General features: G+C 37.4%; 3 protein-coding genes and 2 long non-coding RNA genes across 6 annotated transcripts; 3 read left to right on the top strand and 2 right to left on the bottom strand.

The window, feature by feature from the left end:
- Positions 1 to 48,024: 48,024 nt before the first annotated feature.
- LOC140160338 (uncharacterized) lies at positions 48,025 to 57,188 on the top strand. Its single transcript, XR_011859960.1, has 3 exons — positions 48,025 to 48,135; positions 53,902 to 53,989; positions 56,559 to 57,188. It is a non-coding gene; the product is annotated as an uncharacterized lncRNA (long non-coding RNA).
- Positions 57,189 to 62,621: 5,433 nt separating this feature from the next.
- Positions 62,622 to 64,029, bottom strand: LOC140160099 (uncharacterized). Its single transcript, XM_072183376.1, has 2 exons — positions 63,807 to 64,029; positions 62,622 to 63,610 (listed from the first exon to the last, which is right to left on the bottom strand). Exons 1-2 carry the CDS (start codon positions 64,027 to 64,029, stop codon positions 62,622 to 62,624), a joined length of 1,212 nt encoding a protein of 403 aa, XP_072039477.1.
- Positions 64,030 to 75,686: 11,657 nt separating this feature from the next.
- Positions 75,687 to 195,323, top strand: LOC140161032 (protein furry homolog-like). Its single transcript, XM_072184411.1, is given in 58 exon segments — positions 75,687 to 75,785; positions 86,984 to 87,143; positions 94,024 to 94,238; positions 95,232 to 95,285; positions 96,376 to 96,506; positions 98,897 to 98,927; positions 99,787 to 99,917; positions 101,103 to 101,153; positions 106,542 to 106,887; positions 108,190 to 108,390; positions 108,948 to 109,241; positions 110,594 to 110,716; positions 110,718 to 110,899; positions 128,194 to 128,334; positions 128,506 to 128,698; positions 129,412 to 129,579; positions 130,274 to 130,363; positions 130,609 to 130,886; positions 131,671 to 131,835; positions 132,476 to 132,655; positions 134,912 to 134,972; positions 135,726 to 135,817; positions 136,821 to 136,993; positions 138,260 to 138,420; positions 138,990 to 139,100; positions 139,842 to 139,996; positions 140,570 to 140,802; positions 141,292 to 141,554; positions 142,468 to 143,090; positions 144,412 to 144,661; positions 145,375 to 145,487; positions 147,069 to 147,355; positions 148,413 to 148,546; positions 148,548 to 148,645; positions 149,190 to 149,400; positions 149,908 to 150,006; positions 150,938 to 150,962; positions 150,965 to 151,183; positions 154,327 to 154,550; positions 155,179 to 155,289; positions 156,236 to 156,433; positions 157,412 to 157,582; positions 158,460 to 158,600; positions 158,934 to 159,113; positions 163,776 to 163,802; positions 166,369 to 166,653; positions 167,657 to 167,812; positions 172,166 to 172,276; positions 173,232 to 173,359; positions 175,020 to 175,270; positions 176,236 to 176,399; positions 177,423 to 177,473; positions 178,190 to 178,219; positions 181,302 to 181,322; positions 187,061 to 187,171; positions 187,743 to 187,936; positions 188,618 to 188,715; positions 189,002 to 195,323. Coding segments are annotated over 56 exon segments (9,984 nt in total). The 5' UTR covers positions 75,687 to 75,785; positions 86,984 to 87,143; positions 94,024 to 94,223; the 3' UTR covers positions 190,252 to 195,323.
- Positions 195,324 to 203,321: 7,998 nt separating this feature from the next.
- LOC140161034 (E3 ubiquitin-protein ligase RNF14-like) lies at positions 203,322 to 227,010 on the top strand. 2 transcript variants are annotated; one of them, XM_072184412.1, is made up of 7 exons: positions 203,322 to 203,602; positions 216,797 to 216,990; positions 218,837 to 218,985; positions 221,460 to 222,062; positions 222,782 to 223,010; positions 223,756 to 224,063; positions 226,492 to 227,010. In XM_072184412.1, the coding sequence occupies exons 2-7, from the start codon at positions 216,804 to 216,806 to the stop codon at positions 226,681 to 226,683; spliced, it is 1,668 nt and encodes a 555-aa protein (XP_072040513.1). In that variant the 5' UTR covers positions 203,322 to 203,602; positions 216,797 to 216,803; the 3' UTR covers positions 226,684 to 227,010. The 2 variants fall into 2 exon arrangements, with proteins under 2 accessions (XP_072040513.1, XP_072040514.1); XM_072184413.1 differs by having other exon boundaries at positions 223,891 to 224,063.
- On the bottom strand, positions 212,360 to 215,448 carry LOC140161033 (uncharacterized). The gene is made up of 3 exons (XR_011860065.1): positions 215,340 to 215,448; positions 213,936 to 214,072; positions 212,360 to 213,413 (listed from the first exon to the last, which is right to left on the bottom strand). It is a non-coding gene; the product is annotated as an uncharacterized lncRNA (long non-coding RNA).
- Positions 227,011 to 231,000: the final 3,990 nt, after the last annotated feature.

Consider the following 231,000-nt stretch of genomic DNA (forward strand, 5'->3'; position numbering starts at 1 on the left):
AACTGCTTCCAGACGATATACATGTTATTTATTTTACTTGGCCTTATTATGTGATCTTCCAGGACTTATCAGGCAAATGTAATAACCCTGGAATTACGGAAACTATTGGGCTTTATGATTGCAAATTGTGTTTAAAAATTAATGCCTTTTTTAATAAAAATTTGGGCCAAAAAAACCTGTTTATATGGGGAGGGGATTTTCTCCAAAAATTAGTATTTTTGCCCAAATTTGACCTCACAGATGAATCCATCAAGTTATGAGGATGAGGCCCAAAAATGTTCATAATTCCTGGGTTAAAACCACCCATTAACTCTTTCAATGACATTGTAAAAAACAAAAAGGGGGTTCGAGGCTTATTTGGGGATTTTTGTACGGGGATGTACCACACTTTCAGGTTCTACCTACTTCTTGCTGTTTTTACCACCCCATCAGTATATTAGTAACACTTTTTCATAAGAAAAAAACACCAAGTACCCACATTGCCCTAATTGCCTTGGGCGCTTTTAGGGGCACTTGTGGTGGGGTCTCCCCCGTCAGTCCAAAACACCGCCCGTCAATCCGAACCCCTGTCAGTCCAAAAGTCATTTCAGAAAGAAGCAAATTTTACATAATTTCAGAAAAGGAACTTTTTTACAAAGACATCATTTCAGAAAAAGACTACTTTTTATAAAGACATCATTTCAGAAAAAGGCGACTTTTTTAAAAGGATGTCATTTCAGTAAAGGTGATTTTTTTAAAAGATGTCATTTGAGAAAAGGAAACTTTTTATTCAATAGGTGACTTTTTATATAAAAAGAAGTCATTTCAGAAAAAAGCGACTCTTTTAAAAGACATTATTTTAGAAAAGGAAACTTTAAAAAAAGACATCATTTCAGAAAAAGGCGACCTTTTTAAAAAGAGACGTCATTTCAGAAAAAAGGTTGACTTTTTAAAAAGATTTCATTTGAGAAAAAAGGCTATGTTTTATAAAAAAGACGTCATTTCATAAAAAGGCGAATTTTTTTTAAATACGCCATTTTAGAAAAGGCAACTTTTTTGGAAAGATGTCATTTTTAAAAAGACATCATTTCAGAAAAAGGTGACCTGTTTAAAAAGATGTGACTTTAGAAAAAGCGACCTTTTTTTAAAAAGACATTTCAGAAAAAAGGTGACTTTTTTAAAAAGATGTCATTTGAGAAAAAGGCTACTTTTTATTTTTAAAGATGTCATTTCAGAAAAAGGCGACTTTTTAAAAGACATTTTAGAAAAAGGCGCTATTTCAAAAAGACATTTCAGAAAAAGGACCTTTTTAAAAAGACATTTCAGAAAAAGGTAACTTTTTAAAAGATGTCATTTGAGAAAAAAGGCTAGTTTTTATTTTAAAAGATGTCATTTCAGAAAAAGGCGGCTTTATAAAACACATTTCAGAAAAAGGCAGCTGTTTTAAACAGACATTTAAGTAAAAACGCTTTTTTTAAAATGACATTTCAGAAAAAAGGGACTTTTTATAAAGACGCCATTTCAGAAAAATGTGACTTTTTAAATACGTCATTTTAGGGAAATGGCAAAAAAGATGTCATTTCAGAAAAAAGGCGACGTTTTTAAAAAGATGTCATTTCAGAAAAAGCGACCTTTTTAAAGACATTTCAGAAAAAAGGTGACTTTTCTAAAAAGATGTCATTTGAAAAAAAGGCTACTTTTTATTTTAAAAGATGTCATTTGAAAAAAAGGCTACTTTTTATTTTAAAAGATGTCATTTCAGAAAAAGGCGACATTTTTAAAGACATTTTAGAAAAAGGCAGCTATTTTATAAAGACATTTCAGACCTTTTTAAAAAAGACATTTAAGAAAAAGGTAACTTTTAAAAGACATTTCAGAAAAAGGCGGCTGTTTAAAAAAGACATTTCGAAAACGCGACTTTTTAAAAGGCGTCATTTCAGGAAAAAACAACTTTTTAAAGAAGTCATTTCAGAAAAAGGTGACTTTTTAAAAGACCTCATTTCAGAAAAGAGGCTTTTTAAAGGCGTCATTTCAGAAAAAATGTGACTTTTAAAGACGTCATTTTAGGGAAAAGCGACTTTTAAAAAGATGTCATTTCAGAAAAGAAGAAACTTTTTAAAAAGGCGTCATTTCAGAAAAAGGCGACTTTTTTTTAAAAGACGTCATTTCAGAAAAAAGGCGACTTTGGTAAAAAGACGTCATTTCAGAAAAATTTGACTTTTTATAAAGACGCCATTTCAGAAAAATGTGACTTTTCAAAGACGTCATTTTAGGGAAAAGGCGACTTTTTAAAAAAGATGTCATTTCAGAAAAAGACGACTTTTTTAAAGATGTCATTTCAGAAAACAAAAAGCAAGACTTGCTTTTCGGCAGAACCCCAAAACTCCGAAACCATGTCAGTCCAAAACCCCGCTAAACACAGGGACTAAACAAAAACGACTTAGATAAAAAAAAAAAGATGGCATTTTAGAAAAAAAGGTTAGGCCTACTTTTTTTTTTTTTAAAGACGTATTTTTAGAAAAAGGCTACTTTTCATAAAAAAAGCAACCTTTCAATTAAAAAACGACTTTTAGTAAATATTGTTTTGTCGGAACCCCATCAGTCTAAAACCCCACATCGTTTTTGTAAAAAAAAAATTATAAAGACTTTAGTTTTAGAAAAAGGCTTAACATTGACAAAAAAGAGATAGTGATCCGATTCACACCATTAAAATATGGCCTAGCCTAAAATGGATTTTTTATTTACAAATAGGCCTATGGCCTAGCTCTAAAATTGCCTTGCACTTGCTTTTTCACTGAGAATGAACACTGATCGAAACCGTTAAACTAATAGGCCATGCGCGTATTTGGGGGGGCTTTAGGTGCGCCAGCCCCGGGGTCAAAGTAGAGGCGGCAAAAAAGAAGGGCGGCGGAAGACGAAGGGGCGGCAAAAACAGGGGCGACAAAAAGCGAAGGGGCAGCGAAACGCAATTAGCAAAGAAAAAAGAGCGTAAAAATTGAAAAAAGCATAAACAATTTTGAAAAAAGATTGCTTTTTGGACGCTAGCGCCTAAAATCCTTCTTTTTTTTGCTCTTCACTTTTTCAAGCGACCGTGAAAAAATTGGGTCAACCTTTTCAGGCTGTTAAGGAAGGGCGGCAAAATTGTTTCTTCTTCAGCCCCCCGGGGTTGGGGCGGCCACGGTACGCCACTGTAGGCCTAGGCCTAAGCTGATCCAAATAAATTGCATTTCGGCTACACACAAGGCATGTAGGCCTATCGTATCATTTTTTTGAAGGCCGTTACAATTTACAACTCTCATTGTACTGATTCCTTATTTAGGCCTACTCAAACTTTCAAAAATAGGGTGTTACATAATTTATACAGTACAAGTTGGAATAGACATGTAGACGTAGCCTCACGTAGGCATTTGATATGCCTATGCGTATGCATGAGGCTTGGCAAGGCCAGGCTTGTTTTTAATATAAATTGCTTTAAAAAAAGTTGCCATTTATATTATACGAAGGCTCAGCATCGGGGCCTATAATTCATATCCACAACGAGGAAGTTCTAATATTATTTAAAAGCCTAAAACTGGCTTTCAAACCAGACGCGTGAACATGGTGAACTACGGGTGAAAAAACTCAAAACATAATTGATTGGGAACTGTTTCGCTAGTATGAGCGCGTCACCCACAAGTACTTGGCCAGATCTGGTGAAATAAGTACTGGGCCAGTTAAAGTCGGCTAGCACTTGGCACTGATCCGGCGCAATTGCGAGCCTCATACGTAGCGCGCTAGTAGTTGCCCAGTACTAGCCGACTTTGTCTTGCCCAGTGCTAGCGCTGACTTTTTCTAGCCCAGTACTGGTGCTAGTACTGGGCGAGCGAAAAAGCGGCTTATTACTGGCCCAGTACTGGTAGAAGTTAGCTGTGTAATGCACATAATCATGCATCAGCATAACTCGCAAACGCAAAATCGGAATCAACTGCAATTTTGGGAATAAACTTTTTTCGTGGATATCAACTGAAAGAGGATGCTAGGATCACGAAATCCTCCTTTAAGTAATCCCCAGCGAAAGTGTGATTAAAAAATCCGTATAAATTTCCTAAAAAGTGAAGGATAGGCCTAGGCCCAAGTCATTAAAATTGTCATTAGGTGTTTTTACTGGAAGAGTTTTGCAAAAAACATGGGAAAACGGAAGTTTTGACACCGCCACCGTTAGCCCCATTCAAATCTCTTAAAAAAACTTGACTAGTTAGAGACGGTGATAGCAGTGGCGTAACTAGGGGGCGGGGGAGGTCAACCCCGGGAGGGCAACGTGCCCGGGCGCCACCCTTAGGGGCGCCAAATTGAACAATTCAGCATCGATTCTGCGCCCCTCCAAGCGATGAAAGTCAAAATGTTCGCGCGCTTCGCGAGCCGATTTCAGCCCAAAAATTTTAAGAACATGTTAAGTTCTATAGGCCTATTCAACTATAGTAGGCCTAACCAAAATTAATTAGTGGTAGGCCTTATTTGTCCAAAATTTCAAGAATTGCCGGCGTCTAAGATATTCTCGGCCGGGGGGCAGATATGCGGAAAGTGATGAGTCTGTAGGCCTACATAACGTAATATCGCTTTAAACTTTCTGATCGGGACTGATGTAGGCCTATTAGAAAGAAAAAACTCGCCGCTACTTGATGAAGTAAACATTTAGAGAAAATAATGTAAAACATTACTTCTAGAGTAGAAAGATCAGTGCAATGAATCGGAATGAGCTTCTAAATGCTATCTTCAGTAGATAGGCCTATAGCGAAAAAAATCCTAAAACTCGCACGCGCACGGTTACCGGTAGGCCTACTCTGCCTGAATTTAAAAATCGGCATTCGGCAGTATAGGCCTATGCCGCGCTATTAAAAAAAAAAGGGGGGGAGGTAAAAATAGAGAAACAGGCAGATGATAATCTCTGCTTTAGTGCCGTTTTAAATTTTGGTCAGCTTCGTCATTTTTACATTTCTTTATAGCTCTGCACTCGGCCTAATGCCGATTTTTCTCTGAGCGCGCAACCCCGTTCAATGCAGTTTCGCCGTTTCGCGCCGTACTGAATCATCATCTACAACGCGTGTTTTTGTTTTTTAATATTATTATTATTTTTTTTTTTTTGCTTGCTATCTTCTGAAGATAGCAATTTTGGCCAACTTCGTCATTTTAACATTTCTTTATAGCTTTGCATTCGGCCTAGTGCCGATTTTTATACTAAATGAAAATGTGGCGAGACATGCCGTAATTTGCTCGATTCTGGTGCTCCTGCATTGATTTACATGGGTAATATTAAAATTGAATTATCTCAAGAACCGAATACCGTATGACGCTGAAACAAACTTTGAAATAAAGCTTTTACATTTCCCTATCTGTTTTATGTCATTTTGGTGTTTGTCGGATTCGTGTGATTTTGCTATCAACTGCAGATAGCTCAAATTTAAATGCCCGTTGGTTGTCGTTTTAGTCTGCTGAACGAGATAAAGGGTAGGCCTACATACGCTCGTCCCACAAAAAAGCTTTCAATAGACTTTACGTGCTAAATAGGCCCCTATGGGTCGCGTTTTGGCCATAAGTCGAGTTACGTCCAACTTTGAAATATATATTTGATATCATCTTAACTAGAACAAAATTCTGCATAACATTTCTGAAAATGACTACACATTTTAGGTCCGACTAATTTTTGAGAAAATTACTGCTAGGCCTATATAAAAAGGCCACATTTTCCCGTGTTTAGGCCTACATCCGACTGCTAACCGCGTTCTGACCTCGTTTGTTCATGCGCACATAATCGTAAATATCACTCAAATTTTCGCTTTTTCTTTTCAAATTTGTAGAGATCACATTCACAAGTTCTAGTAAAACACGATTTTCAACACTGAAATTGTTAATATTGTACCAATTTTCTAGAATGCAAAGTTTGGGACTATAGGCGTGATAAACTTTTACCGGAAACCGCTTCACAGGTGGATTTAGTGGTATATGAACCTTAAAGCGATATTTTATAGAATCATGTTACTGGTGTGCTATCTTCTGAAGATCATATTAAAATTTCAAATGTTGCTACATTTTTTGTTGGTTTATAATTTTAATTGCATGTGGTTTTTTGTTCTACCTACTGAATACTAGTATATAGCTGAAATAAAATGCAGGCCTATGTTTTCATTGTCCCCTGCGCGAGATAGGCCTATATATTTTCGAATCGAATTAGGCCTACTGGTGCTATATCTACCCCGGGATATCTACTGAGAATCAAATTAAAATTTCAAATGTTGCGACATTTTGTTTTGGTTTAATTTAGGAAGTAGTATATCAGGTCACCATAGAGTAGTATTCAGGAGTAATTCGTCAGGAGTAAAGCTCATGAGGTCATAGTAAAGATTAGGTATATGTATGAGTCATCTTGGATGACCTATTTTTAGCTCAGTGACGTCAGATGGGATTTCCCGGTATATTACGTAATATTTGTGTATTTTGTATCGTAAACGGTACATTACGGGTAGGTCTTAAATGTAAGTTATAGTATTAAATCCCCAACACACGTGACAAAAGAAAGAAGAAAAGGAAACAACGATATCAGCATTACGCATGGTGTTTTATAATATACAACTTAAAATCCCGCTGAAGCACTTTATTTGTATAGTACAAGAGCATCATTTTATTATAGTGTAAAACATACATCACATACATTACTAGTATAAGGTACGACATAATTATATAAACTGTGAAACAAGTATGAGATTGTGTTAAGCATGTGATACTATCACAGCAAGACTATCGGGGTTTCTAGATTGATTTATCCAAAATTCAGTATTATTTAACAGTTCATTAATACTGCAAAGAACATTCCGTTTATTTACTAATACTAGTCATTTTCTTCGGATGATTCTACATCATCTTCCTCCTCATCTGCTTGAAACAGCGCGTTAAATTTAGCTTCATGTTTAACCATAATTCGATTGATTGCTTTATTTATGTCCATGCCTTTCTCCGTTTTCTCCTCTATGTCCCACATAATGTCTTGGTACGCCTCGTCGTCTTTCAAATGCAAATAAATTGACAGAAAGTCTTTGAACCTGGCAAAGAAGTTCCGTTTGACAGCCCACTGTGTTTTCATGTTGGCCTTTTCGGTAGCTTGATGAGGCTTGATCTTCACTCATCCCTTCACTTGTGTATTTGTCATACTTCATATTCCACAAATCTCCAGTCGTTTCTTTAGCTTCTGCTAGCCAGTCTTGATAGGCTGTATTATCTTCCAAGTCAGAGCTTGATTCCACTTCCTCATCGTCGTCGTCTGCTGACTCATTATCTTCAGATTCTGATTGTGAATCCTCTTCTGAACTTTCATCCGAGTCATCAGGGGAAATACATCTGCTCTTTTTATGAAGTGGTTCATCATATTCAGAGCTTGTACTGTGCTCCGTTTCAGTGCTTTCTTCATTATCCGTATTTTTGGAAGGTTATTTGGGGGTCACCAGGGGTCGTCTGAGGTCAAATTGGTAAAAACTGTCAGATGGGCATGAAACTTTGAGGGTACAGTCACATTTAGAGCCAAATTTTGGGAAGGTCAATTGGGGTCACCACGGGTCATCTAAGGTCATATTAGCAAAAACTGACAGATGCGTACAGTCAAGGGGGCGCAACACTAAATAAGCGTCCCATAGGATCTGGGATAACGTGTGATTTTGGCCTACTTCGAGCGCCATTCCTGGCGTCCCTGCAATACTTGGCAAAATAAATTTGGTATCAAATTAAAGCTCTGTTTCTGTAGATTCCAAAACTTTTGTCGGCATATATCGATGACCGTTGACTTTTTTCGCTATTTCGCGGTGCAAAAAATATGGCCTAAAAATATACTAAATTCACCACTCACATTTCAAAATCGGAAGTTGTCTTCATCCGCCACAGAGAATTGCTTTTGAGATAAAATGTCCGGTTTTTTCTGCATGTTATCATTGACGACACTTGTCGAATTCATATGAGCTGATATTGAGTGATTTAAAGTGAACATGTCGGTAGATATGGTCGCTACAATCTCATACTCACTATGGACTATATTAGCCGAATTTCGTTCTTACATAAAATGCGTAGTGATTTAGTGTTGCGCCCCCTCAACATTTAGAGGCAAATTTTGGGAAGGTCATTGGGGGTCACCGGGGTCATCTGCGGTCAAATTGGTAAACAAATGTCGTATGGGCATGAAACTTGGTGGATACAGTCAACAGTTGGAGCCAAAATTTTGGAAGGTCATTTCGGGGTCACCTGGGGTCATTTGAGGTCAAATTAGTAAAAACTGTCAGATGGGCATGAAACTTTGATGGTACAGTCAACATTAAGAGCCAAATTTTGGGAAGGTCAGGGGTCATCTGAGGTCAAATTAGTAAAAACTGTCGTATGGGTATGAAACTTGGTGGGTACAGTCAACATTTAGAGCCAAATTTTTGGAAGGTCATTTAAGGGTCACCAGGAGTCATCTTAGGTCAAATTAGTAAAAACTGTGATATGGGCATGAAACTGAGGGTACAGTCAACATTTAGAGCCAAATTTTGGGAAGGTCATTTCGGGGTCACCACGGGTCGTCAAAGGTCATATTAGCAAAAACTGACAGATGGGTACAGTCAACATTTAGAGGCAAATTTTGGGAAGGTCATTGGGGGGTCACCAGGGGTCATCTGAGGTCAAATTAGTAAAAACTGTGATATGGGCATGAAACGTTGAGGGTACAGTCAACATTTAGAGCAAAATTTGTGGAAGGTCATTTAGGGGTCACCAGGGATCAAATTAGTAAATACTGTGATATGGGCATGAAACTTTGAGGGTACAGTCAACATTTAGAGCAACATTTTTGGAAGGTTATTTGGGGTCACCAGGGGTCATCTGAGGTCAAATTGGTAAAAACTGTCAGATGGGCAAGAAACTTTGAGGGTACAGTCAACATTTATAGCCAAATTTTGGGAAGGTCAATTGGGGTCACCACGGGTCATCTACGGTCATATTAGCAAAAACTGACAGATAGATGGGTACAGTCAACATTTAGAGGCAAATTTTGGGAAGGTCATTTGGGGGGGGTCACCAGGGGTCATCTGAGGTCAAATTAGTAAAAACTGTGATATGGGCATGAAACTTTGAGGGTACAGTCAACATTTAGAGCAAAATTTTTGGAAGGTCATTTAGGGGTCACCAGGGATCAAATTAGTAAAAACTGTGATATGGGCAAGAAACTTTGAGGGTACAGTCAACATTTATAGCCAAATTTTGGGAAGGTCAATTGGGGTCACCACGGGTCATCTACGGTCATATTAGCAAAAACTGACAGATGGGTACAGTCAACATTTAGAGGCAAAGTTTGGGAAGGTCATTGGGGGGGTCACCAAGGGTCATCTGAGGTCAAATTAGTAAAAACTGTGATATGGGCATGAAACGTTGAGGGTACAGTCAACATTTAGAGCAAAATTTTGGAAGGTTATTTGGGGGTCACAAAGGGGTCATCTGAGGTCAAATTGGTAAAACTGTCAGATGGGCATGAAACTTTGAGGGTACAGTCAACATTTAGATCCAAATTTTGGGAAGGTCAATTGGGGTCACCACAGGTCATCTAAGGTCATATTAGCAAAATGACAGATGGGTACAGTCAACATTTAGAGGCAAATTTTGGGAAGGTCATTTTGGGGTCACCAGGGGTCATCTGAGGTCAAATTGGTAAAAAATGTCGTATGGGCATGAAACTTGGTGGATACAGTCAACATTTGGAGTCAAAATTTTGGAAGGTCATTTCGGGGTCACCTGGGGTCATTTGAGGTCAAATTAGTAAAAACTGTCCGATGGGCATGAAACTTTGAGGGTACAGTCAACATTAAGAGCCAAATTTTGGGAAGGTCATTTCGGGGTCACCAGGGCTAGGGGTCATCTTAGGTCAAATTAGTAAAAACTGTGATATGGGTATGAAGCTTTGAGGGTACAGTCAACATTTAGAGCCAAATTTTGGGAATGTCATTTCGGGGTCACCACGGGTCATCTAAGGTCATATTAGCAAAAACTGACAGATGGGTACAGTCAACATTTAGAGGCAAATTTTGGGAAGATCATTGGGCACGTCTATTTTGTCCCGTAATAAACTTTTTAGGCTGCGTCTTAAATGCAGCGCCTCAAGCGGTGACCTGTTTTTAATTTAAAATCGTAGCGGCTCTGTCATTGGTTATTAATATCAAACAAAGCTATCACCTCAATTCTATACAAACCACGATTAGGGGCACACTTAGAAACTTGCTTGACAAAACTTCGAAATTCTTTTGATATGGTAATCTACAGAAGATCTTATCTGATAACACATAGGCCTACATGATTCTACTATACTATGTTAAATTTTATAAGACGGATTCAATTATTATTTCTTCTTCACGAAAGAAAAAGAAAATTATCTGAATTAAAATTCTGACGGGGTTCGAACCCACAACCTCCGGTTTCACAGTCGAGCGCTTACACAACTGCGCTAGCAGTTCTGTCACAAATTATTTTGTTCATTAGCTCTTATTGATTACGAAATTAAGCGCGTATACACTTGAAATGCTATTACCGCACTTGTCTCTTTATAGCCTACTGAATCTCCAATCAATAATGAACCTTGCCTCTGACTATGCGGTTCCTATGCTTATCAGTAAAAAAATTTCGGAAGTGGCAAATGCATTATACTCACGGGGGGAAGGGCACTTAACACAAATATGCTCCCCCGGAAAGACCCCCCTTTTTGGATTTCGCAGCTCCGAAATACCCCCTATATTTGACCAAAATAGAACTCCGAAATAGAACTCCGAAAGACCCTTGATTTTGATAAATAAATATTTAGCTCTAAAAGACCCCCAAATTGTTCATTCCTCATATTTCTGGGATTTTCAAGCAACAAGCCAAGAAAGACCCTTGATTTTGACGTCCCCATATTTTACTTGTTCGCAGCTCCAAAAGACCCCCTTTTACTGGTACGCCCGCATCTCCCAAAGAACCACCACCTAAACATTCCGGGGGAACATACCCACCAAATATTGTTGATGTGCCTAGGCTACTGCTGACATTTTAATTAACATTGAATTATAACAATATAGGCCTACTATTGACTTGGTGATAGTAATACTAGTAAATTCAGTACTTATAATATATCAACAAAAATAATAGTCAATCTTTCTAATATTAATAATACAGATGATATTAATATATAAAGAGTTTTGTTGCAAAAGCCCTTTATACATCTACTTTTTGACTTTTTGAGAAAAACAGCTTTTTCAAAAATTGTTCAATTATTACTAGTTCGATTTGATTCATTTTGGTTCTGAATAAAGTGTTGATAAATAGAAACTAAAAGAATAGGTTTGGTACAATTTTCAAGCCTTCCTATTTATTTTATTATTTCGTTTATATCGTGCCTTTTGTGGATGTAAGGGCTTTTGCAACAACATTAATTTACCCCTTTTCTAGCAACCATCTTTGCAATCAAATTCGAACCCATATTTTGCACTACTTTATGTAACTTGACTAATGTTTTCAAGAGAAAAATTGACATATCTCATTTACTTTTATTAAATTCGGCAAAATGGCATTTTTTTAGTATTTCCGAAGCTACAACTTTTGTTAATCAAAACGATTTTTTTCAAACATAGTGACCCAAAGACAGTTTCTTTTTGGTTTTAATACTGGGTAAAGATTATCATGGCTAGGCCTATACATCAAAATATTTTGACATGCCAAAAATATTCCCCTTTATAGGCCTACCATTTGAATTTAGGCCTATCCTGACATGTTTCTACATCACATTCGCAATATCGAAACGGTGCAAATACCTATACCTGTGCCAATATTGGCTCCCCTCTTGTCCCGCCAAAAAGCTTCCCCCTATAATTCAACACCCTGGGATAAGTATTGAATCACATCACCCCCTCCCCTGCACCTCATCTTGGTGCGGCACTCTTTTGGCCCGGGTCTTTTGGTGACAGATCGAATGGAACAATAGGGTGTCTTCGGGTGACAGAGCATGTGCTCGTAAAAATATAGGGTCTGTGGGTGACAGCGACGCTGAAAAGGGGGGTCTTAACAGCCCTACATACTAGTACGCGTCACCTCCAAAGTGGGAGTGTCCCCCCCCCCCAATCAGTCTGACTAAACTTCTTTGATTGATGCAACGACCGGCCGTGACCCAAGTTATGTAATCACTTCGATGTCGAATAAACAAAATACAACACTGTATTGTATATGTATAAACCTATATAAGGGACGCACCATTAGATATCAAGGTGGGGGGGGTTTGGTAATATTTTGGAAAAGAAGTTGTCACGCCATCTGATAAAAAAAAATTGCTTCACCTCAGAGCCCCACCCCCCCCCCACCCCCCCCCCAAAAAAAAACCAAAACAACATTGCACCACCTCGGACCTGAAAAAAAAAATTGGTGGCAAGGGTGCTCCAGTTTTCATCAAGTATATTAATTTTATTTTAGCTTCAAACTGGCAAGTATTTTGTTCGCATTTGTTTGTGAAAGGTTATTCTGTGAGTGAATACACTTGATTCACACCACTTCAAAGATTTTCCCCAGAGTACATGCCACGTGATGATGGGAGCCATATGTGGGGTCAGTGGATGGATCAGAGTATGGTTTTGGTGAGATATCCTCACATGAACCTATATTTTGAAGAAAATAATCACAAGACATGGATCTCCTTTGAAAACATTCATGAAAAAAACATGCTAAAACTCGCCATTTGAACCAGAAGCGTGTACCGGTACTAACCAGCGGGGGCAGAGTGCTCCCTGAAAAGAGTGTCCGCATAACAAAAAATGAAAGAAATCGGGAAGGCATAGGCATAGGGCCTGCACTTTGGCTCGACATTTGAAAGGGGTGTGAATTCATTTTTGGATACGCTCCTATTATAATTAGGTAATACTCGAACACATTCCCTATATGTATATACATGTACCACATGTAGTAAATCTGTCTGCTTTATCTGTATTGTGCCTTTCTTAAGCAAATAGTTAAACACGATTTCATCAAACATTATAACAATAGCTTACAGTGTGCAATCATCCCGGGCAATAATAGAGGATGTGCGTGAAATTATTGATTAGCTCCATACAAAGGATTTGAACCGGTGTCCTTCAACCGTAATCATGGCGCAATGCAGTGCATTCAATCAAACGTTGTCGTCAACCTATTTGATCCTATAGTGCATTTGTTATGAGTGTGAGACGAGCTGTCGCGGTAGATTGCAATAGCTTGTAATCATGCTTTTGTTGAATGAATTTGAGTAGCCTACTCCGCCATATTTACGGTATGAACGTCATAATCTAGGTGATTATTTGCATTGGATGTCTTGAATACGCTGGCGAAGTTGCGTAATAATCGGATTAATGCTATAACAGTAGGTGATTACAAGTTTTGAATATATCGCGTTGCAAAGCCCCATTCAGTGATCCCAGCGAAAAGTAAAAAAAAAATCAAATTGTTACTTTTATAAATTTTTTTAATGAAAAAAATGGCAAAAAATCCAGGAAAACGGCAGTATCGACGAAGTTGAAGCCCCATTCAAATAGGCCTACATGTAGCTAATTTATATATACTGTCAGTATATAAATTAAATCAGTTCAATTCACGCCGAGTGTCCTTGACAGGTTTGACTCTGCTTCAGCGGTCATGAAAGAATTCAAAAGATAACCTCTGCCCCAACAATCCCAAGCAATTGTCTGAAACTGCTCTTCGGATGATGATAGTCATATAATGATCAAAAGATTATTACTGACTATATCATTGTACAAAATCTGAATTTTGATGATTTTTACGATCGTCCAGATGAAAAAATCACTGAATGGGCCGTTAGTTCCCTCCACTCCTTACCCTGGCAATATGAATCAAAGAAAAATAAAGAAAAAATTAAATAAAACAAGAAAAAAAAGACAAAGAAAAGAAACAATAAAAGAAAAACAAATATGAAAAGTTCGAACAATATTTGGTTTATAAAATTAATGTGACCGTGATGAGGCTCGAACTCACCACCTTCCGATTTAAAGTTCGAAGCGCTCGTGTACCAAATTCTGAAGCCTTACCAAGTGAGCTGTGCTCCTGAGATACGAAATAAAAATAAAATAATACACTGTATACCTGCTTGGGTCGGTAATTGATTTGCTCAAATTCCATAATGGTACAGTGCAACAGAGCAAAAATGCCCAAAATTTAAAAGCTATATAATTTATGAACAATATACACTACACATAAAAATACTAATACAAGGGAATTTCAACATAAGAATCCAAACAATTAAGTACCAACATGCACAGCTTTGTCCTTATATCACATTTGGGTTTTAACAAAATGTTATCAAACCTCTACTGTGATTGGCAGCTGCACAAGGCATCTCTTTGATAGCTGATAATGGCCATCCATTCAGCAAGTGGCTACTAACTGACCTTGACAGGCTTGAATGAGTCGCCTATATTAATCTACTAGTCAACATTTGCATAGGAACCGCATAGTCGGAGGCAAGGTTCATTATTGATTGGAGATTATATACGTATTTATTACTAATAGACAAGTAATATATATATCGTGTGTTTGCGATTTATTCCGTAATCAATAAGTATGATGAACAAACGCATTTCTGGCAGAAGCACTCACAGCGTAGTGGTATTCGATCTCGACTGTTAAATAAAAGGTTGTGCGTTCGAACCCTGGTAGAATTTTAATTGGAATAAATTTGTTTTTCTTTTGTTAAGTAAGAGGTAATAATTATGGCAATAAATCCGCCGTATAAAACTGAACACAGCTCAATCCAGCCTCATATAGGCTTATATCATGTAAATGTATTATGTGATGCAAATGTTGACTAGGAAAAAAATATCGCGACCTGGTCACTATAATGCTACAGGGAGCACAGTACTTTGACAATGGATTGAAAGACAATTATTATTGATTAGGCGCGGATTCTGAAAGTACAGCTCCTATGCGTGTGTAGCAAAAAATTGGAATAGAATGTTTGGAATCATGTAACTAAAATACTAAATGCATTCTGCAAAATGTGCTCTTACCAATTTATAAAGCATTTCATTAGCTTTAATTTGACATATTGTTTGACATGTTTGTAATTATGGTAAATCATTAAATAAAATATTTATTAATTAATCAATTATGTCAATTAATAAAAATTTTTAATGCAAATATGCATATTTTCTCTGACAGAATTGTAGGATTTGACAAGAGCCATCTTTCTTGTAAGTTTGATTCTTATAACATACCGGTATCGTATTGCGTCCCGTTATAGTTGCAGAAAAATACGCGTGCAGGACACACATACGCACCCCACCCCCCCACACACACACACACCAGAGGATCGTACCGCTTTACAATCGTATAACATTCATTGGCGCTAGTAGTAGTAAATTTCAATTTTCTTTGCTTTACCTCACTTGTTCTGCTCAAAATTAAAAGGGGACATATCTGACAGTAAAAGCTTACATTTTATGGAAATTATGTTTAAATTTGCTTAAACAGCACAAAACAGATAAAGCAGACTAATGTACTATACATAGGCCTATACATGTATGGTATGCCAGGGACTGTTTAAGAATATATCATTAGATTTATGATATTTACTTCGAGGACTGTTATATATCAAAAATGTGAAAAATATCAAATTTTAATAATTTGTCATAAAATTTGTATTATATCGTGAATTCCAAACAATGAAATTTATTTGATATCAGAAAGACATTCTTCGTATTCAGAATGCGTTTTCTTTTTTTTTTTTTTTTTTCTTTTCTTGTTTTCTTTATTTTTTCTTTATTTTTCTTTGATTTATATTGCCAGGGTAAGGAGAGTAGGGAACTAAAGGCCCATTCAGTGATTTTTGATTTTTTTCATCCCGACGATCGTAAAAATCATCAAAATTCAGATTTTGGATACTAGATGCGGAACTCAGTCTTCAATGATAGTCAGTAATTTTTATATTTTGGACATTATTATGACTATCATTTGAGGACTGAGTTCTTATGATCCGAGGAGCAGTTTCAGATAATTGCCTGGGATTATTGGGGCAGAGGTTATCTTTTGAATTCTTTCATGACCACTGAAGCATAGTCGAACCTGTCAAGGACACTCGGCGTGAATTGAAAGACCATGTCACTCGCCACAAAAGAATGTCAAAGGTCATAAAAGGCCTATGGCTGATTTTGTACGTTTCGTCATTGTCATAGATGTGCTAACATAGCTTGCTAGTGTAGTGGTTCAGCCGAAAGCCGTGTGTCTAAGACAACAAAAATAATGCATTTACGTGAGTCTGTAATTTATATACCGGTACTGACAGTATATAAATTAGCTACATGTATTTGAATGGGGCTTCAACTTCGTCAATACTGTCGTTTTCCTGTTTTGTTTTTTTGCCATTTGTTTTTCATTAAAAAATTTATACACGTAACAATTTGATTTTTTTCCCCACTTTCGCTGGGATCACTGAATGGGACTTTGTAGCGCGGATTATTCAAAACTTGTTTTTACCTGCTGCTATATAGTATTAATCCGATTATTACATAACGTTGCCAGCGTATTCAAGACATAGGTTATGTAAGGGATAAACTGTACATGGGTATTCGCTACTTGCACGGTTCCGCCATTATGCACTATGTGCGGGAGAGCCTCGAACTGGCAGCATACATGAAAGGAAGAATTATGTAACCTTACACAGAACGTTATGACTAGTTCAATTCCCATTCATGTATGCTGCCAGTTCGAGGCTCTCCCGCACATAGTGCATAATGGCGGAACCGTGCAAGTAGCGAATAGGGTATAGAGGCCCTGCATGCTTTTATCGATTGGCTCCAAACAAAGGATTTGAACCGGTGTCCTTCACCGTAATCACGGCGCAGTCCATTCAATCAAATGTCGTCAGTGTGAGAGACGAACGATGTATAAATCTGGAGGTCACATCATCACTTATCATGCTTATTGTAAAAAGTTTGTCCAATGCATACACTGTGTGTATTGTTCCCGTGTATTGTCAATGCAGTCAAGCAAACAGGTATTATATTTTGAAAAGGCCGCTATAGTATATTCACAGGGGTGTCTTGAATGGCCAATCATATGGGACATAATCAAATTGCAGTGACTGCTTCCTTTGTTACCACATGTCAGTCATCTTGTGATTATTGGACCATGTAAACCTGCAAAAACGAGCCAAAGTGCAGGCCCTATGAAAAGAAAGGGGCAAGGAGCCCGTTTCCCACCAAAATTACCCCGATCATGCACCAAAATGAATGTAAAATACCAAATTTGTCTCAATAAAGACATTTTGGCCCGGTTTTTGGAGGCTCGAAAACTTAACAGTTTATATGTAGGCCCTACAGTCTCGCTAAAAAAAACCCAGTGTATGTACATATCGCATTAATAATACCGGTTCAAATTGATGATTATTTTGTATTTTCCCCAAAACCTTTATTTTTCCCCTCTGATCACGAAAGCTGACTACGCTCCTGATATGAACTCATTTTAACATAAGAAGAACGTTTTTCGTGCTACGCGAAATTTAGGTGCTACAAAATGTAAACTATTTGCTTCATCGAGACGCTAAAAATTGCTTCACCGAGGTAGGCCTACTAAAAATTGTCACGACTCAGCCCCCCCACCTTGATATCAAATGGTGCGTCCCTATATTGTACCATACCTGCCATGTATGCATGCATGCAGGGACCGTCTTTAAAATAAATTATATCAAGTTGGCAAGTTACTATTTTTGGTGAATATTTTGTATTGAACCATGATCTTCTGACATAAACATTCAGAGAACACCTCAAGGAAATATGAAATGTCCCATATATATCTTTACTTTAAAGTCGAAGCTGCAAGATAGCCTGAATAAAATTTAAATTTGCCGGCCAAAATGTGATATTTTGAACTTTTTCTTGACCACTTTCATGGAAACAAAAACTTACAAGAAACCTCGGTAAAACTGACGATTTACAAGGAATTTCAAGTCTCAAAAGAAAATCTATCCGTGTTATTTTGCACACAAAATAGTTCTTGTCTCAAAAATCCAAAAGAAGAATGTGTTTTATCTGTACTTTTTATAATAAAGCTTCGGGACTTTAGGTCTCGAATTTCGTACCACGACAAAAGAAGTACAGTACATACATCTGACACAAAGCATACATCCTTCTGGCCTGATATGGAAACGTAATTAGAAGGTAGCTATTGTATTCTAACAATAAGATCGGGGTCAAATAGCTTACAAAAGGCTCCTCCGATTTATAGTGATCTACAATCAATCGGCAAGCTGCGAGTTATTGATTTTTAATCAATCACGTATTGCACTCCCCAACGGTAACAGAAGGGTTTAGCCAAGGTTGAAATCTCATCTCCTCCCAGTCGTCATAAGCGAATTATAAGTATGAATTGAAACCCTCTAGAAGTGACCAAAGTATACCGCACATGGCGCTATTTATAAACCTGAAAGATTTCTAGCACAGGTCGAATGCGAAAAAGACGGATGTGTGGGGGGTCACCAGGGGTCATCTGAGGTCCAATTAGTAAAAACTGTGATATGGGCATGAAACTTTGAGGGTACAGTCAACATTTAGAGCCACATTTTTGGAAGGTTATTTGGGGGTCACCAGGGGTCATCTGAGGTCAAATTGGTAAAAACTGTCAGATGGGCATGAAACTTTGAGGGTACAGTCAACATTTAGAGCCACATTTTGGGAAGGTAATTTCGGGGTCACCACGGGTCATCTAAGGTCATATTAGCAAAAACTGACAGATTGCCAAGGTTGAAATCTCATCTCCTCCCAGTCGTCATAAGCGAATTATAAGTATGAATTGAAACCCTCTAGAAGTGACCAAAGTATACCGCACATGGCGCTATTTATAAACCTGAAAGATTTCTAGCACAGGTCGAATGCGAAAAAGACGGATGTGTGGGGGGTCACCAGGGGTCATCTGAGGTCCAATTAGTAAAAACTGTGATATGGGCATGAAACTTTGAGGGTACAGTCAACATTTAGAGCCACATTTTGGAAGGTTATTTGGGGGTCACCAGGGTCATCTGAGGTCAAATTGGTAAAAACTGTCAGATGGGCATGAAACTTTGAGGGTACAGTCAACATTTAGAGCCACATTTTGGGAAGGTCATTTCGGGGTCACCACGGGTCATCTAAGGTCATATTAGCAAAAACTGACAGATTGGCATAAGACTTGGTGGGTAGTCAACATTTAGAAGCAAATTTTGGGAAGGTCATTTGGGGGTCACCAGGGGTCATCTGCGGTCAAATTAGAAAAAACTGTCGTATGGGTATGAAACTTGGTGGGTACAGTCAACATTTAGAGCCAAATTTTTGGAAGGTCATTCAGGGGTCACCAGTGGTCATCTGAGGTCAAATTAGTAAAAACTGTGATATGGGCATGAAACTTTGAGGGTACAGTCAACATTTAGAGCAAAACTTTTGGAAGGTTATTTGGGGGGTCACCAGGGGTCATCTGAGGTCAAATTGGTAAAAACTGTCAGATGGGCATGAAACTTGGTGGGTACAGTCAACATTTAGAGCCAAATTTTGGAAGGTCATTTAGGGGTCACCAGGGGTCATCTAAGGTCCAATTAGTAAAAACTGTGATATGGGCATGAAACTTTGAGGTTACAGTCAACATTTAGAGCCACATTTTTGGAAGGTTATTTGGGGGTCACCAGGGGTCATCTGAGGTCAAATTGGTAAAACTATCAGATGGGCATGAAACTTTGAGGGTACAGTCAACATTAAGAGCCAAATTTTGGGAAGGTCAGGGGTCATCCGAGGTCAAATTAGTAAAAACTTTCGTATGGGTATGAAACTTGATGGGTATAGTCAACATTTAGAGCCAAATTTTTGGAAGATCATTCAGGGGTCACCAGGGGTCATCTGAGGTCAAATTAGTAAAAACTGTGATATGGGCATGAAATTTAGAGGGCACAGTCAACATTTAAGGTCATATTAAGGTCATATTAGCAAAAACTGACAGATGGGCATAAGACTTGGTGGGTAGTCAACATTTAGAAGCAAATTTTGGGAAGGTCATTTGGGGGTCACCAGGGGCATCTGCGGTCAAATTAGAAAAAACTGTCGTATGGGTATGAGACTTGGTGGGTATAGTCAACATTTAGAGCCAAATTTTTGGAAGGTCATTCAGGGGTCACCAGGGGTCATCTGAGGTCAAATTAGTAAAAACTGTGATATGGGCATAAAATTTTGAGGGTACAGTCAACATTTAGAGCAAAACTTTTGGAAGGTTATTTGGGGGTCACCAGAGGTCATCTGAGGTCAAATTGGTACAAACTGTCAGATGGGCATAAAACTTTGAGGGTACAGTCAACATTTAGAGCCAAATTTTGGAAGGTCATTTCGGGGTCACCAGGGGTCATCTGCGGTCAAATTAGAAAAAACTGTCGTATGGGTATGAAACTTGATGGGTATAGTCAACATTTAGAGCCAAATTTTTGGAAGGTCATTCAGGGGTCACCAGGGGTCATCTGAGGTCAAATTAGTAAAAACTGTGATATGGGCATGAAATTTAGAGGGCACAGTCAACATTTAAGGTCATATTAAGGTCATATTAGCAAAAACTGACAGATGGGCATAAGACTTGGTGGGTAGTCAACATTTAGAAGCAAATTTTGGGAAGGTCATTTGGGGGTCACCAGGGGGCATCTGCGGTCAAATTAGAAAAAACTGTCGTATGGGTATGAGACTTGGTGGGTATAGTCAACATTTAGAGCCAAATTTTTGGAAGGTCATTCAGGGGTCACCAGGGGTCATCTGAGGTCAAATTAGTAAAACCTGTGATATGGGCATAAAATTTTGAGGGTACAGTCAACATTTAGAGCAAAACTTTTGGAAGGTTATTTGGGGGTCACCAGAGGTCATCTGAGGTCAAATTGGTACAAACTGTCAGATGGGCATAAAACTTTGAGGGTACAGTCAACATTTAGAGCCAAATTTTGGAAGGTCATTTCAGGGGTCACCAGGGTCATCTGCGGTCAAATTAGAAAAAACTGTCGTATGGGTATGAAACTTGATGGGTATAGTCAACATTTAGAGCCAAATTTTTGGAAGGTCATTCAGGGGTCACCAGGGGTCATCTGAGGTCAAATTAGTAAAAACTGTGATATGGGCATGAAATTTTGAGGGTACAGTCAACATTTAAGGTCATATTAAGGTCATATTAGCAAAAACTGACAGATGGGCATAAGACTTGGTGGGTAGTCAACATTTAGAAGCAAATTTTGGGAAGGTCATTTGGGGGTCACCAGGGGTCATCTGCGGTCAAATTAGAAAAAACTGTCGTATGGGTATGAGACTTGGTGGGTATAGTCAACATTTAGAGCCAAATTTTTGGAAGGTCATTCAGGGGTCACCAGGGGTCATCTGAGGTCAAATTGGTACAAACTGTCAGATGGGAATGAAACTTTGAGGGTACAGTCAACATTTAGAGCCAAATTTTGGGAAGGTCAATTGGGGTCACCACGGTCATCTAAGGTCATATTAGCAAAAACTGACAGATGGGTACAGTAAACATTTAGAGGCAAATTTTGGGAAGGTCATTTAGGGGTCACCGGGGGTCATCTGAGGTCAAATTAGTAAAAACTGTCATATGGGCATGAAACTTTAAGGGTACAGTCAACATTTAGATCCAAATTTTTGGAAGGTCATCTCGGGGTCATTACAGGTCATCTAAGGTCAAATTAGCAAAAACTGTTCAAATTGTTTGTTGTTGGTGGGATGTTTTAGGGATCTGTGTTTGTTTGTTATAGATATGCCAGTTGGTAGCCGTCTAGTTTAAAGCATAACCACCACGTCAAGGTAGGCCCCTTTTGGTTATGTTTCTTTTGGGTAGAGAAGCCACACCATGAGACAGAGCTGGCTGTGCCTCATAAGGGAAACAACTACAACCGGACACGCAAATCCAGTTCAACCCCACCTTAATGCCGACTAAACCTGCAGCGCTGAGCATTTTCACTGAGAATAGTAGCAGATTACACCAAAAATGTGGTTCAAGGAAACTATGACATCTGAGCCCACACAATATAGCCCACTAAAATTCTCGTTACAGGACGGCACAGGACACAGGGTTCCCATTTCTATCCAACCACACGCATGCTATCCAACCATGATTCCGAAGAATCGGGGCGATTCCGAAGAATCGGGGTGATTCCGAAGAATCTTGCATAACAATAAACAAAGACACAAACAAACAAACAATCATCAAGCATCATCCGTCTTCTGCTCGCTATACCAATGGTCTGGTCTGGTCTGGTCTGGTCTGGTCTGGTCTGGTTTGGTTTGGTCTGGTTTGGTCTGGTCTGGTCTGGTCTGGTCTGGTCTGGTAGTAGCCCCAATCCTCATCTGCACCATCCATCTGAGATACAAAAAAAGAAAGAAAAAAAAACACAAAAGAGAATGTTAGTACAATGGGGGGGATTCCGAAGAATCGGGGTGATTCCGAAGAATCGGGGTGATTCCGAAGAATCTTGCATAACAATAAACAAAGACACAAACAAACAAACAATCATCAAGCATCATCCCGTCTTCTGCTCACTATACCAATGGTCTGGTCTGGTCTGGTCTGGTTTGGACTGGTTTGGTCTGGTCTGGTCTGGTCTGGTCTGGTAGTAACTCCAATCCTCATCTGCACCATCCATCTGAGATACAAAAAAGAAAAAGAAAAAAACACACAAAAGAGAATGTTAGCACAATGGGTGGGAGGGCAAAGAGGGGCTGGGGAGGGGTGGAATCTCACTAACTGGGGGCTAGACTAGTAGGAGTGGATAAGGGAGGGTGGAATCTCACTAACTGGGGGCTAGACCAGTAGGAGTGGATAGGGGAGGGGGGGAATCTCACTAACTGGGGCTAGACCAGTAGGAGTATTCCAGAAGCCGAAGCCGATAGCACTGTCACGGCATCCAGTGGCAATTGTACACGTGTACAATTGATCGGATAAGCCTCTCACTAACTGGGGGCTAGGCCATGAGGAGTGGATAGGGGAGGGTGGAATCTCACTAACTGGAGGCTAGGCCAGTAGGGGTATTCCAGAAGCCGAAGCCGATAGCACTGTCACGGCATCCAGTGGCAATTGTACACTTGTCCAATTGATCGGACAAGCGTCTCACTAACTGGTGATTGATCAGACAAAGAATCTCAATGTACTGCATGGTGGCAATAATTGATTGGACAAAATAATCTGGAAGCAATAATTGATTGGACAAAATAATCTGGAGTCATCTGCTGGTTTGGTAGAAACTCTCATCTCCGCCAGGAATCTGAGATTTAAAAAAAAAAGAAAATAATGTTAGTACATTTAAAAGAAACCATGCACAAACCATCCCTCTTGCCCTCTCCAAGGGAGGGAGAGATGGGCAATGGTACCTTGTCATAATTATACAAATTGAGTATGATACTGAGTGCAATGCAAATAGGTGTAATTGTGTTACTGCAGCTGTCTGAAAAGAGCAAAAACATGTGCTAGCTAGATAGCTGTTACTAGGTTGGCCAACATTGCTATCTATCTATTTATTTTTTACATTTTTAGGTCGCCAACATGGCTATCGAACAATTATCTTCAAGGAGACTTTTGGTCATTGTTTTGAGGGTAAATAGGAACAGTGATGGGGTATGGAGGAAGCAAACAATAACAGGGAGCACATATTAATGCAAACCTCAATTATTTGTTAGAATTATTAGTTGTACAATTTGTACCCGGTCACTTTGCAAACTTTTCCAATATTGGACATTATTTTTTAGAACAATGTGATTAGTTTCAGCTACCTAGATCTAGATCTGTGTTTGAGGGCTAGATTATAGAGTCCGAAGTTTACCGTTTTCTAAAATCCATTTTCCGTGTTGTAATCCGTGTTGTAAATCCGTGTCATGAATAAAGCTTAAAATGTATAAACAATGATATTAATGTCACAATAAAGTGTTCAATATCGCGATCAATACTATTACGATGTTTGGAGGGATATAGGGGGTTCATGTCTTGGTAATATACCTTTATTTCGGTATTATCAAACAGTATTTTTATCATAAAAATTTACATACACAACTCATGCTTGTTTACAACATTTATTTCTCTTATCTTTTAACAATTTTTGTCACATTATACAAAAATGTCATTTTCCGTGTTACCTCCGATTCCGTGATTTTCTTCCGTTTTCCGTAAAACAGAAAACTTCGGACTCTAGGCTAGATACACCTTGTTTTGCTATGTTTACCATGTTTACTGTACATTTCAGAGCTGTTAGGGGGCTGGCATTTTCTTCGGAAAGGGGGGGGGGGTCCCAAAAATACAGGGGGGTCATAGAATTTTCAGACCAGAAATAGGGGGGAGGGGTTATAATTTTTAACACCCAAAATAGGGGGGTTATAGAATTATTGAGGGCTGGTGACTTGTGTGTAAGTGGAAGGGGGGGGGTCATAAAAATGTTCGATACAAGATAGGGGGTCGTAACAAATTTTTGCCCGCAGTAGTGGGGGGGGTCATACAAAATTGACTCCGGTCACCGACATATTTGGGACCCCCCTTCCGAAGTAAAGCCCGTCCCCCTTAAAGGGGCTAACCAAAAGTGATCAGCGGGCCTCCTATTTAGAACCCCCGATGTAGTTTTTCATATTGGGCCTATTAATAGTATTTATAATTTAGAATTTGATAACTTACCTATGCATCCATAATCCACTTTATGAATCTGAGTCCCATCACTAGAGTATATGTGTAAGGCCATCCTGACTGTCCACATCCCAGGTCCACATCATTTACTGTAAAAAATAAGACAATGGTTTTAACATTTCAGTCTCTATTATACTGCATAATGCATACTCCTGAGTACTGACTACTCAAGTCTGCTGCTTTATTTTTAAGCAGTGGTTCTTCAGTATTTAAACCTTGATTACTCATACATTATGATTACATTCATGTACCAACCCTACAAATCACTGACCACAATTTTGGCCCGGAGATGAAGATGTTCGATCTAAATTTGGAGTAAAATCAGGGTTGGCACGATTTAACTCAATTCATTTAAATCACGATTTAAATTGTTTAAATCACTGATTTAAATCAACTTTTTTGGATAAATGTAAGTTAATTTCTTTCATAAATTGACTGTTTTACTTCATTCCTAATGCTTCTATAACTATAACTATTGGACACAATTAAAATACTCAATGATGTTATTTTATCTATTGCTAAAAATTCATTTTCAAGGTGCTGAATTCAACAGGTTTTGTCCAATGATTTTACCAAAATTATGCTTTGATTTTTTGTAAATACCTGATAGGATTGCGATTATGTCTAGTATTCCACTGGTCTCTTTTGACTAATATGGGGTTAAAACCTGATTAAAAAGCATTAAATTGATTTTTTTTAAATAAAAAAAATTCCCAACCCCGAGTAAAATTCCCAGCAATTTAAAGGAATATTTTCCAATTCTAGCATCGTCCTTTTAATTTTATGGTATGTGCATGAGTAGATATCCACGACAAAAGTTTATTCCCAAAATTTCAGTTAATTCCGATTTTGTAGTTGCTAGTGATTCAAATCTTTTAAGATTAATTTTAAATCTATAATTGATTGGTCCCTAATTACAATCCTAAAGGATTCATTTTTAAATCCTTGTAATTTAGAATGTAACATTTCCCGGTAGATTAGCATTGTCATTTTTCCCTGTTAAATATTTTTGTTGATATGTTTAAATTTGGATGACAGTTATTTTGTTGCCTATTTTGAACAGTCAAAAAGTGAGCTGAAGTGCAATTTTAACACCATTTTTGATGCGATCGCCGAACTTCCATTGCTTTTTATAAGGTGTCATGTTATGCTTCATCAATTTCTATACTATACCGTGTGTCGAAAGTCCGTTCCGCCTATATTCCTACTTCCCCTGGAGCATGATAGCCTTAATATGGAAGTACCCCCTCTGTTTATTTGCCTTTAGGCTACTAGCTGCAATGAACCTTAAGGCTCATTGCAGTGAAAAAATATGTCGGCCGTTGTTCTAGAATTGTAGAGCTAATTTAGTATGTTATGGCAGATTTAAAGGTCTGCAAACCTTGATTTTCAATGGAAAAACAACAATAATCGAGGTTTGCACACTTTCGGAGGTTATCGACCATAAAAAGACAACAACTTCAAATAAATTGCTAAGTGGCATTTATATTAATCCAAAACAATTACCAGTAACAAATTAATATCAAGTTAATTGTGTAAGTTTAATTTAAAGCATGTTAAAATGGATTTCCTATGGGGGGAGGAACATACTTATAACACACGGTATAGATTTCAATAGCAAACAGCCGGAACCAAGATGTCAACCTTACCGGATAGATGCACACATCGAATGTGTGTGATCCACAAAATTGCATAACAATTCAATTAATTTCTATAATAATACAATACGTCAGGCTATAAGCTTACCATTTAGATTGATCCGGCCAATCTTCATCTTCTTCAATTCAGCTATGATACACCGTATAAGCACACACATACGTGTAAATTGACGACAATTGCTATAATGGAGGAGTCAAATTTTAAGGCAGGGACAATCGACAACTAGAAAACACGCCTCAGCATGGTCTCAGTGTCTACATGTATTTAAATTTTCGCGGTAAAAATATGCATCGCTGGTCAAGATCAATTAGGCCAAAAAAAAAAAAAAAAAATTGTTTGTTTGTCCATAAAGGCTTATGAAATAGTTGGGTCGGTAGGTCGGATTTTTTTTTTTTTTTTTTTACAGATATTGCACTTGAAACTGACAACTGACAAGATAAGTCCAAACACACAGCACTTCACTGGTTTAACTCTTGAGATGGTTCTGCATAGGCCTGAAATTTTCGGGTAATTTTGTACCCGGGTACCCGGCGCATTTTTCGGGCGGGTAACCGGGTACCCGAAATTGCAAAAAAAAAGAAAAAAGTTTTTATTTTTTCGGTTTTGTAGTGTCCCTGGACTTAGACCTAAACGCTAGAATCATTCATGGTTGATCTAAAAAAAAAAAAAAAATTCAAGGTGTTTTGTATTTTTAATATGAGAATTGATACTTTGTATTCATGTCATACTCTATAGAGGCCGTCAGCGTGACGTCATATGCCGCCATCTTGTGGGTACACGCTGCGATGGTCATTCGATCTGCATGCGTGAACAACAAAATCGCCGCATCAACGCGTGATAATAGCTGCGTGGCAAGCTGCGCCCTGCGCGTAGCGTCCAATGCATGAACACGCAGATCATTTGTACCCACAAGATGGCGAAAGGCTGACGGCCTCTATTAATGATTTCAAAATGCATTAAAATTCAATGCATTTTGAAATCATTAATAGACTATGACATAAATAAAAATTATCAATTTTTATATTAAAAATACAAAACATCTTGAATTTTTTTTTTTTTTTTAGGTCAACCATGAATGATCCTAGCATTTAGGTCTAGGTCCAGGGACACTACAAAACCGAAGAAATAGAAAACTTTAAATTTTTTTTTTTTTTTTTTTTTTGAAAAATTCAAACAAAAAAAAAAAAACGGTCGGGACCAGGGTACACGGTCGGTCGGACGTGGACAAACAAACAATTTTTTTTTTGGCCTTACCGTAAGTACGCACACGTCACAACACGCCTGCGCACTCAAAACGACCTTGAGCTCAGTGAGAGGAGACTAAGGCCAATAAAAAAAAATTGTTTGCTTGCCCTCAAATGAATTTTCAAAATTGGGTCGGTCGGTCGGGATTTCTTTTCTTTTTCTTTTTTTTATTACTAGCAAACTCTACTGTTTGTATTAATTAAGGGCCAAAAATAGGGTCGGTATTCTTTTGTACAGTAAATAGAAGAAAAAAACTTTTTTCTGATTTCCAAAATTTACAGGGCCGGTCGGTTGAGGGCAAGCAAACATCTTTTTTTTTTTTTTGCCTAATTATTCAACAACAAAAACATTGTCAAACTTTAAAAATCATTAAAGATGAAGAAAAAATAGAGGTATTGATCCAAAATGCTATCTTCAGAAGATAGGAAGCAAAGCAAAAACATGTAAAATAATAATGTTCCAAAATACATTGCCTAACACGCGTTCTAGATGATGATTCAGTAGTACCGGTACGCAAAATCCCTGGGCAAAACGGCTGTAATTGGCCGCGCGCTCAGAAAAAATAGCTATAAAAAATGTTAAAATGGCGAAGATGACCAAAATTTAAAACGGCACCTATATAGCAGAGATTATCAGGAACATGAAGGAAAAAATAAGAAACAAAAATGCAAAACATGGCTGGTATTAAAAAAGCAAAACATTGATGATTCAGTAGGCACAATCCCTGGGCAAAACGGCTGTAATTGGCCGCGCGCTCAGAGAAAACGCCAGTAGGTCGAATGCAAAGCTATAAAAAATGTTAAAATGGCGAAGCTGACCAACATTTAAAACGGCACTTATATAGCGGAGATTATTAGGCACATGAAGGAAAAAATAAGAAACAAAATTGCAAAACATGGCTGGTATTAAAAAAGCAAAACAAAACAAGACAAAAACAATGATGATTCAGTACGCAAGAAATTGCCTTTTGTCTTATATAAACCCGCCGTAATTGCTATCTTCAGTAGATAGTCAAAATAATAATCACAACAACAAAAAAGATCTCATTAAAGATAAAAAAAAAAGAGGTATTAATCATTTTCTTTGTATGCCCAAAATGCTATCTTCAGAAGATAGCAAGCAAAGCAAAAAACATGCAAAATAATAATGTTTCAAAATACATTGCCTAACACGCGCGTTCTAGATGATGATTCAGTACGCAAAATCCAAGGGCAAAACGGCTATAATTGGCCGCGCGCTTAAAAAAAGCCAGTAGGCCGAATGCAAAGATATAAAGAAATGTTAAAATGGCGAAGCTGACCAAAATTTAAATAGAGGTATTGATCCAAAATGCTATCTTCAGAAGATAGCAAGCAAAGCAAAAAAGATTCAAAATAATAATGTTATTGTCTAACACGCGTTCAAGATGATGATTCAGTACGCAAAATCCCTGGGCAAAACGGCTGTAATTGGCCGCGCGCTCAGAAAATAAAGCCAATAGGTCGAATGCAAAGCTATAAAAAAATAGTAAAATGGCGAAGCTGACCAAAAATTAAGATTTTCAGGAACATGAAGGAAAAAATAAGAAACAAAAATGCAAAACATGGCTGGTATTAAAAAAGCAAAACATTAATGATTCAGTATGCACAATCCCTGGGCAAAACGGCTGTAATTGTCCGCGCGCTTAGATAAATGAGCCAATAGGTGGAATGCAAAGCTATAAAAAATGTTAAAATGGCGAAGCTGACCAAAATTTCAAACGGCACTTATATAGCAGAGATTATCAGGAACATGAAGGAAAAAATAAGAAACAAAAATGCAAAACATGGCTGGTATTAAAAAAGCAAAACAAAACAAGACAAAAAAAATGATGATTCAGTACGCAAGAAATTACCTTTTGTCTTATATAAACCCGCCGTAATTGCTATCTTCAGTAGATAGTCAAAATAATAACCACAACAAAAACATCATTAAAGATTTTAAAAAAAGAGGTATTAATTATTTTCTTTGTATGCCCAAAATGCTATCTTCAGAAGATAGCAAGCAAACCAAAAAACATTTTCAAAATTGGGTCGGTCGGTCAGGATTTCTTTTCTTTTTCTTTTTTTTTATTACTAGCAAACTCTACTGTTTGTATTAATTAAGGCTAAAATATGAAAAATCAGACAATTTTGGTGTCAAAATGAATCACCTAACATTACAAAACAACTAAAATGTTGAACACAAGTTATAAAATACGGTTTTTTTTACATCTTCAGAATGCAAAAAAAAAAAAAAAAAAAAAAACTTTGCAGGAATTTCCAAAAATAGGGTCGGTATTCTTTTGTACAGTAAATAGAAAAAAAAACTTTTTTCTGATTTCCAAAATTTACAGGGCCGGTCGGTTAAGGGCAAGCAAACATCTTTACTTTCTTTTTTTTGCCCAATTATTCAAAAAAAAAACATTGTCAAACTTTAAAAATCATTAAAGATGAAGAAAAAAATAGAGGTATTGATCCAAAATGCTATCTTCAGAAGATAGGAAGCAAAGCAAAAAACATGTAAAATAATAATGTTCCAAAATACATTGCCTAACACGCGTTCTAGATGATGATTCAGTAGTACCGGTACGCAAAATCCCTGGGCAAAACGGCTGTAATTGGCCGCGCGCTCAGAAAAAATAGCTATAAAAAATGTTAAAATGGCGAAGATGACCAAAATTTAAAACGGCACGTATATAGCAGAGATTATCAGGAACATGAAGGAAAAAATAAGAAACAAAAATGCAAAACATGGCTGGTATTAAAAAAGCAAAACATTGATGATTCAGTATGCATAATCCCTGGGCAAAACGGCTATAATTGTCCGCGCGCTTAGAAAAATGAGCCAATAGCTGGAATGCAAAGCTATAAAAAATGTTAAAATGGCGAAGCTGACCAAAATTTCAAACGGCACTTATATAGCAGAGAATATCAGGAACATGAAGGAAAAAATAAGAAACAAAAATGCAAAACTTGGCTGGTATTAAAAAAGCAAAACAAAACAAGACAAAAAAATGATGATTCAGTACGCAAGAAATTACCTTTTGTCTTATATAAACCCGCCGTAATTGCTATCTTCAGTAGATAGTCAAAATAATAACCACAACAAAAAAATCATTAAAGATAAAAAAGAGGTATTAATTATTTTCTTTGTATGCCCAAAATGCTATCTTCAGAAGATAGCAAGCAAACCAAAAAACATTCAAAATAATAATGTTATTGTCTAACACGCGTTCAAGATGATGATTCAGTACGCAAGAAATTACCTTTTGTCTTATATAAACCCGCCGTAATTGCTATCTTCAGCAGATAGTCAAAATAATAAAAACAAAATTATTTAAGATAAAAAATAGAGTTATTAATTATTTTCTTTGTATGCCCAAAATGCTATCTTCAGAAGAAAGCAAGCTAATCACAAAATATGCAAAATAATAATGTTTCAAAAAACATTGCCTAACACGCGTTCTAGATGACGATTCAGCACGCAAAATCCCGGGGCAAAACGGCTATAATTGGCCGCGCGCTTAAAAAAGATCCAATAGGCCGAATGCAAAGCTATAAAAAAAATGTTAAAATGGCGAAGCTGAACAAAATTTAAAACGGCACTTATATAGCAAAGATTTTCAGGAACATGAAGAAAAAAATAAGAAACAAAAATGCAAGACATGGCTGGTATTAAAAAAGCAAAACAAAACAAGACAAAAAAAACTATGATTCATTTCAGTACGCAAGGAATTGCCTTTTGTGTTATATAAACCCGCCGTAATTGCTATCTTCAGTAGATAGTCAAGATAATAAACACAAACAAACAACATCATTAAAGATAAAAATAGAGGTATTAATTATTTTGTTTGAAGCCCCAAAATGCTTCAGAAGAAAGCAAGGTAATAAATAAATATGCAAAATAATAATGTTTCAAAAAACATTGCCTAACACGCGTTCTAGATGATGATTCAGTACGCAAAACCCCTGGGCAAAACGGCTGTAATTGGCCGCGCGCTCAGAAAAATTAGCCAATAGGTGGAATGCAAAGCTATAAAAAAATGTTAAAATGGCGAAGCTGACCAAAATTTAAAACGGCACTTATATAGCAGAGATTATCAGGAACATGAAGGAAAAAATAAGAAACAAAAATTTAAAACATGGCTGGTATTAAAACAGCAAAACAAAAGAAGACAAAAAAAAATGATGATTCAGTACACAAGAAATGACCTTTTATCTTATATAAACCCGCCGTAATTGCTATCTTCAGTAGATAGTCAACATAATAATCACAGAAACAATATTATTAAACATAAAAAAAATAGAGTTATTAATTATTTTCTTTGTATGCCTAAAATGCTATCTTCAGAAGATAGTAAGCAAAGCAATAAACATGCAAAATGATAATGTTTCAAAAAACATTTTCAAACTGTAAAAATCATTAAAGATAAGGAAAAAAATAGAGGTATTGATCCAAAATGCTATCTTCAGAAGATAGCAAGCAAAGCAAAAAACATTAAAAATAATAATGATATTGTCTAACACGCGTTCAAGATGATGATTCAGTACGCAAAATCAATGGCCAAAACGGCTATAATTGGCCACGCGCTCAGAAAAAAAGCCAATCGGTCGAATGCAAAGCTATAAAAAAAACAGTAAAATGGCGAAGCTGACCAAAATTTAAAACGGCACTTATATAGCAAAGATTTTCAGGAACATGAAGGAAAAAATATGGAATAAAAATACCAAACATGGCTGGTATTAAAAAATAACAAAAGAAAACAAAAACAATGATGACTACTTTTGTCTTATATAAACCCGCCGTAATTGCTATCTTCAGTAGATAGTCAAAATGATAATCATAAACTAAATCATTATAGATAAAGATAAAATAGAGGTATTAATTATATTCTTTGTAGGCCCAAAATGCTATCTTCAGAAGATAGCAGGCAAAGCAAAAAACATGCAAAATAAAAATGTTCCAAAAAACATTGCCTAACGCGCGTTCTAGATGATGATTCAGTACGCAAAATCCCTGGGCAAAACGGATGTAATTGGCCACGTGCTCTGAAAAATTAGCCAATAGGTAGAATGCAAAGCTATAAAAAAATGTTAAAATGGCAAAGCTGACCAAAATTTAAAACGGCACTTATATAGCAGAGATTATCAGGAACATGAAGGAAAAAATAAGAAACAAAAATGCAAAACATGGCTGGTATTAAAACAGCAAAACAAAACAAGACAAAAAAATGATGATTCAGTACACAAGAAATTACCTTTTATTTTATATACACCCGCCGTAATTGCTATCTTCAGTAGATAGTCAAAATAATAATCACAAAAACAATATTATTAAAGATAAATAATGGAGTTATTAATTATTTTCTTTGTATGCCCAAAATGCTATCTTCAGAAGATAGTAAGCAAAGCAAAAAACATACAAAATGATAATGTTTCAAAAAACATTGTCAAACTGTAAAAATCTTTAAAGATAAAGAAAAAAATAGAGGTATTGATCCAAAATGCTATCTTCAGAAGATAGCAGGCAAAGCAAAAAAACATTCAAAATAATAATGTTATTGTCTAACACGCGTTCAAGATGATGATTCAGTACGCAAAATCACTGGCCAAAACGGCTGTAATTGGCCGCGCGCTCAGAAAAAAAAGCCAATAGGTCGAATGCAAAGCTATAAAGAAATGTTAAAATGGCGAAGCTGGCCAAAATTTAAAACGGCACTTATATAGCAAAGATTTTCAGGAACATGAAGGAAAAAATAAGAAAAAACATGCAAGACATGACTGGTATTAAAAAAGCAAAAGAAGACAAAAGATAAGTATCTTTGAAAAGAGCGGTATTGTATTCAATCTATATTTGCTGACATACACAGGTGATTAGTGCAATCTGCTTGTAGTGCAGGGCGGTCTATTCAAAAATTGTATTCATCTATTGATATGGTAGTTAATCCGATTATGATGTCACTTATACGGCGTATAGAGGCCCTGCATGCTTTTATTGATTGGCTCCAAACAAAGGATTTGAACCGGTGAAGGACACCGTTATCATGAATGGCGCTGTGCAGTCCATTCAATCAAATGTTGTCATCAACCTATTTGATCGTAGTGCATATTTTGTTATGTGTGCGAGACGAACTGTCGCAGTACACTAGTGGAAATTTAGGATGAGAATTCTTTCAAAATGATGAGAATTTGACAAAAGTATGAGAAACTTTCTCAAAAAAATGAATGAGAAATACTAATAACCTGTCAACAACCTGTCACAAATGGTTGTTTGACACTGACATTAATATGAGTTTCATTTTCTATAAATATTATGATTACTTTGTTTTCATGCAAAATACATACGAGCGTACATTATACGTTATTTGTGTCCAAATAGGTGTATATAAAATGTAAGTAAACGATAACCAGTATCTAGATATATTTTTAATTTATCTCACAGATTCCATAATGGATTATAATGGATTATAATTTAAAAAAATATAATCGATAAACCTGCCGTCGTAGGTGTGATCTGAAATTTCAAAAAGGGGTAATACGCAAAATCCCTGGGCAAAACGCCTGTAATTGGCCGCGCGCTCAGAGAAAACGCCAGTAGGTCGAATGCAAAGCTATAAAAAATGTTAAAATGGCGAAGCTGACCAACATTTAAAACGGCACTTATATAGCGGAGATTATTAGGCACATGAAGGAAAAAATAAGAAACAAAATTGCAAAACATGGCTGGTATTAAAAAAGCAAAACAAAACAAGACAAAAACAATGATGATTCAGTACGCAAGAAATTGCCTTTTGTCTTATATAAACCCGCCGTAATTGCTATCTTCAGTAGATAGTCAAAATAATAATCACAAAAAAAAAAGATCTCATTAAAGATAAAAAAAAAAAGGTATTAATCATTTTCTTTGTATGCCCAAAATGCTATCTTCAGAAGATAGCAAGCAAAGCAAAAACATGCAAAATAATAATGTTTCAAAATACATTGCCTAACACGCGCGTTCTAGATGATGATTCAGTACGCAAAATCCAAGGGCAAAACGGCTATAATTGGCCGCGCGCTTAAAAAAAGCCAGTAGGCCGAATGCAAAGATATAAAGAAATGTTAAAATGGAGAAGCTGACCAAAATTTAAATAGAGGTATTGATCCAAAATGCTATCTTCAGAAGATAGCAAGCAAAGCAAAAAAGATTCAAAATAATAATGTTATTGTCTAACACGCGTTCAAGATGATGATTCAGTACGCAAAATCCCTGGGCAAAACGGCTGTAATTGGCCGCGCGCTCAGAAAATAAAGCCAATAGGTCGAATGCAAAGCTATAAAAAATAGTTAAATGGCGAAGCTGACCAAAAATTAAGATTTTCAGGAACATGAAGGAAAAAATAAGAAACAAAAATGCAAAACATGGCTGGTATTAAAAAAGCAAAACAAAACAAGACAAAAAAAAATGATGATTCAGTACGCAAGAAATTACCTTTTGTCTTATATAAACCCGCCGTAATTGCTATCTTCAGTAGATAGTCAAAATGATAATCATAAACTAAATCATTATAGATAAAGAAAAAATAGAGGTATTAATAATATTCTTTGTAGGCCCAAAATTCTATCTTCAGAAGATAGCAAGCAAATCAAAAAACATGCAAAATAATAATGAGAAAAACCCAATAGGTCGAATGCAAAGCTATAAAAAATGTTAAAATGGCGAAGCTGACCAAAATTTAAAACGGCACTTATATAGCAGAGATTATCAGGAACATGAAGGAAAAAATAAGAAACAAGAATGCAAAACAAAACTGGTATTAAAAAAGCAAAACAAAACAAGCCAAAAAAATGATGATTCAGTACGCAAGAAATTACCTTTTGTCTTATATAAACCCGCCGTAATTGCTATCTTCAGTAGATAAATAATAATCACAAAAACAAAATCATTAAAGATAAAAAATAGAGTTATTAATTATTTTCTTTGTATACCCAAAATGCTATCTTCAGAAGATAGTAAGCAAAGCAAAAAATATACAAAATGATAATGTTTCAAAAAACATTGTCAAACTGTAAAAATTATTAAAGATAAAGAAATAAAATATAGGTATTGATCAAAAATGCTATCTTCAGAAGATAGCAAGCAAAGCAAAAAAATCATTAAAGATAAAAATAGAGGTATTAATTATTTTCTTTGAAGCCCCAAAATGCTACCTTCAGAAGAAAGCAAGCTAATAAAAAAATATGCAAAAAAATAATGTTTCAAAAAACATTGCCTAACAGTAAAACACGCGTTCTAGATGATGATTCAGTACGCAAACTCCCGGGGCAAAACGGCTGTAATTGGCCGCGCACTCAGAGAAAACGCCAGTAGGTCGAATGCAAAGCTATAAAAAATGTTAAAAAGGCGAAGCTGACCAACATTTAAAACGGCACTTATATAGCGGAGATTATTAGGCACATGAAGGAAAAAATAAGAAAACAAAATTGCAAAACATGGCTGGTATTAAAAAAGCAAAACAAAACAAGACAAAAAACAATGATGATTCAGTACGCAAGAAATTGCCTTTTGTCTTATATAAACCCGCCGATAATTGCTATCTTCAGTAGATAGTCAAAATAATAATCACAAAAAAAGATCTCATTAAAGATAAAAAAAGAGGTATTAATCATTTTCTTTGTATGCCCAAAATGCTATCTTCAGAAGATAGCAAGCAAAGCAATAAACATGCAAAATAATAATGTTCCAAAAAACATTGCCTAACACGCGCGTTCTAGATGATGATTCAGTACGCAAAATCCCTGGGCAAAACGGCTGTAATTGGCCGCGCGCTTAAAAAAAAGCCAGTAGGCCGAATGCAAAGCTATAAAGAAATGTTAAAATGACGAAGCTAAACAAAATTTAAAACGGCACTTATATTAGAGATTATCAGGAACATGAAGGAAAAATGTGGAATAAATATGCCAAAAATGGCTGGTATTAAAAAAAAAAAAAAAAAAAACAATGATATGACTACTTTTGTCTTATATAAACCCGCCGTAATTGCTATCTTCAGTAGAGAGTCAAAATGATAATTATAAACGAAATCATCATTATAAAATGCTTTCTTCAAAAGATAGCAAGCAAAGCAAAAAACATGCAAAATAATAATGTTCCAAAAAACATTGCCTAACAGATGATGATTCAGTACGCAACATCCCTGGGCAAAACGGCTGTAATTGGCCGCGCGCTCAGAAAAAAGCCAATAGGTCGAATGCAAAGCTATAAAAAATGTTAAAATGGCGAAGTGACCAAAATGTAAAACGGCACTTATATAGCAAAGATTTTTCAGGCAGGAACATGAAGGAAAAATAAGAAACAAAAATACAAAACATGGCTGGTATTAGAAAAGCAAAACAAAACAAGACAAAAAACAATGATGATTCAGTACGCAAGCAATTGCCCTTTGTCTTATATAAGCCCGCCGTAATTGCTATCTTCAGTAGATAGTCAAAATAATAATCACAAAAAAACCATTAAAGATAAAAAAAAAAAGAGGTATTAATCATTTTCTTTGTAGGCCCAAAATACTATCTTCAGAAGATAGCAAGCAAAGCAAAAAATATGCAAAATAATAATGTTCCAAAAAACATTGCCTAACACGCGCGTTCTAGATGATGATTCAGTACGCAAAATCCAAGAGCAAAACGGCTATAATTGACCGCGCGCTGAAAAAAAGCCAATAGGCTGAATGCAAAGCTATAAAGAAATGTTAAAATGGCAAAGCTGGCCAAAATTTAAAACGGCACTTATATAGCAGAGATTTAGCAGAAAAAAAGGCAAAAAAACAAACAAAAAAAACACACCAAAAAACCAATGATGATTCAGTACGCAAGAAATTACATTTTGTCTTATATAAACCAGCCGTAATTGCTATCTTCAGAAGATAGTCAAAATAATAATCACAAAAAAAATCATTAAAGATAAAGAAAAAATAGAGGTATTAATTATTTGCTTTGTAGGCCCAAAATACTATCTTCAGAAGATAGCAAGCAAAGCAAAAAACATGCAAAATAATAATGTTTCAAAAACATTGCCTAACACGCGTTCTAGATGATGATTCAGTACGCAAAACACCTGGGCAAAACGGCTGTAATTGGCCACGCGCTCAGAAAAAAAAGCCAATAGATCCAATGCAAAGCTATAAAACATGTTAAAATGCCGAAGCTTACCCAAATTTACGACACTTATATAGTAGAGATTATCAGGAACATGAAGGAAAAAATGTGGAATAAATATGCCAAAAACATGGCTGGTATTAAAAAATCAAAAAAAAACAAGACAAAAAAAAACCAATGATGATTCAGTACGCAAGAAATTTTTTTACCTTTTGTCTTATATAAATTAGGGGTTCATTCATAGGATTGAGGGCATGATCGCTGTTTATGCCCGAGGCGTGAGCCGAGGGCATAAACAGCGATCATGCCCGGAATCCTATGAATGAACCCCGTTCATACATACCCAACATTCTTAGCAATTCAATACAGATGAAAATAATAAGGGTTTACAAGTTTAAATAACATTTCCGTACCGTTTTCCTTAATAAATTGGAAGAAAATGAGTAGGCCTACTTGCAGGAGCAGCTCGGCTCATGAGGTCAACGGCCGAGAGTCAACGCGTGATACGCGTCATCTTTTGCGCCCGCGTGAGATGGGCGCGGTGACATGCGCGTATACGCAACACTAGCAAATCGTGGATCGTGTTAATTGGGTTCCAACGCTGCGTGACGCAGCTTGTTTATGTTTCTGCGTACTGGTCATAAACGGTATTTATGACCAGCAAAAAAGAGCGCAAATCCAATCAGAAACGTCGTTATATCGTGAGTATGTATGAACCCGCCGTAATTGCTTTCTTCAGTAGTAGATAGTCAAAATAATTACCACAACAAAAAAATCATTAAAGATAAACAAAAAAAGAGGTATTAATTATTTTCCTTGTATGCCCAAAATGCTATCTTCAGAAGATAGCAAGCAAATAAAAAAACATGCAAAATAATAATGTTCCAAAAAACATTTATTATATTCTTTGTATGCCCAAAATCTATCTTCAGAAGATATTAAGCAAAGCAAAAAGCATGCAAAATGATAATGTTTCAAAAAACATTGTCAAACTGTAAAACATAGCATTATAGCCAACTCTCGGTTTCTTCACAAAATCGAAAGAAAAACGGGCTACTAACTCCACATTTTCACTAGACGTCACTGATTGGCCAGTAGTTTTAACGCGCAATACACCAGCTCACACCTGATTGGTGGTTTGCAAAACTCGTTACGATCCTTCGTACCTCCGTAGGAATCGGTATAAAAGCCGACGTTTTCCCGCTCAGGGCTCACTCTACACTACAGATTTGGCTTGTCTGTCTTCTCCACGCATTGTCGTAGGTTATTAAATTGTCCCTTCATAAATTTCGCCATACCGATTTATGATAAATCCGAAGATGGCAACTTCTGAACCCAGCTTGTCTGATGATGCCTTGTTAAATGACAACGGTGATCTGAAATGCGGGCGACCGCCAACTTCTGCACCTGGTAAACCACCAAGACCTGCAACTCAACCCGCAGAAAAGTTATCACGAGAAAACTTTCGTCTGGTGAGATACCACTCTGACCGTGTTCGCCAAATAATGATCAACCGGGATAAGCTAAGGCTTTTCTTGATTATAATATTCGCCTTCATCAGCAAGAAATCCGTCCGAAATGGATGCCAGCGGCACCAAGCCTTCCTCTTCTTCCAGGGTCTACACCTTTCCCTCATGCCTTGCATGAGGACTGGAAAACTACCACTAGAAAGTATGAGAAGAAACTGCACAAGAAGGTAATCAAGAATCTTCCACTGAAATGTGATTGACTGTATGGAAGAAAAAATCCACATCGAGCGTGAATCGAGACTTCAAAATCTGAAAGAAGCGATCACCGATCTTTCCCAGAGGCGCAGAGCTGAACTGCTTTTCCTTCGTTTCGTCAACAAGACGGAGCAGCCAACATTCCCTGCAAGACGTCCCCGCAATTCATGGGGAGAAAGACAACCACCAAGCCTGACTCTTTTATGTATCAGTTTCATAATGGCCTTCTCCCTCCAGATCTTCTACATGACAATTTCTTTAACGTAGATGTATCTGCTCATTCTTATAACACGAGGCATGCCAATGAGCCATTCATCATCCATACCAACACTATTCTAGCTGGCAATACTTCTACAACCAGAGGACCCCTTCTCTGGAGTACTATTCCTCTTAACATCAGACACTCTGTGTCCCATGTTGCTTTTAAAAGCAAGTTGAAAAATCCATGATTCTTGAGTATGATTCGGCGTAGCCACTGCCTATCCTCAAAGCATTACGTTACTTGTGCTGGATTGTTAATTTTGCTACATTGTTAATCTTGCTTTAGTGTTATCATTTTTCTTTATAATTATTGGTTCCGTTGTGTGCTTTATTTGTCATCCATTATCTGCCTTCTTACAATAGTACCCTCCGAGTTTCTACACATTATTGCTGTTTCATCAGAATCATCATAAGCCTTCGACACTTGTTTCCATCTTGCTCTTGATTTGAGTAGTAGCTATGACCCTCACTATTCTCCTCTATCTCTTTCATACCTCCCCTCCTTTCCTATTCTCTTCTCTTTTATCCTCTCTCTTCTTTTTATCGGATATATGTAGCCTATGTGTGCTTGTCTGTCAACGAGGTGTGGACGAGATAGCATGGGCCGAGTTTTAACTTGAATATAGGGAGGTAGGACATTAAACATAAAATCTTTCAAGTATTTGTCATTTCTGATCGTTTTAATTTTTTTGTTACGTTATACGACGAACAGCCAAAAAGTTGTCCCTTTTCCTTAGTGCCAAACGGTTTTGAACGCATAACGTAACAATTTGTTATGTTATGCGATTTTGTTACGTTATGCGTCGTTACACTCGTCAATCATCTTTTCCCCTCCCATTTTCATTTAGCTCAACAACCTACATTGTAGTCCTGAAATATAATCTCTGTCATCATGTAAGAACAGAAAAATGTAATTATGTAAAATATGCAGAGATTGACTCATTAACATTATTATCCATTGTATCAATGGTCATATAATTTAATGTATCATATTTATGGTTTTTACCATGGATTACCATGTTGTATTATTATATTATGTGGTATCAATTGTATGAAGAAACATTTAAAGTGTACTTCCGCCTTCACTTTATAATAAGAAAATTACAAAATATTATCATTATACTATTACATGTATATTATTATGTTGTTATATAGCATTATTATTATATTATCATATTCTTATAAAATTATATTAAAAACATTATAAATGTTAAATATTATTAATATTATCATGTATTACGTTTAATATGTTTTTATTATGTATTTACTGAGCGTGTTTGTAGTGAGCAAGCTTATCCGTTAATTGCGTTTATCAGCGTAATACACATAAGTACTGCCAAATCAATTACCATCACGGTTGTATTTCCGTGTTAACTACTACAAGCACGCTCATAGTATCATTATACATTTCAATCATACATATTAATATTGTTGTTCTCGGTTTATATTGATTTAATTATTACTGCTTAAAATGTATTACTATTTATTTATACCATTGACTTTTGTTTACATTTAATATTATTACTCTGTTGAGTTACTAGTGTCACTTGTAATGTTGATGATTGATGAAATAAAATATGAATGAATGAATAGACATCAATCTCACTTTGAGATTAATTTTTAAACGGCTCTTTTCAGAGCCACCATATGTTAAAAAAGAGATAATGATGCTTTGTTTCATTATGCTGTATGCACTTTAGTAGTACTAGTCTCCTCTATTATGATTATTTTAACCCAATTTCCGTAATTTGGTTAGATAATTTAATAAATTTTCCATTAATAAGTACTACTCTTACCCTGAAATAACACAGTACAAACAAATACACTTTGCACCATGTCTTTGCATTCCTGTCATCAGGTCTGTCTTTTATTTACATTAACTGACAATTGTTTACTCAATACCTATCTTATTTATACATACACAATCCATATTGAATGCTGCCATACGTCTTACAGCTCTTTTACATATATTTAATTAGATTTTTGATCATTCTTTCTCCGATTTTTTATCACGAGCAATTCCATACAGCAATGTAGTGCAATTTTACCACGCTAATAGCGTGCGCTTACCACTTCCTGCACTACCATCCTTTGTACTCTACGCGATTCATTTGCGCTTACTTTATAAAATATTTTAATGATAAAATTCACTCACCACCGCATCTATCTTATTTCTCACATTATATCTGAATATTTATTTCTTCGAATATTTAGCTAGCTATACTGGCTTTGACTTTTTACATGATTACTTTTGACTGTTTCGACTACGTTTTACTACATTCTCTCTCAAAATGGAATCATGTTTTTGCATTTCTTATAATTCTCCAATTTACATCATCTTTATTTGGATCAAACCTCTATTTGCATTCTTTTTACCATCAATTTTATATTGGAAAGTGATGCATTTCTGTCTCTAGGTACTCGTTGTAAGCAACTCGCACCCCTATACATAAGGACCAGTGATTGCACTGACAACATTTCATTGATATAGCTCTTTCACTTCTGGGCGATTTCTAAAACTTTTTGATACCCCCTCGTAAGTAGGTTTATTGCTCTACTTTTACTGTCACTAATTATATAAACTCTTTATGACCATTTTACTATTGAACACTTTAAATTTAATAAACATCGGTATAATTTCCAACAGGATGCGTTCATCATGATTAATAATAGCCTAACATACCGTAAAACCCCGTCTACAAGGATATACCTAAGAAACGCCCTCAATAAAATTGGTTGCTTGTTGTATTTGGAGTTTGAGCAAATATATACTGGCACTGGGTGGCTATGCATTCCATCTAAGTATGTTGTAACACCAATCAATTGTATTGACATAATAACGACTGTTTCGTATATCAGGATCGTATAGGTCAATTGATAGAGCGTCAGACTTTGGAACTGAAGACATGCTGAAGAGAGCATGGTCCGGGCACCGGTTCCGTTTTTTCATTCTCGTTTAATTTTAACTTTTGACATGTTCTTTTTATCTTTCTTCAAATCTACCTTTCTACTTTTAATTTTAGGTGTGTTTTTTCTGTGTGTTTTTTTGTGTTTTTTAGTTTTTTTATAGTTTTTTTTAGTAATTTTGTGGTTTTATAGAAACTAGTAAAAGCATTTATTCTAAATAATAGCGAAACCCACGGTTAGACAGATGTGTTGTAACTACTTGTCTGTCCTCGTCTTTGCAATAAAAACCTATGTTGCACCTTTGTGCCATCCCAATTCTTGAGGAATGGTAGGTAGGGTGCGTTTTTGGCTTAAGCACGATTTTGTTTCTACTTGAAATGAAATCAAAATAAATATTGTTCTGTTGCCACAATTGCAGTTTTTTTTATTTTTATAAATAGATGAGGAATAATAATTATTCCATATTTGAATCTATTGTCCCATCAAGAATAGAGTGTCTTCAAAACTTCAATCAATTCATCTGACAAAGGAAACTATTCTGGTCATTCAATTTTGTTTCGCTTGCACCTGTTATATCACAGGCGTTGGTAGAGAAGGCACACTTCTCTTGTCTTCACCGAAGTAGTGATGTAAACACTAACATGATTAATTACCATAGCTAGCAATGGACATACACTATTTTTTGTTCCACTTGAACCCATACTATAGGCTATTCGCTGTCGATGTGACGTAATTAATCGGATTAACTACCATAGCAATTGATGAATACAATTTCGAATATATAGCCCTGCACTTCATCGTTCACGTGGCACCTATGCATTAAACCATGGAGGTATATAAATAAATGGAGAATGATCGCCAGAATTCTAATCTCTTAAGTGGAGATTATCCGATTACCTCTATTCATTGAGTCACCAAACTTGAATGACTAGCCACTTCAGCCAAGCTATTGATCTCCACGATGGTTATGAGACTCTACCATGGTTCATTGATCGTCACTCCCAAAATTTCCTCATAGGAATTGACCCTACATTGACCCGTACCGGAAGGCTTGTAAAAGAGACTGTATAATGTCAGCTAGTCAATTAGCTGTTCAAAGTCGCCAGTTTTGATAGCTTATAGTTTCAATGTATGATTGTGCGAAAACCCGATGAAATTTGGATGTTCTGTTCTCAAGTTATGAAACTGTTTTCAACACTAGTTGTGCCGTAACTTGACAAATATACTTAGTTTTCATGTTCATATATTAAGCTTTTAAGGGGTCTGAGGGAGTTCAAATATAGTGCAAATGAAAGCAAAACGTTTTTACCTTCCGATTGTGAAAAAATTATGTTGGGCCAATTTGGGCCAATTGAGTTAAGAGCGAGTAAAATTTACCGGAAGTACTTCGAATTCAGCTAAAATCTTTTCATCATCATTAAACTTCTCATTTTATAATAAATAATTATCAGTATTTAGGCCTAAATGATTATTAATATTATTAGGGGCCATCATTTTCTTTGGAGGGGGGTTCCAAATAGGCCTATACCGGGGGGGGGGGGGGGCATAACTTTTTGGAAAGAAAAATAGGGGGGCATAGCCTAATTTAATTTTTCAAGAATCATGACCAAAATGTAGGGGGTCACAATATGACCACAGATATAGGCCTACAGATAGGGTGTTTATTTTATTCAAAAAGACTGATTTCAATGCATTTTTTTGGCGAAAATGACATTTTGATATTAAATTCTCTGAAACATGAGCACTTTCCAATAAACATTAAGTAACTGCATTTTGCACCCCATTGAAATAAATGACCAGTGAAACAGACTTAACAATGTAATCAGCTTAGCATAATCAATATCCCTGAAATTGCCTATTCAACAATAATTGGTCATAACCAACGTAGTACAAAAGATGCTTGGCTAGATCATTCTCCATTTATTTATATACCTCCATGATTAAACCATAGTTGTCAAAGAAATGCTAATCACTCGCCATGTAAGATTAGTACTTATGAAAAGAGTGGTATTCAATCTATGTTTGGTGACATACGCGGGTGATTAGTGCAATCTGCTTGATGGTAGTTATTGCGATTATTACGTCACTTCGACAGCGAGTTGTAGTATAGACGAATCCAACAAGCCAAGTGATGGTCAGAATTTATTCGGCCATTATACGCTGGTGAAGTTGCGTAATTAATCGGATTAATTACCATAGCAATAGGTGAAAACAATTTTGAACATATCGCGCTGCGCTACAAGCAGGTTACACTCATCATCTGTACTGTGTATGTCTGCAATCATAGATTGAATACAATACTGGTCTTTTCAAAGATCTTACAGGTGCAGCATGATATGGTTCAATGAAGAGGTACCGCCTGAACGTATCAGTGTATAACGCGGTATATTCAAAATTGTTTTCACCTATTGCTATGGTAGTTAATCCGATTATTACGTAACTTCGCCAGCGTATTGGAATCCCGGGGGGGGGGGGGGCCCTTCAAAATGAAATGGATATAGGTATGTAGGGCTGGCACTTTCGCACTAAGGGGCATTCGGTGAGAGCAAAATGTACAAAATATGGGGTCATTGGGTGAGAGCATGATTTTTGGCATTCAGTGAGAGCAAAATGTAAAAAATATGGGGTCATTGGGTGAGAACATGACCTTTTTTTAAATGGAATCTTTGGGTGAGAGCCGAAACAGCGCCGCAAAAACCTCGAAAAACGAATTTCTAGGTCTAAATGGCTTCAAATTTTATCGTTTTTTCAAAATAAGTAACAAAATCAGTGATAAATGAAAGTTGCTGTTCAAATTGAACTTGTAAGGGTCTTTGGGTGACAGATCAAATGGAAAAATAGGGGGTCTTTAGGTGACAGAGCATGTGTTCGTAAAAAATATGGGGTCTTTGGGTGAGAGCGATGCTGAAAAAGGGGTCTTAACAGCCCTACATACGCGTCACCTCCAAAGTTGAGTGCCCCCCCGGGATTGGAATAAAACAGGAGGATGTGAGTTCATAAGGGCAATGTCGGGGATTATAGGTCACAATCGATGTGGAGAGATGAGAGGTCCGACCAACAGCCATAGCGAATGGTTCATGTTCAACTAATTCCAGCGGACGGTCTGTGGCTAGTAAGGAATCGTTTTTGACCACATGCGCAGATCTGTCTCGTCAGGAAGATATTTAATATCCCGAATTTATAATAGGCCTATGCCTACCAGTTCCATCGTATAACCGATCTGCTAGAGAATATTTGTTACCATGTTTAATAAATTCGTATTTATCGTATAATAAATGTAGCCAAATATTATGTGTCACACGGTTTTCTGCTGAACCACTAGCAGGCTATGTTACCACATCTATGACAATGACAAAGGTGAATTTTGATGATTTTTACGATCGTCCGGATGAGCAAATCACTGAATGGGTCTTTAGTTCCTCCTCTCCTTATCCTGCCAATATTATATGAATCAAAGAAAAATAAAGAAAAAATAAAATTAAACAAGAAAAAAAGACAAAGAAAAGAAACAATAAAAGAAAAACAATAGAATAAATTAAACTAAATATGAAAAAAAATGATCACGAAAGGAGTCTTTAGAAAATGCAAGAAAATATAAATGAAAAGTTTGAACAATATTTTGTTTATAAAAGTTTGTGTGACCGTGATGAGGCTCGAACTCACCATCTTCCGATCTAAAGAACCAAAGTCTTATGCCTTGCCAAGTGAGCTATGCTCGTGAGATGCGAAATAAAGATAAAATAATACATTGTATACCTGCTTGTGTCGGTAAATGATTTGCTCAAATTCCATAATGATATAATATTGTGGAGGGCGCTAGCGTGAAATATGCTATCATCACAGTCGCTTCTATTCCTTATAGACGGGTTTCTACGGTATTTGTATTTGTCAAAATTCGACAAAATTAGTGAAATCCCGGATGAATCCTAAAGGATTTTGAAAAAGGGGTATTTTGGAGAGCAATTGGAAGAAACTAAAGATGTAGCTACTTCTTTACACGAAGACAGTAGTGTACAATAAATTTAAGGAACAGATGGGAATCATGTGAAAAAAACCGTGGGAGCAATTTTTTTGCTGGCCAGCACCCCCCCGCTATTGGATATCTGGATAATTGGGTTTGATTGGCGTAACATAAAAAAGATTAGGGTAAGTCGGTCGGTAACCTTTTTTAAAATTATTTTTGTAACACGCACGGTAAATTGCGTATGATAAAGGCCTTGTAACTTTTTTTTTTTAATTTAGTTTTTTTTTAATTAAAAAAAAATAGGCAAAAAAATAAGAAAAAAGTCTAGGGTCGGGTCTCAGTCGATCGGGTTACGCCAATCAAACAACAATTTTTTGGCCTTAAAGGCCTTGGACATTGGACAAGGCTAAACTTGTTGAGGTAAATTTAAACTGGTCACACAACTTAAGGGATCTGGAATGAGCGTTTTGAGCGTTTCGACAGTATTTTTTGTGGGACATGAGAGCACATCAGACATATCGAATTGCATTCTGAATTCGAAGAATGTCTCTCTGATATCATTTTTGACATTCGCGCTATAATACAAATTTTTTGACAAATTAGTAAAATTTGATATTTTTGCACATTTTTGATAGGCCTATATAACAGTCCTCGAAGTAAATTTTATAAATCTAATGATATATTCCTAAAGTATATATAGCTGGGAGGAAAAGCCGACGATCAATTGAAAATTTTGACCTTTCATATTGACGATATGGATTTTTTCCAAAAAAGACCTATTTTTTTGGTGTTTTGGGAAAAAAAATCCATATCTTCAATACGAAAGGTCAAAATTTTCAATTGATCGTCGGCTTTTCATCCCACCTACATGCACTTTAAGTATAAATCATCAGATTTATAAAGTTTACTTCAAGTACTGTTAAATATCAAAAATATCAATTTTTAATCATTTGCCATAAAATGTGTATTACACTGCGAATTTCAAAAAATCTAAATTATTTGATATCAGAAGGACATTCTTCGTATTCAGAATGCAATTCGATATGTCTGATGTGCTCTAATGTCCCACAATAAATACTGTCCAAACGTTAATCATACCCCACCCCTTAAGGCTAAACTTATACAAGAAAAAAAATTGTTAGTTTCTTTTGCGGATTGATACATAAGCATAACACATAACATAAGTGACTTTTATCACGTGAGGGAACAGTCTTGGCGTAATAATATTTTTCTCATCTCAACCGGTTGGAGTAATTTTTAAAGAGGTAGGCCTACATGAAAAATAATCAGAGACATCAATAATTCAGTGGTGGCGTTGCATGTGTTTATACGCCAAATGTGATGCGCAGTACATCATTGGATCTAGCAGTGAACTTGAACCCCCTCTGTGACTGAATGGAATATCCAGCATAACGTCAGAACCAGCTGAACTCACTGAATTCGCGCGAATTTTTAAAGGACATCTGATTGCAACAGAACAGGACGTGTGTGACAGATAGGAGCTGATAGGTGATGATACAAGATTACCGGCCAGGATAAAAACTACTTTTATAAAACGGTAAGCTTATGATCAGCTTAATAATAGGACCGGGAACAGGGCCCTATAACATAAAAAAATGTTACTGTATAATTGTTGATAATATTATATAAACAATGAAAAACTCACAACTTCGCTGCAATTTTGTCAATCAATATTCGGATCAAGGGTTAAAATTGTCAACTTCATTACATTCCATGACTGCGGAACTCGATCAGTCTTCAATGATAGTCACTAGCCAGTCATTTATCTATTGGTCGTTATATGACTAGCATAGCATCGGCCCACTGTGAATTAGAAGTATTACTTTTGTTCTGAAATCGACGTCCAAGTATTAAAACAGACACTGTGAGATACAATTTTAAAACAACAACTTTTGTACAGAATTCAATGGGATTGGAAAAGTAAAGTGGCAGTTGAAACTCTGGTGATAACACTTTTCATCATAATTATACAAGACCGTGGGGCTGGGGGGGTCAGCCCCTCAATAATTTTGAAGCAGGGGTGGAATACCTTACACCCCCAAGCCCCAATAATCCTAGGTGACGTTAATACAATTATGATAAAATGGGTGTTTGTGACCTAGGCCTATATTTTGCACATTTTCTGACACCAAAAATGTTTCAATTTCAGCCCCCCCCCCAATGTTGAAAATCTTTTTAATGCCAAAAAAAAAAAAATTTAATTTTAATTTTTTAATTACTCACTATTGTATGGTCATGTTTTTTGAGGTGGGACCCAATTGCGTCACATCTTGCAATTTGCCAAAAATCAACTCCTTTTTTGTATTTCTGATTATATTTCAAAAAGTTTTCACCCAAACTATGTAAAATTATACATTTTTAGAAAGCATATATTGTCAGGATTGCAAATATGTACAGTTTGAGTGGATATACAGGGTGTGCCAAAAATATACAGGGTGATTCCACTGAAAAATACATAAAAAATTACATTTCTTTACCACTCAAATATTTCTACATGGTACATCAAATTTGAAAATAAACTTGATATTTGGAATGTACACAATTAGTGTTTTCATTAAACATAAAGTTTGCACTATATTTGCTAAGCCCATTGTGTAATACAGGGTGTGAAAAAAGTTTACATTTTAAATTGTTTAATTTAATGAAAAATTTCACTAAGTGGCATTAATTTGAAAAATATATTCAATATAGTTTAAAGAATTGCTATAATATCACATAAATATCCAATTCTCATTAGGGTGTTCCAAAAATCAATATACAGTGAATAATTTGTAACAATGGTACATGTACATGTAGGCATATACATGCACAATTAGCCTACTTCAATAAACGATCAATATGTCATCAGATTAAATCCTTGACTGTAATAATGAAGATTTATTTTATAGATATTTCAAAGATAAAACAATTTAAAAGATTTATGACAGATGAAATGCATGCAAAATGTAAAGCCCATTATATTGCATGACACCCATTCCACTGCATTAATTAAAAGCAGTGTTGGAGGACTCGGACTCGAGTCCGGACTCGAGTCCTTTTTTCAAGGACTCGGACTCGGACTTGGGACTCGGAAGCTAAGGACTCGGACTCGGACCCCAAGGACTCGGGGACTCGGCTTCGAGTCCTCCTCGAGTCCAGCAAAATAGGGTCTTTTTAGGTCTTTTATTTTCGTTCATCACTGTGCGTATACTTATATAATGCTTGATCAATGATCACATCACGTGATTAATTTAAGTAATTTTGTATGCAAATAAATTCAGTTGGTAAATAAAAGTAGGCCTACAACCAAAAAGCAAGATTGCTTTCACGAAATTCAGTTATATCTTTAATTGATTAAATGGATTTTAAGGGTGGACGAGGTATTGTTGGTCGAAGCAACCAAAAAATCGATTGTCATTATCTAAATCAATATATTATTGAAAAATGACACTTTGATGTTTTACAAGAGTGCATTCTACAAATCATATGCTTTGAAAACTTGCTTAATTTATTGTTGCTAATGAGTTATGTACATTTTACAAAAGTGTTGTTGTTTCAGCCCTTTTTACAACATAACTCAAGAACCACGGGTCCTACAAAAGTATACCTGTGATATTTGGATTCTTCTACAAGCTCGCTATAAATTGAGCAATGCAATTTATGCCAAAGCTAACTACATTCGCAAGATGCTGTGAACTACCAAATCGCAACAATTTAAAATAGTTGCTAACCTTAATCATGATCGTTTGTTGTTAACATGACTGCTTCGTTAGACGCAAGTCTAGAATGTACATGAATAATATTAATACAATGGGGCATTCAAGTTAAATTTTGGTAGGGGTGTGCGGCGCCAAACTTTGGGATCCGGGAACTAAGAACTGAATTTCAACATTTTTGTGGAGGTCTATGAACTAAAATTGGGACAAATTATAGGTTTTGGAGCTAAAAAATTCAAAATGTTTCCAAATTTGAGCTAAAGAGCGACACTTTTTAGAGTGTTAGGCTCAATGAACTGGAGCATGATGCAAATGTGGGTCTTCGAAACTGCCGGAGAGTCTGAAAAAGGGACCCTTGACCGCCGCACGTACCCGTACCACCTTTACATATGAGTGACCCCCTACCCCGGGAATAATACTGCATAGGCCTACAGCCAGATCCAACACCCCTTCGTTTGGCACCTGAAGTTTGGTAGTGACGTCATATTTTGATTGTCATATTGCATATTTTGCCTCTTTAAACACACTTATGTGATTATACTATGTTTCCAAGGTATGCTACCTAAGGGCTGAGCAAAATTATGAGCATTGGGGGAGGTAAAACTGGGGGTAAGAATGTTTTGGCCGATCGAAAGAGAGGGTGGAAGCAATTTTTGGCAAGCCGAGAGGCTCGGGCCGAGAGGGGGAACAAACGTTTTTTAGGCACATATGGGGCACCTTTCAAATAAAACGCTCTAAAAAGGCTTAGAAAACAGTACGGAAGGGCTTACATATGCAAATTTCCCTGCTCGCTGCACTCGCAACATATATCTAAACCATTTGTAAATTGGGATCCCAAAAAATGGCATGTGCAAGGGGGGGGGGGGGGGGCAAAGATTTTTGGCAAGCCGGGAAGGAGAGGGGGAGGGTGTGCAAGCGATTTTTGGCAGGCTGAGAGGGGATACAGTGGCGTAACTAGGAGGGGGGGGCAACATGCCCCGGGCGCTACCGTTAGGGGGCGCCAAATTGACCAATTCAGCCAGGGCCAGCATCGATTCTGCGCCCTCCAAGTGATGAAAGTCAAAATTTTCGCGCGCTTCTCGCGCATTTCAACACATAATCAATTCAAAGAACATTTTAAGACCGATATTCAACTTCTAGTAACCAAACTTAATTAGTGGTAGGCCTTATTTGTCCAAACTTTCGCGCGCTCCTCGCGCAATTCTTTCAAGAATTAACTGAAATTCTGGGGGGTAGGGGTGGCAATTTTGTTTCTTGCCCAGGGCGCTACCGACCCTAGTTACGCCACTGAGAGGATAAGCATTTTCTGCAATTTCACCCCTCCCCGGACTCCGCATAATTATTGCACAACCCCAAAACGATACTAGCAAGCTAGGTGGGACTAGCAAATTATGTATTTAAAAGAAAATAACATATAGAACTAAAATAGATAGGCCTTCGTTGATAAAGTATTGGGTGAAAACCCCGGGGCTTGAATTTGATACATAAGGACTCGGACTCGGACATTGAGGGCTCGGACTCGGACTCGGACATCAGAAATTGGCAGTGACTCGGACTCGGACTTGGACTCGGACACCAAGGACTCGGACTCGGATGACGAGGACTCGACTACAACACTGATTAAAAGCTTGTTAAATCCTTAATTACTCAATTTATTAAGATCAAGGGCTTAGGCAGCCAGCCGTGTAGGGAGTGTTTTACACACCCAAATTTGTAAATACACACCCAGTTTTTGCCCACATGGCCTATAATTTGTACACAAATCTTAAATTTACACACCCAGTTTTTTGAATTTACACACCCAAACCTTCAAATCCTGCCTAAGACCCTGATTAAGATTAACTAGCTAATTATAGTTATAGGCTTATAGAAAGTTAAAAAAATAAAATTAACATTAAATGCAAATGCATTTTTACTTCTACTGAGGCAAAGTGCATACATTTTAAAATGAACACCATTACACCAACTTTCCATTGGAATTACACAGAGCTCCTCCGCTTCCGGCTCCACCCCTGACTAATTAACTTAATTAAGCTGTTGAAATTAATTAATTTGTTCAACTGTATTTGTTATTATTTCATTTAATTAATAATTCATCTTCAAAATAAGACCCAAACCATTTCTTCATGATGGATTTTAGCAAAAATATAGGAATAAGAAGAGAAACATTTTTGGAATATGTGACAGCTCCATCTTTTTTGGGTGCCCACCTCAAAAACATGACCGTATAGGCCTGTAGGCAATGAACATTGGTCATGTGGAAAGATGCATACTTCACTTCAGACCTTCAATACGTAAGATATACCATAGAAATTGGAACAATTAGAACGACTGCATAAGACGCCAAGTTTATTGGAAACATTGATGCATGAATGGATAGCTGTTGCCAAATTTAGCTTTGAAATGAAATTTAGACACAGAAAAAGTAATAAAAAAACATTTTATTTATTTATTTATTTATTTATTGGAACATACACTTTTGTATCAGTGGCACACGCCTAACCAGCGGTGCGTTCAAAAACAACAACAAACATAATTATATACAAGATATGATTTAAAACAAAGTTGAATATACATGCACAATTATGGCACAAAATAAAAGCAAAATAAATTGCCTGTGTCAACCCACGTTGACTTGAAATGGGTCGTTAGCAGGCAAATAAAACGAAATATAGAAAAATATAAAAATAATTATATACATTAACATGGCAAAAGACTGGCACTGAATTGTGCATAGATTCATTTAACAAGAGAAGCTCTAAGAGCCCAAGCACGTTTAAGGAATGATTTACAAAAAAAAATCAAAACAAACAAAAAACATTAAAATTTTAAATTTTATACAAGAAACTAAAAATAACATTTTTTAAAAGGCCCGACCCTGATTTTGGACAAATTTGGGTCGGTCGGTGGAGGGCAAGCAAACAATTTTTTTTGCGTATCGTCCAACAAGCGACTTTACTACATTCCCCATTATTATGTGCAGGAACCAACTAAACATCAAACACTATGGAACCATCATCTTTGAATAAGTTCTTCAGGATTGTTAGATATCAATTATTGGTAAATTGTGCTTTACAAATCCACTTGATTACTCACGCTTTTAGACGTTTCATCTTCCTTCGGAAGACTTCATCAGTAATGTGATGAATCAGCAACACTCCTACTCTCATCTCCAGAGGGTGTAGTTCTTTGTAGTAGCTGGTCATATACATGATTGTGTGAGTATGTCCCTTCATCGCGGTTGATAACGTTGCCCCCCCCCGTTTTCTGATCCACATTGCTTCTCTAATCCATCTGGTTTGCTTGCATGCGTCTTTGTCGATGAAATGTCTACAAATGTGAGTAATCAAGTGGATTTGTAAAGCACAATTTACCAATAATGGAACCATCATGGTAAAATCAATATTTTGGGACATTGTTTACATAATCGTAAACAAAAATAAGCGCCCACCCAAAATGATGTTGTAAAGCAACCTGGGCGGTTTATGGAATGAATACGGAATGTTTAAAAAATTATATTTGTAGTTTTGATGTACCGGGTAGTTGTTTGACCTCGATCAGTACAATCTATCACTAACCTATAACAATACATATTTTTCATCTTGCAGGTTATTGGTGAAGCAAGCCTGGGATGACAATGATACCATGGTTACTATGATAGGCATCTTCCACCAAATTTTAAAGAATGGTTACCAGGTAAGCATTGTAACGACAAGATAGTGCAATTGATTTCAGTTTACATGCACTACAATCATGCAGATCATGTTAAAGTTGTCATATTTGGCAGATGAATAGTATTTATACTGCTAATCTAGGCTATGGAGCACACCGACATCGCCTGGCTAATAATTATTTGGTGCAGCAGAGACATTAAAATGAATACACGGGATCCATACACGTGAATTGCTATGCACGATTTTGATATCAGACGAAAATCTTCGGATACTGGGTTACAAAATGATGAATATCTCCCGTAAATGAATTTTTCTCAAGAAACCAGATGTGGTCTCATACACTTGAAAATACGTGTTGAACAGATATTATAGTCGTTAGCGTGCGCTTTGAAAATTGGCCGTGCGCTTTGAAGTCAAAATTTGACCAAAACTCTCAATTTTATATTGCGTTGGTCCTATATGGACTACAGCGCGCAGCAGGCTATAGTGGCACTCACTCAAGTGGAGAGAGTATAACCATTGACCGCAATGTCGTATACAAGCTTGCTCACAGAGCGAGAAATCAATTACCCCGTCTATACAGTAGCTTTAGTCAAGTCACTTCGCTAATAATATGCATCTCATAAGGTCCGAATAAAATGGTCATAGGTGGCTGTGGATTCAACCTACCATGGCGATTTCTACTATGAAGATATCGGGGCGATGTCACTGTGTGGAGGCATTTTAACAGTACCCTCATTTTAGTAGAGAAAAGGTCATGGAACTTTGCACAGAGGCAGTGGCAGCCCCATGAATTTTTTCGGGGGGTGGAGGGGGGCATTGGGGGGAAAAGTGAATTTCTGGGGGGGGGAATCAACACATTTTGTGCAAAATTACCGCAAAAAATATGCCTAGGGGAGAAAAAAAATATTTGGGGGAAAATGCCCCCTTGTCCCCCGTAGTGCCGCCAATGCACAGAGGGTCAAGTTCAAAATTACTCAGACCTGTTCAAAACTCACACCATCGTGATCCTCTGGTAATAAGGATTCAAAAAGTATACTTTGACATAGCCGTATGGTTATGGAGTTATGGGCAAAAGAGTAACATATTTATGACATCATAGGTCCAATTTTGCCCCCACTGGGGAGAAAATGAAATTTGCTCTGATTTTGATGAAACTGGTCTCAAATTATTTGTCTTGTTGCAAGAAACCAGAAGAAACTATCGTGGGTGCTCTCTTAACCAGGTAACATAACAATTTGTCAAGGTCAAATCCCTCAAATTGATTCAATAGCAATGCCACTCAATGGGTATTGTCGATTTTGATGTGTTACTGACGTAATGAAACATCCTACATAGCGCAAAGTATTATTTTTCTGATTTATCATGAAAAGGACCATTTTCCACAAAATTTTTCAATTTTGTTTCCTGTTGTGCCAAAATTAAACAGGACTATGATATCACAATGTTACATTTTTGCTTGTAACTCCAGTGCATCATAGATAGGTCAAACTATACTTTTTCTGAATCCTTATGACTAGAGGAACGCATTACTTGCATTTTCGACCAGGTCCAGGCAATTTTGAACTTGACCTCTGTGTGACCTTTTCCCACCAAATAAGCTAGGGTACTGTTGAAAAACGCTAATAAGACTAAACACGGTATCTCTGCCAAATGCAGCAAATTTAACATGATTTGCACAATTGTTATGGGGATTCCTTTATTGGACTAAGAGGTTTATAAATGATTCTATTTTGTGATCAATTTTATATTAAGTTTCTTAGAAAGTTGGTAAATGTGTGTCAGACAGTGGTGTAACCGGACCTGACCTTCGGGGGGGGGGGGCAGCCCTCGAATTAACCCACGGCACCCATGGCATTTTGCTGTGGGTACCCAACAGCCCATCCCCACTGCCGTAATGCCCTCAAAATATGTCCTTTACCCAAGGCAGTCACTTGCTGTGCCCTCTAATGAAGTTGCCGTCGGTGCCCCAGCCCTGCCCCTTCATTATAAAATCATCTAGTATGTTTGTGTGTGTTTTCTTCACTTTTGAGAAATTGCCTTGGTGATGCCCTTCTCAAATTTTCAACAGTTGCCATGATGCCCTCTTGAAATATTACAAACTGCCGTGCTGCCTTGCCTTTTCAGTGAAAATCCAAGGCAATTATCAACTTGCCCTAAAAAAGTTGCCTTGCCCCTTCAGATCCTTAATTCGAGGGCTGGGGGGGGGTGGTAAGATTTAAAAACTTCTGATCAAAAGTTGTAGTATTTTGAGTATCTTTTCCCAATTTTTTGCTTTTCTTCCCAGTTTTTTTTTTTGTATCGGGGCCTGCACTGGTTACACCACTGGTGTCAGAGATATGTCAAAGCAAAGTGTTATTGTCACTGCATTAATAAAGGGAAGGAAACAGGACAGGTGTTTGAGAAAATTAATCACTGACAATGATATATTATATTTTTATAATGACTCTATGAGGATGTGGTATTTTAGAATTGCAAAATTGTAAGGTGCTCGGTTTGGACAAAGTTTATTCGACTTGGATTGATCTTATAATATTTGTTGTTCAAAATGAATCATTTCAATACGAATGATTTGACACTTAACATTTCAGAAGATCAATGCATGCAGATGAATATATCAGTTATGGAATGGATGACAATGGTGAATGGTACTATATGACAGGTGGTGACCATTTGGGGACAATGGTGAAGGGTTCCAAGTATGTAAAAACATGAATGGCACAGAAAGTGGCTTTTAAATTTAAGCAAATTTTACTAGAGTTTGGTAAGTAATTGATTTGCTGTTTTGCAGTCAAAATCTAGAAATTGAAATTCTTGAGTAAGCTTTTAATTATGTACTCATGTTTGTTCTGTTTCATTGTCATGTCTTTCCTCCTTCCTAACTCCTTCCTTCCTGATTATATGTGTCTTGTATGTCTCTGACCGCTCTTGCAGAAATAAATTCCTGTCCGACCGATTGTACTGTAAAATTGCAACTAATTGTACAGTACAAATGCTATTGTATATCACCAAGACAGTACTGTCGGCGACCGGTGCCCCTAACCCATCTTGGGGAGTCCATCCAGGGTGGCTCCTCAAGATCTTTCTCCTGACTTCCACGTCTTGGGGGACTCCCGAGATCGTGCCAGTCTTTGTCTGTCTTTTGTCTTTGTCTGTCCAGGTCTTCTTTTTCTTTTGTGTTTTTCTGTACTGTCTAGCTGTATGTTTGTCTTTCTTGTCTTGTTTGTGCACTTTGTAGTTTTATGTTTTTTGTTTATGTCATGTTTTTATGTATGTATTCCTGTCCGACCAATTGTACAGTACAATTGCTATTGTATATCACAAAGACAGTACTGTCGGCGACTGGTGCCCCTTCCCCATCTTGGGGCGTCTCCCCATCCCAGGGTGGCTCCTCAAGATCTAGCCGGCTTACTCGTCTCGGGGTGGCTCCCCGAGTTTGAGCCGGCTTCCCCCCTCCCAGCTAACTCGTCTCGTGGTGACTCCCCGAGATCGAGCTGGCTTCCTTCCTCCTGACTTCCACGTCTCGGGGTTGCTCCCGAGATCGTGCCAGTCTGTGTCTGTCTTTGTCTGTTTATGTCACTGTTTTTTTGTTTCATGTTTTATGTCATGTTTTTATGTATGTTTTGTGTTTGTGTCTATCTTGTTTTGTTCATGTTGTGTTCAAGTGTAAGGTATGGGGAAGGGGCAGGGGGGAGAGGGTGCGCATAGCTGTATTATTTTATGTACTAACATTTCTATTCTATTTTGTTTTTGTGTTTCAGATGACTTTGTGGAGACGGGAATTGGAGTTAGGAAAGAAGAGGAGGCAATAAATGGTCAGTATTTTGCTTTCTGTACGTTTTTGTATGTGATTGTGTTGTCCCTGAGGAGAAGGATGATGAGAAGGATGATGAGTGGTGGAGGAGTGGAGGGGAATGAGGCAGTGAAGGATAGCCGGAGCATTTTACTTGAATTGCTGAGTATGAAGCCCACTCCATGTCGACTTCCTGAGCCTTTCAGCCTGCATAATGTGTAGATAACATCCTTGCTGTTCATCATGCTTGTAAGAAATACTGAAGTGAGTAGATCTATATATTGATCGGCAGTTCAGTGTCTGGTATCTGGTTAGGCTAGGGTTAGAGATAGGGTTAGGGCCAGGGGATAGGGTTAGAAGTGGGGTTAGGGCTAGGGTTAGAGGTAGGGGAGGGTTAGAACTAGGATTAGGGCCAGGGTTTGGGGTTAGGTTAGAGATACCAGCCTGCATTTTTGCATCAGTACATAGAAACCTACTCATGAGAAGCATTTAGTTCAAACAAGGTGGGCAGTATGAGTGTTGTTTTCATTTTGTGCTTGCCTGGACTGTCTTCTGTTGTCTTCAGAAAGTGGGCCCAATGCTTGGTGATTGGAGCATTCTGTTCCTGTTTTCATTGCATTTTTTTACTGACACCCTTTTTTTTTTTGTAAGTGATTTTATTCTGTCAGGTCATGGATTTGCTAAATTGGTGAAGCTTATTTTACCAACTGCCTATGTATCATCAATGTCATTAAATGAGTGATGAGCTGTACAGCAAAGACCACTAACCAGGACCATTCAAGAAAAGTAGTTGGATTGGCCACATACTTCAGGATGAGCCCTCGGGATGTTACCATGTTTACCTTGATAGACATCTTCGGAATTTACAGAATGATTACCAGGTAAGCATCACCTATGATATGGAGTTCAGTGTCTGTTTCACAGCACTGAAACCTCAAATTTCATGCTGAGAATGTACCCCGACGTCTTAACAAGGATTCCTTATTATCACACTCTTGGATAATTTTACCCATAAAACTATTTTCCTATGATTCTGCTACCTATTGTGATGTGCATTGTTTGTACGTACATGCATGTTATGTATGTCTTTGTTCTTGCAGAGGGTTATGTGATCAAGGTAAAATGTTCTGTGTGTTGTCACATTCTTTGGATTTTGTGTGCTTGGTGAGATGACTTGATTTAGAAAATCAATGTATTAATATTTTTAAATTTGATTGTTGCATTTTGCAGATATTGATGCCTGCATTTGATGAGATGGTTTAGATGTTAACGATTTTTAGATGTCTTCCTATTTCAATGAATGAAGTTTGGGTCCCTGAACCATGTAAGTACAGTTAACAGAAAATGGGATGTTTATTTTACAGTGATCCACTTTGGGACAATTCTGCCTGTAGCTAAGATTAATTATTGCTCAACTTCAATTTGGACCTTGTTTTAAAAAAACAAATCTGCTCATTCAACTGGGAATGTTAACTATGGAAATATTTTCATTAAAAAATCAAATCCTATGTGATGTTTCAGACTTCCAAATTAGATCCTTTTTGGGCACATTTTAAGAAGTTAACCAATATGTGGACCTTAAAACAACCAAAATTGTAGCTCTATGTCACAAGGGGAAATGGTAAATCACTCATCATAATCAAACAAATTTAAAACAAGTTACTGTGAGTTGCAGTTTAGTGAAAAATAGCTTTAACTTGCCTAAAATTACGCTGAATGGTGGTTAAATCACTGAATTGCGGTAAATATTTTGAAATTGCATCAAATTGTGATTGATAAAATGGTGCTTATGGTGTTAAATTCAATAACTGCAAATCTTGCTAAATTTTTACTGATCACTACATCCTCTACATCACTACACACTTTTGAAAAATATGAGGAAATTGCTGTGAATTTGACCAAATTGTTTCAAATACTGATAAATCTGCTAATGTCCCCTTAAATCACACTAAAGTCTGATAAGAAACAGCAACAGCTGATTTGATGTAAGGCGGCCAAAAAATATGTTCAAATATGCCTACCCAGAATTTGCATTTTGGGAGCTTTTGAGGATATATTTTAAGTATATGAAATTAAAAGCAGCCGTTTGGCCGATGTGGATTAATTTTGAATGAATTTTTTGAAAAGTTTCAAAATATGTTTGAAAAACATTTTTAGGACCATCTAGCCTCTAACAGAAAAAAAATCCTGGCCAAGCCGCTCAACTTATTTGTTTCCTTAACCTGTTTTAATTGATATTGTATATTTATATTTTTAAGATGCACCTTCAAATGTAGTTTTAAGCGCTAATATTAAGGTTTTTATTTTGTAAGAGCCCTGAGCCTTTTGGAAATGGCGCAAATGCTCTTTGCATTGTATTGTATTGTATTGTATAATTGGCAAGTGTGTCAGCCTGTAGAACAGGCTAATATTAAGTGTTTAAAATTAAATTGTTAGATGTGGATTAATTTTGAATGAATTTTTTGAAAAGTTTCAAAATATGTTTGAAAAACATTTTTAGGACCATCTAGCCTCTAACAGAAAAAAAATCCTGGCCAAGCCGCTCAACTTATTTGTTTCCTTAACCTGTTTTAATTGATATTGTATATTTATATTTTTAAGATGCACCTTCAAATGTAGTTTTAAGCGCTAATATTAAGGTTTTTATTTTGTAAGAGCCCTGAGCCTTTTGGAAATGGCGCAAATGCTCTTTGCATTGTATTGTATTGTATTGTATAATTGGCAAGTGTGTCAGCCTGTAGAACAGGCTAATATTAAGTGTTTAAAATTAAATTGTTAGAAAAGTAATGTATGTGCAATAAAGAATAATCTACCTCCATTGACAATTAGCGACACAAGTCCAGATTTTTAAATAGATTTGTTTTTTATGAATTTTTATTTTCATAATGAAATTGTTACCATTTTATGTGACCTTGAGCTATATCGCTTTCGGGGGTCAGATAGGAATGTTTTTCTCATTGAAATTGATCTGTTCTTTCGCCTATCTCAAGGCCAGTCCATTATCATAGTTATCATAGTTATCATAGTTGTATGAACACTACATGAAAATTACTTTCTTTTTTGTTAAGTTCATTTGCAATAAAATAAATAAGTTTAAATTTTGTATGTGTTTGCTTTCCTTTGTTTTTGAAATTAGAAAATGAAACCCACACTTGGGTAAACCCTCATTTAAAGCCATATTGTAACACTTGCTGAGGAGGATTTCTCAAAAATATTACACAATTGTGATGCTATCAAGCAAAATGTCGGGAATTCATTTCATTCGGCTGCGAAGCAGGCGACTACAAAGTTTCTCCATGTACTACGATCTGAAGCCAAAGTGGCAATGGCATCTGGCAGTAGAAAGTTGTCAAAATCCCCCAACAGTTTTTGCACATAAGACAAGTAGGATGTTCTTTGCCTTCCAGGTCTTCTTTTACCATGTAATGGGGTGTAGAGAGCATATCTTCTGCATGGTTCATCTTCCTGCATCCTCAGGATATGTCCCAGGAATCGTAGTTGTTGTGATCTGACAGAGTTGATAAGAGGCACAGTGTTGGTGATGGCATAGACCCTTTCATTACTAACATGGTCGGTGCGCTTGATGTTCAGCATTATCCTGTAACATGATGTACCAAAAGCGTTGATCTTATTTTCCATATCAGTAGATATCACCCAGGACTCACAGCCATAGAGCAATACTGTAACACAAGTGGTGTTAAACAGCTTGACTTTTGTTGCAACAGTGATTGTTGGACTTCTCCACAGATGCTCCAGTTTCCAAAATGCATACCAAGCAAGCGCCTTCCGTCGGGAGAGGTCACTGGTGCTAGAGCCCATCATGGAACCAAGATATTTAAAATCAGTGACATACTTGATGGGTTCTCCGTATACTTGGAGTGGTGGCTGAGGATTGCAGTTGATGGTCATGTACTCAGTTTTGGGAACACTGATGATGAGACCCAGGCTTTCTGCTGCAGCCGCTGTTCTGGTCAGCTGTGCCTGTGCCCGCGGGATGGAAGATTCAAGCAAGGCAATATCATCAGCGAAATCCAAGTCGTTCAAAACCTTGGCAGGATAACGCCTGGAGCGACGCGGGTGTGTTTCAACACCGCTGTTATTACCCTCGGTAGCCATCGTCATCAAATAATCGATGAGAACAATGAATAGGAATGGGGCCAGAACATCCCCCTGCAAAACTCCAGTAGTCACTAGGAAGGGATCCGAGATGTTGCCATCTACCAATACGGCACTTTGCGAATTAGTATACAGTACACGTATTGCCTTTACAATGCTCTCAGGGATACCATAGTGCCGCAAAACAGAAAACATCATCTTCCTGTTGATTGAATCAAAGGCTTTCTTGAAGTCAATGAATGTTATAGTTAGTGGAAGTTGGTAACTATGGAAAGCCTCCATGATTCTACGGAGGATATGCGTTTGCTGTGCACAGCTTCTGCCTGGTCTAAATCCGGCCTGGTTACTTCTTATTACAGGATCAACATGGTCCCTGATTCTATTCAGTAGGATCCTATTGTACACCTTAGCTGCAACTGACATCAGTGTGATTCCTCTATAGTTGTTCATGAGGCTGAGGTCTCCTTTCTTTGGAAGGGGAACAATAACATTGGTAATCCACTGTTCTGGTGGCGTAAGCTTTGTAAAAACTTCTACGCAGAATTTATGGATGATGTCTACCATAGCTTCACCACCACCCTGGAGTGCCTCAGCGGTAATCGCACAGTCCAGTCCAGCAGCTTTGTTTGTTTTCATTGCTTGAATGGCCTTTCTTGTCTCTTCCAGGGTAGGGGATCAGCACAAATAGGCAAGTCCTGGTCGGCGGGTGGTGGGAGATCAGATGTTGGTGGTCCATTGTCATTGTTCAGCAGGGCACAGAAGTAGTCCTTCCACTCAGCAAGTAGTTCTTTGTCGCTTGAGGGATTGACCCATCTCTCTTCTTCACTTTGGGATTTGATCTCTTCTTCTTCCCCGAGATGTCATGGATTATTTTCCATGTGGTGTTGTAATTGCCATTTTCATTTGCTACTTGCAGGTCTTCCATCTGCCTGTGTATAGAGGCAAGTTCATCGGCCCTATATGACTCGTTGAGCTGGGTGTTGAGCTTTCTCCACACTTCTCTGGCATGGTGAGTTCTAACAAGTAGATATGTCTTCTTGGCTGCATCTCTTTCTGATCTTAACTTGAGGGTCTTGTCTGTCACCCAGCTTGGCATTCCACAAGGGCTACATTTTCCAACAACCTCTTCCGCGACTTCTTCGACTACTTTCTCAAACATTTCATACCTCTCAGAAATTGGTGACTGGTCGTTGTCGTCACACTGGAGGACCTGGAATCTGTTTGAAAGTTCAATCTGGAAACGGTTCTTAGTAGGAGCATGAAGCAGCTTCTTCCAGTTGTACTTAGGCCTCTTACAAGGTTTACCTTTGGTGGTTCGGAGACTGGTGTGCAGTCGTATGCTGAGTATTCGATGGTCTGAATCCAGCTCTACAGAGTTATAAGCTCTGCAATTGCGCAGGGAATTAACCCACTTGCTGTTGACAAGGATGTGGTCCAGTTGGTGTTTTGAGCCCGTTGGGTGCATCCATGTCCAGAGACGACTTTTGGGTTGAGGAAATCTTGATTGTGAAGGACGGAGCTTGAATTCCTGGCATAAATTCACTAGTCTCTCTCCATTGTCATTTGTTGTGTTGTAAAAACAATGAGGACCAACCACAGCTGGATGAGATACATGGCTATCTTGGCCAATTCTGGCATTGAAATCACCAATGACGAGGTGGATGTTGTGCCTCTTCACCTTTTCAAGATGGTCTTCTAGTGGATTATAGAAACTGTCCTTTTCTCCTGAGGTTGCTGATTCAGTTGGAGCATAAATAATTGTAACTGTAAGCTGGGGGTTCCCATTAAATGAAGCTGTTAGTATTCTTTGATTAATGGTCTGCACGCTCTGAAGACACCTATGGATGTGCCTTGACATTAGAAGTCCAACACCTCCTGCCTCTGACCTGTGGCAGAACTGTAAATAAGTACCCAGTTCTTGTCGTCTGACCATAACTCGTCAGTGGGGATGATGTAATAAGACGGTGTTCTTGCACACCGACAATATCGACGCCTGCATCGCTACAACCCGTAAATAGTTGATGGGTTTTTCCTTGTTGGTGTAGTGTACGCACATTGTAGGTGGATACTACAAGTGGTTTGAAGGTAGGTAGACGAGACATATCAGGACCAACAGTCTGTGATGGTGTGCCAGGTTCCCGCTGGCCCGTCATAGAGTCAGAAGAAGACGTCTGCCCAGCTACCTTCGATCTAGTATTTGGATATTTGTTTGTAGTTTTCGTAATCATTAGTTTGCCAGACTTATTTTAGTCCGTGTCTGGCAACTGAACGGGTGATCAGCCCTGAACAGCATATTTCCGGAGGCAACAGCAGCCGAAATCCACATATTTATAGTGGCACGCCCCTGGCCCGGAACACGTTGGCCAGTGATGTTATTTGACCTATGGTGACATGTTCAACACCATCCTGTTGACCGTTGGAATGACATAATCATTCTCGTCCGCTCTTTAGCCGTTGAGAGTTGTACTCTTCGTCCGCCATTGGAATAGGTGGTTCCAAACTATTTGAACCATAGCTGGATTAGATGAAGGATACTGAATGGACACTGAATGGATAAAGGCTATAGTAAAGTGAGACATGGCAGAACACCATGGAACTAAGACTAAACCTACCAGAATACAACACATGGTCTAACCGCACTGTTCTCCAGCAGTTTAAGGAACAAGTCCAGCCGGCACATAACTCACAAGGTGCTCTTGAGAGACCAGTATTAACCCTAACCTATCAAAGCCATGAAACACTTCCTATACTCTTTATACAATATTCAGCACTAAACATGTATCCTCCTGGGAGCACCCAAAGGGAAATCCAACACCAGAAACATCACTGATTCTTTGCAACCGGGGTTGCAGGTGTTGGCAAAGGTAATTTTCAGCGGGAATATTGAGTTTGAGATAAAATCAATAATATTATTCAACTTTGTATTTTATTGTTCTGAGTAACACTAAAATGGCCATATCTCTGGAACCATAAGTCTAATTATGATGGGGTTTTCAGCAAAATAATTAATACCCGACAGTGAAAAAAAATATATAATTCTATTTCTTGAAGAAATGTTACAATAATGGCTTTAACGAAGGGGAGGTGCTACCCCTCCAGATTTTTTTCCTGTTGCTGTGAAACAGCTCCCATGTAATCGTCCCATCATCCTTTATGCTCATTTTCTCTTTACCCTACCCGATAATACTGCCCTTCCATGACCCCGACCGACATAGATTGTTTTTTTTTAATTTCCTGTATGCATGTAAAATTGGTTGTTTTTTGGCTGGAACTTAAAATTGTGATTAAAAATGTGTGCAAAACGAAAAAGATTTACAGATTTTGGCGATTTTTTCAAGTGGCATAGCTAGGGGAGATCAAGGAGGAACTTCGGGGGTGGGGGGAATTGGTTGAGCATTGATTGTGCACCACCTCCAAGCGGTGCAAATCAAAATGTTTCGCGCATAATAATGCTATCTACTGAAGATATCGTTTCATTAGAGGGCAATATGAGAGTAAAATGCTATCTAATATAGCATACTGCCTTCCAATGAAACAATGTTATCTACTAAATAGCATATTGCCCTCTACTTAAATAATGCTATGTACTGAAAATAGCATATTGCCTCCCAATGAAACAATGCTATCTACTAAAGATAGCATATTTCCCGCTAATAACAATACTGAAAATACAATTTACTCATGAAATAATGGTAGCCTATCTACTGAAGAGAGTATGTTGCCCTCGAACTAAATAATGCTATCTACTGAAGATTTTATTCTCATATTGCCCAACAATGACACAATGCTATCTACTGAATATAGCATATTTCCCTCAATTACAAATGCTATCTACTGAATATAGCAATTTACTCTCATGAAATAATGATATCTACTGAAAATAGCATATTTCCTCCCAATGAAACAATGCTATCTACTGAAGATAGCATATTTCCCTCTAATAACAATACTGAAAATAGCAATTTACTCATGAAATAATGGTATCTACTGAAGAGAGTATGTTGCCCTCTAACTAAATAATGCTATCTACTGAAGATTTTATTCTCATATTGCCCAACAATGACACAATGCTATCTACTGAATATAGCAATTTACTCTCATGAAATAACGGTATCTACTGTATACTGAATAGCATATTGCCTTCAAATGAAACAATGCTATCTACTGAATATAGCAATTTACTCGCATGAAACAATGCTATTTACTGAAGATAGCACAATTCCCTCTAATTACAAATGCTATCTACTGAATATAGCAATTTACTCTTATTAAATAATGGTATCTACTGTATACTGAAGAGAGTATATTACCCTCTAACTAAATAATGCTAGCTACTGTAGATAGCTGAAGATACTGAAGATAGCATTTTATTCTCATATTGCCCTCCAATGAAACAATGCTAATCTACTGAAACAATGATATCTACTGAATATAGCAATTTACTCGCATGAAACAATGCTATCTACTGAAGATAGCACAATTCGCTCTAATTACAAATGCTATCTACTGAATATAGCAATTTACTCTTATGAAATAATGCTATCTATACTGAAAATAGCATTGTTTCATGAGAGTAAAATTGCTATCTACTGAAGAGAGTATATTGCCCTGTAACTAAATAATGCTATCTACTGAAGATTTTATTCATATTACCTTACAATGAAACAATGCTATATCTACTACTGAATACTGAGCAATTTACTTGCATGAAACAATGCTATCTACTGAAGATAGCACATTTCCCTCTACAATTACAAATTACAAATGCTATCTACTGAAAATAGTAATTTACTCTCATGAAATAATGCTATCTACTGAAGAGAGTATATTCCCCTGTAACTAAATAATGCTATCTATACTGAATATTTTATGTATATTGCCATCCAATGAAACAATCATAGTTGTATGAACACTACATGAAAATTACTTGCTTTTTTGTTAAATTCATTTGCAATAAAATAATTAATTAAGTATAAACTAAATTACAAATGCTATCTACTGAAAATAGTCATTTACTCTCATGAAATAACGCTATCTATACTGAAGAGAGTATATTGCCCTGTAGCTAAATAATGCTATCTACTGAATATTTTATGTATATTGCCATCCAATGAAACAATGCTATCTTCTGAATATAGCATATTGCCTCTCAATGAAACAATGCATCTACTGAAGATAGTATTTAGAGCGAATTGCTATTTGTAATTAGAGGGAAACATGCTAAGTTATTATACTGAGATAGTTAATACTCGGCCCGGGATTCATACCCGATACCGTGCGTAAGCAGTTGAAGGACTGGTGGATCAAGCTAGGTCTTCATGCCTTCATCACTGGCCTTAGTAACATCATTTAAAAAAATCTAAAACCGCCATATATGTTGAATGATTAGTTCTGAAACCATATTGTTTTTTATACAGAATAATTATTATAGGCCTATTTTTGTAAGAAGTCATATTATGCGCTCAAGAATTTTTGACAGGCATGGCAGAACCGATACGTGTCTATAGTTACCAAAAACTTCGGGATTATCTTTTTTATATATTGGCACAACTTTTGCGATCTTTAATTCGTCGGGTACAACTCCTGAATAAATTGATTGGTTGAAAATAAGCATGAGCGGATAGGCTATTTCATTTGCAACTTGCTTTACTAAATCAGATTTCATACCATCATAACCAGGACTTTTACCACTTCCAAGTTTGGTGATAATTTTTACAATTTCATCTTCATTAGTCATGTTAGTAGGTTTAAAAAAACAGGTCTTATCATTTGCCTCCTTAAAGGAAGTGTCCGGTAATCACAACATTAAGCCTTATATGTTAGAAAAATAATTATCAAGCACGAATCACATGGTTTCATTTCAAACAAACTCATATTAATCATAAAAACGAATAAAAACAGCCATCTCTCAACACGCGATATTCAAAATTCCCGCGCCGAAATTGTCTAGAGCAGTGACGTCCACATAGTTCAATGAAGCCTGTCGACAAATGAGCACAAATAACCATGACGTCACTGCTCTAGAACATTTCGGCGCGGGAATTTTGAATATCGCGTGTTGAGAGACGGCTGTTTTATTAGTTTTATGGTTAATAAGAGTTTGATTGAAATAAAACCATGTGATTCGTGCTTGATAATTATTTTTCTAACATATAAGACCTAATGTTGTGATTGCCGGACACTTCCTTTAAGATATGATGAATAGTCATTTCCTGATTGCTTAATAGTATAGATGCTCGGATAGGCCTAATGGGGGACGTTGTCCACACTCTTTGGCGCCTGATGACATTTCTTCTTCTTTTTTGCAGAAATTTTTTGACAATCGGGCCAATGACACGGCTGCAGATTTTTCTTCACTTGAAAAAAATCCAAGGTAAAAAATACGTATAGCGGGCATTGGCGTAGCTGCCGGGGGGCAGGGGGGGGGGGGGCAATTGCCCCCCTGGCAAAAATTGCCTATTTGGGCCCCCGCCCCCTAGCGCTATTTGGGCCCCGCCCCCTAACGCAAATAGAAATCTTTTGAAATGCTAATTGCACAAAAGCACCTATAGGACAGTATATTGACTAAAACAATAAAAGGGCCAACCCAAAAAGAAAAGTCGATCTTGGTGGTCAAGAAGGCTGTGTCCGACATGTTTCTTGTATGCCCCAACCGTCACAAAATTGGCCGATTTAGTCATTTACCATTGAGCTATTTCAAACTTAGGGCCGGATTTACCATTACATTAGACCAGATGGGTACGGGTCCAGGCCCCTAAAATAGCCTAAGGTATGTTCGGCGAAACACCATGTTTTGGACCGAAATATGGTAACATCACGCGCACTGGGCCTCACATTACGTAAAATTTACCTTCATTTTGTGGAGTTATGTACGTCATCCACCAGTGGAGCTCCTGCGCCCCTCCGCAGAACTTCCGGTAGTGGATGTTCTGCGCTCGGGGGCGCAGAGAATCCACTGTCGGAGTTGCTGCGCTCGGAAGTAAAATAATAGATTTTCGTATTATAATAACGGTGGATCATTGCTGCGCCTCGGGCGCAGAACATCCACTGTTGGAGTTGCTGCGCCCGGGCGCAGTCCCTTATATGTAACGGTGGATCATTGCTGCGCTCGGGCGCAGAACATCCACTGTCGGAGTTGCTGCGCTCGGAAGTAAAATAATAGATTTTCGTATTATAATAACGGTGGATCATTTCTGCGCTCGGGCGCAGAACATCCACTGTCGGAGTTGCTGCGCCCGGGCGCAGTCCCTTATATGTAACGGTGGATCATTGCTGCGCTCGGGCGCAGAGAATCCACTGTCGGAGTTGCTGCGCTCGGAAGTAAAATAATAGATTTTCGTATTATAATAACGGTGGATCATTGCTGCGCTCGGGCGCAGAACATCCACTGTCGGAGTTGATGCGCCCGGGCGCAGTCCCTTATATGTAACGGTGGATCATTGCTGCGCTCGGGCGCAGAACATCCACTGTTGGAGTAACTGCGCTCGGAAGCAATATAATACATTTTCTTATTATAATAACGGTGGATCATTTCTGCGCTCGGGGGGCGCAGAACATCCACTGTCGGAGTTGATGCGCTCGGAAGCAAAATAATACATTTTCTTATTAGGCCTATATTAATAAATATACATGCGTATAATAACTAGTATTGGGCCTATTATAACTCCAAATTGAAAGCAAAATAATACATTTTCTTATTGAAATTACGGCGGATCATTGCTGCGCTCGGGCGCAGAAAATCCACTGTCGGAGCTTCTGCGCTCGGAAGTCAAATAAATTATTTTCTTATTTTATTAATAAAATATAATTATGCATGCGTATAATAACTAAACTCCGAGAAGTTTATTGCTATAGTATAACCGAATTGACAGCAAAATAATAGATTTTCTTAGTATAATAACGGTGGATCATTGCTGCGCTCGGGCGCAGAACATCCACTGTTGGAGTAACTGCGCTCGGAAGCAAAATAATGGATTTTCTTATTAAAATAACGGTGGATCATTTCTGCGCTCGGGGGGCGCAGAACATCCACTGTCGGAGTTGATGCGCTCGGAAGCAAAATAATACATTTTCTTATTAGGCCTATATTAATCAATATACATGCGTATAATAACTAGTATTAGGCCTATTATAACTCCAAATTGAAAGCAAAATAATACATTTTCTTATTGAAATTACGGCGGATCATTGCTGCGCTCGGGCGCAGAAAATCCACTGTCGGAGCTTCTGCGCTCGAAATTCAAATAAATTATTTTCTTATTTTATTAATAAAATATAATTATGCATGCGTATAATAACTAAACTCCGAGAAGTTTATTGCTATAGTATAACCGAATTGACAGCAAAATAATAGATTTTCTTAGTATAATAACGGTGGATCATTGCTGCGCTCGGGCGCAGAACATCCACTGTTGGAGTAACTGCGCTCGGAAGCAAAATAATGGATTTTCTTATTAAAATAACGGTGGATCATTTCTGCGCTCGGGGGGCGCAGAACATCCACTGTCGGAGTTGATGCGCTCGGAAGCAAAATAATACATTTTCTTATTAGGCCTATATTAATCAATATACATGCGTATAATAACTAGTATTAGGCCTATTATAACTCCAAATTGAAAGCAAAATAATACATTTTCTTATTGAAATTACGGCGGATCATTGCTGCGCTCGGGCGCAGAAAATCCACTGTCGGAGCTTCTGCGCTCGAAATTCAAATAAATTATTTTCTTATTTTATTAATAAAATATAATTATGCATGCGTATAATAACTAAACTCCGAGAAGTTTATTGCTATAGTATAACCGAATTGACAGCAAAATAATAGATTTTCTTATTATAATAACGGTGGATCATTGCTGCGCTCGGGCGCAGAACATCCACTGTCGGAGTTGATGCGCCCGGGCGCAGTCCCTTATATGTAACGGTGGATCATTGCTGCGCTCGGGCGCAGAACATCCACTGTTGGAGTAACTGCGCTCGGAAGCAAAATAATGGATTTTCTTATTATTTCTATTAGGCCTATGCATGCGTATAATAATAACTATAACTCCGAGAAGTTTATTGATATTTACTATTAGGTCTGCGCTCGAAAGCAAAATAATGGATTTTCTTATTAAAATAACGGTGGATCATTGATGCGTTCGAGCGCAAAGAATCCACTGTCGGAGTTGATGCGCTCGGAAGCTAAATAAATTATTTTCTTATTATATTAATAATATATTTTTTTATTGTAATAGCTCTACGGAGAAGTTTATTACTATTAGGCCTATGCATGCGTATAATAATAACTATAACTCCGAGAAGTTTATTGATATTTACTATTAGGTCTATATAATGCGCTCGCAAGCTCAGATTATAATAAAACTTATTATATTAGCGCTACGGAGAAGTTTATCACTATTAGGTCTATTGGTCTTACAAGTTTCATTTCTTTACTGTTTTCTTTCTTCTTCATTCTTTTTTCTTCATCTTTTTTTTCGTTCACGTTTCCTTGTCGGTACTTCTCATGTAACCGCAAATAATTCCTATTCAAATATAATTCTGATTGACACATGTCCACTTGCAATTCGGCCTTTGTTAGTCACCAGATAAGTAGGTGTCATTTTGTGGTTAATAGATAAAAGGAACCGATAAGGCCGAAAAAAGAAACCCTGTTCTACGGGCGGACGGACCTTTCAAGTAGGGTCGGCCATTTTGTTGTTGTTGTTTTTGGAAATAACTGCGCTCGGAAATAAAATTACATATTTTCTTAATATTATAATATCAGTGGATCATTTTTGCGCTCGAGCGCAGAGAATCCACTGCCGGAGTTGCTGCGCCTGATGTGCGCAGTTGTAACGGTGGATCATTGCTGCGCTCGGGCGCAGAACATCCACTGTCGGAGTTGCTGCGTTTGGAAGCTCAGATTATAACAAAACAAAATAATATATAGTATGTATTGACATTATCATTACAATAATTATATATTAAATCTATTATTTTGCTGTCAGTTGTTATACACATGCATAATTATATTTTATTAATAAAATAAGAAAACAATTTATTTGACTTCAGAGCGCAGAAGCTCCGACAGTGGATTTTCTGCGCCCGAGCGCAGTAATGATCCACCGTTACATATAGACCTTTTTCTCATACGTCACCAATCAATCGATATTGGGGTCCAGCATTCGAGTCATCAGCACCCAAACGCAAATACCGCGCCGGCGCGCGCGATCAACTTTGCGCCACTCTAGGCGTCCTGCGCGGAATTGCCAGCTCGCAGTGCGCGTTTAGTTCTTCACGGTGTAAAAAGTAAACAAAATTGTGAAACAAAACAAAGATTGAATTTTAAATAGCATCGCGGTTTTTCCGTATCTTTTGTATTTTATGGCATCAAAACTAACTGGAACAAAGGTAACTAGTATACAGTTCCCATAAACAATTATTTTATGGAAGCTAACGTGAAATATGACAAAACAGAAGAGAAAATACGCAATATTTGGTGTTTTTACATCGTGGACACGTGAGAAACGCACGTGTTGTTTGTTTACATCTCAGACCCCAATATCGATTAGGTGACGTCATCAGAAAAAGGTCTATAAGGGACTGCGCCCGGGCGCATCAACTCCGACAGTGGATGTTCTGCGCCCGAGCGCAGAAATGATCCAGCAGTTTCTTCCTGATAAGGACCCATTTCAAGTCAACTTGGGTTCAGAGACAGGCAATTTCTTTTCCTTTAAGGGGGTACTACACCCCTGTGGTAAATTTTTGACTATTTTTGCATTTTTCAAGCGGCGTAGTAATTGGATCCCTTGCCCCTATAATATACATTAATTTTGTTACCAGTGTGTTATTAGTTTGTGAGAAAAATGCAAAAATAGACACAAATTTATCGAGGGGTGTAGTACCCCCCTTAATTTTTGTACTAAGGCCATAATTTTGTATGTAGGACTATATTCAATTGTGTTATAATTTTGTTTCTTGTTTATATATAATGTATATTTGTTGTTTTTGAACGCACCGCTGGTTAGGCGTGTGCCACTGATACAAAAGTGTATGTTCCAATGAATAAATAAAATAAATATACTAATAGCAATAAACTTCTCGGAATTAAGTTATTATACGCATGCATATTATATTTTATTAACATAATAAGAAAATAGCGTTTGTGATTTCCTTATTCGTCTATATATCCTGATATATCGTAGGCCTTGGTGTAGCCTAGCTGCCGGCGACATGAAACCACGTTTATCGGTTCCTTTAATCTCTAACCACAAAATGACGGCCCATAATTATCCTCTGCCGTGGATTTAAAATTGACATTGATCTTCGCTTATGCTAATTTTTGGACCCCTCCGCTTGTTTGGGAATCCACCTACTTATCTGTTGACTAACAAAGGCCGAATTGCAAGTGGTCATGTGTCAATCAGAATTATATTTGAATAGGAATTATCTGAGAGAGCAATTGCGGTTAGGGCCTACATGAAAATACCGACAAGGAAACGTGAACGGAAAAAAAAGGAAAGAAAAAAAAAGACAAAAGAAGAAAAGAATGTAGATGAAAGAAAACAAAAAATAAACGTAAAATGAGAAAAAACATATTATATTATATTAGACTCTAGACTCTTTTTTTACTTTTTTACTTCCGAGCGCAGTTACTCCAACAGTGGATTTTCTGCGCCCGAGCGCAGCAATGATCCGCCGTAATTTCAATAAGAAAATGCATTATTTTGCTGTCAATTTGGAGTTATAGTTATTATAATAGGCCTAATAGGCCTACTAGTTATTATACGCATGTATATTTATTAATAAGAAATAATAGGCCTAATAAGAAAATCTATTATTTTACTTCCGAGCGCAGTTACTCCAACAGTGGATGTTCTGCGCCCCCCCGAGCGCAGAAATGATCCACCAGTATTATAATAAGAAAATGTATTATATTGCTTCCGAGCGCAGTTACTCCAACAGTGGATGTTCTGCGCCAGAGCGCAGAAATTATCCACCAGTATTATAATAAGAAAATGTATTATATTGCTTCCGAGCGCAGTTACTCCAACAGTGGATGTTCTGCGCCCGAGCGCAGCAATGATCCACCGTTATTATAATACGAAAATCTATTATTTTGATTATTTTTATTAATATAATAAGAAAATATTACTTATTATACGCATGCATATTGTATTTTATTAATAAAATAATAAATAAATTTCTGCGCCCGAGCGCAGCAATGATCCGCCGTAATTTCATTAAGAAAATGCATTATTTTGCTGTCAATTTGGAGTTATAGTTATTATAATAGGCCTAATACTTATAGTTATTATACGCATGTAGCCTATATTTATTAATAAGAAATAATAGGCCTAATAAGAAAATGTATTATTTTACTTCCGAGCGCAGTTACTCCAACAGTGGATGTTCTGCGCCCGAGCGCAGAAATGATCCACCGTTATTATAATAAGAAAATATATTATTTGCTGTCAATTCGGTTATACTAATAGCAATTAACTTCTCGGAGTTTAGTTATTATAAGCATGCATATTATTTTTATATAATAAGAAAATATTAGTTATTATACGCAACTACAGTGGATGAGCGCAGAAATGATCCACCGTTATTATAATAAGAAAATGTATTATATTGCTTCCGAGCGCAGCAACTCCAACAGTGGATGTTCTGCGCCCGAGCGCAGCAATGATCCACCGTTACATATAAGGGACTGCGCCCGGGCGCATCAATTCCGACAGTGGATGTTCTGCGCCCGAGCGCAGCAATGATCCACCGTTATTATAATACGAAAATCTATTATTTTATTTCCGAGCGCAGTTACTCCGACAGTGGATGTTCTGCGCCCGAGCGCAGCAATGATCCACCGTTACATATAAGGGACTGCGCCCGGGCGCATCAACTCCGACAGTGGATGTTCTGCGCCCGAGCGCAGCAATGATCCACCGTTATTATAATACGAAAATCTATTATTTTACTTCCGAGCGCAGCAACTCCGACAGTGGATTCTCTGCGCCCCCGAGCGCAGAACATCCACTACCGGATGTTCTGCGGAGGGGCGCAGGAGCTCCACTGGTGGATGACGTACATACATGTTTTGTGCTAAAATTGTCTGAAATTGGAAATTTTTAGTGCACTTTGCGCGCACTTAACCAGGAAATTATAAAGAATTATGGCCAAAATTCATTTCTATTAAGACCATATTAGTAATAAAAAAAGCAATTTATTTTAGTCTCGTGGAGCGCGCAATTTCTTTGAAAAAGTAATAACCCAGTTTACCATTTTCCCGAGTCTTGGGCCACTGTAGCCAAATTTTAACTTATTTCCTTTGTTTTTTTATTTTTCTTTGATATATTTGAAGGTGTAGGCCTACTTTTCTTTGAAAGTACACTTTCTTTTCGATGGGGGTGCGTCGCACCACCCGCACCTACCCCCATTTTTGTTTGGTGGATTTGGGTCCCCACGTCCCCGCCCCCGGAAAGTGACCCCCCCCTGGAAAAATCCCAGCTACGCCACTGATAGCGGGAGCCAGCTTTGTTTGTTATTTACTATATAGTATTTAGGCATTTATTAACCAGAATAGGCTGTTGTTGTAAATAATAAAAATTAATAATTTATATTGTTGAAAAGAAAAACACATACCTCTGATGTAGGCCTATCAATTACCAAATCGCTGCTTGTACCCCTAGCACGACGACTACATTAATTATAGAGTAGCCTAAGTTATTCTGACCTTGTTTAGCTGTCGAATGTAATGTGTGCTGAGTAAACGGCATTAGCGGTAGTGCGTACTTGTTACAGCAACGGAATTTAGTTTTCAACAAATATAATGGAGAAAGTGACAGACAGTTGGTTGTGAATTTTCCGTGTTCAGATTTCATGATTTGTGTTTTACTTTTATGTGGGTTTCTCTTTGGGATCAAAAATGGTAAGAGCAATTCTTGTTTATTAACTTATTTTCACTCAAGTTCGTTAGCCTGTGCTCTACAGTTTGCTGGATGTACGGCACTATAATTATAAGCTTACTCACTCACTGTCATGACTGTCTGTGTCACTGTGAGTGTGACTGTCCATGTCTGACTGACATGATGACTGACAGTACACTGATTACACTCACTGCACTACAAGATTCTTCCTTATAGTGCCTCCCTCATGTAAAGCTGAATTTATACTCAATCGCCGAGCGATTGCGATAAAACGCTTTTGAAAAGCGATGGGAAATCGCCGAATTTTTCGATGCATCGCCCGTCGCTTAGGCCAAGAAAAAAAAATTGTTTGCTTGCCCTCAATTGAATTTTAAAAATTGGGTCGGTCGGTCGGGATTTCTTTTTTTTTTTTTTTTTTTTTTTTTTATTACTAGGAAACTCTAATGTTTGTATTAATTAAGGCTCCAAATATGAAAAATCAGACAATTTTGGTGTCAAAATGAATCAACTATAATTTTATTACATATTTCTTGGCCATGGTGGAACACTGTCACTGAGCAACGCTTGTAGCTTCATGAAAACACGCGAGCGTACATCGCTATCGACAAGCGAATTTGACCTCGATCGTGTGCATGTACATTAAATCTGTGCATGCACGGTTAGATTAAGTTCACTACTCATCTCACAGATACGCATGGATATTTTGATCGGCCATGTTTTCTAGTTTCGAGAGCGGGACCGAGACCCAGGCTAGCAAATGCCATGTGCCTCGCGTTGCGCAGCTTCGATAAGCAATGCATTTCATTCACCAGAAAAAGTTGCAGCATGCCGTCAAAAATATAAACAAATAAACAGACGCGTCGTCTGCTGCCCAAACGATGACGTAACGACCATTTTAAACATACAAAGACATGGTTTAGTAAATAACTAGTGTATTAAAATGTAATAAAACATACTTTGCGTTTGTATCATATTTTTCTGTGTGTTTTCCTTTTTTGACCAGTATAGTTGAACAAATTGAAAAAAATGTGGTAACAAGGTCAAGGTCAAACCACTTTGGTTTAATGGGGGGTGGGAGGGTTCAATTCCCCCATATTCAAGCAATCAAATGACTCTGACCCCCTCAAATGAAACCCCAGACCCCAAACACAAGGAATTTCCCTTAATATTTTGTTGTTGTCACATTTTCAATCATCACAATGAGTCAAGTTCACCTTGCCCCATGAAATTTATTAAATTTAAAGACCCCACTGGAACAGACCCCTACTGCCCCATGCCTTATGAAAAACCCTATTTAATTCACATTGACTGCCCCTGGTTACGGATGGTGTCATCTTTTATTTACAGTCATTCAGTCATTTAATAAAGGATTTATCTTGGATTAATCAACCCAAAAATGTCAGTCGGCACAAGTGCATCACTGTGCAAGCAAGCACAGAAAAACATATCCACTGTATGGGATTATTTCTTAACAAAGGAAACGGAGCAGCGAAGCTTTGGACTCCGAAAGATAAGAGTGCTATCCAGAACACTATGGAAGCAACCGGGATTAAATCTAGGTCAACCCTCTACAAGATTAGAAAACATGGACCTAAATCTCCAGTGAAAAGAGGACCCAAAAGGAAGCGGATAGTCGACAGTGTAGATGATTTTGATCGAGGTGTTATCAGGCGGCTAATTAGCAATGTACATAGAGAAGAAGTGGCCAACAATTAACTCAATATATGATGAGGTCAAGATTGCAATCAACTTCCAAGGTAGCAAGTCATCACTAAGAACAATTTTAAAAGACATGGGCTACAAATATAGCAAGAGGCCAGAAAGACTTGTTAAAGAAAGGCCAAAAGACACGACTACCTGAGTAAAATGAAACAAATTAGACAGCTTACCAACTGCCCTGTCGTGTATTTAGACGAAACTTTCCTCCACCAGAATCATACAAAGTCCAAATGCTGGGTAATTGCTGGATCAGGAGGATTTCTTATTCCAACCGGAAAGGGAAGCAGGTTAATTATTTTGCACGCTGGGTCAAAAGAAGGATTTGTTCAAGATGCTCTCCTTTCATTTCAATCCAAGACGGGATCTAGTGATTACCATGATGAAATGAATGGCAACGTTTTTTCTGGAATGGTTTACCCATCAATTTCTGCCAAATATACCCCAACACACTGTCATCGTCATGGACAATGCACCTTATCATTCAGTTCAGGAGGAACGAATACCGACGATGAACACAAAGAAAGCGAAATGCAAGAGTGGCTAACAGCTCAAAATGTAGATTGGTGTCCAACCATGATCAAGGTGCAGCTTTATGCACTTATTCAGATGCACAAACCAAGGTGTACTGAAGATGGTAATTGACGAATTGGCAAGATCCCATGGTCACTATATTCTGCGACTGCCCCTTACCATTGTGAGTTGAATCCTATCGAACTGATTTGGGGGCAAGTCAAAGGTGACGTTGCAACAAAAACTCAACGTTCAAGATGGTAGACGTTAAAAAGCACCTTGAAAATGCACTAGCAAATGTAACGCCTGAAAATTGGGCTAAAGCCGAGCAGCATGTCATCAAACTTGAAGAAGAAATGTACAATAATGAAGTCAGAATTGACACAACACTACCGGAGGACCAATTGAACAGCTTCAGATTCCAAATTGAAGTCGACGATAGCAGCAGCGAAGAGTCCGACTCGGACTCTGAAGATGACGATGCCTATGCCAGTGCACCAGAGTTCCCGCTTGGAGTTTGAGTGAAGTGTAAACAGGTAAGTCAGATTATAATTTACAAATTGTCCTTACAATTACATGAAATTCAACATGCATGCACATGATCATCATAGGGTAGTGCGCTTGTACACAATGTTTTTCATGATTTACTTCATTGATTTTGAATAGTGCAAATCCTTGACCTGCTAACCAGTCGAGTGCGTGTCGCATAAATAATCCTACCTGCAAAAAGCAGTCATTTCTTCTGCACTGCAAGTGCAAGTTGAGCTGCTCACAAATACACAATATGCAATCGATCCAAGGTTTATCAAATCAGTTTGTTGTTTACTTTGTGACTTGCAAGTGTCACTTTCGCGTAAATACGCGAGTGACACTTGCAAGTCACGGCAAACAACAAACAAAAAAATCAACTCGACGAGGCATGTTTGAACTGCATTCTTGAGCTAGCTCACGCACTCAGCTCCGGTCAACTGCTTCGTTTTCTCGGATTTTACAGCATATCATAGCACATACACGTTATGATAGTAATCCCAATCATCATCGAGTGCTCATAGAAGCAGAAACATATAATATGATCCATGAATTGGTGCAAATATTGTAAATGATCCATTAAATTTCGCCAACATCGCGGTAAAATTATTTACATCTTCCACATGTCTCTGTACTGTACGCCAGCCGTATATCGGCCTGTATTTTAAAGTACGGCGATGTACGTGATGACCTCTGTCAACTAACCAATCACATAACGGCAGGGTTAAGGTCATCAATGATCGAGGTCACTGCGCCGTACAGTGTATATACGCTTAGTACGCTACATGGACGCAATAGAAGTGTTCCAGGTTGGCCAAGAAATACGTAATAAAACAGTAACATTAGAAAACAACTAAAATGTTGAACACAAGCTCTAAAATACATTTTTTTTACATCTTCAGAATGCAAAAATTTGAAAAGAAAAAAAAACTTTTTCAGGAATTTCCAAAAATAGGGTCGGTATTCTTTTGTACAGTAAATAGAAAAAAAAACTTTTTCCTGATTTCCAAAATTAGGGTCGGTCGGATGAGGGCAAGCAAACATCTTTTTTTTTGGCCTTAAATTGCATTTATTCTGTCGGTCGGACAACCGGGCTATCTCTAGTCTCGGGCCCAAACTGCATGTGGCTCACGGTTTGTTATGAACAACAGAAACCGACTGAAGGAGGCTACATAGCGATGTTGCTGGAGTGGCATTCAATTTCGGAAAAAACAACACTCGACCATGGAATTTAATTTTAAGTTTGTCAGTATATAAGCGGTAAATCAAGTAAGTTTCTTCCACTCTGAAGACTTAGAAGCGGTTGTGTGATTCCACTGACTATTTGCGGTCGAAATTTACATAACACCAATGACAGAAATCATCAACAAAAATCGAATCACGGACTTGTTTTCACTCGAACATCATCAACCGGAAGTGACGTGACACGGACCGACAGAATACTTATCACTGCGATAGCGATTGCAGACGACAATAAAAATATTCTAAATGCCACAAAATACATTTTTAAAACATCAGTTGCTGTCTATAATTATTGCTTTGAATTAATTCAGCACCAAAGTTAATAATCGAGAAAGATAAATTAATAGATCCAGTTGGTTGCATATGATTGGTTGATGCATTCACGTGTCAAGCGATATCGCTGGGAAGTTGAGATTTCTTCAACTTGCAAAAGCGACATCGCTTTTGCCTCCGCGATTTGAATCGATTGATCGGCTTGACGCTCTGGAAATGTAAGTAAACATTGAGCATGCGTGAAAATCGCTTTTCTGCAAAAGCGATTGAGTATAAATTCAGCTTATGAGTATTATCGCACTGCGTACAGACAAGCTGTACTTAATTTTACTCTGTCTCTGGAACCTAGAGTAGATGAGTGTATTTTTTGAAGTACAATCAACAGCATGACATGGACAGTACCGGGATGATCCCCTGCTCATGCTGCTCTATTCGAATATAGCCTGTGTGACGTTCTTTAACGTGCACACTACATTTAAATGTGAGAAAATATGCATCACACAGGACCAACAGCTTAGGCCATTGAAACTCAATACTGAGTTTAGCGTCCCATTTTTTTTCAGCTTATAATGAGGCAACTATTTCATTATTCATTATTCATTATTTTCAAGGTTTCATTATCAGCGGCCTTTTACCAATGCTTATGTACTTTTGTTCATTCTTATTGGGTATCGCCAGTCCCAACAGCACACATTATACGTTTATAAAAGTATAATTATCTTGCTTTTTGTTTTTCATGTATTCCGAAGTATACCAATCTTCTACACTCCAATTTGTACTAACCTCTCTGTACAATGTATACATTTTAGGATAAGGGGAAATGGGGGGTGACTCATTTATACAAAAATAACAATCATGCAGAACATTATGAAATAATTATTATTGGCACCAATTTGTTTAAAACAGGTCTTTTATAGTATCTATACAATATTATACCAACAATGTCCATCTGGTAAAAACATTTTGGCTAGGTTCTCTTCTAGTCTACCCTGGTATCCCAAAGGTATAATTGAAATAATTGGATAGAGCAAGGGTCAAAAATCTGTATATTTTTAATGCTCAAATATTTACATGAATTCTTCTAATAATTGTCAAGGCTTTCTATAGTTTTTGAAGGGTTCAAATACAAAAAAAGGGGGTTTAAAAATTTGAAAGAACAAAATTTCTTTCAGGTTTAGTAGTAATTTGCAAAATAATGAATTATTTTCAGATTTTACATCTCAAATGCGGCACAAAATTCATAACGCGGGCGGCGGACGCTAAACTCAGAATCAAGTTTCAAGTGCCTTAAAGTGCCCTCCGAAGCACTAAGCAAGTAGAGTGAAGTGCCTTGCTCAAGGTCAAGGACACAAAGAGCCAGCCAAGCTCAGGTGGACCTGGGATTCGAACCCCTTGACCCTTGGATTCACAGTCCAACGCCTAAAACCGCTAGGCCACGCTGGCGACGGAGCAGCCGTACTATTACGCTGTCTTTCCTATTCGGCGATGATGACAATTTTGACCTCCTCGTCTGTTTACAAACAGAGAGGTAGACAAACGACCGACATTCCGCTTGTCCAAAAACACTCAAGTATCATGGTCCCACATCATGGCCCTAGTAGTTGTTCCTTCGTCACCATAGGACCATGAATGCCGTACGTACGTAGAAACGGGGCACCCTGAACTCATGTCGCGGTGATGACGTCACACTGCTGCCGCCAGTGGTCGGTTGTTGTTTTCAAAATGCATAGCTAAAAGTGCTATACATAAATTTGAGCTAAATTCCACGTCAGTATTTACCTCAAAAAAGTTCCCTAACGCATCCTCCGAAAGGGCAGAAATTTGCCCTTTTTCGGACTCGGTTAACTCTCTTGTTTTTGGCATTTTGACACAAAGCATGTGGGGATATCCCTCAAGCTAGCAATGTTAAGCCAGGTAATTTTGGTGGTTCCCGAATCTGTCAAGCTCTTGCAATAGCAAAATTACGTCTGTCAAATAAACGGCTATCAGCAAAAACCTGACCTCTGACCGTTGCTAGGAGATGTTTTGAAGTAGTTTCAAGACCCCCTGAAGCTGTACCAACTGTGTTTATAAATTGTTTATAATGTTTACTGAGCATCGGTTTCAAAATACCCACTTTACGTCGCGATAATGAGCTCATGACTAATTAATGAGGGAAATGTCAATGGTGATATTACACGTAAATTTTGATTTCTTGAAAACAATCGTGAATTCTGATGGCTTTAAGCATAAAATCCAGCACAAACATGAATTTATTGATGATAAATAAATGATGATGAACACATACAACCTGTATTTTCTTGGATTTGATATTTTATTAGCAACAAGGTGAGTTTGGGAAATGTGTGTGATGAGCGAATAGTATACAATATTGGCGGCAGAGATTAGCCGAGATTTGATGACAATGACAGAAGTTGTAGATTCGCTACACAAACACAAATATTGCATCGCCAAATGCTACACATTTTTTTTGCATCAATTGCAAAATAACTGCGATGCAAAATTTGGAAACTGCTATGCAAACATGTGTTTTGCATATTAGCACAAACAGCTATGCAAAAAAATTGACTGAATTCGAACCCTGGCACCGCTGCCGGCATCTATTTATAGGAAGAATTCAAAACATGGCGACGATAACAGTCACAAGTCTGGTCTTACTCTTTTACATCCTCACTTGCGCTCAAAATTTACGAACATGCACCAAATATGTTTTGTTTAAGTCTCATCTTCACGTGAGGAATGGTAGGAAGTGGTATTTATGAGAAAAAGTGGTACCGGTATTTTATGTGTACCCTGGAAAGTTTAAGGTAGACATCAGGGGTAGCGCTAGAACTAAACACTCGAGGGTCCGCAGGGACCCCCGAACTTGCAAAAAATTAAAAAGTAGGGGGTCCGGAGTAGAGTTTGGGGAGTCCCAGTTGCACAAATGCAGTATAAATAGTATATCTGCAATAGCGCTAGATTGAAAAACTGGGGTCTGTAGGGACCCCTGAACTTGCAGAAAATTTAAAAACAGGGGGTCCCAACTCTATTTTGGTGGGTCCGGGACCCCAAAAAGCAACTTAGCGCTACCCTTGGTAGACATCTCAGACCTTCGTATGGAGAAGGAGTACCTCAGGCTAGGTCCACAATAGCGTGATTCACGTATGTACATGTAACATGAATACGGATTAAAAAGCTGTCAAGTAGAACCATGTGCTTCTTTTGTCCAATTTGCCATCAAGGTTTCATGGAAACAGTTCAGACCCAGAACACGATCATGTTAGATATTAATATTTTGTTCTGGGACTGATTATTCGGACTGGCGACGGAGTACCTCTGCTGCAATGGTACTTCGCGGCTACTACCGCTGCTCAGTGGTGTAGCCAGTTGGGGGGGGGGGGGGCAGCGGGGCTAGTGCCCCCCCCCCGCTCGTCATGGCCGTCGGTTCATGTAAGGCCGTCAGTAGACGGAAGGTGTTGGTGAAAAAAATTGGGTTAACAATAGACTATTTTTCACCCAGGGTAACAGAAAAAGGGGAGAATTATAAAAAAAACGCTGAAAAATTGTGAATGACATTAAATTTTACATAAAAATTTTGTGTTTTTACGCCTATGTTCTTTTTTTTTTTTTTTTTGCCCTTCACTTTTTCAAACCATGCAAAAAATTGGGGTCAACAAATCGCAACTTCCGTCGGCAAAAAATATTTCCGTCGGTATTTACAAGTTGTGCCCCCTCGGTTCAAAAATCCTGGCTACACCACTGCCGCTGCTACTACCGAGTACCCTAGCCCTTTGTGGCTGACGCTGGTACTACACCAAAGTACCAGCGTTGGCCACCATACTGTAGATTCCCCATAGCAAAGTACTTACATCGATACTCCACCATGCGTCACCTAATAGTAAGAGTCCACTGCGCTGTATGACTTAATATAGGCACACCATAGTCTGGGGTACTTCGATGGCCCTTCAGCGGAAGTACCTGCACAGTAACCGCATCCATGGTGTTCCCATGTGTCAGCAGTGAAGTAGCAGTGAAGGTACTCACCCGCGAGGTACTCCGTCGCCAAAATCCGTTGATTGTACAAAAAATGTATAGTTCATTGACTTCAAGGCGCGCGCGCCCGTGACGCGGCCGACTGCGCGTTCAACTACGCGTTCAACAAGGCTTGTACACGAACGCATTGAAGTGGAATTATTAATTTGTTATGATGGATGTATTGCTTGTTGCACAATGCAGTTTTTCCGTTCGCCGGCGACAGTGTTATAATCCTGTTGCTTTTCTTTTGTTTTCCGTTTTGTTTTGTTAAAGGAAAATAACACTTTAATTTGTTAATACCAAATCAACATCATCATTGCTATAATAATAATGTTTTAGCAATAATTAAATGTTACTTAGACCGAGATCTTTCTGTTTTAAATTGCCTTGTTCCAAAACCTGAATATTGTTATTTATTTTCTTGTGTTTTGATTTTTGTATAGGCCTAATGGTTTTATGTTTGTTTGATTGTTTACTTGGTTGGTTAGTTAGCTGTTTGCTTGGCTGGTTTCTCAGCTTGGTTGTTTTCATTTGTAATTTTTATCTTATTTAATTTAATTATTTATTAAGTTCAGAAATGTTTAGAAAAGATCGCATCATTCATTTTATTGACATGTTTTTTATTTATTAACTTATTAATTTATTAATTTGCTTTAATTATTTACTGATTTATTTACTTACCTATTTATTTATTTATTTATTTATTTATTTATTTATTTATTTATTTATTTATTTATTTATTTATTTATTTAGTTGTTTATTTATTGATAAATTTACTTCTTATTTACTTATTTAGTCACTTATTTATTTAGTTGTTTATTTGTTTGCTTACCGTACTCATTTAGTTATTTATTTATTTACTTATTTAGTTACTTTAGTACTTACTTGGTTATTTTCTTATTTCCTTATTTATTACTCACTTAGTTATATATTTATTTAGTTATTTGCTTATTTATTCACTTAATTATTTACCTAGATCTCCTTATTTATTTATTTACTTATTTGGGTAATTATTTATTTAATTACTTATAGTTGTTTACATATTTATTTATTTACTTACTCCTTTAGTTAATTACTCACGTACTTATTTGCTTATTTATTTACTCAGTTGCTTACATTGTACTTATTAATTTGTTTATTTACTTATTTATTCACCCATTAGGCCTACTTATCTTATCCCCTTAAAATGCCCAAAGAACAAAATAAGACACATAAATCAAGAACATATTTAAATCAATATAAATATGGCAACAGAAACAAATAAGAAATGGCAACCCGTTTGCCTCATTTTCTTGCCAGAGTACTGATGTCGATACTCAGCCACAGAGTATCTGGCAGGTGAGTACCAGTGTCGGTACTCGGAGTACATGTACCTACTTTCACAGGTTTTTTGCTGTTTTGCGGGCCCATTTGTTAAATACTCTGCCATCTTGCCTTCTTACGGCCTGTAAAAATTAGAAAATATCTTTTAATTGGTCCATAAAAGGCAGAGAAAAGTAGTGCCGCCAAAAAAATGGCTGGGGTAAGGGGTGTGTTAAAACATATCTTAAGTTATAATGGGCATACAAAAGCAACGAAACTGGACCTTATAGCATGTATGGGGGGCGTAGAAAAGTAAAGAAAATATACCTTATAAATATAATGATGGCATATTTTCTTTCCCTTTGTACGGGCCAACTAAAGTCTCTTTTCTTCTTATGGGCCATTAAGTTTTTATACGGGCCCACTAAAGGGTTCCTTTTTTTTCACGGGTCATCCATTCTTGACAGGCCCATTTTATGCTTGTGATTGGTCGCCCACATCTCGTTATGGTTTAAATCCTCCAGGCACCTGCCATTACCATTAATAACTACATGGTACACAACTATGCGGCCCTTTGTGTTGGCGCGAACATTATACTCTCAGTAGGTGCGTGAGCGCATCTTGTACTTCCAGGCTTTGTGCTTGCAGTTAACCGTGTCTTTTACAGAGCCCTATATAGGGCTCTGTGGCCTCTTCTCATTATGCACGATCGTAGTAAGACCTGCCCGGCGATGCTAAAACCAAACGGAAAACTATGCCTCGGGGCATGTACGCATAGTCATGGTTTTGAGATCACCACAGGCCTATAATTTTAACCATGTCCCAAAAAAAAAAAGCTGTCAATATTTGTATACTGCTCATCACAGCCCTCATTTTTTAATATAAAATTAAAAAGGTACGGTACTAGTAATTTTTCATATCATTCAACCATCATACATACATGTATGTAAGAGTTGTTTTAATTTTCAGCTTTTGCATACGGTCATTTTCACAGTAAAGGGTGTTTTATTTTTAGGGTCAAAATTTCAAACCACTTAAATATGTTTCTGTTTACTGAAATAATGCATAGAAGCAACTTAAATTCCAGTAAAATAATGTTTCAAGGCTTAAACCTTTTGATTTATAATAAAAAATTTGACATTTCCATAACATTTTGGTTAAAATTTAAGAAAAAATGTATTTTACATAAGCTCAGAAAATTATGTTACAATGGAAGCTGGAATTACATGTAAAATTCCATTCTAAAGTAAGTCAACAGATAAGTTAAATTTTATACTATGTTTTGCTATGAAAATTATTATATATACTTAGTTCTCCGGGTTAATAGGATGAACAAATTTTAATCTTTCCCCAGAGTAGGCCATTGCACATAAACGTTGAAAAAAAACACCCAGTGCATCCGGCCAGATTCGAACCGGCAACCTTTGTATTACTAGCACGACGCTCTAACCAACTGAGCTAAAGAGGCTCGTTGGAGAAGAGCGGAAGATATTACAGACTTGTTATGAGAGCTTTATTGAATACAAATTCCATGTACATGTACCTCAAGCCTGGATCAAATATGGGCAACATCATTGATCTCATTGTTAAATTATTCTTTTTCTTTCAGAAAATTTACCACGTTAGAATCAAGAGAGGGCCGTGTTTTCTCTAGTTGAAGATTTCCGTCACACAGCCTTTGCAATGGAGACCAGTAGCAGTAAAGGTTCTCAGAGTATAAGTACTGTAAGTGGCAGCCTCGCACGGCAGTAGAAGTGAAAACCAAACAGGTAATTATGATCATGGCCAGATACCTAGGATACGTCCCAGATTCAAAATGTTTATGTAAGCAGACAATTTCGACAAGTCTAAAAGTATGAGATAAGGCACCAGAAACAAATTGGTTTGATCTTTGGATCAATCGTCGATGCTGCTTCGGTGCTTATTTTAATGAACTATCAACTAATTAATCAGAATAAATGCTAAATTCATTAGTCAATATCACTACCGCAAAAATTACTAATGCTATTACAATTATTTTAAAACAATAGTGAGTTAATTGATTTCATAAATAATAAGGATAATAATAATAAGGATCGACCAAGCATCGATGGTCAATCAAAAGATCGAACTATAAAGCTGGTTTTTAATTTAGTTAGTCTCAGAAAATATATTTTTTGAGAGTAGGACCATAGTCTTTCAGATTTTTTTTTCAGTATTATCACCAGTGGCCATGCCAAGAGGAACTCCTCGCCCAACTTAAGCTTTGTCACCAACCCCTGATTTGCTGCCCAGTCAGAATAAAATCATTGAAAATCCTACTTATGGGGACAAAATGTGGCAAATTTTCCCCTTCCATATTTCCTTGCCCTGGCACTGCCACTGATTATAACTAGGCCTGTTATCGACTGTCGTATGTGTCGTATTATCGTCGATATGACCCTAAATCCGACATGTCAAAATAAATTGTCCTTTTTCGACACTTTACGACACAAATCTAAAAGAAAAAAACTAAATATCCATGCAATTTTGTGCGAATAAGCTTGCCGTACGATCATGTTTTCATCGGAAAGTCAAAAATTACCTCCCGAAGTTGACCTGACCCCGGAAGTAGAATGAACCAGGAAGTATGTTTACACCGGAAGTCGGCAATCATAACTCATTTCGGCGTGATTCTAAGCTTATCTATCGACTTTTTTCAGCATTTTTAAATCTCATTACGAGTTTCGACACGTGTCGATTGTCTTTTTGTCCCCGACGAAGTGTTGAATTAGAAATCATGTGTCGATAACAAGCCTAATTATAGCAGGGTCAGTCCATATCAAAACAGATTGAGTGTACACCCACCCTCTTGGATTTTGCTCTCCTTTGGCTCAGGGGTACCTTTCATGGATCCCTAGGTGAGGTCACAAGAAAAAATTCAATTCCATTTAGTTTGAATGGCGGGCAATCAAAGTTTGGCGACCTCGACCAAAATTGGGAATTTAAGGGGTCCAAATGACAAAGTGCTCTCTTTGAGGGCACTTTCTTCTTAATTGAATCAGTTGTGATCCTCTTTTGAATGTGGTCACTCACTGGCAGTGTCTGAAATACCTAATGCCAAAAAGAGAGATTTGAATTTAGTTGGGATTTCAGAGGGGTCAAAATCAGCACCATACTGTTCAATCAAATTATCTTGATTTTGAAGAACCCATGATAATGTCACAGTGCACTTATAGGTCCTAATTATGTTCAGAATGGATTAACCATATGCCAATGTCTATGAGCAATTCAATAAAAGAGAAATTTCTAGACCCCTACAGAATTTTAGGCCACCCCTAAAGTGGTTCAGCCACAAATGGCACTTAAAATCGGCAAATTTTGACACCTAATAACTTTAGGTGTACACCAGATATGAATTTCTAGTCTTTTGCATCTGAAAGAATGTAGTTTAATGTTACTAGGAACATAAGATTTGTTTTGTATTTTTGTGTTTTAGTATTAAGTTGACGCTTTCAAAAATAGTCATTTTTGCCTAACATACCATGCATACAGGATACGGTACAAAATGCCAATTTTAGTATGATATTTTTTTATATTTTTGATCACTTAATAGCCATTTGTATTATTTATCCTGATATTTCAAGTTGCTCTTGAGTCAAGTAATAAGAAAAAACTACTTTCTAATCCTCTGTATGGATTTTTAAGGGGTCAAAAATGCACTTCCTGGCAACGATGCACATGCAAAGTACAGGTTATGGGGGTCAAATTTTCAGAATGCTCCCAATTATGTCAAGTAATATATCAAATTACTCGTATGGTCATGAGGATTCCAAAAATGTATAGTTTGTTATGTGTCAGACCTTTCAGGAGGCGCTCTGACGAAAAAATGTTCATAGGTCAACGACCTTTTGAATTCTGACCATAGTTAACAACGTCTGATTTTGGTAATTTTGGTGTCTAATTACATATGTTTTCTTGCATGAGAAATACAACTAAGCAAATTAAAAAACTATACAAGGAACCAATGAACCTCTTTCGCAATATGTCTGCCAAAAGCATCCATATTGTAATAAGGAGGTCATTGCTTCCTTGTACAGTTTTTAAGTTATGTAGTTGTATTTCTCATGCAAGAAAAATATATTAGACACCAAAATCGGACGTTGTTAACTATGTAATAACAGGATAAATAAGACAATGATCAAAAATAGAAAAAAGGGTATGTTGAAATTGACATTTTGTACCCATAACCTGTACATTATTAGTCAAAAATTGGGATTTTTGGGACCATGCATCAACTTAGTATCAAAACACAAATAATACAAAACAAATCTTATGTTCCTAGTAACATTAGACTACATTCTTTCAGATGCAAAAGACTAGAAATTCATATCTGGTGTACACCTAAAGTTATTAGGTGTCAAAATTTGCCGATTTTAAGCGCCAGTTGTGGCTGAACCACTTTAGGGGGGCCTAAAATTCTGTAGGGGGTCTAGAAATTTCTCTTTTTTTGAATTGCTCATAGACATTGGCACATGGTTAATCAATTCTGAACATAATTAGGACCTATAAGTGCACTGTGACATTATCATGGGTCCTTCAAAATCAAAGATAATTTGATTGAACAGTACGAAGTGCTGATTTTGACCCCCTGAAATCCCAACGAAATTCAAATCAATCTTTTTGGCATTGGGCATTTCAGACACAGCCAGTGAGTGACCACATTCAAAAAGAGGGTCACAACTGATTTAATTAAGAAGAAAATGCCTCTCAAAGAGAGCGCTTTGTCATTTTGACACCTTAAATTCCCAATTTTGGTCAAGGTCGCCAAACTTTGACGGCCTGCCATTCGCAAACAAAATGGAATTTGAATTTTTTTCTTGTGACCTCACCTAGGGGTCCATGAAAGGTATCCCTGAGCCAAAGGAGAGCAAAATCCAAGAGGGTGGGTGTACACTCAATCTGTTTTGACATGGACTGACCCAGCAGCTTCATCCATGACCAAACAATATTCTTAATCTTGCATAATAAAACACACAGAGTCATAAAACTCAGAAAGAATTCATTTCAAACTTCAAGACACCTGAACTTTGAACAGACCATGCATGTTTATGATTCAGAATTGGGTTGGTCAGTCGGGATTATTTTCTTTTTTTTTTTTTTAAAGGTCATAGCTAAAACATGACTGCATGCCTTTAATTAGCCTTTTATATAGCCCAAATAGTTGTGAATTGGGATGTTTCTCTAGTAATCTATACTGTATACCACTTCATTCATGTTTTTAAAACATTTTAGAAGTGTGTAGAAACTGTACAAAAATAATCAAGATGTCAAAAATGTTGAAAGAAAAAAAAAAAAACTTTTTCTGGAATTTTCCCAAATTAGGGTCGGTATTCATTTGTATAGTTACACACACAAAAAACCTTATTTCCAGATAAGGGCCGGTTCTTTTTTTTTGTTGCCATACTGCAGAACAGGCAACTCCATTGTGTGTCATAATAGTATACTCTGGGAATAATTCAGGAATCCAATAAAAATGACACATACATAGCACAGGCATGAAACATATTAGCAATTTCCTTTAGTATTTGATTAGTTACAGACACAGCATTACTAATCACCTTTAAAAATAGCTCTCTCATGCATGCATACAATGTATGTGGGGGACAGTGTTTACTCTCTCTGGAAATTGGGTGCGCCAAATGAAACATTTTCTTCCCAAATCGGCCCAATTTTGTCTCAGTAATTCCCCAAATTGATTAATTGTAATACAGTATTGCAAATTTGTTTGGGCCAAAAATAATTTTCACTGGGCCAAAATTGAGACATACGGCCTCTGGGTAAACACTGGTGGGGGATGTTATTTACTTGAACTTCTAATGATATACACAAACAAATTGTTCATTTATTATAGGAAGTGAGTTCTCTTTGTATTATTTTGTACACTACATGAAAAGAAAAATTGTACGTCTGTACAATTTATCTTTTACAAAAAACAACAACAAACAAATAAAAAATGAAAACTAACTAAAATTACAAAAACTAAAATTATTCTTTTCCTATGGATATATGTATAGCATGCTTAAATCTAGTGCTTTCCCCAGGTTAGTGTAAAAGAGGGTGTACAGAGACATGTGGCAGATTTGGGGTGCATTTTTAGATTTTCAGGCATTTTGGTATAACTTTGGGTTGCAATTGGTTTAGAGATGGGATGTATTTTCTGAATTTTCACAAAAAAATCTGAAAAAAGTGCAGATTCTCCATTTTTCTTCTCCAAATAAATGTACTAATTTTTTTCCAGATTTATATATATTTTTTTTGGGGGGGGGGGGTGTTTTTGTAAACCCATCCTATATGTTTATAATAACACTATAAGTACCGTACATTGTGTACTAATCAAGGGTGAAAATAAGAGCTTTTCTACCAGGACTCAGTTTGGGAATAAAGTATGTCCTGGTTCACCTGAATTTAGTCGGGACCAGGACTCACTTTATATCCCAAAGTATTCACACCTCCGTCACTACGATTTCCACTGATATCACCGCTTTGAGGTCTGAGGGAAAGATAGCCTGGTCCAGGCCAGGTACACACAAAATACCACTTCATATAAATACCACTTCCTTCCTTAAATAAAACATATTTGGTACATGTGTGAACTAGGGCCACAATGTTTCAGGCTAACTTAAGTCTTAACAGGACTCACTTTTGTAAAAGTAATCAGTCAGAATTTAAGCCAAAATGGTCTAATATCCAATGGCACAGTTCAATAGTCCACTCAAATTCTAACCTCACATTGCAAAGAACCCCATATTTTGGTTCACAATTTTTTATTTCTTGGGTATCTTAATATAGACTGCATTGTAACGGGCTATGCTGTGCACAGGACCCAAAGAGTAGCCTGGTGTTGTGATTTGTATGGTCCTGAAACAAGACATGTAGCTTGCTTATTTTCACCCGTGGTACTAATGCATACCTGCCAACATTGAAAACCTAGAAAACAGAGTACATGGCGAACGTAGGGCGCAAAGCGCCCGTAGTAACGCCTCTGACGGCGGGGGGTCCAGGGGCCGAGCTAGAGGGTTTTACACTGTAAAACCCTTATAAGCCCCATCACAGAAGACACATTTTATAGAAAAACAACAATAAAGAACAAGGTGAAAATGAAGCCCTAGGCTTTTATACACTTTGAGGAGGGATTTATACTCCATATCTAGCAACAATTTCAACACATATTTGATGACTACAACCTTTAAAAAAATGTGAAAAAACATTCTGGGACCTGCTTTTATAAGTTTGAAAAATATGCTTCCTTCACACAGAAAATGTGCTTTTCAAAATGCAGTTTCCTATATTTTGTACATGTATAACGATCATTCGTTGAAGCGATTTTTTTGGCTTTATAACAAGGCCTATGTGACTGATAGGACATTGATATGATGCACAATACAAAGGTGAACATTTTAAAAAATCCATTTTTCTTAATTTTTTCAAAGTTTTGGGTGACTTTAGAGAAGGTTTGTATTTGAGGAGGTATTTATACTCCATATCTGGCAAAACTTTCAACACATATTTGATGACTACAACCTTTAAAAAAATGTGAAAAAACATTCTGGGACCTGTTTTTATAAGTTTGAAAAATATGCTTCCTTCACACAGAAAATGTGCTTTTCAAAATGCAGTTTCCTATATTTTGTACATAACGATCATTCGTTGAAGCGATTTTTTTGGCTTTATAACAAGGCCTATGTGACTGATAGGACATTGATATGATGCACAATACAAAGGTGAACATTTAAAAAAATCCATTTTTTCTTAATTTTTTCAAAGTTTTGGGTGACTTTAGAGAAGGTTTGTATTTGAGGAGGTATTTATACTCCATATCTGGCAAAACTTTCAACACATATTTGATGACTGCAACCTTTGAAAAAATGTGAAAAAACATTCTGGGACCTGTTTTTACAAGTTTGAAAAATATGCTTCCTTCACATAGAAAATGTGCTTTGAAAAATTCAGTTCCCTATACTCTTGTACATAACGATCATTCGTTGAAGCCTACGTGACTGATAGGTCACTGATAAGATGCACAATACAAAGTTAAAAATTCAGAAAAAAAAATCCATTTAACAAAAAACATGTCAAGTTTTGTTGACTTTGGAGAACCACTAGACGTATTCTGAAGTGCTAGGATCATTCACAGTTAATTTGAAAAATATTGGAAAAAAATTACAGTTTGTTATCCTTAATATGGAAACCACTAACTAATGTTTACCTCTTCATCTATCACATTATTATACATGCATTGGTTTTCCATGCATTTATAATATGTGCTAGATGAAGAGGTAAACATTAGTTAGTGGTTTGCATATTAAGGATAACAAACTGTAATTTTTGTGTAATTTTTTTCCAATTTTTTTTCAAATTAACTGTGAATGATCCTAGCACTTCAGAAGTTCAGAATAGGTCCAGTGGTTTTCCAAAGTCGCCGAAAACTTTGGAAAAGAAATAAAATTAAAATTAATTTTTTTTTTTTTTCCAGAAAATCGAGTACTCTGATTTTCGGGGTTTAAAACTCGAAATCGGAGTAACTCCGCCGAAAATCGGAGTAGTTGGCAGGTATGCTAATGTCATCAAAATAATGACTACTTGATTACTTGATCATTCCTTAATTATCCTATTGTCTTTCCTCCTCAGGCTCAACACTTAGCCTTGCTACCAGTACCACATCAGACACTCTGTCACTGCCCTGGATCCAGGTGACAGACCCAGAGCAGCGTGAGCCTAGCATAGCTTCTACTATCGCTATTGACACCAATGTCAAACCTGGACAGTATGTGTTGCAGAGTCTGTTTGCCGAGTTCACCATCCTTGCCGAGAGGAAGATTGAAAAGATTATGGCAGAGCCATTGGTACATGTAGGCATTGTTGTGTGTTGATGTTGTTGTCTGTATTTTTTAAGCATCATATTGAGGGGTCAGTGACACAAAGACGCAACTCCATTTTGACCATTCTGAGAAAAATGAGTTTAAAGATAATGGTCCACATTGATTTATGTAAAAGTCTATGTTTCACTGGCCATTGATTTCAGTGGGGTGCTAAATGGAGTTACTCACGTATCTGAAAATTTTGGTATCAAAATCTCATTTTCGCAAAAATTGGAGTTCGTCTTTGTGTTACTGACCATTCGATATTTATTTATTTTATGCATGATTGTTTGATTAAGGCAGGTCAGAGGGAGCATGAGCCCCATGTGCATGATTTTTCTCGGCAGGAGGAAACACCCAACACTTTTGTTTTGATATATTATTGGCCTTAACTCAATAACCGCAAGATGTATGGTATACATATGGAGATTATTGGCTTCCTTATTCATTTCCTATAAGATCAATATATTTAAAATATAAAAGAAATACATTGCAGTTTTTAGTTCCTTGGCTTATTCAGTGATTTGCTCATCCGGACGATCATAAAAATCATCAAAATTCAAATTTTGGTACCTTTGTCATTGTCATATATGTGCTAACATAGCCTCGAGTGGTTCAGCCGAAAGCGTGTATTTATGACAAAATAAAACATTTTACACGAATCTGTAATTTAGATACTGACAATATCTAAATTAACTACATGTATTTGAATGGGGCTTCAACTTCATCAGTACTGCTGTTTTCGTCGTTTTTTGCCAAATTTGTCCTTTCAAAACACCAAATGACAATTTGAATGACTTATCCTTCACTTTTATAAGCAATTTTAATTTTTTCACACTTGCGCTGGGATCACTGAATGCCTTGAAGTGAACTTGTGAAATTATGGTGTCAAAAGCCCCAAGGTTTGATTTCTTCTTAGGATATCAAAATTCAACTCTGTAATTCTTTTTGTGTTTTATTTTTTAAATATTTTTATAGGAAAGTCCACTGGCAAAATACCTCCAGCGTGGTGAAGACTCTCAGTTTGATCAGGTAGGTAATCATAAAGGTGCATGCCATATCTTTTTATGAGACCCAAGGGCACCGCCAGCGACAATGGGGGAAATTAAAATTTCAGGGCAAAGACCAAAAAAAAATTCCTGGTTGCATCATTTAACGGTGAGACATTATACGTACAGCGTTTTTGAGACATTATACTTATAGCTAGTCTCCACTATATTGAGAGCAGGTCTCTTATTCTTATTTTATCCCTTGAAAAAGAAAAGTTTTGTCTTTTCGAAACGTCAGGTTTTTATGTTTTGTGTTACTCCCCCATTGGATGTTGTGTCATATTTTCCCTGTTTTTAATATTATAGACAAATCCAACGAGCCAAGTCATGGTCAGGATTTGGTCAGCCATTATTGGGTCCCCGCAGCACCTAACTGGTGTAGTGACTGCCCAATTGGGTGGATTAAAGTCGCTTAAAATTCGATGTTAGATTCTTTTGTGTTGTAAACTGTCATCATCATTTTCTCTACGTGTAACACGGGTGATAGAATGCAGTTTAAAATACCCTCCACGACCACGTCATTTCACATTTTAGGTGAGATGGAGCCGACGGGGACCCAGCTCTGGCTGCCATTGAGGTGTAGGAATGCATGAAATTGGATTCGTCTATACTTATAGCATTTTTATAGAGAAACTACATGTTTAGTGTTTGAGCTTCCAAAAAAAGGACTTTATTGGGTATTTTACATTATTTTTGCCCATGCTTAGCCAGGGTGAATTTTGGTGGGAACCAAGCTCCTTTTAAAACTCACACAAAAATGACTACTTATACAGTAGTTTAAACAAAACATTGGGTATTTAAGGAGTAAAGAATCTGCTAATAACTCATAAACAACTTTTGGTGACATGTTCTGTATTTTGTGTTATCATGTCACATACAGGTATTTGTGTATTCTATGTTTAGCAATGCAAATATAAGTGTAGTGAATGCCTTAAAGCTATGGAAGACCAAAATTAAATATTGCATCACAACTTAATCAAGACAGTTTACAAATTGAAATTTATAAACAAAGGTTTTTTCCCTTGCTTACGAGGTAGTATTAGTGTTGATTCATTTTGTTTATACATCTCCAGCTCCTGAGCTCTCTAAGTGCTGTAGCAGAACACTGTTTGCCATCTCTGTTAAGGACTTTATTTGACTGGTATGCTCTTCAAAATGAGGAAGAAGGAAGCAAAGGACAGAAGGGCACCAACAAAACAAAAGGGTAGGATTGTTTATGAAGTTAATAATTTTATAATTAATTACATTTCTCACTATTTTGTATCATATTGAAACTGAAACTGATGTGTAAAAGCTTAAGGGGTACTACACCCCTGGCCAATTTTGTGCCTATTTTGCATTTTTCTCAAAAATTATAGCACATTATTGACTAGTAAGATGTGTATATTGTCCTCAGAGGGTCTTAGGCTACATGCACAGAGAGAAAAATAACTCATCACACAGCCAATTTACGATACCACCCAATTAACATTTATTTTTTGCGGAATTAGCTGAAACGGTCAGAGCACCACACTGATGCACGAACAAGTAGGACTATCTACAGAGATTACCCATTGATAGGGAACAAAAAGGTGGGAACGGATTCTGGACATATTATTTGATGATTTGGATGGTGGATCCCACTTGGGGCAACACACCTCCAAATATTTTCCGGACACGACCATTGAAACTACCAAAAATGAAACGGTCCAGACCCTGATCCCCCTGAAAAACATGCCATACCTGGCTGAGCACACGGCTGCAAGAATATCTTGCCAGCCCACCCCCACATCCGGAACGGGGACTGCGCACAGACCTGGCCAGCTACCCCCCAACACCACTGGTCTGGGACACGACCCACCAAACCCTTCCCCAGCTACAAAACTGGGTGGGTTGGGCGGGATTTTCAAACGAACCTGACCGCTCCAGCCGAAAAAGTGAATGAGAAGGAAAGGGAAAAACCGTGAAGTACCAGACGCTCACCAACAAGAGATCTGATTGGTCCGAGCCTGGCAAGGTCGTAAGGCAGCCAATCAAGAAGGGGAATAGCCCCGCCGCAGTTACTATCTCACAAGGGTGACATTACTGATATGGCTTGAGCTGGGGCAATTAATACAACCTGCCTTACTCCCCCCGAACATCGAGAAAAACCCAGCCAAAACAAAACCAACAGGGAGACCCCATGGTGACAAAAACGCTTTTGAATAGACAAGCTATTAAAAACCGCACTTATAGGGGCAATGACTACAACTATTGCACTGATAATGCAGCAACTCAAGGCAAGTAGTTATTGATTTATTGATCAAATATTGGTTTTCCCTCATTTTTGACTGTAACTCCACAACCGTTGTCTGCTGAAATAAAATTTCCAGTGCAGTAGTTGTAGTCCTTGCCCCTATAATATACATTTTTGAGAAAAATGCAAAAATAGGCACAAAATTGGGCAGGGTGTAGTACCCCCTTAATTGCTTTCTTGTGATATGGATAACAAAGCTTGATGATTCTGTGTGTGGGTGTTTGTTATGATCCATTGAGCATGGCGTGATTGGAGCTTCTAATTGAAGTGAATCTAGTTTTAACTGGGTAAACTTTGATTTCTATGATACAATGTATATGCTATCATGGGTATTAATGTATCAATCCTTCATCCAAATGATTTGTGTAAAAAGATGAAACTAACATGGAAAAGTTATATATTTATGTTGGACTGACATTTTTTATGTAGGAATATCCCATGTACACATCCTGTGATGTAAATACTTCCAAATAGCTATTACATATTTTTGTTCTTTTTTTGTCACTCTGTTGTGCATTCTCATTAACTTCCTTTTCTTGATAGGCTTCTTGTTTCTATTTTGCTTAATTCTATGAACCAAAATAATTGGGTTATTCCACATCCCCTATTAACCCCATGAGAACTACCTGCTAATTGGTCAAAATGAATATTGTGTCCAATTTTGAATCAATCAAGGAGGGAATTAATAAGATCATCTGCAAATGCAAGTTTGACCATAAATAGTTCAAAGCCTACAGTTTGTCCACTCTGAAGTGCAAAGTGATAATGCGTGTGTATACAGTGCGTAAACAGTGCGCAGTGCTGCAGGTGTGCGTGCCTTCAAAGTCTGCACAATGTGTGCGTTCGCGTCGGTACTTTGTACTTCAGAGTAGACTGACTGTAGTCATAATTGGCAATTGAAATGAACATTTCAAGTTATCAACCAATCAGAAATGCTGTTAGATGACCAGTAGTGTCCAGGGAGTTAAGTTGAAGATGATTCTGCTATCTCAATTCCAGTTGAATTATATGGTCAACCTAGGGAGATTTTTTTGCACATTTTATGGTATTCCAGCTGAAAATGGGAACATCTTGATATCCAGGTGAATTTTGCACAATGTGGCCCAAATTTGGGATATTTTCTTAGAAATCCAAAATCACATTTTAACAACTATTTTTTGATAACAAAGATTTGACCAGGAAAGGTTAAAACTGTACTTTATTTTAATTCGAGAATTTTCTCAAGGAAGGGTGGTTTTCAAATAAAATTGCCTATTGTATTGGTTTGAATTGCATGTGTGATTTAGGTTTTTACTTTGCTTTGTTTTGTTTTGCTGCAGGGAAAAGGACTATGTATCTGAGAGGAGGGATGTAAGTACTGTTTTTAAAAATTCAATTTTGTTTAAATATGATACTAAATTGAAGCCTATAACAATCTTCCCGTAAAATGGTGACAAAGATTTGAAAGCAGGTCCCTGGCAGTAAATTTCGCTGATCCCCCATGTTCTTTTCCATCCCAGCTCGATTTAACCAGCGATTCCCGCTGTTGTTTTTGTTCCACGCCAGCATCCTGGTACACGACGGTTGCCAGCACCCCTGAACATGCCCAGCACCATGACTACGCGTAACAGTACTCGTTTGACTGTCAATCATCGTGGGTCAATTACTTCGAGCTTGACAACGATATCTGAATAGACTATTGCCAAGTCTTGCGTGCAGACGCGAAATTAAGGTTAATTTTCATGATTGAAACAGTATTTTTCTTGTATAAATATTGGTCGGGATAGTGGGATTGTTGGTCGATTTAATGTATTTAATAAATTAAATGTGCTAAAAATATTATTAAAAGTACCAGTATTAAAAACAGCTGTTCAACATTTAAAAAAAAAGCACTGTTGCAGGCTTGAAAAAGTGTAACCGTGGATGCAGCAAGCCGCAATTTTACGGGTAATTTCCATTACTTAAACGTGGAGCACGGACGCGATATAGCCGGTACAAATCGCGGTAGTGTTCCAGGATATGCAATGGCAGGGTAATGGCGGCTTACATACCTGTATATATTATTTGACTAGGAGTCTTATCCCAACTTTCCTTATCTCTGTTGAAAGTCATAATAATTACACAAAATTTCATGTGTTCAGCAGTGACGACTTGCAGCATGTCCCTGGAAATTAATTTTACTTGAAAGAAAACAAAAAATTTACAATAATCGAATGTTTCTTTCACTCAGCTTGCCGTTGACTTCTTGTTCTGCCTGGTTCTGATCGAGGTACTCAAACAACTGCCTGTACACCCAGTACCAGATTCACTCATTAATCATATAGAAACACTGGCATTTAAACACTTCAAACACAGAGAGGGGTAAGTGTCTTGGTAGTAATGTGGCATTTGTATGTAAATTAGAAAAAAAATTGTCAAATTAACACAACACTACATTTTAGGGACTGTCTTTTGATAATGAGCTTAAGGGCTATAGAATGTCTTCTGGTCTCTTCAAGAAGAGCTTTAGAAGAGCTGTTTGCACCTGTGGCCATTAAAGCATAAAGAATTTAATGAGTCATCAAGAGGAGCTATAAATCACTCTTGCAAATGCAACTGAAGAGGAGCTGTAGATGAGCTATTGCTCTCGATGTTCTTGAAAGGCAGTCCCTGGTCACTCAGTGTATTGGTAAATAGAATCGCAAGATGAAAGATGGATTGTTCCATTTCACGAGTGGGTAAATATTTTTGTTTTATATCACTCGTACATAAATTCTGTAACTTTGACAAAATATTTGAGTAAGAGGGCACACACAAGTTGCGCTAGGAAACTTTGTTTATCCTGCACATGCACGACACACATGCTACGTCTGGCTAACGCACGAAGGTTCATTGTGCGGCATAAGGGTATGGGATGGTAAAAACTATCAAAAGTGTAGGTTGATGGTAAGAATATTGAATGATAATCAACCAACGAGCTATCTAGAATTTATGTACAAGTGATATAGTGGTTGTTGTTAAAAGTGTGATGATGATAATGACCATATCTAAGGTGAAGTTGTCTGTGATTATGATAGTGATGTTGTAGCAATGATGGAAAGCTGGTATTTATAGTTTTACATTCCATTTTATCTTCTTAAAAGTTCAGTTAAAGGTGTATTTTGTAAGCATGTAAAAGGTAGCTTTGCAAGGGTTCAAAGGGTCAGATAATCAGTTTCCACCAAGTTTGCAGTTAAAATTTGCTCCTTCGCATGCAAAACTTGTGTACATTTTAGATTAAAATACAGCAAATGGGCTATTCCAGTTGAAAACCATTCACCCCGTATGGAAGACATGAACTTAATATCCCAACACAGGGAGTGTGAATTTCTACGGGGGCTACCTGTTTGGTTGACTGTATTTGAAATCTACGCCCCCTGTGTGAGAGATTAAGGTCATATCTTCCATAGAGGGTATATGGATTTCAACGGGAGCAGCCAATGAGATTCTGAAAGTGAACCCTTGCTTTAGCACAAACCTAAAGCGTCTGTGATCACCTACCATTATTTGTTATCTCATCACATTTAGGTATACCTTTGTGCCCAACTTTGATGATTTTGTATCATACCCAACGGCAAGGTAAAATGAATATCCCTTTGATATGTTGAACTCACTTTCGCTTCAGCAATTATGTAACCAACACTAATCTGGAATGCTATGCTAACATTTCATTTCATTTCAGGTTGAAATTGATCATATTATAGGCTATTACTTTTGAAAACCATGCACCCCTGTGGAAGGCATGAGCGTCATCTTCCAAACAGAGAATATGAATTTATAATGGGGTTAACCAAATGGGTGACTCTATTTGAAATTCCTTGTGTGGGAGATTTAAGGTCATGACTTCCATAAGGGGTATATGGATTTCAACTGGAATAGTCCAACTCATACATACATGTATGTAGCAAATTCAGCTATTCCATTTTGAAATGCACACTCCCCTGTGGAAGATTGAGCTGAAATCTTCCACAGAGGGTCTACTGGTTTCAAATAGAATAGACAATGGGGAAACTTCCATTTGTAATACTCACTCCAGTTGTGGAAGAAATAGGCAATTAGGTATAGCCATATACTGGGGGGGAGTATAGTTTTCAAAATAATTAACCCTAGCCAATTCTATTTGAAAACTACACTCCTTCTGTGCAAGACTTTTCTTAGATCTTCCACAGGTATATGGCAACTTTATAGTCCATTTGTATAGAGGTCTTGCGTGCTTTATTGGTTGGTTTGGAAATTTTTTTATTTTTATTAAAGATTCAGTTTCTGGTGTGGTACAAACTGGTAGATATAATTAACTGTAGTATGCTTCGAGTTGAACACAGTTAAGCATTGAATGGTAATTTACCACTATGGGCTTTGGTAAATAGCACAACTATGCAAATGAAATGCTAAATCGATTCCATCTGTTGTACCATTTTACCAGGTCAACACGCATGACCTATCTATTCAAGCATATCATTTGCATCATTGTTTATGACATTCCATCAAAACCATAGCCCAACTACAATGTATGTCATAGGCAGGACTTCTAAACAATGATAGACAGATTTTACTTTTTTCCGGGAAAGAAAAGGAAGAAATAATCTGGGGTAGAAAAGAAGCCTAAATTGTTTCAACTTGAGGTGTCAGCATCAGAGATATGAACTAGTTTGATCAGAGTTAAGAAGAAAGTTAGTTGTAAGAAATTGTCAATTGATGCCAAGTGACAAAGCATCAGAATGGCTGAGTTAACTGACCAACCCTATCACTAAAAAGAGTCTAAAATTAGTTAAGATTTTGTTTGTTTGGGGGCATTTTTCAGCTTATGGTCATAGTAGATTGGTGATAGATGCAAAGGGTAGTCTATGATTATTCTTATTCTGAAATGAAATTGAGAAGACACCAGATTTGTAACGAGTCGTGACTCTAGACTCGACTTTTCATAAATGAAACGACTCAACTCGGATTTTCGAATTTTCCTCATAAAGACTGTAAAATGACTCTTGACTCAACTTGATATTTTGCTAGAAACGATTCCACTTGACCATGAAATGACATAAAGATTGAATAGTGACTCGAGTCTTTTGACTTGACTCATCTCGATATTTTGCTAGAAATGACTCAACTCGACCATGATATGACTCGTTACAAATCTGGAGGACACACTTTGGCATGAGCACACCTTTATATATCAGCCACCATTGACGTGCTTTCCATCTGCACACATATATTTTATTACCACCCTCTTGCAGATGCTTTAACATTATTGTTTAATGTCACTCACAACATATTTCTTAATACTATAATTGTTGAACACCCTTATGCATGTTTTAGTTTTGGGACATGGTTATGGGCTTAGCTATGGTTGAAGTTGTCATAATTCTCAAGCATTACTTTGACAATTTAGCATGCGAGTGTGACATTCAGACATTGCGTAAGTACTGATGTCTGGGGGACTTGTGTTTTAAGGTTAGTATCAAGGGGACGTCCACCAACATCTTTGACTAACGAAGTAAAGCTTGGTTTCTAACCAAGGAATGCAAGGTGCAACGCACTAGGCATCAGATTGAGTGAGATAGCATACTTTTGTGAAGACCACAGCAGCACTACACAGCGCCACATGACACAGAGAGAAGAGAGATCATGCTTGTTTAAAAAAGCAAGGGAGCATCTTTGGCTTTTTTCAGCATTGGACATTGTGCTGAAGTTATGTGCTTTTATAGGGTGTCAAAAATGAAAAAAGAAAAGAAAATGGGGTTTATTTCTTTTATTCAACTTAAGCACTTAAGCAAGTGAAAATTTAAATGATAAGGGATCACTTAATTTCATTTATTTAATTTATTATTTATTTCAAGCATTTATATGGTTGTCTACGGAACACCGCTATTTATGGTGAATGTCAGAATTGGATCACTTCCTCATATGAGGCAATTATGTATAGATAACATTATGTGTGCTTGAGGTAGAAAACAGTCAATTTAAGGATCATGAATGTTTAGATTGCAATAGAACTATGTAACTGAGAGAAAGCCAGAGATAGGTTAGGGTTAGTGATAGTTAGACTATGAACTTGTAAAAATGTTGTAAATTCACGACCAAATCAGTTCATATAAACCTAACAGTAACTCAATTTTGTTAAAATATGACTTAAGTCCTGAGTGCAGGACTGGATCACATATACAATAATGATAATTTTAACTTGGAAAGTGGCAAAATGACAAAAAGGTGATTAAAAAACACCAGCAAATACTTTATCCAATTATGTGTATGTTGCAACAGAAATATTTAAATGAAATAGTGTGTCATTGGGCATAATTAATGGCAATTGTTACAACCTGTAATTAATTCAGTAATTTACTCATTATCTACTGATATGTGACATAATTGGGCTATTCCAGTTGAAACCCATACACCCCTATGGAACACATGGCCTTAATCTTCCCTGGGTGGCTCCATTTGAAATCTACACCCCTTTTGTGGGAGATTAAGGTCTGCATGTCTTCCATAGGGGGCGTGTGGATTTCAACTGAAATAGCCAATTTGATGCTAAAAGGTTGTCATAACAAGAGTAAACAGAACACCATTTTTGTTTTTAAGGCCTGGTGAGTGCTCAAGTTTTGTTCAACATACGTTTTTACTCTATTAAAACACTCCAGGGTGCTGCATTTTCCAAAAGGGGGTATTTAGAGGTCATTTTTAGAATAATAATTTCCGTTATGATCATTAGGTAAGCTTAAAACTCAAGCAGAAATGACAATTTAGGATTACTGATTTCCGAATTTACGATGAGACTTTCGCCTTCTACCGACGCCATTACCAATTGTGTGCACAGTAGTAAGCTTACTACACAAGATGGCATGGAAATTTCAGCATTTTTTGAACACCTTGGTTGAAAAAAACTGGTTGGGACATTTAATAGAAGGGTGACTAATAGAGTAAATACGGTAGTGGACTTTTTCAGGAGGACTTCTATGACCAACACCAATCATGCACGACCACCAAAACTTAATCAACCCATCAATTTTGGATGACTTGAATACATATATTTCATTCTTAAACACTTGAGAATGTTCCTGCAATCTTATTGGCTCTTACCGTGTGATATGACACGATATCACACGGTCAGCGCTGTCGCTGTCAACGCGATCACGCGCTTCTCGCTATTTGAACCAATCGGAGGCGCAAAGCAACAACAGGACTGATAGATTTTAAGCCCTAGGTAATTCCTTGTAAAATGTATAATTTGAGTAAAATTGGCAATACTTATGAGATTTCTATTTGAATTGAAGTCTTTAAGAATGAGAATAAAGGTATTGTTTTTAGCCGCTGTCGACTGTTGTGCATCTATCGGCTCATATAACACGGGCTTCCCCTCGTTGTTTTACTTAAAATAATGATGTCGCCTGTGTTATATGAGACGATAGATGCACTCCAGCGGCTAAAAACAATACCTTTATTCTCTAAATAAGCACTGTCAAGTAAGAGCAAGGCAGTACATGACAGGGCACGTATGAAATACACGGTTACCAGTATGCGATTGGTTGTGGTGTGCTTATTTCCAAACTAATTTCCAAATAGTTTCGTTCAGCTGCTGATGAAAATATCTATTCGTTGAATTTGCAGTGTAATGGGCTATTCCATAAAAAATCCACACTCCCCCTGTGGAAGATTGAGCTAAAGTCTGCCACAGAGGGAGTGTCAATTTTAAATGGAAAACACAATTGGGTAACTTCTATTTGAAATACTCGCTCCAGTTGTGGAAGATATAGGTAAAGCTACAATACAGGGGGAGTATGGGTTTCAAAATGAATAACTCTGACCAATTATTACATTTGAAAAACATACTCCCCCTGTAGAAGATATTTCCAAAATCTTCCACAGGGATAGTGTGGATTTCAACTGGAAAAGCCCAATGCTGTACTGTGTGCTCTATTGCCACGAGATGCAATTTTGAAGTCATTATCTTTTTAGTAGTAGTAGTCCTGACTTTGATGAAATGCAGTTACATCCCACAAAAAGATTGGAAGTTCCTGATGTAAACCTTACATCATAATTTGACATAATGACCTTGAAAATGTGTTCATTCACTAAGATCACAATCATTTGCATTATATTAATATTTCTACATATTTGCACATATTGCTGTATTTTTTTTACACTGACAAACACCCTGATAACAATAACCCCACACGTCATATTTTTAAAGAATACTTGAAACTATTCACTTCACAGATTTTATGGTTTAAAGTGTTATGTTTTAGGCCAAAGAAAAAACAAGTTTGTTTCCTGTAGCGCGCGAATTTCGTTTTTGACGGCTTATTGTGAGAATTTGAAAAAACACAAAAAATAATTTAAATCACTACTGGAGTAAACATTTACACATTACACAACAAACAGGCATAGTGAAAAACTACTGCAGGTTGAAATGGGGCCATAAATATTCTTGAATATGAAGAAATATGATTTTTGTGTGTGTTGGAGAGACCCACTGTAAAATTCCATTCCAATTTGCACCAAAAATGGTTTGGTTGTTTTTCGTTTGAAGACATGGACAATAAAAAAAATAAAAAATAAAAAAATGCATTTTGCATTTGACTTTTTTGACCTGCTACAGGAAACAAACATGTTTTTTTTTTTCCTTATTTGAGTTTGACTCCATCCATTCACATGGAGCTGCATGATGGATGAATTTCTTTTAATATATCCTCCTGTGCCTCTCTATGTGAGTGGACTTGGGTTTTTTCTGTTTGCTTTGACTGCTCATCTTCTCTGTTCATATTTTGTTCGGTGCATTGGGTGCCTTTTTAGGTGGGAATGTGGGCTTTGCAAGTTAAAGTTAGTAATTTGGTTTTCATTAGGTGGAAATCACAATTATATTTTGTGCAAATTTGTATAAGGGTTGATATTTTTGCAATTATTTGAGCACAATGAAATGGTATCCCATCTTTTACCTTCACTGGAATGTTCAATCTTGTTATTCTTGCACAGATTACAAGCAGGTCCAAACACAGAGAACTTTCACATCGTCGCCGATCTCTACGCAGAAGTCCTTGGTGTGTTGGCACACACACGCTTTATGTCAGTCCGTAAAAGATTCCTCACTGAACTCAAAGAACTACGATCGGAGCCTCAAAACGTTCAGACAACTCAAGCTATCATCAGTCTGATCATGGGCATGAAGTTTTACAGAGTCAAGATGTTTCCCGTGGAGGATTTTGAGGCGTCGTTTCAGTTGCTACATGAATGTGCCAATTATTATCTGGAGGTCAAGGATAAAGACATCAAGCATGCCTTGGCTGGGTTGCTAGTTGAAATTCTTGTGCCTGTTGCTGCAGTGAGTAAATTTAACAATTTAGTAAAATGTATATGATAAAGTCTCTAGAGAACTGGATGTAGAGATAGTTTTCAAATCAGGAAAGTCCCACTTCTTCTGATAATAAAGATGTAATTAGCCTTGTTACTGATTAGCTTGAGAGCAGTGTGGCCCAGTGGTTCATGGCCTTTGACTCTTGTTCAAGAGGTTTCGGTTCAATTCCCGGTGAAGCAAAAATACAAAACTATCCGCTCTGTAACCTCTCTCCATAATTATTCTTGAATTGTGGGGCAGATGCAGTGGATGACAAAGATCTCATAGCCAGTTCCGATCAGAGTAACATGTGGTTGTCTGCACACCCTATCAAATTTAAGACACCATTTATTGGGTTATAAGCAGATCATTAGCATATAAAAGCGAAGCAACATTACATTATGGGTATTCTATTTATGCTGTAATCATATATTGTTTGGGAAAATACCCATAAATAGTATTCCAACTGCTGATTATGATGTTCATTTTGCCAACAAAATGGTCAAGTAGAAAGTTCCACAACATCCCTATATTTAACACATGGTGTACTATTTTGTTGATGAAGAAACAGTTGCTAGTCAAATTCAGCAGCTGGGTCAGGCAGGGCCTTAGCTAGCCACCTGTCTGCTCTTCATTTTCATTTGGGCAGTTTGCTACTGGGATGGGCAAGATTGATACATTTGACAGATGCTACAATCCCCGAAAAATGTCCTTGAAACGCTTTAGGCATCTTGAATGAAATCAAAAGTGTATTTTTAATGTGGATAAAAATGTTCAATATTTGGAATTAGAAGAAAGCAGGGCCATCAATTAACACTTTTCCCTTCCCCACCCCCCATCATTCAATGTTGCGACACTTTGGAGACACGCTGAACACATTTGCACGCTTTCAACATTGCACGGGGAGTGGGGGACTTATTTTCCCTAAAGGCGCTTTAATGTTTCAAGACATATTTCGGGATTGTAGATCTACAAATAATGCTTGTTCAAGTTCTGTGAACTCAAAACAAGACCAGACTAATAAATAATGGCTATAGCAATAGCTATTTGCACTGATTGATCCCCCAGAAAATGCAGATGTCTGGTTTAAATTTTGGACAGGCAGTTTTGGTGAAAATGATGGGCACTTGTCAGATCCTAGCTAAGACCCTGGGCCCATTTTAAAAAAATCACAGCTTATATATTCTACCAAACTAAATCTATCAATAGTTGGTCATACATGTCCCTTTATACAACGAAATACTAAACAACAACATAACAAAATTTCTATTTTTGTTAATATTATTTCAGTGTGTGAAAAATGAAGTGAACATTCCTGTACTGAAGAACTTTGTAGATAAACTGTACCAGACCACCCTGGACCAATGTGGCAAAAAGAAGCATGCATTGGCAGCCTTTCCACTTGTCACCTGTTTACTGTGTGTCAGCCAGAAGCCATTCTTTCTCTCCAACTGGCACAATTTCCTTGGGTCGTGTCTCACACATCTTAAGGTAAGGTCTTGGGGTACAAGAATTAATGTTGAAAATTTTGCAATTATTTTTGTAGCCTTTAAAATTTTTTACAGATTCATTTTGATCATGCAAGTGTGTTTATAAGAATCTTTGCTAGAAACGGATTCACTGGTTGTCGCTGCAATGCTACTTTGTGTTCAACGTTGCTTCATAAAGTAAACACAACACGTAAAGAAAGTTCTCACTCCAATGACCCGTCCGTCATAACTATAACCCTGGTCATGTTATGACAATTTGATACAGTTGTGTGCATAAACTTAACTCCAATTTGATAAACTTAACTCCAATTTGATACCACATTTGCTACCAAAAGCCAAATTGACAAAGATTTATTCCAATAAATGAAATTTGATGCATTTTCAAAACTTGCAAATCATCAGGAGCATGCAGAGATTTCAACTGGAATAGTCCATTTGGGAATATCTAGCAAATGGTGTTTTGGTTGTGCCTGGTAACTTACATCAACAAATTTGAAACATTTCTCATTGCTCAAACATTGTTTAAACCATTTGATATTCTACTTTTATACCAATCAGCATCGAGATCCTAAGATGTCTCGTGTAGCCCTGGAGTCTCTATACCGTCTCCTGTGGGTGTACGTAATCCGTATCAAGTGTGAGAGCAATACCACCACAGGTATCAGACTACAAAGCATCATCAAGAGTCTGTTTCCAAGCAATTCCAAGTATGTGGTGCCTAGGGACACCCCTCTGAACATCTTTGTGAAGATCATCCAGTTTATTGCTCAAGAGAAGCTGGAGTTTGCCATGAAGGATGTCATATTTGATCTGTTGGGAGTGCATTCTAAACAGAAGATGATCTGTCCTGAGGTAAGCTTATAGTTTGAATTGTTAATGGTAACAAATTGAAAAAGGATAAATTACTGTGTTTTTATCTTAAGCGTTGTATTTTTATATGATTCTTGAATGATGATAATTTATATCTATTGTAAATCATAATGTATCTACCCTGGCTCATCTGGTAAAGGCGGAGCAGATGACCCATGATAAAAGACCTTGTTACAGTCGGTTCCAATCAGGGTGCCTGCCGTGCAAAAGTCCCCGACCAGCTATCTATGGCAACCCTCTTCACCAGGTCACTTGTGCCTGGCCAAAGTTTCATCAGCGTTATCGCCTAGATTTCAGCTGGTAATGCCCAGATAAACTTGACATAAAAAAAATAACAAAAAAGAAAAGAAAACAGATATAGTGGCCCAAATGCCCCAATAATATTTAAAATCATTCGGGAACACTGTTTGGTATTGCAGGCACAGTACTTTTATCAGCCCTCACGTAGAATCCCCCAGAGTTGGCATAGTTTCATATGAGACATTTGCAAAAGGAGACAGATTACAAGGTATTGTCATGTGTCCAAAATCATTGGACTCAAAATTAGTATTTATATTAAAAATAGTGTTGTCATCAGCATTGGAAATAGCTGGTATCGTGTAGCGAGTTGGCGCAGCGGTAGTTCCCTCGCCTTGCACCACTGAGGTCCCGGGTTCAAGCCCGCTCGGCCCAAGGACTCATGTGCACTTGGTTTATCCCGAATTTCATGCTCGCTCTCGCAGTTTTCTCAGGGATCTCCGGTTTCCTCCTGTATCGCAAAAATCGGTGATTAGTTGTTTGGTTATCAAAAACTTCCTTCACCCAATGGAATTTGGGGAGCTGCACAGATAATTGGTGGATGTTACAATCTAAATGCGGATAGGTGTGCGCCATTCGGCAGCAGCCTAGTTGATGCGATCTGATTGTGATGATTCACCATTGTAGCGAAATTACAGTGCTTTGAGTCCTCTAAGATCTGGAGAAAGGCGCTTTATAAATCCAAAATTTATTTTATTTTTTTATTTTAAAATGCTACACTATTTTTGAGTTGAGTAGCATTTTTATGCCAGAGACGTACACACTGAAGTATGTGAATGTACCAAGAGAAAAGTAATGAAAGCAAATTTTCCTACGCATAAAAATGCTTAATTCCAACACTGGTTGTCATTGGTAGTAGTAACCAGCACTCAGGCTGACCAACCAGCACTCTGGGAATATGAGGGCTTGCCAACCAGCACTGAAATTTAGTTTTGTTTTGAACAGATAATAGACATAGGCTTGAAAGGTTCATAATCATCTGTCTCTCCAATGGTAAATAGCTCTAATTCACCTATTTTCGTTTGTGTTTTAAACAGAGAATGAACATAGGCCTGAGAGCTTTCTTAGTAATCGCAGATAGCCTAGAGCAGAAAGATGGTGTACCACCCATGCCTACCACAGCCCGTATCATGCCTTCAGGGAACACCCTACGAGTACGCAAAGACTTTCCTCAATAAGCAACTGACTGAAGATGCTGCCAAGAGTATTGGTGTTCTGCCCTACTATCCTGGTACAAGGAAGGCACTTGATAACATAATCCGCTCCTTGGACCAGGCTGTAGGCAGGAATCTCTTGATGACCAATGCCCAGTGTGTCAACAAAGAGCTTGATGACCTCATGACGTAAGTGTATGTGGGGTATATAAGGAGTGCATATGGGTGTGGATGGAGGGGGTGTGTGTGCGAGCAATTTTAGTGTTCTGTCCTACAATCGTAGTACAAGGAAGGCACTTGATAATATAATCTGCTCCTCTTGATGACCAATGCCCAGTGTGTCAACAAAGAGCTTGATGACCTTATGACGTAAGTGTATGTGGGGTACATAAGGAGTGCATATGGGTGTGGATGGAGGGGGTGTGTGTGCGAGCAATTTTAGGGTTCTGTCCTACAATCGTAGTACAAGGAAGGCACTTGATAATATAATCTGCTCCTCTTGATGACCAATGCCCAGTGTGTCAACAAAGAGCTTGATGACCTTATGACGTAAGTCTGATTCTGTGTGGGATGTATATGGGGGAGTGCATTTATAATGGACACTGTCAATCAGGGACACACAGGTGAGAAAAGCTGCATAACAGTGGACATACTGTAACCATGGACATCCACAGTTGCTGGATGGTATAACTAAATCAAAAAGAGCATTAAGGTTACTGCCTCTTTTGAGGTTTTGAGCAAAAAAATGGGATGATTTTGCCACATTAAGTATCAAATTTGGCCCAGAAATAATCATCGGAAAAATAAAAGTTATACCTCATCTTAAAGGTAAAGGTTTATATATTATTATTTTTCCATTGCTATTTTAATTTTCAGACTCTGATTGGGACTGGGAGTGAATGAACTGGGTCATTGATTATAGCACTCGCTGTTTTTTTTTTTGACCAGTCACTTCATCAATTTTCCTCATTCCGATTTCTAAACCAAATTGTAGTCATCTATAAAACATCCCATAGTAACATTCTTGCTATTCAGTTTTGGTATCTCTACTTCAGAAATAAAATTACAAGTTGTAGAAAACCTAAATTTACGACTGAAATTTGTATTTTTTCAAAAATTTCTTAATGAGTCTAGCTTTCATAGCTTGTTTAATTATTTTCAAAAAATTTACTTTGCAAGATATGGTGCATATCTTAGCTACATGTGCATACTCAAATTTGGGGATTACGATCAGCCAATTTGAAATATCAATTTTTTTAGGCGGTATGGTCAACACTTTTAAGCTTTTACGATTCAGAGATACGGTCAATCGCGTAACATTTGTTTCAATTCTATGTTACTTATTTAAGTGTCAAACGAAATTCACCCTCATAAGCCACGACAAGGCCCGGTTGCTTGTGTACTTTGCTACTCACAATCAAATGACTGGTTAAATTCCTGATTTTCCTGGCAAGAAGACACGGAGAAATTTATATTTCACGCCGGACCATGTGTTTACGTTTCATGAGGTCATGGGTCAATCCGGCAAATCGAGATGTACACACTCTGAAAAGACTGCCGCGGTTGTATATCCCGTTTGGAACATGATTGACCAACGATGTTTATGAATGTTAGAATGTGGTCAGAACAGGGCCAGTGTTTCATATTTCTAGTCAGAACAAACCAAGGGCAAAATTAACAATTTTAGAACAAGAATGGATATCGTCAGCCTACTACGATAATTGCCTTACTTTTTTTTTGTAATTTTGAGAACAAAAGTACAAAATAGGCCTATATAACGATGCATTTGTAAATCATATGATTCATCAATCTTTGCTCAAGAACAAAATAATGATTAGGCCTGGCGGGGCGCTATCATTTTCTTCGGAAGGGGGGTACCAAATATACAGAAGTGTTCAAAAATTTTAAGGATAAAAAATATGGGGGTTCATAACATTTTCGATGCCCAAACTGCAGGAAGTCACAAGATGACAGCTACATAGTGTGGTTATTTCATTCAAAAAGACTGATTTTAATGATTTCAATACAATTTTAGCCTGTTTATGGGGTAGGCCTAAGGGGCTGTGCAATTTACCCCCGGGGGGTAAAACTTCCAAAGGACTGGCAAAAAATCCCTTCCCCCCCCCCCGTCGGCCCGCCAAAAATTCTTTGCCCCCTCAGCGCTCCGAGCAGGAAAATTTAAGCGTTTCCGTTCCTGCATTTTTCCAAGCCATTTTAGAGTGTTTTATTAAAAGGCGCCCGTGAATGCGTGCCAAAAAATCGCTTGGGGGGATTGCTTCCCCCCTTTCGGCTCGCCAAATTTTTCTTGCCCCGCCAATTTTACCCTCCCCCAGGGGTCATAATTATTGCACAGCCCCTAAGGTGTAGGCCAATCAGCGGAGGGGTCATAATTTTTTGTTGCCGAAAAAAGGGGGTCAGAAATTCATTGTCACCGACTTTTTTAAAATTTCGGACCACCCTCCTTCCAAAAGCAGTAAAAACCTTTGTGTTCGATCTAATACAAAATTTGTGAACCGACAGATTGTCATGGGAAGTTACCGGTATTTTGTGTTTTTGTTATTTTGTATTTCAATCAGAAGGCCTATTGGACTATTTTCGAAGTTTAGATTTTCGGATCCCTTTTGTAGGCGTAGATCCTGCTGGGATGGAGGATAAATCCCACTAATATTTTGCCAGGGTAGATGTTCCATACAATCACCCTCCCAATGTTGACGCCTGTAGGCCTATGTGGGTTTCTGCCAGGGGTTTCTGACCAAATTAACCTCATTGGCCATTTTAGTTAGCCCCCAAAGTGCAAATTTTTGCACGCTCAACACGAATTTATTCCACTTTTGCATCTAGTAGGCCTATGTCACAAGTTATCTTCTAGTATTTTTTTGCTTATAATGCTGTTGCCAAAAGGTGCTGGATTCACCCTATAGGCCTACTTCAAAAAAAAAACTTCCAACCCCATCCCCCAAATGTCAAAAAGAAATTTACACCACTGCGCTATCCTTTGCCGCCTGCTGCCCTTCTTTTTGCCACCCCAAAGCCCCTCCCCCGTGAGCCTCACGCGTATGACGGGTATGGTCGTTAGGCGTATAATTATGGTTTAGGCAGTGACACCTAAAAGCCGGCCCTAGGCATGCGGGGGGAACAAGTTGATATTTTTAGGCGGGTGGAGGCTCCAGACTTGAAACCCGTGAGGCCTACCCAATGCCATTTGGCCGTGGACAGGTAGGGAGAGGCCTACCCATTTCTAAGGATTTTCTCAAAAATATAGACCCATGTCTAAAGTTTTCTTTCCTATAGGCCTAGACCCATTTTTCCCGAAAAGATCGAGATTCACGGTGCACGGGGTTTAACGGACCCATAAGGATTTTCAGCAAAAATAGGGACCCATGTCTGTAAGGATTGTTTGCAAAAGCGCAATCCCCGTATGCAGGCCCGTACGCAGGGGGGTGCGGGGGTGCGACCGCACCTCCCCAAATTTGCAAAAGTATACAAAAAGTCCCAAAATTTAAGAATTTGCGGCGTAGGTTATTTACGGTTTTTGGTCAAAAAGGTCCAAATTTTGGGAGAAAAGTCCACTTTTACAAAATCGCCCCCCCTTTGGAAAAAAGTCCACTTTTTCAAAATCAGCACCCCCCAAAAAAAAAAATCCTGCGTACGGGCCTGACGATTACCCTCCCCCCCTTTCCGGAGGCAATAGGCATGTCCATTGTCATTGAATAATGATCAATAGACATTCAACAATATTTGGTTGATCATTTGTATAATCATTTTTGTGAGCCCCGGGTTTCAGTAAATCTAATATAGGCCCATATCTTCCATATAAATATGTTTTCACAGCACTTCTTGCATGCCCGGGCTGTAGTGCAAAACAAAACACTACTGCAAGTTACCGGGCGCGGGCCCTGCTAGCTGGGCGCACGGTTTCAAGCACAGCGATATCCCGATTCCTGTTCGTACATCCCGTTTTGATATTATATGCCCAATTTGACGAGTTTGCCGGACTGACGTTCTAATCGGAAATGCTTCAACTTGAGAGTTAGGTAGACTGACAATATTATTTATACGTCCTACCCAGTCTCGTTAAGGCTTTCAGCGGGATCCCATAAAGTGGGGCGTACCTCGTCCCATTTTTTCACATGTCTGATAGTGGCAATTAGCACCTCGTAGGTGTTCCGATAACATCAATGGTCAATAATAGTAGTGGCACCAGTCGCGATGCACGCTGCAGTCTGACGGACCTCTGCACCGTGTACATTGAATAAACAATTGGCAGTGTTTACTCTGGCTTAAATCATGGGTCAATATAACTGATAAAATATTCTAGGGAGATGTGAATGTGTGATAAATGGATGAATATAACTGTTTACTGTTACAGTAACCAGCTATTGTTGACGGTATCTAGCGATTTTTGCTTTAGAACTTTCCCGATGATCGCGTCGGCGTGGTATCAGTGGAGCCCTGTTTCGTGGTTTATAGGATGGGTCCGAATATTGTGTTTCATTCTTATATTTACCGATTGTATTAATAATATTATACCGCTGCACGTCGGTTTTTTTACGGGTAGGACATACAGATACAATCAGGAGAGTGAGAGCTCAATATGATTGTTATCATGGTTATAATTTACAGTTGCACTGCACAACAATTAATATCATGAAGTTTGTACCTAGGCCTATGTCTATATCTTTTTTTTTCGTCTCAGGTTTTGCTACCCCAAAATGCACAATATCACGTTTTAAGTCCCTAGCAGGCATGAAATTTTACACCCGTCCGTCGCCAGTGGTGAGTAAATTTGCGGCCGGGTCGATTAAAGTTTTAGTTTTTTTAAATCATCAGACTGATGAACATTTCACGGCGGCCGACCTTACGGGTACATGCATGATGCTCCCAGGCGCATATTACATTCTGACTTGTTTATTCCTTGATTTTACTGGAGGCTTCCAAAGTTGGTTGTTCAAACAAAATTATTCGTCTGAACTTTAATAAAAAAATGATTATCATAATATGTTGACGGCAGGCCTCAAATTAATCGGCGGCATCAATTGTTGCCGAGATGCCCCAAAATTAAGTTAACTTTCGGCGGTACAGGTTGCCGTGCCCCTCTGACCGCGTTGTCATTCGCCCTTTTGAATCAAAAATTATCGTTCAATATTGCAAGTAAAATCCAAATCAATTATAACGATTTACTGCGGCAACAAACGCTTTTTGCGTGAATTTCTTATACCTGTGATTGAGCTATAAAATACCATGACATTGGAATTCCCCATTAAGCTGCATTACATGACTTGATCGACCAATTAACCCCGCCCCTTCCATGCAAAAGACGACCCTTGGACCCAGTATTTGCATATAAAAACATTTCCGGGAACTTTAATATGCTCAAGCAGAGAAGATGAGGATAAATTATTTCTGGCTCAAGTCATAAATACCGGGATAAATACCCGAGTGAAAATACCTGGAGAAATGCATGTGACCATGGTCCCCAAGTCAAGTTTATGATCATCCACGTAAACATCTATAAAGTGATATCCATTTGCTCAAACTTGACGATCAGGAAAACAAAAATGTCTTTTCCACAGTACTGGGCCAAACAGTTCTTATTTTCAATATTGCGTACACCAAAATTCCAGAACTTTGTTGGCTTTTAATTTTCTTTCGTGAGCCTACACAGTACCACTTGAATTAGTTGTTGAATCTGATGAGACAAATAATTAAGCAATGATTGCTCCATCATCAATCGGAAGGTCATGTATAGTCCCCATCAGTTGTAGAAATCATGAGTCGCTGTGATTGTTTACAACTTTACCGTGAGAAAATGCCACTGTATACCAAGAGAGGTACAAAATGGCATAGCATAATTTATGCATAGGCCCATGTACTAGACGTTATACACTATGGGAAGCACCACTATATTTCCCGGGTGAGGGGCTGGACTATATTTGAAGAAAAACAAAATGTAAGCCCACAGGGCTGTGCAATAATTATGAGCCCCCTCAGAATTTTCTGAACGGCACGCCAAAAAGCGCTTGCCCCCTATCGGTTTGCCAAAAATCACCTGCCTCCTCCCCCTCGGCCCGCCAAAAAATCTTTGCCCCCCCCTGCACATGCCAAAATTGTTCCCCCCCATCGGCTGGCCAAATATTGCTTACGCCCCCCCTTTGGCTTGAGAAGTATTGCCCCTTTAGATCCTGTGCACGTGGGATGCTGGTGAATTGATATTCGATTTTTGTCGAATCCCCCCATTGAAAGTTGCAATGCCCCCCCCTGAATAAGTCCTGGTTTAATAGGCTGGTCAAGTGTTTTGTTTTGTTTTATCTTTTTTTTGCGTGTGTGAGTGTGTGAGTTGGTGGTTTGTTTATATAGGCCTAGGCCTAGTGGGATAGTAGTATGTAGTACGTAATTTTATCCTTCAAAACTTCAAGCCTGTAACCCCGGCAAGTCAACTGGGGTGTCCCCTAACTGCAGATACAAAAACAAACAAAAACATGAATATTCAAAAGAAAAAAAAATACATTAGCCAGGCACTACTCCTCCCCCCGCCCGTCTTAATGGTGCATCCCTAAAACCAATTACCATGGTAACAGTTGATGGGGCGGTGTCAACATAGCATTGTATTCATCGGGAGTTTGTAAACAAAGTGGTTGAAACACGTGGCGGTGAACCTTTGTGCAGTACTGCTGCCGTACTTACAACCAATCACAACGTAGGAAAGACTTATCTAATTGGGTGATTCTCTGAAAAGAGTAACTTTTAAGTCCCGCGACTTTCGGCGCTCATAAAAGTTTTAAAAGCGGATTTTTTTTTTCTTTTTTGGCTTAGTCATGGACTTTTGTATGTATAAAAATAGTTAAGAACATCCAAGTAGGGAAAAATTAATTTCTTGGTGTCAAAAAATTCTTCAATATCTGACGACCCCCCTGAAAACCCCATGTCCCGATGTCACGCACCGAATTTTAGTGATTTTGTAGTATTTTTGTGAGCAAGTGTGGGAAGTGAAAATTACCACTGACTGGGGTAATATCATGTCTAAGAAGGTTTAAATGCTTAAAACCACTTCTAAAGTCAATATTATGGAATAATTCAAAATTTGTGTCAAAAATTGCTGTCCCTTGGTTTTGCATCATTGCCGTCACATTGGCATCAAAACGACTGGAGGTGAAGACCAAATATCAGAGGTCAATAATTTGACCCTGTACGCTGCCTTTACAGACGACGAAAAACATCAACCCGAATAGGTGCACATTGGCACTCTTTTCCTGCCAATTTTGAGGGTATCTTCAAGTATACACGTCGTACCTTTATTCAACATCATCTCCAAACGTTTCTGATCAATTTGATATAAGTCTTATTGTTGAAATTTTCCGGAAAATAATGATGGTTGAATATGTCCCACAAGCTGTTGTGGTGATATGTAACACGTGGGTAAGATTAACCCTGCTATTAATCGTAAGCAATGTCTGAACCATCATCTCCGCTACATCAGTTAGGCGTCACAATTTGCCGTGGCGGAGATGATTCTCTATAGGAATTCGTGTAGAAATATCATCTCCGTCACATCACCATCATCTCCATCACATCACGGATCTTGAGATACAGCGAAGTCCAGTTTAGTTTATCAGAAAATGTTTACCAATTCTAGACCTTCTCATCTGTATGAATTTAATTTTCAAGTAGTGTGAAAACATTACTGAAATCAAATGTCTGTGACGGAGATGATTCTCTATAGGAATTTGTGTAGAAATATCATCTCCGTCACATCACTATCATCTCCATCACAGCATTGTCATCTCCATCACAATTGTTGTTGACCTTTATTTGACCTTTGACCCAGACAACATGGAATTTACTATTTGGAAATGTAATTGATATTGTATGTGTTTACTATGTCAATAGAAATTTATTTAGTTATTTCAAGCAAAATTATGAATATACTTAAGTTTGTATAAAAAAATACTAACAGACATGACATTTTCCGCACAGCCTGCCTCTCATTGTCCCAACTAAATGACGAAAGTACAAAATCATATTTTTTTTTTTAATGAAAAAAGCAAACATGAATCAAGCAACTTACAAGTTATCCATAAAACTCATAATTAAGAGTTTTAACAATTTTTTTGTCCTTATTTCCTTTTTGGCCTAAATGTGACGGAGATGATGCTCACCTGGCACAACCTGCAGATTACGCCCTCTATAATATAGAGGGCCCTAAAGATTGCGCCAAATATTGTTTTCATGCACTAGAGACTTACATCCTTACAGATATGTAAAGGAAACATTTTTATAATCATTTTCAAATTCATATTTGCCTATCTTCAAATAGTACACCTTTTCAGAGAAATACCCAATTATCGTTTTATGAATGAAGCTGTCGTCAACATGTTAATACTGTGATCTAATTGGTTGGATTATTATGGAGTCAGGTTTATAGGGTACTTTCCACCCACATTGCATGTTTTGAAACTCCCCAAACAGGTGTTCATTATAATTAGTTGAATGAATCTTGGTGGTATTTCTTTTTTGCTGAACCATAAAATGGTATCAGCCTATATTAGTACAAATAAAAAAATAAAAAAAGCACTTTGGTATTAATATAGCCCCGGGAAATATAGCCCGAGGTACTTGCATCTCCACTCCAAGGAGGCCAAATATTGAGAAGGCCATGAAAAAAAAAACTTTCAAGAGACTCAAAATATTATCCATTTCATATGTCATGATCCGATAGATGTTGTAGCCTATTCTTGTAAATGCACATCGGGACTCTGGACACCCAAAAGTTGACAGCCCTGATTGAATCGCCGCCGTATATTAACATCTATTAACTTATGGTCTAATCTGTTAATTCTGTTTACCACTGGCAAAGTGTGTGAATTGAACTCGGTTGATCGGAACTGTGTCTAGGCCTACTCTACCCTAATTGCCCACTAATAGATTTCCACTTCACACATTACTTTTGCCAGGTAAAATCAATAAGATTATAATAATCTGCATTGGGTTTGCCACGTCAATTACATATAATCAGATTTGTCATTTCACACATTACTTTTGCCAAGATTATAATAATCTGCATTGGGTTTGCCACGTCAATTACATCAGATTTGTCACTTCACACATTACTTTTGCCAGGTAAAATCAATAAGATTATAATAATCTGCATTGGGTTTGCCATGTCAATTACATATAATCAGATTTGTCATTTCACACATTACTTTTGCCAAGATTATAATAATCTGCATTGGGTTTGCCACGTCAATTACATCAGATTTGTCACTTCACACATTACTTTTGCCAGGTAAAATCAATAAGATTATAATAATCTGCATTGGGTTTGCCATGTCAATTACATATAATCAGATTTGTCACTTCACACATTACTTTTGCCAAGATTATAATAATCTGCATTGGGTTTGCCACGTCAATTACCTCAGATAATCTGCAGTTAATGTTAAGGTTAAAGAGAGAGAGAGAGAGAGAGGGGAGGGAGGAGGGGAGATATTGGTATATAAACTTGCAGAGGAAAGTTGTCCTCAGCACACCACCAACCTCCCCCCGCACTTGTTAGATTCTTGAGCAGTGGCGTAGCGTCATAGGGGGGGTGGGGGGTACGTTCCCAAATCGATCTGAAATTGTAAAAAATCCCATAGGGAAATGGCCGAAAAATGGCTTGTGTAGGCCTACAGGCCGCAATGGGAGTGACCCCGAAAACCTTGCTACGCCACTGTGTAGTAGACAAATGAACTAGACATTATTATTACATATTATTAGCCAGCAATATTGTTGAGAAACTGTGACAACGTGACTGCCTCACCCACCCCACCCCGCCATTAATATCAGATACCCCAATAACAATCTGTGCAATAATTTTGAGCCGGGGGAGGGGGGGGTAAAAGTTTTTAAATGGGGTGCCAAAACTCCCACCCCGAGCCTGCCAACAAATATTTGCCTTCTCCTCCTCCAAACATGCCAATTTGCAAAAAAACCCAACTTTTTTTAGAGCATTATGAATGTGTGCCAACTTCCCCCTCCCCAGCTTGCCAAAAATTGCCCCCCCCCGGTTTCCCCTCCTTCCGGCTGGCCAAAAAGTTCTTCCCCCGGGCTCATAATTACTGCACAGCCCCTGATGTGAACTCGTTTCCCACACGGTTAACCGGTTGTCCCGGACGGCTGTACACATTGACCACAAAGACCGCCGCCCGGCGTTACCATGGTTACAACTCGATGCATAGTACCTGCCAATGATGGGACTTTCCTTTTTCGAACCGTTAACTGGTTCCTTCAAGCTAGATCTAAAACTATATCGCATCCTTGTATGTTGGTATAATAAGTTAATCGATCAGAGGTAACGTTTGGGGAATAAAATTAAAAACTTTTTTCGGTACAAAATGAAAGATGTGAAGTAACATGTCGATATTCAAAAATGAAAACGTAACAATCACGGACCGGGGGCACTTCAATTTGAAATGGATAGGCAGGCGCGTATTTTGGGGGGCTTTGGTGGCGCCAGCCCCGGGTAAAAGCAGGTGCGGCCAAAATGAAGGGCGGCGAAGAAGAAGGCGGCAAAAGCGAAGGGCGGCAAAAAGGAATTAGTAAATAAAAAAAAAAAAAAAAGCGGAAAAAAATGGGAAAAAAGGTAGATGTAAGGGGGTAAGCGCCAAAAAACTTTTTTTTTTTTTTTTGCTCTTCACTTTTCAAACGACCGAGAAAAAATTGGGTCAACCTTTGGGCGGCAACGGTACGACACTGATAGGGCTGGCACTTTCGCACTAAGGGCCATTCGGTGAGAGGAAAATGTAAAAAATATGGGGTCATTGGGTGAGAGCATGATTTTTGACATTCGGTGAGAGCAAAATGTAAAAATATGGGGTCACTGGGTGAGAACATGGCTTTTTTTTAAGTGGAATCTTTGGGTGAGAACCGAAACAGCTCCACAGAAACCTCGAAAATCGAATTCCTAGTTTTTCTTTGTTTTTTCAAAATAAGTAACAAAATCAGTGATAAATGAAAGTTGCTGTTCAAATTGAACTTGTATTAAAGGGTCTTTGGGTGACAGATTAAAAATAGGGGGTCATCGGGTGACAGAGCATGTGTTCGTAAAAAAATATGGGGTCTTTGAGTGACAGCGATGTTGAAAAAGGGGGTCATAACAGCCCTACATACGCGTCACCTCCAAAGTTGGATTGCCGCCCCCCCCCCCCCACCCCCCGCAGTAAGGGCGACTCCTATCTCCCAATAGATTATTTTTTTGTTGGCAAAAAACATGAAAAACCGCGATAACACAGGAAAATCCCCAATCAGAGTGCATGCTTGACCCGTTGATAAACCTATCATACTTGACCCGTTGATAAACCTATCATATTGGCGAGCGGTTGGGGACCATGTGCATGTAACCATAGTAACCAGACGGAACGGCGACCAAACAGGTGTGCGTGTTTACAAACATAATTTTGATATTGACTTTTAAAATTCATATCAAAATGTTTTATCCGCAGTGACGGTTGGGAATTATGGGAGGGGGAACGGCGAGAGGGAGGGGAAACAGATATTGGTATATAAGGGGGCTGGCATTTTCTTCGGAAGGGGTGGGTAAATATTTGGAAAGGAAAATAAGGGGGTCATTTATAATATATATTTTTGATGACCAAAATGTAGGGAGTCACAAAATGACCACATATTGTGTGTTTTAAGCCTGTTTAGGGGATAAGGTGTATCGGTGGTGGTGGTGGTGGGGGGGGGGGGTGGTTGGCGGTCATAAAATATTTGTTGTCGAAATAGGGTGTCGCAATTTTATTGGCGCCGACTTTTTGTAAATTTGGAACCTCCGCCGCGCCCCCTTCCGAAGAAAATGCCAGCCCCTAAACGTGCGGTGAAAATTTGATGGAAAATGATTGCCAAATGAAACATAGTTAAATCCTAATCCTAAAGTCATAACTAGCAATAAAAGTCCAATTTTAATGTTTAGCCCCGGGATCTCGCCTCACACCGTCGACGTCCTATACGATAAATATAAATTTAATACTCCGTTGGTGAGCGACGGGCGAGTGGGAGTGAGCGACAGGCGAGTGGTATTTCACTGAACGCAAGAAAAGGAGTTCTATCTGATTGGCTAGCAATCGATCGCTTAGGTCGCTCAGTAGTCAACTACAAACTCATGCATTCAATTCTATTGAAATCGATTATTCTATTATTGACGAAGATAAAGAGCGTGATAGTGTGTCAATAATGTACATTGTATTGCACCTGGCTTTACCAGCATTCCTTTATAAAATAATTTTCTCAAAGAGTTGAATATTATCAAAATTTTTACCCAGGATTTCAAATTTTTTTTTTTCAGATTGCAGTTAAACATATCCACAGCAAAATACCGGTCCTCACTAATTAGTACATTTAATTTCCAGTTAGTACATTTAAACGAAACCTGTGATTTACGTGACAACAAATAAAATTTTCTTACAATAGAAATATCATATGGGATACTGATATGGTAGGCCGCAACCGCCACAACGTGGAGCTGCTACGCGTAGCTGACTTTTTGTTCCGTGGAGCCAAATTGACCAATCATGTTAGAGTTTTTCATTACTCGGAGGTAAAACTGACCAATCAAATACGACTTACTCATTACGTGAAGCGAATTTAGTCATTAAGAATTTGCCAGACGAGCTTCACGTAGTTGCAAGATATCCTCGGTCACGATAGTTATGATTCAAAAAGTAATTTATGAAAAGTACGAACCGACTTATTATTAAGATGGACATGCACTCACAAGAAACTCATACAGTATTGTACACAACTATATAGCTAGGCAGAGTGGTGGTAAACCATGCACACAATTCAGGCTGATTTGTACATCTTGCGCGGCGTGGCCTGCGGAATTCGACCTTCAACAAACCAGTTCGGATTTACTTTATATACTAGTAGTAGGCCATACATACTGTAGTTACGGTACTGCCCGTTTTCCTATACACAATACTCAGTGCGCCACCATTGACGCGTGACCTAGTGTATGTTAGAAGTATTATGCCATTGCCTATATGACGTCACTGTGTAAAAAATAACCAGTCAATATTTAAAGTATTCTCTGAAATTCTAGAAAATATAGTTTTGTAACATTTCCTAAATTTTTAGCTAATTTAGGTGTTTGGAAATATTGGTACTTTTGTGTTTTAGGAAGGATATGTAAACGACAGATAACACCAAAAAATATGAACAAATTATTTCTAAACCGTGTTAAGTCTGCAAACCATTATGCTTCTCATTTTCAAGAACGCTGGTTAACAATAAGCAGACTATTGTCTCATTTCGTAAACAAAAGCCCAGACAGTATTGTTACCTTGCGTTAAGCTTTATAATCATTCACCCAACTGAAACTATAATACCAGCTCATTGTTCATTGCACAGGTAAAACAGACACAAGTGCAGTGTGTATTTAACCAGAGAAGATCTGATGTAACATAGTTGAGCTGTTTTCATTGAGTGTTATCTTGGTTTAATAGCTTTTAATGGGGTTTAAGTCCTTCAAAGGTCGTGGTTAATTCTACTGTAGACATGACTGCATCATGATTATTTTAAAGTCAACAACATTCAACAATATGATCACCGTGATAGTATGACAGTATCAGTACCGTGGGTGTCAGTGATCCTGGCCTGACACAGTAGACAAACAAACAAACACGCCACACACATGGCACATGCATGCAAGGTAACATTGACTATACACTAATCAAACAATGGTATTGATCCTGTACAACTGTTTGTGGTTTATTTACATTCGATTCATTTAAAATCCACATAGTAAACATTAATTTTGGCAAGAGTTTTCTCTCTCTGGAGCGATGATGCATCAACTGGCTCCGCGTAATGAAAAGATCTAACATGATTGGTCAATTTAGCTCCATGAAGCGAAAAAGTAAGCTACTGCGTAGCAGCTCCACGTTAGGCGGTTACGGCCAGCCATATACTGATCATGCGAAAATCGTAAAACATAGAATAGAAACAGTGTGGCGGCTCTCAAAATCTCAAATTGTATGCATAGCCTGAGTCGCATACGGCCTATCTCGAACAAAATAGCTCAAAATCACCATGCGTAGTTGTTGAAAAACGTGAGGATTTATCGTACTACCACGGCAATTTTTAACACGAAGATATGGGGATGATGACGGTGTGCGCCTATGGTGGAATAGATTGCTAATGGGATTGGAAAAAATATTTTCTTGGAAGTAAAGTGAATCCGAAACATTCTCTTCCCCCCCCCCCCCGGCTCATAACTATTTGCACAGCCCATGCCCAGGTCTGGCACAGCCCCTGATAATACATGTAGTGATATGAACTCGTTTCCCACACTGTGATTGGTTGTACGTCCCGGGTTGTGTACCATATACCCATGATATACCAGACATTGACCACAAAGACCACCGCCCGGCGTTACCATGGTTACAACTCGATGCATGGTACATAGTACATGTACCAATGGTATGGGCTTGTTGGCACTATTCCAGCTGTTGCCATGGTACTAAATTGTACATGTATTGCAAGCATGTCAAGTGAGGCCTGCTGTACTGGTTCCCGGGGTACATTTCAAAATTTCAAGCCATTTTTGCGATGGATGTTAATATCCGATGATGTACCTGAATGATAGTGAATTGGGATTCCTGGCGGGCCCACCGCTGCTGAGCGCTGGCGGGATCTATCATTCTATGTCAAGGCTGTGTTCATTGAATTGAATTTTCTAGTGTAGTCAGCCAGAATATTAGAGATCCGAACTTTTTGGAAAAATTATATCAGCACAAAGGCGAAACAACGCTGCCTCCTTCACCCTGATTTTCACTGATATCCGATAGGCTTCGTGTGAGGTTAGCAACAAGATGGATGATGTTTCGGCTCATAGTAGGCATTAGACTAATTCCAATCAGCCGTCTACACTTCGCATGTACTGTGTATGCTTCGTAGTGACGACTGATTATCTTACAGCCAATATCATGACGGACTTCTGAAAACTATTCAATGCGACTTTGGTTGTGCGCCCGTGGCGACTTGACTAGCGGCGCCCGTGTACAGCGTCGCTGTACCGCGCCGCTGTGACAAGATCGCGCTCTGAACTTCTAAAACAACAAACTCGGTCAAAAGGTCAATTTGGACACAACTGCGCATGCTCTATGCCACAGGAATCCTGTTGCAAAATCCGTCACTTTTTTTCCACGTAGTTTTCTCAGTCGTCAATCCAGACGGTTGACGACTGAGGGCAGCAGTCTAAGTAGGCATCGGGCAGGCGAGCAGCAGTGCAGGGCAATATCCATGGATCGCGCAAGGGATACCATCACTGATCCGTGAGCGCCCATGCATGGTCCATCATACTCATAGACTCTATCCATATGTGACGCTTTTTGGACATAGGATCGATATACCAAAGATAAAACGATGACTACGTATTTAAAATGGAAATACAATGCAACATTCACTCTAGGGTCTATGGAAAAAATAAATTAATGACCCTATACCATCGGTGTGCATGTGTTGTCATGATGAGATGGAGAACAAGCATGACAAGTATCTGACAAGAAAAAATGCTGTCATCGGACGACTAAAAAAATGTAGTTGGGACATGTGGCAAAAATACGAAAAACACTGCTGAAACGTGATAAAAATTATGTCTTGAAATGAAAAAAGCAATAGGCCTACAAGCAATATAATTGCAGGTAAGAAATGTGCCTATAGGCCTAAATTATCACAAGTCTTGTGATAATTTAGACCTATATCTTGCACATGAAGACGTATGTCTATAATACCAAAATAAATTTACCTTCAACTTGATCCCTTGATGTTTCAAGTTGAACTTCTTGTTGATTTTTAAAGCGGGTAGACCTACACGATACGATGTGTCGATCGAATTCAAATTATTGTTCAACCTTCAAGGATCGAATCATCAATAGGACCTTTTAAGAAACTGCTTTCATTTGTATTTAATTTTAGCATTACTAGAGTGCAGCGAGTGGAGATTCAACACGGCGAAAATATATCACGACTGAAGAGTTTGGCTACCTGGCCCGCTAGCATCAGGCTGCTCTCTAGGCTCGCTACGCTATGTACAGCTCATCAGCTGGCGGGTTGCGCGACCTCCATCTGTATCACTGGACTGTGCTGTCGATGCTTCCACGAGTCCCTGGTCTCGATGCCGGGTACACGCAAAACTTTAATATTGAACCACATAACAACAAACAGTAAATTAGAGCCAAGAATTTTTTTCTTTTTCCCCCAAGAGGCGAGGTCCAAAGAAAATAACTAATAATTATAGGCCTATCATGATTTTTTAATTATTTTGATCGCTATGTGTGTTTTGAATTGATGTTGTTCAGTTTTCCGTTTTGTTTCAGAAGAAATCGCTGGGATGTCATAAAATTAATATTCAATTCAATTAAAGTTTATCGCAAAGGTATCATAAATTGCATAGTTTCACCAAAATAGATGGTAATATCCACAACCATAGGATGGTGATTGATAGCAATAACTAAATATTTATCACGACATGCCATGAGTTCACTTTTTACTTGGCTATTACTAGTATATAAGTATAAAAGCTCGGAACACCGATACCCGTACCGGAGCTACCCGGACACTGAGCACAGTACACCTTGTGATCAATCGCTAGCATACTAAACATAAATACAATTATATGTTAATTATCAACTCCACAACATGACAACATCATACAGTTATATGTAAATTATCAACTTCACAATATAATCATGATTTAAGATATTAAGTGGACATGAGTTTCAAATCAGTGATAACACAAGTGACAATGTTTGTTCTTCCTTGCTGCCAACTAGGTATGTAAATAGATTTGTGCTTGCAGCTTACCGCGAAGGCTTCGTATTGAGTTGATGCGATGGTGTTTATTGATCAGTCTCACACTCTCGTGATCAAACAGATTAGCTGATAGCAACTAATTGGGTCGGCGGCCTGCGGTATAAAAAAAACAATGGATTCGCGATATGCGGCGGGTCCGTTCTACTGCAGGAAACCTTATAAATAATATTGTCAGTCTACCTTAGTCTCCTTCACAATCGGTTTATGCTGTGGTTTACGTCGTTCTAAACACACGTCGTTCGTCCTTACAATATGCAGTCTGGACTCGAAACTAAGAGAGTAATTGGTGCATACCATGGAGCTTTTAATAAATGGACCTCACGCAATACAATCGGAGTTTGTTTTCATTAGCAACGGGAGACAAAATAGGGGGAAATTACATATTGGCACTTTTTTTCAGGGTTCATGTTATTTTATATGAAGGGTATGTATGTCTTCTTGTCAAAAATATTTTTTTTAAATTTCCCTATGTCAAGGTCATGACCCAAGAGCATGTACCCTTAAAGCGCATGCTAACAGTCAATGTTAAAGGGTGAATAGCTGTGTGTCAATGTGTATGTCCGCATTTGTTTTTAGAATCCATTGTGGCAGCATTTAATATGACCATATTTAATAACAATTGCTTATTACAGGACTGAACGTAAACCCAAGATAGAATTGTTTCGCACCAGTGTGGCAGCTATACCCAGAGTAATTCCAGATGGCATGAGCAGAAAAGAACTACTGGAGCTTCTATCCAGATTGACTGTACACAGAGATGATGAGCTCAGAGGGTAAGAGACAGACAGCATTTTTGTAGTATATTTTATTCATATATAAATGTTTTTAAAATGTTTTCATTATCTTTATATACGATTTGACCAAAACCCAAACATCGTTATAACATTTTTGCAATGATTTGAACATAATGTATGCACCTATATAATATACTTTGTTTTTAACAGACTAGCCTTTACAGCCTTGCAAAATGTGATTGTTGATCTTCCTGATTGGAGAGAGGATGTCCTCAGTTGTTTCATCAATTTCATCTTGAAAGAGGTTTCCGATACATTTCCACTCATCCTGGAGAGTGCTCTGAAGATGTTGCTGCAGCTCTTGACACAATGGAAAACTACTGTACAAAGCAAAGAAGATAAAGTAAGCCTATATCACTGCCTGCAAATTAGTAACCTCAATCTAATCAACATTTGTTGTTTGACATGAAGTTTTACATTTGCTTCAATATTGCTCAGTTTGTTTGGTAAAAAAAATGCTATTCTGAGTTCAACTCTGAAAGAAGCAGGTGGTGGAACACTTGTGTGAATCCTACCAAAGCCTGTCTGGTCTGAAATCCAGAAAACTCAGATTACAAGTATTGATATGCAAGCCAGGGCATTGAATACACTGTAGTCGATGAAACTTCTCCCTATCTTTGACTGACTGCTTATTTTAAGAGTGCTCAATTAAATAGTGTTAAAGGGCCTGAAGCTGCCTGTGCTGGTTACCATACCTATCAATGTAATAACTTCAATGAAAGAGTTTATAAGTAACTTCTAATGATGTATTGAATACTTATCTGCAGTAGTTGAGTTGTAAACCTATTTGGCTTGGCATTTGTAATGGCCAGGTTTGGGTCAAATTTATAGAGGTCCATGATGTTTCTTCATAGAGAAAGCTATATTTCATTGAAGTAGTATTTGATTTAAAAAGGAGAGGCTGTAGTGCACAGTGATGTAGCTTTTAGGCGAGGTATGATTCTGACATACTGTTGAAATATATTTTGATTTTGTGCAATCAAGGAAATCAGAAGGTAGATATTTTACATGCTTAACCTTTTCAACATTTTTTCTTTTCTTTTTTTTTCCATCTAGGAACAAGTGAAGCCCCCATATGAGAGGAACCCATTTGCTACCATCTTAAACATGACAGAAGGCTTTGCCTTGGTGTTCCTGTGCAGCTGTAGACCTCTCATTAGACGGTTTAGCTATTTCCTTCTCAAGGAAGTCAGAGCCCTCTTTGGTATATTAGGCTACTCAAGGGTAAGTCTCCACAACCCAACAAAATACAACAGCACAAAGCAACTGCAATGCACAACATCCCATGTGATCTGATTGTGCAGTAATATATATGCAAGAAAATTACTGCGTGGGCAGTGTTAACACTCATGGTTGGTTATCGCCGGTCGTGTGGTCGGTGATGAGGCGTCGGTGGTTCAAAATCGCACCGGCAAAAACAACTTTTTTTCTTCATCTTCTGCCTTCCTTCCTTCCTTCCTTCCTTCCTTCCTTTTTTCTTTCTTTCTTTCTTTAATTTCCTTTCCTTTCCTTTCCATCCTTCTTTCCTTCCTGCCTGCCTGCCTGCTTTTCTTCCTTCCTTCCTTCCTTCCTTCCTTCCTTCCTTCCTTCCTTCCTTCATTCATTCATTCATTCATTCATTCATTCATTCATTCATTCATTCATTCATTCTTTACTTCCACTAAGGCATGAAACAGAAAAGGAGTTGGTTGGAATTTTCAACATTTCACACTTACGTTTCAGGGAGGGAGGGGGCCAACCTCCAAATTTTTGTTTATATACTAGTATGGGAAGTCATCAAACTTTTGATTTCTTTCCTAAAGTTCAAAAGAGTTTTAATATTGATTTTCTCAGTCTGTAATGTATGAGACTCTTGAATGTTACATTATTTTGTGATGACTTGGATTTCATTTTGCCTTAATTTTTCTCCACATTTCAGGTTGATGATGATGCAGTAATCGATGTGATTGACAGGGTGTGTCCTTATGTGGTAGAAAGCTTTGTGAATCAACTTCCACCTGCTGAAAAGGTACATTTAGAGTTATTCTGTTGGCCAGTTATTTTATTTATAAAAGAGACAAAATAAGTAACAGTACAACATTCTGGCCAGCCAGGGAATGCACATGGGGTCACAGCATATTTAATGTGGTCTTGAAATTGATTAGAAGAAAGTAAAATAGCTAATAAATTTTTCATTGTCTTGAAGGCTCACAAAAACATAATGGCTGTTTATCAATTGTAATTGTAATAAAAGAAAAATTTTCTTTATTCCAGGCCACCATCACAGCAACCACTCACATTGATTTACACTGGGTGCTAGAGCGCTCCATCAACCAATGGTCCGGTAGCACCTATGAATCTACACCAAGCGATAGCTTAAGTAGTAAATCCCTTGCGTCTAGAGGCATGGGTGGTTTTGACCCATGGATTACATGTCTTGCCAGGTTCTTTGATAGTAATTGTCTCCCACATTACTGCCCCTCAGCTGTCAATCAGGCATGGCCTGTGGTGCATACAAGATTGATGCAGCTGTACAGTCACATAGATCCAAAGTAAGTATAATGTGTAATTTTAGTTCATTTCATTTTATTACTGTTGATTGCGTACTTGTTGAATTTGGGTAGTATCCAGGAACTTTGGCCTTCCACAACTTTTTGTCATTGCATCCCCCACAAGTGGCACGTCAGGGCTGGTGTGAACTTGAATATATATGACATAAGAAAGTAGTGAACATTGTCCCCTCACCTTTGCCCCATTGAAAATGAGTATACTGCACACAAAATGTATCTGTAAGTGTTGTAAAGTGTATGGATACTTTTAGTGTGGAGTATATGAAGTTTAGTGGTTTAGTACTAGGGTAATTATGCAACTTTGCACTTTTGTGCATCTCTATTGAAAGGAATTCACCTTTTGAAAAACAGTACCAGTGACTAATGAGTGAATGTTCTTAGTCATCCAGTAGTTTTCAAGAGAGATTTTGGACTTTAATCAAATACTGGAACTTTTGGGATGTTGCGTCTGGTGACCAGTCCAGTGGGTCAGTTGCCTGATGAAGTCTGGTGGTTACAGACGCAACATTGCAAAGTTGCAAAAATTAAGTTCCAGTATTTGATTAAATTCCAAAAAGTACCAGTGACTCTTTGAATAAATAAATTTAAATTGGCATCATCATCAATTAATAAATCTTATTTTGCGATACATAACTTTATAGTTCTGTTTTGAATATCAATTAGTCAAATACTTTGCTTATTAGAATGTGATTATAAGCTGTAATATATTGGTATGATATGTGCCAGGAGACTTATGCTTATTGGTCAATATATTCATTTTTTACAGTGCACCATCAGAAGGCAGGACTTCCATACGATCTAAGAAGACCCTGAATCCAATGGATGACAACATTGCATTATGGAGGAATTATTTGGTGTTTGCTTGTAGCTGTGCACCACCTAGCTCTGGATATCAGACTCCCCGTAGATGTCTGTCACCAGAACCAATCAGGTGAGTAAACAGGTGCTTCCAATGGACCTTAACCATGCAAAAAGAATTAGGTAACCAGTTAATTTCAACCCTGTATATCCACAACAAAGACAGTATGTCATATGCATTTTTAGCTCTGATTCAAAACCTCATTGTTGAAATTGGTAAAAAAATAAGACATAATGATCCAAAGTCCCAAGGAAGATGCAAATTCAAAGTAGCAGTTTGCTCCATTGGATGCCCTACTGATTTGTACACAAAGCGTTCTCAAACAAGAGGACTAGTGCTGTGCTTTCCATTGATTAGAAGTTTAAAATGCAACTATTGATTTTGTTACCTCCTTGGGTTTTCAATCACTGTTTCCTTCATTCCCAACCGATTTCAACAAATGAGGTCTTAAATCAGAGCTAACAGGTACAGTTATTGGCTGCTGGTTTTAATTTTGACATATGTATCTATGTTTGTATTTACAGGGATGAACGTAAACTGGTACGGTACCTTAATTCTTTCGCTGTCTGTATTTTAAACACTAGATGTAAAAATTGCAAGCACCTGTTGCTATTTCAGTTGTTATTTTTAAATTTGTATACTTTCTTAGCCAATAATTCTAAATCAATATCAGCAATATCAACTCATTTGCCTTTTAATTATGTCATTGCAGTGGGAATGAAAGCTATTCACCGTCGCAGGAGAGACAAGAGATAAGACCACAGACGTTATCATCAGGTGTGTCTGCTGCCACACTCTTCAAGTTATTGGTACCTCTTATCAGATGTGATAATACCGACACTAGAGAAGCAGTTGTCAATGGACTCGGATGGACTAATACATTTGCATTCAGGTAAATGTGCCAATAGAAAAATTCAGTTTAAATTACGACAAATGTGACATATCGTTCTTGATTATATTTTGCTGTACTAGCTGAAAATGATAATGAGTGAAAGAGACAAAGAGACAGATAAATAAGAGAGGAAGAGAGACAAAGAAATTAAATTATAAGTCAAATTGTAAATGAACAGACCAAAGATTAATGAGGCCCTGTAAATGAAACTAGTTTTCTGCACTTGCTGCGCTTATGCATACATGAACAAATTAAAGTGATGAAATTTTGCCAGTGATCAAAGTATATGGTTTATCTTTATAAACTTTGAATCATATTTTTATTAGCTCATTGCGTAAACGCAATGCACTATAGGCATAGTCCATATTTCTGTATGTTTTTTTCTTTCTCTTGCTACATCATTTGAGCAATGGATCTGGTAATTTGAGGCGGCGATCTTTGCATGATGGTTCATGATTGTTACTTATTTAGCTAAAAAATTCGGACGGAAAGTATCATTTTTGGAGCATTTTCTTCGAAAAGTTTTACCTAATTTCATGGAATAGTCTCCTATGTAGACTGTTTGTGGTGCTTTTCATATTACAAACACTGTACAAACTCCTTGATCGTGCGAATTTGTAAAAGAGATTGTTGAACTTTACTGTTTCAGTGCGGCTACAATGTCTGCTTTTCAGTGTTGCTTTTAGCACCAATTGGGCTTGTGCTGTCTATAGGCCCTTACTTCTGTGCACGAGCCATGAGCAAATAGTGTCTCAAATTCTCCCAAATCTGAACTAATTGGGCTACCAAATTGTTGGTTGGCAACCCTGTCTATGAACAAACATCTCACTCATTTACACTTTATATCACACATCTTGACCCAATTAGTTATGTAAACATTTAATCAAGGTGAAATGTCCTTTTGACTGGCACTGGCCTAGTATATCAGTATATGGGACCATGACAACCCCTCTCTGACATTACAAAACAGACAAACAGAAAGTCTGAACAGGGAAGTGCTGGGGGTAAACACTAGGCTAGTGCCCTTTCCCTCTTCTGAAGATTGAAGGGAGCACTTGTTTGAAATATGAAGTCAGGAAAATTAGATGTGTGTGCAAAATTTTATTTATTTATTTATTTCATTTACCATGAAAGTGTTGTAGTTTTAAAGTTTAAAGTTTTTATTTGGAAATTGCTTTTACATCAGTGGCACTCATCTATCCGATGGTGCATCCAAGACATTAAATATACAAACAAAACTGTATTAAACAAAATAAAATCAAAGGATACTCGACAAGCAAAAGGTACAAATAAATAAATGCCTTGAATAAATAAATATCTTGAGAACCGCAAGTATATTTTCAAAATGAATGGGGCTTTAACTTCGTTAATCCAAGACATTATATACAAACAAAACTGTATTAAACAAAATAAAATCAAAGGATACTCGACAAGCAAAAGGTACAAATAAATAAATGCCTTGAATAAATAAATATCTTGAGAACCGCAAGTATATTTTCAAAATGCTGATTTGTGCTTGATCACAGCACTATGGTGATTTTGAGGTTTGAGAATACTGAAATGTGTTTTTTCAAAGTTGGTAGCCCTGTATACATAGTTATACATGGCTATACATGGTTATGACATGGTTACATATGGCTATACATAGCTATGCATGGCTATACATGGCCATACATAGCTATCCATGGCTATACATAGCTATGCTATACATAGCTATGCATGGCTATACATAGCTATGCATGGCTATACATAGCTATGCATGGCTATACATAGCTATGCATGGCTATACATAGCTATGCATGGCTATACATAGCTATGCATGGCTATACATAGCTATGCATGGCTATACATAGCTATGCATGGCTATACATAGCTATGCATGACTATACATAACTATGCATGGCTATACATAGCTATGCATGCCATTTACCATGAAAGTGTTGTAGTTTTTAAGTTTCAAGTTTTTATTTGGAAATTGCTTTTACATCAGTGGCACTCATCTATCCGATGGTGCATCCAAGACATTAAATATACATAGCTATGCATGGCTATACATAACTATGCATGGCTATACTATGCATGACTATACATAGCTATGCATGGCTATACATAACTATGCATGGCTATACATAGCTATGCATGGCTATACATATCTATGCATGGCTATACATAGCTACGCATGGTATTCCTGACCATAACCCATAACAAATGAGCTACAGCACCAGTGGTGCTCTTGTTTATTTTTATTTCCAACAGAGATTTAATTGATGAGCTGCAGATATCATTTATGAAGGATGCTGTGGAGCGGAAACAAGAGGTGAGCAAGAGAATAAAAGTATTATTTTGAGACCCAGCCATGTCTCTATTTTAAGTGAAGCAATGAGGCAGCACACAAAGTTGTTCCATGCAGAAATGCTATATTACTAGTGTTAAATCACGCTATAGAGACACGGCTGTGTTTCAAAACAATACATTTATACTCATCAGATCACCTATAAAATCATGCTTGCATGTGATGTATGTCAATGACCATTTTTGTCAAGTTTAACCAGTTACTCTTGTGCACGAAATTGGCTTATCCATTGGGTCTTTCACAAGTGGACACAAAATATTGCAAGAACACTTCACGTATATACCAATAGTACGCTCAGCACAGATGATATACGCAGCCACACAGTTGAATACGCACACAGGTGTGCTCTATTGTGTCACATAACATGGGCAAAAACCAATGAAATTAAATTGAAAATAACAATTGTTTTAACATTTTAGCTGTTTTTAGAAGACCGTATCACTATTATAAATACCCTGTCACACTAGATCACATGGAGAAAAATTTTTGCTGTTCTTTAGCAGCTTCACAGGAGTTCTCTACAGCGGGTGTATTTAGATGCCTCACATTCATTCACTTGAAAGGTGAATCAAATGGAATGGAAACAAGTGAAAACAAAGAGAAAAAAGAAATGGTGCCTGTAATTACAATAAAGTTAATAAAAAACTATATCCTCTGATCATTATTTTTACTACTTAGTATTATTTTCACATTTGATATTAATATTGTTTATCATAGAATATGAGAAGAAAGAGAAGAAGAGATTTCTTGAGAGTTCATCTGATCCGTGTGTTTGAGCTTATAGCAGAGCATCAAGTTTTCAAAGAAAGGTAAGTAAACTGATTTTTTAAACCTATCAATATCATATGGTTCTAAAGGTCAATACAGTGATGTAAAGCACACAATGTTGACAGTCACAGATAAATGTTGTGCTAGAGGCATTTTTACAACAGCATGGGGAATGAGTTATTATTCTTTTTTTGGAAGATGATGAATTATGGCATACTTTTTAAGGACACTTGTAGCATATTTTTTGAGTTAACCATGCAAAGTACTGTCATATATGTTGATATTATGTCGGGTTCAGCACATAGTGACATATTGTGAGGAACACTGTAAAGTGCATCACATAGTGGTGTATCATATCGTCACCCTCATAACCAAAGTGCCTAATTCATTATTAAAGTTCATTCGCTCTAAGAGTGCGCAGTAGTGTGGTTTAATTTTTATCAATATTGGGAATTGTCAACTCCAAAAAACCTTCACAGTTAGGGCAAATGGACTTCACATGTTTTTGCAATTTTGATTTTCTGAGTAATAAACCCATAATTAATATAATAATAACATTTCCAGCCGCATTCTTCATTAACTTGTGGAAACATCAAAAGAGATGAATTCCACAAGTTAATGAAGAATGCGGCTAGAAATTTTATTAATTATGGGTTTATTACTCAGAAAATCAAAATTGCAAATGAGAAACATGTAATAATGACTTAGGCACTTTGGTTATGAGAGTGACGATATACCATATACCACTATATGATAGACTTTTTCCTATATTTACGGAAAAGTGCATCACATGGCTATACGATATGCCACAATGTGATGTTCCAATTTCAACTTTTCTTACAATTTTCTTACTATACACCAGTTTAATTATTTAATTACTTATTAATTACTTAATTTTCAGCTTTGGGACTTGGCATAATTGAAGAGAATGATATTTGAAACATACATACCAAAAATTGCAAAATGACCAAAAATCATTATACATCACTATGCGATGAATGTGACGACTTGACACAAATTCATATTTGTCTTTATCCACCTCAGTTACAGTGGCAGTCAAAGCAAGGATGGTCAGGTACTACACAGTATATTTGTGGATTATATAGAAGGCATGAGGCTGTTCTTAGAGAGTGAAGGAGACAAAGACTCACCCACACTACAGGAGATAAGACTGCATTATGCGGGATTTATTCATAGATTGATTAGAAGTATATCACGTAAGTCAATGTTAAATTGGTCAATTGTGACACAATCTGCTCCATGGATGCCTAAGGAGGCATTTTTGCAAATTGAGTTACCATATAATTATTACCTTTTACAAACATAAGACTATCATATACTGAAAACACTATCATATACTGAAAAGGTCAAGCATACTTGGTTATAAAGTTCTGTACTTTTGTGACATCTATTTTTTATGTATTTTATTGGGGTTTTTTTTACTCCATATTTTTTGGCTTTATCTTAATTTCAAATTTGCAGTTATTGGCCCCATGGACCAGATGGTGTCACAATTATTATTGTAGCATAATGGATTTATTGGGGAACATAATGTAGACACTGTTCAACCAGTGAAATATTGTAAATTAATACAGAATGGTGTAAATACTGTTGACCCCAGCACCTTAACTTTAATGCAAGAGTAAATTCAGATTTAATTGTTGCATGCATCAATTATAGGGCCAGTTTTCCTGATATCCCTCTTTTTGTTACTCCAAATTCCTGCACTTTTTATTTATTTTCAGCCCGTTTTGAGGCCTTATAACCAAAATTCACACACTTTTTCAAGCTTTTACTGCAAAGTCATCTTAGGCCCCTGCCAACCCTGAATAGGTGACTAATATGCACACATGTTCCTTGCTACACACATTATAATTTAATCATGTGCAAATATAAAATAAGCAAATAGAGTGCCCGAAAGTGAGTTTTGGAATTCGAAGTAATCAGCTGTTCAGATCAGGTCTGGTTGGATATACATATGCAGGCTCTTAATACGATGCGTGTTGTTGAGTAAAATAAAAAACAAAACAAAATCTGTGGTATCTGAATCCATCGTAACTTGTTGGTTAGTTTTTGAGATAAAAAAATGCAGCGATTTATAGTGCTCTACACACAGGCACAACATCTTGACATGTTGTTGCTGACCACTACTGCCTCACTTTATTCCATCAACAGTTTAACAAAAACTCTGGGACTTTACAGCTTTAAGAGCCCATACCTAGACGTTCCACAAATAACTTTCGCAAACAGGATCAGCTCCCCTGAGTTTTGTACGGGTTACAACAAGACAATGTCCAGGGGAATTTCAAGCTAACTCACGAGAGCGTACTAAACCTCCAACAGGGTTCAAACCCACAACCTCTTGCACCAATGATAGTCGAACACTTTATCGATTGAGCTTACTTTACTAGAGATTGCTTCTGCATTTCATTGTGCCATATAAAACACTTCCATCCTAACATTGCTATTTCATTTCTTCTCAGCTGAGAACCGTACCAATCTCCTTCCCCGGGATGTACGATACAGTGTGTTCTTCTTGTGTGGTTCATGGTGTAGATGCAATCGAGTCACACATGGGGCTGTGGATAGAAGTTCCACATACAAAGATGAATCCATATCAGACTTAGAAATGGAAGCCTTGCAGGTAAGCCAGTAGTTAAGATTATGCTTAAGATGCATGACCTACCTCTGTGTACTTTAAGATAGAATTTACCACAAAGGTACTGTAAAACCACTTAATTTTGTGAGGTATTTAATTTCGTGAATTTTGCGAGGACTTTTGATTCGCGATTGGTATCTATTTTTCTTGATACATTTGTTGCATAGAAAATAGTGACCTGCCATGCCCACAATTTTTTCACAAACTTTCAATGAATGTTTCATTTCTGTCTCATAATATTTTATTAAAATCACTTCTAAACATTTTGAAATATCTTTTTAAATCAAATCAAAATAAAATTTTGTATAGAATGTGTAACATGATGAACAAGTTTAAAATGAAAATAAAATGTTCTGATTGAACGAGGTTCAGGTCATGAGGTTGTCAAAATGGCCTCCCCCATGAAGGACCAGAAAGTTGTTTTTTTAAATCGACACCCCCTGTATATGGTATGTTACTCATTGACAAAGTGGCATCATTGTAAGTTACACATATAACACACCATAATCACCAAGGATTTGATCTTAGATATGCATGAAATGATTATATTGCAGGCTATGGGTGCTTTGCTAGTATGTGGTGAGGTGTTTGACCCTAATGCATTCACACAAGAAGGCTATTTGTATTCATGGTTAGACAATCTACTCAACTGCAATGATGAAAGGGTAAGTTTGCTATTTTTTTTAAAGTGTTTATGTCATTTTATTATACAGTAGTATATTTTAATCACAAATCTATCTTAACACAAAAATTTAACCAAAAAAATTCATCTTGTGGTTTTTGTAGCAGCCACAGGACTCGCATATACTAACAATATAAAAATATTGTCCCATATCACTTAGGGAAATTTCTGGAATTCAGGAAATGGGGCCATAATTTTATTTTACATAATTGGGTGATGATATTTCAGCATAGAAAGGGCAACTTTGTATTTTAAGAGGGGGTTGATAGCCTGTTAAATCCATGGCATAGCCTGTCAAACAGATGACCACATATAAATGTTCAATACTTCACGCAAGCACTCTGCCACATGGTCAAGGACCAGATCGATTTTCAGGGTTACCAATTTGCATTCTCTTGATTTATTTATCATCTGAGAGTAATTTGAGAAATAAATGACTGTTACTGAAAGTGAAAATTTCTGTATGATTAATTTTTTTTGCGCTTTGTCCATTTTGAACTGTTTCCCTTGTTTTTAAATTCACAATTCTAAGTTTCCTTACATTGACCCATACACAAAAGGAATATATTCACTCATTGTTATTTCCATGGCAGCAGCTTGGAATGCAAAAAGCGCAAAAATAAATATAGCTATAGCATGAAAATATTTAGTTTTACAGTAGTAGCTTGATTGCATCATGTACATACTCATCTGGTTTTAATTTCTTTGTACAACAACTATTTAGGTGCATCAACTAGGTAAAGAGACCTTCATGCTTCTACTAGAGAACAACCCTCAGCTTCCTATGGTGTTACAGTGGGGTACTGCACGGTGTTATACAGGACCACAACCAGTAGCCAATGGATACTTCCAGGCTATGGCTACAGTGCTGAATAACACGTAAGAGTTTGTTTCTTTATTTGTGACCTGAATGGCCATCCATATTTGTTTGCTTTTCCAATTTTTTTCCAGCTGACAAGCATTCCACATGCATTTGGTGTTGTAAACTGTGCATGACTCAAAACAAACCAATTGCGCTATGCAATGTTGTTATTAGGCAGCCAGTTGCGAAGTACGCACATGCATTTGACATAACACTCGGCATGTACACTTCTGTCCTGGAATTAAAAATAGCAGCAGTAGTGATTATATATAATGAAATCAAGTTCCTATAGTAGGAGTGCTATTTTGCTCACAGGGTACCTGTTTCGCAATTTCATGGATTACAGCGCTTTGAATACTTCAAGACCTGGAAAAAGGCGCTATATCAATCTGAAATTAATTAATTTATTATTATGGATCTAACCCATATGTACGCTAACATTTTGTCCATTGAAAAAGAAAATATGTTGTGCTGTTTTATGATGAATAAATGTTGCTACCTGACAGTCTGGGAAAAAAACCCTAAAAACAAAACATTTTGTATGTGTTACTTTTGAATCAGTTTGTAACATATATTCATATTTTTCACAGTGAGGATTATCCATGTGACCCAATCCAAACCCTGTGTGTGATCCTATTCAAGACGGCTGATCCATGTAGCACTATACGCAACATGGCCCTACGACTACTACAAGTGATGGACAAGCGCTTCTTCTCTTATTCAGCGGAAGGCGTACTGAAAGCTACCTATGGCAAATCCCACACTACATTATCACATGAATTGGCAAGGTTACATCCAGAGCAGACGATGCCTGTATTCTTAGGTATGTGGGTGTGTCAAGAAGCTATTCCATTTAAGATCCACACTACCTCTGTGTAAGATACAGGGGGGGGGGGGGTATGAACGTCGATCTATCTGCCCAGTAGAATAATTATGATAAGAGACATAGGTAAGAGGTGCACTTAACCACTTGAAGCATCAGTGTGCCATATAATTCACTTATCCGGCCTTTATTGACAGATATGAGTGTGATTGACATTACTCTGCGTGCTGGTCATAACATAAAAAGTCCCAGTTTTGAGATATTTTCCCAAAATATCAAGAGCTATCTCAAGAGCCTCTAGACCAATACTGGGCTTGTTTGTACTCATTCTAATGCATTTTTCATGTTGATTCCAAATATGTTCATGAAGGTGTGAAATTCTTGAAATTTTTGAATTTAACAAAAATATTGAAACTTGTTATCTGCAGGCAATACCCGCATGGAGAGAGCTAATTATTGTGTGTATTTTCTAATTTTGATGTATTGCAGAAATCACAGAGAGGTTTGAATCCGCCCCACTCATTCACAGAAAAATCATGCTAGAATGTGTACAGCCCTGGTTGTACAACATAGAGTTAACCCAGGGTCACGGTGAGACAGGGGGAGATGTGACACAGACTGAAGGCAACAAAGAAAAGGAACCAATAGAGATGGAGGACCATGATTATGGCAGTCCATTAAAGAGACTGGGATGGGGATCTAAGGCTGCTACAGACATAGTGCTCAATAATCTATTCTTTATTACTGCTGAGGTAGGAACTTCATTAATTCTTTTCTTTTTCATAATCAGGCATGAAAATTTTCAATGTTTTAGCTGATTTCAGCATTTTTTGTTATTGTTTTCAGTGTTTTTCAGCCTATTCTTGAATCAAATTCACAGAAAATGGTACAAAAACATGGTTTTGAGTGTTTTTTCCCCAAGATCACAGTTTTCATTCATGCATAATAACTTACGGGTATGACCCAATCAACAGCTTTATCCCCATATTTCTTCATTAAAATAGAGATTTTGGAAGGAAGCTCATTTTTTTTATCATTACCCGAGTAAAATTTAATGACTGGGATATGTTCAGTTTAGATGGTGTGAAGAAAAACATGGTGAATTGTGGTAACCACAACCGCAGGTATGTGCTATACTATAGGGCATTATTATACATGTTTGTGCTTCTCATATCAGAACTTCTGGACCAATTTACAACTAAAAAAAAAAAAAAAATGTTGGTATTTATACAGCGCCTTTCACATGTGAACATGTACCGTCATTAGAATATGTCAGCTGCCATACAATGCCCAAGGCATGCTCATATTTTTGGGCGGCGCCAATGGACAGTATTCATAACAGCTCCCCATTTCACACCTGGGTGGAGAGGAGTAATCGAGATAAAGTGCCTTACTCAAGGGCACAACACGATGGCGCGCCGGGCTCGAACCAAGAACCTTCCGATTATGAGTCCTAGCCTGTTCCGCTCGGCCACCGTGCTCCCAAACTCAAAAATTTGGAAACATTGTTTATTGATAGGCCTCAATGTAAGATAGAAAACAGAATATGAAAAATCACACTGCCCCCTTTAAATCATGAGGTAGGGACAATGTTATTTATGTGTAGATCCAAATTTTGCCAGGAAGGTAATATTTATTGCATTGATGTTTGTTGACCTCTTTCAGTATGGCGATGATCATTCCCATGAATTGGGGCAACTGTGGGCAACACTGTGCACCTGCTGGCCAGGCAACCTGCGAGGAATCCTCAACTATCTCATGATGCTAGCCGGCGTCATGACCAACCCAGACCTTCTACCTTACGTTAAACGAGTCATGGCTTACCTCGGTAGAGCCAAACCCCAGAAGCTCATCGATGAACTGATGAAAGAAATGCTCTCTATAGACCCTGTTAATTCCAATGTTGAGCGAATAGACGAGCCGCCATATTTCCAGCTCTTCGATCACAGTAAAACCTCTGAGGTCTCCGGTGCAGAAATGGGCAGCATGGCATCGCTTATTGATAAAGCGGACAAAAAGAAAGAAAGGGACGATAATGCCAGTGAAAAGGCAGGTTCTGGGATTTCTGAAAAGGGTATTGCTGATAAAGCTTCATCAGAGAAAGGATCTGGAGATGGTGGTAGCTCACATGAGAAAGGAACTCAAGTTCAAGAGAAATCTTTGCTGATAGGGAAACTGTCCCTGACTAGTAGTCAGAGTGATGGGAAGCTGTCTCTTTTTAGTAGTCACAGTGATGGGAAAGAGGAAGTATGGAAGGAAAGGGATAAATCCAGTGAGAAATCTAGCAGGTAAGCAATGTACAGTAGACTAATGTTTACATAGTGACGTTTCACCACTGCACTAGTGGTTTCATCACACTGGCAACCCATCACATCTGACTTTTTCCTTTTATAGGTGACAGGAACCGCCATAGAGGACGTGATGAGTTGGTCAAAGACATACGTCGAAAAGAAAAAGACTCTCTGAATAAGGATGAGGGGGCCTATTCACTCAATAATATCTTTGACCAACTCATCATGCCTTATACTGAGGTTCCTGTCGCCGTTAGTGTAGTGGCGAAAAGTCACTAAAAATGTGAGTTTAACATCTTCATTTTTCTTGCAATTGCACAAAAAGAATTATATGAACAGTTGGATCTAACATTCCAAATGAACTTGTTCAAAGAGTGCAAAGAACTATTTTAAATATTATCCTTCCCCCAAGATGACAAAGTCAAATTTTTATACATATAGGATTTCCCATACTTGATTTCACTAAGCTCGATTTGATTTCCCAAGTCCAAAAGTAGGTATAAATATTGGAATTGGTGTACACACCATATTCTTGTTCAGTGTGTGTGGTCCAGCTAGTTTGGAAACACAAAACCTGATTGGACAGTCGTATGATATCAGGTGTCATCTAATAATAAAATAAAATTAATAAGACAGCATTTATCCACGTTTTCTGGATACTCAAGATCCCTCAAAGCGCGTCGCGGGTCGATATGCTGCCAAGCCCCTAAGGGCAGCGCAAGTTGACCTCAATGCTGAGTATGACAGACAACAGGCCCGGGGTGATCCCCTTCTTTTTATGAAAAGGCCTGCAACTTTTACATGTCCAGATATTGCTCTCTATCAGGCCGTAGACACCCTACATCATTACAAGTTTTGATAGCGTAGGACACGCTTGTAGATGTACACATATGTAGTGCGTTGTAGATTTATGCATAATGCGTAATACACAAACGCAAGCTTAGTGAAGACGTGAAGTTATAAACATGTTTCATTGATTCTAGAATAAGGGGAGTTTTCATGATGGTTACTAAATAAAATAGTTTATAATTATTAAAATTATATTCAAATAATATTTATCAGACTAAGAATGAGAATAAAGTGAAGTGGATACCAGCTGTTATCCACTACTCAAGTGCTTGCTTACTTCTAACCGCACCAACATCAACTTCTCAAAATATTGGACCTGTTTCTGTGTATCCTCTATCATGCGATAGAAGATAGTAACAACAAAAATTCCTCTCATTTATTCTCCAAGTAATAACAACAGCATCTCAAAAGTAGCCCATCTCATTTTTAAAATGTTATAACAAATTGATAATGTTCTTCGCCATTGCAGTACATTGACTCGGTCAGAAGGTTCTGGCCCACACCATAGTAGTAACAGCAGCATAGCCACTCTGACGAGTAGCACATCTCACAGTAGTGGCTCCACAACAACAGGTGGTAGTGTGGAGAAACCCAGGGTAACACCTGCATCTGTCATCAAAGAGGAACCAGAGCAGGAACCGGAAGAAAGTGAGAAAGAAGTTGCAGAGGAGAAGGTGGAGGAAATAGAGAAAGACTTGTTCCTTCATTGGAGACAGCAGGTAAGATGGACCTACAATTGAGGAAAATAATGTTGGCACACTTTCAATGTGTGAAGGTCATTTGAGCAAAGCCCAATGTTGAGCAAAGCCGAATCTAATAGAGGAGTAATTTTATTTCTAAATTATTTATTTCCTTTTAAGCAACTTAAACATTGGATTGTAACACACTCTCGCACTATTTGCCATGCAACTTTATAGATTCATAGATCTTTCCAATGTGGAGGTATATAATGTTATAAGGGCATGTTATTTACAAATTCGCACAACTATCCAAGAAAATTATTTAGGCACACCTTCAACTGTCAACATTGATTGATGTGGGTGAGGAAGTGTGGCATAAAGGTGTGCTTCATATACTTGACAGACTTACATAACTCGGATACAGGGTTGTGACACGGTACACATTAAAAACAAACAAAAACGTGCAATTTTTGCCCTTGATTGTAGATACTGAATACAACAGGAGTGAAATAATATGAGCATATTAGTATTAAATGGGTATTTTGTGATCCACAGCATCACCACACCCTACTTTTCTCAAAAATACCAAACCTCAGGCTACATAATGTTTATTTCTTGCAGATTAATTTTTTTACCAAAAATATTGTCAAATTTATATTTACTTTCTGGTTAACAGAACGAAATGTGGCTTATGGAGCAGTGTAATACACATAATCATGCATATCTCTGATTTGCCATTCTCTTGTGTGCAGGTTCTTGGTTTAGGAGTAGTTGTATCCCTGCCATTACCAGATGACCCATACTGTGCACCACTGTGTGATTTCATCAATGATAATGAAGTACCACCAGCTGGTGTGTTACATAAGTAAGTATCACAACTCTGCTGTTAGTTAGTATGGTTGAGGTTTTCTCATCCTATGCAACAGATATAATAATATAAACCATGCCTGTGTGGAGGATGATGTGGTCAATTTTTTGTTTATAGTGCAAAGTCATATTGGTTATGGTTGCTACCTTTGCTCGACAACTTCTGGGGTTTGCAGAAATCACAGCGAGGCACTTTATTAAGACTGCAAACTGTATAAATTCAGCCAGCTTACATTAGTTCATGTGATTTTTGTTAATGTTTTGTTAATTTCTTACACATACAAATGTGCAAAACTTTAAATGGAATTTTGTTATTTGCAGAAAAAAAGTGAACATTGCCCATGATTAAATTTTGTACCAAGTTCTTCCAGTGTAGTGACAGTCAAGAAAATGGGCTATTTCAGTGTTGAAGATTAAGGGTCATGTCTTCCATAGGGGGTGTATGGATTTCAACTGGAATAGCACGCTGCTCATTTCATTCACAAACAGTCGCAAGTATTGCAGGGTTAATATCCACACATTTGTGACCGTCCAGTCCATCCACCACAAAACGCTCGTAAAGTCGACCCCCAGTTTAATGATATCATTTTATTTCGTGTTTAGAAAGTATATATCATAAGCTCTAAAATGATATCTGATCATCTGACTTCAAATGATATCCAGAAGCGGAGTTATGATTTGTTAAACTTCGCTCATTCAGCAAAAGGGTACTTTATTTTGGTGCTACATATATGTCTCTTTATCCACATTGCTGCTAATAGTATCAAACAGTCATAATTGGCGGTCGCTTCAAATTATCCCCACGTCAATGTGGTTTAGGAATGTCCTCTCATTGTTAATTGTTGAATAAAAAATACCTAGACAAAATGCAATGATTTGTAATTACCACTTGAACAGAATTTAGCCAATGCAAACAAAGACTAGAGCTAATAATATTATAGCCGAAATAATAAATTCTTGATCATGAGAGCCAACTTGGGTACCGGTATGCACAGATATTTGCGTCGAGCGTACTACGCAAAGACCGGCGCTTACGGCGCAAACACAGCTTTTGTGAATTGACCAATCACACGGTCGTTGCTAGGCAAGGTCAAGGATCGGTCATGCAGGTCGCGCGACCGTGTTATTCTATGAAAAATACGCTGACGCAGAAGGTACATCCTCTCATGATCGAGAATTTGTTATTTTGGCTATAGTGTAAATTTTGACCAATTCACACAAGCAATTGAATTAATGTAATTTTCGTGGCTCATCCAAGCTCACTTCTTCAGCACTGGTGGATTGCTGGTACCAGACGTTGTTGCGTGACTAGAGCTATTTAAGAAACTAAAGCTATTTAAGAATTCTATAGCCATAGGTAGAAGCTTATTATCCGATTCAACAATAGGATTAACGATTGCTTAAAAGGTGCTTGACTGGCACTTGCAAAATGAGACACATGTAGCACCAATTTGAGGTATAAATACAACCTTTATTACACATTTTGCACTGTAACTCGGATACAATTTGCTGACTTTACGAGCAGTTTATGGTGGATGGTCACATTTACTAATTTAGTCATTTTATTGTTTTACTCCAGGTGCAATCTTGCCACGGTACTAATGACAGATCTAGTAGGAGAGAAGCTAGACATTGATTGGTCCGTCCATCTACCACACATCCTGCATGTGTTATTCCTAGGGCTAGACCATACCTGGCCAATGGTGCATGAACATTGTAAACGTCTATTGCTGAACCTGCTTATTGTGCTGGCACCACACAATGATTTTGTACAGGTGGCTCAGACAATGCTGTCATATCATGCTATTAGTGATATCAATGCGTTGACGGATCCGCACCTACCAACAAAGGATTATAATTTTACTGGTAAGTAATGTTGAATTCAAGGTCTCTATGCACATACCAGTTAGACCGGTCTAAAGTTAGACCTGGTCTAAGTGGAATTTAGTCCCAGGAGAAAGAACATTTTCTTTTACACTTGCTTAAATTATTTTGTATTATTTTTGAACTTTACATTTAAATCATTAGAATTTGCTAACTACTCTAGGAAGGAAATAAGAGTAAAGGACCATTCCTGATGGAACTAAATTCCACTTAGACCAGGTCTAACTCTTTTGTGCATACGGACCTAAAGGTTTATTCAGTGATCCCTGCAAAAAGTGGACAAAAATTAAAATTGTATAAATTGCCTAAAAGCGATGGATAAGTCATTAAGATTGTTATTAGGTGTTTTTTTTAATGAAAATTTTTGCAAAAAACATGGAAAATAGCAGTATTGACAACGTTGAAGCGCCAATCAAATACATGTACCTAATTTCTCTACTTAAGTAGAGAAATTACCGATTCATGTAAAATGTCTAATTGTCTTTAATGCATCGCTTTTGGCTTAACCACTAGCAGGCTATGTAAGCACCTGTATGGCATTAACAAATGTGTCAAAATCTGAATTTTGATGATTTTTACTATCCTCCAGATGAGCACATCACTGAATATGCCTTTAACAAATGCATGTTTTTAAATAATATAATAGTATTATGTAATCGCCAGTCTTTGACAGTTACTCAATAACTTGTTGAGGAGTATGTTAGGTTTGGAAGTTTTTCTCTCTTTTCTCTAAATTTCATTGATAGTGTAAAACCTGACAACTTTAACTTATTTTACAGACTCTAAAGAATTAAAATACTGCAATACCTCTGTTTTTTTACTTAACAATTCACAAAATCCCTTTTATAAGAGCAAAAATCAGTTTTATTACACACAATATGTAAATTCAACCCATATTGGATTATATCAGTTCATCTGTTCAAAATGGTGATGATGACAATATCAGTTGGAATTAGGAGGAACTTTAAGAAGCCTGTATTGTTGGCATTGATTGCCATTACTTGAAAACTCATATCGCTTGATACGATTATTCTTTCAGGTGGTGTACCCAATACAAGCACCCACCCAGCTGATGTCTCATCTGATACAACAGATATCTCAATGATGGGCAGCTCAGCAACACTTGGTAGCTCCACTATATCAGTGTCAAGCTCAGGTAGCACAGCTACCGTCCATACCAGCGGGACTGAGTGGAATGGTGCAGATTAATGTGGAGCATCTAACACAAGAAGACGAGGCTGCTAAGGCACTGATTGAATTCCTGGTGACAAGGTACTAGTAATTTAACATGAAACTAGATTTTAAAAGCATTACTGAAGTAATATTTTGCACCACTTAAACCTTTTATATGCATTTTTGAACCCCGTTTTGACTTTGGAAATTGTAAAAGAGTGAGCAAATTCTGCTTAATATTTATGTACTATTTGTAACCTAAATGTTTATTGTAGTGATAATCTATAAAACAAATCAAATTTAAATTTAACCAAAAGAAGGAACATTGTATATGTAGTTGCCAATTAACCTTTTGCATGAGTAATTAGACATCCACTCTTTTAGATAAGTATGAATGAGGGACAAAATAGGTAACCTCTGTCACTTCCTATCAAAGGCCAAAAAAGAATAATTAGCATTACTGAAAGCTTAACCATTTCACAAATCTTTACATATGATTTGGGCAGACTGGTTTTCATGTCATTAATTGCATGTGCAGGGGAACAATCCAACATTTTCACTATTTTTCCTTTCCATACAAACATGCTAACATGGCTGAGTCCATCTTTTCAATTTTATTTCATTTTTTTTATCTCACCTCTAGGAAATGCCGGCCTCTTTGGTGCTGTGAAGAAATCACACCTAGAGTCTTCACTGTCAAAAGTGCAGAGCAAATGGAAACATTCCTTCGTCATGTAGTTCGCATATTCCAAGGGAGCACACAGAGAGCGCACCTGGAGCAGAGATGGGCACAGGTGGCGCTTCAACTTGCGTTGTCATGTCCATCACGGCATTATGCAGGCAGATCATTCCAGGTAAAATTAGACACTGTAGATTTGTGTAATTTTTGCGTAAAAATTTGTCTTTTAGTTTTGTTCCTTATTCTCTTAAAAGGGCATTTCGTGATCCACAGCATCATCCCCCCACTTTTCTCCAAAAAAGTTGAGATTTTTATATCACTGGAAACCTCTGGCTACATAATGTTTATGTACAAAAAATTTCTTGCAGATTAATTCGTTGAGCAAAGATATCGTGAGATTTGAATTTCGTTCTGGTATACCAGAACGAAATTACAACACATTGTCTATGGAGCAGTGTAATACATAATCATGCATAACTCGCAAACGCAAAATCAGAATCAACTGACATTTTGGGAATAAGCTTTTTTCTTGGATATCTACTGAAAAATGTAATAAAAAGAGGATGCTAGGATCACAAACTTTAAGTGTTTAATTTCTTCTTTCCATTATAATACCTTTAAAAATACTTTCAAATATAATTGCTGTAACTGTTTGATGGTAAACATGTGTTGTGTATTTCAGATATTATGTGGCCTGAAGCCACCATTGACATCATGTATGTTATCCAACATTCTAGCCAGACTTGTAGAAACTGTCGCTGATCAAGGAGAGGAAAACCAGGTCAGTTATCAGTCACATTATTATCATTTCCTGTGAGTTTATAATGTTATCCATGACCAGGATTTGAACTATGGAGCACTATCACTAACTGAGCAGTCAGTGACACGTATTGCAAGCAGCTTTGCTTGTAACAAGTATTATGGACACATTATATTGATTGCTTTTATATAATTAATTAGAGAAGAAACATTTTTTAGCTAGAATAAGCCAAATCGGCATTGGAAGTTTGCAATGCACTGTGGGACAGTTTTTGCAGAGTTGGGATACTTTTTTGCCCTCTGCTATCAGGGAAGATTCAGAAAAATTGGTTTTTGTGCATACAAAATATAATTTTAAATGTTTTACAAGAATGAAAACAAACCAAAAAAAAAACATGTTTATTTTATAAATTAATTATCTAAATGTTTTTAATGATAACATTATTACAATAATAAATAAATTAATAATAATTACAGCAATTGCCGCGATATGTCAGAGGTCAAAGGGTCCCAAGACTGCTCTCAAAAACCGGAAGTTACAATGCCGATTGGGCTTATTGTTTGAGTTGGTTCTCCAATTAATATGAGCATGCTTTGATGGTATGAAAAGGTGAACTCCACATATCCCTTGTATTCAATTTTAGATTATAATGATGACCATTGGTGTGCTTGCTACATACACTGACAGATTCCTAATGCTGCCCGCTACTTGGTACTCTAGAGTACCTATGTGCATAGTGCATACTCTATAGTACACACGTCAGAATCACATATACAGTACAAAGGCTGGTATTCAATTGGTACTGCACCTGTGCTCTAGAAAAGCTGGGCAACATTGTGCCTTTAAGGTTGGCAGCAATAGGAATCTGGTAGAGTAACAAGCAACTTTACATTTTAAGTTCCAACCAACACATTAACAATAAAACCATGCTAAATTACATATTTCATTCCAGGGTTATGTAACAGAAATTCTCCTTACATTGAATCGGCCATTGATAACGCCACAGCTGACATAGTCTTCACAGACGTAAGAGAGCGCCCTCGGACCGGTTCATCCCGTCGCGAATTCCGCCGCAGTACAAGTAATCTGTATTATAATTTGTCCCCTAGTGGTACGTATGAGGGTGCAAAACGGCACACTGTTTCCGCAGCAAAGATCTTGGAAGGCGCCACTTCTTCTGCTACTAACAATCAATCAGGTACAAGTACTAACCAATTCATTACTAACAATCATTAGTCATAAGATGTGTGCAATGATACAAAAATGCTACCCACCCAAGCCAATCTGATTCCACAAAGACTCCTCACACCAGTGCTATGATAAGTCACCCAAGCCAACCTGGTTACACAAAGACTGCCAATACATCAATCAGTACAGTAGTTTGCTGGTCAACCCTTATTTGGTAGTTGCTGACCTCTAATCATATGATTGTTTAAATCAGCCTGATTATATCTTGGTCTGAGTGATCTCTAATGATTGAAATGATGAAATAAAAACAGTAATAAAATATGAGAAAGGTTTTTTAGCACAAGTCTCCACATACATAAAATGACAGAATGACAGCCAGTGAAAAAAATTCACTGACCATGCAGAATTTGAAGCTGAGACCTTCGGGTAATAAAATAAAAACCAGTTATTTCTTCTACCAATAATGTTCTTTCCTATTTTGACAGTTACCTATGTCAAATCATACAATTGACTGATTGGTTTAATGTGATCTCAGTTTTGGATCTCAGCAACCTTAATCAGCAGTCGGCTGTTGACAATCAGTTCATTAAACCAGCAGTTTTATGAGATAATTTGGTTCCTTTTGTGATTTTGATGCAAATACGTTATGCACCCTTAAATCTCTTTCAAAATACTGAGTTAAAGCACAAGTTTACAGTGTCTTTACGCACATGTGATGTTTTCAAGGTCTTTGTGTAACTTCCCTGACCCATTATAATACTCCCATATCCTACCCTATCCATCTGTTTCTCTCCATGTGACACTCCATTGCAATAATATATATTGAAAAAATGCACAAAACTACTGCCATATTAAGCAGCTGATATATAAATCACAAGGGCCTATGTGGTTAATGACATTGATATAGTCATTGTATTGTATTCTTACTTATTTGCCAACTTCATACCCAAAATCACTCCCCAATAGCTTATAATTCATGCAAAGACTAAATTCTAAAAAAAATTATGCACCTTTGTAGTACACGCTGAGTAATACAGTTTGTGATTGGTGTGTAAGTGTTGTATGAATTCACCAATCACAATGTGTCATGCTGACCATGTTTAGCATGGCACACACTTGCTATTTACATTTTCAGCAAATCCAAAATTACAAATTATTTCAGTAGTTATTCACATTGTGTGTTTATGAATGTCAGTTCTTATGTCAAAGTGCAAATACATTGTTTTAGAATCCAAAACTGACAATTTTTACCAAATCAGCTTGTTCCGTATTACTGAGAGAAATCATTTGCAGAAATAATTTTCATCCCTTATATGACACAAAATGGGCTATTCCAATTAAATTCCAAACACCCCTATAGAAGACTTGCCCTTAATCATCCACACAGGGAGTGTGAATTTCAAATTGAGTTATCTGAATGGGTGACTCCATTTGAAATCTATACCCCCTGTGTGGAAGGTTAAGGTCATGTCTTCCATAGGGGGTGTACATATTTCAACTGGAACAGCCAAATGCCCATCTTTATCTAATGATGCAACATCTTCCTCCTCTATTTTGATTTTGGTTCTGTTTTTCTTCATCTCAGCACATCATAAGTTTTATTTTGTTAACCCATTGCCTCCTATGTTGATTGCACAATATCATTATATCTTTTCAAGAATGGTTATATTTTATTTTTGTTATATTCATGTTTCTCCCAATTATTTTCAAGCTTTCCTGATCTTTTCTGTAATTGGGTGTATTGCAATTGAAATCCATACACCCCCTATGGAAGACACAACCTTAATCTCTCACACAGGGAGTGTGAAATTCAAATGTGCTTACCTGAATGGGGGACTCCATTTGAAATCTACACCCCCTGTGTGGGAGGTTAAGGCCATGTCTTCTATAAGAAATGTATGGATTTCAAATTAAATGGCCCATTGTAAGGTATTGATTTGTATCTGGTATAAAATGCACACTAAAACAAAGGCAATTACTCACAATTACACACCGTAAGAAAAGCTTTCAGATTGAGTTCTTACGACAAAATTGTGTTTTACAGTTGGGATTTTGTCAACTCAATGTGAGTGAGACCAATTGAATGACTAAAGACAAGGTTTTTAGAAAACCACAGATTTCATTTATGTAGCACACTTGCATAAGATTGTTGCACTTATCGTATGTTCCAATATAACGATTATAATGAGGGTGAGATGGCTGAGCAGTCTAAGGCTCTACACCGTCGGCCTACAGAACATTTTTCATTCAAAGAACTAAGATTTTCTTTATTAAGTACAAATTTCATTACATAATTGCCTTTGTAAGTGTGTAACAATGTCTTTTGTGTATAAGCTATCCAGAAGTGTGTAGAATGCCTGTTAATTTCAAAACTCAACCCCTTGCTCTACTGAAAAATCCTCCTCTTTCAAATGCAACATTATACACACATTCAAAATATAGTGAATATTTATTGTTTAACCCCCTGAGCACTACCTGCCGATCTAACATTGCCTCTGATTGGTCAATTACATGATATCTTCATTTTAGTCACTAATCAGAATGGAGGTTTGCAAAAAATTCACCCAATTTTTTTGTGTGGTGAAATTATTCTTACAATGTTGCTGATTGGTCCAATTGATAATGAAAACTTCTTTTTGGGCAATCGGCAGGTAGTTCTCATGGGGTTAAGACTTGATTATTTCATTAAAGCGATCTTCGTAGATTTTTTGAACAAAATATTTCAAAGCATATAAATATCCCACTCTGTATAGTGTAAATTGCTATCCTCTGTGTCCATTGCTATTTTGAAAGTTTATCAGGGATGTAAATTTTCAGGCTTGTGCCTGAATTCAGACTTTCTTTGTAGTCCAGATTTGCACAATTTCTTTTATTTTCAGCCCATTTTGGAGCCATTGGGGTAATTTTCACACTGTTTTTCAGGCTTATTCAGGCATTTTTTATCAAAGTGGAGTTCATCCATCCCTGTTAATACTGATTTTATTGACTGTAATACAGATATCAGAAATTCAGAAATGGAGAAAGACAGACAGGGAGATAGTAGTGAAGGAGGGTAGACAGAGAAATATGATAATCTGTCATTTCTTGTAAAAATCATGGTATGTTTAATAATCGTTATCAAACTTACACAATGTTCTTGTTTAACCCTGTAAGAATTGAGAGCTTACACGGATCACAGAGGGCGTAGCGCCACAACGAGCGAGATAGACAAATCACGATACCATCGGAACCGAGCTAGCGCACAGTCGTTGAAGATGAGCGAGAGCACCCTGGATGATAAACTGAACCTGTTGGCTCAATTATTCTGGGTGTTTGTGTCATTATTGGAGTCAGACTATGAGTATGAGTTTCTTATGGCATTGAGGTGTTTGGACAAGGTGAGGAATATGGGCTGTTCTAGTTGAAATCCATACACCCCTAATCGAAGACATGATCTTCCACACAGGGAGTGTGAATTTCAAATTGGGTTACCTGGGGGTGACTTCATTTGAAATCTACACCCCCTGTGTGGGAGATTAAGGTTGTGTTCAACTGAAATAGCCCAATTAGTTGCTTATACTTAATATCTGTATGTGTGTGATAATACTTTTTATGACTTTTAAGAGCCAGCCACTTTGTTAGTTTACAAATGCTAGTATTTGTTGAGTGACTTTTCAAAGCCACACGATTCAAAAGGGCAGCCTATTACACACAACTCTTTTCAGAGCCACCACATACCTGTTGTATCAGGCAATGGTTATGAAACTGAAGCTGTTTTATTGTTACTCATGAACACATGCTCAAAACATTTCAACTGGAATTAGCTGGCCCAATCTGCTAGGAATGTTCCCAAAGTAAAAAACAGAACCTGCTCATAATTTCCAAAGCAGACATTTTTTAACTTGGGAGGGGTTCCATATTGTTATCCCTTTTCATTGTAAAGTGGGCTGTGGATCAATTTCTAGACATTGTGCCTGTGCGTAGCGCACTATTAATCACTGCGCTTTTTTTTATTATATGTAACAGTTGCTGAAGTGTCTGCCTTTGGATCAGTGTGAGATTAAAAACAAACTGGAAGCTGTGTGTGCTCAACTTCAATGGGAAAATTTCCCAGGTCTTCAAGGGTTACTACTCAAGGTATGTACTACATTGTGTTCTGGTAAATGTTTGATGTGTAAACCTCACAAGAGGAATGTTTATCAGATATCTATTGAAAATATTTAAAAGCTAAAATGGATTTTGAACAGGTTTTTCCCATCTGTAATGCTTCTTTTTGCAGTGTTTTTTAGCCTCTGAACATGTTTCACTAGTAATACTGAGTTTGTATCAAAATACTAGGTTTATGCTCTGTTAGATGACTCGGCTGGATGACAGTACCAATAGAATTCTGTTGATTCACAATACGATGCACCTCCAGCAGTTGCTACGGAGAGGCCAAAATGACATAGTGCACCATGGGAGCAAATCAACATCTAAAGCCTGCATAATACAAATATAACACAGGAACATTGTCATTTTGTGTTTATATGTCTCTATGCCAATATAAAATATGTTACACATGAATGCAAACTAAAACAGCAACACAATTACCCCTTTGGAAGATTTTGGAAATATCTTCCGCAGGGGGAGTATGAATTTCAAATGGAATGAACACACTAGCAGCTCCATTTGAATTCCATACACCCTCTGAAAGATTCAACCTGAATCTTCCACACAGGGAGGGTGTTTCAAATGGATCTGCTCATTCCATTTGAAATTCATACTCACCTTGTTGAAGATATTTACAAATTCTTCCATAGGGGTAGTGTGGATTTTAAGTGGGATAACCCATTCTATCTATATTGATCACATGGAATCCTCTTTTCAACATTATTTTTATCACACTCGCATGATATAATGAAAATCCAATTGTGGCTACAATGGCGATGTCGACCCTGGTGGTCAAAAATTGGAGCAATTGCTGACAGAGCATCGTATTGTGAATTGTGAGAATTGTCATTCATTGGAAATTGACACTCTCTTTTACCTCTGTAATTTCAAGAAAATATAATTTTAACATTCATTAATCTTTTACCTATTTCAGGGTTTCACATCATCACTAACCACAGAACTGACTCAGCTCCTAGTAGCCAGGTTAACCACATACACGCATCTACGTGTAGTGGACCCAACACAAGCTGGCGGCTTCCCACTCAACATTGTGGCATTACTACCATATCTCATTCAACATTTTGAAGCACCAGACAGATTTGCTTGTGAGATTGCTACCAATATAGGAAAGGTAACATATGAACACAAGATCTTGTTGCCCCGATGCCAATCGTGGGATCGGCTAACCGTATGTGATGCGATCAAGCTAAATGAGTCTGGTGTCGATCAAAATCAAAATTGAGTTTTCAATTTCATTACCATGAACTATTCTCAGCGCTTTAATTAATTAGTAATATGGTTCCAGAGATATGGCTATTTTAGTGTTGCTCAGAACAATAAAATGCAAAGGAAGTTGAATACTATGATTGGCCTTATCTAAAAATCAATATTCCTGATGTTCAACTCATTTTGCTTGATCACATCACATATGTGAGTCAAAATTATAATTTATCAAGGGTTAAGTACAAGAAAATTTTATCTGATTTGTGTGGGGATGCATGTGTGTTTATTACTTTCAAGACTTGTAAAAATTGCAAATATGTGCATTTACATGTACCTATGTTATCTATCATAAATTAATAACTAAATTTAATCCAAAATGTCACTTATGAATTTCTTCCCATGACCTGTAGATATTTTATAAAAATTGCAGACTCAGTTTATTGTTGACCTATAAGGCTTGTGAGTAGCTTTTACTCAAGTGTAGTCAGTGACAGTAGTGCATGTTTCACTGGGTGCAGCTTCAAAATGCAAACATTGAGGATCACCAAGCGTGCTGCCATTGAGTAGCAGCACTGTATTATGAGAATGTCCACTACCGTGTGATAATGGATACCTGAAAACCAATAAAATTTTGTAGATTCTTGACAAGACACATGTACATCAACTGGATAAGAATAATGTACAATATCATACATCTGTTCCCTCTACACTAAGGCATCAGAAGAGCTTTAATAGTTCTAGATGTGACACTTTACTGTGGTATAAATTAAAGAAAGAGTCACCTCATTTTATGACATGAATCAAAATTTACTTCCTTTGCAATTGGGTACAATTAAAAAAAATTTGATTGATAACATAATTGTTTGCATCTTGTTTGACACACTAGGTTTGCCAGGAACAGAAATACCAGAAGATGGCGCCATTACATACAGTGTTAGGGATGTACCGGGAGAGGACCTACAACAGGGACAGTAAAGCATGGACCAGTGTGGTGTGTAAATACCTACACAATGCCTACTCACAATTCAGTATTGCTATGATGACATTCTTAATTGAGGTAAGAGAAATTGGGCTATGCGAGTTGAAATCCATATACCCCCTGTGGAAGACTTGTCCTTAATCTCCTACACAGGGGGTGTAGATTTCAAACGGAGGTACCCATTCAGGTAACCCCATTTGTAATTCACACTCCCTGTGTGGAAGATTAAGGTCATGTCTTCCATAGGGGTGTACGGATTTCAACTGGAATAACCCATTATATGGGTTAACATCCCTTATTTGGGGTTAAAAACCAGAATTAAAAAACATTTTGAGGGCGTTCTCCTCAGCAAATGTTATAGTATGGCTTTAATTTGTAATTTTATTTGAAATAATAATAATTATGATTGTAATATTGTTGGTACATAATCATTACTAATATTATCAAGCTTATATAAACATATCGAACAAATTTCCTCACTCTCTCCATCTCTCTCTCTGTCCGCCTGAGTGAAGATGCAGTGATGGTGTCGCAAGCTATGTCACTGCTAAACCAAGGCTCTGAAAAGAGTAACTTTATAAGGACCTGGCAGAACCTTCATCCACACTGCAGTTCACGTTTGGCATAGCCTACCAGATGGAGTAGTCAGAGACATATCTGACAATGACGCACCATCCTTCGATTGCAGAGTACATAAGCATCTTATTTCTTGTGTCTGATGCTTTACTGAACCCCTTCACTCTTGTTGTTTCTAAGCTGCTGTGAACCACTGATTGGCCCATGCAGTTGTCTTTAGGTGCCTAGGTGCCTATATAAGTTCTTGACCTGTGTCACTCCTCATGGGCTATTGTTCACTCTAGCATTTTCTAAAAGAAACATAAAAAATAAGCAAATGTGAAAAGTTACAGAGTCCAATATCAGTTTATATTTTGTTAATCTTGATTGTTTGCTGCAGGTATTAGAAAAAGGTCCGATGTCCAACCAAGCCTCTGTGTTGCAGATAGTGTACAATCTACTGCACAACATAGACTTAATGGCAGCACCAATGCAACAAGTGAACGACAACTTGCTGAGAGTCATTGCCAAATATGTACAGGTGAGTTGGTTATTTTATTGGTTGATTGATTGATCTATTAATCGATCGATTGATTGATATATCGATCAATCAATCAATTGATTTCTTGATTGATTGAGCCAGGCAGAATCCAACATTGCAAAAACAATAATGTCAAAAACACCTAAAACACCAAAATTTGATAAAAATTATATTTAGCCTGATGGAGTGAAAATACTACCCATCCCTGGCGTAAATTAATGAGAAGAGCAGCCAGTGAAGGACCCATTCTACACCCAGCATCTCTCTGGCAAAAGTCATTGTAGCAACACTTCCTTATTGTTCATTACATTGAAATAATTGATCTTTTTATAGAGTTGCCATTGGCAGGAATCACTCAACATTCTCAAGGTGGCCGTGTCCAAGTCGTCGTCCATCGTCAAACCACCCACGATACCAGAAGAAGGTAACGGCAAGAAAGTACCATTACTAGACATGGAAATCCGCAAGGAATTACCTGGCAGAACCATGGAGTTCACCTTTGACCTCTCAAGGGTAGGTTACATTTTATTCAACCTTTTCTTGTCTTTGTGTCATTAAAAAAATATATATTATTTTACTTCAAATTGCTTTTTGTTGTAAAAAATTGAATGATGCCTTTAAGACAATATGAACTATTGTATACCAAATTCTAGACATTGCTATTCTTGTCCAAATCCTTATCCATCTGTGCCAAATTTGTGAAAACAGAAAGAAGGCAAATCCGGGAAAACTATTTTGTTGGCATTTCAGAACAAGTCAAAGGCTTGATTGAATTTCCATGAAGGTTTGATTGAATATTAGTCTAATGAAGATTAACCCTGTAAATCTGTCGAATTGTTTTTCCATATATCAGTTTTTATTTGTGATATATAATTTTTAGTTTAATGTGCCACTTTCAATTTTGGCTAAATTGGTTCTAGGCTAGTCTGTATAATTTGACAGCTTGCTCAGACATGCATGAAAGTTACCAAAGATGTGCAGTCATATCTACATTTATTTATTTATTTATGAAATATGCAACACATTCCCTTCCCTGTTCAATATTTTTGTCCAACAAATATGTTCCCATCAGCTTTATCTTATGCATGAGGTGAATCATGCTTGCTTTATCAAAGCCCAAAGAAACAAAATAAACAACATTATGGATTGTAATACTTGAGAAAACAATTTTACAGTTTTATTAGTTCTGTGCATATATTATTAATTATGTATTATTTTGATTTAAAGGTATGCCTTGCTACTCGTGACAATTTCATGATGAATTGATTTATTGCGTAAGGGAACTTATGCAAATAACTCTGAAGGATCTGATGGCATCTGTAAACCCATACCCAGTCCTTACCTCAATACAGACCCTAATCCTTAACCCTGGTTGGTGATATCTTATTTGGAAGTTTAAGCATGTTTTCAAATTGGAGTCATATTTCAAATTGGAATCCTATGATAAGCGTACAACATGGTACTCACACTATCTGCTGATAATTGGCAAAAGAGTAGTAAAACCCCACCCAGTTAGCAAATGTTGATGATGTAGGCACACTATACTTGTGATCACAAGAAAGATTATGGGCTATTTCATTATAAATGACAACATTGAGTCCCAAAAGGGGTCAAAATTCAAACTCATTTATTTCATGCAAATTCATTATCATTTCAAAGTTCAGATGGTGTGTCAATAATTCTCAAAATATTAGAGCGTCAAACCCTCAGGAACCATTAAAAAATTAAATTGAATTTTTGCTGTGTAAAACATAGCTGCCGTCTGGAGGGGACATTTTTTTAAACAATTTAATACACAACTTTGAAAGAGTATATGTAACCAACATTGGGTTCATACTTATTCATATTTAGTCTGTAATAATTGTTGTATGTTCCTTTACACTTCAGTGTCTTAAATATGCCAGTTTCAATATAAAACAATTAGTAAATTGATACTAATCCAGATAAATGGTGCAAAATTACTACATATTTTAAGGATAAACTTTATCTTCACATGAAAAATTCATGAAATAGTAATTTTGTCCTGCCCAATAGCTACACTGATGCATAAGTGAGTATTCTGCGTCAATCTGTTGTACTAGTCATGGAAAACCTAAAATAAAAGACCCCTCCTGTGTCATTTGTTCTGGATAGGACACATTTTTTAACACATAATAAAGCATACTTTAACTTTAGAAATAGCTGCATCAATATTATTGCATCAATATTATTGCATAAAAGATCCCCAGCATTTAAAATCCACTACAAACAGGGTTAATATTCTGGTTAAATTAGGAATATTGCAATTGTTAGCTAACCGAAGTTCAATGCAGAATAATATCATATGTGTTCTCAACAACTGGACAATAATTTGAACACTAAAGTGGTTTGTAAGCATAATTTGCAATAAAATGCAAAAATTTCTTGTGGGTTTGGCTCTTTGAAATTTTTATTTTTTAGTTTGTTTACCAATTCATGGAAATGACATAATTGTGCTGGAGAGGACATTTGTTAAATTGCAAACAGAATCGTGGATACAGGCTTGCAAAATGCAACAAATACCAAATCATGTGCCACCTTGGTAGAAGGAAGACCACTCTTCCTCTACAAATTTCACATTCTATGATATAATCCTTCTTATTTCAACAATTAGTAATTAACTTCAGTTCTGGAGAGGACAAATTTTAACGCGAACTGTGGTATCAAGAACAAGTGGTCTACTGTATGTAAAATAAATGAATTCCTCAATCAGTGCCCTGTCCCATCAATTGGTAATATAACACAGATTATACAGGTAGGGTAAGGGTTTATATTTCCTCTTTAATGTTAACAAAAATGGAGGCATGAATTGGAGAGGACACTCATTTTTTTATTTAACGCAAAATGCCAATTTTGCAAGAATCTACAGAATTTTAACATTTTTGCACCAATTTTCACCATTCAACTTGCATGATGTTCCACACATATCATATTTTCATTGCAACAAGCACATTGCCAGAGAATGTACCTAATTTTTCAAAGAATTAATTCAGAATACATGGGCAAAATGAAATGGGACTCCAAAATTGGGTTAAAATGTACCTTTTGGCAATTTTTTATACAAAAATAGACAGAATTCTGTAAAATGCTCATGTAGCTTGTAGTTTGTGGCATACTTAGAATTAAGTTAATAACACTGCATTATCACCCTAATTATATCAACCAGATATGATAAAAGCCATTTTTGTGAACGTGTCATTTATAATGAAATAGCCCTTATTCAAATTTTACAAATGAACCCAAATTTTCAAGACACATTTAAGTGTAATACTCAACAAAATCCTGAATCCAGCATAACTTTAGTAGATTTGAAAAGTTACGGTGAAATTTGAACAATCCATTGGTGTGTGTTTTCCAATTTAATTTTTAATTTTTAATTTTTAACTTATTTTAACAGCCACAGATGAGGCACAAGGTGTAATTTTCCAATCCATACTTAACGTGTTTATTTGATTTATTATTTTACCATATTCTTTTAAGTTGCCATCATGAATAACTTTTTTTTCAATGTTTTAATGGATGTCAAATGATTTGTTAAAATTACATGTCAGGTTTTGCAAGATCATTATATTAGTGGTGAAGTTCTTGATAAGGGAAAGTGTTCAACTTCAGTTCTAAATTTCTGGCAGGTCCACTCTCAAATAAACTGTACGTACAAATAGATCAATAACTGAAAATTTATCAATTTAGTATTAGTAGGCATGTCCACTAAAAAGTACTTTTAAATTGATTCAGACCTAACTTATTGGATGGGAATTGATGAAAGAAACATTTTGGCGTTTAAATAATCTTAATCGGACGTTTCATTCCAGAGATATGGCCTTTCGAGTGTCACGGTTTTATATAGGGCTGCTAGAACATGTTAAAAAGTTAAAGTCCAAAAAGGAATACTAACAGAAAGTGCAACTTTAAGGTACTTTTTCTTAATGTATTTATTAACTAGCTTATCTGGAACATTATATTTGCTTATAACAACATGAAAATAAGATCATCCTGAAAATTTAATCGATTTTGTTGACATACAACAAAAAATATAAGACCTCAAAACCCATGGTTTGTTTGGTGAAACCTCAAGCATGATCATAGATGGCCGCCATGGAAAATATCTCCATAGAGGAGATGAACAATAAGTGCATTATTTCAAATGAAAAGCGGTAGTCTTAAACATTGTTCAATCTTTTAAGGTCAGCACATTTTATCTTCAAAAATTATTATATTTCATCATGGCGTAAGTTTGGTAACATTAATCACTACCAATTTTGAGAAATTTGCTCCAACTCAAAGGTTATCTTTACTACATTGAGCAATACACTGTGTGTGCATAGAAGCCATGATGGATAGTATATGAAATAGACATGGTAGTGAGAAGTGCATGGGGAAGTGCATGATTTGAGATGGGCCTCGGTAGGCTTAAACATTCTTAAATTTCTTAACATCCTACACATTTTGTCTTCAAAAATAGTTAAATTTTATGAGTATGTAAGTTTGCTTGTCTGATTCACTCCATATTCGGAGATAATTGAGTTTGAACACCTGATACACGGAATGGTGTCACTTCAACCTGTTGTAGTTCTCATCTCATTAAATTTTTCATTAAAAAAGTTGATCTCTTCATGAAGGAAGGTCCTCTCTATTTACTGACCAAACAGGAAAAAGTTTGGTTAATGTTTTCCGGTGGAATCAGGAATTTCTTGAAACACCCTGATGATAGGCCTATATTTGGATCAAAACAAGTATGTACGCCATTTAACAGGCCTGGGATTTCTTGTATCGATCAGTTTCTCCATAGACAATACGTGTGTGAGTGCACGCACACAGTAAATGAAAAATCGTTCTAGTGGAAACTGTATTGACAGTGGGCATCCCTAGTATTAGATAAAATTGGGCAAAGGTGTTTGTCCATTCTGACCTATTTGGTGCCTGATTTTGACAAATGTTGGGTAGTCTTTTTTCAATATTTTAGAGAAAATGGACTTTTATATAGTAAAAAACATGCTATATTAATTGAATTTTGTACAATGATCATAAATGCACCCATTTGACATCCTTAAAACTTGTCATAATTTTTGTTTTGTTTTTGAATGTATGATGTTTTTAATAACTGCAACACATTGCATTTTGTTTTCTTACAACTTTCCCTGACTGATTGACTTAAAGGTGGTTGAACCCGGCTCTATGTCAAATGTGAGTTTTTAAAGTAGATACACATTGTGTTGAGTGTTAGTTTGAAGATTAGTTAGTTGCTGATGACAAGCACATAGGTGTCTGTGCATCTGTGTGTTCACAAATGCACCCCTACACACCCACCCCTATACACACAAACACCCTCATACAACACCGTCCCCATGGTTAACCAATACAATGCACATACAATCAAATAAACACATATTATACACATACACTATTTTTATATATTTTAAATAAAAAGGTGGTGGTTTTGTCAAAACATTGAATCTTGTGTTTTGTAATAAAGATCTTACTTTGTTTTGCTTTGTCAACATGATTAAAATGAACCATTAATCACTGATTAATTGCCCATGACAGGAGAATGTGGTTACTTCTTGTAATTCAATACAAATGTTAAAACAAGCTATATACATTTTTGGATTACATAATTATTCATACTTTTTTGGACTTCTGAGCAGTTGCAAAAATGTCAACTCTTAAAAGGCCACATGATAAGATAGATGGGCAAAAGAACAATGGTTTTGTTTTACTGTACAACATTTTGACAAAACAGACAATGCTTTGTGCTCTGCTTATATATATAGTTCATTTTGGCTTCCTCTAGAGAGTGACGTCAGTGCATGCTCTATGGTCCATTTTGGCAGGGCAATGCATCTATTTTCAATTACATGCATCATATCTGCTTTCCACTGTGCCAAAATTGTGACGTACAAGCTTAGAGTGAATACTGCTGCTGATGATATATGTGATGCGATCAAGCAAAATCAGTCGAACTCGCAATAATAAATTTTCAGTTTCTTACAGGATAGTAAAACACATTTACAAAGCTGGATTTTGCAGAAAACCCCATTGAAATTGAACAACCAGTTCCAAAAATATGAGCAATTAAAGCGTTTCCAAAACAAGAGGAAACAAAGGAAATATTTCCTTTATTCGCTATATCTCAAAATCAATATTTCCGAGTTCCGACTGATTTTGCTTGATCGCATCACATATAATACCTCATTTTCAAACTTGCTGCCTTTGGTCTGGTTGGATTAGTTGTGTAACATATTACACTCGGTTTCAGAGAAGAACAGCAGTCCCTTGTTCAGATTGACGCAAGCGCTCTGTTAATGAGCGACATACGTGGAGCTTTGTTAGCGCCGACCAACGTTTTGATGTGTAATCTGTCATTCAGATTACCGTGTCTGATGTTATAATTGCCAGACAATTGAATCGGCCATTCAGAACCTCACTTGTGTGTGACGCTGTGCACGCTTTCTAAATGTACACATCTGCTGTTCTTCTTTGGCAGAAACTGTAATGTTTACCATATTACAGGAGTAAACAAATTGTTTTTTAGTTTTAACACCAAGCTACTATTTACGTATGAATTATACTAATTTCCACCATTATTTGTGTTGTGCTCATATAGTCATAGTCTAAATTACACATTTCATGAATTTTCCTTTTTCTTATTTTAAGGAGTGGCGGATCATCAATAAACCAAATTATGAAGTTTCGTGTTTTTGAAACAAATTTTGTGGGATAAGGAAAATATATTTGTATAGCATTGACTATTCTTAATCACATGTATATTTTGAGTTGAGATTCATAAAACTTTTTGAATAAACATAACAATATGAATGATCCGTCACTTTATTTTGATATTTAGTGTTCCGTTTCTTCCCCCCCCCCCTCTTTTTTCTTCGCTTGTAAAGTTGTAGTTTTTACAGAACTTCAAATGAGCAATTCTGCCTCATCAAGCAAAACTTTGCATTAAATTGCAGGCTGACTTACATGTAGCCTTCAAATTTGTATGAGTGTCATTGATTTTTTACCTTGATTTTGGGGGGGGGGTACTTAGCCATGTCATACATAATATTTACAAATTTAACAGAAATTATTATAATTTTTCTCAGTAACGATATGGGAAAGTTGAAATAACCTGATTTCAATTTGCTTTATCATATCGCAATTCTTCTACTTGTCAAACAAGGTATAGAGGAGTGTTTTCAGTCTTTATAGCTGTTCATATTGCATTCATCAAATTGGTGTAAACGTCTTTGCTTTACTTCTAGGATTCAGACCCCTCAAATTTTGTCTCTCAAACCTTTGTACATAAGTATGTGAAAGCTATATCCTGGCACATAGCCCTGGCACATGCTGGTTTACATGCTATTTTTTTAGTTATAAATAAAATAGCCATATAATGGCAAAAAAACAAGAAATGATACATAGTTATTTTTTGCAACTTGTTTGAGAGACAAACATTTTTTTTTCGGGGAGGCTTGAAACATTTTTTAGCTCTTGCCTCTGACTGTATTTGAAATTTGAATGTCCAGGGCCTAGATTTCGACGAGAATCACAGAATCGATTCTCGTAATGATTTTAGTAAGATTCAGTTGTGAGAATCAACTTCTCTCATTGTATCATACAATAAGTACAGTGACTATGATGGATTTTGATTCTCGCAAACCAAGACGAAATCTAGGCCCTGATGTCAGTATCTTCCTTTTCCATTTGCACGGGCGACTAAAGATGCATACTGACTTATCCTTACTTAATATATACTCAACAGACTCCAGTAATCCGTAGAAAGTTCCCCTCTATGGTGACCATAACAACATCATTCAGTGATGAATCAGCAACTAGTACATTAAGCAGCGATGATAGCAGTCTCAGTACAGAACCAACAGATATCACCAATATGACGGGGGCTAGCGGGGTTGCAGCAGCCAATCAGAATGTGGTACCGTCAGCCTGGAGAAAACCGCAGTTGTCACAGAGACGGACTAGGGAAAGACTATGCAATGTACTAAAGGGATTGGGACAGAAGGAAGTTGGATTTGAGAGGAGCCCATCGGTGAGTTATCTGGACATATGAGTTTATCTTATATTATGAAAATCAAAGTGGTAGTCCTCTCTCACTATCAGAAATGAAGTAGAAGGGTACAATTCCTTGAATACTAGTGATTATGAGTTCCTGAAGAGGTATAATTTGATATTTGTATCTAAAAAGTAAACCACTAATTGCCAAATTATTGATAATTGCTCCTTTGGCAGTTTCCCAGTAGGGTACAACATATCAGGGGCGGATTTAGGGGGGGGGAGGGCGCAGCCGGCGCGCGCCCCCTCTATTTTTTGACTAGCAAAGGGCGCCGGTAACTTAAAAATACAAAAATTGTAAGAAATTAAAAGAAAAAGAACAAATTTGACCATGAACAGCAAACAATGGGCCAAAACCGTCGAGTTTTCGAGGGGGTAACCCCCTTTAACACATTTTTTTCGTCGTCGACCAAAAGGCGCCCCTTTATCAAAAATTCCTGGATCCGACCCTGCATATTATTGAAGAGATTCATCAAGAATTCAAAAGTCAGATTTAAAAGTTTTCATAGTGATCCATAATCTACACTCAGTTGATAGATAAACTTCCAACATTGTCATGAATTGACATGTGGATATCACATTGCCTCCAGGAATACTGATATAGCAGGAATTAGGATTAGAGGTCAAGTCACCATATCTCACCGTCACAGTATGGACACTTATTAGTTAAGAACCAGACTATACATTCCTCATTCGTCATGTAGTTTGCTAAATTTGTGTGCATGTGTTTAGGATTCTAAACTCAAAAATGTCTGAAAAGTTTGTAACTTCATTGAGTACTGACATGATTTGTTGGCCATACCTACAAAAGAAGTGATTATAACTTATTGTTCAATAGGTGAAAAATATGTCTTTACTGTCACTGCAATTAAATTGAATATGGTGAACAGTTTTGACAATATCACTCATAATTTTGCATGATTATATTCCGTAATGCATTTAATAAAAGCATTTGCCAAATATTTTTCTTTGCTTTACAGGTTATCTTCAGCTCCACGAGCGACATCGCCGAACCACAGCAAAACAGTTTGACGTCAAGTGAGTCTACGTCAGCCATTGACAAGGAAGAAGAGGAGGACTTCACAGGTGGACACCGATACTTTGATTTCTTGGATGATGAAGAAGTCAACCCAATGGTAAGATTGGGCTAGTCAAGTTGAAATCCACACTACCCCTGTGGAAGATTTTGGAAATATCTGCCACAGGGGGAGTATGTTTTTCAAATGTAATTGGTCATGGTCAATCATTTTGAATCCATACCCCCCCCCCTGTATTATGACTTTACACCTATCTTTCACAACTGGAGTGAGTATTTCAAATGAAAGTTACCCAATTTCAATATTCTATTGAAAAGTTATACTCCCTCTGTGGAAGACTTAAGCTAAATCTTCCACAGGGGTAGTGTGAAGTTTAAATGGAATAGCCCATTGGATGGTAAACACAGGTCAGAACTAAATGTGCAGGGTATATTTTTTGAAACCTGTGCATAAAATAATTTTAGGAATAACTGCTTGTATGAAGGTTAGGCCAACAAAAAATAAGTCTTATTGCCCTTATAGCTCCAAAACCAGGGTCAGTCGGACAATTTTTTTATTGATTTTTCAAAATATTTTGCCACAGACTACATTAGAAAATGCAAGTTTTCCACCGAATACCACAGTAAACGGTGATTTATATGGTTTGTCAGGCTCATTTTTGAAATATATCAGACTGCAATTACAAACAGGACGGACAAATATTTTGCAAAGTTCATGACAAAAATATGAAATTTCATATATGGAAAAATAAAAGTGACTTCAGATATTTCGGTTGGTCGGAAAAGGGCAATACAACTTTTTTCTTTTTGCCTTATGGTAGATAATACTTCCTGCACAACATAATAATTATATTCATTTAAGTAGATCAAGATAAAGAGTAAACACACACCAACACAAATAGTCAGCTTCAGTCCATAGTGGCTTAAGATGGGGCACCGCAAATTAACAACTTTTCAAGAAAATCAGGTTTGAAGAAATGCCAATATAAAATCAAGTTATGTAAATCAGACATTTATTATATTTTGTACTTGGTGTGAAATTTCTGTAGTAAAATAAATAGATTTTAACCTAATATAACTTTCAAAAGAAATAAAGACATTATTACTGGTAAATTAAAACCAATATGTACGTCAGTATTGAAAACACATAGTTTGTTTACTATATAAAATAAATGTATGTATAAAAAGTGGCGTAAAATGGATACACCGCTGTGGAAAACACAAAATTTCACTTTGTAATCATACACCAAATTTAATTAATTAATTTTGGCTGCTTAAACTTAGCAAAATGAAAGAGAACATCATTAAGACATATGTGATGCGATCAAGCAAAATGAGTCGGATGTCGGGAATATTGATTTTGAGATATAATCAATAACAGTACTGAACTTCCTTTGTATTTTATTGTTCTGAGAAACACTAAAGTGGCCATATCTCTGGTTCCGTAAGTCTAATTATGATGGGGTTTTCAGCAAAATAAAGCTCTAAGACTGGCTTATATAATGAGATTGAAAACTGAATTTTGATTTTGATCAACATTCCTCGTATTCAGAATGCAATTCGATATGTCTGTAATGATGTGCTCCCATGCCCCACTAAAAATACTGTGCAAACGTTGCTATCCGACCCCTTAAGCCACTATGGAATGAGGCAGATGAAATGTGAAAAGTTTTGGACTTCCAGCTTCCAATAGTAGCAAGACTTTCAATATTGGTAAGATTTTAATAGTGGTAAGACTTTCAGTAGCGGTAAGACTTCCAGTAGTGGTAAGATTTTCAGTACTGGTAAGACTTTCAGTAGTGGTAAGAATTTCAGTAATGGTAAGATTGTCAGTAGTGGTAATACTTTCAATATTGGGAAGACTTTCAGTAGCGGTAAGATTGTCAGTAGTGGTAAGACTTTCAATATTGGTAAGACTTTCAATATTGGTAAGACTTTCAGTAGCGGTAAGACTTTCAGTAGCGGTAAGATTTTTAATATTGGTAAGATTTTCAATATTGGTAAGACATTCAGTAGCGGTAAGACTATCAGTAGCAGTAAGATTTTCAGAAGTGGTAAGACTTTCAGTAGCGGTAAGACTTTCAGTAATGGTAAGATTGTCAGTAGTGGTAATACTTTCAATATTGGGAAGACTTTCAGTAGCGGTAAGATTGTCAGTAGTGGTAAGACTTTCAATATTGGTAAGACTTTCAGTAGCGGTAAGACTACCAGTAGTGGTAAGACTTCCAGTAGCGGTAAGACTTTCAGTAGCGGTAAGACTTTCAGTAGCGGTAAGACTTTCAGTAGTGGCAAGATTTTCAATAGTGGTAACACTTTCAATATTGGGAAGACTTTCAGTAGCGGTAAGACTTTCAGTAGCGGTAAGACTTTCAGTAGCGGTAAGATTGTCAGTAGTGGTAAGACTTTCAATATTGGTAAGACTTTCAGTAGCGGTAAGACTGTCAGTAGCGGTAAGAATTTCAGTAGCGGTAAGAATTTCAGTAGCGGTAAGGCTTTCAGTAGCGGTAAGACTTTCAATATTGGTAAGACGTTCAATATTGGTAAGACGTTCAGTAGTGATAAGACTAGCGGTAAGACTTTCAGTAGCGGTAAGACTTTCAATATTGGTAAGACTTTCAGTAGTATAAAGTATATAAAAGTATACATATTTAGAATGACAAAGACTTGATAAATTCATCTGTGAGGTCAAGTTTGGGCCAAAATGCTAATTTCTGGAGAAAATCCCCAAAACTATTTAGCGGTAAGATTGTCAGTAGTGGTAAGACTTTCAATATTGGTAAGACTTTCAATATTGGTACAAGACTTTCAGTAGCGGTAAGACTTCCAGTAGTGGTAAGACTTCCAGTAGCGGTAAGACTTTCAGTAGCGGTAAGACTTTCAGTAGCGGTAAGACTTTCAGTAGTGGCAAGATTTTCAATAGTGGTAACACTTTCAATATTGGTAAGACTTTCAATATTGGTACAAGACTTTCAGTAGCGGTAAGACTTCCAGTAGTGGTAAGACTTTCAGTAGCGGTAAGATTTTCAGTAGTGGTAAGACTTTCAGTAGCGGTAAGATTTTCAGTAGTGGTAAGACTTCCAGTAGCGGTAAGACTTTCAGTAGCGGTAAGACTTTCAGTAGCGGTAAGACTTTCAGTAGTGGCAAGATTTTCAATAGTGGTAACACTTTCAATATTGGTAAGACTTTCAATATTGGTACAAGACTTTCAGTAGCGGTAAGACTTCCAGTAGTGGTAAGACTTTCAGTAGCGGTAAGACAGTAGCGGTAAGATTGTCAGTAGCGGTAAGACTTTCAGTAGCGGTAAGACTTCCAGTAGTGGTAAGACTTTCAGTAGCGGTAAGATTTTCAGTAGTGGTAAGACTTCCAGTAGTGGTAAGATTTTCAGTAGTGGTAAGACTTCCAGTAGCGGTAAGACTTTCAGTAGCGGTAAGACTTTCAGTAGTGGCAAGATTTTCAATAGTGGTAACACTTTCAATATTGGGAAGACGTTCAATATTGGTAAGACGTTCAGTAGTGATAAGACGTTCAGTAGTGATAAGACTAGCGGTAAGACTTTCAGTAGCGGTAAGACTTTCAATATTGGTAAGACTTTCAATATTGGTAAGACTTTCAGTAGTATAAAGTATATAAAAGTATACATATTTAGAATGACAAAGACTTGATAAATTCATCTGTGAGGTCAAGTTTGGGCCAAAATGCTAATTTCTGGAGAAAATCCCCAAAACTATTTTTTTTATTAATTTTTAAAAACAAGATAACAAATATCTAGGAACCGTTTTTTTTGTTTGTTTGGTTTTTCTTTTAATTTTGACCAACTTCACCAAAAATATTTGAAATTGGGCGAAAAGCAGGCTTTTTTATGATTTATTTGAAAATTGAGCATTTTTTTTACCATTTTTGGTGGAAATTTCTCAAAGTTGGTCAAAATAAAAAAATTAAAAAAAAAGAATGGTTCCTAGATATTTTATCTAGTTTTTAAAATGAATAAAAACAATTTTTGGCCCAAGAATATTTTTGTTACGTTGACCAAAAAAATTTGGGGATTTTCTCCAAAAATGAGCATTGGCCCAAATTTGACCTCACAGATGAACTTATCAAGTCTTTGCCATTCTAAAATTGTATACTTTTATATTCTTTAGAGCAACAATTAAGCAGTTATTAGGCCCAAAAGTGTCCATAATTCCAGGGTTAAGACCACCCTTACAATATATACTTGATCTTTGCTGTGACTTTTTTTTAAAGCTTGATTCTGACTTGAAAATTCTGTGTCAAGAAGAGCCAAATGTACAATAATATTTAGTAGTTTCTTAACTTTTGTTGCAAGTGAAATTGATATAGTTTGCTTCACTGGTAAAGAATGGCGTAGTTGGTGATTAAAGTGCCTACAAATTGATATGCAGCAAAATAGTTTTGCTTTTAATATTGACATTATTTTGCATTTGTTTCTTTTCAGAATGAGAAAGGCTTCAACTGGTTTGATAGTCGTCATTCCCTGGAAGATATTGATGGTACTGGTAACCAGATCCCTGATGATGACCATAAAGACACATCCGATGATGATGAGGTGAGCAGACCTATCAAATTAAAACAAGAGCTCTTGTGAAGTGGGAGGGCGAGTTAGCGCAGCGGTAGTTCCCTCGCTTTGCACCACTGAGGTCCCGGGTTCAAGCCCGGCGCGCCCAAGGACTCATGTGCACTTGGTTTATCCCAATTCCATGCTCGCTCTCGCAGGTTTTCTCCGGGATCTCCGGTTTCCTCATATATAAAAAAAATCGGTGATTAGTTGTTTGGTTATTAAAACTTCCTTCACCCAATCGAATTTGGGGATCTGCACAGATAATTGGTGGATGTTACAATCTAAATGCGGATAGGTGTGCGCCGTACGGCAGCAACTGGCCTAGTTGATGCGACGTGATTGTGATGATTCACCATTGCAGCGAAATTACAGCGCTTTGAGTCCTCTAAGATCTGGAGAAAGGCGCTTTATAAATCCAAAATTTATTTATTTATTATTACTAAGGGGAAGTTTAGAAACATGTCTTAGACCACTTCTGAAGTTACTAAGGAGTGGTTTAAAAGAGCGGTTTATGTGGGCCAAGCCTAAAGTTACTAAACCCCTTTAGAGGGACTGTTTAACCCAATGACCAATTCAGACACCAAGTGATTTGTCGAAAGGAGCTGAACATCACTCTAACATGTGGAAGCTAAAGGGGATCTGTAGGATTAAAATAGTTCCATGAATAACATTTTCTGTCTGAAGGGGTTACTTTTGAAGTGAAAACAGGTGATCAGAAGGTTTGATTAAAGACTGGTAGAAATGCTAGAAAGATGAGCCTTTTTTGATTTTTGATGGAAATAAAAGGAAGTGTCATGCCCATACGTATATTACTGATATATTTACCTCTTTCACCTCTAGTAATGCTAGTGTTGGAACAGAAATTGACCTTTCATACATGTAAATGATTATTTACCTACCTCCTTAGAGTTTAAATTTAATGATTATTTCCTTGCTTCCACAGAGTGTGACAGGTCCTGATGATATCCAGCCTGGATTTAAATCCCCCGAGTATTTCTTCCCGAGTAATACTGGTGATGGGAAAGAAAGGAGAGATGCAGCAGGAGGCAGCCATTCAGGATCATCGTCAAGGTAATATTGAAAAAAAAACCTCCTGTTTCTAGAAAAAGAGGGTTTTTTGTTTTATTTATAAAATTTGGCATACGCGATTCAAATCCTAATATTGGCAGAATATAATGCAGTAACACCAAAAACATAAAGACAAGAGATAAAAAGAAAAGAAAATAAAGCAACAGAACTATTTGTTTTGATCAGGAAAACCACCAAAGTATTCAATTTAGTCCAATAAAACATAGTCCATTGGCCATGTTGTTATAATGAGAGTGGTATGAATAACGATGTCATCGCTCAACTGTGAGTGCCAGGGGGTGAGTGGCGGAGTGTTCAAAACAATTGCAACGTGGAAAGGGTCTTCAACCCATTTTGGAAAATGCAACACTTTATTGGAAATACTTTTGGAAGAATATAATTTAGTTTGACACTACATACTCACAAATGACACCTTATGGCTATTGAAGGGATTCTACACACATACACACAAAATAATTATATAATATTGAATGGCTTTGAGTGTGATTCAAGAATATATTGCGAGATAGAAAAATATTGCACGCAGTCGATGACGAGTGCAATATTTTTCTAGCGAGTGCAATATATGCTTGTATCACATGAAAATAAGCCATTCAATATTATTATTATTATTTATATCAGGCTTTTGCTATGCGGTAAAATGAATTTAAGCTTACCTAGCCACCGGGTTTAACCAATGTGTATTGTAATGTAAGCTTACCTTTTGTTCTTCTTGTTTTCTGCTCTTTACTCTCCAAAGACAATTTCGGAATAATTATATATAGGTTTATTTGTAGGCCTAGATGTGGATTATATTTCCTAAGGTTATCATCATCCAGAATTATCGCGAATTAAGTTTGTAATTTTACTTGTTTATACTGTAAGAAATCTCCTGTGAGCCGTTACGGTGTCTGTATTGTTGTGCTGTTGTATCATGACGAGTGCTGATACTGTCACCATAGTAACGCGTACGCGATACTGCGTACAATATTTAAAAAAATATTGTAAAGCATCCGGGTATTTTGCAAATATTGTACAATATACAGTTTTATTGTATCGCTCAAAAGCCTGATATAAATAATAATCATGGATATCATGCTTTTGGCTTTAGAGGGGCACATCATACAAATGGGGAGGTCGTGAATATTTTGGTTATTTCCCTCAAGCCCTACCCCTAGCTTGAAGTGAGCATGAGAGTGCTTGTTTATAAATGATAACCAAGAATTTCTTAACATGTCTTTCCATTACAACAATTTTAGAAACAAAGTAAGGGAGCAAAGAAGAAAAATAACAAAAATATTTGATAATCTCTGAAAATTGGTGAGGGTGGGGACAATATACATGTTATTTATTTTACTTGGCCTAAAAGACTTCCACATGGGCCAATCAGTGGTTCACAGCAGTTTTGGGAACAACAAGAGTAAAGGGGTACAGTAACGCATCAGACACGAGTAATAAGATGCTTATACACTCTGCTCTTGAAGGATGGTGCACAGTTGTGTAATGTACTCCATGTGCAGGTTTATGCATTAGATGCATCAATATCTCAGTATGTGTGCATTATTTTGTACAATTCACTCCAACAAGTGAAACGCATTTATTGATCTATAAAAATTCAGAAGCTGTAACCTAGTATTATTCTATTCATTTGCTCTCTACACAGTGTGAGTGATACAGAGAACCCTCTTCCACCAGCCAGGTCTGCATTCATCTATATCCCAGTAGATGAGGTAGAGGAGATATGGAGGGCTCATGTAGATAGCATCTTAATGGATACCAGTGGTCATTATGCAGTCAACACCTGTCATATATTCACACAGCTCTATAAGGTCATGCAGCAGAGATTCTGTAATCTAACCAGGGAAGCCTGCAATTATTTAGGGGATAAGCTACGCGGTATCGCTCTGCAATTCTATATCCTTTTGATCTCTACCAATGGGTCTCGATATTTTTGACATAAAATTTTCTTTGTCCTATTTTGTAAGTGTGCCATTTCAAATAATTTTCCAAAATAGAGAATGAAGTACATAGTAGATCAAGGAAGGGGACTATAATTGATTCCAAATGGTTCAATGCAAGGTTCAAACCCTTTTTCTACTAGAATGAGGGTACTGTTAAAATACCTCCATAGCCTAGATTAATTAGCACTATAAGTACTATTCATCTGCCAAATGTGAAAACTTAAACATGATTTGCACGATTGTAGTGCATGTAAACTGAAATCAATTGCACTAAAGGGGTCACTTAGGGGTCAATAGTTGGGAAGTGGATTGATTCCAAATGGTGAAAAGGTTTTTTGTGAAAAATAGGTATCATCATAAGGCTCTACATCGGCACAATATAATTGTCCATAGTGGTGGTTTAATGAGCACAGCAATTGATTCTAACAACTCTTATTCAACCAAAATAATGTGATCAATTTCAAAATCCTACACATTTGACACTTATTGTTAAATTCAAGAACTGAAGCACCATCTAAAAAGAGTGGGACACTATACACAATTTATTTTTACTTGCCAATTGATACACTGGTCTAGTTTAAATAATTGTAATCTTTAGCAGATTTCCTTTTACAAATTAAGCATACTACTAACTGTCCAGCACATATTATTTTGCACAAGGTCCCATGCACACATCGCACGCATATACGTGTGGGTTAACACTTAAAAAGAGCCTTGCAAAAGATTATAGGGCTAGCGTCCGTATGTTGGCATATATGTCGTACACAGCTGCGGATGAAAGGCTATTCAGACTTTAAAAAGAGCCTAATCAAAATTTAATTTCCCTTCATATTCTAATGCACTCATTGTTTTCAATTCAAATAATTGAATCACACAATGTTATAAACTTTTCTTGGTTGTACCTTAACACATACACACTGAATACATTGGATGTGCTTACCACTCATGCTGAGTGTCCATATGTGTACATTGACACAGAGACGTTAGCTAACTGTCATCTACTGGACAGACAGAAGAGATGTGTTATAGAGCTCCAGGAACACTATTATACCTACATCTCCAAAAGGGATTCCACAGTGCAGGTGAGTGCAAACAGGTTTAGTTATCATTTGAATGATACAGAGCCTGAAGACAAGGTGTATGCTCCATATCTGTATATCTGGATAAGCATCGCTTTCTAGAAATATAGAGACTGAAGACTCATGTAGGCTGCCATCGAGGGAGACGAGCATACTTGTTCCGATTTTACTAGGATATTTGCGTGCAAAGTGTGCGGGGAAATTTTTAATTTCAAATTATTTTAGCCCAAATTGGAAGCAATTTCGCTGTGTAAAAGGCTAGTGCACGTGAATCACACAAACTGTAGGAATTTTACCTTAAGTTTGGCCCAAAACATGGTGTTTTGCTGGCGAAAAAGGAAGATGCATAGGGCAATTTTTGGGGGGAGTGGGCGGGGCCCATCTGGTCCAATGGTAAATCCGACCCTGATTGAACTGCTACAATTTCCAATCATTTGAATAAGTTGATCCACAAATATGGAAATGATTACTGTAGATGCATTTAAAAAGTTAATAATAGCTACACATCAAATTATGTTTATTAACTTGAGCTTCCATTAAAGATCTGAAGCTATTGGTAAATTTGTAGTGTCCATGTGGACCATGATATTGTATACCGTAAAATCTCGTCTACAAGCATATAGAGTGATTTTGATGAAGGTTATATTAAAACGAAGCAGCCATAAATATCCCAATGCAATTGATTGGTCTTACAATAGTAGTTGTTTGTATATGCTTGTATTTGTAATTTATTTGCTAAAACTCCATAATATTCTAATTTTGTCAATGGATGGCGTCTGGATTAATCTAGCTTTCATTAAAAGCACCCTATATGCTTGTAGATGAGGTTTTACGGTATTTCCATAAGATTAACCTTATATTTTTGTTATTTTCTCACTCATGCTCTCAACTTTTTCATGTTCTCCCTTTTGCTATCATTTTGCTCTCTGCATTACTCTTTCGTCTGTACCTGGCTCTTTCTCTTTGTGTGTGTACATGGCTCCTTGATGTGGCTGTCCCATTTGTCCATGTCATCATCATCTTTAGTGTCTGGATTCCATCAAGTCATCTCTGAAACTGCATAGTTTGGGAACGCAGGTAAGTCACTAAACATTGGTTTGCCTCAAGTTTGGTAGTGACATACGTGCTTATTGCGCTAGGCGCAGTATCGAATCGCAGAGCAGACTTGCATGCGTACAATTGCTGTTTGTCGACACGCTTGAAGCACAAACACATAAAGGCATTGGTGTCACTACAGAAATTGAGGTGACCAAAGAATTTGTTCATATGTAGATGTTTTACCCGAGTTAATCCGGATTCAACCCGGGTTGATAAATTTTGTGTTCACACTATAGCCTTTCTCATGAAGAAAATTAACCCAGATTAATTATTTTGGCATGCTTTTTTGTAGACCCATATCCCATAATTCATAGCGCTGGAATTAATTTACCTGGTGTTCAAGCATAACAAATATTGTGATGTTCTTAATCATAATGCTATGAATTATGGGGCATTGGAAGTTTGTAGATGGAGCTGTGTGGAATGCATTTTGGATATCACAAGCTCTGTAGATTGATATCAAATTGGACCAATTGAGCCTATATATTTATTCGCTGAGCCATGAGTTTTAAAAAATTTGGACGAGACGTAGTGGAGTCCAATATTTTAAAACTCATAGCAAGACCAATAAATATTGGGCGTAAAGCATCCCAATTTTATTGTCTAAATTGTCAATCTTAATACCCAGTAATCAATACTTGCGGGAAAAAAAACCAAATAACAAATCAAAGTCATATTTTATTTGACTCTTTCAGGAAATGGATACACCAAGTGGAGATGAACAGGTATGTTGCTGTTGATGCTAATTTTGAGTTGGCAAATAATTTTAAGAAAAATGACTTTTATAGGTTTTATCTGTTACGTGTATTGCCACATAAAATTACATGTATGTTAGTTTAATTTACAAGCCTCTTAAAAACAAGACTGCTTTGTGTAGGGGTGTGTATGTGTGTGTGGGGTATGTGTGTGTGGTACGAGTGGGGGTGTGTGACAGTATGTTGTAATGTGAATGGATGAATTATTTACTGTCGTAAAAATGTAAGAATATGGGTAAAATGTCAACATTGAACAGAGTTACTCACTCATAACTCTTTGTGACAATCACCATTCTTATTCATTCTAAGAAGTTCCCATCCCATGGTTAGTTGAAGATTACTAACTGCACTATAACCATTTTGCATTTCTTGCATATTTCTGCATTTTGAGAGCAGCAGGTGACTCTTTAATGGTTGAAATCTTTTTATTTCCTTGTTCATTGAGGAAATTCTAGCGTGCCAAAAGTGATGTTTTGTAATTATTTGACTGTAAGGCATAATTTATTAAATGTCCTTTTTGAAATGTCATCCAAGCAGCCAAATATCTCAAGAAAATGTTCTTTACAAGGAGTGCTCACTTGCCATCAATATTTGCCAACTGGGTGGGGCTTTAGTTATTTGTCAAGACCAAATGAAAAACTCATGTTTTTCTGCTGACAGTTTCGCCAGAACCTGCGGGCTTTCTCAAAGCGTTGATTATGTTATTGATCCATCTGCTTGGAGCAGGAACCTAGACCGGATGTTTTGATTTTCCTCTAGGAAGTGTTATTCCCGCCTCCAGCGTTGGTCTTGAGCAGAGGATCAAATATTTCCCCTCTCCTGCTCCAAAACTTTCAGCAAAAAAAATGTTAATTTTTCAATAATGGTCTAGACAAATGAACTCAAAAATAGCTGATTAATTAACCTCTTCAATCATGGGTAAAGCTTTATATAATGTTGCCAACTATCAGCAGATTATGTGATTAGTGCGCAAAGTATATAAATCTTGTAAAAGGAACTTTTCTGGAGATTAACATTGTCAATTGAAAAATTGAGATACAAGCCAAATTAAAATGGATTAAATAGCAACATGCAATTTCATCTACCAGACTAATGGTTTTTGTCAAAATTTGCCAATTTTTTATAGGACAAGTTATAGTTTCATTATTTCATTTTTCAATATTTTTAGCATAAGACTTAATTGATCAAACGGATTGCATAATGAGCTACCATAAACTAGTTTAAAGTGTGATGAAAATAACAAGGCTGTCAAGTGTTACCTTATTATACTGAATGATATGTTATTGCTGCTTGATAAAACTCTCATTTCTGAATGCTGTAGCAGGAGAAATTCAGAAAGATAGCTCTTGATATTTTGAGCAAATATCTCAAAACTTGGACTTTTTATGTTGAAGCCTTTGACTAGGACGCAGAGCATTAAACTTAACCATGACTTAAATAGATTGAAAAAAAGCAAGGCTAAAAGCAAGTTGGCTGCATTTACTATAGTTTTAAGGTGTTTTCTTAACATTGAACACTATTGGGCTGTCACAGATGAGTGCCAAAAAAGTGTAGCTCTAGCTTTTAGCAAAGGCAGGGGTCAAGCAATAATTGGCAGCTTTGTAAGCAAGAGCATTACACAGGTTTGTGCCTATAGCATTTAAGGCATCAATTGCGAAACTGAATTAGAACATAAAGCGTTACAAGAATATACTAAAGAAGGTTTCCCTGAGTGCTTAACAAAACCATCTGGAAGATATTACCCCACCCCCCATGAGTGGCATGCAAACATGGCAGAGTTTGTCTGTTTCTAATTCATTATAAGATACTAACAATAAGCTGATATCTTGATGCTACATTACAGCTTATAATGCAGGTTGGATGCTAATGTAGTCTACTGCCTAGAGCTTGGAATTGCAATAAAGCCCTAGCTTAACATCATTAGGCCGATGGCTTTCTTTGAAAGGGAAATATGAGCTTGCTCTTGCTCAATCAGTATCTGAGCAATTGGTCTCTAAAGTATGTGTTTCCATAGATGACGTAACATGTAATGTCATGGCCGAACAGTTGGTTGGCAATAATGGTCATTGTTTTTTTGCCCAACAGTATGTGCATGCATCATGTTGGGGACATGTGCTTTAAAAATTTGCACCAAATCATTGGTCATATACACTGTGCACAACTTATAAGTTCCCCCTAATACTTTTTGAAATAAGTCAAAAAATATTTTACGAAATGTAAAAATGTAAAAAGATATGTATAGCCCTATTTGTTTTACCCCTGTGGACCAATTTATAGCATCATTGCGTTCAGTCACAATGGTTAATTATGTAAGAAAAGAGGCCGTTTTAAAAGTTACACCTGAGCCCATAGCAGTCAGGTTTTTTTAAACAAACACATGAATAGGCCTGGCCTGCTGTATTGTTTGAGAGTTGACTCATATGGACTCAGATGCAACTTTTAACACAGTTTAAAACAGTCTCTTTTTTACATAATGAACCATTGCAACTGAACGCAATGACGAGTGACGCTATAATTTGTTCCACAGGTGTAAAACAAATACGGCTACACATGTCTTTTTACAAGTTTGCATTTCGTCAAATATTTTTTGATTTATTTAAAAAAGTATTTAGGGGGAACTTATAAGTTGTGCACCCTGTATGCCGCTATAGTCCATTTGGCGCCATCCTTGAGACAGTAGCGTCCGCATGTAATACATGCACAATTAAAGCAGTGCATATGTAGCACGTGTTGCAGTGCAAAGTGACTACGCTGTACGGATTCACCGCCTTTGATCGTGCGTGTGCAACTGTCTCGAGGAAATCAAATTGACTATAGCTCAAGCATGTCAATGGACCAGTTCCTAACCTTTGCTAATAACCACTGCAGTCATCTCATCTATAGATCATAAAAAGGATAATACTAAATAGTAATACAAACAAGAACTATGCAAATAGATTAAAGCTAGAATACTTACTAAAGATTGATTTGAATTTTATTCCTATATGACATTTACTAATGCATGATTGTATGTATGGTCTAACCCATGTCACTACTACTACAATGGGGGCAGGATTTGGTTGATATCAATGAAGTAAGTACAACACTTATGTAATCCCCATGCAATCCTTGTAAACACATGTGTGATGTCACACCTCAGCCAATTCAATTTGTGGTATCAATTGCAATTTACAGTATCCGGGGAAAAAAAAGTTGGCCTAATAGATGTGTTGCTTTTATCAAATTCACATCCAAGCTGTATGCGTATATATTTAAAAGGCTATGTATTTTGTTTTTCCTGAAGAGAGGTGTTTTGGGGGAAAGCAAACAAACAAAACCTCTTCAAGATAAAAGTTCTAACATGAGTAAGTGATATTGATAGTTCAGAACAGATAGCATTTGGGCTATTCCATTTAAAATCCACGTTACCCCTGTGGAAATATCCTGCATAGGGGGAGTATGAATTTCAAATAGAATGAACACATTAGGCAGCTCCATTTGAATTTCATACACCTTCCACAGATGGAGGGTGAGTTTCAAATGGAGCTGCGAATGTGTTCGTTCCATTTTAAATTCATACTCCCTCTGTGGAAGATATTTCTAAAATCATCCACAGGGGTAGTGTGGATTATAAACGGAATATCCCATTGAAAGACTGTGAGCTACAGTCTTTTACTCCGACCTTAGCATTACCCACAGTGTACTATGTTCTGAATTATCAATATCTCTTATTGTTGACACTGAAAAAAATCACACTGATAATATCAAGACTATAAGTGGAAATGGTTTTAGTGTATTTTCCAGTGTTTTATGAATCAACTGCTATAAGCAAAGGTGATGGGCAGTAATTTCTTGAACAATAGCACTGACCAACCCATTTCACTGTGAGTAAATTAAAACTACATCAGTGGGACTAATGAATGGCCAAAGACATTTCAGTCCAATTGTCAGTACGGTTGGACAATGGTAATTTGCATGCCTAAATAGCTTGGTGTTACTTCACTGCTTTCTGTTGTGAAGATTTTCAGTGTTATCTTTGGGATTTGGGATTACCAGTGGGATTGTTAAGAACAAAAGCTTAATTATACAGCATCTATTCAGCTTGGACACACATTGTATGAACCAAAATAGGTTCTGTACAATCACACATTTGTTGGGCTTTTTATTCACCTGCTTTTTATTGGGACACCTTGTATAATGGAAAATATTACCTCAGGTCCCTAAACCTTTGGATATTATGGAAACCCACACTCTGTATGGTGTTGAACCCCCCCGGTAAATCAAAATCACTCTTGTCATATTTAGTTCATTATTTTGATAGCATGTGCTTCAACCCATTCCATGATGCTTTTGACTATGCCACTGAAATCACATCAGCATTCATTCTCATAAGCCAATTACAAGAAGCTATATATTATTTTGAGCCAGCAACATCAGGGGCTTGTATTCATTACACTTTGCGGGTGTCAACATTGAGTCTCACAGAATTTTCGTTGAGAATCATGAACTTATGCTTTGTATTAACTTCATGTTTGTAAAATGCGCATGATTTGTTTTTGGAATTCTTGCAAAGACTTTTTAAAAGAGTCATAGATAGAAGCAAGTCTCTGATTCTCGACAAATTGAATCCTGCAAAGTCAATATGTTGTGATGAATTTGTCAAAAGTAGCATTCACTCGGTCGGACATCCGGGAACATTGTCCCCTTCGTCCCCTTTGCACAAGGGCGCGCATAGCAACCAGCTTGAGAAAGGGGAACTGCACATGCGCACACTGGTTTTACAAAGCTATTTCCCCTTTGTGACGTCAGCCCGACCAAGAGAATAATTTGGTACATAAAAGGGTTCCCTTCTAATGGACAGGTCTTTTCCAAACATATGCTTTGAGAGAATGAATTTCATTAGTAGCTACAAGAGAAAGCTCTATTTCCTGGTGAATTTATGTATTATCTTATTCTCTTTGGAATTATAGCGTTAGTTACAAGTAGTGTTGCAAGTAGTAGTATTGCCCTTTATTGGTTGTCGATTATTTTGATTATTATAACTATTTGTGGTTAAGTTATAAATAATCAAGTTCTTTTATTTATCATTGCCTCAATATTTTTCTTGTCACTGTTAAAATTCCTTCTTCTTGTTTTGTCAATGTGAGTGACGCTGTCAGTAGCAATAAAGAAGGGTATCGGCTTTGCTTGTTAAGAAAACTTGTAGTATGTAGGTCTAAATTGTTCAAATGCATTTTATAAGCCGATGTTTGTGATTGTATTTGGATGGGCAAATCCAATCTGTACAATGTCATGCCTTTGGGATAAGTATGATTGTTTATAACGTTACTGTATTCTGTGTTTACATCTGGGGTTAATTATGGCAAACTGTCAATCAAATTTATATTCCAATCGATGGATGGTGCAAAAACTGTTTGTTGTTGTTGGAATTTTTAGTTCTTCCAAGGGACCATTTATGTGTCCTTTAGAACTCCCACCATCACAGTATCTCACTTAACTCATTTTGTTCTTGGATATCAAATTGAAGGCTACAACAAAATGGATCCGTTCTTTTTAAATAGGAACACAGCAGTAATCAACAAGCCCATTGGTTATTTTGCTGGGTGATTTGGAAGTGCCTAATTTGTCTGAGTTGTGTAAGAAAATTGGTGTCTTTTGTCTTCCCAAGGTTGATCTTCTGCAGCAAAAATTGAGAGTTTAAAATTAAAAGCCTGTTATTAAGATGGGTGGAGAGGAGCATGACCTAGTGGTGTTTGCACTCAAATATTGAGGCAAATAAAGCTGACACACAAGAGGAATGGTATGGGTTCTTTAAAGGAGATCCCAAGGCTTGATATATAAGGGGTGTCTGTTTCTCCACATGTTCATAATATTTCTCCGGAGGGGGAAAATGCTCAAAACTTTCATTTTGATACATTATTGGCCTTAACTCAAAAACCACAAGACTTATGGAAATATAAATGTGATTATTGGCTTCCTTTACTCATTTCCTATAAGATTGATGTATTAATATTAAGAAGTGCACTGCAGTTTTGTAGTTATATGGCTAAAACTGGAAAAATCTGGTTGCCACCATCATACTGCACTCAACTGTATGCTATTTATGGTGCATTTATTACATCTAATCATTCTAGGGTCCTGGTCCCCACCCCCTGCTCTGCTTTCAAACTAAGGTAAGCCTACAGTATTTCAATTTATGAAAAATGGCTGCAATATTTTCATGAGTAAACCCTCCTTTTAAAACCCTGGATCTAACCCTGGACTGTACCATGAATCACTTGTGATCTACATGTACCCAATATTCTATATACCACTGAATGACATCACTAAATGACAAACAATGAGAATCGCCAGCAAACAAAGGCATTCATGGATGGCAAAACATTGTTTCACTTTACTGGAGCTGAGCCAGGGCTGTACCATGAATCAACATGTAGTACCCAATATTCTATATACCACTGAATGACAAAAAATCAAAATCAACCAACAAACATAAAGGCATTCAATGGAAGGCTGAACATAGCTTCACTTTGCTACATACATGCTTTTCAGTTTGCTGATATATTCAATGTATTTGATCTTCATTGCATGATAGTATGGCCCTTATATGTGACACGATATGGTCCATGGAGGCCAAATGAAAATTGATTCACTATAATTAGTACCTTATACAAACATTAGGCTATCATATACTGAAAATACCAAAGGTCTAGCATACTTGGTTTTAAAATTATGAAGTTTTGTGATGTCTATTTTCTTATTTTTTTTATTGTTTTTTACTCCATATTTTTGCCTTTATCTCTATTTCAAATTTGCCACCTTTGGCCTCCAAGGACCAGACCGTGTCACATAAACTACTATTTTCATCATCAGCTTTCATGAGTGGATTCCACATGTTATGCTGTTCAAGGATACACTACTTCTAGTCATCAAACTTAAAATAATGTTATATTTTAGTAATAATTAATGTAAAGTAACCCCATAAAATGTGTTAATTAATGTTGTGCTCCTTAAACTTCTCCCTGGCTTTGGTTAAGTAAAACTATCGGTGATGGCAAACTGTTTTTTAGCTGCATGTATACTTTGTCAGCATATATGGTCAGTAGCGTAACTAGCCTTTCATAATCAAGTGGGCACCAAGGGGCCGAACATCGTGTGACAGGATAAAATGTGGACATGTGCTGTATAAACTACCAGATCATTTGTGGGGCATGGGGGAAGGGATGAAGGTCATAACTATTCATATTTTGTTGGTGATGGCAAACTGTTGAGTTTTATAGCTGCATGTATACTTTGTTGGCATGGTCATGCAGTAGCGTAATTAGCCTTTTACAATTAAGGGAGAGGCTTGTGGGAAAACACCCTATCACAGGGGCAATAAATGAACTGCCAATCATTTGAGGGGGGCATGCCCTTCCCTCTGGTTCACCATTATCTGTATGTGGCAAACAAAGTGGAAAGATCAATGTCAGTTATTATGTCTATATGATTATACCGTAAAGATTTGCCTAATGGTGCCTTGGGGTAAATGTGCAAATAGAGAATTCCTTCCTCTGAAATCCCAACAAGAATTAAGGTTCCATGCCCTTATTTCCTGGTGGAAATTTCACCAGAGGCCACTTTTAGGTTGTGCCTAAAATTCCACTTATTTCAAGGGAGCCCATACATGTAGCGCCATTAAGTGAACCTGATGGCATATGGTGCAATTTTGTGCAAACAAACCTAAATGATGCTTTGCCCTTTAATCGTTGAATACTGACCCCTCTGGTTGGATCAATGCGTGACTGAGTCTGCAGTTATAATAGATTTCATACTACATTAGCGTGTTGGGAAAAGGTATAAGCCAAATCGGCATTGGAAGTTTGCAATGCATTGTTGGACAGATTTTGCAGTTTTGGGACACTTTGCCCTCTGACCTATTGAGAAAATTCAGAAAAATTGGGTTTTGTGTGCTATGTACAAATTATAATCTAAAACGTTTTACAAGAATAAAAACAAACCCAAAAAAACAATATTGAATAAACTAATTATTTAAATATTTTTAAAGATAATATTATGACAATAATAAATAAATCAATAATAATTACAGCAATTTCCCCGATATGTCAGAGGTCAAAGTGTCCCCCAAAAAAACGGAAGTTACAATAGCGATTGGGCTTATTGGACCTCAACCATTGTCTGAAATAGGTAACATATAAAGTATGATTGATATCTTCCTAACTGTATATTGTGGAGTCAGTTAGCCCATCAATTGATAATAATATCTATACAAAAATATTGCTCCCCATTTGAAATTCACACTCCATGTGTGGTAGATTAATGTCATGTCTTCCATAGGGGTGTATGGATTTCAACTGGAATAGCCCGGTATTGGGAAGAATTGCAAACTTAGTGTCTTATTACATGCATTCAAAGTGGGTTTCCTTTCATCTAATATTAAATGATTCAAGCTTGGGTCATTACAACAGCAAGTGTAAAGCAGAATATGTGATTTTGAAGCTTTGCTAATCATCACGTGGGTGCAAAGCATTTTCATTGCAAACTATCATAATTTCTTCACCTCTGATAACACATTTATATTACAGCTACATCTATACAGTAGCGGTGCCAGCGGGAAATTCCACCCTAGCCAGAACAAAAACTCAAAATTACTTTTTGCTGCAATTTTTTGCAGTATTGCAATTTTGGTTGGTTTGCCCCCCTGAAATTCACTTGCTATCCCTCCCCATGGCCCCTGAAAAAAATTCTGGTGCCGCTACTACATCTGTAGTGAAATGAATGTTTACCTCTATTTTCATCTTACAAATGTTTTCTGACTGTTTGTGCCAACAGCAAATTGAACTGTGCAGAAGACTCTACCGTCTCTACTGTCAGCTGCGCATGCTGTTTGATAGCTACTGTAAACTGGTTAACATGCTGAGTATGGCTAGACAGAGCTCACAGGTATGTTAGAAATGGGCTATTCCAGTTGAAATCCACACACCCCATATGGAAGATATAACCTTAATCTCGCACAGAGGGAGTGTGAATTTTAAATGGGTTTACCTAAATTTGGAGACTCCATTTGAAATGTACATCCCCTGTGTGGAAGATTAAGGTCATGTCTTCCATAGGGGGTGTATGGACTTCAACTGGAATAGCCCAATAGCTCAATCCAAAAGCATCAACATTAGTACATAACATAATTAGAATTTAACCTAACATGTAAGATCTAGACGGATATCTGCAAACAATTAGTTGCTATATAAGTTGCTATTAAAAAATCGGTAATGGATTGTCCTTCATTGATATGAATGAGAAGCAATTGGGTTCAGAGACAGAAAAGGTTCTATAAATAAATGAAAAATAAAATTAAGTCAACCGTGTTGTTATCATGATGGTTGATCATCAGCCAATCGGCGTGATTGATTATCATTTCTGCGTTCACACCCATACATGCTCAACACACAGCACATAACTGGGAAGAATTAATTAATGTGATTAATGTTTTGTATCTTCACTTTCCCCCATATAGGACTTTTCTCGTGAGGTTTCAGCCGCTAAAGAAGAACTGATTCAAGCAGCACAAGAGTTGGAGAGTGGCCAAGCCTCCCTATCACCAGACTTTGATACAACACGTATGACCCCGGATCAAGCTCTAGTGGTATTAGCTGACAGATTAGGTCAGAGGGAGCTGAGAAGAGCACTCAGATTTCTTCATGTCTGCAGGTATGTGTGATTTGGAGATTTACAATGTAGTCATGTTTCACCATTGTTCACCACCGTTTAACAGTGATGCTTCCGTATCATCTGCGTGGTTTATTTTGCAAGGGCAGCTTTAGGTGCCCGAGTGAAGTAAACCACACAGATGCGCCGGATGTGAGTTGTTATATGGTGGCGAACAATGGTGAAACATATGATTGAATCCCTTTCAACATCGAAAACAAGCTAAAAATCGTGTAATTCACAGAATTATTTCATGAGGAATGTCCAGTTTAGTCATTGCCACTCAACATTACAAGAAGATCAATGATTTTTCTGTTAATATCTGTAATCAAAATACAGAATAAATCAACAATGTTTAGCTGCTTCCTCCAAAATAATGAATTCAACATGTATATACATGTATAAATGCACCCAAGTTCCAGACATGGCAAATTTTACGCGATAACGCAAAATGATTATGCGCGCATCCATCAACTTGCGTTCACGTATACGCTACTGTCAAGGTGTGGGTTCATCACGGATTAGCAAAGATATAGGAAGAGTTGTTGAATTGGTCTTCTATGTGAAACCATCTGAAGGAGTACAAATTATTTTACAAGGAGTTTTGAAATGCTTTCCATAAAGTTCTGCTTTATAAATATTGTCATAATCCTATACATGTGCATTTTGTTGTCCTTATCATAGGTCCATGTGGTCTGGTGATCTGTTTGGCTCAAGTGAAGAGGATGACCAAGATGTGTTATTAGCATTATTGTGCAAGCAACTCACTGAAGGCAAAGCAGGTAAGCATATCCAAACCATATAGATTAACTAGTGTGTTTGAGCACATTGTTTACAACAGTTGTTAGAAGTATCCGCAACTGGTGCTGTTTATAGTGAGTCAACTACTTTTTGTACATCACAATGCATACAGCCCGTAGCATAGCCCTCTTTAACAATACATGTACTGTACGGAATAAAGTGTAGTATCAACACATCCGTCAATAGCCTCAGATTGAGCATGTTATGAAGACAACAATCCTGATTATATAATTAACATTCAATTATTTGTATGACTTATATTTGCAGGTGTATTAGTGATCACAAGATCATCAGACGAACTGACCGAGGCTTGCAATAAACTGATGGATACCAACATGCAACTGATGTCATCTCTCAAAGTCACAGAAACTTTAGAAATTAAAGACGTGGTGTTAGACAGCACCGCTACAACTCCAGTCAATGAAGCTGCAAGACTCGTAACTGACCGTCTTCACTTCCACCCGCATCACCAAAAACAACAGCAAGAAAAACTTAAACAGCTACAACAGCAACAGCTACAGCAGCAACAGCAGTCATCTCAAGAGCAAGCCTCAAAAGAGGAGCCCAAAGAAACAGCAGCTGCTGAAGATGTAGATGATTGTGAAGCCGAGGAAGATACTGGTGTTGATGATGAAGAGGGTGGAGAGTGCGAGGATCAAAAGGACGATAAAACCCCAGTGGTTCAGACAGTTTCAGAAACTGTTGATGTGGTGGAAATTCTTGGTCTTTCAGAAAACGATGGAGAGCAATCGAATACTGAAAGCACAAGAGGAGAGGACGGTGCTTTGGACACAGGCGACGCATCCGATTGTGCTCTTTCTAAAGATAACTGTTCTCCTGATGAGGGTTATGGGCCTGATATTGCATCTACCATGTCTGGTGAGGTTGCCGATGATGAACAAACAGAAACAGGAGATCAGAAGGAAACGGCGCAATCAGATGAAGTGCCAGATGAAACGGATGTTAGCCAACCGCATATGAAAACATCAGAGTCTGGAATTGAGATACCAGCAATTGAGATATCACCAGTTGAAGAGGAGCCAAGCGTAAAACTTCCTTTGGAATTAGAACACAGTAGGAGTGCATCGACAGTGTCAGATATCGAAGCGACCACAGCTATTGCTGTATTGGAACAAGCTGTCCAGCAAGCATTTGAATCAATGACTAAGCAAGCTGAGTGTCATGAGCCTCTAGATGATGATGATGATGACCATGAAGACACAGGTCCGGCATCCACATCTGGTGACGACCAGACGATGCCAGCAGATGAAGGGTCTAATACGTCAAAAGAACAAGTGATGTCAGACTCGGAGGAAACGAAAGAGGCCGAAAAACCAGAAGATGAGAAGGAAGAGAAGCCTGTTGAAGGCGTCGAGGAAGATGGCACAGCAGATGATGAGGAGGATCCTGAAGAAAGTGGCACTGCAGATGATGGCACAAATGTAGATGAAGCTCCTCTTGGGAGTAAGTCTAGTTCACAACAGGCCAGTAACGAAAGTCTGAGTACAGATCTATGAAGGTATCACTCATCACTTGTACCAGGAAGCTGGTCCTCATGAGGCGATGGGCATTGATTGCAGTTGTTCAGATGCATGTATTCATTGTAATGTATGCATATAGAGACTTCTAAGGGTATATAAAGTGTGTACATTTTTGAGGAAAAGGAATATTGGCGTTATGATCACAATAAGAGAGCTGTAAAGAGCAGCATTATTTAGGAATGGGATATTCCGGTTGAAATCCACACACCCCTATGGAAGACATGGCCTTAATATCCCACACAAGGGGTATTTAGATTTCAAATGGAGCCACATATTCAGGTAATCCCATTTAGAATTTACATGTAGAAGATTGAGATTATGTCTTCAATAGATGTGTACAGATTTCAACTGGAATAATCAAATGAATTCATAGTGCCATCTCATAGGTGTGTCCAGAAACTGGCTACCCCAGGTGGCTCAGAGTACAGCCAGGGGGCTAAAATGTGCCAATATATGCAGATTTTGTATGATTTTCAGAAAACCAAGGGGGCCCAAGTCCTCAAAGTCAACCCCCTTGACACACTACTGCATCTGATCCATATTCCGTTTCAAGAGAATATAATATGTGTTCCTTGATTTCCCCAAAGATACACCTATTCATCACTATGGAGAATTTAAAATGATTTTTGTACTTGACTGTTTTAGAACTTTGCTTTCTTTCAAATGATGCCCCAAAGTGGAGTGGTTCATAATGAAACTTTGTGTTGGTTGATAATTCAAAATGTATGTGAAGCGATTGAAAGCTGAGATAATAAAATTGTCTTGGAGGTTTTATTATCATGTAATAAAATGGTAGGAATATGATGAATTAAGGTGTGAGTTCCTATTTTTATTTTTTTTTATTAAATAATTGAAAACTGAATTTATATTGTTTGACACAGATGGTTTTCTTATTATGTAATAATGAAATGGTAAGACATCAGTGGAATATGCCCATGATTCCTATTTTATTTTTTATGAAGCTATTGAAAGCTGAGATTATATTGTAATCCAGAAGTTTGTCTTATAAACACAAGGGCATTTTACTAATTTCCAGATGTTACTTTTGGGGATCTTTCTATAGTTTGTGGAGATAGTGATCATACATGTATAGGCAGTATAGACGAGATGACATTGTTTACATTTTATACGCCCTCTGTTGGCAGACAAAGGACTGCATAGTTTACATGAAGAAAGTTGGGTTTTTTTTGCATTAACTTTTGGTATCAAAGCAAATAATACCAAAAATTGTTATCAAACTTAATATTACAGGCGCCACAAGCTACGTAATATCACCGTCATGCAAGTTGGGTTTTGAAAAGATTTTGTATATTATTTTGCCCTGTGGGAATCAACAGAGGGCGCTCTAAATGTAAATGTGACGTCATCGGTCACCTCATCTATATGAACAGTAGGTTTCAGTTATCTTACAAAAAACACCTTTTTATGTTTCTTATTGTTGCATTATTCTTAATTGTTGCACTACTTGGAGGTAGGACATCTGGGGTCAATTACACTAAACTGTTACCCCTTTGTAACTCAAGTTAACCGTTCGTAAAGTTACGAATACCCAATACTAGACGTAACTTTACAGAGGATGGCCTGTAGTAAATCCCTATTACTTAACAAAGGGTACCTTTCGTAAGTATTAGCAAGTTCAGTGAAATGGAACTTACGACTTGTTGTAAGTTACGGTTTCAAGACTTATGAAGCTTACAGATTAGTAAAATGGACCCCTGACCATACAATTCTGTGGTTAAGTAGTTGGAGCTCTTTCCAAAAGATGTATGCTCTGTGCCAAATGGGCTGTTCTGTTTGAAATCTATACACCCCCATGGACAACATGACCTTCCACACAGGAGTGTAGATTTCAAATGGAGTCGCCTATTCATGAAATCCCATTTGAAAGTCACACTCCCTGCATGGAAGATTAAGGTTATGCTTCCATAGTGGGTGTATGGATTTCAACTGGAACATAGCCCAATGAAAAAATGTGTATATAAACACAGGTGACCTTTCCTATAAATAGCTGAAACATGTGAAGCAACTCATACTAAACACTCCAGATTTTTATACCTCTCGCGTTATAACAAGAGTTTGATTCCAAAGTATAACTTGCATGTGATTTGGTGTATATTGTATGCAACCAAACATATAGCTGCTATAACTTACAAGTGCAAGTGAGCTCAGATACACATAATTATGTCTTAGGCCATCTTAATTTAATAGTTTGTCTCAAAGCCCCCATGCGCATTAGTAAAATGGCCTGCTTTTTGCGTGTTATTTAGTCATTTCTGCTGTTATATTTATTTTTTCCAAATCCACCACACAAAAATCACATGTCTGACATCGCCAGACGTCAAAATAGCCTAAATCAAAAATCTCAATAAAATTCCTCATCTTGACCACAGTGAACCCTCCTTGAGAGATGAAAAGGTGGTCTATTCTTGTCTAAAAGCTCGTCCCACAGATACAAAATTAAATTTAAAAAAAAAACCTCTAAAAAATGTTTTTAACTTGGGAAGGACTTTGAGACAAGCTGTTAAATTAAGATGGCCTTGCCAAAGCAGACATTTTGAGTAATTTTCATTACTGATATTGTATAAGCAGCGACAAGTATCATGGTATGATTGTATCAAATGTATTATTTGTAGACCAAATCAGTGGCACATACAGTGTATTTCAATGGATTCCAGTCATTTTCTGTTGTTGTTTATAGACTATTGCAGTTGAAATCCATACACTCCCTATAGTAGACATGATTTTAATCTCCCACATAGAATCACCCATTCAGGTAACCCAATCTGAAATTCACACTCCTTGTATAGACAATTAAGGTAATTTCCTCCATAGAGGTGTGGATGTCAACTGGAATAGCCGAATATATGAATATGTTGTAACCTGTAACAGTAAATTTGTCGATGGGCAGGAAAAACCTCCTCTGTGTTATTGGCCCCTGAACATGTTTAAAGCAAAACTTCCTATGTAACCTGTTGGCAGTTTTGTTTTAAACATGTTCAGGGGCCACAAGCACAAGGTTTTTTCTGCCCAACGACGAATTATTATTATTATTTATTTTTTTTTTACTGCTGGCGTGAATCAGTAGTTCTGTAAATGAAATGCTTTTTATGTACGCATACTTTATGTATTTGCTCATTTGATGTAATTGCAAGAAAGAATTGTGAGGAAATTAATTTCAATTCATACACTCTTAGAACCACATAGCCAATCAAAAAAGCTGTTTGAAAAATACACAGCGTGCATAAATATTGTACTACTCTTTGCATTTTGCAGGATTCATACAATTTTCTTGAAGATGGGTACATTGATATTGATCAAATTTTCGGAAATTTTTAGTATTTTGTTTGCTATAAAAAATAGCAGCAATTCTTTGTTGTGTATTATTAATAAGTTAGTAAATGCAGATCCCTTGTTGCTAGAGAGATTAGACACAATAATACACTTGTGATGAATGTTGATGTGTCCAATGTTCTACCCCTGTAGGGCTCATGCATTGGATGCATCAGCATCTCAGCACGCATGAATTATCGAGTCCAAATTGTCTCTCAACAAGTGATATGCTTTTATTAACCTATAATTAGAATGTGAAATACCAATCAGGTTTTCAATCTGTTTTGCATTCATGTAGTTCATATAGACCACTTGACATGTGACTTCATTGCCCGGCAGTATACGCATAAATTATGGCAATTTCCATTGATTGTTCTTTGCCCTGCAGTGTGCGTATGCATCAATAGTTTGCTTGGGGCATGTGCATTTTGAATCGCCCACCACATTTTATATAGTACAAGAAAGTCATTGAACAGTGTAGCGGTTCATTCAAGCGTATCGATAGACCAGTCCCTCACCTTTGTTGATAAACAATGATGTCAAGTGGTCTATAAGTTGCAAAATATACACTGTTCACAAAATGTGATTAACACTCAATAATAACGTCAAGAGAGAGATTTCTACTAGTATTATGATAGATTGAAAAATTTGTTTACACATTATAAAACTTGTATTTCATTGGCAAAAACCACTTAGTTTTCAACATTATATCCATTTCAATGACAAAAATTACCAAATTTACTTTGACATTTCCTTTCAACATGCCACTGTACTAGATCACTCCTACATAAATTCTAGACCGTTTATTGGTCGATTACCATTCAATTCACAGCAATGTGCATGTCAAAAGGCATATGAAATTGTTTTATAGATGTGTAAAAGTATGCCATTTGTATCCCAGGTTTATCCTCCCTGGGGAGTGGGGCCATTTAAACCAAGGTGGAAGTAGCATTAGGCCATTCCATTTAAAATCCACACTACCTCTGTGGAAGATTTAGCTTAAGTTGTCCACAGAGGGAGTAAGAGTTTTGAATAGGATAGCCAATTGGGTATCTTCCAGTTGAAATACTCACTCCAGTTGTGGAAGATCAAGCCATAATACAGGTGGAGTATGAGTTTCAAAATGATTAGCACTGACCAATTACATTTGAAAAACATACTCCCCTTATGGAATATATTTGCAAAATCTTCCACAGGTGTAGTGTGGATTTCAACTGGAATAGCCCATTTCATGAAGTCAGACCATCCTCCTTTAAGCCCCTGTTTGATCAGGATAGAAATCCATCCACGTACATTCCTTTTGTGTTTATATGTCTGCTGGTAAGAATTTTTTTTATATTAATGAAATGTGAATGTTTTGTTTTTTTCATTTTTAAAAGTGTTTAATTTGTTCAGTTGCTATCATCGCTGTAGCAATTGCATATCAATTATAATAAAAAATATTTTGTACTTCTTGCTATAACAAAGCCTGAACTATATTGCAGCAAGGCCACACAAATTTCTGCCGGATATTTCCACATGATAAAAACAAAATAAATTTAATCAATACTCTATAACTTGAACTGTAATGCCATACTTTATATACTTTTTGTGAAAAATTGTTGACTTATTTGCATTCCTGTATATAATAGTATGGTGCTTGAATATGACGCTGTGAAATAAAGGTATCCATAGCCATGTACAATGTAGTATTTATAGGCTGAATGGATACAAAATAAGTGTTGTCTGATGTGTGTAAATATATATGGTGTCGGGTTGAATATCCCCAAATCCAGAAGGAGTGGGGCTCTGCCAATGTCTGGGTGGTGTGGGTATGTGCCACAATCCAGGGGAGGTGGGTTTTCAAACATGTAAAGCGATGCATTTATAAAAATAAAGGAAAAGGGTCAGATTTGAGCATATAGTGTTGACACCGTTTAGAGCTGTTTAAGGGTCCATTTTGGCTACATCACTGTTTAGGGGACAATTTTTGGCTATTATACCAGCACTTTTTTTTTTTTTTTTTTTGATCCTCAAAAATGGCCATTTAGGATTGCATTTTCTGGTTGCAAAGCATTATTTGGAAAAGTTGTATGATTAACACTTTAAATATCAATAATTTTAAAATCTTCACAAACTCCTACACCGAGACATACATAATGTTAATAGTTTTGTTACATCATGATAAAAAGTGATATTATGCCATTTAGGGTATTAAATGTTGATAGTTAAACCATTCAGGCTCTACTGCTAATCCAGCTATATAGCTTCAATACTTATGCCATGTATTTTACACTTCTTGAAATATTTTGCAATTTAGGCTTTATGATTTGCTTTAAATTAGGCCATTAAGTTTCAAAATTTGGCTTTATACCTTAAAGTAACATATTATCAAGCTATTTTTTTTAAATACAGTTCCCAAGCAGCAGTAGTGTAGTCAAGGATGGGGGCAGCTGCCTTTTATGCACTTTTAGCCATTTTCATAAACTTTTGCCCAGGGTCGGATTTACCATAGGGCCAGATGGGCCCGCGCCCATTTTGGGGGCCCCAAAATTGCTATGTGCAGTGTGCATCTTCCATTTTAGCCAAAAAACACCATGTTTTGGACCAAAATAGGGTACAAAAATTACAAAAATTGTCGCGATTTGTGCGTACTGACCTCTTTATAACAAAATTCAGCTTCAATTTGAGCTAAAATTGAATTTTTTCGTGCACTTGGCCAGAGTACACCTTCCTCACAGTGCGTTTGGGGGCCTCCACATTTTGGCCTGGCCCAGGGCCCCCCAAAAGGTAAATCCGGCCCTGCTTTTTCCTCCCACCCAGTTGCCTTAACCCCTCGCTTTGGAAAAACCCTGGCTATGCCACTTGCATGATCCTACCTGCAAGGCACATATCAAACACCCCTCCCCATAATCTGTTAAACCCAAAATCTTTGACCAGATTTGAATACCTATTTGCTCTACCAGTGCCTGAAAGCCATAATATTGGCCTACGCTAATATGAAATTGGTCAATTTATTTTTGGCATTTTTTTAATGCTTTCAGTGATTTGCGCATCCGGACAAACGTAAAAATCATCAAAATTCAGATTTTGGTACCTATATCATTGTCATAGATGTGCTTTAAATACATAGCCTACTAATGGTTCAGCCGAAAATTGTGTATTTTTAAAATATGTAAATATTCCTGCTCGCGGCGCTCGCAACGTATATATAGACCATTTGGGGTTTGCAAATTGGGATCCCAAACATTTGACATGTGCAAAGGGGGGGCAGAGATTTTTAGCGGGTCGAAGGGGGGGGCAAGCGATTTTGACAGGCCGAGAGGTGGGGGGGGGGGAGCGATTTTTAGCCGCCCGTTTGAAAATTTTTACTCTAATTAGAGAATAAGAATAAAAGTATTGTTTTTAGCCGCTGGAGTGCATCTATCGTCTCATATAACACCAGGTGACGGTCTATTGCCATTTGGTCTAATACCATTTGGTCTAATTCCCGTTTCGTCTATATTCAATTAGTCTATTACCAGAAAGGCTAATTGCCATTTGGTCTAATAACCATATAGTCTAATGTCCATTTAGTCTAATATTGTTTGGTCTAATATCCAGTATGTCTACTAACCATATAGTCTAATAACCATTTGGTCTAATATTTTTTCAATAACCATTTGGTCTAATTACCATTTGGTCTAATAACCGTTAGGTCCAATACTCTTATGGTCTAATAACCAGTTAGTCTAATACCATTTCGCTCTATTTGCCAATTCGCCTAAAAAAATTGCCATTTCGCTCTACTACTGGTTACGGGCTTAAAATACATGTAATGAGGCGAGCATGTGTTATGAGATGAGCACATGTAAACAAAGATACTATATGTATCAAATCTTATGCATTCTTAGTTGTTATTCAGTATCGGTTACGTAATGTTACTATGTCAACGGGATCACGCGCTAGAGTAATGAACCACGATCGAAATGATCACCACATAAAGTATATGGCACTCGAAGGCATACCAAAGTAGCGTGATCCGGTAACCAAGAGAATTACCTAACCACTTCGATGCTGAATTGTTTATTGATATATCCAAAAAATGAAGACTGATACATGTAGCCTGCATGTATTGCCTACTCGAGTGAAAGTGACATTTTGCCGGGCTATTTGTCCTTCTTTCATCGATCTATTGAGGTTAATATGATAATAGCCTCATCACGCATCACTGGGGCACACCGACACCGCCTGGCTAATAATTATTTGGTGCAGCAGAGACACTAAAATGAATACACGGGATCGATACACGTGAATTGCTATGCACGATTTTGATATCAGACGAAAATCTTCGTATACCGGGTTAGAAAATGACGAATATCTCCGTAAATGATTTTTTCTGAAGAAACCAGATGTGGTCTCATACACTTGAAAATACGTGTTGAACAGATATGATAGTCGCTAGAATGCGCTTTGAAAATTGGCCGTGCGCTTTGAACTCAAAATTTGAGCAAAACTAATTTTATATTGCGTTGGTCCTATAGCGTGTAGCGTGGTACTACAGCGTGTAGTACAGCTGCACTCACTACTAGGCAGTATAAAAGTCGATGACCATTGACCTCAATGGGGTATTCAAGCTTATTCACGCACAACCCACAACCAAGATCAATTACCCGGCTATTGTGACTAGCCTTAGTCATGTCCCTCGACTAATTCTTCGTCTCAAAGAGCTTCAAAGGTCTGAACCAAATGGCCAATTGTGGCTGTGGATTTAACCTACCATGGCGATTTATGCCATGAAGATATAGGGTCGATGATACTGTGTGGGGGTGCCAAAGGTGCAGGGCATTTGCCGGTATTGCCATTCCAACATTAAAACAAATTAGGTTTCATGTTTTTGTCATTTGCATATGGAGTTATGTGTAGATAATACATGTAGGCCTATAGACCTGTTTACACTGTTTATGAAACATGCTCCTTTAAGACTACGGTGACCCTGGCCTATGACCTCACACTCACAGTATGTGTAATAGCGTTTTTGCGTCTATGCAGCCTCACACGTGCTATTAGACCAATCGGTTAGTAGACCAATTGGCTAGTAGACTAAATGGCTTGTTAGACCAAATGGTTTGTAGACCAAATGGCTATTAGATCAAATGGCTATTAGACTTATTGGCTATAGACCAAATGGGTATTAGACTAAATGGTTGTTAGACTAAATGGTTTTACACTTATTGGTTATTAGACCAAATGGTTATCGGACCAAATGGCAATCGGACCAAATGGTTATAGGACCAAATGATTATTGGACGTACTGGATATAGACCTAATGGGTTTAGATTAAATGGATATAGACGAAATGGGTATTAGACGAAATGGTATTAGACCAAATGGCAAATCCCCAGGTGACACCATTATTTTAAGTAAAACAAATATAACGCGTTAAAATCGATCAGTCCTGTTTTTGCTATGCGCCTCCGATTGGTTCAAATAGCGAGTACACGTATCGCGTCGATGTACATGCTCTGAACCGTGTTATATACAGGGTGTCCAAGAAAAAATTACCGAGTGAATAAAATTGAACGTAAGTCGAGAAATAGACATCAGAATCAAACGATTTAAAATGTAGTGCATAGCCTATTTTATTGTGCATCACATACGAAAATTGTATTTGATTCGGTTGACTGGTTGCGAAGAAATTAACGATTACATAATGCGCGCATCAAAGCAGTTCATTCCAAGTTTGATCAACAGGCGCTTTTTTCATGCTCACTCAGCGGTTCCTTAAGTTTGTGTATCTCATTAAATTTAGCTCACATTATCTATTTTATAATCCGACGGTGTTATGTTATTCATGCTATCACATACGATATCTTTCAGCTTTATGATTGTTTAATCAAATGAGATATAGAAACATCTACATTTTAAAGGTTTGGTAATGTTTATTTTTCCATTTATTATCAGCTTGATAACTTTAGTCAACTTTATAATGAAGAAATACCTTAAAAGACATGTGCTTCCTTAACGGAGATTTTCAGTTTTGTGATCTGAATTTTCTATTAAACCAAGCAACACCATCCAAAGATAATCCGATTTGTTTCCCACAGACTATAGGCCTACAGCCTAAGATTGGTTCATTTGGAGGAAGATCAAAACAAAACAAAATTTGGATGTATATTCTGTATATAGAATGCTTGTGAATTCATTTAATAAAAATGAAAATTTTAAAGAAGTTCTGAGGGAGGCCAAATGATAGGGGTTGCTTGAATTATTATTTAACTATAATGTTCACTAGAATGAATAAGGTATAATGAGGTAATAATTTTTGTATTACAATTATATTGTATATTACAATCGTTAAAAACAAAGCAAATAAGGCATGATCTACGTTGTGACAATTTGAGAAGTCTCCGATCGTTATCAACATTTCCAAAAGCAGCGTGAAAACAACAATACATGGATCTTAATGTAGCGATTCCTCAAAGCAATGTAAAACATTGCACTTTCAATTCCATACAATTTCTTATGTGTAAGCTAGAATATCATTTTGACACTTGCCTGTCCTCAGCTACATGTAGTACAATTAGGCGTCGAAAAGAACTGTAACAGGCAAAGTGTCATCATGATTATGCACTAATAAGCAACTGAATTGCTAGGTCTATAATAACTCATATTTATATGTTGATGCTAAGTAATGTTGTATGATCATGATTTAAATCCTAAGGGAGTGCTGCTTACCAAATAATTGTTTATTTCTTACTTTTGTTTGAATATGTTCATAAACGGTTCAGGGGCGGATCCAGGAATTTTCAATAGAGGGGGCGCCAAGCCACCACCGCCGCTGCTGCGGCTCGGCGCCCACAAAGTCAGGCGCCGCTCTGCAAAAATACAGAGTCAGGCGCCGATCTGCAAAAAATAGAGGGGGCGCGCGCCGGGTGCGCCCCCCTCTAAATCCGCCACTGCGGTTTGTTCAATCAAACTGTTCTTGAAAATTCCTGAGAGTTTGACCAAGTATTTTAGGTTTTTCTCATTTTAGATCAAATAAAATCTAGAAACACTTAAATTTTAGTAACATTTTGCTTTTGTTATCCATGATATTAAAGTTTAAAACCTTACACAACTTAATAACCAGCTCTAAATAAAGTATGTAGTTGAAATAATCACATATTTCATTAATATTACAATATTTTCAGTTTGTAATATTGCTAAAAATACCACATAGAAACACTGTATTTTCTAAAAAAGCAACACCGCCCCAAGATATTCTAATTTGTTTCTCACAGCCACATGTTGGGTCACTCTAATGACACCAACAAAAATTCAAAATTTTGATGTATATTTTTATATTTGCATTTGAATTCATCAACTAAAAATTCAATGTTTTAAGACATTTTGAGGGGGGTATGTTTAGACACCCCCTTGAACCAAATGATAGGGGTTGGTTGAATGTCAATTGTTCCCTGTAATGCCCAGGGTAGATGTTTCCTACAAATACTTAATTTATTTAAATAACTTCAACCACTTGTGAAAAAATGAGACTACAAAATTGGCTTAAATTCAGGAAAAATTCATCCATTTTTAAGGGTGTAGATTGTACCAAAACAAATAAGGGCTATAAACCCTTAACAAGGGGGGTCAGCATCCTGAAAAAGTTTCAGTGAGAATGTTTCATCAAACACCCCTACTACACCAAATATGGGCAAATTCGGACAACCTTGATGTTCCTGCCACTGCCTGGCTTTCTCCGGCATGATCAATTAAGACAAAATAAAAATTTTAGTATCTAAATTAGCTACATGTATTTGAATGGGGCTCTAGTTCATAATAATACTGCTGTTTTCTTTTCTTTCTTTTTTGTGCCAAATTGTTCATAAAAACACCAAATGACAAGTTGAATGACTTGTCCTTCACTTTTAAGCAATTTCTAAACAATTTTAATTTTTTACACTTGCGCCGAGATCACTGAATGGGTCTTTCGTTTTAAAATCCTTTCCTGACAGTTATTAGTAGGCCTACTAATAATATTATTTCAGCATTTTGGGTAAAGAATACCAAATTAGAATTTGATGAAAATTGTACAATATAGCTTTAAGGCGAGTAGGATGGAGTATAACAAAATTCACAAAATGTCTGCTCTTTTTCAGTATAAATGTAGAAAACAGCCCTCCTAGTTTGCATAAGGTGACATTTTAGCACCCGCACTCCAGGCCCCTCCAAAAAATCCTGGCTTCATGCTATGTTTAAAATGAGGGTCTGTCAGTTCCAAAGGGAACAGAAAGGAATATGGGATAAGAATAAAAAATGGAGAAAAGGTAAAATAATACACAGAGTAGGGGGCCTACAATCTTAGAAAAATTGTTCGAACACTTTAAAGGCCTTATTGGAAATGGTCCCCTTCTACCCCATACAATGTTGGCATGCCCAATATGCTCATCTTCACCATATCTTCTCCACATTGATTGGTGGGGAAAGGGGAGGGGATATGCTTAAGATGAACATTGAGAGAACTCTGTTATAATTCTTAGTTTCCAGTGACTCATATAGCGTGCACACTATACTAAGAAGAACATGGGAATTACAGTGGGTGTTCGAACACATTTTTTCCGGGATTGTAGGTCCATGCAAAGCCAGGCCCAGGGGTGCGGGGAGCACAATTTTCAGGGATAAAAAGGGGAGGGCAAAGGGTAGGCCGGGGGGGGGCACTCTCACTTTGGAGGTGACGCGTATGTAGGGCTGTTAAGACCCCCCCCCCCTTTTCAGCGTCGCTGTCACCCAAAGACCCCAATTTTTTTACGAACACATTCTCTCAGTCACCCGAAGACCCCCTATTTTTCCATTTGATCTGTCACCCAAAGACCCCATTTTTCAATTTGAACAGCAACTTTCATTTATCACAGATTTTGTTACTTATTTTGATAAAAAATAAAGACATTTGAAGCCATTTAGAACTAGAAATTTGATGTTCGAGGTTTCTGTGGCGCTGTTTCGGCTCTCACTCAGTGGCGTAGGCCTAGATTTTTTTGACATTGGGGGGGGGAGTTGGAAAAAAATTCTCGTAGTATAGTCAATCCAGCACATTTTGGCGACAGAATAAGTTTATTGTACAATTATGCGAAACGCACTAAATATTTTGCCATTTTGAAGCTAAACTGATGAAATCAAAGTATAATAAATATGTGCGAAGTTCGCAAAAACTTGTGTTTTGCACTTTGGGGCTAAAATGGGCAAATATGAGGTTAATTCGGTCAGAAACTCATTATCAGGCGTCAACATTGGGGGGATGATTAAATGGACCATCCCCCCTGGCAAAATATTGGGGGGATTTACTCCCCAGGCCCGGATCTACACCTAGGCCTATGCTCTCACTCTGCTGAGGTTCCATTTAAAAAAAAGGTCATGTTCTCACCCAATGACCACATATTTTTTCACATTTTGCTCTCACCGAATGCCACTTTCTTTAAATCATGCTCTCACCCAATGACCCCATATTTTTTACATTTTGCTCTCACTGACTGCGAAAGTGCCAGCCCTATATTGAATTTCCCCTGGGAGAGTAGGCCTATAACATTACTAAAAATGGGACATAAAATTGACAAATGGGGACGAAAATTTCCCCCCACCTCACCCCATCCTCAACTAAAATCCTGGCTATTCTGCCACCAAAATCAAATTTCCCGGTTTTTGGGCGTTCCCTTTCTGTGAACCGGAAATATACGACCATGATACGACCAGCTGCGAATAGGCGCATAATACGGAACTTGCGTTTGGTGATGCAACAGACAAATTTTGTTGAGAAATTTGTGCTCTGTATTGTATTTTATCTCCCGATTATGTGCAGATACTTTAGATAATTTTTAGATGAAACTGTTAGCTTGGTAAATTTTGACTTTCAGTCTCTATTAGATTCAATATATGACCACAATGGACAGATGATATTATCTGGCGCACATTATTACATAAGCTTAACGTTTTTAAGCTTACCAATGAGACAGGTGAAATCTGACAGTTAAGCTTGTACCCAGCTTTCAAGACTTGTGAGGTAAGTTTAATTGAATTGTTATTAACTCTTATGTTTTATTATTTATGCTTTCATCTTCTTTTTCTACTCGTGAATTGATCGAGAAATATAGGGTAGGTAACGTCCCAGGCAAACCTTAGTTAACACATTTGCTAGTCAGCCAAATTCGCCGACAATGTCAATGCATATTTACATAGAAATTTAAAACAACTGGCGAAGAAGGAAACGTACATAAATATGTTTTCTATACTTCACTTGACCCAAATATATGATTTTTTATGGTGATAAGTCACTCGCACATGGAATTTTAGAGGGATTTGGATAGCAGTTCCATTAAAAAAAGCTGCTATCATAATGAGACTAAGATCTAGAAACACCCCCGAAATGCCGTTTTGGGGAATTTTGCTAGCTGAAACTTTTTGATGAAAGTCAATCTTTGACAAGATGTAACTTTGCTACGGAAAGTGCTATGAAAAAATAGTTTTCAGTTTTGGCTTTGTTTACTCAAGGGCTTTGATTTGATATATAAAATGATGTAGTTTGATGGCAAATTTGAATTCACCTAGCATACCTATATAGGGAGGTTTCATGTACGCCACTGGTCACTAGCCCTGGAGGCACTACAACGATATTGGAGCACATGAAAATAAAATATCACCTACAGAGTGCTAATATTCTTTACAAAGCATGGGTCACAGTGTCGACGTCATCTACGATAAATATAAATTTAATACTCCGTTGGTGAGCGACGGGCGAGTGGTAGTGAGTGACAGGCGAGTGGTATTTCACTGAACGCATAGAAAAGGAGTTCTATCTGATTGGCTAGCAATCCCGATCGCTTAGGTCGCTCAGTAGTCAACTACAAACTCATGTATTCAATTCGATTGAAATCGATTATTCTATTATTGACGAAGATAAAGAGAGTGATAGTGTGTCAATAATGTACATTGTATTGCACCTGGTTTTACCAGCATTCCTTTATCAAATAATTTTCTCAAAGAGTTGAATATTATCAAAATTTTTACAGCGGATTTCAAATGTTTTACATCAAAATTGCAGTTAAACATATCCACAGCAAAATACCGGTCCTCACTAATTAGTTAATTTAATTTCCAGGTAGTTAATTTAAACGAAACCTGTGATTTACGTGACAACAAATAAAATTTTCTTACAATAGAAATATCATATGGGATACTGATATGGTAGGCCGCAACCGCCATGGCGTGGAGCTGCTACTGCGTAGCTGACTTTTTGCTCCGTGGAGCCAAATTGACCAATCATGTTAGAGTTTTTCATTACTCGGAGGTAAAACTGACCAATCAAGTACGACTTACTCATTACGTGAAGCGAATTTAGTCATTAAGAATTTGCCAGACGAGCTTCACGTATAGTTGCAAGATATCCTCGGTCACGATAGTTATGATTCAAAAAGTAATTTATGAAAAGTACGAACCGACTTATTATTAAGATGGACATGCACTCACAAGAAACTCATACAGTATTGTACACAACTATATAGCTAGGCAGAGTGGTGGTAAACCATGCACACAATTCTGCGATCTGCAGTGTATCGCCGGGAGCTGATTTGTACATCTTGCGCGGCGTGGCCTGCGGAATTCGACCTTCAGCAAATCAGTTCGGATTTACTTTATATACTAGTAGTAGGCCATACATAGGCCTACTGTAGTTACGGTACTGCCCGTTTTTCCTATACACAATACTCAGTGCGCTCACCATTGACGCGTGACCTAGTGTATGTTAGAAGTATTATGCCATTGCCTATATGACGTCACTGTGTAAAAAATAACCAGCCAATATTTAAAGTATTCTCTGAAATTCTAGAAAATATAGTTTTGTAACATTTCCTAAATTTTAGCTAATTTAGGTGTTTGGAAATATTGGTACTTTTGTGTTTTAGGAAGGATATGTAAACGACAGATAACACCAAAAAATATGAACAAATTATTTCTAAACCGTGTTAAGTCTGCAAACCATTATGCTTCTCATTTTCAAGAACGCTGGTTAACAATAAGCAGACTATTGTCTCATTTAAGTAAACAAAAGCCCAGACAGTTACCTTTGCGTTAAGCTTTATAATCATTCACCCAACTGAAACTATAATACCAGCTCATTGTTCATTGCACAGGTAAAACAGACATAAGTGCAGTGTGTATTTAACCAGAGAAGATCTGATGTAACATAGTTGAGCTGTTTTCATTGAGTGTTATCTTGGTTTAATAGCTTTTAATGGGGTTTAAGTCCTTCAAAGGTCGTGGTGAATTCTACTGTAGACATGACTGCATCATGATTATTTTAAAGTCAACAACATTCAACAATATGATCACCGTGATAGTATGACAGTATCAGTACCGTGGGTGTCAGTGATCCTGGCCTGACACAGTAGACAAACAAACAAACACGCCACACACATGGCACATGCATGCAAGGTAACATTGACTATACACTAATCAAACAATGGTATTGATCCTGTACAACTGTTTGTGGTTTATTTACATTCGATTCATTTAAAATCCACATAGTAAACATTAATTTTGGCAAGAGTTTTCTCTCTCTGGAACGATGATGCATCAACTGGCTCCGTGTAATGAAAAGATCTAACATGATTGGTCAATTTAGCTCCGCGAAGCGAAAAGTAAGCTACGCGTAGCAGCTCCACGTTGTGGCGGTTACGGCCAGCCATATACTGATTATGCGAAAATCGTAAAACATAGAATAGAAACAGTGTGGCCGGCTCTCAAAATCTCAAATTGTATGCATAGCCTGAGTCGCACGGCCTATCTCGAACAAAATCACCATGCGTAGTTGTTGAAAAACGTAAGGATTCATCGTACTACCACGGCAATTTTTAACACGAAGATATAGGGATGATGACGGTGTGTGGGTTTGAATAAAGCACCAAAGATTCACAAAGGATGATAATAGTTTGTTTGTCCTCCACCGCACTTGACTGACTCTCAATGCAGGTCATTTTTATCAACCTTTTAACCTTTCGTGCAAACGCCCTATATTATAATCTAGTACAGGACCAGGCGGTATAAATATCCAGACTTCCGGATACATCTCAACTTCTGACACACAACGACAACTGAGGGTGCAGATAATCCAATAAAAAAGGGTGCACAAATATACAGTAACTGGAGCGAAGTTTAGATGCTTGCAGAGGTGGAACGTCCGGCTGGCCTGCCCATGTACAGCTGTGCCTTGTGGTCGTTCATGTACTTCCATGCATTTTGTGTTGAAGGATTTGGATGATATTGATTGAGTGATGACACTGGCTGGGAGTAGACTCCACTGCCTGATGGTCCGGGGGTAGAAGCTGTTCTTGTAGAGCTCTGTTCTGGCTGGATGGTTGATGAATTCATTTACTTCTACCAAAAGTAATCGCGAAGCAGGCGGTTGCGAAAGCAGGCGAGACTTGTGGTTCGAGAACCGCCTTGTTATATACATCAAATTTTAAAAAGCCCTTGAGTAAAGAAAGCCTTCCTTTCTTCCTTCCATATGTTCTTACCTCAACAGTTTGAGTATCAATGCACGGGCTTTACGTGCACAGTTTTTTTTACATAGATGCACAATCCTGGAACCTAGGATAGATGAGTGTATTTTTGAAGTACAGTCAACAGTACCGGAATGATCCCCTGCTCTTTACGAATAGTCTGTGACATTCTTTAACGTGCACACTACATTAATGTGAGAAAATATATGCATACATGTAGTGATGTACACACGGGACCGACAGCTTAAAGTGCCCTCCGAAGCACTAAGCAAGTAGAGTGAAGTGCCTTGCTCTGCTCAAGCACACACAGAGCCAGCCGAGCTTAAGCGGACACCCAGAATCGAACCCGGGACCCTTGGGTTCACAGTCGAACGCCTTAACCGCTCGGCCACGCTCCCCTCTGAAACAAAACTGAAAACCGTTTTGTCATAGCACTTTCCATAACAAAGTTACATCTTGTCAAAGATTGACTTTCATCAAAAACATTCAGCCAACATTAATGCATATACCGGTAATTAAAAACAAAACAGCATAGTCTCATGATGTGGAACTGCTATTAAAATTCCATGTGCGATTATCTTATCACAAAAATAAATTACTATATAATTTAGGACAAGTGAAGTATAGACAACATATTTATGCAGGCTTCCTTGAAAAATCTTTTCTTTTAATTTTCTAAACTCGTGAATGATGACAAAATGACATATTCATATCAATAATTGTCATCATTCAATAGAATTCGACAAGCACAAGCTTTCTCATAAAAAAAGGTAAAGACAATTTTTTATTACTTCTGTGGTCCTGGTATGCACTGGTAATTGGCAATTGCGTAGAACTGGGGAGGTCTCCTCCCCTTCTATGCGCCGGGCCATTGATCAATGGGTCAACCGCCTTGTTCTCAAGACCGTTGATCAGCCAATTTTGTTTTATCACTAACTGTGACCTGTGTTTACTCTCGGCGCGCAGCATAGACCACATTTAAAATAAATGATGCATGTGTGTCCTTGCTCAGCGAGTTTATAAAATCCAAACCACTGATAACCGATGATGGATTATGAGGATTAATTTTTTTTAATACCAACCCAACTCATCCCAAACATTTTGGAGCCATCCCACCCGATTCTGACGTATTGATTTTTTGCACACTGGACCTGCTGATCTGAACTTCTGCTAGCCTCATCTATTCTGGCTTTTTCAAGATCTAAAATTTCAAATCGGATCTGATCAATGTTAAAATCCGAGAATGCATGCCTTATAATTTAATTCAAAGTTCCTTTTCAGCGTTAACCATCGCGTATACGTGCGCGACATCAAGCGTGTGCATTGGACCTTGTGCAAAATAATATGTGCTGGACGGGTAGCAGTACACTTAATTTGTAAAAGGAAATCTGGAAAACATTATAATACACTACGGGATTCTCATGAGAGTAGCAGTGCTGCTACTCTCGAGTACCCACGTCGGCCACCAGACCCTTGTGGCCCAGCAAGCCGGCTGCAACTCGCGAATACCTCGTGGCGTAGGTACTTTGAAGGTACTCCGAGTACCGACACTGGTACTCACCTGCCAGGTATTCCACAGCTGAGTACCGACGTCGGTACTCCAGCCGTAAACAATGACGTCACCCATGAGTTCGGGCAACCTTTTAACCTCATCGTAGAAGTAAAATTCCTTTTATATGTGGATATATGGAACTTAGTCTTTCACTATGATAATAAAGAGTTCAAACTCGGATATTTATCAGTAGCGTGATATTTAATAATTTATTGCTTTTGAATTTCGTATTTAATACACATTAGTTTATATAGAAAAACTTATTATAATGTACAGAATTATTACAGTTATAAAAATAGATAGATTTATTTTTATTTTTCAATCAGTGAATGGGTTTTAACAACATTTTTAAATATAACATTGGAGCTGAAAAAGAACACTGAAGAAGATTCAAGGGCACAGAAACCCGGCACATAAGCTTGACCTTTGACATCCATGTGCGCTCTGACATTGTGTTTACATTTGATTTCAAGACATGGGGAGGCCGTCGGCCGGAGGAGAATGTCCCGGACGCTTTATTTTTTTTTTTCTGCAACCATAACGGATGCAAAATATTATCAACCCAGAACACATAGGAAAGGGTTAGGGTTGGTTAGGGCGCATACGGTTCGGTTTAAGTGTTACGCTTAAGGTTTAGCGTATTCTGCCCACGACTATGGTTGGAAATAAATATGCGTCCCGGCCTCGGGGTGGACTAACTTAGAATTGCAAGTTCGTCACTCAAATCACAATGCAATATCGCCGCGATTTGAGACTTTTTTTAAATACTGAGGTTTGGTGGTAAAATCATTTAAAATTTTGTGTTTAATATATTTGTGCTTGATATAACATCCGTCCGCAACAAAATCAAGGATCGAATACCTTCCAAAAATGGAAGCGTCAAATTTTTTATTCTGCACCTGGCTTGCGAAGGTTCACACGGAATTCGAGTCAGGGTCAGAAATTTAAAAAAAAATCTTTTTTCAATCCAAAACACGGAATACAGCTATATCGGCAGAGGCAAAAGAAACAACCACTCAACAAATACTAAATAGAACATTCGACGTCAAGTTTACAAATAAAGATGCAATTTCACTTTCTAAAATTTAGAATTCTCCACGACGCCCATAGGCCTTCAAAATGTTTTTTTGACGGCCTCTGACGTGACGGACGTGCAACACTCTTGCAAGTGTCTTTAGGTGTCTCTGGGTGTATATTTACTGGTTTGTTACCAGAAAGACAGTTCAATATGGCAAACATCATTTTGGATGACTGATGGGGATGGATCATTTTTCAATATGGGCCCTTGTAAATTTGCACTCCGCCGGGTATATTCAGTATCACCAGAATTGCTGTGAATCTTATTTTTTTCCTTTTTAGCCTAGTATAAACAAACACATTGATTTGGGGGCTTTAAAATATTGTAAAAACTGCAAATTGGCCAAGTAAACACAAAGTTTCACCTTGATTTGTGGCTTGTGTAACATTGAACAATTGTTCGAGTATTAAAAACCGGGCCAGAATTATACTCCACCGGAATATTTGTTTATCTTTGACCTCTACAGAGATGCCACTCAGTTTCACTCAAAAAACCTGAAACTGGTGAGAAAAACCTGAAAAAAGCATGTGAATGCAGGCCACAAAGCCCCAAAACGGGCTGAAAATGAATAAAAAAGCGGGAATTTGGACTCACAAAAAACCTGGCTAAAACCTGAAAAGTGGCATCTCGGCCTCTATACTCATTAATTTGGTGTAGGCCTAATGGGGTCTATGCCTACTATACATTTTACAGACCGACAGTGGGAGAGGGGGTCCTTATAAGTTTTCCTGGATGTTGATTTTTTTTGTTCAATCTTCCGTACGACAACGAAAAAGGAACCCGTTCTACGGGCCCGGCGACCGACCCAGAATTTATGCGTTTTGGAGAATTTTTTTTTAATTTGGCTAAAAGCATGTAAAATCAGCCGTTTTGGGGCTAAATTTTACTCATTTTGGCTGAATATTTTTAGAATATGTTTGCAACGGCCTTCCGCCCGTAGAACATGGGGTTTTTTATCATCGCCTATAAAGGGGTCAGTCATTATTTTGACGGGTAAGTGCCAGATTCTCCAGCCCCACAGTATTACGAACAAAGGATATACACATGAATTAAATATTAAAATGACCAGAAATGTCCATGATTTTGGCTCATTTTGTCATGTAATTGAGCCCCGAGGTAAAATGGGCGCCCAAAAATTGCTCCCCCCTTCCATTGACCAGCCAAAATATATTGCCCCCCACCGCATATATGCCAAATTTTGGGAATCCTGATTTGCAAACCTTAAAATTTTATGGTCTAGATACATAATGCGGCCTTGCGGTGAACAGAAAAATATTTCCGTACGTCACTAAGTAGAATTCATCAGATTTGTTGTTAAACATAAAAGATTTCTTTTGAACAAACCCAAAACATTTACTCATTATTGACAGTTTTGCCTATCATGGTTGTAGACAACATCAGAAGGATCAACAAACATCATTCTGATGATGCCTACCGACCATGATAAGCTAAACCATTTGTGATGCGATCAAGCAAAATCAGTCGAAGTCGGCAATATTGATTTTGAGATATAGCCAAACAAAGCAACTATTTCCTTTTGTTTCCTATTGTTTTGGAAACTCTTAAATTGGTCATATCTTTGGAACTGCATGTTCAATTTCAGTGGGTGTTCTGCAAAATTCAGCTTTGTATAGAATGCTTTTTACTATCGTATACAAAACTGAAAATTTAATGTTGCAGACTTCCGACTGACTTTGCTTGATCGCATCAATAGTGCAAAAGTTTCAAAAGAAATCTTTTATAACGTTTCCGTATCGCGTACTGTTTTCCTAAGCCTTTTTAGTGCGTTCCTCATGAATGTGTGTCTAAACTAAAATCGTTTGTCCGGGACCCTTTCTGCCAAAAATTACTTGCCCCTTTTTAGCTTCCCAACCAAAATTCTTGCTCCCCAGGGCTCATGATTATTGCACAGGCCCTTAGCCTTACTCAGAGCAGGCAGCACACATAAACGTTGAAAAAATAGTGCATTTGGCCTGGTTCGAACCGGCGACCTTCATAATACTATAATGACGCTCTAACCATTCTGCAACATGCCTCTGTGGCTCAGTTGGTTAGGCATCGTGCTAGTATTACGAAGGTTGCCGGTTCGAACTCGACCAGATGTACTATAGTCCATATACCTTCCTCGAGTCAGTAAAGTGAAATAAAATTTTGAGAATTTCTCAAAAACTATTAATTTTTTTTTCAGGAATCTGTTATGCTAGTTGGATTCCTTGCATCATTTCCTTTCTGAAAATTTATACTTTTGTATACTTCTCATCATTACCTTTAGAGATACAATAAAAAGCAATACCTAAATATTATTACTGACTCGAGGAAGGTATACAGATTATAGTTGTTTGCTATAGGTGGGTTTTTTTCAACGATGTGCGCCGCTGCTCTGTGCACTGGCTGCTCTGGGTAAAGATTAAAATGTGTACATCTCATCAACCCAGAGAACTAAGTATAATAATTTCAATATTATGTATTGGTTCATATTGCAGCCGAGTGGCTGAATTAGCCTACATGATTTTTACACTAATTGCAATACTGAAAAACATGTTTAATTGCACACTAGAAATATGTAAAAACATTTTAACATTTTAACATATAAAGATAAAACAAGATAATAAGAAATTATTCTCAAATGGGAATGTCAGATAAATGCTAATATGGGGTGCCCAAACAAATCAAAGCCTATAGATTGGAAACTACGACTTGAACAACACCTGACAGCCTCCATTTGTTTTTATCAGTCAAAGTGTACATAACATCATAGACTGGGGCTTGTATTGTGCTGGTGCCATCATAGGCTCTGTTCTCACCAACAGTCAAATCAACCACATACTTATCCGAGGCATCAGTGGAATGAATCAGGACCAATGACATTGCCTTGAGGAACACCACCATTTAAGTAAGACCCCTGGTCTGAATATTCATCTTTATATTTCAATGACTCTTTTCATTAAATTTAATTTTTTATCAGTCATGGTTTTCCCTCCAACACTTGTAGATAAATGATGCATGAATTTCAAACATTGTGCGATATTTGTCGTTGGAGCTTGCAATTTAGTTCTTTAAGACTTTAAGGGATCAGAAAAACTTTGGTAGAAAAAATACACCTTACTCAGAAAAAAAGTTAAAAGCCCTACAAAGTATTCATCATGTCATCATGTACGAAACATCTTAGATGGTGCAAACTATTCATTATTTGAATTGGTATCAAAAACCATACAATTAGAGTAACTGTTTAGGAAAATCTTAAAGAGTGTTTGAAATTTTATCCCCATGGAGCCAAAAATGTGACCCTTGAAATTTTTGTTTATATTAAAATAGAGAACATAGTGCTTTTATAGATCAAACAATACTTTTTCAGATTCATTATGATCAGAGGAATACTTTGGTGTGGTTTTTAACAAGATATGAAATTTGACGCCTGTTTAACCTTTAATTCTTTTCTGACCAAGATGCATTGTTGTCACCAAAGTTTTTCTTATTCTTTGAGGTATGATATTAAAGCTGATGGGTTGGGTTCTTGATGTCTTGATATTGTGCAACTGTGCCCTATAGGTCAGTTTCACTGTGGTACAATATCCAATTGCCAAATGAAGATATTTCATGTAGGGACGATCATCCATCCTATTCTCTGGTCTTTAGCTTGTTGCTGTATCTAGGCCAGTTCCTTCCTGTGCAATGTGCAAATTTTCATCTGAAAAAGGAACATAATTAAAGACAAGTTTAGACAAGACATTTTAATACTAAAAACTAAAACAAGTCTAAAATGGAAAGTGCACAAAGACTGTTTAAAGATGTTTGTTTGATTCAGTATTTGTATTACTATTTCATTAATGGGACATTCAGAGATTCTGAGTTTTATGATTCTAAAGATTTTCAGGAAAGATCGTTTTCATATAGTCACATGAGATCATAATCATCTTTTAGTAAATTGTGCATTCCAAGGGCACTTGTTTGTTTATTATTATTAAAGGGACATTCAAGAGATTTTGAGTTTTATTGTAAATACAAATTTAGTTTTATGGCGACCCTACATACACACATCAAAAGTAGTGGAAAAGTCATTTCGGCATGTCACGTGGAACATTATCGTTTAGTGCCTTGTCACATGGCAGGGATCATTGTGTTTTTAATAGTGAAATTATGATTGTACCACTACCACATCATGAAATCAAAATATTAGCATGTGCCTTAAAATCAAAAAACTTACACATACCAGGTCTTTTATATGGAACACAATCTGTTCGTTCTGGACTAAACTCTGTAGACGTGAGACGTTAGTTGCATCGACACATTCTCCTCACAACTATCATGTGGCTAAGTTGCTGCAACAGTTCACTTCAAGGCACCGACCTAATTGAATGAGGAAAGTACAAGAAACATGATTTGTACCGGTATGTTGTTATTTTATTAGCCAAGCCGATAGTAGGCCTAACTTTTCAGAATTTAATACTGACCTGACCCGTGACCTGAATAGTCTTTAAAAATTTAAGATAGGCCTAAGCCTTATATAATAGCCCGCCCTATTATTTATCAATTAGCCTACGCCTCAGTGGATTTTACCCTTCAATCTTTTAATGACATGTCATTTGAATTAAATAGTAAGACCGGCCTCAACTTCCTATACGCAGCCTAATCTGTTCAAGCCTAGCTGCCCTAGGCATGTGCCCTCTACACAAGGTGTATCTTCTTTGATCCAGACTACACACATATACATTGATTGTCACTGACAGGCCTATTGTGAACCAAAATTGCTGTAATAGCCTAGAAATCATACAAAAAGGTGACCCTTTTAGACTAGTCCTAGCCTAAGTTAGGCACAGATCGTAGGCTATGTTTATACTGTATCACCTGTTTGCCAGACTATGACGTGTTTATTTATATTCTGAACTGAAGTTTTAGTAGATTTAATAACGGCCTCTCAGTTTGCACCGATCATATTCATTTTTTTGCACAATTTCTTATGCTTGCATCAGTATATGTCCAATCCGCACACATATATATCATTTGTGTCTCGCATTGTCTTTAATACGCCCTGCTAGGCCACGGTGGCACTGTAGTGAGGGGCACGGACAAGGTGGCACACGTACAGTGGCCTAAAACTTTGACCCTCCCCAGCAACATTACATGAAGGAAGGAGTCTGCCCCAATCACCTTGTCCTTGAAAGAGAGATGGGCACTCCGCCTGTTTGTTTGTTTGTTTACCCAGGTTGGTCCGTGAGGAACACATGCTAATGTTAATTAACACAGGCGTGTCCCCTTTTTTTTTTTTTTTATATCCGGCATAGATAGGCCTCTCTCTCATTTTTTTATTATTTAATTTTAGCATGTCCAGATATTTAATTACGCCTAATACACATTTAAACTGTCACTGAACAGAGAATACTCCCGGGATGACTCGAATCACAGTGACAGTATGCTTTAAAGTTTTTTATCATGTTTATAGGCTAGGCTAGCCTGGCAATAATGTGCATTTTACATCTGTCAACATACAGTAACAAAGCACCACGTCCACGTATTCATGGTATTATAAATAATATTAATTAGCACGTTTTTTAATATCAAACTGGTGATGAATTGAGAATAAAGCTTACTTAAGTTATCGGCTTCAGTTACTTACCGAACATTCGAGACAACTGAAGTGGTTATACTGTGACGAAAAAATGCCAAAAACACCAAGGAAAATCACGGAGTATGCAACCCACATCACGTACAGTCCAATAGGAAAATTATGCGTGTTATCTACGGTGATTTGGCTTAACCTTTCTTTCCAAAATCTTTTACAATTCAAGAGTTACTGTGTGCCCAATATGATCTAAGTCAGCAAATCTTTACATGCACAACATTTGAAGACATAAACATCAGGAAATTTGGACTTTTTTTGGTTTAAAAACTGAGAAAATGATGATGTTTCTTAGTAACGCGTCGTCGCGGCCAAATATGAGTGAGTACGCGCAGCACGGTGATCGCTGGGCGATTCGATTAGGAATGCAAAAACACGACAAGAGTACCTTCATTGCTACTTCACACATGGGGTACACAGTAGGTGACACATGAGGTACACAGTAGGTGACACATGGGTACACAGTAGGTGCGGCTACTGTGCAGGTACTTCCATGGAAGGACTATTAGAAGTACCCACACTATGGTGTGCCTATAAGTCACCTACTGGTACACCGCAGTTGACTCGGAGGTGACGCATGGTGGAGTACCGACATAGGTACTCAACTACGGGAGTATCTACAGTATGGTGGCCGACGCTGGTACTTTGGTGTAGTACCAACGTCGGCTACCTACGGGATGGGGTACTCGGTAGTAGCAGCAGTAGTACCTGCAAAGTACCAGTGCAGCAGAGGTACACCGTCGCCAGGAATCTTGTAGTGTACTTATGGATTTATATACGAAGGGCACTTGCAGTCACCTGAAGTTAAATTTTAGTAAATAAAGTTTACTTTGATTCCATGAAGAGCTGATAGAATTTAAGATCAGTTAGTGAACACAACACTGCCACTGTTGTGGGATACCGTACTCCCAGTGATACCTCTTACATTTTGGTATCGCAGAAATATCTTTTGTATTTTTGATATATTTAATGTGATTTTTTGCTGACCCCAACTCAAACTGAGCGAAAGAACCCCAGTCTGTTTCAACTTGGCGAAAACTCACCCGATCCGGCCTAACTTGATATGCCCTGATCTGTATGCAATTTTTCAATCCGATCCGCATTCAGTCCAAGTCGGTCCAGGTTATTTTGGATTTTCGGGTTGCCACAGGGCATTAACATTTTGAAATTACCCTTTGCAACATTTGTGGATTGGCCATTTGTCCAGAAGTATTCTTACCAACCTGATGTCGTCTGTTGATGGCGCTTGTAGTAATTTGCTGACCTTTGACAAGTGCCTACATCCGCAATGTTGACATATAAGTATAACGTAGGATGTGTGCTTTTCAGATTGTTCATTCCTCCTTGCAATACATGTACTGGTCGTACGCATTGTAAGTTCTGGTCAATATTCTCTGTATAAATTACACATTCAACCCCCTATTTTTATCCACAATATGTTTGGTTTCTTGCAGAAGAGCAATGAGTGAGGATGATAAAGAGGCTCAGTCAGATGAGTTGCTTGCTCTAGCAAGTATCTATGAAGAAGGAATATTCACCGCTGCCGATGATGGCAGTGGTGGACAGTTTGCTGCTCATATTCAGCTCCCGCTTCAGCCATTTCTGATCACTCTTGATGAACCTATGATAGATCAGGCTAAACGTGTGGGTGAGTATTTACATAACTTGCTTTTTTTAAAGGTCGTTTAGCTGAATATTTGTGAGTGTGGTGCAGGTTTGTTAGGTGTGTGTGTGTGTGGGGGGGTATGTATGAATTTGTGTTTATGTAAATGAAATCAATCAAGGACACACACATTAGAATTTTTTATCTACATGTAACAGTGGTCACACATGAACCATGGACGTCCTTGCTTGTTCTAAACAATGGCCGCAGTTAGTGACATACACAAATGTAGGGAATATACTCAAACTTTTGGGTTTTTTTGTGTGTAGGGGGGCTTTGTGCATGGGGAGGGGCGTGTATGTGTGGGTGGTGTGTGAAGCTGAAACACTTCTGTTGTCAGATTAGGCCAAAAAAAAATTGTTTGCTTGCCCTCGAATGGATTTTAAAAATTGGGTCGGTTTTTGGTTTTTTTCCGTTTCCCAGAAACAGATATGGCGAATACCGAATGCAATTAATGGTTCAAGCATTTCCGTAGCAGCAACATCACGCCATGGTCCAGCATCTGTGCTCGCCACTTGCACCTTAAATAATTGTAGCTCTTCTACATGTAGGCCTACGTTTAATGAAGTGTACAATTCTCCTACATGTAGTGTTTTCTGCTTTTCAAAACTATCATATTAATCAGCGTGTTCAGTCCCTTGCTTCACCTGTACAGCTAGCACTACTCGTGTTCTGTCCGCCATGTTTAAAGTGAAATCATATTATACCGAGCGATTTGTGCTCTTAATAAAAGTAGCCTCAACAAACATGTTGAAAAAAATAGTGCAATGTTACATGTACTTCCTAGTCGATACGAACAAATATCATGAATCTAAATATTTATAAACAAGAAATGAATATCGGGTACAACTGTTTTCAAATTTTATCTACTTTTACCATATTTTAACATCTGCTATATATTGTATCCATTCTTGCACGATATGCACGGTTATATTTTGCCTGTAAATAAACTCATCCCTAGATGCGCCGTCCGAAATGTGCAGGTGGATAGCAAATTGTATTAGAGCTTAGACGCTGAGGTGGTATACTGAAATTGCGGAACCCGACAGTCAGGCACAGCCGGACACGTAAACATGCAGGATATGGTATTTTACAACGTTTCTTTTAAATCATCGGTTTTTCAGACGAAAAATACATGCCATTTTTGGGAAAATCGCAACAAAAAAAAATTTCAAAAAAAAAGTTCTACGGTCGGGACTGCCTAGACGGTCGGTCGAACGAGGGCAAGCAAACAACTTTTTTTTTTTGGCCTTATAGTGCAATTTTGAGCTCAGAATCAGAATGACTTACTTCTAATGCTACTTTTTGAAGCAATATCTTCCCATAAATGTTAAATTGCAATATCACCAGTCACTATGCACCCCATCAGACTACAGCTTTATTTATGGTTACAGGTGGATAGTCCTTAGTCTGCAAACCCGATAACTTAGTTATAAACCCTAACCCTAAATTTCACCCTAAACCTATAAGCTAAGTCATAATCCTAACCTTAAACATAACCCTAACCATAATAATTAGTACCTAACCATAATAATAATCTTAACACCTACATGTACCAACCATAACCTAACCCTATATCCTAATGCTAACCCTAACCCTAACTTTATCCCCAACCATAATCCTAAAATAAATTGCCCCAAACTTTAACCCTTCTCAGACTAATGATCTTACAGTCTATGTGATATATGGCTATTCCCTTATTTACATTTGCAGGAATGGAGGGACTCTTAAAATTGATAATGATTTGAGATGAATGTGCATTCTGGGTCTTCTCAATGTACTCTTTACTATGTAAGAACTACTTTTAATTCTTGTATATACTTATTTTCAGGTGTGAAGCTCCACCAAGAAGGCAGTGATACCCATCTACCTGTGCATCATTTACCACCCATAGTACTCAACTTTCAATACCCTAGTGATTACCCATCATGCTCTGCTCCGTCTTTCACACTGTCCTGCAAATGGCTGTCTATAAATCAGGTTAGTATGAGATAAAAAATAAGTGAGCACCTCAGAAGGATGGAGGGTGACTGGGTGGTGATTCATAAATATTTGTAATGTACATCTATAGAAGTCCTCAGTCTAATTAAGTTCATCTCAAATTTACAAGGATATTAAGGATTGAAGTTCTGTAACTTTTCCATCAGTTGTACATAGCTGTACATTTAGCTGCCCGAGTGAAGTAAACCATGCAGATGCACCGGACGCGAGTTGTTAATCGCTGATGAACAACCGTTCAACAAAGAAAACAAGCTAAAGATTGTGTTATTCATACAATTCTTTCATTTGGAATGTCCGTTTGTCATTGCTGCTCAACCTTACAAGAAGATTGGTGATTTCTCTGTTGATATAAGCAACAAAACTAAAGAATTAGGTGAGCAATAAAACTAAAGAATAAAGTGGTATATTTAGTTGCTACCTCCAACATTATAAGAGATTGTTGACGCATAAGTTCCAGGCATGACGAATTGTATGCGCTCACACATAATGCGAATGCAAGGTTACGCGTATACGCTACTGGACTGTGGATTCATCATCGATTAACAATGCTTGGTTCCAGTTAAAAGTATAGGAAGAGTTGTTGATGTAAGTTTGAGTAATCAGTGCCTGTTTTTACCATTTAACCGTGTGAGTTGTTGATCTTTTTCCAACTTATTGGTTCTCACAAAGGATTTAACTAGAGCGATAACCGCACCATAGCTGAACCATGTGGCTTCGGCAGTATATTGTGGTAGGCCTATACCACTGTTAAATTTCAGCTCAATTGAAGCATTTTGAAAACTTGACATTTGACCCCTTTATTGCCCCTTAATGACCTTAAATGAATTTTAAAATATTTTAAACATGTTTAGAATGTCATAAGGATCATTGTGTTTAAATTTCAGCTCAATCGGAGTATTTTGGAAAACTTGACCTTTGACCCCTTAATGACCTTAAATGAATCGTAAAATGTTTTTAAAATGTTTAGAATGTCATAAGGATCATTGCATATAAATTTCAGCTCAATTGGAGCATTTTGATAAATTTGACCTTTGACCCCTTTATGACCCCTTAATGACCTTAAATGAATTTTGAAATATTTTGTAAATGTTTACAATGTCATAAGGATCATTGCATTTAAATTTCAGCTCAATTGGAGCATTTTGAAAACCTTGACCTTTGACCCCTTTATGACCCCTTAATGACCTTAAATAAATTTTTTAATGTTTTAAACATGTTTAGAATGTCATAAGGATCATTGCATTTAAATTTAAGCTCAATCAGAGCATTTTCGGTGTTAAAATGACCTTTTTTGACCACTGTGACCCCAGGATGACCTCTGACGTTTGGAAATATTTTTATTATATTCTTTATGTTTTCCTCTTTCATATGACACCACTCATGGGTTCATACCTTCGTGGCATTTAGAGATATGTCCATTTCAGACCAAATGGTTAGTTAGTAAGCTAGTAAGTAAGCTAGTAAGTAAGCTAGTAAGTAAGCTAGTAACATTCACTCATATAGGCTGATACCATTTCATGGTTCAGCAAAAAAGGTATATGTGTGATGTATAATGAAGTGTCCTTGTTACAATTAAGAAACCCAATATACGCTCATCTTTAGTGTCTTAACTATATCTGCTGACTCTGTAAAAGTTGAATAATAAAAGATTCAGAATCCTTAAGGGGGTACTACACCCTTGTCAAAGTTGTCCCTATTTTTTGCATTTTTTCTCAAAAATTATAGTGTATTAGTGACAAGTAAGATATGTATATTATAGGGGCAAGGACTACAACTACTGCACTGGAAATTTTATTTCAGCACAGACAACAGTTGTGGAGTTACAGTCAAAAATGAGGGAAAACCAATATTTGATCAATAAATCAATAACTACTTGACTTGAGTTGCTGAATTTTCAGTGCAGTAGTTGTAGTCCTTGCCCCTATAATATTCATATCTTACTTGTCACCAATGCGCTATAATTTTTGAGAAAATGCAAAAATAGGCACAAATTGGCCAGGGTGTAGTACCCCCTAAGGTTAGCAACTATTATAAACTGTTGCGATTTGGTAGTGTACAGCATCTTGCGAATGGTAGTGAGCTTTGGCAAAATTGCATTGATCATTTCATAGCGAGCATGTAGAAGGATTCAAATATCACAGATATACTTTTGTAGGTCCTGTGGTTCTTGAGTTGTGTTGTAAAGAGGGCTGAAACAACAACACTTTTGTAAAACATACATAATTCATTAACAACAATAAATCAAGCAAGTTTTCAAAGTATATGATTTGTAGAATGAACTTTTGCAAAACATCAAAATGTTATTTTTCAATAACATATTGATTTAGACAATGAAAATAATTTTTTTTGTTGCTTCGACCAACAAAAGATCGCGTCCCCTTAAAAACCAGAACTTGAGTATCAAATGAGGTCAGCTTTATAATTCTAACCAACAATTCTGATTTTTATTTCAGCTTTCTAAACTCTGTGCCAAACTGGATGACATCTGGAAGGAGAACAGCAATGAGGTTATTCTATTTTTGTGGACCCAGTTCCTTATAGACGAATCCTTAGATATCCTAGAATTATCCTCACCAATTACCTTGGATACAGAGGAACTGCAGAGGAAGAGACCTAGTACATCCAGACAAACATCGCAAGATCAGGATGCAGCTGCCTGTGACGAAGATGCAACACAAAAATCAGCATCTCAGGCGAGAACTGATAAGAAAGAGGAAGCAGCGACTGCTTCCGTGGATCCACCAACCTCTACCAGCAGTGCAAGAACTTGTGACTCCAGAGCTGTTCAAGACATAGCATCAGTTCCCCACCTGATTCCAGCGATAATTGATCATGATCAGGCAGAGAGACAGAGGGCCTTCAATTTGGCCGTGTACAGCTGTAATGTTTGTTTCAGTGAGAAGCAAGGCTCAGATTGCATCAATTTCATGGGGTGTGATCATGTGTATTGTAAGGAATGTATGAAGGAGTATTTCAAAGTGCAAATATCGGACGGCAATGTCAAGTGCCTTAATTGTCCGGAGACGGACTGCGATTCACAAGCTCTTCCATCACAGGTAATGAATAGCTGTATAACTGTGCTGACATTTCTCACATTGCATTGAATTAAAGCCATAATGTGCAATTTTTTGGATGAATTTGGTAAAGTATTTTTTTTTTCAAACCTGATAATATTTTAGCATATTGTTTACGCATGTCCCAACTTACACTTAAATGGAATCAGCCAAATGTGTTGTTTGTAGGACAATTTCGACATGATGTCTTACCAAGACATTACATCCCCCATAGAACTCCACATTAAAAGGCTAAAATAGCCATATACAGGGGAAGTGTGGGTTTCAAAAATAATTAATATGCGACAATTCCATTTTGAAAAGAATCAATAAATTAATTTCCATAATCAATGTACAAAATAACAAAATCATGCAACATAATAAAGAGCAGCTAACAGGCCAATGAGGTCAGCTGTGACAAGAGACTGCTTCTGAAAATTAAAATATAAAACAGAGTCATTCTGTGGAAAACTTTTCTTAAATCTTCAAATGAAATAGCTAGCTTAGTTCCAAAAGGTACTGGCAACATCATTCACTGTTACATATTCAGATTTTACATGCATTAGCAAACAAAACCAATAACCCTATAATACAAAATCTGCATCAGTTGGGCTGTAGAAAAGTTTTTTTGTTTTTTTGTCTTACAGGCCCAGAAGGTTGTTTATATATATTTTATTATGTATGCTAGTAATATTAAAACGAATACTAACTCTTGTCTTCAGGTCCGTGAGCTGGTTGGACAGGAGTTGTTTGCGACATACGACCGACTTCTTCTCCAGCTGTCCCTAGAAGGAATGGAAGACATAGTGTACTGCCCTCGTCTGACCTGTCAGTGTCCAGTGATGTTGGAGAAAGAGAGCACCATGGGAGTATGTCCAAGATGTAAGCTGGCATTCTGTGTCCTTTGCAAGATGACCTATCATGGCACATCTCCTTGCAGACTAAGATCTGGTAAGCAAATTGTGATATTTGTGAAATGAATACACTACAAGATTCCTACTGGGCCACCTGCACAGGTATGCCATTGCCAAGGTACTTGGTTGGTACCAGTGCAGGACGTACCACTGCTGGTGGGTCCTGTGCAGTAGCAGCATTGGTACTATGTAGGTACTTTGTGTGCACCAGTACAGTACCTTGGCTACAGTGTACCTGTGCAGGCAGCCCCAATAGGAATATTATACTGTACTTATAAAGCACATATATAGCACATAGCGACAATTAAGGGGTACACAAGCTTCTGATATAATCGATCCTAACACTTCTGTAAACCAATTTAAACATTAACCTTTATTGTAAAGTCAATTTTACACTTGATCCCTTAGAATTGCCATTGAAAGAGCAATGGGTAATCGCTCTTGAACAGCAATGCATCACAGGCTTCTGCTCCCACTCGTTTTGCTGCATTTGCAGACGACATTGTTGTTTTTTGCACATTTTTATTGAACTAAAAATTGATTTGCCAAATGATAGATCAGGCTGACAGGCAGTGATTGGTTGATGTAGCTCAAGTTTGCAGGTTTGCAAATTTGTCAACTTGCAAAATGATAGTCATAGATTGAATATTTGGATGCAGCAAAGTGTGCAAAGAGCAAATGCAATCATGTATAAATTCAGCTTAACTCTAACCCTTAGCATATACCATCACAATTTCAAGTAATTTAAGCCGAGTCCGATTTTATTGTTGACATTATTATAGAACAACTTCAGAGAGTGTTAGAGGCTTGGAGAAACGGCAGCAAAGACATTCAAACTCGCATCGAGCAGCGATATGGCCGTGATGTTATTGAGAGTGCACTCATAGATCACACAAATATTTTTTGCTTGCCCCCAGAACACCTTGCGGGGATCCGCAGGCAGTGGGAGTCTGGCGACCCTGAGGAGCGTAAGGAGTTGGAGCGTCGCTATGGCAAGAAGAATCTAATACAAGCTGTAGAAGAGAATTACAGTGTGGAATGGATGAAGAGGTTTAGTAAGAAGTGTCCTTCTTGCGGTGCCAGTATTGAGGTAGGTAACCAAACCAATGACATTATACCCGAAGAGAAATGACTCAGAAATCATACTTGGATACCGACATAGTGTACCTCTGACAAGAGACCAATATCAAATACCGTATTTCGTCAAATAAACGCCCCCGGGGCGTTACATTTTCCCAAGGGGGGTATTTATTCAAGGTCAATTTTAGAACGATATTTCCCGTTAAAATCATTAGGTAAACTTAAAACTCACACTAAAATGACGAACTATGAACTAGAAATACTGACTTCTGGTTCACTTCCGGGTTTCCAACCCAGATTTTCGCCAAAAAGTGAAACTATTATCGACCATGTGGGCAACTTGGTAAGCTTACTACACAAGATAGCATGGAAATATCAGCATTTTTTAAACATCTTGGTTGAAAAAAGTGGTGGGGGCGCGTTTATTTGAGGGGCGACTATTTGACGAAAATACGGTAGTAATTTGCATCTTTAGCGGATGAACGTTACAAAGGTTTGAATGCGTGCTGTAGCACATGTTATCCACACCGCTTTTTGCTCGTTATATCTTGAAACTTTCTGCCAGAGATCACATTGGGCAACAAGAGCCAAACCTTGTGAATCTGTTGAAATTTTGTGACAGAGTTAAACAGCTGAGGCTTAATCATGTCTTTAACATCTACCATTATCAAGGTGCACTTCATCTTAGTCATCTTAGAACATCAAATGCTCACTCTTATGGAACCAGATCAAGTGAATATAATTTCATTGTTCCTAGGGTAAAAGGTATTGTTTCAAGCACATTGTACTACAATGCACTCCCATCAAACATAAGGGATTGCCCAAGTCTGCATATATTTAAACAAAGTGTCAAACAACATCTGGCTAGCAACTCTCTCAGTCAAGAGATGTCAGATCTATTCTTGGGACCTCATCGGAAATAAACTTGTCTTTTCTGCGGCAGTGTTTGAAATAGGCCTCAAAAAGTTACAGGCTAGCCGGGCTTGACCTTAAAAAGTTACCGGCCAGCCGGGTCGGCAACTAGATGCCAGTCAGAAAAGTTACCGGCCAGGCTAAAAAGTTACAGGCCAATGGCCGGCTGACCGGCCCTATTTCGAACGCTGTTCTGCGGGCTTAATGGGTTATCCCGGCTTGTCATTTTGTTGTCAGTGTGTCCTGGCTTTGTGGCTGGATTTAATTAATTTGTCACATTCATGTGCTTTGTAATATATTTTCTGTCTCTTTTTTTGTTTTTTCTAATGATCTTGCCGAATAAAAACAAACAAACAAACAAACACTGATTTATCAACACAATGCACTACTCGTATTATGCTGGTTTCATACTTTCCTGCCGCTTTGCCGCTCTGAAGATGATTTTACTTCATTACGCAGTCGCACCAGAAACGCTAGCGGTGACCAGCGGCAAGCCGATATATCGATCACTCCACAGCTTTGTCGCGGCGGCAGCACCGCTGGGAGTTCAAATGAACTCAGAGCGGTACCGCTCTGACGTATCAGAACAAAATACGATTTTGGAGCGGTGCTGAGCGGCTTTAAGAGTCATGCCGCTGCCGCTCAGCGGTGTGCCGCTCCGCTTGCAGAAAAGTGCAAGCGGCATGATGAAGCGTCACGCCGCTCAGCAGCAAGCGGCAGAAAGTATGAAACCAGCATAATGCAAACAAACGCACACTTAAATCAAAGTTTAATTATACCTGATCACATGGCGAAATAATGTGGAGGTACACTACTTTGCCCTCCCTCTATATGAGCGGAGTTGGTTCTCTTGGATGTTATCTCTTTGCCCTAGACATGAACACAGAGCTAAACCCTGTATCACAAGCTCTTCCTTCACAGGTAATGAATAACTGTGCAGACATTTCTCAGACATTGAGTTAAAGCCATAATGTACAATTGTTTTAATGAATGTGATTTTTTTTCAAACCTGATATTTTAGAATAATATTTACCCATGTCCCAACTTACTCTTTTATTCCATTTAAAAATGGAATCAGCCAAATGTGCTTTTTGTAGGACAACATATTTGATGTAATGTCATATTAAGACATTAAGTTCCCCCATATTATAACTCCATGTTAAACTACCAAAAATGGCCATATACAGGGGAAGTGTGGATTTCAAAAATAATTAACCCTAGCCAATTGCATAATCAAAGAACAAAATTATAAAGTCATACGAAGATGTTACAATCTATAAGTGCGGATAGGTTTGCACCAGGATTGGCTGCAACCAGCCTAGTTGATGCGATCTGATAATGATGATTCACCAGTGGCAGCTTAAATTACAGCGCTTTGAATCCTCTGGAAAAATAAGCTATATATAAATCCACAATTACAAGGAACAGCCAAAAGGCCAATAAGGCCAGCAGTGACTGTCTCTGAAAAATAAAATATATCACTGTACAATCGTACTAATGTCTTGCTCCAAATTGTTTCTTGATAGAAAATTGATGGATGTAACAAGATGACATGCTTTAAATGCCACACCTACTTCTGCTGGATATGTTTGACTGTTGTCAACAAGGCCAACCCTTACGGACACTTTAACCAACCAGGATCACCTTGTTTTAACCTGCTCTTCCAAGGAGTTGAAACAAACGATGACGACGACGAGTGGGAGGTGAACTTTTTCTGAACTTAACAAATAGTTGCACAATATAATTATGTGTAAGAATATATAGAATATAATTAAAGTGTCATGTAGAACCGCTTTTAAATGATGATACGTCCACATATCGGTCAGTACTCTCATCCAACACCTGTGCATGATCACTACATGCTGATACCAGTTGATATCCATGTACACCCTATGGAAGACATGACCTTAAGGGGGTACTACACCCCTGTGGTAAATTTGTGACTATTTTTGTATTTTTCTCAAAAAATAATAACACACTGGTAACAAAAGTTATGTATATTATTGGGGGCAAGGAATCCAATTACTACACTGAAATTTCAGTGACTCGAGGTTCGTTATTTATGATAAGAAATGAGGTACATCCTATCGGTACCTTATTTCTTATCATAAATAACGCACCGCTTGTCTTGGGTCACTGAAATTCCAGTGTAGTAATTGGATTCCTTGCCCCAATAATATACATAAATTTTGTTACCACTGTGTTATCAGTTTTTGAGAAATATGCAAAAATAGACACAAATTTATCGAGGGGTGTAGTACCCCCTTAATCTCTCACATGGGAAGGTGTAGATTTCAATTGGTATTTACCCTTTGAAATTCACCCCCTCTGTGAGAGATTAAGGTCATGTTTTCCATAGGGAGTGTAGGGATTTTAACTGGAATAGCCCAGTTGGGGTTTACGTGTGATGCATGTCTAAAGGAGAATTTAAGGCGATATTGTTGTTTTTTAAAATTCATTTTGAGGATTATCTTGCTTTCCAAATGAAGAAATATAATTTAAGAATTTGTGGGGAGTGGTGATATCTTTGTGGGAAAATGTTGCTTATATCATCATGGGAAATGAACATTTTTTTGGATGTTGCTTCTAAAATAAATAGTTTTTTATTTTCCTAATTAAGTTTTTGAATTTTAATTAGTTTTCCTCCTACTTCTACTAATAAGAACTGCTCCAACTTGGAAAAAACTGTGAATAGTTATGGCAACTATAAGCATAAAATTCCATCTGCAAGCATATGCCTCTAAATGAGAGGTGTGTTTGTTTAAAAGAAAGGCATTTTCTGTTTGAGCATCTATATTACTCAGAGATGTAAGACTTCCGGAAATTTCCTGAATTCCGTAAATGGGCCAAAAAAAAATTCGGAAAATGTAAAAAAAAAAAATTAAATGGATGATGATAATTTGTCATAAAAAGAGAGAAAAAAATTTGTGAGGGGGGGGTGAACACCGGCCAGGGGCTCTGCCCCATGGACCTCTGTTGCACGCCTCGCCTTCGCTGCTCGGCTGCTCGCCAACGGCTCGCATGATTTTCAGGAAGTGGATCATTACCTCACTTACATCTCTGATTACTGATACAGGCGACTGTCATGCATTATTAGAAGACCAATCTATCAATATTGTAACGTTTTTTGTCTTTATTTCGTCTCTTTTGTCAAAATCACTCATTTACAGGCATGCTTGTAGATGGAATTCTGCAGGATGATGGAATGTCAAAAGTCAACATAAATAGAAAGACTTTATATTGTATATACATAAAATAATGTTATTTTTCAAAATATAGTCATGTTTTATTAACCAATGTATGTTTGAAATGTAAGAATATCTTGATAATAAATAACTTCAATAATAATCCCAAAAGGGACTAAATTTAAGGTGGCTGTATTTAAACTCGAACAGATCAAATTTTGTTGTGAATATTTGAAACTTTTAAAATGAAAATTGCAAATGAGAACAACTTCCAAAGATTCAAAAGTCTCCGGAGTCACGGTTGAAGATAATTTAACATTTGGAGAGCATGGTGAAAATCAGGAGCATAGCCAGGGGGAGCCTGGGGGAAAACTGCCCCCTCACAGAACATTTTCAGGGATAGAATGGGGACGGCAAAGAGTAATGTGTCCTTAAAATGACTAAAAATGGGACAAAAAATTGACAAATATGGGGACAAAAATTTGGATTTACACCTTCACAGTAAATTCCTGGCTACTTTACTGGTGAAAATCTCATCATTCTCATGTCCCTATTCCTAGTATGTGGCATTGATATACAATACATAATGTCGTGAATTTTATGTCATGCCAAATAATATATTCCTATATAAAACTATCCCCATCTATTAAACATGTTAACACAAAAATTACATGTATGTACAGTGTGTAATCAATACCATAAGCAGAATAATAAATAGGGATGTGGATGTAGGTGTAGGCAGTTACTATACTGTGCACAAAAAGTATTGTGATATTTAAAACAAAAGCACTAACAACTAAATTACAGAATGAAGTGGTTGATAGCTATTGTATTTTGGTACATACCGTATTGTTTGTAATAAACGCCCCGGGGGCGTTGCATTTTTCCAAAAGGGGGGCGTTTATTGGAAGTGAATTGTCAGTGAAAAAAGCTTAAAAATCGGGTTCAATTTCCGATGGTGCTCCTATTAAAAGGAGGATTCACGACTATACATGATGGCGGCACCCACGGAAAATGATATTTTTGTGGGAAATACAACAAAATTACTCCTATGGAATTAGTGAAATTCTACCATAATTAGGCAATGAAACATGGGAGTTGAGTCATAATATGTTTTGTCCATTCAATATAGCGATCGTGACTGACATGACTGATGCAAGTTTTAAGCTTACCTACACGATATGGCATGGAAATGTTTGCATTTTTGTCAATTTTTCACAGAAAAATTGGAGGGGGGCGTTTATTAGAGGGGGAGCGTTTATTACAAACAATACGGTAATTATGTACCTCATTCAGCACAATGTGACTTATTCCCTCAACTTATAGCAATTTGAATGAAAAACGCGAGCTTTTCATGTGTAACAAAATTTACATTGACTTCCCTTGAAGCATGCAGATTATGAATGCAGGGCAGTGAGTTAGTTAGTTTCTCTGTAATGAGCCCATTACAAAAGGCAGTTGGAATCCCCCTGAAGGAGAAAATATCAAAATTGGTCATTAAAGGGGTACTACACCCTGTGGTAAATTTGTGACTATTTTTGCATTTTCTCAAAAATAAAAATACACTGGTAACAAATTATGTATATTATTGGGGCAAGTAATCTAATTACTACACTGAAATTTCAGTGACTCAAGACAAGCGGTTCAGTATATATGATCGAATGAGGTACATCCTAGCGGTAGCTTATTTCTTTCATCAATAACGTACGGCTTGTCTTGGGTCACTAAAATTCCAGTGTAGTAATTGGATTCCTTGCCCCTATAATATACATAACTTTTGTTACCACTGTGTTATTAGTTCTTGAGAAAAATGCAAAAATAGACACAAATTTATCGAGGGGTGTAGTACCCCTTAATTCCAGCTATTGCCATTCAAATGCGTATAGCTTGGAATAAAATCACATCGTGCCAAATGAGGTATCAAAATATGCAGAACAAAATTCTCCATGTATAGACCGATTATTTTGTAATTTGAATTTAGTTGTAGTCTTTAATAAATTACTTTTGTTTTTATGTTTTTCTTGTGCAGTATAGTTGGATGCTGTTTAGAAATATGCAGTGATCACAAGGATATCAATTATTTTAACACTATTTTAGCCTGGCCTATTGGGCTGTTCCAGTTGAAATCCCCAATACCCCTGTGAAAGATTTTGGAAATATCTTACACATACAGGGGGAGTATGTTTTTTCAATGTAACTGGTCAGGGTTAATCATTTTGAAACCCATACTCACCCTGTATTATATCTTTACCTATATCTCCACAACTGGAGTATTTCAAATGGAAGTTACTCAATTTGTCTATTCTAATCAAAACACATACTCCCTCTGTGGCTGACTTCAGCTAAATTTAATTTTCCACAGGGGTAGTGTGGATTTTTAAATGGAATAGCCCATTAAGCATCACTTTCTTTGAATTAGAAACCAGTGTATGTGACAAAGGTGTTTGTCAGTGACTGAGACAGAGCTGTACATGTATAATAAAATGTGAGCATTTTACATGAAAATTTAGACTATTATTTTGTCTTACAATTGCGTTATTCACATTAGGGCCCATGCAGAGTGCGGTTGGTTCTTGATTTTTTTCTCAATAAAATTGCTTTCTGGTGTTGTCGACATTTCGTGCATTTGCTAACCAGTATAAGGGAACTTTTAATATAGTGTCAATGTTTACGGGAGGGGAAATAGGTGAATTCAGCACCCAATGAATGAATCATGGACGAAGTACCCCAAACTTTATTCTGGAATGATGCGGACAATAAACACAAATGATGCCATAATGATTAAAAGGGAGAAGAGCTTGCACTTTAATTTGAATCCACATTCTATTGGTATAAAGCATCTGCTGCAAA

The sequence above is a fragment of the Amphiura filiformis genome, chromosome 9 (assembly GCF_039555335.1).
Source record: "Amphiura filiformis chromosome 9, Afil_fr2py, whole genome shotgun sequence".
NCBI lineage: Eukaryota > Metazoa > Echinodermata > Ophiuroidea > Amphilepidida > Amphiuridae > Amphiura > Amphiura filiformis.

Bases quoted from the DNA above. Each gene is read 5' to 3' on its own strand.
- LOC140160099 (XM_072183376.1), bottom strand. From the start codon at position 64,029: ATGACGGGCCAGCGGGAACCTGGCACACCATCACAGACTGTTGGTCCT. The intron at 63,611-63,806 runs GTCAGACGACAA...CAACTGAATCAG, and splicing joins ATCCCCACTGACGAGTTATG to CAACCTCAGGAGAAAAGGAC.
- LOC140161034 (XM_072184412.1), top strand. From the start codon at position 216,804: ATGAGTGAGGATGATAAAGAGGCTCAGTCAGATGAGTTGCTTGCTCTA. The intron at 223,011-223,755 runs GTAAGCAAATTG...ACATTATTATAG, and splicing joins TCCTTGCAGACTAAGATCTG to AACAACTTCAGAGAGTGTTA. The intron at 224,064-226,491 runs GTAGGTAACCAA...GTTTCTTGATAG, and splicing joins CTTGCGGTGCCAGTATTGAG to AAAATTGATGGATGTAACAA.